Raw genomic sequence first — 288,358 nt, forward strand, 5'->3', positions numbered from 1 at the left:
CAACGTACTTTATAAATTATGTATGCCAACCTTTCCTTAATCCTTATGCTGTTTTAGGACTAAACACTATTCATTAATCTCAAACAGTTTTTCAGCGTGATAGCACAAGTACCATATGATAGAATCAAGATGTGTGCAATGAGAGATTGAGATTATTGAGTTGTCTGCCTAGAATTGAACATAATTGCCCATACTCGACTACGGTCGACAAAACTTTGGTCGCTTTCAATAAAATATCGTTCAAAAATCTTCCGTACCAACTGCATCGAACAGCTATTAGCTGCTCTTTCTTAAACATTTCCATGGTGCCAGAATCCTTCCGAAGAGTAGGTGTTGCTTTCCATAATCATCATCATCATAATCAATATCTAGACTTAACATAGAGGCGAGCCAGCCTAGGGCTGCAAGTCTCTCTAATAAAAACAAAAAAATAGACTTAACATTAAATAATTCTGGTTCCAATTTATATTGTCCTTGTACTTTTGCAAGGCTGAATAGTTCGTCAAATGAAAGTGATTCCCTGGTCTTTCCTTTTGGAATTCACGTACAAAAGCAGGTTTTCATGAGGGCCGATCAACGACGGATCAGATGTTTAGCCTGCGGATGATTCTTGATGAATTCCGGGAGTACAACTTGCAGACTTACCATCTGTTCATTGATTTCAAAGCAGCGTACGATTCAGTGAAACGAAATGAGCTGTGGCAGATAATGTCCGAACATGGTTTTCCGGCGAAACTTATTAGACTGATACGTGCAACGCTGGATGGCTCGAAATCAAGTATTCGGATTGCGGGCGAAGTGTCAACTTCGTTTGTGACCTTAGACGGATTGAAGCAGGGTAAATTTATTGTTCGAAGGCGCTATTAGGATATCTGGCGTGCAGAGGAACGGCACTATCATCACACGGTCGCATATGCACCTGGGCTTTGCGGACGATATCGACCTTATTGGAATCGATCGCTGAGCAGTAGTGGAGGGCTTTCGTCCCACAGAAGAGAGAGACGGCGAGGATAGGCTTAACCATTAACTCTATCAAGACAAAGTACATGGTGGCAGGTAGAGATAGAGGAAGACTTAGTGATGTTGGTGCTGAGTTAGTGCTTGATGGGGATGTGTTTGAAGTTGTTGAAGAATTTGTTTACCTTGGAACGCTTGTGACATGTGACAATAACGTTTCCCGTGAAGTGAAAAGACGTATTGCTGCTGCGAACAGAGCCTTTTACGGATTACGTAACCAGCTTAAGTTCCGCAACATGCAGACGGAAACGAAATTTGCTCTATAAAAAATTCTGATTCTCACAGTGGTTATTTATGGACTTAAAGCATGGAGGTTAAAAGAGGCGGACCGGAATGCTTTCGGGGTTTTCGAGCAAAAATACTATACTCGGAGGGAACCCAGAAAATAATGTGTGGCGCAGACGCATTATTTATGCGCTGTATCAAGTATACAAAGAAGAGAATATTGTGAATCGTATAAACTGCCGTTATACACATAACTGTCCCATGTACATAGGAAATCCCAGCAAACATGGGACAACTATTCGTATAACGGCAGTAAAATACGGCAGACTTCAGTGAGCTGGTCACTAAGTGCGAATGTCGGAAGAAAGAATAGCGAAAACAATATTCAACAGAGAACAAGATAGGGCCGGCGACTTCGTGGAACTGGGGACCCTGAACGTTCAATTATGGAGCTCTACAATACACCAGGCATATGTGTACCGACGCTGTAGCCAACCATGTATCCAGGTAGGTACTCATTAAGGCCAAAATAACCCATTAGATTTATGCGCTCACTGTGTAATCAAGTGTGTTGCTTTTTTGCCTCCAATGTAAGTTAGCAAATTCGGGCGAGGTTAGTAAATCTCACCCCAAAAGCACCATAAAGGCTAGTCTGTCCGCCTCTAAAGGAAAAGCTCGAAGCTTACATGCGACCCCCTGCTCTAGTGGTACCAAACCAAAGGTATCTAAACAGGGCAAAGGGGTGCAAAAAGCGACAGTTTGACCACAGAGGCGAAACTGGCGGGCCAGGTTGCTACAGGAAGAGAAAACCCAAACTGTAATATCAAACGACATCCTGATGATCCGCAACATCCAAAGCCGGACAGTCGTCGTCCGGAAAAAAGCAGGAACCCCGGAAATGGCGACTAAAGTTCTGCAAGTGAACCTCCACCATGCTGAGAGCGCCACGGGTGTGCTCTGTCGGAGGTTCACCAAAGAGAATTTAACCGTGGCCCTCATTCAAGAGCCATGGGTCAATAAATCCAGAATACAAGGTATTCCACAACACTCATGTAAGTTGGTATATGATGACAGCCAGCTTTCTCCTAGAGCGGCTATTTTATTACATAACAACTGTAAATACTTTCCAATTTCAGAATTCATAAAAGGGACATCGTAGCGGTTAGGATAGAGGTTCCTTTCGCCAGAGGGAGTAGAGATCTTGGTGGTCTCGGCATACTTCCCAGGTGACGTGGACGAAATCCCTCCTCCAGAAATAGCTGCGCTCGTAGCCTACAGCCACCGACACAACATCCCCTTCGTCATAGGGTGCGACGCAAATGCACATCACACCGTATGGGGAAGTACAAATATAAACACCAGAGGTGAGTACCTGTTACAGTTTCTCTCTTCCAAGAACATTGACATTTGTAATGTTGGTGACAAGCCCACGTTTGAAAACTCCATTCGTCAGGAAGTTTTGGACTTGACTCTATGTAGTCGGTCTATCTCTGATAAAATAAAAAAACTGGCATGTTTCTGAAGAAATATCAATGTCAGACCATAAACACATCATCTTCGAATGGAAAGGGGGTCTAACGATGGAAAAAACGTTTAAAGATCCTAAGAAAACTGATTGGGAATCCTACTCAGCTATCCTACGATCCGAAGAGTACATCATAGAAAGTCACATCAAGTCCATAACACAATTGGAAGATGCGTCCAAATCCATTAAAAACAAAATCCTTAACGCCTACCAAGAGAGCTGTCCAACTAAATCAACTAGTTCGAGTAGAGACGTTCCATGGTGGAATAAAACTCTTGAGAAGCTTAGGAAAACTGCGCGTAGGGAGTTCAACCGTGCTAAGCGAACCGGCGATTGGAGCCTATACAGAAAGGCCCTGACAAACTACAACAAAGAAATAAGGTCAGCCAAACGGAAATCGTGGATTCTAATGTGTGAAAGCATAGAGAATACACCCGTAGTGGCCAGACTCCAAAAAACTCTTTCAAAAGACCACTCCAATGGTGTGGGTAGCCTCCGAAAGACGGATGGTTCGCTCACTGTAGAGCCTAGCGAATTGTTAAAGATCCACTTCCCTGATTCAATCCCTGAGTCGAGCATCGGCGACCAAGGCACTGGAATTGTTGTCTCAGATCCACAAGGGATCCAATCATGAGTTTCTGGATCTAAAAAAGTCGCAATAAAGGTTGCAAAGGAAGCTTTCACTCGGGCCAGGGTTGAGAGGGCTGTGAGATCTTTCGAGCCATTTAAGTCTCCTGGCATGGATGGAATATTCCCAGCGTTGATCCAAAAAGAGGAGTAAACACTGGTTCCACCCTTGGTTGAGATTTTTAAGGCGAGTCTGATTTTGGGGCACATACCTAACGATTGGCGTCAAATCCGGGCTGTCTTCATTCCGAAGGCAGGCAAGAGAGATAAAACCAACCCCAAAGCATTCAGGCCGATAAGTTTATCCTCTGTAATGCTCAAAATTATGGAAAAGGTACTATGCGAGTACATAAATTACAAATTTATGAAAGCAATGCCTTTGTCAAAAACCAATTCGCTTATCAAAGTGGAAAATCTACGATCTCGGCACTACATACGGTAGTTCAAAAAATCGAAAAGACACTTAATGCAAAAGAAATTGCTCTTGTAGCATTTCTTGATATTGAGGGCGCATTCGATAACGCTTCTTATTCGTCTATAGGGTCAGCAATGTTGAGGAGAAAATTCGACCCATGCATTGTTACCTGGGTACATGCTATGCTAGCTAATCGGAAAATCTCCTCTGAGCTTAGCGGTTCATACATCACTGTTAAAGCAACAAGGGGGTGTCCGCAAGGCGGAGTGCTTTCTCCTTTGTTGTGGTCACTGGTGGTGGATGAGCTTCTAGACAGCTTAGAGAGAAGAGGCTTCGAAGTGGTTGGATATGCTGATGACGTTGTCATTATTGTACGAGGCAAATTCGAAAGTGTTATAGTGGAAAGAATGCAATCTGCCCTAAATCACACTTTTTCCTGGTGTCAAAAGTATCAACTAGGCATAAATCCTTCAAAAACTTCCATTATCCCTTTCACCAAACGGAGAAAGGTACAACTGAAACCCCTTTTCTTGAATCAAACACAATTAGTTTATTCAAGTGAAGTAAAATATCTAGGTGTCATACTCGACGCAAAGCTTAATTGGAACTCTCATCTTCAATCAGTTGTGCAGAAAGGTCTCAATACACTTTGGGTTTGTTCAAAAACCCTTGGTAAAAGATGGGGCCTAAAACCAAGTATGATCATGTGGATATATAAAACCATTGTCCGTCCCAGGACAACTTACGCTTCCCTTGTCTGGTGGCCTAAAACTAATGAGGCTGCTGCAAGGGCTAAGCTCAACAAAATCCAACGCACCGCTTGCATAGCCATCACTGGTGCAGTTCGTAGTACACCCACTTTGGCCCTAGACGCAATGCTTCACCTGCCCCGGTTAGATCAATTCATAAAGCTGGAAGCGGAAAAAAGTGCTCTAAGGTTAAAGAGAACAAAAACACTGCTGTCGGGAGACCTTACGGGTCACCTCAGCATATTAAATGAATTTGCCATAAATCCCGCAATAGGAATTTGTAGTGACTGGATGGAAACGGTAGTCAATTATGACTTACCTTACGATGTGTTCATTCCTTCCCACCAGGAGTGGGAAGGAGATGGACCCAGCGTTCCAACAGGCTCTATAAATTTCTTCACAGATGGTTCGAAAATGAATAATCTGACAGGATCCGGAATCTATGGCCCTACAACAAAAATTTCTGTCCACACAGTGGCCCACAGTATTTCAGGCGGAAATATATGCAATATTAGAATGCGTGTTATTATGCCTGAGGAGAAAGTATAGATTTGCAAAAATATGTATTTTCTCTGACAGCCAAGCGGCACTTAAGTCGCTTAATAACTACACTTGTAACTCAAAGCTAGTGTGGGAATGCATTCTGGATTTGAAAAACTTATCCATACGCAATCGAGTCTACCTATATTGGATCCCAGGACATACGGGTCTAGAGGGAAACGAGATTGCTGATGAGCTAGCCAGGAATGGATCTAATGAAAGGTTCATTGGCCCTGAGCCCTTCTGCGGGATGCTCTGTAAAAATGGAACTGAACAAATATATGGTCAGTCAAATCACATCAAACTGGAATGCACTTCCCCATACGAGCCAATCCAAAAGGCTCGTAACGATTAACCCCAAGAAAACCCAACAACTATTAGGTCTCAACAAAAGGGATCTCAACATCTACACCGGTCTAATAACTGGACACTGCCCCTGCAGATACCATCTACAAAAGATCGGAGCCAATCCAAACCTCAAATTGCCGCTTCTGTGACGAGGAGAGAGAAACATCAGAACACATCCTCTGCTATTGCAGTGCACTCACCCAACGTAGGTTCAAGTTCTCAGCAAGCCCTTTTAGGGCCTGCTGACATATGTATCTTATCCCCCAAGGACGTGGTTGGCTTCATAAAGCTAGTCTCGCCAGAATGGGGGAGTCACATACTGTAACTCAGGATCTCTATTCATCAATAATAGATGGTCTTGAGTTCAGTCGATACCAAGGTATCTCAGTGACAAACATGTTACTGAGATAACTTGCGTATTTCACAGCAAAAGGGTATATCACAATAGTCCTAAAATCTGGACGCAGTGATCTTCACCCGACAAACGAGGAAAAAAAAAGTTAGCAAATTAATAAAAACCAAAATATGATTGAGACAAACAATTATCTGTGTAATTTACAAATTGACCGTCTTCAACCTAATACAAATAAATAAAAAATATCAAATAAATAAATATGTTAACTAAGCTTTAGGAAGCCTCCAGAACGATAGGTTGCAATATGTCATCTGTACTTCTTTGTCTATAATCTTGGAAATGTCAGTGATGAACATAGTGAAAGGTTCCACCTAGATCTGTAAATATTTGGGGAACAACACGAAGGACAACTCTATTCTCACAGATATGCGTGGTTTTGAAAGTGGATTCATCGGAGAAACACAATCGGACACCACAAAAAAATACATTTTAGGAGAAGTAAAAAGTTGTATAAAGGAGAGAATTTTATAACAGAAAGAAAAAAAACAAATGGAATGTATGTAGATGTGTAACAAGATGTAGGCGAGTTGGTACTTACAAACATATAGGGATTTCTTTATAGGTCTAACGATGTGCAAAGTCAGTATATAATTCATATAATAATCGTATTCATATTATTCAATAAGATAATGATTATTTTACGTTTCGCTTTATGTAATGCATACATAAAATTTCTAGATTGGTAGTTGTGTTTCGTTCAATCATCAGAAAAAAATATACATGCAGGATATCAATCTTTAATGAAAAACTATATTGAGAGAAAAAACTAAACTCAACTCCCACGGCTGCTCTCGAAGTTCTCTTCGACGTGGCCCCACTACACATACATCTCAAACAAGAAGCATTTTCTTGTACTTACCGACTATGGGTACTTGGTTTTATGGAAGAGAATCCTGTAAACCGCAGTTCTACACACACTTCGTTGTTACCGTTTATGGTTAATTGGGACAAAATTTTCCTTGCTCCATGTGATCTCACACAAGTTAGTAGTTTTCCTTATAGGACATTTTCAACACAATTTTCCTCGCGGGATAAGCGGACATCTGGTTATTTGGACAGAAGCATGTCGGACAGTATAGTTTGCAACACTGACGGCTCCCTCCTCGAAGGTAGAGCAGGTGCAGGCGTATATTCGCGTGAGCTGAGATTGGAACAGTCACACTCACTGGGTACACACTGCACTGTCTTTCAAGCGAAAATATTTGCCATCATGTGTGGAGTGCAATCTGCACTGCAGCAACGCATTATGGGCAAAGTAATATACTTCTGTTCAGATAGCCAAGCAGCTATTAAAGCTCTCGCCTCGGCGAACTCAAGGTCGAAGTTAGTAATCACATGTCGAACTCAAATTGAGGAACTGAATTCAGTAAATACTTTACACCTTATATGGGTACCTGGCCATTCTTCCATAGCTGGAAACGAATTGGCTGATGAGTTAGCTCGTAATGGAGCATCGCATGACTTTATTGGTCCTGAGCCAGCTATTCCAATATCCAAGTGTTGGGTGAAGCTTTTGATCAACTCTTGGGCCGTCACTCAGCACAAATGGCATTGGAGTAGTCTGGATTCATGTCATCAAACAAAATTGTACATCCGGGAGCCATCTCCGGTAGTAGCAAGCTATTTAGCTAATCTGTCTAAACAGAATTGCAGTGTCTTAGTCAAGGCCTTGACAGGTCACTGCCGACTGAACTATCACATGGCAAATATTCAACGCGTTGAATCATCTGTTTGTGATAGTTGTGAATCCGATTTTGGAACTTCTTATCATCTAATATGTAACTGCCCAGTCTATGCACAATTGCGCTTCCAAATATTTGGTAAACACTTACTTAGTGAAATTGACTTCAGAAACCTGAACCTTCAGAGTATTTTGTTGTTCATAACCCGTTGTGGTAAGGAGCTTTAAGCTCTTGTACGCTTATGCGTTGTATGCCCTCTTCAAGGGCCCTTTTACAAACATTACCTTTGTTCTCCCATCCACATTCCTTTCCTTTTTGTTCACTTCCTTTTCCGTCAGGTGTGTGATGAAAAAGGTTGTGAAGGCGATGGCAGAAATCTCTCAAATTGAGGTGAACGTGCCCCTGGAGCCGACGTTCTGATACCTGATACCTGAAGCTTTAGGAAGCCTCCAGAACGATAGGTTGCAATATGTCATCTGTACTTCTTTGTCTATAATCTTGGAAATGTCAGTGATGAACATAGTGAAAGGTTCCACTTAGATCTGTAAATATTTGGGGAGCAACACGAAGGACAACACTATTCTCACAGATATGTGTGGTTTTGAAAGTGGATTCATCGGAGAAACACAATCGGACACCACAAAAGAATACATTTTAGGAGAAGTTAAAAGTTGTATAAAGGAGAGAATTTTATAACAGAAAGGAAAAAAAAAACAAATGGAATGTATGTAGATGTGTAACAAGATGTAGGCGAGTTGGTACTTACAAACATATAGGGATTTCTTTATAGCTCTAACGATGTGTAAAGTCAGTATATAATTCATATAATAATCGTATTCATATTATTCAATAAGATAATGATTATTTTACGTTTCGCTTTATGTAATGCATACATACAATTTCTAGATTGGTAGTTGTGTTTCGTTCAATCATCAGAAAAAAATATACATGCAGGATATCAATCTTTAATGAAAAACTATATTGAGAGAATAAACTAAAATAAATAAGCTTTTGTGTTTACTGCAGAATTGTACTATTCCCTTTCATGACTGCATATTTTTTTATGTAAATTTCCACAAAGTCTTCGATATACATGAACATAGAAAAAAATAAATGTTTAAAGATTAAAAATATTCCAAGCATTTTGCTTTTCTACTGAACACAGTAATTGGCCCTTCGATGGAATACAGCATTGATTATCTATGTTTTGTTATAATCGATCAGAAATATGTTGATATCCTGCAGCTTAAATTTGACCCCTTCAACAGTAAACAAAGTGCAGAGCAGAGCAAAAAGCATAATAAGATATAAGATCCATGTGTGTAAAATGCCATCGATTTTCTTGAGTCAAACAAGTTTTGGAGAATTGTGTAAAGCTGCAAGGAACAAAGTAGGGGGAATGGCGGCTTTGGCAGGTTTTGATCTATTATTGTCAGGGTTTTTTTTCTGACTGATTATACTCAAATTTGGCCTAAACATTCTTTGCATATCAAAGAATATTGTGGAAAAATTTCATAAAATTTTGTCAACAAAAACCCCCTGACAATAATAGAACAAAAGCTGCCAAAGCCGTCTTTTCCCCTAAGTAGATAAACTAAAAAATAACTCTTTTCCGAAAGCAATGATAGACGAAAAATGCTTTGTTATGAAGATTTAGAATTCTCTACTAATAAATTTTCACATATATTATCGTTTATGAACAATGAAGCGTATTTAGGTCGTTCTACGAATTATAATTGATTATTACAATACGCCTTTACAACAGGCAATATTTGTCCATTGATACGCAATTTCTTGTTCATGATTGCATAGCTCTGGTTCTCGATGTATTTGTCTTAAAAAACTGTTACCTACTACATATATTTCAATATGTATGGTTCTCTGATATAAATGCAAAATGGAATAGAAAACCAATCATATCATGAAATGTTTAGTATTCCAAACGATGTTTATGCTTGTTTCTAATCTCGGTAGAGCATGCTGTAAGGTTCTGTCTGGTACAACATTTAATTGTGAATCATTTAGTTTCAATTTTACTTGTTCTATGATGCAATGAATTCCTGTCTAAATTGAAGATAACATATTTGAAGATTCAGTAATACTCTAAGTGCACCCTTTCTTTCGTTAATTATAGTTCCAAACTCTTTAAAAGGATGTTACACATAAACAGGGCTACTAGTAATTAGTATTACAACCGAAAGGGGGTATATTATAACTAATTCGCATAAAAAATGTATAACGATGGGTAAGTCGAAAAATTGTTTGTTACTAATATGTTGAATAATGTATTTTACATTGTCAACACCATTACTTGAATCATGGACAATCTGTCGTAAAAATTCTTGAACAGAAGGAGAAACTTAAAATAAGTTTAGTTTAATAGTAACTCAACCTACCTTGTATATTTTCTTGCTGCAAAAGAAGTCTAACACCTTTTCTTCGGGCATTACACAAAATTTTGTCATCCTTTATATTTATTTTTCTACGTATACTACACAAAATACGGAAATGAGAAATAATTTTCATTTTTTTCACTGCGATGTTAGCAGAAACACATAACCATGTCAACGAAAGTAACTGATAACAATTAACCTAAATTGTATTGTAAAATGCATATTCAAAATATAAGTAAAATATAATTTTACTTCACATAAAATATTTTTACTTTGAAATATATGATTTAAAAAAAAAAAATATATATATATATATATATATATATAGATATATAGAAAGATCAAGATTCGAAAACATAAGAATTTTCGTTATAAGAATGACATTAGGTAATACAACAACTGTTTTCTAACTGAGCCTTTCCTAACCGAGCTACTTTTTAACTTGGATAAATTTTCCAGTTGGTACTTGGCTTGCTTTTCGTTCTATGGGCATTTCCTCATTTATTATTTGAAAGCTTGTCTATGCCCGGCATTGCATGAGTATGTGTCCTGTGTGGCAAGAACAAAGTATACACTATCTCCAGAGTCTTGAGAATGTTTCTAATCCGAAAATGTCCTAGGCCGGACCGAAAATTAAATTCGCCATCTCCGATATGGCACGGCTAACTGAAGATCTTCTCTTGCCTAGTTTAAAATCCCACAATGCATCGGGAATCCTCTCATCGATTGACATTCAGGACAGTTATTAAGCGGCATTCGTTAACTGGTGAAATGTCTTACCTCAGTTAGCGAATGGTTGCTGTATTTGTGGATAACATTGAAATAGTAAAACCTGGTATGATATAAACAAGAAGGGCATTATCATTTTATATGTTTGTTATCCACTCCTAATCTCCACAACATAAGAGAAATATCTTTATTGAAAAAATATATAAATGCAGTCACACGCGGTTCAACGTAATTACTTATAAATGCAATTATAAACTCAAATTGTACCCATCTGTTACCGATAATCAGAAAATTCAAAAATAGTATCTTCACGTACGTTATGGTAAATATCTATGTATTTTGATGTACACATGCCATGTGTAAGTACATGCTTGAAAAACATCCATAAATTACGCAACACTTAGAGGGGCGAAGGAGAGTTGCGATAAATGTGACAATCTATCCAAATTCTTTAGATGCCTCATACAAAAAGTGTGACGTAGAGGAGAGGGTAGTTAAAAAATGCTATGTTTGCGTTACGTAATTAATGGTTGTTCACTTGTTTGCATGAAAAATCATGACCTACATGAATGATATGTGTGAATACCCGAATTCAGCTTAAAAGTGACTGTTTGAAAATAAAAAATAAAAAACCTGCCATAAGACACACCCAACCAGCGGATGTCAGATTTTCTGCCGATTCTGTATCAGAAACTGCCAAGATCTGTATCAGAACAGTGCATATGCGAAATAGCAAGATAATCATACACATACCTATTTTATAAGGCCTTACAATTTTGCAAGCTTTTTTTACGATACCTTATATTATATTAAGAGACTTAAAATTTTCGTATGAGAACCTAAGAATTTTGCATAAGTCCTTCATAGTTCTTATACAGATTTTGGCAGGTTCTTCAGCAGAATTGTTAAGAAATCCGGCATTCGCTGGTTAATCTGTCAAAAGAAATTTTGTTTTGCGAGCCGGATTATTCGATAATTTTAAATTTTACTGTCAATTTTAGGTTTAATTTGAGATTTATTCAGGAAATGAGAATGAGACAGATCCATGGAATGTATGCTTCGAAATCATGAAATTCAATCCGTTACCCTCTTGCAAAAAAAACCATGGGTAGAGTCATGAACATAATGCTCAGATATTTACTAGTGTACAAAAGAGTTTCAACACGTATAACATGTGGGGCTTCGAAATGGTGGGTTGACAACATGTGACTGGATTAGATTCATTGACTGACATATATTCTATTGAATTGTTTTATAGCTATTGTACCTAACATGTTTGCTGCTCCTGTATATTGATTTCATCGAATCTTCCTTGACTGGATGTCAAAAATGTCTAACTATGGCATCGGCTTGTAAACAAAATATTAGGAAATATGTATTACGGGATATGTGTAGGTGTCTATGAATTTTACATATTACTATCAGGTCATTGGATATAAATGTCAATGATAATAAGTACTTTTCGCTTACTGATATGAATGCCATGTGTATGACTAAGTAGCATGTGACGTCATCATATGTTCTTGATTGTTAATTGTTCTTTAATGAAAAACTAGATAACTAAACTTAATTTGACATTAAACTGCAACGGGTAGCCATGTTATCCCAAGAATAATCACGTTTCTCAATTTCAACATAAAAATATGAACTCAGTATGCCCATGTTAATTCTATTACCTTTGATGGATTGTAGTTGACCAGCAAGCAATTCTAGTTAGGATGTGTACTTTCATCGCGCGTTTCACCAATACAACACATTTCCTATTTTTAAGCATTGTCTAAGTGGTAAAGATTAAACATTACGTTCGGGCATTAGATCCCTTTATTTCACATAAATGTTTTTCGGAAGCATTCTGATGCGTTTGAAATGTGTTTGCATAGCGTTAGAAGTGCATATGGAATATGGAAGTATGGAGAAACCTATAGGTTTGCATAGTTGCTCCAGAAGGTTTCAAATCATCGTAAGCCATTTGACTCATTATGTTAAATTTCACCTAAAAAAGATGCCGAATGAATTCGTCTGAAACGATATTCAATACGATACGTACTCAAAAAAATATAAAAAATACCAAGGGGCTTAGTTTAAGACAATTTGAAACTGTTGATCGAATGAGTTAAATCGAATAAACGAATTATTATTATTTACTAGTCGACCCGGCAGACGTTGTCCTGCATAGTAGGCGAAAATGCGCGTTCTGAACTACCCATGTAAAATGCCCATACAAATCTTAATTTTAGTTTTTCACGATTTACACAACTTTACATATGATTTTCACATAAGAAATATCATATAGGGGCAGTAGGGGCAATATGAACATACGGGGCAATATGAGCCACCCTCATTTTGAGCTTATTGACAAGTTTTATCATGTAAAAGTTATATGATCTTTAAGAGGATGCTCCACATATGCATCAACGTGAAAACCGCATTAAAATTCAATTCACACATGAAAATACACTTGAAAATGTAAATTTTCGCTGCATAGGCAAAATTATTATAAGATTTGAAGTTTATAAATAAGGTTTTGACACAAAACTGATTAAAATACAGGTCAAAAATACACCACAATCAAAAGATATATTAAAATTGAATATTGTGCACACATGTTTATATTGATACAAATCTGAATTTATCATAAAACTTTTTTTTCCCAAAACCATTCTCTATGGGGCAATATGGGCATACCTGCATAGAACAAGATATCTGGCCTTAAAATGCGAACAAGTTCCAATTTCAGTAGTCAAATACAAGAATATTATCATATTATGTAAGATTCATTACGGAAAAATTACAACAGCGCATTACTGCGATTGAAACATAAAAAATGATCATTGACCAATTGAAATGTGGCTGTTTAAACGGTGAAGAGTGACAAATCGGTTCAGTCCGCTGTTGTGCGGTTTTTTAATTTTATTTGGTATGGAATACTCACAACTGTTGTAGGAATATCATATTCTTCCATATTACGATACTTTTTTCGCCAAAATAAAGGTTTTGGATGGGTGGCCCATACTGCCCCAAATGGTGGCTCATATTGCCCCGTATAGTCGGGAACACACATTGAAATCAATACATTTTCAAAAGTGCATTCCAACAATTTCCAAACGCATTTTTCGTCATTCATCGACGTAATATGAAAGGTAACATTCTCCAGTATAAGTCAACTACATTTAAACGATGTTCTTTTGAGTTTTTCGGCGCTTTTCGGAACGATTTCCTTAGGTGGCCCATATTGCCCCGATCACCCCTAAACCCGTCGGAAACTATGACGAACGTAACTGTTGAAAGAATGAAGAAAATCCATCCAGCCGTTAGCGAGTTATGCGGATACGAACACAGACCATTTGATTTTTATTATATAGATTCAGACTAAGGCAATCGAATAAACGAAACTCAAATTATTTTTTTTTATATAGGTAGATGAATATTGAATAATCTAAACTTTTGAAAGAGGCTATTTTATGTAATACAGCTATTAAAAAGTTGTGAATTATTTACATGCATGTCACGTAAATGGTTTTAACGTCGTAAAAAATAACTTTTCCAAGTAAGTCTTGAATCTAACGTACAATAGAACAAAGGTTCTCTATAAAATGTTTTTGAGGTAATACTCACTAACTTATTTCAACTAACGTCTTCAATCTCTTTAAGAACAATTGGCAGAACAGACAGAGTACAATAATACATTATCTTTCGTAGTTATATTTTCTGCGCACATACATTCCATCAAAGGTATGAATATAAATGGGGCAAAGGGCGATACACTAATACTTAATGACTTTTCTTTTTCGACCTGTCCATCCTCTCCCGTAGTTTTTCAATGGAGCGTAGAAAATGACCGACTTCCCCCCCCCGTTTGATTAGGGTACGCCCTTCAAGTTGGTAATTAATTGCAAATACATTTAACTCCAAAACAGCATGCCCAAATTTAAGTACACATTTAAGAAACCTATTTCAAAAGGCAATTTTGAAAAAAAAAAAAATTTGAGGCCAATCAAATAATGCATGAGAAAATGCAAAACAAAAAATAAAACCTTGAGAAACGTGTGAATTTGTAGAAAAATAAAAGAATAAATGAAAACGCATCTAACTCGCATGAAATAATAGTAAAATTTGTATTTGGGCTTAAAACGTGATTTTCTTAACTATTAGATTATTGTTTTCATATAAGATTAGTTGCATGAAACAATATGTTTCTATTGGTTTATGTAAATTACCTAATTGAATTCGCTATGATACTTGACAACTACTGTAAATATTACAAACCGCGTAGGAATATCTTTCCTGAGCCACAAAAAATAGCCCAGCTGCTGTGTTCAACTTATTTATCAGTCAAATCAAGAATTCCGTCGTCGTTTTGTTGCTCAATTTCCTGTTCTGTGATAACGTTTACCAGCTCCTCAACGGCTTTATTTAAATCACCTAAAACACAAACGATTAAAAAAAATGCTAAGTGGATTTCTTATCTCATGAAAAGAAATTATGATCACAACAAATAAACACAAATACGATGTTTCATTACCATATATTGTTAATACTCATTAGCCACAGTGATATGTTGCTTGTAATCGTTTAGATCCGTCCTGATTGTTATGATAGTAGCAAGAATAGATAGCGAAATGAAATGTGTTAGTTATGTACCATGCCATTCCAATTGTATTAAAACCTGATTACAACATAAAGAGAAAAAGAAACTTAAAATTAAGGCTTGTTCGCGACAAAATCTGGACACATAACTTTAAGAATAAAAAAAAACTGCTGTTGGTTTATTTCGGTACGTTTTTCACTTCAAATGGCTTCATTCCTTATCGATGCTTCGATGTATGCACGAAACTTGGTGACATTTGAATTTTCTAAGAAATAATACGTGCCGAATGATTTGACATCCTCAGTAGAATCTGCTTCGAGCTCGTATCCTTCTGATGGCTCATAAAATCCGTTTTTGATCCACTCTCTGATGTTTTAGATATTGTCAAACAAGCATCGACATATTTTAAAACGCTTTGAGCAGTGTTCACATGAAAACAAAATGTTTTTGGTCAGTTTCTGGATCGAGAGACCCGAATTTCCATGGCGACTGCACACAATTCTTTCCGAACCTACAATTTCTTCGACGCCATTTTTCACTACGAACTTGTAACACTTATAAGAAATATATTTTCAGAAAGTACACACATACATTCATCAATCTACGAAATATTTCACTTGTTGATGTTCTATTTCAAAAGTTATACGTGTTTAAAGGTGTCCAGATTTTGTCGCGTACAAGCCTTAACAACGTATTCTGAATATAAACTTTGGAAGGTAAATCTCAACTATAATATTAGTTATGCATCGCACCTGATCATTATCCTTAACATTTGCATATACACCCGATTCTGTTTTTACACGGATTTTTTTTTTTACACGGCCGTGTAAAAAAAATCCAATACAAAATTTTTGCAAAGTTGCTCCATTTTGCATGATTTGTCAACTTTTTTTACACGGATTTTCGAATTTTGAACTGAAAACTTTTTTAAGACGGAACGCATCCCCCGTGTAAGAAAAGAATCGGGTGTAGTGATTTTATTCCTTTATACATGGCTTTTTGAAATTTGGTACAAGGTGCATTCACTGTATTGTAATTTGTTGCTGTCATGATAGCAATGTTAAACATGTTTTGATTTTAAAGTATTGAGAGTTTACCTTAGGTTCGACTTTTAGCACATTCTACTCTAAATACACAGAATAATAATATAATATTAATATATTATAATAGAGCAATACAATATGAATATAGTACTATTGCACAAAACTCATCTAGAAAGATCTTCGAAAATAAAATATGATTTAATTAGTTGATTAGATCTCAAAGCTTCTTCTAGTATGATGGGTGTGTTAAAGTTTGGATGGATTGACGTGACGTGTTGTTCCAGAATACGTTGTTTAAAAAATGCTTTCCGTAATGTGTGATGCTAAATTCAAATCAATCAAATATGTAACCAACATTTATAAAGAAAACAATTGAAAACATTATCAAACTGTGAAAAGATGGACATAGTTACCAGCCATGTGTAACAAACTCGTATGGGGAGGCGGCGGAGGCCTCGTGTCAACAGACCCGAAGTTGTTGACTGAGGACATACACTTGTTGACATTGTTTAATGGCATATGGTTAGTATGCTCACTGACGCTGTTAATGCCACCACCAGTACTAGCACCAGAATGCCCAAGATATGCAGGTGATATTGTTGTTTTACCAGAGGCACCGTTTTCCAAGCCTTAATGAATTTGAACGAGTATATAGAAACAGATAAGTGTGTAATACATAGTCTACGCAGTTGAAAGAGTTAAAAAATCGTACAGTACGTGAACATTCAAGTTAAGAAACAGGCTTCACATGATTTTAACCTCGATATTTGTTATGTTTTGATGTAGATTTTAATCGTGAGTACCAGGATCTCGACCACTACTGAAAAATCAACGGAGCGAGCGACGACCCAAAACGACTAGAAAACCGTGACTTGCCTTAATTCCACCAATTGCTGTTTGATATAGATGTTTGTTTGTTTGTTTGTTTATTATTGACATTTTACACCAGAAAGGTGCATTCGTGCAAATATAGATGTACTGTCTGTCATATACACCACATTATTTGGTGAAACGCACTAATATATAGCATAAAATATATTATAATAATTATACAAATAATTATCGTGAATATTTTTTGACATAAATGAGGAGTTATAAAATAAATGCGATAATGTACTGCCGTTATACGCATAACTGTCCCATGTAAAAAGGAATCCCAGCAAACATGGGACAAATATGCGTATGGCGGCAGTGTATGCCTCGACCAGTCAAAACTATTAATCGCTTTAGCAAAATGTCTGATAGCTTGATTTTTCAATGATATTTAATTGAAACACTCAGCCATTTTTTACAGCTATAAAATATGAGCTGGGTATTGAAATGGCATTGAAAGTTGTTGTTTGTGCACCTTTATTTATCAAAACAATCGTTACGATATTAGGCCATTTTCTACGCCAGTAGTGCCTAATACCGTGACTAGGCTACACCGTGAAGTTGATGCTCAGAAAAATAAAACGTAATTATCACATTGGATACAGCTAGGGAAGCATCATCTAGATGATTTACATATTGCGATATGTATTATTCCAATACTTTGCCTGTTGGAAGACTTGAATATGACATACATCTAACGAACGTCTTCGTTATGTCGTTCAGCACAAAAGAATACGAAATCATATCGTGATATTCACCATAGATTATGAACGTAAATATGTTAGGAAATTCCTGTACAGTTTCTTATAGAAAAGTAGTGTATTCTTCATCTGAATACAAATTCTCCCATTGTTTTTAAAATTATTTAGACACTGTTAATAATAGTACCTGGACAATAAGAAAATTATTTTGAGCTTTTTAGTGAAATGTCTTCACTTGTCATAAGACGAGTTTATACAATCCCATTGAATTCCACTACTTAATTGTATCTTGACAGATACGTATTCCGACCTCAACAGTAAGGCCGCCTTCAGTGTCTCGTACTTGACTCGACTTGGTATCTGGACACTAAATAAATGTGAAGTAAATTAACTAATAAACCAAAGAAACCAATTTAATATTGAAAAGTTTCTGTCTTCCCAAAGAAATGATTCTTTTCCCAGTAGGTACTTGTGTAAAATTGTAATTTTATATACCTTTTCTTTTAGTATGACCTAATAATTTAATTGAAATTTGTATATCATTCAATTATTTACATATTTAATTAAAAATATGCTATTGGGTGGATTAAATTTTATGTAGCGAATTTATTGTGGACTCGTTCTTAATCCCACGGTAATAGGGCATGTCACGTTATTACAAATCTTATCATGTGGGCGGTATGTTTTTAGTTATTTTTTTGAAAAAAAATCACAAAAAATCGAAGAAAAAACAGGATGTATTTTAAAAGCGATATAAATTGAAAAAGATTGAGAAATTGATCCCACGTAAAAAGCGACCACAGTGTAAAAGGTTCATAACGGACAAAGCATAAATATACCGTCAAATACGATTGAATCTCAACTATAACCGTTAGCAAAGGATACCCTGGAAAAAAAATCTCCTAACGAACGATTGAAAATCATACATGTTGACTTTCACATATGGTACTGCATCTGTACCCTACCAAGCTACCAAGAGTTTGATTGAAGAAAGAATGAAATTTCCTGTAGCAGCCGAGACCAATAAAAAGGACTACTATCTGGATGGCATTTTGTCGGGTGCTAACATATTTGACAATGCACACTAGGATCAACTGACGACGATGCAGGGAAGAGCAGGATTCACAATCTACAAGTGGTGAAATCCGAATTTCGACGACCTTCTTCTGGCTGGAGATATATATCCAGTAACAACAAGTAACCTTGACAACCAGCCCTGGACAAGGCGAATTATTCTCTCCAAAGTGGCAAAACGACAAAGTCAGCCAACAATAGATCGAGCTAAGACAATCTTTACACTTGCGGAAACAGTTTCCCAGTACTCGCGGACGCCTATACCAAAGCGTATGAATCATGTCTCTATATCAGCTTCAAAAAGAATTCAGTACAGCTTCAAAAAGAATTCATGATACGGAAATGCTAATATCATCTTCCAAACTTAAACGTTCATTTTTATGATAGAATGAGAGTATAAAGTACAGATTTGATAGCTCCTCTATTTATATACTTTAAGGAATGTTTTACCTATTCCAGCCCCCTCCCTCCTTCTATCTACATGTAAATTCTTTTTCGAACAGAATCATATTTTTCATGTTATTAGATCGTAAGAGAATAATAAACCCCCACTCCCCTCACAAGGGCTTACGTTATTATTGTGCGGCCACAATAAGCATAGGATATTTCATCCCGTTGACCAAATTACCTCCTCTCTATTTTTGTGAAGAAGGAGACTAAAGTTAAATCCTCTCGTGAAAAAGATTATCCATTTTCTCATTGCATCCTGTTTTTCACTTTCGGAAATTGTGGCTTGTTGAAGTGTTAGAAAAAATTGACCGGTGTAATATACATTTCTCGAGGTCAGATCATAGCGCAAGGAAGAAGAAAGATCAAAGCTACAACAATCGAATAAATTCAGCAATCCCACAAGCAGCTATTATAATTAGCAGACAGCTGGATACTCGTTAGTATATGAAAACGATGAAAGAAAAATCAGATTCTTCATTCACCATGTTTGTTATATTGATTGTCGGTCCTCCTTCTTTTGTGTACATTCTCAGTGACTTTAAAAAATGACCCAATTTTATACTGTGCTTATTGTATCAGGTAATTTATACGAATGGGTTTTACTTACTTGAGTTTTGATCGTAGTGGCCATTCTGTTGTAATTTAGCTGGCGATTCCGTGTTCAATTGCGAAGCGGTAACAGAACGCGTTTGCAAAGTAGATGCTTTGGACGTGTTGGGCTGCAATTATATTACGATTAGTAATCGGTATGTCCACCCTTCACAAAAAATAATTTACCTCATCTAAAAGCTGTCGCAACCGTTGCAGCTGCGCCTCCAGCTGCCGATTGTGATCCTCTAAAATTTGCATTCTTGCTTCTAACCTTCCTTTGTGCTGCCTCAGTAGTTTTGCTTCAGCCATCATGTCCTGCGAAAGATTCCTCATTAAACGATACCAAATAAATGTTAAGTATAGTTTCTTACATTTCCCCCATTTCCCGCATTATGCGACATTTGGGAATCGTCCGGCGTTGTTATTGGAGTTTGCTTTGCTTTCAGCCTTTCATATTCGGCTTGGAGAGAAGCGTTTTCTTCCTCTAAATCCTTAATCATTGCTTCAAGCTCTTCTCTTTGTTCAGCGTCCATAGCTGCCATAACTTGTACCGGTGATTTCGGTCCACCATTATTAGGCAGCGATTGGCAATACTGTGCAATGAGTTGATGTTCATCATCGCTATCGGGCGTCGAATTGCTGCGGGTTCCATACTCCACTTGGGCCAATCGCGATGCATACATTTCCAGTCGAGAGTGCATATCGTTTTGCAATGTATGTGTTCCGTGTTGAGGACTAGGGGCAGGGCTTTCTAAAGCATCTCCTTCCAACACACTCTGAACTGGTAAATATCCAACTCGAGGATGCTTTTTGAAATATTTCCTACTTTTAAATTTATTGCGCAGCGCTCTCGTAAAGTCTCGGACGTCTTCGGTTGATGTTGTCTAAAATACAAATTTTTATGTTTATATTTGCTTTAGCAACGGGAAAATATCAATGGTCAATAGTTTCCATTATTTAAAAATTACGACTCACCGTCGTACAATATTCATGCATTGGATGTGATAGCTTATGGTTTTTGGCATTACGTCCCAGGAAGAAACATCGTTGACACATATCGAAGTTAAAGCACTTCAAACATCTATATCGAAAACCAACGATTGGATATTCTTTGCAAATATTACACTTGGCTTGATGTTTTGCTGCTTCTGCTGCAACCAATCGATGGAGAACCGGAAGCCACACCAAGCTTTGGGGCTCATGTTGCAACCAATTGAGAAAATGTTGCGCTTCAATTGCCGTCTCGGTTAGTTCACCGTTTTGATTTACACCGGCCCGTTCGAAGCACGATCTAACAGAAGGTTCAATATTAGATCCACCAAATGCTGCCACTTCCCCCAATTGACGTGGAACTTGTATGCAATCATGCAGCAACAGTCCCAGCTTACGTTGATCAACCCTTTTCTCGAGATCCGCAATCAACCGGAACAAGTAACGATATTTTTCCTCCAAATGCCCTTTGCACAGTAGAATTAGGCCAACCTGCAACAAAATACGCAATACGTTAATCGAACGAGCCGCATATATAAATCCATACTCAGCTTACCTTAAAACTAAGAACACGTATCTGCCCTGTCCGCTGTGAGTCGTACACGTTGAGAATCCAATTGATGGCTAAATCGAGCATCAGTGGCATATCGATCGGTTCGATTGTTACATACAGCGAGTGTAAGACTGTTGTCATATCCGGTATGTCTATTAACTTGTCGTTTTGCGCTCGTAGACCGTGACGATCGAATGATTCTATGGCAACGTTCATCGCTAGACGGTCGAAAGCTGAACAAACAAAAGTTATACCATAAACCTATTCGTAATTAACAAAAACAACAATAGTACTTTACCTAGTCTTTTTTGAACGGTACGAAGCTTTAGGGCCGTTCGGTACGCTGAGAAGCGAACTTCGTTCAAATCCGCCAGAGATTTCATCAACTCAATCATTTCTGGATGATCCCAATGTGTATTTTCCCGCTCATGACTAAAGAGAATGAAAGCAGAATTTTATGGTATACTGTACATGCAGGACTAACGCAATATATTAACGCATACTTGATATAGTAAGGCACATTGGCTGGAGTTGTTGCTCGTTCCCATGGTGGTTTGACACTCAATTCTAAATTTGGAATAGGGCCTATGGTGCCTGTGCTTACACCTTGCATAGATTTGTTACCGTCACCATCAGAGGCGTTAGGCTGATTGGCTCCATTGGCAATTAGACTTTTTTGCCGCTCATCCATGGCTATGTGCAGCAATTTCATTCTGATAAAAAATATATATATTTTGAATAAATTAATATAAGGCACTTATCAAAGTAGGTAATTGTTTTGAAAATATCTGGAACACAATTTATTTAAAATGTGATCAACTTGTATCTACGTGCTTAAAGAAACTAAGTTGAATATAAAAAAAATGGAATATGGATTTCGAATTGGATAGCAGATATATAAAAATAGCTTTTTTTCAAAAATTTAACCTAGTGGTTTATATTTCACAAAAGTCACAACAGTTATTAATTGAAAGCTTTACGTTGCCTGCCGTTGTATGTATATGTACATTGCGTCACAAGTAGAAATAATAGATATACTATGCTTAGGGAGTCGAAAATGTTTCCCATTCGAAATCATCGTAGAACAAACCAAGTGGTCGTACACTTATTACGTAAGCATTTTTTCTGGGTTTTTCGACCCCTTCCCAACCTGTAAGATTTCTTTCATACAAATGATTTTTTTTATTTATATGGTGCGTAAGAAAACGATAGACTTCCCTCCACACATAAGTGCTTAAGTAATATATGTACGGCCCCCATTCGTAAGGTTACTGCAGACCCTAGCTCTTGCTATTTTTGCTGCTCCCATGCATTTGAATGAATTCCAGATAATTTCAACAATCTTTTAGTTTGATTTTTTCCAATTGCGTCACTCAGAAATGGTTTCAATTATTTAGTCACAGTTGGACTCATTTGCCAATAACTTATTCCAGAAGCTGAATTTAAAATTTATTGTTTGGTGAGTTATTACCGCGATGTTTATTTTTCACTGCTACACAGCGTGAGATCACTAAATGTTAGTTTTACTAGCGCCTTTGCTGTGCATCTTTAAACAACAAACTGTTCAACTAGTTTGTAGAAAAAAAAAATACAGAGCTACAGTGTACGAGACATTATAAAATTTAACTTTTCATTGAGTTGTTAAGAAATGAGTTAAACTCTCTGACTAAATGATAAAAGAAACATTTTTGGTGTCACTCTTAGTCCGACTTTTCTCCCTAATGCCGATCATTATTTGACTCTAAATTTAGCAAAGAATTAGAAGAAACTGCATTGCAGAAAACTCACCGTGTGTTCAAGTCTTCCAATTTTGCAAGACATTGATTAGGCACCAGCACGTGATTTGCTGTGAAGTAGCTTTGCTGTTCATTACAATCGTCCAACAATGCTCCAGCAGTGGTCATTTTGTCCTTCAACCGTTGAAGGTGCTGCATCTGTTCTGCAGCATCGTGGGCTGAAGTTGGTGCAGTCCACGATTGAGTTAACGTTTCAGCTGATGCAACGCGAGAGCTGAGATCTTCCAACACTTTCTGGAACTGACGCATTTTCTGTGAATGATAGAAGAAAGAATAGACTAGAATAAAAGCTATTTTTGACGAGAAAATAAAAACTAAATTGTATCATGTTAAGGCATATTTTTGAAACATCTGTTGAACCAACCTCTTCACTTCGTACCACACCAACAACTTGCAATAACATCTGTTCTGCCTCATTATTAGGTTGACTTATGCTAGCATCAATATCATCTACCAATGTCACATCCCCTTTAATATATTCAATGTCGGTATCGGATTCGGAGCACAAGTGATCAAGCTCATCGTATATATTGTTATTACTTGTACAATTGGAGGACGACAAGCAACTCGGTTGAAGATACCGATGGAAACTGTGTCCATCCTCTGAACTTGAATCTTCCTCGCATATCGATTCTTTATGCCTATTCACAGTGCCTAACGATTTTTCTGCTGGTGATATCAGCTGCATGACTCTTCGGTTTTATCGCTAACGCGTTAACACTTCTCCTATTCAGAACGCAAGAAGGTCAATATTTAGACTTATCACTGTAACGTATGGCTCACAATATGGATCAACTGTTGTCACAGCGCAATTTACTGCTTTGCAAGCAGGTGCGTTTCACGAATGAACAAAATTTTGCTACCGCAGCAAAATATGATCATATAAATAATAATGGCATGGTGTGGGCTAAACAGGGATGTAAGTAAGCATACCAAGTCATCAACAAACTATGCGAAGTACTGCAGAATTGTATTAAACACTAGAGCCCGTAGTCCACTCTTTGTCATAATGACAAACATTTGTCATCATGGCAAAGAGCTATCATGTAGAATGCAGAGTTATGTACAGTAATACTATATATGTATGTTCGTACTAGGGCCTTGTAACATGTTATTAGGCTATCTTGATGAGCTTTCTTTTGTCGATAATTTGAATAGCATGTTATTCATGCCGTAGTGCGAACATAGTAGGTATAACAGCGTTATTAAAATAAAACAGAAATTCCATTTCACTAAATTCGATTAAAACTGCAGGGGAATTTATTGGAAGCAGGGAGCCTTTTTTTGATTGCTGTTATCGAAACAGACCAAACCACTACCACATAAATGAAATAAGAACCAAAATGCACTTATCATCTTATGGGGCTTATCACTTGTAACTAGTGGTCATTAAAATGGCTTTCCAAGGTTGAGGAAGAGAGATTCGAGACTTTGTGGAAGTACGCAATCCTGGAAAATAGTGAGCGTTTTATTGAACCAGTATTCAGAATCAGAATCAGTATTACGAAGGAGTTAGGCTGGAACAAATGTGAATTCTTTCTTTTGTCATGTTCGTCTTTAGGTAACGAAGTTAGTAATAAATTAAAAATAAATAGATAAATCGATAAAATAGTGATACTCGTAAGTTTTCATTAAGCATTTTTTGGGAAAGCTTAATATTTTATTTATTTTCCAATCAAATTTCGAATTTCCCCCTCAAATAATAAAGTAAAGACACAAAAAATCGAGGGCGGTAACAGAAAAAGAAAATACTATTTGTTCTGGCCTTTTTAAGCCGTTTATATCGGAATTGTTCGATTTTGCCACTCATGTACAATATGCCATCACGGAGGAATTGCATCATCTTACGAAGTTGAATTCATCAGAAAGGTGGACTTCTCGTTAGTTATGCACGAAATAATTTTTGTCAATTCTTGACTTACCAAAACTGCCAAAGCCTAACAATTTATTAATCGATCTCATATGCAAGACTAAAAGGACTATATCCACTATTGCCTTTTTTTTCAGTAATAATATTTCAGGATAAATTTAATTCAGAACAACCTAATTGGTGGAAAAATTGGACGGGTACTGAAATGAATTCCCTTAAACATGTGTACTTTACGATCCAATCATATTTAGAAACAGGTGGATGAAATTCATAAGTTTCCCAAAAACTTATTAGAGTATCCAGGATCCATAATATATGAAATTTTAAAACAACTCGAAACATTTCGGGCTCAAGAATTCTATATGAAATCCTTCTAGAAGCTCCCCTGGGAATTCTTCCGGAAAGTTATCCACAAATCCCTCTGAAAATCGTTCGAAAATCCTTCTCATGTAACTGTAATTCCTCCTTATCTAGAAACCCTTCACTATTTTTTTTTTGAAATTCATGAGGAAATTCCTTGAAGATTTCTTTTCTTCTCTATAAGTTTTACTTCTAGATAGTTCTTCGGCTTTTTTTTCCAGAAAAATCTCCGGCATTTATTTCAGGAATGCATACGAGAGTTCCTTCAAGTATACGTACGGAATTTCCACCCAAAATTCGACCAGAAGTTCCTTAGGACATTTATGACGAAAATCCTTCGATTTCGCTCCATAATTTTACTTGTAAATCTATAAGAAATTTCTTCGGAAATTCTTCTAGGAACTCTTCCTTTATTTTCTCCGGGATAACTTCCAGGAATTTTTCCAGGAATACCTCCATAAATTCATTAGCAAAATCCTCTAGGATTTCATTCTTAATTCTTTCCGCAATTACTTCAGAATATTATTCAAGAATTCCACTAGAAATTTCTTTAGGAATTTCTCCAGGAATTCGACTAAGTATTTCCCCGGAAATTCTTCCAGGTATTTATCCGGGAATTCTGTCAGGTACTGCTCCAGGAAATCCTTCCGGAGTTTTTCCGTAAAATTGTCCTAGAATTCTTTCCGGACTTCACTCGGTATTTACTCCCGAATTTCATTCGGAAATTAATTTGAGAGTTCCTCCAGGCCATCTTCCAAGAGTTCTTCCAGGAATTTCTTCAGAACAAACCCCCCGGGAATTCATCCGGTGATTTTTTTAGCAATTCATCTCGGAATACTTTCAGGATTTCATCTGGGAATTTCTGCATTAATTCCTCCTGGTATTTTTCCAGGAATGCCTTCAGATATTTCTTCGGAAATCCTTCAGGAACTTCCCCAAGAATTATATCAGGACTTCCTTGTGGGAATTCCTCCGGAAGTGCTTATGAGAGTTCCTCCAGGAATTTCACGGGAAATGGTATTTCGGAAGTTCCTCTAGGAATTCAACTCCGAGTTCCACCAGTAGTTCCTCTGGGAATTCATTCAGGCTCTCAGGAATTCGTTTAGGCTTTCTTTAAGAATTTATCTACAAATTCCTCCAGAAGTTCTTCGGAGAATTTCTCTGGGAATTCCTTCAGGAGGCCCTTTAAGAATTCTTCCAGGAAGAACTTCTTACGGAAGTTCATTCGGGATTTCATCCAGGAGTTCTTTCGAGAGTTCCTCCAGGATTTCCTCCGAAAACTCTCCCTGTAGTTCTTCAAGAAATACCTCCAGAAGTTTTACCGGCAGTTCCTCTGAGAATTCCTCTGATAATTTCTCCGGGAATTCCTCCGGAAATTCCTCCGGAAATTGCTCTGGGAGTTCCTGCCGGTGAAACTCCCGTAGGAATTCTCGTAGAAACTGCAAGTGAATCTCCCGGAGAAATTTCAGGAGGAACTCCTAGAAGAATTCCTAAAGGACCTCCCGGAGGAACTCCCAGAGAAACTAACGGAAGAACTTCGGGAAGAATGTCCAGCTTAATTTCTGAAGAACCCCCGGAGGAACTGCCAGTGAAGTTACCAGAAGAATTCTCGGAAAAAATCTTGGAGAATTCATCTTATGAACAAATCTCGTCTAGATGAAACCGTCGTGGGGGCATGTAGCTGGACCATCATCATCATCAGAGGACCTCTCGGGGAATTCCCTGAGGAGCTCCCAGAGAAATTTTCGGAGGAGCTTCTGGAGGAATTTCTATATAAATTTCTGAAGAAGCCTAAATCAATTCCAAAAAGAAAGACTGAATTAATTCCCGGAGGAAATTTTGGAGAAATTCCCGGAGGAAATTTTGGAGAAATTCCCGGAAGAATTTTCAGAGGAACCACCGTAGGAACTGCCGATAGAACTACCGGAATAATTCTCGAAGGAACTGCCGGAGGAATTTTCGGGGAAACTCCTGAAGGAACTCCCAGTGGAAATCTTGAAGTTTCCACCGGAATTCTTTCAGGATTTCTTTGGGAATTTATCTAGGAATTTCTCCGAAAATTCCATTGTTGTTTTCATTTTTTGTATATTTTTTGAATAAATTTTCGGTGGAATCCCTGGGGAAGTTCTTTGAAAATTTTCACTAGAAATTTTTCGAAACTTTTACGGAAAATTTATGGACTTTACACAAGAAATATGAAGATTTTTCGCGAAATTCTCAGGAATGTTCACTGGCAATTCTGCGGAATTTCCAGGGAATATTCTTAAGAATTCCACGGTACAATTTTTCAGAATTTTTAATGAGAAACAGCACGAAAGAATTATCTCAAGAATTACCTGCAGAACTTATTAAGGAGTTGGTGGAGGTATTCTCGGAGTAAATAATGGTGGAATTTTCGGATCAATTTTCAAAAATTTAAATCAAATTTTTTCTGCCAATTTTATAATAAATTTTGTTTCAGAGAGGATTTGTTTAGAAATTCAGATGTATGGTTCCAGTTTTCTAAAAGGATGCAGGATCAGGATTTTTTATAATAATTGTTATAGCCGATTTTATATTCTTTCTGAATACTAAATTCGTTAATAATTTTCTCACTTTACTTAAAAATATCTGATGGGCAATAAATCATACATTTTTAAATCCATTACTGTTTTAATAATTATTGTTGTTCAATAAAGGCACAACACGAACGTTGCATTGTAGACGTGAATGCGTCACGTTCATTTGCGTTGCTTTTTAGTACAAAACGTTGATTTCAACGCCCATCGCGACCCGACGCGCAACGCGCTATTGTGATCCAGCCTTTACTGTTGGTTTTAAATTTGGTTTCAAAGTTTTTGGAACTTAGAACTTATAAAACTACTGTAAAATTACGATTCAGAAGATCTAAAAAAGTTGCCCCCCCCTACTCGAAATCCTGGCTACGCCCATGGTTCAGAATATCCGAAAAGGCTCCAGTTTTACTTTCTGATAATAAGTACCAATTTGTTAATCCAATATCTTCAATACGGCTCCGTTATGATCAACGATCTTGAACCTTTCAAACAAAAAACTATATTAGTATAGTTTGGATTACCGTGGACTTTCCGGACATATATAGTAAGAAATACTTCAATCTCCTCAACTAAATGATCTGTCATTTTTTCTCTTTATCTTGAATATTCGGGCATATGTAGATCATGCGGTGGAGTTTGACCATATTTTGATAAAACTTTACATATAGTAAAACACATGACAGGTCAAGTGTGATTATACACTGATAACCTAGATATCCGAAACCATGGGAAAATTTCGCTTCTGAGAGCATGCAAATGAATCTAAATTATTTGAATCCTATATCGCATTGTTTGATAATTTTGAACCCTCTATCAAGTATAGTTATCCTAAACGTTAAGCCCGTGAACAATTTTCAGGAACACGAGATGATCACGGAACTCCAAAACATTCTCGAATTCAGCCCACTTTATCTACAAGATCAACCAGAGGTTCTGCAATGTCCTCATCGTCGGTATATACCCAATCCGGTGCAAAAACCATATGCGCATTATGTACACCCAATTTTCTTGAAAACGAGATGTTAGAAATACCCCAAAACGTTCTCGAGTTCATCCCACACTAATAAAAATCCACACACGTCTATTGGAAAAAATGTAAGGAAATTTACAAATAATTTTTATGTGTGCATTAATGAGATTCCACATATATGCTATTCGAATTCAAACAGCCATTATTTGGAAAATGCTATAGCCAAAATTTATGTTTGCCACACATGAATAATATGATTGGATTTTTTGTCAGTGAACGCTATCAACAGATTAAGGATCAATCAATGTCCATCGTTCAGGAATTGGTCGATCGGGTAGATCGCTCGTTTTGAACTCAAGGACGTTTTGGAGAATCAACGATGCACGGACAGCTTAGCTTAGCGGACACTTTGTTTCGAGAGATATTTTCTGATACATTCGAGGATATGTACTCCAGAACAGTTTGGCCTAGGACATCCAAAAAAATAATTTCAATATCCTTTCAGGCCTTTTAATACTCGTTTTGACAGGATCCAGTGAAAAACCTCAAATTTGTACGCCAAATATACATAGCATCAAACATAATTGCCCTGCATTCCGAAACGGCCGGCGCTGCTATTGCTAAAAAGGGAAAGTTTAAGGTTACGTAATTAATGGATCTTCCCTTATCAGCTCAGTTCCAGCGGTCCCAGATTTCAATGCGTTTGATCCGGACGATAACACCCTTGATAAGCAAAAAAGAAACCAGAATTACAATATGATCAATTTGTCAAATCATACGATAGTTAAAATATTATAAGAAAAATGTTCTTGGATCCCAAAGTATTGCTTACTCCTCATACACTCATATAAAAACATTAACATTTTTAATTCCTAAATCGTTATTTTCGAAAGAGTATAAGCATAACCAAAACCGCGATTCTCGCGACAACATTTTGTGATTTTCGCGACTGGAAGAGAAAATCTGTTGTAACAGCCCTGCAAATGTATCGTCCATTGAATAAAAACCCTGATTAATCCACCTAGCGGTGATGGTACCTTTCTCGTGCATTATAAAAATAGTATTTTGGCCATTAGTATTGAGCCCATAGTCCGATCTGGCCAATTTTCAATAGGAAACAATGAGAGAGTGTTCTGCGTCGAATGCAACTTGTTGCGAGTAAATCGATTAAGGATAAGTGCCTGAAAATGAGTGACATCTTTTACTATTTTTTTTTATAAAAAACAAGTCGTGTTTTGGCCATAACTTCCGAGCCCATAGTCCGATCTGACCAATTTTCAATAGGAAACAATGGTAGAGTATCCTGCGTCGATTGCAACTGCGAGAAAATCGGTTAAGGATAAGTACCTGAAAAATGAGTGACATTGATTTTACTAATTTTTTTTTATAAAAAATAGTGGTATTTTGGTCATAATTTCCGAGCCCATAGACAAATTGAGACAATTTCCAATAGGAAACAATGGTAGAGTATCCTGCGTCGAATGCAATTTGTTGCGAGTAAATCGGTTAAGGATAAGTGCCTGAAAAATGAGTGACATTTTTTTTGGGTAGGTGCGCACAGACACACACACATACACACACACACACACACACATACACACAGACATCACCTCAATTCGTCGAGCTGAGTCGATCGGTATATAACACTATGGGTCTCCGGGCCTTCTATAAAAAGTTTGTTTTTGGAGCGATCATATAGCCTTTACCGTATACTTAGTATACGAGAAAGGCAAAAATCAAGTCATTTTAGGCCTTCTGGCAAAAAAAACAACCCAATTGAATCACTAAGAATCGAGATATCGACCTCCCAACATGGCCATTTTGTGTGAAAACCGAGCATGTCTTTATATTTATTTCTACCAGTGTAAAAAGGGATCAGAGAATAGGTGAAAATAACAATTACATAAAATTTAAGTCAAGTATAACAAAAATCGTTGGATTCAGAGTTTTGCAACCATATATGTAATGAGAATAAATGTTAATATTCGGGTAGCATTAGTGATTTTTTAACGTCCTATATGCACGAAAAAAAAAACAATTAAGAAACTTGGCAGCTCGTATTCTCGAAACTACATTCCTGCTACTTATACCTATTTGCCTCTAAATCTTTATTATGGAAAAAATCTAAAAATCGAAAAAAAATTCAAATGCAATTTCGCAATCGAATACTTTTATTGTGTATATATAGAAATAGCGCCTAAGAATTGAAAAAAGGTCTACTTTTCAACTTGAGAATTCAAACTCATCAACAATTTCCTCGGACGGGTATATCTCAGAGAATGACATACGCATGGTTTTTAAAAAACTCGGTTTAGGGAAGGTAAATAAAACTTGGAAATGTTCTTTTGCTTTGTCAAAGGTTATCATTATCGTCACAAAGATCTGTTTACTCCGAAGCACAAACTAAAAGCCGTCACACTTCCGCTTCAGTTGCAGCGTAGCTTACTTTTCAAACAATGTACAAGAATACTGATTTAAATTGAAATCTGAGCAATTAAATATGACACATGATAAATTATTTGAAACTCATAATTCCGCGTTTGAGTTAAGCGCAGCGTGATTCTCAAAAGCCTTGAATAAATTTCTTTCTCTGGGTGACATAAATGCAATCAATTCGAACGATCTCAATCTCAACGCGAGCATTTCTTCAGATTAGCAGAATGTGTTCTTGCACCAGAATAAGTAATTTAGCAGGCTGGCACAGACAGATATTTTGCCGGTTGATCAAAATCGAAAAGACACCCGCTCACAAGTACCCGTTCGCGCCGACCCGAAGAGTGACGTATTACCGCGACGATATTCAAATATGTACTAAACATGTTGCGGCCTAGGCTGGCGGCAGACGGCAAGTTGTATTCCATAACATCCATCGGTGTTATTTTTTACTGAGCAATGCAAAACATTGGTGTTTCTCTCCGGGTAGTCGTGCGCAGTCAGATTTATTTTGTTTGAATTCATACTCATTTATTCTCACTCTCCTGTTTGCTCACGCCTGGCACTAAAACCCTGATTGTGGACCAAGTTTGGATTTAGTGTCAATATTCACTGCACGGTTTCTCTGCTGGGCGCAGTATGAATGCGTATACAGAGACAACAGAAATAATTGTAACGGTCATGTTCATTCGCATTCCAATGCTCAAGTAAATGAAATCCCAAATCCATAATATAGTTTCAATTTATAAAACAAAACAGAACTCAACATTTTGGAATGTAACAATATTTTGCGTCTAATTAAGAAAATTTTTAGTTTCTAGAACAATCACATAGGAAAGAACGTATAGCTATTAGATCAGTTAGTTGAATTTGTATTACAGAGGTATTCTAGAAACATTAGTGTATTCGTCGGGCCAACATATTTGCGTATATTGCGATGAGCAGATGGCAAGATTGAGATGTCGAGGGCCCGAAAACCCTGTTAAGATGCACAAATTATCTTGATAAATAATAATTCACATTATTATGTATCAGCGCGGCTTAAAATCAAATGACTTTGGCGTTTGATGTTTATGTTAGATTTTATTTATAACACTACAATTTTAACTTTTTGCTCTTAGAAAACTTGAATGGGTATATATAACAAATATATAACAAAAGCTGTATGAGAATTGTTCTAACAATATACCGAAACAAGTCCTTAGAAAAATTATGAATGAAAGATTCCCATCCAATAACACAGATAGTTTAATATGAACATTAGAATCTACCTGTCATAAGACGAGTTTATACAATCCCATTGAATTCCACCACTTAATTGTATCTTGACAGATACGTATTTCGACCTCAACGGTAAGGCCGTCTTCAGTGTCTCGTACTTGACTCGACTTGAAGAAAATGATCGCAGCTTACACTATTTATACTATGCGTAGGTATAATAATTTATCTATTTTTAAGGGGTGGAATTCAATGGGATTGTATAAACTCGTCTTATGACAGGTGAAAACATTCCACTAAAAAGCTCAAAATAATTTTCTTATCATTAGAATCTATGCATCTATATATTAAGTTATGTGGTCTACTTTGTTTGACAAAATAAATTACGTTAAAACTGCTACCGTTTCATTTAAATATTAATTCATTAATGTAAAGCCTGTCCACGTTAAATTTCGGACACTGAGATAATGCCCAAATGATTTGTAGCCATTTTATCAATTCGGACAAAATGAAAATATGCTGGAAGAATCACATAAAGCGAAGAGATTCAGCTGTCATGTAAATTGATCTTCTCAGTGGTTAATGAAAATTTTCAAAAATCGCGTTGGATGATGGGTGTCCGAAATTTAACGTGGACAGGCTTTATAACACTGCTAGCCTATATTTGAGGTACTAGATTATGGGTTGTTTCGCTATTCTATAAAGATTTTTGAAGTGAGATCAATCAAAGAGATTTGTTTTTATAATTATTAAAATAATGTGTGTTTTTGGCTATGTAACACAGTTAATTCAATCAAAAATCAATAAGGTACACTGGGGGAAGTGGAAAAAGGGGGTAAGTGTAAAAATCGACTCGAAAAATTGGAATTGTAATTACTTTACAGTTTTTACCACATCATAACATTATGCAAGAATATACTTTGATGCTCACACTAATACTATGTTGAAATTTGTATATTACATACACTAACACGGTTAACGCTTGAACTGTAATTTTAGGTTTCGCGAAAAGTTGATTTTTGCATTCATAAAATCAATTCTTATTTGCACTAATTGTTCTTTTTCAAGTTATTTTTTATCACTGGTGACCATTATAATACAATTAAACTAATCCCATTCAATTGGTAGTGGTTTGTACCAAGAAAGCAAATAATTTAAAGATTTTACACTTACCCCAGGTATCAAACACTGCGGGGGAAATGGATAATGTTCTAAACACGCATTTTTTTTTTCTTCCCTCCATGGTTTATTTCGATAGCTGTGAAGCTTAATATGTTCCTTCTTTGTTATCATTGTGATTCCAGTGGTGATTGGACTCATATAAATAATTGGTTAAGGAAAAGTGCTTAAGAATAGCTAATATTTTTTTTATATGCTTTGCGCACACACATACATACAAATACGCACATACAGACATCATCTCAATTCGTTAAACCAAGTTGATTAGTTCAAAACCCTGTAAGTCCCATTTTCCTTTAAAAAGTTCATCTTTGGGGCGAACATATAGACTTTACGTACAATTTGTGTTCAAGAAGGCAAAACAAGCTCTCCCCTAGCTATTATGAGAATTCCTTGAGGATCTATTCCGTTAAGGTAATGAAATTATTCCGCAAAAGATACTCAGAGCGATTATCGTATTAATTTTAGTTATATGTAACTACTCATCACTATTGAAGGTCAAGGTAATATAGGTTTTCCACTTACCCCATCCCACTAGGGTAAGTGGAAAAACAACTCCTTATTTAAAAATCTATTCCTATAAATTTCAAGCAACCAAAATGGTATGAATTACCGCACAGTTGGTGCCAAATTGACTGTTTTTGATAGCCCATTTTGATTGAACGCATTTAAATCATTTATTCTGGTTTTACACTAATTCAAACATGCACTATCGATTTTTCCTTTTCCACTTCCTCCAGTGTACCTTAATTGAAATTTGGTAATTAATTACAGGCGAAAAGTTTGACTTATTTCGACATTTTTCAGTAAACCATCAACAATTCTAAGAAATACACCCGTTGCACATGCCTATTACATAACGCCTAAGAAGATCCTATTGAGGTTGATACTATCGTATCCCGTGGAAGAAATGCGATCTACACCAACTCAAATCTATTTATTGCAATATATCTGTCAGAACATATAGATTTGATTCGTCTACTAAAACTTGATTGATAAATTTTCACAGCTGTTCTTGTTTGCTATGATAGGTCGTATAAAATTATATTTTTTCATAGTCCACGTAGTATAGTCCATGCAATGATCGTTCGAATTATTTGTAGGATTCGCGAATTCTCTTCACTCGCTCTGTCGCCATATACATTTCACCTGCCGTCATGTTTCCACCATTCAATTATTCATTGTGCATTGATTATGTATCGCATCAGCCCTACAACCATATAACGTAAAAACTCCATTCTTAATAATACTTTTAATATTTTTTTTGTATTTCTCGTACAAAAGGAAGGCAATAATTTCACTCGAAAAACTATATACATAAAAATGAATTTCGGTCTGTCTGAACCTTATAGACTCCGAAACTACTGAACCGATCGGCGTGGAAATTTGTATGGAGAGGTTTTTTTGGCCGGGGAAGGTTCTTAAAATGGTTCGAGACCCCTCCCTTCTTTGGAAAGGGGGGCTCCCATACAAATGAATCAAAAAAATCTGCATAACTCGAGAACTAATCAGAGAATAAATCTATTTTAGGCGAAACGAAGTTTGTCGGGTCTGCTAGTAAATAATAAAAGGGTCGTAAAATATGATTCAAATACCAATCAACTTAGCTCGAAAAACTTAAAAAATATCTGTCTGTGTGTATGTGTATAGTATGTTCACTTGTTAATCTTAAACATGTTTTATGGAGACTTAATCGATTCAAGTGCCCCAAGTTCCATTCAACAGGAATTATTTTTGTTTTTCCCACTAGTGCAACAGCGCGCGTGCTTGCTATCTTTTCTACTTTTGGATTCGATGAGACGAAAACTAAAATCACTTTAGAGTCGAGTCATTTTTCGTAGTTTATGATAAAACAACTATAACTGAACACTTTTTCCTCTCTCTTGGAAGATAAACAAAGATCGTGCCTAGTTGATAAAATTCGTTTTTCACTACATATTTTTATTGCGTCTCACCTATTGCTTGAAAAAAAATTCAGTGGGCATCATGATAACGCAAAGTGATTCAAATCTAAAACGTCAAAATAATGGAGTACGGATGAGTCTACTACTAACCACATCATCTCATTGACTACTTGTAGGGGCTGAGTTTTTTGTTTGGGCGTAGAACCACTGCGTCCATTGAGTTGATCTTTTGTGGTATACTCCTGATTACTATTAAGGACATAGTTGGAAGAGTAACACGATGGCCGTCAATATGGCACCGGACACTCTACGGGTCAACCCCACACCTCCCGCACTCCTCTCCCACCAACATTCGAATTCATCGAACAGCTTCGAACAAAAGTTTAATATTCAAATTACTAACCTGTTCACAGCATATTTATTCACTTCCCGTGATAATGAACATGTTTATCCAAAGAGTCCTATTTATTTCGGCTCGAATAATATTCTAAATCAGCAGTTTCGTGCCAATTTATTAGCCGTTCGCGATTTGGTGGGTTTATCACTGCACTTCACTTTTTCTCAAAGGGCACTGAAAAAATCAAGTTTTTAATCACTTCTCCGCACATGAGCAGCCCGAAATGTTGATGGAATGCAAATTAAACATCACTTTTCGAAATCAGTCACTTGTTCAAACCGAAAACTTAATATAAACTGCTATTTTTGCCCGAAAAAAACGATTAAAAACTGACCGCGGAGCGAACGTCAACAACGGCACCGGCAGCAGCAAACTAATAACTAGGGTGGTTCAAAAAATAATTTTGCTCCGCCACGCTCAGTCGAATATGATTTATAATTTGGGTGTCATCCGATGATTATGGTTTGAATAGAAGCTTACCGTGCACAGGTCGTTTCAGGTTTGTATGATAGTTGATATGGCGAGCTTGAATTTAACATTATTCTGATTCTGGCACTCCGTCATTGGGCGATGGCGAGGGGGGAGACCATATGGATGAAATATTCAAGAGCTTTAACTCCATAGACAATGCATTTTGAATGGTCGTTCCAATAGTTGGGAGTCGATTTTAATCGAGGATGCGAATCTCAGAAGGCATCAGTGAAACGTGCAATTCAACAAAATATGTACCCAGAATTTGTCTATGATATCTATCGCACCAGGGCAGATACTTCTAGTCTAGTCTAGTCTACGCTATCGCACCAGGGGCAGATGCTTCAAACAAAAAATGTGACATGGGGGTGAGTGGGGTATAAAATGCTATTTTTGCGTTACGAAATCAATGGATCTTTCCTGCGACGCGGTTTTCGTTCAGTGAAGTCTCTGGAATGTTGCTTTCAACTATGCGGGTTCTCTTTTCGCCAGCGTTTGGAGGGGAGGCACTTTAGCCAGCGTAATAAAAGGAAAAGGTTCAGTTTCCCATACTATTTTTCATATAAACTTGAACCGGCTCAACCAGTTTTTGTTCAAATCGGTTTTTGGAGGACACTCGGAGCATGGGACGGAATCGAGTGAGCGTGGTGGTGCTGGGTCGTTTTTGAACCACCCTACTAATATTCTTTGTATTTTATAAATACGACACCAATACTACTACAGTATATGACAGTTTTTATTGTACCAATACTTTCAAAGTTTTGTTTTGGTACTCAACCCACCTTCACCTTAACTATGTGTTCGCATCTTGTAGGTTGTTCACCATTTGTCAAGTAAACAACCTAAGACGCGTATTTTCCCAGTCCGGTATAATTGAGTTAATAAAACCTACTACCTTTCAATGATTTGCAGTCCAAATATCTGAGTTTTTTTTTTGTTGGGGCGTCCTGCGTCCATTGAGTTGAACTTTTGTGGTATACTCCTGATTACTATTAACTATGTGTTCGCATCTTGTAGGTTGTTTACCATTTGTCAAGTAAACAACCTAAGACACGTATTTTCCCAGAGAAATCTATACCTAGCCTTGTACAATGGAATTATTTCGGACTTCGTAACCAGCTTAAGTCCCGTAGTCTGCAAACGAAAACAAAACTCGCGCTGTATACTACTCTGAAGGGTGGCTTTATACGGCCATGAAACGCTGACGTTAAAGGAGGCTGATCGGAGTGTTCGAGCGTAAGGTGCTGCGGACAATACTGACCTGAGGGCGCTCAATGTTCAGGACGACTGGAAGCGATTGGCTCAGGATCGAGTCCAGTGGAGAAGGATACTCCATTCGGCGTAGGTTCATCGAAGAGCTGTAGCCCATCAAGTATCAAGTAAGTATGATGTACCGCAGAAAGGTTCTGGGCCAATTCGCTTTGACGAAGCTGCGCTGTTGCCATCTAGCGGAGACGGACGTGTGCGTGAAATCACTGTATTTCAACATGGTGAAATATAGGAAGTATATTTTAAAATGCTTTTAAAATGTTATTAACAGTGATATATTGAAAACTTTTTAATTAGTAGGATTGGAAATTTGAAAAACTACATGTTAGACTATTTATCTACACATGTTTTTTTAATCAAAATATTTCTATTCTCGTGTTGCTTATTTAAAAGAAAATTAAATTTCTAACCCGAAAAATCCAACTTTTTTCAGCTAAACTGTGTTTTAACGTTTTAATAAGCATTTTAAAATTGACGTCCTATATCCCTTGCCGGGTGAAATAGAAACGCATCATCCGGCCCCCATTTTGTTTTCTCGCTTTCGTCAGGGCCAATTAACTGTGTGTTTGAACCTCGTTTCGCAAGCTTGTCTGCCTTTTCATTACCTCAAATGACACAGTGTCCTGGAACCCAGTACACATTTACGGAGTAATGTGTGAAAAAATGCAGTCCCAGACAAGTTTTGACGTTGGGCTGGGTTACTTGTTCCAAAAGTGAGATTGAGTGAGAATTACAAACCATTGTAAATCCATATTTATGATGCTGTTTCCCTCACCTACTAATACAACTCTTTTGTATCGTGAAAATAATTGGGGTCTCCGTTAAATATTGCAAGCAAAAGCGTAGGATTGTCAACCCTAGATTTTCGGCCCCTGTCTAGGATGTTTTCTGATGGGCAGCATTCTCGACGCCCTGATCATATTGTATTTTTTGTGTACTTGTCATACAATATACATATTCAATCAAGATCCCAATTAACAATTAGGGACATGCTTAGTTGAAAAGCGAGCCAAGTGTAGAAAATTAGAAGTGATTGTATTCATGTTAGAAAAGTAATATTTAGGTACGTCCGTACATGCACAATGTTTTAGAAATATTAATGAACACCGTTGAGCAATACAATGATGCAAAACTCAGTGGTACATCACGTGGGTATCTTTGTTTACGAGTCCCTGTAAAATTTCGCTGCATACTATGTGCTGATCCACGCGAATGTATATTCATCATGGTTGCCATAATTCGAGACTTAAATTTATACACAATTAAGAACCATATGCGGTATGAGTCATGGCGATGATGGAGACGCAGTCGAGCCGGTTATATATCGTGTTTTATGTAAATATATCATCAATTTATGACGCCGATGGGGTTAGATCAATTATTGGTGCTTCCGAAACCAATATTGTCCATTTTCCACAGTAAGTTCAGAAACTATGCCAAATTATACCGAACTAAACTGACTCAAACAATTAACGAAAAGATTGAAATCAGTTAATATATTGTTTGAACGAAAAAATGTGTGCTCTCAATTTGACCGCAGTTAGTTTGGTGTTGAGGAAAACACATTTCTTGGAGCAACATGAAAGTACGTATAGGGGGACAAGGGGCAATATACAATATACACCCTAAAGTGTTCATCAATATTTACAGATGTAAAGTGTATCAGGGGGGCGACTCATCTTCAAAATAAAAATGTCCTGATTTTTCCAGGTCTTCCAGGATTTCAATAAATTTCAAATAACATTTAAGAGCAGCTTCAAGGTCTTAAGTTATACATGGTGCCGATTACTTTATTTATATTAAATAAAATGCATAAATAATTTTGAAAGTATAAACTAGGAACTCGATTATTGCCATTATAAACTCAAATAATGGAAACTTCACGATTTTAAATCGGTCGCAGAAAACCGACACGTGACAGCAAAAGAGACAACTAATGGCACACATGGCTGTTCTGCTCCTGCTCCTGGTTTGATTGATCGCTTCAATTTTCAGCTATTTTCAGTTAACTGAATAATTATTTAAAATGTTGTTTCTGAAATAGAGCTTCCATCCCGGGAAATGGAATTTCCCTGGATTCCCGATTCCCGGGATATGAACTTTAGTTTTCCGAATTTCCCGGGAAATGTTTTTACGGTTTTTTTTTATTTGATACAAATATTAGTTTTATTAACTTAATGTAAGGTACTGATTTGGGGCCCTCCTTAGCCGTGCGGTAAGATGCGCGGCTACAAAGCAAGAGCATGCTGAGGGTGGCTGGGTTCGATTCCCGGTGCCGGTCTAGACAAAATCTTCAACAAATATATGTTTATAAGAGGCCACTGAAAGCCCTTATTATCATTCTCAGCAATTATATGCTGTGAAAGTCGGTCAAGTCTATATTTCGTGTTTTTATTTATCGTATTCATGTTTTCGGAAAATATCTGCGATTCAACGCGTCAGCTCATAATCGTTTTTCCATGATGAGATATGCTTTTCATAAAATGTTTAGTTAAATCGGACAAGATTTCGAGGTGGCTAAAATAGATTGGTTGTTGACTTCTCAGACTTCTTAAAGAATCTATCAAAAGATAGGAATACTTAAATTTTATTGTACAACATGGAGATAAAGTATACGGCATACTTGAATAATTTTGCATTTCATTGTAATAAAAACAAATAAAAGACCAAGTTATATGAAAAATAAATTGGCAAGTTTCTTGCTTTTGTAATGTATTTCAACATTGAAAACGCAGCAGCAAAATCTACTTCAAAACAACTAAAACATAAGGCTAAATAATCTAAGCCCCAACATTTAGTTTTGATAATAATTTTGAGTACATTTCTGTTGTTTAAAGCGCTAAAACTTGTTTCCCGGTATCCCGGGAAATTTTGATTTTATTTACCGTTTCCCGGGAAAATTGGGAACCCTATTCTGAAACTATGAAGATTTGATAGCATTAAATGCATTATTTTTTTCTTAAACCACTTTAGGCAGTTTCAATCATTACAAAATTTTAATTGTATTTTACCGAAAATTGTTAAATAGCTTACTTGGAAAGCCTCTAAGAATAACATCTTCCAATATTTAAAATTTCCTGGGAATTTCCTTTAAAAACTCATCAAGGTGTTATCTTAGAAATTCATCCAGAATTCCACGGAAAATACTCACCAGACATTTTTTTTGTAAAAATTTCAAAAAATTCTTTAGGGAATATGTTAGCAATTCTTTCAGGAATTTATTCACATACTCTTTAAGGCATTCCATCAGAAACTATTTCAAAACTCCATGATTTCAATTAATTTCTTTGAAAATTTCCTTAGATAGAAAATACTTTTCTTTAGGAATCCCTTCTGAAATTCCTTTAGAAATTCTTTCAGACATTCCCTCGGATTTTTTTTCTGGAATTCTTCCGGAAAGTTCTACTTTAATATCTTTGGAAATTATATTCTTTTGGATTTTTTTCAGTATTTTATTTTAAATTTCCTCTAGAAATTACTTCGATTTTTTTTTTCAGTAAATCCATTGGAAATTCTCCCAAGAATTCCTTCAAATATTTCCTTCGGAAGGGGCCCTCCTTAGCCGTGTGGTAAGACGCGCGGCTACAAAGCAATACCATGCTGAGGGTGGCTGGGTTCGATTCCAGGTGCCGGCAATTTTCGGATTGGAAATTATTTCGACTTCCCTGGGTATAAAAGTATCATCGTGTTAGCCTCATGATATACGAATGCAAAAATGGTAACCTGGCTTAGAAACCTCGCAATTAATGTGCTTAATGAATACTAAGCTGCCCCAGTTTTATTCCGCCCAAGCCCACTAGAAACAAATTCTATCCTTCTACTGCGCTTGAAAGAGAAGGTATATTAAACGTTTACGGGATGCTTCTTTTACAGTTGTAAGGCGAGTTGTTTTGTCGTTGTCTTTTTTTTAGGTTTTCAGCCCTGGGCGACTTTACGACAGCTTGTCTATAGCTCATTTAAAATTAAGAAGAACCCATATGAATACAACACGTTCAGCTTTTCGCTTGCTGATTTTCCTGATTGCTCCTCGATTTCCCTGATATTCCCCTGATTGTCAATAATTCCCTGATAATTTCAGGTTTTTCCAGGTAGTCGCCACCCTGTGTAGGGTAAAGTGCCCAATAGTGGACCCTCCAGACATTTTTTTCATTATTACAGCACAATGGAAACATTTTGCTATGAAATTCCATCGGGAGAACGTACCTTACAATTCTATGATTTGATTACATGCATTGAAAATGCTATGGAAAGTAAAACTAGTTGATTTTTTACAATTCTATAAAAAATAAACACAAGAGTGTCCATTATAGGAATATTTTGGGGGGTCCATAATAGGGAAGAAGAACGTACCGAAACGAAACATGAAAATCAAATGAAGTGTCGGCTATAGGGAAGCAATTTCCTATTATGGACCCCCAGGGGGTCTACTATAGGGCATATTTAGTCCGACTTTACAATGTTAATTTCAATTAATAACGTGTATTTGAGTGTTTTATGTATGTATCGTGAAGAGGAGATGCAGAGCTTGATATTAGATAACACACAAAATTAATATTTTGAAAATTTCCACTCCTTATGCCAGGAAGAGCAAAATTTCGCTACTAGGGGGTCCACTATTGGGCTTTTTACCCTATATACGTCAGATTTTTAACAACTACATGATTCTGTTACTCATTAACCACCAGTTATGTATTAGGTTGCAATGATGAAATTTTAATCAATTAGAACCATTTTAAAATAATCAAGTATTAACTACTCTAGCGAAGGTAACGGGGTAGATTGGACACCCCCATGAGGCAGCTGAATCATTCGGAAAACTTTTTTTTGCCATATTTATGCTTTAAAAAAAAAACATTAAGTACTACTCTATAAATTAGTTGATTATGGAAGGATTTTAGAGTTCGCTGCATTGAAAAAATATTGCATAAAAAAAATATTGACAAAAAAATTGTCAAGTGTATTTCGATGTATTTAGATATAAGGTAAATCTGTCATTTAGGAATGTATTATTCTGTTGGTAGAAAAGATGAGCAGGTTTTGTGCTCTCTTGAGTAAGAGTTTAGTGAATTCAACTCAAGAGAGCTTATCCCTGCTCCTAAATAAATAAATAAATAAAGTGACTCACACTCAATTTCTACTAGCTATGATTTACCTTTAATTTTCTTTACTTTAAAATTTAATTTCATCCTACTCCAAAATATTAAAAAAAAAAACTTTTCTCACGTTCCTTCCAGAATCCATCTATGGGCTGAAGAATATTATCTAGAATTTCTTCGAGGAAAAACTTTCATCCAAATTCTCCGAAGAGTTCTACCAAAAGTTTTAAATAAAACTTTAAATAAAGTACAAGGGTTTCAAAATAAAACATTTCTACGGGATTCACTCCAAAACATGTACCAAAAGTTCTCAGAGTTTTATAATTTTTTTAACCAACTCTTTTATAATAATTACAACTAACCTTTTTTATTTACTCCACAGTAATAGTCTGCTCTTAAATCTGTCTTATTTACAAGTGAAACTGATTGATCTTGGAGACACGGATTTTAAACTTCTGTTGTTGTTTGTTATTATATCTTCTATATAAAAATGAATTTCTGTCTGTCTGAACCTTATAGACTCGGAAACTACTGAACCGATCGACGTGACTGAGGCCCAAGGATTCGTGGACTCGGGCAAGGTCGAATCGAGGGCGTGCCAGCGAAGACGGTGGTGCCAAAGTCTACTCAGACTGAGGCTCAAGTATTCGTGGGCACGTCGGGGGTGACTGCTCCAACGGAGCGGGGGAGACAGTCTCCAGGGGATAAGCTCCCTGGGGGCCGCTCCAAAACGCGGAGGGTTACTACCCCGAACAAGGGTAGTGGGGCTGGGAAGCTGAACCCCGGGCAGGTTCCTTCAGAACCAAGGGAGAAAGGACCTGGAAAGGTCCTTCCACCCAAAAAAGACGGTAGTAAGGGGTTACGCCAGGCTGAGAGCTCTCAGCCGCACCAGACCAGGGAAACAGAGGGGGATGACGCCTCCTGGACCTTGGTCAAGAACAAGAGGAAACCGAAAACGTCAAGGGACGAAAAGAAGGCCATGGCAAATGAGGGTAGCAAGAAGTCTAGGGTAGGCGCCAATCGCTCTAGGGGCGATGCCCTAGTCATCAAGACGGACGAGGCTAGGTACTCGGACGTCTTGAAGGCGATGAGAAGTGACGTCAAGCTCGGTGAACCCGGCGCCGAAGTACGTCGAATAAGACGTACCCGGGACGGGCGAGATGATCCTCGAGCTGAAGCGGGGCGTCTCGCAAAAGGGCGCCGCGTACAAGAAGTTTGCGGAGGAAATCCTAAGCGAGGCGGTCAAGGTGAGGGCACTCACGACGGAGGTGAATCTAAGGGTTAAAGACCGAAGTCCGAAGTCGAAGAGCTCGTCACGGCACTGCGGCGACAGTGTGAAGTGGAGACGCCCACCGCAGCCGTTCGGCTAAAGAAAGCTCCGGCAGAGACGCAGGTAGCATTGGTTCGGCTATCTGCAACGGACGCCTCCAAGGTAGTCAAGTTAGGGAGCGTCAAGGTGGGATGGTCGGTGTGCCCTGTGGGCATATACGAGCAACCCGAAGTTTGCTTCAAGTGCCTGGAACCGGGGCACAAGCAATGGGACTGCAAAGGCCCTGACAGAAGCAAGCTCTGCCGACGCTGCGGATTGGAGGGACATAAGGCACAATGCTGCACGAACCCTCCCAGTTGTTTGATTTGTTCCAGCAAAGCTGCAAATAGCAAGCACCCCATGGAGGGTTGGAAGTGCCCGGCGTTTAAGCGTGCTGCAAAATCACAGTGCACGTGGGTCAAGAGACTCCATGGGGAAATCACTTTCCATCTGGCCCAGGTCCTTACAGGCCATGGTTGCTTCAGACAGTATCTACACCGGTTCGGACACTCGGCCTCGCCCGAGTATCCGGTGTGCGCAGGTTTAGAGGAAACGGCGGAACACGTGTTGTTCGTGTGCTCACGTTTTCGCACAATGCGTGACCACATGTTTGCCACATGTGGTCTGGACACTATCCCGGACAACATAGTCCGGAGGATGTGTAAAGATGAAGTTGGCTGGGACGCCGTTTTATCGGCTATTCTCCAAATCGTCTCGGAGCTACACAGAAGGTGGCTCGTGGACTCGAGGAATGGCTAGTTCAGGCGCAAATAAGAGGTGGTCCAAGGGTTCGGAGTCGGCTTCATGGGTCATACCGGTGCCCTGTGGTCGAACTCGATCCTTTTATCGAACAAGTGGCCGCGCGAAGAACAACATGGTATCGTCGCTTTCGCGGCGTCGGTCAACCGGGCGGGTTCCGAGCCCGATGACGGAAAGAGGTCCTCGTCAAGGCTGGGGTAGGGGTAGACACCGCGTCGGCAAGTCCCTCTGTGTGTTGGCGAATAGGTCTTATCGCAGAGAGGTCAATTTGGGGTTCACGCGGCATAATCATTCTTGATACCAGTCATGCAGAGGGAAGCAGGCGTGAAGCCGACCCTTCCCACTTTCCGAGAAAATAGGGCGTGGTAAGGCCGCCCGGAAAGCCGGCAATGCGCTGGCACGATACCATGGTGTTCGTCTAAAAAAAAGCAAGTCACGATGTTCAGTGCTGCAAGGGACTATGGGCTTGGCGGCAATGGAAACGGTTTAGCGGGTCGGGGATGTAGTCCTGCCTCCCTCGTTTGGTGTTGGAGGTGGCCCCTAACTCCGCACTTCCTGGACAACCCAGCATGCCTGTTGAGCAGATTCCCCCTCCATTGCTCAGGAAGAAAAAAACACACACACACACACACATTCAAACATCACCAGCTGAGTCGAACGGTATACAACACTATGGGTCTCCGGTCATTTTACTTCTTCTCAAAGCGCAACTAAATACAAGTTTTCTAACATCATTCCGCATAGGATCAACCCGAAATGTTGATAGGATTCTTATTAAACTTCACTTTATTTATTTAGTCACTAGTCTGAAGTAAAAACTTTATATTATGCGCAATTCTTGCCCGAAAAAAATACTGGAAAATTGATCTTAATGTAAACACCGGCACCGACAGCAGCAAACTAAAGAAATAAGGTGGTTAAAGAAAGGCTTCGTTACACTCAGTGGATTCTGTTTCTCATCTGGGTGTGCTCCGATTGTTTGGGCAGGTTTGAATAGGGACTGATTGGCCGTTTTAGGTATGTATAAGAACTGGTATGAGGAGGTAAAATTTTCCTTTGTACTGACGGTGGCGCTTCCCCACTGGCATCACCAAGGAGTAAACATTTATGACTGGGTGTAATTATCATGAGCTTTAACTCTACGGGTATCGCATTGGTCGTTCAATATTATTTATTCCAGGTTGCGAAACTTAGATGATGGGCAGCAAACTATACGCAAATAGCTTCACTGTATGCTGAATTTGTCTGTTCTACCTTTTACACCAGCATTGTTGCGTGAAAACTACGAAATAGATTGGTATCTATTACTGATTGTTAGAACGATTAACTAAGTGTTGATTTTAGCTATGTGGGATCTTGTTTCGCATGAGCTTTGTGGGAAGGCGCTATAGTACCTAATCAATGCAAGGATTTTATCGATCATTTAGTAATTCGCGTTCGATCATTTAGTAGTTTGTCAATAACTCATTCTAAAAGCTGTATTTCAAAATGTGTTGTATGGTGGACTTCTAGTGCGAAGGTTTTTCTACAACTCTGCCTAATGGTTCGCTGTTTGAATTCCACCAGTAACGGAGTTATAGATATAGTATCAATAACTTAGACTAAATGTTAACAAAATTCCAATAATTTAGTTTAAGTTACTGCAACTAGCGCTATAACTCCATTATTAGTTGAATTTCAAAAAACGATCCATCCACCTTCGCACTAGAAGTCCACCATACAACACATTTTAAAATTCCGCTTCTGGAATGAGTTATTGACAAACTACTAAATCATCGAACGCAAATTACTAAATGATCGATAACATCCTTGAATCAATGAAATGAAAAGTTTAGTGTTCCCATCCTTATTTTAATACAAACCTAAAACGGTCTGTGTTCAGTCAGTTTTTTGACGCCTCAGGTTTCCGGAGGGATGGGTCGTGTGGGCGTGGTGACGCATGGTCGATTTTATTAACTACCCTACTATTAATCTATGTTTTTTTTTAACTATCGTTTATTTGGAAGGCTCACTTGCCGTAAGGCGTTATGGAGCCGGAATCATGTTTTTGAATACAATTTTTTATGTTTCTTATACTCTAATGTTAATTTTGGGGAACCGAAAGACTCGCGGTTTGGTCAAGGTTAGGCAATACAATTAAACAATAGGAAAGGAAGGGAATATAGGATGCTTAATTAATTACAAAGCTGATGTCCACACAGTTGAAATCCTTGGCAATGTTTCACATCTGTAACGAGACAAACTTTTTTTGGGAGACAGCAACAAGAGGAAGACATACGAATGGGGTTTAACGGTAGACAACAAGAGGTAGACATTCTAAAGGGATAACGACAGTAAAAGGGGAGAATGGACAACGATTACAGTCTAACATCAGCAACTTTCAAAAATTGGTGGACAAGGGACATGTATTCGAGATCAAGACCCGCCAACACTTCCCTAATAGGCTTCGGCTGCTTTCCTCGGACCCGAAGATGTTCAGATAGCGCAGATCTGGGGCCACGATGCTCCTCGCACGCCCACACGACATGGTCAACGTCCTGATAATCTGCACCGCAAACACAGAGATTGCTTTCGGAGAGCCCCACTCGAAAAAGATGTGCATTTAAAGTGTAGTGATTGGACATTAGACGACACATGGTTCGAATGAAGTCTCGCCCCAAATTCAATTTTTTGAACCATGGACGCTTCGACACCTGCGGGCGAATTGAATACAGCCATCTACCCAACTCCCCATTTGTCCATTTCTGCTGCCAGCTGATCAAGGTTTCCTGGCGAACTAATAAGAAAAAATCATCGAAGGTGATTAATCAATGTTGTAATAAATAAAACATAGTAAATGAATGTTTCTATTGCACCAATACTTCCAAATTTTTATTTTAGGTACTCAACCATTTTTCACTTTACTTCTAGTTTCTTAAATATTACGTCAGTAGTGCTAAACCTATGTTGTTTTGTTTTTATCACTACCGCAATAATCGGACGCAGTTGCCTATCGTTGCGATATTTTTTGAAGTATATTACCTGTGTTCGGACGGTCGGATATTGAACGAAACCTTCATGTGCAAAGGTTGATTACCAAAAACGGAAAGTATTCCAAGGGGTCACCAGCAGTAGTAGTGCGAAGTGTGGTTCTCTCTAATTTTGCCCTTTAAAATTACGCTTGTTACATTGTGGTATAGTCAGCTTATTAACGTCGTATATCTTGATTCTCACTGAATACATATATTTTGGTTTGAATACGGCAAATTTGGCTTAAGTCTGTATATACCATATGTATAAGTGTTTCAATTTTCACCGTTATGCGGAGCAAGTGGAAACGATGCACATAAAAAATAACTTTCGAATACAAACTATTTTTTTTAAAGTTTACTCACATTGCTCATTTTTCATGTTTAGGGAAATGTCTTCGGTTGTGGGCCACCCAGAATAATTTTTGACGCTTGTTTGATACGACAAATCTGAGCAATATCAAACTTGTAGTTGGCAGCATACATTATCAGAGCCAATAACGAAGCAAGCACAAGTCTATTGTTTCTTACCATGAGCAAACAAAAAAATCGTGAAAATGTTTGACCAAAGCACAATTTTACTGTAATTCACGAGAAAGGCACTATTTCCGCTAGGTGATTTAATCTGTTATTTTTTTTTTCAATAAACTCGTTTTTTATCAATATTTTAAGTTTTTATTCAATATGCAGGGTCATAATTCCTAACATGCTTTGTTTAGAGATTGCAAAAATATTGGCCATATTTCTCAACTTTTTGAAACAGAACAGGAAAACCATGACCTGTTCTTGTTCACTTTTTTTGCGATTGAGCTAAATCTTTCCTACGCGAAACCCAAAAGTAATCGCCGAATTCGGAAAACAAATCACGAAAGCAGGGTAACCGTACCCTTAGTGGAGGTAGCGCCAATAGTGGAGGTAGTGGGGTTTCAATGAAATTTATCATATTTATACACTTTACGATTGTTTCAATTGATGCGTCGTGCTTTAAATATCCTGTTAAATGCAACTTATCCTAAAATTTCGCTTGGAAAACTATTGAAAACAATGATTTTCCTTAAAAAAAATTGACTCCCTTGCACCTATAGTGGTACAACTGTACCAATAGTGGCGAGTCTCATAAGAAACCAATGGATAGCACCACTATGGGAACCAACTTTAATTTTTACCTCCACTAAAGGAACAGTGTACCCATAGTGGTGCAAGCAATATTTGGTAATTGTTGATGTTAAATGACATCTATCTCATTTTTGTTAGCAAATTTATTAGTTTATCTATTAGGTAAGATATTAAAGCTGTAAATTTCCCATAATTATCTATTTTTAAAAAATATTTTCTTTTGTGAATCTACTAATACCTCCACTATTGGTACCGTTACCCTATCATATTTTTTTAATTTCATGTCACGTACATCTGGAGCACTATAAATTACAACAAAAGAGCTCTGTACGATTAGTCTCACTATTCTAGAGCAAACCGTAGCACTGCTAGTTTCCTTCCATAATTGAAATGGGTGAAATGCAAAGTAGTGAACAAAAAGGTTAATGACCATTACGTTCACCAACCCTGTTTGTTTTTTTGTCAATAATCATGTTTTGAACGTACATTTTCGATTGGTTCAAAATGGCAATTAAAGTATTATGAATTCAGTAGAAAACCGAAATGGGCTATTATCGAAGTTGGATTTTTCTCAACATCCGTACGCTAAATCTAACTTCGGAAGTAGTGTGCTGTTCTCATTTGGTGATGCGCTATACAGCGCACCACTTCCGAAATTAGGTTTAACGTATGGATTGTGAGAAAAATCCAACTTCGCTGGCGGCTAATTCGGTTTTCTACTGAATTGATAATATAACGATAAAGTGGGTCTACAGAGTGTACTCTGTCCCACATTAATAGGTACACCTTATTTATTTAGGATATTTTTTCTATGTTGCATTGGTCGTCACCAATTCTTTTGTGTTGATTCAAGGGTTGAATTAACAATGTTTAGCAAAGTTTGACCAGCTTGCTCCATTTGCTCATTTCAGTACTGAGATTTTCATTTTTATTGATAGAGGTCACGTGATATTTATATTCTATTCTCTCCCGCTTTCATAGAAAAAAATAACAATGAAAGGCATTCCGTCCAATTTTCACGGATAAAAGTGCATCAAACTATTGTAAACAATCTGTTTCTTCTTAAATAATGTTACTTCTATTTCGAAAATCAGGAGCAATATAATCTTATTATCGACTAATCATCGGTATTTGCACATAACTATCAAAACTATTTAGAAATTTAGATTTCAGAATAAGGCAACATCCCCATCTTGACTACTTGTAATGTGACAGATAACTGGGAGCCCGCTACATTTTCATTTGGTCTCTTGAAAATGAAAATGTAACTGTTTTCGTTTTTACATGACGATCACGAATACTACTAGTACTGGTTCATTTATTTAAAAATAAACATGTGTAAAAAGGGGTGTCCCACACTTGACATTGAGCAATTCGCACAAATCCGTAGGAGGTACAAGTCTGGACTATTGTATGAGAGTAGAACCACTTTCATCCATTATCACATATTGATTTGGGACTAATCATTATCTCTTAGATGGAAGCAATGCACACTCCAATAGACGAAATCTGCCCTGGCCACGTCCTTGCGAATGATGCGGAAGGGGAAGGATGGATACCTACTAAAGAAAGATGCAGAGAACTCTACGGCTCTCATAGGTGTCACGGGAGGTTTTGGAATTGTTAGTGTGGGAGGTTATAGCAGTAGGAATCGTTTTGGTAGAATGTGAAACACAGAAAGAATCTAATTAGAAATACAAAGTGGGAAAAGGACGAGCCTGGAATTGAGCCCACGACCTCCTGCTTATAAGAATAAGCGGTAGCCACTAAACCACCGAGCTCGTCTATGTCCCACATCTAGATCACACTAGATCAAAAATTAGTTTTTAACGAAAAAAATTGTTTTTTTAAGTAGGGGAGCTGTTCCGATCTCCATCTTACTGAACATATATTCATCTCATCGCGATACAAAAAAATACAGCACCAATTTCGTCGCTTCTTTTTGTCAACATGCGTGCTCACTGCAGAAAAGAATCACAAGAATAAGAAACAAAGCAAATTGCTTTCCATTGCACTATGGCACAGGATACGGTTTTACGCGGAAAGATGAATTTTACACCAAAACTATATTTCTTAGAAAAAATGTTGTTCTACAAAATTGTTCGAAATAGTAAGACCACCATTATGGTGCTATAAAAACCTAGATTAATCCACCTACAGTGAGATTTCGACCCTTCCTTAGTTATAAGGAAATTTTCCAGACTATAGTATTTAAAACGAGATAAAACTACTCAGCTTCCCACGGCGATTTGCCGTGAAAGTGACAAAATAATTGCCTACCCAAAGGCGGATGCCATGGGTTGAGTGACAACTCAACGAATGATAACGTACTGTACTTCATGCTGCCTATCTATAAGGCGCTCGTCGGTTTGAATAGCTATTGTGACATGGTTAATAACTATCGTAACGCTGGTTGCATATATTGTACTCGTAATTTCCAGAGACCTCGATATTAATTAATCCAGAACTAACTAAATCAGTCATTGATCTAAGCGAAACTCAATAGCGTTCAATAATAATATATATTTCGCCTTATGACTGCCTCATTTGGTAAAACTAAACTTGTTTAATACCTTAAAAATGAGTGAGATTAATATGGTAGTAAATTTCAGAATTTGCACACATACGCACACATTCATGCATATAAGTGGTCAATTAGTGTCTCAAAACATGCTCACATTTGCTATCCAGCTTCCACTGAAGAAATTTTTGAAATCCCTTTCAATTTTTACGTTTTTGCTTTTCTGAGAAGATTTTTTTGTACATGCTTTTATATGTTACTCCATTTAAATCATTTACTACTTTGAAACAAATTAGAAAAATAGGCATATTTCCATATCATACCATTTGCTATAATTATATTTTCAATATTAAAGTGAATTTGTTTCAAATACCATAAATTTTATTTAATAATTCACGTGATTTTTTGATAGATTAATACGTAACACACCAATCGGACGACTGCGATGGGCCGGGCACGTAGCCAGAATGTCGGACAGTAACCCGGTGAAAATGGTTCTCGACAACGATCCGACGGGCACTAGAAGGCGAGGTGCGCAGCGGGCAAGGTGGATCGATCAGGTGGAAGATGACTTGCGGACCCTCCGTAGACTGCGTGGTTGGCGACGTGTAGCCATGGACCGACCCGAATGGAGAAGACTCTTATATACCGCACAGGCCACTTCGGCCTTAGTCTGAATAAATAAATAAATACCTGCGTAACGCATACAAAGTGAAATTATAGACACTTCCGAAGGAAGGGTCAAAAAAGGGTGGACCATCACATAAAAAAAATAGTTTTTTTTTATTTCTCGGAATACTGACATGTTATGTTCTACAAAGTTGTAGCGCAGCTTATTCCAATAAATACTGCTGAAAAAGCTTTTTCTGTAGCTCTCAAGTTGGCTTATTTAGAGCAATTTTACCTAATTGGATTAGGGTGTACCTCAAAAAAATAGTATTTTTTATATGAAAACTCATATGTGAATATGTACATTTTGTGGAAGATAATAATTTGAAAAATGTATTGGAGGTAACCACTTTCCCTTCGATGAGACTCGAACCACGACCCTACAGTACGCTAGACTTGGGCTTTAATCAACTAACCTACGAAGGACCCCCGTCGGCCTTCGCAACCTAGCGGCTACTGAATGAGCTCGAGATTCCCAAATTGGACGCATAGTCAAATTACTCGCAATCCATTTGCCAAGCCAACTGAACCTGAGTTGCGTGCTTTTGCCTACGCAATACGATCGGGTCTGAGCTTGACGACCGACTGGCAAATAGCGCACACAACCTCACTTGATCAGTACAGTTGCTGTGAAGAATGTGTGTAGCCGCCGGACATTCTAAATACTCACGCTCCTCTAATGTGAACGTGTGCTATACACATTTGGAAGTGTTGGCTTGACAAATGGATTACGAGTGATGTGACTATGCGTCCAATTTGGGAATCTCGAGCTCATTCAGTATCCGCTAAGTTGCGAAGGCCGACCGAGGTCCTTCGTAGCTTAGTTGGTCAAAGCATCAGTCTAGCGTACTGTAAGGTCGTGGGTTCGAGTCCCATTGAAGGGAAAGTGGTTATCTCCAATACATTTTTCAAATCATTATCTTCCATATATGTAATGTACATATTCACATACGAGTTTTCCATTGTAAATTAATGTCCAAGTCGGGTGGCCTAATCCCCGGAATACAATTAACTTTGATTGAACTGAGTATTTTCATCTACTTTTTTTGTTTTCTTCTTCTTCTTCATTGGCATTACATCCCCCACTGGGACATTACCGCCTCGCAGCTTAGTGTTCAATTAGCACTTCCACAGTTATTAACTGCGAGGTTTCTAAGCCAAGTTACCATTTCTGCATTCGTATATCATGAGCCTAACACGATGATACTTGTATGCCCAAGGAAGTCGAGACAATTTCCAATCCGAAAATTGTCTAGACCGGCACCGGCAATCGAACCCAGCCACCCTCAGCATGGCCTTGCTTTGTAGCCGCGCGTCTTACCGCACGGCTAAGGAGGGCCCTTTTTTGTTTTAGATTTCTCGAAAAAATCGTCTGCTTAACTTTTAGAGCTAAAAAATGCAACTTTTGATCTTTTACCGATCAAAAGTTATTATCGTTTTGCTGTCAAAATTACATTTTTTCAAAACTTGATATCTCCGGTTAGGGCAGACCAAAAAATATGTTTACACGGCATTTGAAAGAGCAATTCATATTCTTTATTATGTAAAAAACCCAGATTAATCCACCTAGCGGTGATGGCGCCTTTCTCGCGCAAAAAGGTAATAAATGTAGCCTTTACGCTTACACCTCGATGATGTACAAGAAAGGCAAAACAGTTACACCGTCTAATGTTATGATAGAAAATTTACACTAGTAGACGACAGATGGCGCTGCCAAAAGTTTCTCGAATTTCCTATGTTCGAATTTAGACTTTCGGACAATTTCATAGTACTATGAAACTGAACGAAGAGCATAGTTACGCCTAAATGCGTGCAACACGAGCATCTTTATAGTACGATGAAACTCTTAATGGGAAGCTACGAATAAAATATTCATAGATGCAAGGCATTTTTCATAACACATTATTGTTCTATGTGACTATGTCTCATCACTATTTTAATATTATCTATTTTTTGCAATTTGCAATTATTATGAAATTCAATAGTGATCAACAGCCTTTTGGTCTCTGTCGGGTGCAACTTGTTGCAAGAAAATCGGTTAAGAGTTTCTATGTGAAAATTTGGCTAATGTTTTTTATGGCATTTTGTGCACACACACACGCACACACATACACACACACACGCACACACGGACAGACAGACATTTGTTCAGCTCATCGAGCTGAGTCGAATGGTATATAACACTGTGGGTCTCCTGGACTTCTATCAAAAGTTCGATTTTGGAGTGAAATGATAGCCTTTCGGTACAACTTAGTTGTACGAGAAAGGCAAAAATTGGAGATACGTTACTTTTTTTTATTTCATGTTTTAACAATTTTACTTAAGTCATGTTTTTTCAAGTAAATTGATATAACTCGACAACGGAAGAAGATACAGACGAAGTTGTAACAGCAAAACACGTGTTCATGATAGAATTAGAGGCGAAAGTATAGAATTGATAGTTCCCCGTTAGGATACAGCAGGCATGAAGAATGTTTTTTTTTATAGAAGTCGATTTGAAAGCGAGCGGAGGGCAATATTTGTGATGGCACATATCACACGACCTTCCTTCTGCCAAGCTCCCGTATGAAGGGGGAGGGAAGAATATCAGTGTGGAAGCTGATATATCTTCACTGGCAAAAGTGGAAAGTGTTATTCAGAAAGTGTTATTCGTGAAAAATAAAAAAGGAAATAAGCACACCAAAAATATTGTTTTTTGAGGGACACCCTAATCCTGGTAAGTAAAATTGTTCTAAACAAGTGAGCTTAAGAGCTACATAAAAAGTTTATATGGCAAAGTTGATTGGAAAAAGCTGCGCTTCAATTTTGTAGAACATTTTATGTCAATATTCCGCGAAATAAAAGAAAATAGAATTTAACATTTTTATAAAATGGCCCACCCTATTTTTCGATAACTCTATAATAAGGGCCCAAGTATCCAGAACAAATTAGTAGATTTTTTTTTCTCTAAAGTGTACTTTAGGCCGAACATGCATCTTTTCTCGTTAATCTTGCAATACGGTGATAATGATAAAACTTATAAAAAGTGTTATAGGTGTAGATTTTTAATTTTTCATTTTTCACGAATGTCACTTTCTGAAAAATTTTGGGGCTTTTCAAAATGCGTGTTTTTCTATAAGAATATCGATTTTAGTAAAATTGGTAACATTTGAAGAAAAAAAAACAACATAGGGGGAAAGACGGCTTTGGCAGGTTTTGTTCTATTATTGGCAGGAGGGTTTTTGTCGACCAAATTTTATGAAATTTGGCCACAATATTCTTTGAAATGCAAAGAATGTTTAGGCCAAATTTGAGCCTAGTCGGTCATAAAAAAAACCCTGCCAATAATAGAACAAACCCTGCCAAAGCCGTCATTCCCCATATTTCCAATTATTTGACATAATAAAGAATATGAATTGCTCTTTCAAATGCCGTGTAAACATAATTCTTTGGTTCAATCAAAGTTAATTGCTTATTTCCGGGGATTAAACCACCCGGGGGGGTTAAGGGGGGCCCTCCTTAGCCGTGCGGTAAGACGCGCGGCAAAAATGGTAACCTGGCTTAGAAACCTTGCAGTTAATAACTGTGGAAGTGCTTAATGAACACTAAGCTGCGAGGCGGCTCTGTCCCAGTGTGTTTACAATGTTGTGAAAACACATATGTGAATATGTACATTATGTGGCAGATATTGATATGGAAAATGTATTGGAGGTAACCACTTTCCCTTCGATGGGACTCGAACCCTGTAGGGTCATGGGTTCGAGTCCCATCGAAGGGAAAGTGGTTACCTCCAATACATTTTCCAAATCAATATCTTCCACATAATGTACATATTCACATATGAGTTTTCACAACACTGTAAAAAAATATTTTTTTGGTCTGCTCCAACCGGGAATATCAATTTTTGAAAAAAATGTTATTTTGACAGAAAAACGATTATAACTTTTAATCGGTAAAAGATATTGAGCATATTTACCCATCAAAAGTTTCAATTTTTTCAGCTCTAAAAGCAGGGCTGTTACAAACTAGTCGAATTCCAATCCGCAAAATCCGCGACTAGTAAATTGAAATCCGCGACTGTACACATAAATCCGCGACAGACAAAAATATGGATTCTTACTTCAAAACACGTTTTATAATTTTAAATTTTTTCAATATTTTTGCCTTTAATCTATTGGCATATTCCTCGATAGAAAACAAAATGAAAGAACATTTTCTTATGTGTGCATAGTTAACGCTTCAACCATATCATGAGCCACAGAAAATATATGTGCAGCGTTGAACTATGCCCGAAAGAAATTCAATTTTTAATGTTGCCGGGAAACCCCCATTTGAATTGTTCTTTATTGTTCTTTATTGTTTGATTCATCAACAGACAACTTAGGTCCTAATGATGCTTATCCTAATTAATACTAATAAAAGTAATTATAATAAAATCATCGTTAATTATGAAACATGGCAGAATAAGCCCTTGTAAAATTACGACGAACCGTCTGTCTGGATAGATTAAAATCAAAACATGTGGCAACCTCGTTGAATGCCCGCTGTAGACCCACCATCGCTCCACGTTGTCCGTAATTCGTTCTTCGAAAAGGTATCCTCAGCATTCCGTTATTTCGCAGTGCCCTAGGTCGAACGTTCAAGTTTACTGATTCCAGAATTTCAGGGCAGTCGATTCTGCCTTGGAGCGTATCAGCAACGACTATGGCCCGTGCAATGTGCCTCCGCAATTGTAGGCTTTCAAGATTAATCAATTGACAACGGCTGCTATAACTTGGTAACCGGAATGGGTTTCGCCATGGAAGCAACCGAAGAGCAAAACGAATGAAGCGGCGTTGAACAGATTCAATTCTTACTGATCCGTTCTGGTAATTAGGATGCCATACAGCGGAACAATATTCCAGCGTAGATCGAACCAGCGAACAGTACAGTGATTTCAAGCAATAAACATCGGTGAAACCCTTGGCGACGCGAAAGATGAATCCTAATGTTCTAGAAGCCTTCTCGATCACGTAAGAGACATGATGCTTGAATGTTAGCTGCGTATCTAGAATAACACCAAGATCCTTTATACAGTTCACACGTTGCATCACGATTCCATTGAGCTCATAGTTGTAAATTATTGGCTGATGTACACGAGTGAAAGAGATCACGGAACATTTGCTAGGATTGACAACCATCCGGTTCAATGTGCACCAAGCCGCAAATGAATTAATATCTTGTTGTAGGTCCATTGCGTCAGGGATAGACCGAATTAGTGCATAGAGCTTCATATCATCCGCATACGACAGTCGCGGTCCTCGAAGCACATTGTTTACATCGTTGAAATACAAGAGGAATATCAAAGGGCCAAGATGGCTTCCCTGAGGAATGCCTGAGGTTGCCAAAAATTCAGTGGACTGAGAATTGCCTACCGTAACAGACAGTCTCCGTCCGGTGAGATATGAATGGAACCAGCGCAAAGATAACCAACAATGCCAAATCTTTCCAATTTTGCAACCGTGATAGCGTGGTTAATTTTATCGAAAGCTGCAGATAGGTCCGTATATACAACGTCCGTTTGTGCTTTCTGCACAAAGCTGTCGGTAATGCTCGAAGTTAGGCACAAAAGATTAGTGGTCGTAGATCTGCCTGAGATGAACCCATGTTGATCGGCACTCAGATGTTGCTTACAGTGAGATATGAGTGGTTCTGTTATAACTAGCTCGAATAATTTGGATGCAGCGCACAAGGATGAGATGCCGCGATAATTGTTGACATCTTTTCGATCACCCTTCTTGTACACGGGAAACATTGTAGCGGTTTTCCACACGGACGGAAAAAGTCCACTGGATAGCGATTTGTTGAAAATCAATTGAAAGGGAGCGAGCAGAAGTTCGATGTGCCTTTTCAAGAACGCAGACGGAATGCCATCCGGACCTGGACTCATGGATGATTTTAACTGCGAGTTAGCTCTACGGATCATTTATACATCTACGAAAAACGTGGCCCAAGTGATCCCGACTGCAGGAACGTTGTTAGCAGCCTCAGCGATTGTGACATCAGAGATGACTTCGTTACAATAGGTGCTCACAAACTTGTCGGCAAATAGCTGACAGATGGATTGGGGTGTAGAGGCCACTTCCTCGTCCAGAGTCATTGTTGTAGGGAGCCCAGCTTGTTTCCTTTGTTCATTTATGTACTTCCAGAACGTTTTAGGCCTGGTCCTCAAGTTTTGCTGTATATTTTGCTGATATTGAGAAAAACAGAGTCGGCTAACAATCTTGTACGCAGAGTTTAATTTTTGTAGTGCTCACGCAACGATATGGAACCGTGTTTGGAATAGCGCTTGAGAGCAGCTCTTTTAGCAGTTTTCATTCTACGAAGCTGACGGGTCTGCCAAGGACAACTATAAGGAGCGACGATTTTCTTAGGAACATGTCTTTCAATCACGTGTCCAATAATATGCGATAAAGTCAATGCCGCATTCTCTGCATCACAACCGCCAAGAATGTCAACCCAGTCCAATGTAGCAAAGAATTCAGCAATGCTATGATGATCGGCGTTATGGAAATTGTAGATTATGGGCTCGATCGATGCAACAACATTGGCTCGCGTGTTGTTCAGCTTGAGTATCAACGAAGGATGATGGTTAACTACTTTAACTAACGGTGATGGAGCATGCAAAATTAGCGGAGCAGCGTCCTGAGCGCTAACAAAACACAGATCCAAGCTGCGATTATTTTCGTTGGTAACGTGATTGATTTGACGTAACGTGGCTGTGCTGTAGTAATCGAGGAGTTTGGAGGCGTGACTGTGTAATGAAGATCGTTCCATATCTATGTGAAGGAACCCGTTGCAGGAGGAACTCCACGAAATTCCTGGCAGATTGAAATCACCGATAATGATGATTTCGTCCGAAGCATTAGTCATTTCTATCACTGACAAGACTGATTGTGTGTGAGCTTCGATCAGTGTATCATCGCGAACACGATCAGGAGGTATGTATAGTGCACACAGGAACACCGAACGATGGAAAAACTGGAGGAGCATCCATACTTGCTCGACACATCCCCATAAGTCGTTTTCATTAAAATTTGCTTTTCGTTTTTTTTTCTTCGCTACGATTAGAACGTCTCCTCCAGTTGATTTGTGACTGATCATAAGATTACGGTCGCAGCGAAAATCTTCGGGCCCAAACACCTGACTAAATGGGGTACGGGAATCGAGTCAGGTTTCGGTCAACACAATCACATCGTAGCAATCATCGGACGTGGCAAGAAGATATTGTTCGACATCACAGTTCATCCCACCGGCGTTCTGATAATATATCAGCACTTCGTCAACGCAAACGAGGTTGGAATCCACAAACGGGGCTCTAGAAGTTTGAACGGCATCAGGCGGTGAAGGTTCAGGGATGTAAGAGTACTTGCCTGCAATAGCAGGTTGGGAGCTCCCCGATCCACATCTAAGTTCAGGGCCAGGACGACTTCGAAGAACGTTGGCTGCAACAGGCGCGACTGAACTAGAGCAACCGGGAAATTCTCCCAAAATGCTTTTCATGGGGCGTCCTGGAGATCCAATGGAAGCTTGTTGACTTGCGTTGTGGACCAGCAGAGAGGAATGCGAATCTCGATGGAAATCACCACCGGGTGAGGTGCTGGAGTTTTGAGCAGCATGAGGCAACGAAGGTGGAGGTCCTAGGTCCTGGGTGGAGGAAAAATCGTCACGCAGAGAAGAACTACAATCAGAAGAATACTTGCCTGTGCAAGCATGGTGGAAGCCCCCTTTTCTACCACCAATCTCAGGACCCAGACGGCTATGATGATCGGAGGCAGCAGAGAGCGGGACTGGATTGGGGCGATCAGGGGCTTCCAACAAGCTTTCTATTGTGCGTCTGGGTGATGCGGAGTCTTCAGGAGAGGTGATTTGGCATCGTACGGAAGGACGTTGGGCGGTTTCGCAGTGGTTTTCAATCAACATGCCGGATCCTGTCCGGAAGTGGGAGTCAGAAACTGGGAGGCGTTCGGGTCTGGAGATATGACGACAGACGGCGTGTTCATAGGTTTAGGCATCCATAGGTTTTTTGAGAGGTCCTCAAACTCTCGGAAAAGTATTCCTGTCGGCCAGGTGTCTGGGCGGAGGGCGACTTCCTTTAGTCTTACGGCCAATCCGATCTTGAACGAAACGAAGCTCATTCTGCTGGTATCGGCACCTTTCTTCACTAGCGGAATAACCTTAACGGGATCTTCGCACTGGACACATTCTTTCACCAGTTTTTCGATGGACTCGCATTGCACACTAGGATGTATTCTTGAGAGATACAACCAGAACTGCTCGACGGATTCAGGGACAGTAAGAACCTCAGCAGAAACAGAGCAAACACTTGCTCTAGTACCGCTAACGAGAGATTTGCTGATGAGCAAGCTATCATCGCGACGTCGTTTTAAAGGTGGTTGGCGTAAGAGAGTTCTCGGACTGGACCGACTCGGAGTAGTAAGAGCGATGCCTTTCAACAACTGAGCGATCTGATTTCCCTGCTTTACGATTTCCGCTTTGAGTTCAGCATGGGCGATCTCATGTCTCTCGGTAATTGCCTCGATCGTGTTACCGAGCGAAGAAACAGTAGACTTGAACCGTGCACATTTCATGAGTTTCGCGCAAGCGTCGCACATCCAGAACAAATTGGAATACGAGTTGATAACATTTATGAAGGTCTTCGTTAATTTAATGCTAGAGCACCTCAAATGGATCATTCTATCGCAGAATGCCATGCAAGAGATGTATTCTTCATCGTTTTTAACGGGCTTGGCGCAATGATCACAGGCGGATTCCATAATTAGTTTGGTGTTATTCTGCTTTATGAATCAACGGTGGAAATGCTCTAAGCACGGACAGTTCGAAAGTACGGTCGCCGAAAAAAGTGTAGCAAGGGAATAGTGAAGCGAAAGATGTAAACACAACACCGTGATCGACTAATCGTTTTCACAATAGTTTATTATACACTTATTTAATATACACTTAACATCCACGCACGATTTCACAGTAATTAGTTATAATCGAAACAGGAAAAATAATAAAATCGAATCGGTTCAACACGAAAAACACAGTTTAAAGTTGCGATACGGAACGTACACAGACCATCGACTATGGTACACGGCGAAAATTTTTATTGTTACACCTAATGTTTCAATACAACTGAATAAAAACACTTCGTTCTGCGTTGATTTCAATGCAACCGATTAACAACTCAATTTCATCATAAAAATTGGCAATGTTACTATTGAGACATTTTGAAACCGTATTACGTATTGATGTTGTATCATTTCATTTCTTTATGAGTTGGTTGTGCAGATGGCAGTCTGTTGTCATAGTTAAATACCAGGGCTATATCTAAATTATACCTTTTAGTACGCTATGAAACGCTCAAGGCTCAAGTTCAGTCAGACAGTTTGTTGCAACTAAGGACTAAGTTTGTTGCAACTAAGGACTAAGGAATCACGAACGAACTCTCAATGGATATAACAGCGAGAAATTTTGAAATGCAGGTAATGGAACAAAAACTAGCCTTCCAAAAAGTTATTGGAATGCATAATAAAACAAAGGACGAGTCATTGAGCATGGTACAAAACTGGACGCAACTGATGGTCTGACAATTAAACAAAACCTCTCTATTGTTCAACCGACGATATTTGAATTTCTAAATGCCCCAACCATTGCAAGGTGATATTTTTATTTCTTTGCAACCTCAACCATTGAAAGGTGATCTATCTGATCCTTTCTCACAGAAAGAAAGGTCGAACAATCCACAGTGATTTTCTGTTTGGCAGGATGGTCAAAATGTGGCATTCCCAAACTAGACCTCAATCCTTCAGTAGCAAGTTAATATAATACCGGAGAACAGCGCGCAAAGAAAAGATTACTGCAAACACTAGAGGATGCAGATGAACTATATTTCCACCACCCTTAGAAACGGAGCCATATACAAAGTGGCAGGAACCCCAGAATTCCAGTCCTTAGGAAGAAGCCGCAACCATCGGGACCCTATCATCGCAATTTTTGTCTATTTAATTAGTGTTTTTGTCTTGTTTCCCTGCTAAATTTTATTATAACAATCATTTTAATGGGATAATTTTAACTCAAAATAACTGATGAAGCCCCTGGTTGACTCGCAAGGCGTCCCTTCTGATCCGGCCTTCCTCTTAATTTAAATTGCTTAATCTTTCTAATTCCTTTCCTCATTGGTGTTGAACCTAATATTATAAATTGAAAAACACAAAGACAGCTTCAATCATCTATCAGTTCCGTCCCGGCAGTTGCAGGTGTGAATATTACTGCGTTTGATCCGACTTTATCGTCGACTCTCTATGCAGCTCAAGTAATCATAATTTTAATTACGCAATTAGCGGCACAAAAGTTCTAAGAATAAAATAAATAGTACTCGGCATTTCGGTAATCCAGAAATGCAATATGATCGATCTAACAATTTGACAGACTTTCTGTGTCCACATTCAAATACCGTGTGTTTGGATCTTGACGTTGAATGAATCAATCCTAAAATAAAATTGAAGGAGATCGCGATTTTCGCGAGAGTGTAGTTATAAATCCGCGATTTTCGCGTCGATGTTTGACTGAACCGCGATTTTCGCGACTGGAGGGATGAATCCGCGACAAATCCGCGAAATTCGCGAAAAACGCGAAAATCGCGAAATCCGCGACTGTTGTAACAGCCCTGTAAAAGTCACCCGGAGACGACTTTTTCGAGAAATCTAAACAGAAAAAAGTAGTTTAAAAATACTGTTTTTTGAGGTACACCCTAATCCAATTAGGTAAAATTCTCGAGCAACATATGATTAGGGCCGAAAAGCCAACAATGCTGACTAATTCAATTCATTGATTGTAAAAACTCATTTCATCGCCAAAAACATGTCAATGCTATACGTCAATGGTATTGTAACAGCAAATTTAGATTAGTTGAAAAACCATTCAAAATCTACAATATTTTTTACTCGCATTACCGGTAACACATCTGGTTTTTAAGCCGTACAATAAACAATACAAAGTGAACGGCCTAAAAACCAAAGCAATACTCTTCATAGTATTTAAGGGCGCCAAACAAAGGACTTAAAAATCACCCTATTTTTTGGTAGTACTCTAATGATGGCCTTACTTTTTCGAACAATTTTGTAGAACAGTTTTTTTTTCTTAAAAATATAGATTTAACGTAAAATGCATCTTTCCGCGTAAATCTGTATGCTGGAGCATAGTGCATTGCTTTGTTGTTGATGGGATGAATATCGGAGCCATGAGATGAATACCAGGAGCAGTTCCCCTACATCAAGTTTTCATCTATACAAAATCGTTAATTATTCATCAGAGCATTACTCAGTTCCGTTTTGTACACCATTTTCATTCGTTTTACGTACCATCGATTACTAAGATTTTCGGAATTCCAAGCACTGGTAGTACCTCGTGCTGTTCTGTTCACTTTCGTAAACTCCACAACAGTTACATGTTCCTCAAATAGGTATATCGTAAATTATCATGCCGTAAACATTACAAATAGAGTTTAGGGTTGAAAACCCAGATTAATCCACTGAGTCGATTGGTATATAACACTATGTTTATTATTGAAACGTTAAGTTTGCAGCACTAAAATATCGTATGAAAGGGCTTGAGATATATTGTACACAGACAAAATAAATAACCTAAAAAAAGTTTAATCAACTCAACTTTAAGTACGAAGTTTTTAACTCAATAGTTTGTAGTTTTCTCACTCTATCTCTCTCATGAATGATATTATAAACAAAGAGAGCTGCATTGACCAAACGTGTGCTGTTCCGTGGAAGAAAATATAATTCATGAACATATGGAAATATGTTATATAACTGAAATATGAAAGATAAGAAGTAAATATTTAAACAAGCAAAACTATGAAAATATAACACATGAAAGCATAAGAATAAGAAAGTATAAAATATGAAATAACTTTACACTCTCACACTATTATATTTACATGCCATAAAAATAAAAATATGAGAAAACGACAGTATGGAAATATCAAAATATAGCTGTATATGAAAAAATAAATATATTAAAATATAAATATATGAAAATAAAAATATATGAAAATAAAAATATATGAAAATAAAAATATATGAAAATAAAGATATATGAAAATATAAATAAATGATAACTTAAATACCGTGACCTGCCCTAATTCCGCGCATCGCCTAATACCGTGGTTTTCATAAAACCCAAATTTATCCACCAGTGGTGATTATGCCTTTCTCGATTCAATGTGTTGAATTCGAAATAGTATGGTAAATGCAACGTAAATTGCCTACATTTTGGCGGTTAAAAGCTTTGATGCGATTATATCACGCTACTTAAGGATTACTCAACTATGAGAATAATGGATTGCGTCACGGATAAATTGATTAATGACTTAAAGTGTGCATGTAAACAGCGTATTTGTTAAAAGAAAAATAGAAATATTATTCAAACCGAATGAGTTATTAGCAAACAAAAACAATAGTGTCCAACTAGGAAAGTTTCTCCGTCGAATGAAACTAGTTGCACTCGAATCGGTCAAGTCCTTCTATGTGAAACGTGTTTAACAAAAAAAAATCCCGGGGCTACACACATCCACACACACACACACACAGACGGACATTTACTCAGTTTTTCGAGCTGAGTCGATTGGTATATAACACTATGGGTCTCCGAGCCTTCTATCAAAATTTGGCTTTGAGAGTGAAATTATAGCCTTCTGGTACAACTTTGTTGTACGAGAAAGGCAAAAATCAGAACCTGGCTATCATGGATATCGTATTATTTGGTGAAATGTTCAAACATGTTATGTTTGAACCTTTCACCAAATAATGTGATGTCCATGATAGCCAGGTTCTGATTTTTTATGAAAACCACGGTATTAGGCGATGCGCGGAATTAGGGCAGGTCACGGTATATGAAAATATATGAAACAAGATAAAATGAAAATATAAAAATATGAACATAAAAAAACATGAATACATGATAAAATGAGAACGTGATAATATGAATACAGTCGACTTTCTATATCTCGATGTTCCTTATATCTCGATATCTCTCCCTATGTCAATGGTTTTCTCGTTCTCTTCGATCTCCATATATTTGGGCTAATAACCACAGAGCATTGTATGATGATTAAATGAACTTTTATATATCTTTCGGCTGATACGATTCGATAAATAAATCTAAAAATACACAATTTAGCTCTTAATTAATCAATTGAAAGCTAAGTAAAAGTTCATTTAATCATCGTACAACGTTCTGTGAAATTGTTCTGTAACATACCAACTGCCCTTTTTGCAGTTCTGAGCTCAATCGAGCAATCATAGCACATTTCCAGATCGAATGAGTGACGGAGGTGTATTTTCCTATACATTTTGACTGAAATCCCCATACAAACTTCAAATCAATTGTGCCAGCTTATGCAACAAGCGATTAAGCTGAAATTTTGAGAGATTGATTTTCTCACCCAAAGACACAATCCTGGGAGGTGCCCCGTGGAATACGATAATATTTTTTATCCCCATACTAAGCTGGGCCAGTCTACTCTCCACGTATAATGCGAATGGCCTCTTAGGAGAAGGCGATATGAAAGTGACATACAGGGGTTAGACAAAAAGGTTGAAATAGGCAAAATTTTGTCGAAGTTCAAATCAGTATAACTTTGTGTAGAATGATCCGATTTCGATGAAATCGGGACCTTTAGACGCGGAAACTCTTCACCGGAACCTGTTACAAATTGGCCAGAGAGTCTTACAGTCATCAAAACGTATCTTTAATAAAGATCCTATATTTATCGTCTTGGGAAAACATGAATTTTGACACCCATATATGCATGGTTCCAGATGGTGCCAAAACCGGCACCTCCTGGGAGGCCATTGGAACCTGTTATAAGGGTGGCAGTGGACACTATCATTCTGGAAATGTTCCTGATATCATAGTCTCGCAAAGCCATGAAGTTAGATACTCATATTTGCATTATTCCGATCTGTTATCATCTCATCATGTTCCCGGAACCGTTTTCACGGAAATGGCCATATCTCTGCGTAGTTTTGATGGATTCTCGATCTACAGCCACCATTGGTCGGCATATTTGTTCTAGTTTTTGGGGAGAGCATAAAACATGATTAAAGTGAACGTCACATAAAATGACAAGCAGTGGAAAAAATACATCTTGAACATACCTTCGGAAAACCCGGAACATCTCCGGTGGCCAAGGACCAACCTCGGTTTTTGCAGGAGGACAGTATACTAGAAGAGCGTCCGCTTCTGATGGTTCTAATTTTATCAAAATCGGATCATTGTACGCAAAGTTATGATGATTTGAATTTCGACATAATTTTACCTATCTCAACCTTTTTGTCTAACCCCTGTACTTAAAATATACAAGGCCCGTGAAAAGTGACAAAAAGGAACCCTTTAACAAACCCATTTTTTTCCTAACAATACTCATAATTATTGTGACATGTTTGTGGCAATAATATCTATTAAAAGTAAGAAACAAGTACAAAGATCAATCAGAAGCTTCTTGCTTTGTCGGAAGATCAACGAAATGTAAAACACCCATCCCCACACTACCTGAGTTTACCTCCTCAACTGTCTGTTTGCAGATTTCCATTTAGGGGCAGTAGGGGCAATATGAACTACCCTCATTTTGAGCTTATTGACAAGCTTTATCAAATATATGATCTTTAAGAGAATGCTCCACGTATGCCTCAACGTGAAAAACCGCATTACCGCACAAATTATTATAAGATTTGAAGTTTATAAATAAGGTTTTGACACAAAACTGATTAAAATACAGGTCAAAAATACATTACAATCAAAATAGCTATTATAATTGAATAACTATTATAATTGAATATTGTTATGTTTGTACTGATACAAATCTGAATTTAATTTATCATAAACCTGCACAGAGCAAGATATTAGGCCTTAATATGCGAACAAGTTTAAATTTCAGTTGCCAAATACAATAATATTATCATCTACGTTAGATTCATTACAGAAAAATTACAACGCCGCATTACTGCGATCGGAACAGAAAAAATGACCATTGATCAATTGAAATGTGGCTGTTCAAACGGTGAAGAGTAGCAAATCGGTTCGATCCGCTGTTGAGCGGTTTATTAATTTTATTTAGTATGCAACTGTTGTAGGAATATCATATTCTTCCACATTACGGCACTTTTCTCTCAAAAAAAAAAAACAGTTTAGATGAGTGGCCCCTTCTTCTTCTTCTTCTTATTGGCATTACATCCCCACACTGGGACAGGGCCGTCTCGCAGCTTAGTGTTCATTTAGCACTTCCACAGTTATTAACTGCGAGTATTCTAAGCCAAGTTACCATTTTTACATTCGTATATCATGAGACATCGAGACAACTTCCAATCCGAAAATTACCTAGACCGGCACCGGGAATCGAAACCCAGCCATCCTCAGCATGGTCTTGCTTTATAGCCGCGCGTCTTACCGCACGGCTAAGGAGTCAATATTGAAATCAATACATTTTCAAAAGTGCATTCTAACAATTTCCAAACGCATTTTTCATCATTCATCGACGTAATATGAAAGGTAACAATCCCTAGTATAAGCCAACTACATTTGAATGATGATTTTTTGAGCTTTTCAGCGCGTTTTCGAACGATTGGTGGCCCATATTGCCCCGATCACCCCTACCCTTGCTAAAAACAGCCCCTATCCATATGGGACAAATATGCGATTGTGGGCAGTACAGATACCTCTAATCATGAAATTTAAAACCTTTTAGGTATACAAAAAAAAACTCACCGTCATGAATTCCTCCAACCGGTGTTTCCAATTGTCAGAGCGATCGATCAAATGGTTCCACTGTTCCGACAATTTATTCACTTCTCGTCGTATACTGCGTGTCAATTCTCTGCTCTGCTCTTCAGCAGATAAATAACGGGACTCACTATCGATTGCTGTAAAGATATGAGATGAAAAAAAAATAAAAGAGTGGATACAAATCTATCTATATATATTTAAAACTCAATGTTTGTATGTTTGTATGTATGTTCCAGCATAACTTCTGAACCCATAGACCGATTTCAACCAAATTTGGAACACACATACTTTCTTATAAGGAGACGACGATAGGTTAGGGATGCTCTTTGGAAAAGGGGGAGGGTGTGGGGGGAGGAGTATTGTTTAGTTATCGATCAACTCAGTGTAGCTTCTGAACCCCTTGGCCGATTTCAACCAAATTTGGAACACACATTCTTTATCTTAAAGAGACGACAATGGAGGAAGGCTAAGCATGCTCTTTGGAAAAGGGGAGGATGTGCGGGGAGGGTATTGCTTAGTTATTAATCAACTCAGTGTAGCCTCTGAACTCTTGCATGGTCAGATAGCTACCCACTAAGCAACGAAATACGTGGTAAATGCGGTCAACTCTTGAAATAAAAAAATAATATTTTTCACCATTGTTCAAGTTATTGCCACTCTGCACCTCAATTCTATAATAGATTAATGGGGTACTTTATCTGGTTTTGTATTCCTATATAAAAGTGTAAGTCGAACACGAAAGCTGATGCGCATTCTCATTTACGCCAGGAAAATCAAATAAGGAAACGAACGTTCGAAAGTTTCGTTCGTTCGTAGACAAGAATAGGGGTGAATGTAACTATCTTTAGTTTTTGAACCTGTATCGGGAATAGGTCCGGGAATATCATAATACTATGTGTTGGGATTACCTTTTTTTAATTGTCATGACATCAAAGCATTGCCGCCGTGAATTAGGGTAGGATGGGGCAAGATGAACACCCTAACAAAGATACTTGAAACCTTCTCATCGAGCATGCTCTTGTATATTGCAATACGACAGTTCTTTTTTGTTGCATCTTATCTAGCATCTAGACTAGGACGCGACTTTTGAAAGAAAAAAAGGTAATCCCGATAAATATGACTTAACTAAAACTCTCTTTTTGACTGGTTCTACGTGGGCAAGATGAGCACCCCCTCGAGGCAAGAGGAGTACCCTTCTCAAAATCAATTTTTCCAACTGAAATGTATTAGATCGCTAATATAAACAAAAAATAAAAGCTGTTAATGCGTATTGCTCATATTAAGCAAAACATTTTTTTGTGGCCGATAACTTATTGTTCTTTATTTATACTATCAAAATCACATTGAATAACAGAAATCAGTACAAAATTTCAGTAAATTTGATAATGTAGGTTCAACAGATTCAGCGCACAGTAAATTTTAATTGTAGGTTGTGCAAAAAAAGATTTTGCATTATATGTATTTTTTATTATTTCAAAATGGGGTGCTCATCTTGCCCCATTTGAGATAAATTGTTCAAATCTTATTAAGCATGGTCAAACACTGTAAATATTTTAAATGTCCCTAAAATATTATTTGAAGACATATAATATGTATGCTTAGTCGAGATTTTCATTAAAAAATGTTTATGTGTTTAAAGACTTTATTTTCTAATACTGATTTCTTATATGAAAACCGAAGTCTTCACTAATGTTTGCTAATATATCTGTATTTCAGATTCATTTAATTTTTTTTTTCAGTTTCTGATGGGAATATACCACAAAAATATACCCTAACAGTTTGCAGTGTGATTATTAGGAGAGAAAAAAGCCTAATATCTATAAAATTAAGGGGGCTCATCTTGCCCCGTCCTCCCCTATAATAAAAACATGTTTTTCGACAACAAAAAGCAATACAGTGTTGACCCGATTTTGTCTACGCCCGATTTTGTTTACACCCGATTTTATCACGTTTCCGACCCGATTTTGTCACCCCAAGAAATAATATCGCAACAATAATGATTTTCATGATATAACTTTCACCGCCTGTAGTTTATTATGAATGTCTTTTGAGTACCTGTGAAGGATTTTTTAAGCATTTTTGACAAGAAAGCATAAAATGATTCATATTAGTAAAATGAATAAAAAATTTGAAAATATTTGTTTTCCGATTTTGTCACATACCCTGTTTTATCACCCCAAAATTCACCAGGGGGTGGTAAAATCGGGATATTACTGTATTTGGCGTATGTTTATGGTTTCATGTAAGCCGTCACATAATCAAATTTTCGTCAACAACTGAGGGTCGTGGATTCGAGTCCTATTGAAGGGAAAGTGGTTACCTCCAATACATTTTTCAAATCAATATCTTCCACATAATGTACATAATTCACATATGAGTTTTCAGAACATTGTAAGAAAACTTTTTTTTATCAAAGATGATTTCTTCCTATTAGACACTTGCCGTATAATGGGTTTCTGTGATTCATATAGGACTAAATCTTGTCTGAGTTGCTACCACCAAATCTGAGTAATGTGCGCTACTAGGGAAAGGTTTAAACCCGAATTTGACTAAATGTCTTTCACACCCCTTTACTTCTAACCCTCTGCCTACCTTCTGAATCACTGGTGTCCGATAATGGTGGTTCGTTTGCTACATATTGCCGACCGCTGAGAAGATTATTTTCTACAACAGGCCGTTTATCTTCCAGCTGACGTCTAAAAGCTCTATGATCATCCTGTTAGAGAGAAACACAAAGTAATATATAAAAATAAACGGAAACAAAGCCAGAAATAAGTTTACCATTTGTTTTTGCAAGCTTGCTGCATCGCCTTTCATAGGACCTAGATTCAAAGAGGTCAATTCGGTGTCTTTGCGAATGACCCATTCTGTTAGTTCTCTCAGCGATAACAACAATGCGTTCCAATGCTCGGAGTTTGACTCGAGGCGATTTCTATAATAGCAAAAATAAATAAATTCATAAAACAGCTAATCGACATTCACATTATGCTTCTATAATACCTGATGGCAATACTCTTGGATTTTAGATGATTCCACCTTTGATTCATCTCATCCAAACGACGTTGCAACATAACAGCATCTTCCTGAGAAGTCAAAGATCCCAGTAACTTTCTACCAGTATTGTCCAAACGGTCATAAACTACACGGTGTGATTCAATCTCGGACTGAAGATCCTATAAATAAACAATTCGAAACAAGATGATTAATTCCAAGTTATTATGATATAATGAGCTAAACTTAAAAGAAACATAGACCCCGCAAATAATGCAAGTTTATTTACTTTAGCCATCATGACATCAAATTAGGATTGGAAACTGTAGTAGTTCATGGGATGCAATTCGAGGATCGAAACACGTTTCCGCAGTCTCAATTCAAGACATAATTGACGTACTTTTTTATATGGTTTATTTCTAGGCCATAGGATATATAAAAATTTATCTATACACATAAAAATGAATTTCTGTCTGTCTGAACCATATAGACTCCGAAGCTACTGAATTGATCGGCGTGAACATTTGTGCAGAGGTTTTTGGACCCGGATTCTTAAGATGGTTCGAGACCCCTCCCTCCTTTAGGAAGGAGGACTCCCATACAAATGACGCAGAAATTTCTGCATAACTCGAGAACTGAGCAGAGAATAAATTAATTTTAGTAGAAACGAACTTCATCGGGTCTGCTAGTATAAAATAAAACAAAGAGATGTCGAAAATTTCCAGGTTGACATTTTCTCTAATTTATGAGGCACAGCCCCACAGTTTTTGTAAAATATCTTCCCTACTAGAGATTTTTAGGAATCGATTTGATTGATTGATTGCCTTTATTAAAGAGGTTTTCAGTATTTTTTAGGAATCGAAAAATGCTAAAGAATCCTTAACATATTCCATTACATATTTAAAACGGATTAGGTATAACTTGTTTTACAGAATCTCAGAATTTAAAATATTTTCGAAACATAGAAAACCATTCCAGAATTCCTGACATTTTGTGGTTTCGCCAATATCATTTAACATGGAAGAGTTTCACGGTTACAAAATTTGATTATGAAGAAGATGAATTATGAAGAATTGAAGAATTATGATTGTCCCATCGACAAGATTCATTCTGATGTGCCTGTAGTGAACAACGATTGGGCATAAGTCCCGACATCGTGCGAATAAAGCCCCGACTTAATTCCTCGCCTATGAACCACGGTTACGCAGAAACTTTGGTAATTGGCCGTTACAAATATTGAATTTAAATTATGTTAAATAAATATTAAAATGAAAAAAATCAAAAAACTCCTCGGATTTGTTAAAGAATGTTTTGAAAATCCTCAAAATTATCCAATTTTTTTGTTGCCCCCTCAAAATGTTATTTTTGAGCAAAAAAATTTGAAGGAGGGGGGGCATAATTGTTTTCAAATATTTGTATCGGCCTGTATCGGGAAAAATATGTAGTCACTGTCTAAGTTCGTTGTGTGTCCGATTTCTTTGCCAACGTTGAAAAGTCCTCTGAGGGACTAATGGGAAAAATCATTGTTCGAGATTTATCTACCATCGTCGGGGGTGAGAATGGGTCCTGTTCCAAGTACTTAGACTGTTTGTAGAATAGATTGAATGTATCCGAGGGCAAGAAGACTAAAATAAAAGAGACCTTTTTGAACGATTTTGATATCCGACCTCCAGGCTGCCGGTAAGAGCAATGACCCATTCTCACCCCCCAGACCCATTGTCACTCCCGATGGCAGTATTAAAAAACTCACCTTCACATTGCCATAGATTAAGCAATGGGATGGGACCCATAGGTACAAAGGTAATATTGAATGATCTTTTGAATGACTGGTTTCATCGTCTGGAATTCCTCGATAAAACTAAGACCATCTGAGAAGATGAAATAATGGTCTACAGATTGACGGGAAGTTATCTTCGAAGCGAAGTTGATTGCTGCCAGCCCAGCAACATAAACCGAACACGGTTCTTGGAGTTTTTTTTGCTTGAGTATGTTGTTTTATGGAAATATTGTAATCAGCTGAGGATCTGTCGTTGGTGAAGTGAATTCGAGGTGGCTTACAACATGGAAAACCAAAATCCTAATATATGTAGTTGGTTTGAAACTTCATTAACCACTCTAAAAGCACTAGAACGATTGTACGACATTTCGCGGTAAAACATTCCGCGGTAAACCATTTCGCGGTGTTCCAGCTCGCGGTCTGCCACTTCGCGTTCAGATCATATCGCGGTATAACATTTCGCGGTTTATATTATTTGGCGGTATACCATTCCGCGGTTAGTACTATTTCGCGGTGAACTTTTTCGCGGTCAATACCAATTCGCAGGTTTAATTTTACTAATTTTTTTTTTTTTTTTTACCAGTTCATTTATTTGGTAGGCTCAGTCGTGTGTGACACTTTGCGGAGCCGCAATTCTCAAGTATGATATTTTTACATGGTATATCATCTTATCTTAACAGTTAATTGGGAGGGGACATAGACCATAATACTCGTGGTGACTCAAGGTTAACTATACTTAATATAGGACGGACGGTGTAGGGATTTGGGTTTAGGTTATTTCAGCTGCTCATCCGGGCGTTTGACGTTGAACGTTGAAAACGGTTTTGCGTGGCGTCGTGCTCGATTTTGGTTCGTCAGGGAGCATCTTCCGGGTGGCCAGAGCTTCGGGGTACATGGTACAGAGAAACAAAATCGGACAAGAAAAAAAAACTGAGAAAGAGAAGAATATAGGCATTAAACTTTGATGTCAGCCAAGCAAAGGAAGGCATAGATGGCCTGCATATATATCACATCGCGATCTCCCAAAACACCTCTTATATCCCGGAAGGGTTGTTTACCTCGGGCCACAAGGGTATCCAATAGTTGCTCTCTGGAGGCGTCATTAATTTTACTAATATTACAAGTAGCTCAATAATGTGTTCTTTAGCTTTGAAAAGCCTCTAAACTCACCTAATTTTAATGTAAAACGAATAATCATTGAGCTTACACCAGAAGTCTGGTGTAAGCTCAATGATTATTCGCTTTACAAACAAGTCTTGTTTAAATTTTAATCCCAACAAAAAAATATGTAGATGCAAAACATATTGGCAAATGCGACTATGTAAAGAAGGCGAAACAACACACTTTGCCTTATACCGGGCAAATGCAAACATTTGAAGAAAGCAAAACAACACACTTTGCCTTATACTGGACAAATGCAAATATTTAAAGAATACGAAACATCACAATTTGCCTTATACCGAACATAATGCGAACATTTAAAGAAGGCAGTAAATGATATTTCGCCTAATACCGGCTAACATTTAATGAAGATACATTTTGCCTTATGAATCATTTTTAGTCATTCCATCTTCTGAGTTCTACCAAAATAAATAGACAAACAGCGAGCTTTATCATTAGTGTATCTTGATGACAAAGTTCACACATCTAATCATCATATTGACAAGTATGTATGTTTTTTTTGGAAATAGCTTAAAATAGTTCGTAAAAGAAAAAAGAAAAATGAAAGGGAAACGCTTTAAAGAAACGGTCATATAAAGAAGAGGAAATTAAGAGTTGGTAGAAAAAAATGGAGAACTCTTAAAAATAAAAAAAGGTAAAAAGATAAGCTAAGCTTGAATACCTCGAAACGAAGCACCGCGAAATTGTAAACCGCGAAATTTTATATACCGCGAAATGGAATACCGCCAAATTGTATAAACCGCGAAACAGATTACCACCAAATGTTACAGACCGCGAAATGGTACACCGCGAAATGGTTTACCGCGGAATGTTTTACCGCGAAATGTCGGACAACCCACTAGAACATCATACTATCATACTATATATAATAGCCCTGTTTGTCTGTCCGGTGACTAGCCAACCAGACGCAACACGCGGGGAAATTCTCACAAAAAATAAAATATTTGACACTTCAATTCTTTTTTACTATCATATGCAGAAAACAAAACCAGTGACAAACTTAGACAACCAGACACAGCATTTGATGAAAAAAATCATAGACAACAGACGTTGATAATTTAGATTTTTTTAATGCATGAATTAATGAACCGTTTATATTGAAAAAAAAAAAAAACGTTTGCCACGGGCGCTACAGCGTCCACAAATAAACTAGTGTTTAATATATTTTAATATATACCATAATTTTTTAAAACTTTCTACAACTTTCCAAGTAAATTCTGGCACTTTAAGTTTTTGCTGATGGAGGTTCGACTGTATTTTATTTTCATCATATTTTAATTATTTACTGCGACCAGCATGAATAATGGCCAAATTTCTTAAAAACACATTTCAATGCGAAACTTCAATACATTTACTGTTAATCTGTCGACATTATAATAGAAAAAAAATGCTGTACTATACACAATGGCATAGTTAACCATTAAACATTAAAACTGTCGCTAACATCTGTAATATAAAACTGTGTTAACTGGAAGTTTAATCATGTTGATCTGCATAGAAACCGGACTCAATTGTGGGAAATAATGTGATTACTGAGTTTTTAAAATTTTGTTCACCGTTGATTTGACAGATCTTATGTACATTTCTGCTGGCGACGATTTTAGCGTCAATTTGGTTTGCAAAAATTTCAAATCGCACGGCCGACAAGGCTGAAAATTGATAATATCAATCAAAGGTAACATGTTTCAAAAAATAAATGTTCAACGTGAATATATACCAGAAGTAAAAAAAAAAGAAACAATAAAATCGGAGTAAAAGTAACTTTCAAATGATTTCTACATTAACCTTGAAACGATATACTGAACGGTACAAGAAGAACAAACATGATTTATATTGGTCATTGCATTACTCCGGGAAAGAATAGCTAGAATTTGAAATTTGCTTTAAAATCAAAAGGTGCAGATTCTTTGAGGCGATTCGCCAGAGACATCCAAAAATCCTACCCAACAAATCTTGAAGAACTCTCTGATAAAAGGATGCAGGGAGAACATCAACGACTGTAAGATCTGCGGGTTTTCGGGCAAGTATTGGATTGGACAGTATTGGAGCAAAAAAAAAATATGCATGAGTTGCGTGATTCAAACCTATCTAACACGAGCAGTGCATTATCAAATGAGCTACCCACAGTGGTTTCTCATGGAGTCCTAACTACTATGACTATGCTCTAGGCACAGTTCGGCGTTTTGGTGATCCAGAATTGCAATATGATCAGCCTGTTTAACGGAATGTCGTGAAGACTGCAGAAACATCCATACGATTAATGAAACGTTATTTGGATATAACGTGTTTGGATACTAAAGTATTATTGACGAGCGAAGTTAAACTGGGGCACGACTCACTAAATTGAATATTTTCTAAAAATTTGCTCTGAAAAAAAAAGGATTTTCGCGGAAATTATTTATTTCTGGAAAAATTCCGAAAGAATTTCTCAAGAAATTTTCTGGATAAATCCTCGAAATATCAATAAGAATTTATTCGGGAATTCCACTGAGAATTCTATCAGGAACTCTAGAAAATTTATTCAGGAGTTATTTCAAAAATTGGGAAGAATTTCATCAGAGATTGCTTCGAAAAATTTTTCCAAAGGACATCCCATTTTTTTTTAATGTATTGCTAAAGAAAGACATTTTCGAAGGAACTTCCAAAGAAATTTTCGAAGAAGTCTCTAAATGAATTTGGGATTTCCGAAGGAAAATTTCGTGAAGGAATTCGATGAGGAAGCCCTGAAGGAATTTAGGGGGAATGTCCAAAAGAATTCTAGGAGAAGTTTAAGAAAGTCGAAAATTTCTTCAGGAGTTTCATCCCAATATTGTACAATATTGTATCGCACATAAAAAAATCTACTCCACCGATAATTTTTTTATCGCAACAACATATGAGCGCTATATAATCGCCCAAGAAAAACATACCTCCAGAAAAACTGATATTTTTGAAAATTCGGCCGCCACGTGGTGGATCAATGCTTTGATAATACGTGCTACAGTCGACTATCCATATCTCGATTTTCTATATCTCGATATCTCTCCCTATGTCGATGGTTTCCTCAGTCCCTTCAATCTACATACATTTGGGCTTTCTACATCTCGATAACCTCCCTATCTCGATATCTCTCTATCTCGATGGGTTCTGATCATATTTTATTCAGGATTCTCTTTCCTTATGTCGATATGGTCAAATTTTTAGGCTACTAGACCATCTTTGGACAATAACAAACACATCAACAACAGGAAACGACATTTGTTTTGTTGTCGTTTTTCATAGCAGCGAGCTTTTTTGGATCTAGTACCCATTTCAATTTTCCTTCCATTCCTCGATCTATCCCTATCTCGATGGTCCCTTCAATATCGAGATGTGGAGAGGCGACTGTATTTGGACTGCGAATAAATTTTTCACATCTATGAGAGCCTTGGATAATGATCACGAAACTACTCACTAACCTACGATGGGATATAAGGATAAATAATTGCAGAAAAATTCAATGAAATTTTCGTCAATAGCTATTCATTAATTAATCAATCTATTGATTTAGAGTATAAACCTGACGAAATAAGGCAGCCGTTCAGTGCTATAATGGATTTGAATGCTTTCACCTTTTACCTAATCACGTTGAAAAATTTTAGGGATGTTTGCTTTTGTTGAAAAAAAAACGGCCTCCGTAGACAATGTAAATGCTAAAGTTATACAAGACTGCTTTGATGTAGTCGGACACAACTTGTTGGACCTTATAAATGAATCATTACAAATGAATCATTGCAAACTCTGGGCACGTGCCGCAAATTTGAAAGGATTTCTTAGTGATTCTTATTCAAAAAGTTGCTGGGACGTTTAAAGCTGAAAAGTTTCGTCCCATGTTGGACACATTGAAATACCAGCTGCTAGAGTTAATTTGACATTATTTGACATTCAAGATACCATTCAAATTCTTTATGTGAAATCCAGGTTACTATGGTTGAATTAAGTTGATCACAATTGATGTATGGGATAATAGGTCCTCTGGCGTTCTAATATTTTTGCTTCTACTGATTGAATATTTTGGTGTGATTGTTGATGACAAGCGAAAATTTGACGACAATGTTATTACGATAATTTCCAAGAAGTAGAAAAACTATTCTGTTTTCCAACTCACTGAACATATATTCATCTCATCGGTGTGAAATGAAGTGAAAAGTAAATTTTTGTTACGAATCAAAAATTTAAGATTTATTTCAATCTCCTCGCGATACCAAGAATTACTGGTTTGTGTTTGTTAAGAGTTACAAATTTAATTCGAGTTAGACTGGAATTGCTCTTCTTGATATGAAAAAAAAAACTTTTGACAGTATTTGGCATGAAGGTTTGATTGTAAAATTAATTTATAATAATTTCCTTCGGTTACATTATTAAACTGATCCAAACTATTTATCAGATTGCTCACTCCAGGTAAACTATCGAAAACCGAAATCTCATCTGCAAGAACTCAGCATATTGGAGCCTATATTGTATACCATTTTTATATCTGACTTGCCTGATGATGGTATCAAAAATCTTTGTTTGCAGATGACACGGATCTTTCCACCAAAGAGCGAATCCTTCGTGTCATTTGCAGTAGATTCCAGAAAAGTTTGGATACGTTTTCCACTTGCACAAATAGAAAAATTCCCCAAATGTTTCATTTCACTCAGCTTATCATTTTCCCACATAAGCTTTTTTTGAACTTTCTAGCAGACATATTGTCATTATGAAAGGGGTTCCAATTGTGTTTTTCTAGCGTAGCTAAATATTTTGGACATTAGATAGATCAAAAATCAACTTTCAAAAATCACATTGAAGGTATTCAAGCCAAATGTAACAAATATATTAAGTGTCTTTATAACTTACTAGCTGACCCTACGCCAAAAATATTGTTCAATTTTCTGATACATTTGTTTGCGTCCACAATTTTTCTAGAAAACAAACTAGTTCTTCAGAATGATCTCTCATTTTTACAACTTTGTTTTATATCCTCGTCCAAAAATATGTTTTCTGGCAAAACATAAAAACTACTACGTTTTTTTAGAAACTACATATGTGCATCCACTTTGAAGAAAGACTATTGATCTGTTGACAGTTTTTTGTTGTTTTCTCGAAATTGTGGAAAATGGATATATGCAGTTTCTCAAACAAATGATTCATATGTTGTCGGCCAAAATTTTGAAACTCCTTACAAATTGTACGAAAAACCATTTCATCGAAAAGATTGAGTTTTGATTTTTCAATTTCACCATATCGTTTTTCCTCGTTAATAGAAGGAGAAAATGAATATAAATTAGGGGGAATGACGGCTTTGGCAAGTTTTGTTCTATTATTGTCAGGGGGGTTTTTTATGACTGATTATGCTCAAATTTGGCCTAAATATTCTTTGCATATCAAAGAATGTTGTTGCCAAATTTCATAGAATTTGGTAGACAAAAACCCCCCTGCCAATAATAGAACAAAACCTGCCAAAGCCGTCTTTTCCCCTACTAAAAATTAGGCTGTTTATTCTTGAGTGATGCGGGGTCGTACAAATGCCAACTTTGTTTTATAAACAAGAAATAAATAGAAAATCAAAGCTTTGTTTCAGGAACAAATTTTTGATTAATATTTTTGGCAATATGAATAAGATTTACAAACAAATTGTGCCAAAATGGATAAGTTACTGCAATACCAATAAGAAGACCCTTCAAAGGATTCAAAATAAAATTTTGAAAATTATTCTGAAATTGCCTCCCTGGTATAATAGTACCATTGAACTTCATAGAATTTTTAATATTGAGACATCGCAACAAAAGTCCTATAAAATAATTTACAATTTTAGATTAGATCCTTGTATCCTTAGCATTAATAAGAATTTAGTTTAATGCAAAAATATTCTAATTCCTACATGGTTTAATTCCAGAGGAATAATCCTAACTGCTAGAGGCAATTGAAATGTATTAATTAGAAACCAAAAATATAGCATAGCGAATAAGGATGATAGTGTTAATAGTAAAACAAACTGTTTTGCGTTCCCACTGGAACTTGGTCTGCCTTTCAACTTCCGGCGTGATGGATACTTTATGAAAGAACTTTCTACATGAACCGCGAAAATCGTAACATATTATAAATCGGTCAAAAAACGACCGAAAGATAAAAAAATATTATTTTAATATGCGATGGTTCATGTAGTTAACACACATGCATTGGTTGGAAGATTGTTAACAAATAATAATCTACAAGGCGATAATGTTCTAGTAATACATTATAATTGATAAAAAAATAAAATAGAATATTTAAAAAAAATTAGATAAAGACAAGGGATGGAGATAAACAGTAAAAAAAACGTTAGATTTTCTAGTTATATCTACAGTTGGATCTACCGATAGTATTGAACTTTTTATCGTTGAATATCAATTGTGTAGTGCAAGTTAATGTGGGCTTGCAACAATTACCTGACTGAACTTATCCTGGGTGTCTAAAATATCAATGAAGAGCGCCATTCGATCATCCATTATCTGAAAACCATTCCTGGGCTCCATAAGTAAAGTTTGGACCGCTTCCCGGATGGAACCAGGTGTAGTACTACAGGAACTATCATCCGATGAACTGTTATTTGCGCCGCTTCCATTGAAACAATTGCCGTATGCCATATTAAACAATCTAATTTGTTCTGAAGTTTGTTTCAATGCATCTGAGCATTTTTTCAAGTATTCCACCGAGTCGGCACTCTTTGCGTTCATTGCTAGGAGGTGAAACTTGTCTAGAATTTGATCGACTGTTTTAGACGTTTTTGCTATATTTATGGCCAACTTCTCCTGATTTTCCACATTAAACGATTTTGATTTGTTTGCACTAAGCTCAGTCATTTCTATTGGATTATTTATAGATTCATTCTCTTCCGCTGCAGCGATTCCGTGGGATGGGGTTACGTCATCCCGTGAGTTTAATGGTCCATTATCGTTGTTCAAGTGTGTAGAATCAACTCGACATGTTTCATGTTGGTTAGATCTGATGGCGTCTAGAAACTGCCGGAGCTGACCTGATGGCGTGTTTGCATCAACAGATGGCTTTTCGGCCTCTTTCAAATTAATCGCTCTTGAGGGTGTATCGTTCAATTCCATGTTTTCAATTATTGTTTTGTCTTCATCTTCATCATCTTCATCGTCGAATGAACCATCATTAACTTCCGGTTGTCTCATCGAACTTCGTATACTCTCCAAAAACAATTTCAGTTGATGTGAAGGAGTTTGAACTTCTTCGTTGGAACTATCCCCAGGCGAAGGAGTTTGCAATGGCTGCAAAACCGGATGAGGCTTCGACGACTGATGTAAACTAGGATTATTATTATTTCGTTGTTTTTGTTTCTTCAATTCTTGTAGTAATTTGGCCTGCTCGGAATATCGTTTTACACTTTCCGTTATTGTACGTAGTTGCTCGGAGTATATTCGCAACTGTTTTTCTAAAAATGCTTGATCAGGAACGGTGCCATATGCGAAAGAAACCGGACGTGCTTGCTTTCTATCGATTGATCCAATATTTCTCGCAGTCAGTTCATTCATATTGCTATAAATAATACCTTGGTCTAGCGGTTGACCATGGAATGTTACAGACTGACGCATTCCAGATCCATTTGTATCACGCATGTTCGGTAAACCCGGTTGAGACAAACGCTTTGTGCCTATATTTCCTTGTTGTGACAATGCAGTGTTACGATCTAAGCTTCGTGGTCGTAAAATAGGAGGCGCATTATTAGTGTTGTTGACATTTTGTCTTGGAATGCTCTGCGATCGCCTTTGAGGAACTGCAGGAGGTAGTGAACCGTTCGGGGCATAACTAATACTACCCTCTTTAAGTATTCTGGAGTATGCAATTGGAGATGGGATTGAACGATTATCATTAGTTTTTCGAATAGATGAGTATGCTACATTAAAGTGTGGTTCTCTGTGTTTAACATCATCAGAATTCATCTGATGGTTTGATTTTTCCTCGTTGCTTTTCATTCGCTGTAATTGTGGTTCTACAGCAATGCTGTGTGGTCTTTTGGGTCGTGGCAAAGAACTACCATTATCATTTACACTCATTGAAGTGTCATAATTTGTTTGTTGTTTTTGTGTGTATTGAGTGGAAAACGTTGTTACAAACGGATTATTCAAATGTAGCGATATATTTTTCTCGTCTATTCTAATTTCGTTGCCACCGTTGAGCGCTATTTTTCGATTCATTATGAAATTTTCCAGGTGATAGTCAATGGTGACCTTATCGATAACTGCTGTTTTTGGTACCGGTGAAGCTTTTGGGGATACTTTGTATCCGTTTGGCGTTGAATAGTTTTTCTCCAAAATTGATATTTGTTTATGTTTCGGCAGAGGCATGATGTTCTTATCAACAAATTTTGTGTTATTGTTACCATTTTGTACTGGCGTCGATGTTATTTTATCTTGATTCATATTCAAATCAAATGGTTGCAATCAATTCCTTTTATCACTAGCATCAGATAATCACTACTTATGTTGGTATATGTATTTGTTTGATATAATCCTGATTTTTGCACATTATTCTGTTTCCTTAATGTTAATGTTTAGAAAGAATTATTTGAGAGACAAAGCAAGATTTACGTTTCTAGTATTTCGTTCGTTATTTCTTCGTCTGATCCAAAATGTATGGTTATTGTTAAGATACAACATCACTCTTAATGTTCGAAAATAGTTATATATACTATTTACTAAAATCAGTGTGGCTATTCATCTACCTTCAAGATACCATTAACTGAAATAGCTTTGGTTTTCGTTTCATATAAGATATAATGACAGGCTTATTTTAACGATATTTGAGAAAAAGTGAAATTTAGACGAGCTCGGTGGGTCGGTGGTCTAGTGGCTACCGCTTCTGCCTTATAAGCAGGAGGTCGTGGATTCAATTCCAGGCTCGTCCTTTTCCTACTTTGTATTTCTAATTACCGTCAAACGGGGTGACTTGCAAGTTTTTGTTTTTTTTTTACAATAAAAATATACCCAAACATCTACTTATGTCATCACGCATCTCTAGTTTACATTGTATTTGTTGTGCCTAGTTGGTATGTAGGTGCAAATATAACTCACTGTTGTTTTATTGTATTATTTTGTGAAACTGTTTCGTCAATTGAAAGTCGAACGTCGTAAATCGTAAGTTCGCATAGCAAATTGAAAATTATTTCACCAAAATCGATCCCCTCTCGGGTAACAGTATCTAATTAGTTATGTAATTCCGCAAAAACTATAAAATAATAAAATTGTTTGTTTTGAAATATCAACTTTTTTTGAAATTTTACCCCCTGCGGGGTGACTTGCAACAGCTGATACTCGATAGTTTTATTTTTCAAAAACTGCTGATTCAGTTATTAAATATTTTTTCTTTAAACTAGCATTGATTTTATGTTACAGAATTCCTTTAGCAGGCCGCGAAACTACACCCGGTTCTTTTTTACACGGGTGGGTTTTAGTTGATTACGACCTTCAGCGTTGATGAAACTATGAGTTAACCCCATGAAAAAAATCACAAAAAATCAAAGAAAATTCAGGTGGTATTTAAGAAGCTGTGAAAAATCGGGTTAAGTGGTTTGCTGCTTGCTGCGGAAAAGCCTTTTCAAAATAATGATCCTAAAATAATCGTGGTAATTTGGATGGCGGGGAAAGAAAGGAATCCGTTTTAAAAACAACTATCCATAGAATGACTGATGGAGCACCCCATTCTTAAACCGACATAAAGCACTTTCAAACCGATGACTTAAAAATATTTATCGATCCGTTGAAATCGTAAAAAAGCGGAATGAGGGGGGGGATGGTCCCTCAAGTAAGGCTCCTGCATTGACAGTAGTGAAGAATGGCCCAGGATGAAAAATTATTATAATCAATTTGTTTTAAAACATGTTATGATTCAATTTGATGAAGTGTTGCAAGTCACTCCGCAGTAGGGGTGGCTTGTAACACCCATCATTTTGATATTATGTTCATATTTGTATTATTGTTGTATATCTGATTATATGTCTAATCACTAATATTAGGACACATTAAAAGTATCATGTACTAAAAGAAAGAATAAATCCTTTAAATTCAGAGTTATTGAGAGAGAAACTTGAAAAGTGTTGCAAGTCACCCCGTTTGACGGTAAGTTCTCTCTATGCTTCACGTTCTACCAAGAAAGATTCATACTGCTACAACCTTCCCACACTAACTTCCAAAACCTCCCGTGACACCTATGAGATGTCGTATAGTTTTCTGTATCTTTCTTAAGTAGGTCTCCGACTAACCATCCTTCCCCTTCCTCAGCACTCGCAAGGACGTGGCCAGGATTTGATCTTGACTATTGGAGATTGCATTGCTTCCATCTAAGAGATAATGATTAGTCCCAAATCAATATCTGTGGTGATTGATGAAAGTGATTCAATAGTACAGGCTTGTACCACCTACGAATTTGTGCGAATTGCTCAATGCTAATGCTCATTTGAGAGAAAAAGAAATTTTTCGCATTACTGTACTGCCGTGTGCGGCATAATTGTCCCATTCGATTTTTCACTGATTTTGAGTTATTTGTTGGAATCATCAGAACTTATGCTAATCTTTATAAGAAATTAATAAAAAAAGGGAAGTTTGTTCTACAAAACTCTAAAAAAAATATCAAGTCATTTTGTCCCATCTTATAAATTGTAGCATAACAGTCCCATCTGTAATTCTGTTTGTAATAATGTAAAATATGATATTTTTTCCACCTTGCAAAACTCTATATGATTTTTCGAATAATATACAAAGAAATCATATTCTTTTAGATGTAATAGGGGAACTGCTCCTGAAATTTATCTCATGGCTCCGATATTCATCCCGTCAAAAACAAAGCAATGGAAGGCCATTTGATTTGTTTCTTATTTTTGTGATTTTTTTTTCAGCTGTGAGCACGCATGTTGACGCAAATTGGTGCTGTATTTCTTTGTCTCGCGATGAGATGAATATATGTTCAGTGAGATGAAGATCGGAAAAATTACCCTTTATAAATGTAAATAAATGAATAATTTGAAAAAAGATAACAAAATATATGTTAAATTCTTTTAGCTCTTGTGTTATGGAAATTCATTCTAAAATTTTAGACTCGTTTGAATGATGATGAGAAGAACTTTTCCCACGTGAGTTTAGTGAAGTAATTTTAATCAACTAGCTATTCATAAATTAGAATTCCAATCTGTGGCTAGTACATGCATAATAAGGGGTGGTGTTAGCTGAGTTGAACACCGTTCTTGATTAGCCACAGTTCAATGCCGATTGAAAAGTTCGCAAAAAATATCTCATCATCTTTGTTGCAATTAAAATTGAATGCAACATTGTCTTTATCCTCTGTAGATAGGGACAAAGACATCATCCCTGTTCTTCCTTGTTGCTTATTTTTCTACGTTTTTCAGCGACAATTACATTACTTGCTTTTGATTAGTCTCGTTGCAACAGCATCAAATTACAGACTCAAAACCGCTGAATTTCTTCATCTCAGTAAGAATAACTTTTGCCAAGTATTTAAAATGGATGGGGTGTATGTTCTGACGAAAAGTCATACTTCTTTATCTCTTTTCCCTCGAAACACTTAATGTAAGCAGGTGTTCTTCATTTGAGAACTGCATGCTCCGTATCTCCAATCAGTTCTTGATTCGTGACGGATTGGTACATAAGTGCAGCTCTTTGTTTACGCACGAAGCAATGGGTTTTCTTTTATGATTCATTTACATATCTTGTTTCATTTTTTCCATGCGAGAGCATTTGAACTGACTAAGTGGCTTAATCGTTTTTGTCTTTTTCTTAACAACGCAAGCAACGCAACTTTGCTTTCATTTCACTTCTAAAGCGAACTTTCTAGCCATATGGAAAGCCATAGTGTTATATAATAATCGACGAATTGTGCAAAAGTATGTCTGTTAAGCTTCAACCGATTTTTTTGCAACAAGTTGCATTCGACAACAAACAAGGCCTAGCTGGCCACTATTGAATATGAAAATAGTCAGCCACTGCGCTGAAAAGTTATGAGAATAGTGATTCGAAATTAAAAGGTTGTCTTGGCTAAACGCGAGAAATGCAATATTCATACTAAGTGAATCAATTTGATTTTTAGGAAACGAATTAGATATTTTTTAGTAAAAGGACAACGTGCTTTCCCGAGACGAGCCAGCCTAGGGCTGAAAGTCTCGCAAGTAAAGATATACTTATATTAAAAACAACATGCTAAGTTGCGCATATGAAAGTTCTGAAAAAATCCAAATTCATTCACCCAGTATTGATACTGCTTAATACTACACCGAGAAAATTCTTTATATTGAATATATTTGTCGCACACATTTTTGCAATTTGGCGACCCAAATATATGCAATTTGTATCCACACATAAATTCAATAACTGCATATTAGAGACCACACATACATTTTATTTGATTATAGATTATATTTGTACTTCGCGTGGAGAGTGGTTATGGTGTGCACTAATTAGAATCATGAATTAAATTAATGGATTTTTGCCAATAAAAATGTGTGGAATTTTTGCAGTGTAGCATTCAGCCGAGACGCAAAAGCAAGAAACAATTATTTTGCTAGCAATTATTAGCCGTGGAAATGTTTAATGAACACTAATCCGCGAGACCGTAATGTACCAGTGGGGAATGTTATGCCAAAAAAGGAAAAAGATACAAAAAAGCTATGAAAAATGCTCATACTTTAACTTACTTAATAACGAACAGCATTTACCAATTGATTCAGTCCGTCGAATTCAGATGTTGTCTGTATGTCTGAATGGTCGATATCACACAGTTTATACGTACTGTAGCTTGATTGTTTTTGGATGTAAAAATGTAAATGTAAGAGAAATATTTATCAGAAAACGAAGTTGGAATTTATAAGGCCGTCGATCAAGGAGCAGTACGCCACATTAGACCATGCAGTGCTACAACTTGCATTTGAAGCTGACAAAAGAGAACCCAGAAACGTTTGACTTGCTCCTGGAGAATGATATAGCATATACTTGATTAACAGGAAGAGAAGAATGCAGAAAAGGGAAAACTAGCGTCAAATATCAGTGACAATTGGAACATCAAGCAACAGGATCAGCATACAGCTAGAAGAATCATAGCAGCCGTTATTTAAGAAGGACAGCAAAAACGACTTCCTAGAAATCAAGGAATTATCAACAATTCCTAGACAGGGGAAAAGATATGTTTTATCAATGGGATCGCATACATAAAACGAAGCTGATTGATTTTTCGGGGAGTACCAGAGGATGCCAAAACCGTTCCCAGATAAGTCGCCTTTTTCATTTTAAATGCCTTTAACGGGTTGCCACTAAAAATGGAAAAATATCCACAAGGCCACATGGAGATCACCTAACCAAGAAACGGAAAACCAAATCGACCACGTTCTAATCGACGGTAAATTCTTCTCCGACATCACGAACGTCCGCACATACCGCAGTGCGAATATTGAATCTGACCACTACCTCGTTGCAGTATGCCTGCGCTCAAAACTCTCGACGGTGTACAACACGCGTCGAAGTCGGACACCGCGGCTTAACATTGGGCGGCTACAAGACGGTAGACTAGCCCAAGAATACGCGCAGCAGCTGGAAGTGGCACTTCCAACGGAAGAGCAGCTAGGCGCAGCGTCTCTTGAAGATGGCTGGAGAGATATTCGATCCGCCATTTGTAGCACCGCAACCGCTGCACTTGGCACGGTGCCCCCGGATCAGAGAAACGACTGGTATGACGGCGAATGTGAGCAGTTAGTGGACGAGAAGAATGCAGCATGGGCGAGATTGCTGCAACACCGCACGAGGGCGAACGAGGCACGATATAAACAGGCGCGGAACAGACAAAACTTGATTTTCTGGAGGTAAAGCGCCAGCTTTGAAGATCGAGACCGTGAATAGACGGAGCAACTGTACCGCGCTAATAACACACTAAAGTTCTATGAGAAGTAAAACCGATATAAACTGATATGTGTAAGGACATAAACGGGAACCTTCTTACGAACAAGCGTGAGGTGATCCAAAGGTGGCGGCAGCACAACGAAGAACACCTGAATGGCGATGTGGCAGACGAAGATGGCGGTATGGTGATGGACCTGGGAGAACGCGCGCAGGACATAATTGTACCGGCTCCGGATCTCCAGGAAATCCAGGCTGAAGAACAACAAAGCACCAGAGGTTGACCAACTACCAGGAGAGCTATTTAAACACGGTGGTGAGGCACTGACTAGAGCGCTGCACTGGGTCATTACCAAGATTTGGGTGGAGGAAGTTTTGCCGCAGGAGTGGATGGAAGGTGTCGTGTGTCCCATCTACAAAAAGGGCGATAAGCTGGATTGTAGCAACTACCGCGCAATCACATTGCTGAACGCCGCCTACAAGGTACTCTCCCAAATTTTATGCCGTCGACTGGCACCAACTGCAAGGGAGTTCATGGGGCAGTACCAGGCGGGTTTTATGGGCGAACGCTCCCCCATGGACCAGGTGTTCGCCATTCGCCAAGTACTGCAGAAATGCCGCGAATACAACGTGCCCACACATCATCTATTCATCGACTTCAAAGCCGCATATGATACAATCGATCGGGACCAGCTATGGCAGCTAATGCACGAACACGAATTTCCGGATAAACTGACACGGTTGATCAAAGCGACGATGGATCGGGTGATGTGCGTAGCTCAAGTTTCAGGGGCATTCTCGAGTCCCTTCTAAAAACGCAGAGGTTCACGGCAAGGTGATGGTCTTTCGTGTCTGCTATTCAACATCGCTTTGTAAGGGGTAATACGAAGAGCAGAGATTAACACGAGTGGTACAATTTTCAATAAGTCCGTCCAGCTATTTGACTTCGCCGACGACATAGATATTATGGCACGTAACTTTGAGAAGATGGAGGAAGCCGACTGAAGAGGGAAGCTAAGCGGATCGGACTAGTCATCAACACGTCGAAGACGAAGTACATGATAGGAAGAGGTTCAAGAGAAGACAATGTGAGCCACCCACCGCGAGTTTGCATCGGTGGTGACGAAATCGAGGTGGTAGAAGAATTTGTGTACTTGGGCTCACTGGTGACTGCCGAAAATGACACCAGCAGAGAAATTCGGAGACGCATAGTGGCTGGAAATCGTACGTACTTTGGACTCCGCAAGACGATCGAATAGAGTTCGCCGCCGTACCAAACTGACAATCTACAAAACGCTCATTAGACCGGTTGTCTTCTACGGACACGAGACGATACCCGTGGAGGACCAACGCGCACTTGGAGTTTTCGAAAGGAAAGTGCTGCGTACCATCTATGGTGGGGTGCAGATGGCGGACGGTACGTGGAGGAGGCGAATGAACCACGAGTTGCATCAGCTGTTGGGAGAACCATCCATCGTTCACACCGCGAAAATCGGACGACTGCGGTGGGCCGGGCACGTAGCCAGAATGTCGGACAGTAACCCGGTGAAAATGGTTCTCGACAACGATCCGACGGGCACACGAAGGCAAGGTGGATCGATCAGGTGGCTTGCGGACCCTCCGTAGATCCTCCGTGGTTGGCGACGTGCAGCCATGGACCGAGCCGAATGGAGAAGACTTATATACCGCACAGGCCACTTCGGCCTTAGTCTGAATAAATAAATAATAACTAAAAAATGGGAATTTCAATACTTCAGTACTTTTCTATGAGAACATTAAAGCATTCAGAGGAATATTTTATTATGTGAATGAATCCTTAAAATATTCAGAAATTGTCAGTTGTTTTCAACATGCTGTCAAAACAGGAAGTAGTGCAGCGCGCATTGTACAATTCTTTCAATCGAACAAAGATCGTGGGAAAAGTACACGGTGGACAATTTTAAGCGTGAAAATGTTTCGAAAACTGTTAAAGGATTGTTGGTCTACTGAGCGCGAGCTCCATTGTATACAAAGTTGATTGGAAGACCAAAGACACGAAGCAACCCATCAATAGGATCACAAGCATCATCCGGAAATGGCAGCCGCCCAGCGGTCATGTGATAACCGCAAGACTAAACGACGCCGCACGGTGAACCACGGACCATATGCTATTATTCATTAATCTAAGTTTAAAGACTAAGCCCAACTCTTCATATAACGTATATCAGATTGAACTGTATTTTTTTTTGTAGTTTTCTTCCCGAGCCATTCCCGCTATGTATTGGCCACCCGTTATTCCAACTGTGATCTTTCGAGGTAGCGGCATTGTTATAAATCATGAAAATATTGACTAATAACAGTATTATTCTCTTTATGAATCGCCATCTATTACACAACGGATGGCACAAGTACCTACATCATTTTGCGTCACAACACTTGAAACCAATAGTCAAGGTGTCTGGATATAGCATCACTATTTCTTTTCTTTTTGGCATTACATCCCCAACCGGGACATTACCGTCTCGCAGATTGTTGTAATTAAGCACTTCCACAGTTATTAACTGCAAGGTTTGTAAGCCAAATTACCATTTTTGCATTCGTATATCATGAGGCAAACAATATATATCTTAAGCTATTAATTTGTTCTTGTTAATAGCAAAACCCGATGTTTGTATGATATTTCGGTGCAAATTATTGTTATTTTTGCTTGTTATTTTTACTCTTATTTCAAACAAGTTCATATCATGTTTGGTTGTCAATATTACGGCTTCTACTCGGGGCGTGGCTATAAAGCAAGACCATGCTGAGGGTGGCTGGGTTCGATGCCCGGTCTAGGCATTTTTCGGATTGGAAATTGTCTCGATTTCTCTGGGCATAAAAGTATCATCGTGTTAGCCTCATAATATACGAATGCAAAGATGGTACCTTGGCTTAAAAACCTCGCAGTTAATGGCTGTGGAAGTTCTAAAATGAACACTAAAATGAAGCTGCGAGGCGGCAATGTCCCAGTGGGGATGTAATGCTAATAAGAAGAAGAACATTTTCATGAAAGCATTATTGTTCTGAGAAAAGTATTGAAATCATTCCAGTTTTTTTGTGGCCACCCGTTACACAAAATGACATGCCTGCCTAGAAGGTCGGTGGGGAAGGTACCGAATCGGAACTGTAAAAAAAATAAGAAGCAAAATCCACACCAGCATACCGAATCTCGTTGAACGACGAGCCATATACGAGTTCTAGGTGCATCCCTATATCATGACGGATATCGCTAAGGAGTCGTACACTACTTACGTTAACACTTATTGGGGGGGTCTGCCATTTTCTACTTCTTCTTATTGGAATTACATCCCCACACTGGGACAGAGCCGCCTCGCAGCTTAGTGTTCATTAAGCACTTCCACAGTTATTAAATGCGAGGTTTCTAAGCCAGGTTACCATTTTTGCATTCGTATATCATGAGGCTAGCACGATGATACTTTTATGCCCAGGGAAGTCGCGCGTCTTACCGCACGGCTAAGGAGGGCTTCTTTCTTACGCTCCATATAAATAAAAAACAAATATTTGAATGGGAACAATCTTACAGGGGGGAGGGGGGTTGAAAACCCAGAAAAATTGCTTAGTGTGCAGCCCCTAACTTGCAAAATTACCAGAACAAGTGCCGCCAGATGCATTGCCAGAAGCGTGTACACGCGACCGATGATATGACTTATATAGAGACAACAACAACAGACAAATCTAACACCCGCGATTATTTCAGCGGTATGTTTAAATTACTATACGTTATCGAAGAGACTACCAATGGCGCGCAAATAGAAATAGAACGGTTTATTTGCATTTAGATTTTATTGGATGTGCTCCATTTGATAATACAAAACATTATGCAGGGTAATTAATATTATCCGATGAGAAAAATACAAAAATATATATACAAACAGCAAAATTTAGCAAGAAATAATCAAAGAATGAAGGTTAACATAAGAAGGATCATACGCACTGGCGGAACCAGAGGTGGGCACCACTCGACGTAAGCACGCTGCAGTTCTCAAATGAAGCGTTCTTGCACCAAGTGAGGCTTTATCAAATAACAATGACCGCCGCCGCTAGTGGTCATGCTTCACTGCTACATGAATAAAAAGAGCATAAACAAAACATGAAATTTTACTGTTTATAATGAATGCATAGCTACAGATGACAAAATAATTGACATAGTTTTGGCCACGCTTTCACACTGCGTACTCCTTTGTACCAAAGCCTGTAAGCTTACAAACAAATATTGTAAGATCAGCTTGCAATACATACAATATTTGTATAAGCATTTAGCATTTTCACATATGTCCAGCTCTTATACAACTTATAAAATTTCTTCTGAAAATTTTGTCCAAACCGCAACTACGCCCCCCCCCCCCTTGCTATGCCACTGTGCTCGCTGTATCAATAGGCAACTCCATTATTGCTAAAAATATTATGCGTGATTTTAAGAGCAAGGTGTGGGAATTCAGTTATGGAGAGGATATCAAATAAGCAATGGAATAAAAACCCAGATTGATCCACCCAGCGGTGACGATGCCTTTCTCGATTCAATCGTTTGATTACGCCTTAGTGTGATACACATAGCATACATAATTGCCTACAATACAGCTCTTGCAAACGCTGTATAGCGAATCGACCAACGAATCGTAAATGGTTCAACACACCATTTTCTTCATAACTCTTAAATGCAATGATCGATCGTAATTATATAACTAGGATTTGCCCTCCGTCGAATGCAACCTGTTGCGAGAAAATCGGTTAAGAATTACTATACGAAAAAGTGGCAAATGTTTTTCAGTTTTCATGTGCACACACACATACATACACACGGACAGACAGACATTTGATAAGCTCGATGAGCTGAGTCGATTGGTATATAACATCAAGGGTCTCCAAGACTTCTCTTAAAAGATCGATTAGGAGTGAAATGATAGCATTTCGGTACAACTTTGTTGTACGAGAAATGCTAACATGATGCACCAATTGCGTCAGATCTTTTTGTAAATATACGTGCCTAATGTTAAAAAAACACACAAAAATTAGAAACTCATTTGTTTTTAGCTTCTTCATTTTTTATAAAATGAACATAGCCTAGCACAGAATCAAAACGTTCAATAAAATAGATTAATGACAGTTTGTTATGTCTACTAGTCCTGAAATGTTCGGATAATTCGAATCTGCCAAAATATCAAAACTAAGTAGTTTAATATATTTCTGACATAGGGGTAAACACTGTCCCATTATGTCTATCCCCGATTTTTTCCTAATGCACTGCTTTCGGTTTTACCGCGGTTTGTTTTTAGTTATTTCTGGCCCATGGGTTTCTTTAAACATTGAAAAATCCACAAAACTCAGGAGGTATTTAAAAAGCTGTGGAAGCTATGATAACGAGTTTATTCAATAGCCGACAGGAAAAAAAACAAGCGGTTTCATAAATCCCGCAATTTGTGCCCTGGTAGTTAACTATTTGATTTCCTCCGGCTAGGTATATGTAGAAAAATCTTAATGAGGGAGCACATAAATCAATGGATAGAATTTTAAATAGGTTGAATTAATAATTTTATTATTCACAGTCTGTCCCACATTAAAAGGTACACCCCATATTTTTGTCTGTTGCACCGATTTTCAACATCTTTCAATTAACAATGTTTGATTTCTGTTTCTGTATCAGCTTCATTTCAAGTAGTAAGATTTGCACGTCATATAGAGATACTTAAAATATTATTAAGTTTAGCTTTAATTTATGGTTAGCTATCATGTTATCAAAAATATCTCAGGAAATCAAAAACAAAAAAAACTTAGGCAAAAAACAGCAACAGCAATAGCATTTGCGTACTTGTTAATAAAGCGTTTGCACACGCATTTCAAGCAGCAACACATTTCATGAAAGCATTAAATTGTACTGTTGTCATAATACCTACAATGTGGCTGCATATGTGTAATTATGATAAATTCATTTCAATGGTTTGTTTGTTTCTCTCAAGTCAGAACGTAAATGGCGAACGAAATACTGCGATTTGTGTTTTTTATCAAAACCACACTCATAAATGTGTTTTCTGTACGAAATAAGGCCATACTCAGCAAATAATTCTTCTTCGGAAATATCTGATATTTTAATTAGATTTGCTTAACACGACTGCTGCTGAGTAAACACACGATCTTCATGAAGATAATATGGATGATTTTCCATAGTTTCATGGTGCATAAAATTACGTTTCTTTAACACTTTCACACGTTTAAACTAACTTTCCCAAACGAACAAAACACGGCGGTACCGATTTCACGCTATTCGACACGAACAAACCTAACGAAACTGATTACACTTGGATCCCTATTCTGCCATAATTTTTGCAAAGGAGGATAAGCAATAAAATTTTCACTCTTGAACACAGTAATATCCCCAGCGGCGGGAAGCAAGTGTGTTCAAAACCGTAGCGGTGCTCAGACTGACATATCAGCTCGAGAACATTATGTCGGATGCTGTTTTCCCATTTTCCTCTCGATTTTCTTCTGAGCTGAAGCGTGCACCAAGGGAGAAAAATCTCCTGAGTATGAGATATTAGCCTATTTGCAGGGAGAATCCCAAGCGCCTTGATGGCTAGAAGAGAACACAGTTTGTGATTGGTCTTTAATTATCAGTGGTTGTTTAGTTGAAGCCGCTACACATTATTTCACATTCAAACAAATCGTAATTATTTTGAGGAAATCAATTGAACAGTGCGCTTAGTTTGACAAAAGATATAATTTTGGTCGAGTCACATAAACAAATTATAAAATGCAGGAAAACAGTTTCGCAATATTCGAAAAATAAATATTTAATAGAATAATCGCACTAACAAAAATGAAAACTTTGTATTTATGTGCGGCAAACTTTTTTGTTATCTAAAGTGCTCCCCAAATAATGCCCAAAAAACTAGATATAAATAAAATGATAGATTATTCAACACGTTATGTAAACATTGCGATCCAAATTACAATAACTTCCATTCTAGTGGACACTACTGTAGTAAAATTGGGAGAAAATTTTGGATTATAAGAGAAAATTATGCCACAGATGCAGAGCTACAATACTGAGAGAACGCCTTGTATTAATATTTTCATTATTGATGTTATGTGCAGCCGGATCCCGGTTCATTTATACGTAGACAAATTAATAGACGAAATATTATCATTATAACCGGAAGAATATTCGTTTTTGAAATTTGATAAATTTATTCTATTTTCCCAAATAAAAACGTCTTATGGCAAGAGAAGACATACATTCCACCAAATAGCACAAAATAATTTTCTATATAAAAAATCGTGTTTTCGTTTTTAATGTTGGTAACATAATAAACAATTATCAATCATTGAGCAAGCAGACTCTCTTCCGATCACTGGAAAACATCGTTTTCATGCAAAATCATTAATGTAATTACTAACTATATAATCATTTAAAATGATGCTTCTGGGGGTTTCAACACCTTCTCCCACAGATTTTTTTCTACACAAATTATTTCTCTTCAAGGAACAACTAGTGTACCGCCCCCTATTTTATGAAGGCGATTATAGAAGCGAAGGAATGAGGTCATTAACAAAAACAGGAGAGTCCTATACTTTGATTGAAGAGGAGGAATACTATTTAAAAAAATGAACAGTTTACTGCAACTTCTTAACGCATGGGTTGATTCTACCCAAATTTTGAAAACACATGCTTTATTCATAGGAGATGATAACTAGGGCAAGGCAATAACATTTCCAAAATTTAAAAACGACATTTGTCACAAGTTTCATTATCCCAGAATATCGCTTATCTGGAATAAGGGACAATCGAAGTAGGAATTCTCTCGCAATCCGTACGTTCAACCTAATTAGACTAGCGCACTACTAGCAAAGTTAGGTTTGACGTACGGATTGCGAGAAAAATAAAAGTTCAATAGTCCGGGTTTTAACTGGATTATTCCGGGTTTTCACTTGATTAGCGATATGATCATTTAAAGCTGGCGCAATCAGACTTAACTGAATAAATTCTCATGGACAATGGCGTTTTGAATTTAAATGATTGCGCGTTTCGGAATCAAAGGCGCAAAACCCGAAAGCTTTCTTGTTTGATATTTTGCACTACATACGCGCAATATAGTGATACAGTAATTGAGCGATATAATTATTTAGGAATATTTTCCAACTGTTACGTCTACGTCAGGCTATGAAATAGTGAGACGACATCTGGGAAGGAGCGTCCAACATAGCTATGGTCATAACTCACAAGTTCCAATACTCACGCTTCCGCGGATCTGCCGATGACAATCGACCGCCAGCTAAGGGTTGCATACTTTGCTGGTATTGTAGCATGGGCACTGTTGTCCTTAAGACAAAAAGGTGCAAAAAGATTAAGATAGGTAAAATGTTGTCGAAATTAAAATCCGCGTAACTTTGCGTAGAATAATTCGATTTTGATAAAATCAGGATCATCAGAAGCGGACACTCTTCTAGTATTCTGTCCTCTTCAAAAACCGTAGATCGGTCTTAGGACACCGGATATGTCTTGGGTTTTCCGAGGAAATGTTCAAAATACATTTTTTACTGCTTGTCATTTTATGTGACGTTTACTTTCATCATGTTTTATGCTTTCTCCAGAAACTCGAACTAATATGCCAACCAACGCTGTCTTCATGGCTTTGCGAAACTATCATTACAGAAGCATTTCCAGAACGATAGTGTCTATAGCAGGTTCCACGGGCCTTCGATGAGAGGCCGGTTTTGGAACTATCTGGAGCCATGCATATATGGGTGTCAAATTTCATGTTTTCCCAGGACCATGAATACAGATTCTATATGAAAGATACGTTTTGAGACTGTAAACTCAGTGACATTTGTTCAGGGTGTATGGACAATCCCGTACCGTTTTCGTATACCTGACGCATTTTCAATCTGGATCCAGCATTGGACAGCATTTAAGTTCCTTCGTTTTCATTCTTTTTCTCTTTTTCTTCCTTCTTCTTTTTTTCCTTTATCTTTCTTCCATCTAATTTCTTCGTTCTCACTTCTCACTTTTTACTTCTCACTTTTCACTTCTCACATTTCACTATCCACTTCTTACTTCTCATTCGGCCTGATGATCCAGCATCGTTCTGCACGTGGTTCTGTCCGACCCCATCGATATGTAGCATACCGCGAGAGACTTTTTTCGCAAGCTGTCGTGATAGAGAACTGATTCGGGAGGCTATTACCCCAAGATAAATTTTCTTTTAGAAAGCTCCAAATGCGGGGAGCACTGTCTCTGATGATGCATTTCAACTTGTTTTACACAGCTGTGCAGTAACCAACACCAAAGGTGCGAAAACAAAGCGAGAATCACCAGTTTTCTGTGGGGGCTGCCTATCCGATTCTGTTTTTCGCACTTGTATACGAGTTTGATAAATTTGTTATCATGGCTTGTTATGATTCGGAACAGTATTTTGCCTCTCTTTTATCGTTGTTCGTTATCTATTGAGAGCCAATTCTGCAAACCCTGAGTGTGAGATGAGGATGTATACTATCACCGCTGTATACTACTGTTCCTCAATCGTAATCGACGTGAATCCAGGTGATAGGGGGGCTATGGATGCTGTTCGGAAAAGGGGGAGGGTGTGGGGGGAGGGGTATTGCTTAGTCATCGATCAACTCAGTGTACCTTCTGAACCCCTTGGCCGATCTCAACCAAATTTGGGACACACATTCTTTATCTTAAGGAGACGACGATAGGGGGTTATGGATGCTGTTCGAAAAAGGGGGAGGATGTGGGGGAGAGGTATTGCTTAGTCATTCATCAACTCAGTGTACCTTTTGAACCCCTTGACCGATTTCAACCAAATTTGGGACACACATTCTTTATCTTAAGGAGACAACGATAGGGAGTTGTGGATGCTGTTCGGAAAGGGGGGAGGGTGTGGGGGGAGGGATATTGCTAAATCATCCATCAACTCAGTGTACCTTCTGAACCCCTTGACCGATTTCAACCAAATTTGGGACACACATTCTTTATCTTAAGGAGACGACGATAGGGGGTTATGGATGCTGTTCGAAAAAAGGGGAGGGTGTAATTTTAAATCCTTCTTATTTAGTTCATCCGAGGTTCTTTGACATTGTATAATGCTCCGAAAACAATTCCTCAAAAATAGCAAATCCTCGACAATAACATTTCTCTGAAAATAACATATCCCTGAATGATGCAGGCCATTAACATAACACTATTTGGCCTAAGGTCATTCAACATGAAGTGAATTTGGGATAATACTGAACAGCATCAGAAAAATCCCTTCTTTAAAAATATGCGTTTGCCTGGAATAAGACATCGGATGATGTTTTCCCTTCTTTAGAAATAGACGTTTGCCTGGAATAAGACTATTCAAACCCCCTTCTTCAAAATGAGTCAATATTTCCAAAAGCCTTCTTTTAATCAAATGATGAAGTATCAACAAGTAAACACAATTACCCTGTTAATCAATTGGTTTTATTATTTTCTGATTGTGAAAAAAAAAAACTGCGAACCAAACTGGCAACTCCGAGCAAGGCCGGGTACATAAAGCTAGTTTTTCATAATTTTTCTTAATGTTGTTTTTTAGTTGTTTTGTAGTGAGGAATTTGACACTGCACGGTCGATAATATAATTGAAAAGACGTATTTTTTCGAAGAAAGCATACATAAGCCGGGTATAGCCACTTTCCTTTTATCTTTCTTTATTGGGAGCAGGGAAAAGCCCGTACGAGTAGTGCAACAATAAGCACTTTCTCGAATGGGCGTAAAACCTCCTCATCTTTTGTATCAACAGAATTTACATATACTCCAAATGATACAATATTGACTTATATCTAGAATTACTATCTACTTACAGATAACACAGGTACAATTCGGTAAAACGATTACTGTTACAATACAAGAAATAAATGCCTAACGAGTAGTGGTTGATGTAGTAGCGAATAGGTGCGTGAATCTCTTTTTCAACGTCGAGCGTGAAAGATGGAAATCGAATTCAAAAGAACAAGGATTGAATATCCTACACATGGCAATAAGGGGTTCGTTATGCCCGTAATTTGTGCGGGCACCATGAATAAAAAAGAAAGGTCTAGACCGGAGCTGTCTTTGGGGAATATTTACATCCAAACTAGATAAAAGACCAGGGCAATCAATTTGAGAAACAAGAAGATCGGAAACATAAAGTGCCCTGGAGACCTCGCGACGCACACTTATCCGGACCAAGGCAATGGTGGATCTGATCCTTTCTTAAAAGTAATCGCTTTCCCGGATTAAGGTAATGGTGGATGTGACTCCTTTAAAAGCGGATAAACGCCATTTTTTTTTCTTTAAAAATAGGCGATCGCCCCGAATTAAGGCAATGATGGGTGTTATCCCTTCTTTAAAAATAGACATTTGCCAGGATTGAAGCAATGGTGTGTATGATCCCTTCTTTAAAAGAAGACACTTGCCCGGATTAAGGCAACGGCGAATGTGATATGTGGTGTTAGTCGACGGCATAAAATTTGGGAGAGTACCTTGTAGGCGGCGTTCAGCAATGTGATTGCGCGGTAGTTGCTACAATCCAGCTTATCGCCCTTTTTGTAGATGGGACACACGACACCTTCCATCCACTCCTGCGGCAAAACCTCATCCTCCCAAACCTTGGTAATCACCCAGTGCAGCGCTCTAGCCAGTGCTTCTCCACCGTGTTTAAACAGCTCTCCTGGTAGTTGGTCAACTCCAGGGGCTTTGTTGTTTTTCAGCCGGCCGATCTCCTCCTGGATTTCCTGGAGATTCGGAGCCGGAAGTCGCATGTCCTGCGCGCGTGCTCCTAGGTTCATTACCATACCGCCACCGTTGTCTGCCATATCGCCATTTAGGTGCTCTTCGTAGTGCTGCCGCCACCTTTGGATCACCTCACGCTCGTTCGTAAGAAGGTTCCCGTTTATGTCCTTACACATATCGGGCTGTGGCACGTGGCCCTTACGTGAACGGTTCAACTTCTCATAGAACTTTCGTTCGTTATTAGCGCGGTACAGTTCCTCCGTCTCTTCACGGTCTCGATCTTCCTGCTGACGCTTTTTCCTCCGGAAAATTGAGTTTTGTCTGTTCCGCGCCCGTTTGTATCGTGCCTCGTTCGCCCTCGTGCGGTGTTGCAGCAATCTCGCCCATGCTGCATTCTTCTCCTCAACTAACTGCTCACATTCGCCGTCATACCAGTCGTTTCTCTGATCCGGAGCCACCGTGCCTAGTGCAGCGGTTGCGGTGCTTCCAATGGCGGATCGAATATCTCTCCAGCCATCTTCAAGAGATGCTGCGCCTAGCTGCTCTTCCGTTGGGAGTGCCACTTCCAGCTGCTGCGCGTAGTCTTGGGCTAGTCTACCGTCTTGTAGCCGCCCAATGTTAAGCCGCGGCGGACGACTCCGACGCGTGTTGATCACCGTCGAGAGTTTTGAGCGCAGACATACTACGACGAGGTAGTGGTCGGATTCAATATTCGCACTGCGGTAAGTACGTACATTCGTGATGTCGGAGAAGAATTTACCGTCGAACGTGGTCGATTTGGTTTTCCGTTACTTGATTAGGTGATTTCCATGCGGCCTTGTGGATATTCTTGCGGGGGAAGAAAGTGCTTCGGACTACCATTCCGCGGGAGGCTGCAAAGTTTATGCATCGTTGGCCTTCTTAAAAATAAGGCGCTTTTCCGGATTAATGCAATGGTGTATGTACCGTGGACCCCCGATAATTTGAACGGTACCTCATTCAAATTAACGGGGTTCATTTTTAATTTGAACTTCTGGTTACTCTATAAGATTCCACGTGGTAAATGACGTTTGAACCATTTTTAATTTGAACGATGTTCAAACCAACGGGGTTCAAATTAAAAAGTGTTCAGATTAAAAACGGTCATATTACCGGGGGTTCACGGTAATTCCTTCTTTAAAAGTAAGCGCTTGCCCGGATTAAAGCAATAATGAATGTGATCCCTTCTTTAAATAGACGTTTCCAGACCAGTTAGTCATAACAATATTTTATCACAAGTATATCAATCAGTGGCGCAGCCACGGGGGTGGTTTTGGAGATAACCCCCCCCCCCCCCCAAAGACAAAATTTTCAGAATAATTTTTTTTTCGAAAAAAAATTGTTCGGAGAACCCCCCCCCCCCAGATTAATTTTCTGGCTACGCCACTGATATCAATATACATTATACATACAAATAACAATAATTATAATAATTTTGTTATAAATTCTCTGTCAAAGATGGAGGATTTCATGATCGTCATAACATGATCATAACATAATGTGTCCAAACGAAGGTACCACCCTTAGTATAACTTGAACCTATGTTCAAAGTTGAAGCAGCTGGACAAAGTTAATTGCTTACATTATGGATAATCATAATCTTTTTAATAACATAATTTGTTATAGTATAAGCTATTTTCACCGCTGTTTATGTAACATATCGAGTTATATTTTTGTTCAATTAATAACATATTTAGTAATATTTTTGTTAAAACTAGAAAAGATTTTGTTACAATTTTTGTTATTTTAACTACTATTGGTACATCTTTTATAACAACCGCTGTTATAAAAGACTGCTGTGACAGAATAACAAGTTCTGATATAAATCTGTTACTATCTACTGGTCGGGTTGCCAGAATTAAACCAATGGCGGGTATGATCCCTTCTTTGAAAGAAGGCGCTTGCCTGGATTGAGGCAATGGTGAGTGTGATCCCTTCTTTAAAAGCAGGCGCTTGTCAGGATTGAGGCGCAGTGGTGGCTGTGATCTCTTCTTTAAAAGTAGGCTTTTGCCGGGCTTATTGTAATGGTGAATATGATCCATTTTTTTAAAGAAGGCGTTTGCTCCGATTAAGGCAAGGGTAGATGTTATTCCTTCTTGAATATGGAAATGCCCGTATTTGAATATGGCAATTGTGGATATGATTCCTTCTTAAGAAGTAGACATTTTGCCTAGACTTGAAGATACTACTTCTTAAATGAAAGTAAATAGCTGTCTAGCATGACTTTAAGTGATATTATCCAACCGTAGATATGATTCAATTTTTGAAATGAAGTCTGCGTCCGGAATGTGGCGTAGAAATATGATATCCATTCATAAACAGTTTGTTTTGTACCAGACAAATATGAATGTATTTTTTTTTTTGATAAAATTGACGATCGTCTAATATCTTAAATAATACCTTTTATGAAAAAAATTTATGCCAAAAATTCCTTCATCAGTAAATAATGCCAAATCCAAAATTGACTTCTTTATAAGGGGCCCTCCTTAGCCGTGCGGTAAAACACGCGGCTACAAAGCAAGACCATGCTGAGGGTGGCTGGGTTCGATTCCCGGTGCCGGTCTAGAGAATTTTTGGGATTGGAAATTCTTTCGACTTCCCTGGGCATAAAAGTATCATCGTGTTAGCCTCATGATATACGAATGCAAAAATGGTAATTTGGCTTAGAAACCTCGCAGTTAATAACTGTGGAAGTGCTTAATGAACACTAAGCTGCGAGGCGGCTCTGTCCCAGTGTGGGGATGCAATGCCAATAAGAAGAAGAAGATATTTTTTTTTTATTCTTAAGCCACCAATAATAATCGTAATTTCCAGTTTTACTATTTCTGGGAAATGGTACATTCTGGCAAATTACATTCCGGCAAATGGTCTATTCTGGGGAATGGCTTTCTGGCATATGGTCCATTCTGGCAAATGGGTTTCTGGCAAAAATCATTCTGGCAAATGGTTTTCTGGCAAATGTCATACAATCGAATAACAAGTTCTGATACCTTCATCCTCCAATGTCGAGTGTTGTGAGTCGATGAGTCGAAGTTCTATTACTCGATATCGACTCAGGGAAGCAAATTATTCCATATTAAAAAATATTTCTTTGTTTTTCTATGATGGTTCCTTCAAACGGGCTTACCAAGGATTTAACATTCCACATCTCGATATTTCCATGGGTCGCGATCGTAACAGAGGCATTCTCAGAGACTCATGGTGGCTCAGCCTCACGAAGAAGTTGACTGAAATCAAACTTGGCAACAGGTTAAGGCGAAACCCGAGAAGGAGAAATTGGCTCAATAATACTTAATTCTGTTATTGATACCATACTCTGTTATGAACTAGCCCTACATAAGAGGTAAAATACCAAAGGAATAATACCAAAAATTAATATGCACCATACTTCAGCCATAACATACTCTGTTATTAAATTATATTTCAATACCAAATGCATAACCAATTATTATTTGTTTGGTAATAAAATATCTAAGCATGTTATGCCTCTAGTATTCTGCATATAAGTTTTTGGTATTATTTTTTGGTATTTTACCTCTTATGCAAGGCTTCTTCTTCTTCTTATTGGCATTACATCCCCACACTGGGACAGAGCCGCCTCGCAGCTTAGTGTTCAGCAAGCATTCAACAAGCTTCCACAGTTATTAACTGCGAGGTTTCTAAGCCAAGTTACCATTTTTGCATTCGTATATCATGAGGCTAACACGATAATACTTTTATGCCCAGGGAAGTCGAGACAATTTCCAATCCGAAAATTGTCTAGACCGGCACCGGGAATCGAACCCAGCCACCCTCAGCATGGTCTTGCTTTGTAGCCGCGCGTCTTACCGCACGGCTAAGAAGGGCCCCCTTATGCAAGGCTAGTTCATACCAATTTCTGTTATCGAGGTCGTCGCTCCTGCTCGGGAAGCTGGACATCGCCCCGAATGGCGATCTTTCAAGTCAGCCCTTTGCAGCACATGGAGTTTACATGACCCATAAGCAGGGATTGAATCCAAAAGAGAATAAAAAAACATTCCCGATATGTAATATACCGTGAGGAACTTTTTTTCACAAGCTGTCATGATAAAGAGCTGATTCGAGGGGCTATACCTCATGATAAATTCCGTTTAAAAAGCCTACGAAACGGTTGTATGATGAAGCCAGCGAGTGTCGGACGAGTAAAATGCTATCATGTGTCGAATGCTGATTGCTGGTACCCGATACAAAAGATGAATTAAAAAGGCAGAAAAGAAACGCATTCACCACAGAAAGAAAAGGAAGGTGAACATGGATCGAAACGATATGCGAAAGTTTTACGCGACTGTCAATGGCGCTCAGCACAAGACGGGTATATGCAAGAAGCAGGATGAACATAGTCGACGACGGTCAAGCTGTGAATCCATCATCACCGAATGAAGTTAAAAAGGGTCTAGACGAGCAGGGAATAGTAAAGCTGCTGAGAAGGACGACATTCCGATCGAGCTTCTCAAGCTTGGAAGGAGGCAGCTGCATCAATCGATCCAACATGTTTTGCAATAATTGAAATTATGCTGATAGACCGAAGACAGTGGTGAGCAAGCACACCTCCGCAGTCCATTCAATGGTAGGACTGAAATGTATACTCACGACATAGGACGAAAAGGTAGAGCATAATGCACAATGAAATATACTAGGCAAAATAAATAAAGATTTTTTTTTTTGATAGACAACAGTAGTTGCGGAAAGGGACGATTAAGACGGAAGTCGATACAAGTAGGAAAACAAACTAAAATTGTAAGTAGAAATCATATCTAAAACGCTGAAATCTGTAAGACAAGTACTAAAACTGAAATCAAATTAAATCCACACTTTGATCATCCTTTGAAAAGGTTGATTACCAAGAACGGTTTCGTTTAATATCGGACCACCCGAACAAAATCAAAATTTTTACATCGGATGGCTTCCTCTCCGTCAAAAAATGAGCAATGCTTGTTCTGCTCAATGTCGGAGGATGTGGATTGGGTCCAATGTGGGAAATGTAGGCAGTGCGCTCATTTCTCCTGCGCTGGCGTAGACCAGGAGCTGGAGAAAGCTTATTGGCACTGTCAAGTGTGTATTTCCGCAAGTGTTCAGCAGCTGCAGCTCTGGACACGAGGAGCAAAACGGGAGGTGGTAAGAAGACCGGCCAAAAGACCGATGGAGGGCCCAAGCAGGAAGTTGTTTCCGATGCAGATCCGACTGAGAAGCAGTTGGAAGAGGAACAACTCGCCAAGGAAAAGGCCTTTGCAAAGCGGATGAAGATGCAGAAGAAGCTACTCGCCAGGCAGGAAGCGTGGAACGAGGAAGAGCTGAGTCAAGAACGGGAGATGCGTGAGCTGGAGCTACAGACCGTGTGATGCGAGATATAAGAGCAGCAGTTGCCGCAGGAGCAGGACATGTGTGACACTCAACTGGCTGCGGAGAAAGAATTTTCGGAGAAGCGGGATGCGATCCGGCAGCAATTCGACAGCAGTGTCAAGAGGGTTAACGCTTTGAAGGGCCAAGGCGGTGTTGTTGGCGAGACGGAGGAAGAGCAGCCCAAGCGGAAAGTGGAGAAGTAGGTGCACCAAGAAGACGATCGAGCAGCACAGACATTCGGGGAGCGTATCCGAAAGGAACAGACCCGCCGGGCCCGGGAGCAGGTATTCGCAAAGTTAATGTCAAGCCTAAGTCTACGGATGATGTTCACGAGCCTTGCAACTGAAATCGTATCGGACGTGTCCTAGGACACAGAGTTCAAACTGTTATCCGTGAGCGATCGAGTGCGATTGGGGAAAGAAAATCGTCGGCAAGAGTTTGTTCATGTGCATAAGTATGAATAGGAACAAAGCGAAGATTCCAGCAATGAGTCATTCGGCCCGAATTGTTGGATCTGTGGAAGGACGGATCATTTGATCGGCAGTTTTAGAGAATTTAAGGCAATGAACATAGTACGTAGGCTTAGGGAAATCAGGAGACACAAAATGTGTGAGGTCTGTCTAACAAAGCATGGTGACAATCATTGCTTTTCAACTACTCGGTGTATGGTAACTGGATCCCGAGGATAGCTGTCGATACAGCTGCAGAAAGTTAAGTCCAGCTATTCGGTGATTTTTCGTACAACACCGGATCTATGTAGGGAAGCGTAAATTCTATACCGCCGCATTTCTGAATGAAGCACCACTCATGGTAATGTGGACAGGAAACGTTTGACGGTACGTTTAATGAAGCAATTTTGTTGTTTCGTCTCTGATACTGGTTATGGAATCAATTCAATTTTGATTCTGACTTAGCGTCCCGCGTCTCTCAAATACAATAATCCTGAATATTTAAGTTTTCTTAGCTTCTTTCTAGAAAGTAAAATAACAGGCAATAGATCTTATTCCAATTTTCTCGAATAATTGAAGTTCAGTCAAACTTTCAAACTTGTTCTAACCGATATAGTTCAAGATCATCAAGAATGCTATAAATTAAGAAAAAATCATATATTCTACTTCTAATTCAAAGAATGGGAGATTTTTTTATTTTCATACATATTGAATATTTTGTTTGAGAAGCCGCAGTTGCCCATTTTCGAAATGTTGAGCAAGAAATCAGGGAAACTGTTTTCAAACAAAATGTCATAAATTCTTTTGACTATCCATCGCTCAGCAAAAATATATAAATATATAAGCAAATAAAGTTTACGATGGATTTTAATTCAAACTTACTGAACCATTACAGTGCATTGCAAAAAGCACTTTGGTTATACACAACATAGGTCAGTATACGATACTCAATGTCTTGCGAGTTCCGGTCAAATTCACATGATCAAATCTAGATCATATATAAAACATTTTTTTCATGATCAAATCTAGATCATATATAAAACATTTTTTTCACAGAAAAAATATTTTAAGCTCTTTTTAGTGGAATGCATTCAACCGTCTAAGACGAGTTTAGTACTCTCCATTTAATTCCACTAATTAATTCGTTATCTTTGCAGATACGTATTTCGTATAAAGTCGAGTCAAGTACGAGGCACTGAAGACGACTACACAATTGTGGTCGAAATACGTATCTGCAAAGAAAACGAAATAATTATTTGAAATAAATGGAGAGTACTAAACTCGTCTTAGACGGTTGATTTTTTCACAGTTTGCTTTAAGATAAATATTTTCACATTAAAGGTATACTCGTCTTCAGTGTCTCAGTGTTGACTCGACACATTCTTTCTTTATCTTTCTTTCTTTATTGGGAGCAGGGAAAAGCCCGTTCGAGTAGTGCAACAATAAACACTTTCTCGAATGGGCGTAAAACCTCCTCATCTTTTGTATCAACAGAATTTACATATACTCCAAATGATACAATATTGACTTATATCTAGAATTACTATCTACTTACAGATAACACAGGTACAATTCGGTAAAACGATTACTGTTACAATACAAGAAATAAATGCCTAACGAGTAGTGGTTGATGTAGTAGCGAATAGGTGCGTGAATCTCTTTTTCAACGTCGAGCGAGAAAGATGGAAATCGAATTCAGTAGAACAACGATTGAATATCCTACACATGGCAATAAGGGGTTCGTTATGCCCGTAATTTGTGCGGGCACCATGTCGAAAAAGAAAGGTCTGGACCGGAGCTGTCTTTGGGAATATTTACGCCCAAACTTGATAAAAGACGTGGGCAATCAATTTGGGAAATAAGAAGATCGGTAACATAAAGTGCCCTGGAGACCTCGCGACGCACACTTAAAAGCTCTAATCCTATAAGTTTACAGCGATCGTCATAACTTGGAAGATTGAAAGGATCATTCCACGGTAGGTGGCGCAGAGCAAAACGCACGAATTTGCGTTGAATAGATTCAATGCGTTGTATACTGTTGAGATAGTATGGTGCCCAAACAATGCACGAGTACTCTAAGACTGATCTCACCAGAGAACAATACAGGGATTTCAGACATTGAATGTCTTTGAAGTTTTTTGCTATCCTGAAGATAAAACCCAGTGTTTTTGAGGCTTTTGAGGTGATGTAAGCAATGTGCCCCTTAAAAGTAAGCTTGGAATCGAGCAGAACACCAAGATCTTTGATTACCGATTCCTTTTTAAGGCTATCAGCACCAATTTTGTAAACAGAATCAAGCAAAGTTCGTCGACGGGAGAACGAAATAACCGAGCATTTGGCAGCGTTGAGGTCTATTCGGTTGATTTTACACCATTCAGTGAACCGCTCTAGCTGAGATTGTAGAAAAAGAGCATCATCAGGGCCATTAACAATCGAATACAGCTTGAAGTCGTCGGCAAAAGAAAGTTTGAAGCATTCCAAGTGTAGATGAACATCGTTAAGGTACACCAAGAAAATCAGCGGCCCCAAGTGGCTACCTTGTGGCACTCCTGAAGTAACGAGGAAATATGTTGAAATGATGTCACCGATCTTAATGGCCATTTCCCGACCACACAAGTAGGACTGTAACCAGTGAAGAAAAGATCCAGAGAAACCCAATCGGCCAAATTTTGCGACAGTAATCTGATGATTGATTTTATCAAATGCCGCTGAAAAATCAGTGTAGATGGAATCAACTTGTTGGCCTTTCTGGAGAGCTTTAGCGATGAAAGATTTGGGTTACAATAATCCAGAACACCACTAAATTGGCTTTTAAACAGATGACAGCATTGCACAGGTAGAAAACGGTTTGCCGCCCCTTGCAGACTGCGTGGCTGGCGACATGCAGCCATGGACCGAGTTGAATGGAGGAGACATCTAAGTACTGCACAGGCCACTCTTGCTTTTTGTCATCATACATATATATATAGACAAAAAAAAGTTTGCTTTTGTCATCATAGACAGTATTATTAAGGATAATTAGTGTACTTTGTGTTATGCGGAATATCTTTGGCTGTGTCGATCATAAATATTTATTTTGTAAAATTAGAATTAGTAAATATTATGTTATTGTTGTAGTATTATGCTGATCTACACGGATTTGTATAGTCTTAATACCACCATAATTGGGGCTAGAAATAGCTAGAAATAAAAATGTTGCGAAAGGCATTTTTCAAACTAAAGTGAAATACAACCAAATGAATCATCCACCGGATATAGTTATGTCTTCGCTATTGGATGATGTAGTTTTGAAACAAAAATACTTCCCCCATCCAGCTGGAGACTGCTTTTTCTCCTCGGTGGGTGGTTTTATTACGGGGGGTGGTACGAGCTCGTGGCTGTCTTCGACAATGACTGGATGACGGTAATTTGAGCCTTAAGATCTACACGCGCAACCAAAGATCTTTCGAAGTGTTTTAAAGGAGTTAAGTTACTTTGTGATACATATAAAATAATAAATTCGTGGAAAAAGGCCTTGAGAACTATACGTGTAAACAAAGATCAATTGTACTATTTTCAATATTGTACATGCCCTTTGTGATACATAAAATAGATTATTCAATGTTCATGTTCTTTGTTTTGAATAGAATGGAATGTGTTAATATCATAGGTCCTGGGTAATACAAGAATTCGCTGAAGTAAGGCCAAAAAGTCTACATGCAAGATCTTTATCTTTCGGATTGTGTTGAATATGGTGCATGTTCTTTGTGATATACAGTTTAGAATGTGTTCGCAGCATAGGTTCATGGTAATGAAAAAAATCCATGTAGCCTTAAAGTTTACACGTGTAACTAAATATCAAAAGTATTGTTTTAGATATCTCTACGAGAACCACTTTTGAGTCTACCGCCGTGTTCATTAGCCAAATCAGAGTCGTCTAGATGTTCCACAACAATAAACTGTCAAAGCAGCTCAAGGTATGGTACACGGTCAATCGCACCCACTAAGATCTTTCCGATTACGCTGAGAAGTAACAGTGCATCACATCAGCGACTACCCGAATGAGGTCAGACAAAGCTCTGACCATATTTGAAAATCCCTTGCATCTGTGGGCGCCAAACTGATTTTTGTGATTCAGACAGACAGACAAAACAGACAGCATAGGGTCACTTTCGCCAACTGCCGATCGACCTTGAGGCCTCTTTAGATTGCCTGCTTCGGATGGCTGTTTTTTGAAGAACGCTGGCTGAGACTTGAAGAAGCTGTTCGAAGTGATCGAACCAACATATCAACTTTCCAAGTCAATGAGTTATTGATGCGATAATTTTTGGTTGTTGCAGCCATATTTTCTTCATCGGGCAGGGCGTCCACCCACGCCAGCATGTTCTGTCTGCAGCAACGCCCGAATACATACAGAAATACATACCGTAGACGGGACTCGTACTTTACTCATCTGATTCTTCCCGTTCCTCAGCTTTTGATTCTTAATCTCGGGTTACATCTGTAATCCATTCTATTCACTGAGTACGCAGCTTATCCAAGTTGATCTCGCAGGTTTCGATAAAAGTATCAATCGCCGCCCACTTCTATTCTACGCTGCCACCTTTCAGAACATCCACTACCTGAGTTCCATATTCTTCAACGAACGATCTCTTCACAGCTGGATCTTCTAGTCGGTCTATTGTGAAACGACACCTGAGTCAATACTCCCGCCGCTGAAATCTGGAAATGCGTGGTTGGATTTTGCCAATAAAAAGATGATAGTCAAACGCGATGTCATCATTGCGTTTATTACAGACTCAAGAAGGCACCGTCTCCATTTTCAGGTGATCCATTTCCAGAGGAGCTAAATACTAGTTCTGACAACTAAAAGCGGCTCTAGCGAAGTAAGTCAAACGCTGCTGGCAGCAGACGGGAGAAGCAGGCGCGGGTGGACTCCCCGGTCAACAATGGTAGGTAAGCCGCAACAACCGGCGATAATCGCCTCCTCTACGATATTTCACGACGCCTGATTGGAGCAAAGACAAATCCGTGAGTGCCAGAGAAAGGCGCCACATGTCAGTCACTCACCGATTCAACTGATCAGCTGAAACGTAGGTTCGATCACTCAGAACAACTTCTTCGAGCTTTGACGACTTATCCTAATTCAGATATATGGAAAGGTTGACAATTCTCCGACGGCAGCAGTTAAGATTCAGTCCGGATGATCATGTGAGAAACATACATGGAGCAGGTCAATGAATTTCAAGAGTCTCTCCATTTGGTACTGATTGACCACGGCAAGCCTTCGTCAAGATCGTCTGAGCCTTGAAAAACAGAGCGTCCCTTGAAGTAAAGGAGGTCTAGACAAGATCCAGAGTCCAGCACAATATAATCGCTAATGTCAGGCAAGGCTGGGTGTATTATATCTCTGTTGCTGTTGCCCATAGTAATCGACGAAATCAGTGGAGTAAACTAAATGACCTCATCAACATCAACAACACCGAATCATTGGATGTGAACAACTCCAATTCCACGGTAGCCGGGCAAACAGTTGAGAAGGTCGAAAACCAAAGCCAGTCAACGTTGGCGGCGGTTAATAAGGCAATGCACCAAACCCCAAATACTTGGTGATACTTGGTGCGTATTAGCAGAGATCACATAGATTTGCAAGTATTCATCAACCGATGTCAACGTTTTACAGCTCGGACCTGGTGGCCTCACAACTAGATTCTGAATGTTCCTTAGTCCCATCGACGATGCCATCGAAATCCGATATCACTTTGATTAACTTTGATCAACTTTGATTAGCTATTTTTTTACAAAGCTTTGTTTTGAAACTGTTAATGCATTTTGCACTGCACTGAATAATTGCATTTTGGACTTTTTTTTCGTTTCCTTGTTATTTTTTTTATTCCCCCCCCCTCGTACATTTCAAGAGCTGTCGGGCATAAAAGAAATTTAATAATTGTAACGACCTTATTTTACAACGTATAACCGTTCTTTGGCGGCAAATTTACATATCATCACTCCTTGGTCATTTTAGAGATAACTAATAAATCGACCCTAATTAAACTCGATTCTGTTCTGTTTGCGCTGCGCACGAGATGAATCAGGAAAGCGCATGCAAATGCTGGTCGCACCGACGGCACGAGACTATCATGCCGGCGAAGAAAAAAAGTAAAAAAATGACACGTTATGATTTCTGTTTATGTTTATGTTTTATCTTTTATGTATAATGTGTATGTTTTATGTTCTGTTTCATGTTTTATGTTTCATGTTTTATGTTTCACGTTATAAGTTTCATGTTTTATGTTGTATGTTTAAGTTGTATGTTTATGTTGTATGTTTATGTTGTATGTTTATGTTGTATGTTTATGTTGTATGTTTATGTTGTATGTTTATGTTGTATGTTTATGTTGTATGTTTATGTTTTATGTTTTATGTTTGTTTATGTTTTTAAACATATGTTTTATGTTTATGTTTTATGTTTATGTCTTATGTTTATGTTTTATGTTTATGTTATATGTTTATGTTTTATGTTTATGTTTTATGTTTTATGTTTATGTTTTATGTTTATGTTTTATGTTTATGTTTTATGTTTATGTTTTATGTTTATGTTTTATGTTTATGTTTATGTTTTATGTTTATGTTTTATGTTTATGTTTTATGTTTATGTTTTATGTTTATGTTTTATGTTTATGTTTTATGTTTATGTTTTATGTTTATGTTTTATGTTTATGTTTTATGTTTATGTTTTATGTTTATGTTTTATGTTTATGTTTTATGTTTATGTTTTATGTTAATATATTATGTTCATGTTTTATGTTCTTATTTTAATGATGTGATATTGTATTTGTCTTTATTTTTGACTTGTTCTCGGGGGTGTTTAGGCCCCCCTCCCGCACGTTGTCCTGTTACGCCAATTGTTGCATCATTATCGATTTGATAAGAGTAGCATACACGCAGAGAAAATCTACCTTTTTGAACTAAAAAATAAAATTATTGAAATATTTTTTAAACTCAAATATTTTATCTTTAAAATCAAAACTGAAATATATTTAATTCAAAAATTTTAGTTGTTGTTTCTACTACAATCCAGTATAAATAATACAGTATATTATAAACTAGTTTGTAAAAGTAAATATACGAAAAATTACAAATATAATTATTGTAGTTTTATTTTCCACACGACGCCTAATCAAAAATAAAATAATTGATAATCACAAGAAATTTAATATAGCATTCAAAATAAATTTTTGATTACAATATTTTAGTTTTTTGAATTTAAGAAAATATTGTTGAAAGCAAAAAATTTTCTTTTGGTTCAAAATATTTTTGTACAAACAAAAATATATTGTAAATTCAACAATTTTTATTTTGAGTGCTGTTTTGGAACATTGTAGAAACAACAATATTTTCGTCTAATCAAATCTGTTTTTGTTGAATTCAACAAATAAAATTATTAGCCGGGGAACAATAATTATTTTTGTTGTTTTTATACATAATATCATTGACTTTAAAAAACATTTCTCTGCGTGTACATTTCATTTATTTAGTCATACAGAGTAGCATACATATACGGGACTAATTGTAAGTAAAGTTACCTCGGAATGGTAATAAAGCACCAGGCGGGAGACTAAAATTGCAGGCGTGTTGTTAACACATCCTGCTTACCAAACTTAACCTGATTGTGAAACACCTAACATCCATTTCCAACACCAAAATGAAATAACTCCCACACTACCAGCCAGTGAAGATTAGAATGTACGTTTAAACAGATAATATAAACTTATTACTCACCTTATAAGCATGAGGATTCCTATCAATATCAGATTCTGTATTTTCGCAAAGAGATTCTGCTTCACTCAGCCAACCCAAAAACTGTAACAAAATAGTGAATGACTGAAATAAAAACAACGACTGATAAATCAAGGCATATCATACCTGATCCAATGTTCTATCGAAGGACTGCAAAGAATGTACCGCCGCATGTAGCATTTTACCTCTTGATATTACTCCATTATTAAGATTGTTGTATCTGCAACATGTATGTATGTAATAAGTTTTAACATACAAAACAATGACTGTTCATTTTATAGAGAGGATATTTCAGCAAAACGATAAAAACAGCAGATTCCTCAGTTTAGGCGGACCATGTTTTATTGTGTAAAAACAGTTCTTATTCAACGAAATTATATTAATAAAGCTTTGGCGCGTAATGATAAGATTTCGGAAAAAATGCATTCCGTAACAGAATTCCTTAGGCAAACTGAAAATCAAAACAGTAAAACAACAAAACCCATTGCAAAATTATTACAAAATTATTAAGTATGGAGGGAAGCACAATCTAGATGGTTCGCCGCAATTTAGAACCAATAGTAAGCAACTCACAAAAGAAAAAGAAATGTGTGTATCAGTAGAAAGGGTAAATGAAGGGAGTTCATTAAAATATTCGTCAAATTTGCAATTAAAACTGTTTTGATAATAATAGGATTACGATACGAGGATCGAACGATTTTTAATTTGATGAATAGTAAAAAAAGAGAAACTCCTTTTTATAAAATGAACTGTGGAAAAAAAGTAGGATGAATGAATCAAAACAAACCTTAAATTTACAGATTCCGTCATTCGCTTAATGCGTGATGTGTCGTCTGATGGATATACAGCTATTAATTTTTGTGTCAACTGATTAAACAGCTCAATGTGATGTTTGTATTGATGAAGCTCGGCATGGAAAGACTTTTGTTCTTTCTGTTGGATTTCCAACACATCTGCCGTAGTAGCGACAACTCCCATTCTTTCTGATCTGGATTCCATCCTGGCAAGCCAATTTTCAATCTCGATCCGTTTAGCTTCATATCTGAGGAAAAATTGAATAGTTAATCATTTGAACGGCTCTATGATGGAAGTTCATTTATAAGCACGATTGTGCTAGAATTGTAATTGTAATTTGTAATTGTAAGAAAAATCGAATATTTGGAAGTATTGGGTAATCAGTTCAAAATAACCTACCTTTGTGAATCGCCCAGCATAGCAGTAAGTTGTGATTTACGTTGTAGAACTGATTGTGATGTATCATCCCATTGTTCACGCATTCGAGATACTATAAAAAAAGAAAAAAATGCTAATATTTGATGTATTGAATCATTAGAAACTAGTTGACTCCTGCATAATAGGTAAAAGGAATTATCCCAAGCAACCAAAAGTTCCTTTAAGAGTACGTTTTTCGCTCAGCTTAGGGAAGCTGATTAAGCGAAAAACGTACCCTGAAAGGAAGTTTTGGTTACTTGGGATACCCACTTCTGTCTTAAAACGGTTTTCTATTTTACTTTGCTCCGAGCAAATGTGTGCTTTCATTACCCTCTTTTGCCTTAGTCCATCACTTTAAAGAAGGAATCACATCCTCATTCACCTTGAATCGGGTAAATGTACATCGACTGGCTATATTAGAGGTCCCTTAAAGGGGAGGATACGTTACATACAACGTGTCTACGAAAAACAGCTCACAAAAAAAAAAATAAGAAGATAGGGGAACGGTTCGGCAATTCATCTCATAGCTCCTATTTCCGTCCCATCAAAAACAAAGCAAGGAAAAATAATTTGGTTTGTTTATTATTTTTGTGATTTTTTTCAGGAGTGAGCACGCATGTTGACAAAAAGAAGCGACGAATTTGGTGCCGTATTTCTTTGTTTAGTGATGAGATGGATATATGTACAGTGAGATGGAGATCGGAACAGTTCCCCTATTTATGTTACAGAACAATTAACAAGCACTCGAAATTGGCCGTTCCTATAAGATCCATGAAATCCCATTGTCAATTTGTAATGGACTAGCTACTCTCTTTTTTTCACGAATTTCTGAACTTTTTAGAAATTGACTAAAATACAAAAAGTAAAGCCTGTTCCATCATCAAAGACCAGTGTTGGAAAAAACACAACATGTCAAAGCTCACGGACAAATTCGCGTCAAGCATGAGTTACAACACACCGAACTCATCTCACCAAAAAAATCATTCGAGAGTTGAATCATCCGTCCATTTGAATCATTACAGGATTTTTGGGTTTTCCATTGTTGAATAAAGTGAATAATCATTATTCACATAGAACAATGGATATTGGTTATTGGTGTATAAAAAAATCACGATTTTCAACCCGATTGAAGCGATTTGGATAGGAAGAGTAGAATCGTCAACTTCCTATTGTTAACATCTCGTGGATAAAGGGCGGGCTCTTCTCCCCATCTATTGGGTCAATCTGGGAAACGATGGCTAGATTATAATATTGTATGTACGAACTTTCTTCTGGAAGGAGATTCTCTATAATCCTCCCGTGGATTCGCATAAGTGTCTCTGCTTATGGAACCACCCCACCCATTTTTGGCCCTTCATACAGGAGTCTGATGAAATACAAACAGTAGTATAATCATGATCAAATCGTTTGTCAGATATGGCCAGTGCTATCGGCAGGTGCCTTGCTACAATAGATGGTAGTATCATCATCATCATCATCATAAAAAAATCACGATTTTCAACGCCAACGTTGTTGGGAGCAATTTTGTTCGGAAAGTGAGTGAAACGATGCGATTCTGCATGAAAAACTCAAGCGCGATGTTTTTCTTCCAAATCGAAAACGAGTTTGCTCGCTCATGAGTGCTCCATCGATTTGGAATTCAACAATTATTTTACCAACACTGCCAAAGAGTACGCTACACCTTTATCATAAATGACGAAAAGGTCTAGCACCAACTCATCTGTTGCAAATTCCCATAAATTGATTCAAAGTATAACCAGGGCTGACAATCGTCATCGTCATAGCACGAAATGCCACAGTAGCGACGAGTTGCAGTGTCTTCATTGCTACTCTACACATCGTCAATGACGCGCACGACGTTAGCTTTCGTCGTGTAACCAAATCGTCATGACGACATCGAAGAACGAAGTCTTCATACCGTTATTCTTCAAGCGGCAGCTGCCATGCGAAGATTTCTACTAATCCTTTGTAATAATGAATTTGAAGCAACGTTTGAAAGCGTTATGGATGTTATCGATACATTTATGTTACCAAAGTTCCTACTATTTGTTTATTTGAGACGCTATTATGTTTTTAACCAGTCCGTCTATAATGACGTGCAATCAATTGTGTGAAGAAGTGACGACGAAAATCGTCATAACTTTTGGCTGCGCGACTATCGTCGTGGTACGCATGCGGCGCGAAGAAAACGAATAGGTGTTGCGTCGTGCGTCGTTATGACGAAGACTAATTTTTTTTCGCTTTCTTCATGCGACGAGAATGACTATTGTCAGCCCTGGTATAACTTTACCATTGCTTTTGAATATTAGTAAACTGTAGGTTCTATACCATTCCCAACCAGTGAATCAGTCATTTTCAAGTACAAAAACATAAGTCCCTGTCCAAGCTAATACCGTTTTACAAACCTTGATTATTCTGTTGAGAGTACTGAGTTTCATCGTGAGACGAACGACGCCGCAATCTTAAATCTTCTCTTGAAAGACCACCTTGTCTATTCAAAGAGCTCTCGTTGTTACGAGCTATCACTGGTAACAGCTGCTGCCGAATGTACTCCATTTCCTGCGACCTCTGCCGACTGTATTGCACTTCTAGTGGTAGATGTCTATCCAAGGATCGGAAATGGTGCTCGATTGGGCGCTGATTTACGCCATCCATCATGTTGGGTTTCATTGGGTTATCAACAGCAGAGCGTATATTCGGATTCGATTCCATTGAACGCATGTTTTCGACAAAATTGTCCAGACGCATTTGATCCATGCTAATAACGCGCTCCAGTCCGTTGTTCCGCATATTCTGGTTGTATTTCTGATCAATATTTAAACGTAAATTCTCGGATCTACGTGTGTTCTGCGATCCGTCCAATGATGTTACAGAGCCCATTCCTCTTATGTTGGATTTCAGTTCCGTCATGTTAAACTGGCGTTGTTGGTTTTGGGCTGCCGCTGCCGCCGCTGCTTCGAATGATCGAAGGTTCATTTGCTCTTGCATAGCCCTCTCCATGTTCCGAAGTCCGCTTTCGATTCCTCGCAGAGCATCCTCAGAGCCGTATTCTTCCATAGGAGATAGAGGTTTGGTCGATTTAGATTGTCCAGTTTTCGAGGTTTGCTTCTGCTTGTCGCTCACAGCGGGAGCAGCTTTGTTGATGGGCTTTTCCGCCACGGGCTTTGACTGATTAAATGTGGAAGAGTTGATGCTTTGCGATTGGGGTCTCGAAAACAATGGCGAGTTTGGCTGTTTTTCCTTAAATTTAGGAGTCATAAGTGGAGAATTTTGTAAGTTGGAAGGTTTCTGGGGTACTGGCGGTGCCTTTTGCGGTGCTTGATAACGCTGAGGAAGGGGTACTGGGTCTTCATTTGGTTTTATGTCTTCATCTGATTTTTTAAAACTAGAACGTTTAGGCGGAATTTCAGGAGCTTTTGGTGTCTCGTAAGATCTGGATGGTATTTCAGGTACCCTTTTCTGATCGGATGAAGACTGTGCTGTTTTTTTCTGCATTTCCTTTGCACGCAATGCTGCTTGTACCGCTAACTCCTGGGTGTTCCTCAAGAATTCAGCAGGTAGTTCCGGCCCGTTTTTTTGTGACATTGTGCGATTGTTTTCCCTTTTTATTTTAGATTCGTAACTTATAATAAATTTCGTGAAGTCATATTAACAAGATGATTATTGTTGTAAATGATATGTTGACTTGTTTTCCGTTTTAAGCACTATAGTTTAGAACTAGTTATTGATATTTTTCTCATAATCTTTCACATAAAATTTAATTGTTACTATCACGTAAGAGCGAATCGAAGAAACACAGATTTTATCACGACTTCTTAATTAAAAAAATAAAATTAGTATGTGACTATTAGTACTTTAAAGAAAAACAATGGTAAAGTAGCAGTATGATTAATTGTATGGGCTATCAAGAAACCACGTTTTCATATAGGGGAGGGGGTATTGACGATAAATAACATCAGGGTAGAGAGGGTCTCGGCAAGCGAACCACAAGGTTTTTGTTTCTTTTTTTTACACGAAAATCTCGTGACTAATCTATTTACTGTCACCGCAAGCATAACTGTTCCATATTGATGTGAGGTACAGTTATAGTAGTGCGTTTAATACACTAGATATCAATTCAACTTTGCTTAAGGGTTAATTTCCAATCAGCCTGTAGACAATTATGTTATCTTCTCTGGTAATCTTAGTTCTATTTCAATGATTTTCCGAACAAAACTCTGTGTTTTTTTTAACTTTATTAATGTGTTTTTTTAATCTACAGATTAAGTTCAACACCACAAAACTCGGTGTTTCCAAAAGTTTCGAAAAATATACATCAAAATAGACTGCTATGTGACAAAAAAATCAGAACCCATAAAAACATCGGACAATTATGCGTAGAACGGCAGTGTAGTAACTGTAACATTTTAAAATCCCAGTTTATGTTTACCCACTTTAATGTTCACCTTGAACCATTTATCTCATACAGGATAAGACCTCACTCTCATCCGCATAGGTCCTGAGCAATGTTCGGTCGGATTCCAGTCCAGCGCTTCCCGGGTAGAGGTGAATAACAAACAAATAACATAATCATAACAAATTTCGCTATGATATCAGATTTAGTTATTCCTATGTTATTTATAAATAACTTAAAATAGCATCCCAACAACAAATTTTGTTATAATAGTGAAAATAGTTATTTATATGTCATTTTAAAAAGGAGCAGAACAACAAATATAGAACATATTTTGCAATCATAGCAAAGTTTGTTATTCATTTATCATTTGCATTTTCAACATATAAATAATAACTGATTTTGATATTTTTTTTTCAAATATTTTGCTATTGCTTTGTTATTATAATAGCAAAATGAGTTATTTATGAGTTATTTGCTAGAGCAATGTCTGTTATTATTTTTGCTATTTTAGCAACTATATCAAACAAACAAATATCATATTTTGCTATTCAGTTATTCATATAATAATAGTAAAATATGATATTATTTTGCTGTTTTCTTCTACCCGGGTTGTTAACATATTTTGCATCCGATCTTTTGTATGGTCAATTTTATTTCTGTTGATATCGGTTTTTGATGGCACCATCGATAGAGCGCGGCATTCGAGGCTAGCTTACTACACCCGAAACTAACTTACGTATCATGGCGCCCGACAAATTCTCGTGGTTCCGACGATTGAAAGTTTTTTCGTAGTTAATGAATACCAAATAGAGAGGATCTTTGGAATTCGTTGGCCTGCTCCAGGATGATTCGGAGCGTCCACATCTTGCGGCGCAATATCTTGTCTATTGCCGCCGCGGAATCATGTCTAACTTCTTCTGTATCCGATTTAGGATAACTTTGAGAACAATGCACAATAACCTGACGCTCCGCCAGGTGTCACACATAGTCAAATCCCCTTTTATTGGGACCGTAAATAAGACGCCTTGCATCTAGTCCTTGCATCCAGAAAAGTACCGTGCCCCAGATATAGAAGAATAGTGGATGAAGCATTTCTGTGGATACCATGACGACATCTTTGAGCATCTCTCCGGATGGCGGATTCAATCCCTTGCAATGATTTAGTGGTGCTTCAATCTCACCCAGGTTGTTCTAGCTGTTGCAGATAATGGGATTCTTGATGGCCTCCACTGCTGCTCTACGCTTCTAGCGGAACTCTTCGCAGCATGATCTTCTATTCAGTATTCGGTGTATGGTGAAATGCCGTCCTAGCTTCTCCTCCCGCCGCTGAATCAGAACAATGCGAATTCAGACGCGATATCAGTTATGGGTTCATTCCGGATATCAATAAGACTTTGTCTCCAATTCTGGTTGACGCAGTTGTGGTGAAATTTATTTTCAGTATGTTCATCACGAAAAACTCGAAATAGCGATCACCAAATCTGTATGTCACAGCTTTTCGCTCATTTCTCCGAGACCATGACGTTCCATGACACGCTCAAAAGCTGTGTTGCCGGAGCCGATCTTAGCATTAAAGTCGCCCATGTAGATCCTGAACTTAACCTTGGGAACCACAGCGGCATTCAGGAATTAGACAGTTTACTTCAAAATAAATGTGCTAGCACCCTTTTGGTCGTACGATTCCTTTGAAGAACATGATTAGAGTCTCCGTAGAATCAAATTCAATTTTCATTGTTGTCTATTCGTTTGTACGTATAGGAACACTATGTATCCATTTCTAGCATGAAACTGCATATAATCCTGCATTCGATGTTGATAGTTCAATAGAAAATTATACCTTGCTATCTGTAGTGTGACAAAAACCCGATAGCATTGTAAAGCTCGACACGATATTTGAGGTAGGTCGGCCATAACCTAAGAAGGAATAAAAATGAAGCGCTGGATTGAATCCCTAGGAGACATTGCAGTGGGATCCCACTATAGAAGTAAGAATAATAATCTGATCTGGCAACATATCAGAACGATGACCAAAACTGGGGCACACAAAAATGCAGAAAGTCGACAGTAACTTAGCCTGGGAACAGTTCGAAACTATGGCTATTGATACTTTGAGATATACGTGTTTTACGTCGGTTCTCATTGAAATCATAATTTATTACCATTGCAAGTTTTACTTCACTGTTTTCTGGTAGATTTGTATCATATATTACTATGATACTGTGGTACAAAATATTCTCGTGATTTAGGTATAGTCAAATATTCTTCTGTTTTAAACTATGTGGCATTTTTTCTAATTTTACATCACATTGAGACATTGTCAAATACATTGCAAAAAATTTCTCACAGCCCAAGGGAAATTGAAACCAAAATTTACAAACATATTAGTGCCAGACAACACCCGACATCATAAGATTGATTGAATTGAATGAACATTACAATGGTATACATACTAAATGAAAAAAAAACAAAACAAAGTTAGGCACGAATAATGTTATACAAAAATAGTTTTAGCGAATAACTAAACTATTTCTACATGATTTCAGTCGGATAAACATCTATGATTTTCGATCAGGGCTTCTGCTGATTTCGATGAGTTATGCTCTCTTCGGCATTTGATGTCTGCCAGTTAGTTCCTTCACAAATGATTTTCTGCACTGATAGTAGTATAACAGCATACTGTATCGGCTTTTCAAGGCTGCTGCCACATCCAGGTAAATTAATTTTCTTCACACAAAACTACATATTAAGAACCACCAATCACTTGTTCACTGATATTTTGTTGTTCCCACTAGAAGTTGCCGAAATATAGTTATTGAAGCAATTAAAAACTAGATTTGCAACTTATTCAACGCAATCAAGACTGACCAAAACTGTTCATTTGTAAAAGCGACATTTGCTTCTGAAAAGCCACAAGAAGAGAAGCCTTTGGCTGGGAAGAGGAGGAAAATCCTGTAGAGTATACACAAATGCAACGTTAGAAAATTAAACAATTTACTAGGAAAAAAAAATCTATGAAAATTATGGACGTAAAAACATATTCTGTCGATCTATCTTTCTATTTGTTTAATGTATAGAATTTTATAGATTTTTTATTGTACGGAAAAATCAATTTGATGTGTGTCTTAATTGTCATGTTTTCTGAAATATATAAAATAAAAACAGATATTTATGAACAATACTTTTTATTGTTGAAACAATATTTTAAAACAAATTGATCATACGAATTAAACATAAGCTGCAAAGACTCCCAAGTCCAAGGTGTTTTTCAACAATTCTTCTACATTTCCACCCACCGCAAGGATCAGCAAAACCAAACAGCAGACACACACCTCCGAATAGCCCACTTTCGTGAGGGAAATGATAACCACACTCAAACACACGAAACAACGTCTACGAAGGAAAACGAGAAAAGTTGTGGAAAACTGCAGGATGACTACGGAGGGGAACCGAGCACGAGCATAATAAGCGACTATCATAAAAGGAAAGGAGAAATAGCAAGAATGGGTGGTTCTTCTATTCAACGCAGTCTGGGTGTCGCTGCTCTGGTTGTACTGCAACATATCGCATATTGAGCTAAACTGTTGAACGAAGCGCACTACTGTGCCGGTATGCTGGATAGGGTTGATGATATAAGAAATATCTATAATTGATTGCAATATATACACTATACATAGTAGACAATTATCGGATATTGTTCCCAAAGACAAGTTTCGTTATTTTCGTTAAAAGTTAATCATTTTGAAAAAAGGCTATGTATATAAAAGTTATTCATTTTTGCACGTTTAAAGCGTGTAGGATTTTTTTTTTCAAAGTCCTTTGACGTGTATTTTTTCCCAGATTATACACTGCAGCATATATTTAACAAAAATGCGTGTGGAAAATCTATATATATATATATATATATATATACAGGATTTTGTTTTTACACGATTTTTTTTCGCTCGTATTTTTGATCTTGTGACTTCAATTTGCCACCAAACTCTTCGCAACATGTTTCAAAAAATCCAGAATAAATCAAAGAAAAATCACATGATAATTAATATATGTTAAACATTTAGGATGAGTGGAAAATTGAGAAAATGTAAATCGCGTAAAAACAAAATCCAGTGTATATCAAAATGAAAAAAAAAACTGAATACTAAATGGTTTGAGTCCATATCCGCATATTTTGCTATTTTGCATCGATTTTTTTGGTTATTTGTTATAATCTCCAACATGATTGTCATTGAAAAATCATAAGTAAAACAGTGAAAAGTCATGAAAAAAAATACAAAATCATGACTGTTTGCATAATGAACGTTCTGAATGAAAAAAGTGGTAATCACTTTACTACAAATTATATAGTACTAGCTGACCCGGGGAACTTTGTTTCGCCAAAAATGAATCAATTTTCTGATACATATTTTTTCGTGTAGACAATTTATCTTACCCAAAAATTAAAGCACTAAAGGACATAATACAATCCTGTTCCGTACGAGTGCTAGCGTACGGTCGGACGTCGGATTGCAGCCATTTTCAATACACTGACGAACGGTGTCAGGCCATTTGGCCAAATAGTTAAAAAATTAAACCTCAAATTACGCGTAGTGAAGAATTCTTCCTTTTTCCTTCTTCTTCTTTCTTATTTTTTCTTTCTTCTTCCTTTTTTCTTCCTTCTTTCTTTCTTCTTACATCTTCCATCTTTCTTTTTCTATTCATCTTCCTTATTTCTTCTTTTTTCATCTTCCTTCTTCCTTCTTTCTTCTTCTATCTTCTTTTTTCATCTTCCTTTTTCCTTCTTTTTTATCTTTAATTACTTCTTTCTTTTTTCTTCTTCCTTTATCTTTCTTTATTCTTTTTTTCTTTTCTTCTTCCTTTTTTCTTCTTCCTTCTTATTTCTTCCTTCTTCCTCCTTACTTTTTCCTACCTCGTTTTTTCTTCTTCCTTCTCCTTTTTTCCTTCTTTTTCTTCCTTCTTCTATTTTCTCACTTCCTTTTTCCTTCTTCTTTCTTCTTTCTTCTCACTTCCTTTTTCCTTCTTTATCTTTATCTTCATTGTTGTTGCATCAACAGGCTACATTAGATGATGTAGAGTATTTAAAAACAAAGGGAGCATTAAAAGATGGTGTCAAGGAATAATACAAAATAGGTATAAAACATTTAAACAAGCATAGTCATTGTCTTCGTCTGTTTATGTCTGCGAAGAACGATGAAAATCTTCGGCGTAACATGCTCCGTGTGGCGTGGAAATCGAAGAGTGATGTGACTCTGTTGAAGACACGCTGTAGGCCACATATAGCTCCATGCATTTGTACGACGAAAGGGCAGCCTCAACATATGGCTGTTACAGAGCATGCGTGGCTGGACGTTCAGGTCTATTTGTTCCAACATAGCTCCACAGTCGATTCGTCCCTGCAGGGTATCGGCGATCATAATGGCTTTGTCGACATCTCTCCTTGAACGAAGTAGCTGCAAGTTGTTCAACTGACATCGGCTTTCATAACTCGGTAGGCGAAACGGATCCGCCAAGGTAGTCTACGAAGCGCGAATCGAAGGAAACGGCGTTGAACAGATTCGATTATCTCCACACCGTTGTTGTAAGACGGACTCCAGACAACAGAACAATACTCTAGATTCGAGCGCACCAGGGAGCAATAGAGAGCTTTTAAACAGTATATGTCGGTGAAATTCTTCGCAACTCTGAAGATGAATACCATAGTTCTGGATGCTTTGTCGATGATGAATGAGATGTGTTGCTTGAATACTAGTTGCGGGTCTAGGATCACGCCGAGGTCCTTAACATGGCTCACTCGCTCTATTTCTGTACCAAGAAGGCTGTAGTTGCAAACGATGGGCTGTTTTTTTCGTGAAAACGTTATGACAGAACACTTGGCCGGGTTTACCACCATTCGGTTTAGAGAGCACCAATCCACGAAGCGATCTAGTTGACGTTGTAAGAGCTGACAATCGGCGATACTATGTATTTCCAAAAAGATTTTAAGGTCATCTGCGTAAGACAACCGAGGACATTTGATAACGAGGTGTACATCGTTGAAAAAGATCAGGAAGATCAGTGGTCCTAGATGACTCCCTTGTGGTATACCGGATGGTGCATGAAAACTTTTAGAGGTGCATTCCCCAATAGCTACGGTCAGATAGCGGTCAGAAAGATATGAATGAAACCAGTTCAGCAGACTGGCGATGACTCCGAATCGGTCCAGTTTTGCAATGGCTAATGAGTGATTAATCTTATCGAAAGCTGCAGAGAGGTCAGTATAAATAACATCCGTTTGAGCCAGTTCTGTTAGACTGTTTGTGAAGTAGGACATGAGGCAAGGTAATTTGGTGGAAGTTGAGCGACCGACAGTAAATCCGTGCTGATCATCACTAAGAAGTGGCTTACAATGTGAAAGCAGTGGTTCCATAATGACGAGTTCGAGACGGCTTCCTTCTTCCTTCTTCCTGCTTCCATCTACCTTTCTTCTTCCTTCTTCTCACTTCCTTCTTCCTTTTTCCTTCTTCTTTCTTCTTTCATCCTTCTTTCTGTTTTTTCTTCCTTTTTTCTCCTTCCTTCTATCTTCTACCTCCTTCCTTCTTCATCCATCCTTATTTCTTCTTACTTCTTCATATTTTTCCTTGATTCTTTGTTTTTCCTTCTTCCTTCTTCTTTGTTTATTCTCCTTTCAGGGATGATCTTCTTACCAATAGCTTCACACTACCCATTTCTCATTTGTCTCTTCTCATTTCTTGCTACTCACTACAAACTCTTCTTACTTCCCACTACTCTCTACTGGTTGTCACTTCACACACTAATTAGGGAACGTAGGAGAGAATGTTCCCAAACCGACCCCCTAAATGGCAGAGGTCATAAAATTGGGGAAAATGATGTTTTGGTCAAGATTCGTAGTCTATATTGTAGTGGGGACATTATTCTATCTATCCGAGGCTTCATTGTGGGTGCAGCTGTGGAAAGTTAAGAGATACAGAGCGTAAAGTGAAAGATACATTTTTAACATTTTCAAAAAGTGTGGTCCGAAACCGAACACCGAAGTAATAATTTCACAATCAAATTCACTATTTTCAATGGAAACAGGATTTCTATCAGCAATATATATATATATCTATAGATATCTATAGCAACCAATCATAATTTTGACTGCTCCAAATGCTTAAGAAACTTTAAATTTGTTACTACCGCCATCGAGGGTGACAATGGGTCAAATGGGGGTGCGAATGGGTCACTGTTTCAAATACTTAGAATGCTTGTAGAATAGATTGAATGTATCTGAGGGCAAGAAGACTAAAATATAAAAGACCTTTTTGAACCATTTTGCTATTCGACCTCCAGGCTGCCAGTGAGAGCGATGACCCGTTCTCACCCCCCAGACCCATTGTCACCCCCGATGGCGGTATGTCTGAAACTCGATTATGCATATGCACAACTGGGGCAAGAGTGCGCGTGGGGTAAGAGTACGTTTTCGATTTTTTGAAGTAATTAAAAAAGATAAACTACCAGCACTGCATCAGTTTGCCAGGTATTCTGGCCAACTATTATCATGTGTAATTGTAAACGATTTGAATAAACAACAAAGGAGATATGGAGTTAGATAACTTTTTGGTCATTTTGCTAAAAATAATTGGGTTTCCGCAACTAGTATTTTATTACCATTTCATTTTCCATTTTCCATTACCACGTTCAATCAGGTGAACATTAAACCATTTCAATAACCTATTGTATAGAGCACTTTATGGTACAGAACACCAATCCGGTTGGTTTTCCAAGAAGTCAAAACCATTACTTGAATAATTTTTGGGACTGTGGGGTAAAAGTACGCAGGAACGGGTGGGGCAAGAGTACGCATATGAATCTTTAAGTTATGATGTCAAACCCGTATCTCCGGCCGAAATAAGACTTCTTCCAAAGCGTAAAGATCCACAACTAAGGAAAAAGGGACAGAATTCGAAATTATCACAAGTTTTCAGGATAAGTTGAAGTAATTCGGTGTTAGAAAGGACTTAGCGAACAAAGCACTGAATCGAAATAATGAAATTGTATTAGGACTTGTTGTACACCTAAACATAGTACGAAAACACAATTTCATCTAAATGATAATTTCATTTAATCAAAAGAAACATTAATAAACTACACAACGTTTGGCTGGGAGGGGTTGCAAGATGTGTGGAGATCCATATAATTTTTAGAGGATTCATACAAACAGTGTAAGATAGGGAGAGGGGTTATGAAATAGCCAAATTTTACGTTACGTGATTGGTGTACTTTCTTTAAGGAAAATGCTTTTGTATACGCCACACAAAACCTGATATATATTTTTACCTCTGTAGTTTTTTCTATATATAAAAAACAATGGTTTTTCTTATCAAAATGCACATTTTTAGGACCCCCTCCCCCTTTAAGAGTTACGTAATCTTTAAACATTACCTAATATATGCTCATTAAACATCAATTAAATGTTATTAACTCTTATTTGTGTTAATATATACTTAAAGCAAATGATTGGATAAATGCGTACTCTTACCCGAGCAAAGTCGGTTAACAAAATGAGAGCAAATTGATATTAAGCTCTGCTGTTGAGATTATATTGAAAACAAAATTTGATGTCAATTGCTAGTTAATACAAACTGATATCGCAAAATGTTTTCAATATGCATTCCTCAGTTATCATAATGATAGCAGCTTTACATCAACTTATGCTGTCGATTATCTAATGTGTGTTTTACGAAAATGAAAAGCAATCTGCAAACAAAATATGCTGTTGTTGTTATGAATGCTCATAAAAATAATCTAATTGAATACTCATCTTGTTATCAAATTTTAAAATCTAATGAAATCAAATTTAGTAATCAAGTTGATTTCATTGATAGCAAAATTTGTTTTCAGTATGATTTCGCAGTGTAAAAATATGCTTTCATTTCTGCTGTGTTAACCGTTAATCCATACAAAACGAGATCAACTGGAGTAATCAAATAATTTACATCAAGACAGCAAATTTTGATTTCATTTTGATTTCAAACTTTGCTCGGGTACCCCACCCGATGCGCACTTTTACCCCACCGGTGGGGTAAGAGTGCGTTTTTCACTTGTCCTGCAATAAGGGTTCTACTAAAACGAATCTCAATAATTTCAATATGTTTTCCACTGGGCAACATAAAGGAAGAGTATATGAATCATCGACACTGATTTGATATGCAGAAGCTTGCTTCATAAGGGCCACATGATCGATTGAAAACTAAGTGCGTACTCTTGCCCCACTCTACTCTAATAGATTTAGTTCGGAAAAGGTATTGGAGGGTAACCGCTCCCTTCGGTGGGGTTTGATCCCACAAAACCAGTACGCTAGACATGTGCTTTCCCTACTAAGCTACGAAGGACCTCCGTCGTCCTCCGCAGCTTAGCGGGTACTGATAAAACCAAATTCCCAATACCGGGCACCAGCCGAACTCTCGCAATACATTTTCAGAACTTACTCTCTCATATGTATTTTTGTACAAATCACAAAAATAAGGAACAAAATCAAATACTTTTCCATTGCTTTGTTTTTGATTGGATGAATATCGGAGCCATGAGATGAATTTCCAGTTTCACTATATGAAATAAATGTAATGTGAAACAATATGATATTGTGTTAAAAAATAATAAGTAGGCTTAGTGGCCGTGCGGTTAGCGACGCCAATCGTCTAAACGCATGTACTGTGGAGTGGTGGATTCGATTCCCGCCCTGGTAAGGAGAAAACTTTTCGTAATCCGAAAAATTCTCTACTGGTTCACTGGGTGTACTGTTCGTTGTCTCATCTTTTTCTTCTTCTTATTGGCATTACATCCCCACACTGGGATAGAGCCGCCTCGCAGCTTAGTGTTCATTAAGCACTTCCACAGTTATTAACTGCGAGGTTTCTAAGCCAAGGTACCATTTTTGCATTCGTATATCATGAGGCTAACACGATGATACTTTTATGCCCAGGGAAGTCGAGACAATTTCCAATCCGAAAATTGTCTAGATCGGCACCGGGAATCAAACCCAGCCACCCTCAGCATGATCTTGCTTTGTAGCCGCGCGTCTTACCGCACGGCTAAGGAGGGGCCCTTTGTCCGTTGTCTCATGTTAGGTGTTAAGTGTTCAGTCTGTACGACCTCTGGTCGAAGACGGAGATCCTGTCTTTTTTGAAGTCAGGTCCGAAGATGTGGATAGAAGTTCAGATAAATAATCGGCCCTGTTCCATGAGCATGTGCACTAGCGTAACACCTGAATGAACGTATCGCTGAGCTGCGCCTCAACTTCTGGTGAGCTCGCCCGAAATTCAAGCACATTCAAGACCCAAGTCATGACAGATACCGTTTTCGTGTCCAGAACATGCACCCCAAGCAAGTGCAGCCAAAGTAAAGTTTTTGCATTGGCAAATTCAACAATCCTATACTTTCACTAATCACTAAATAAATCACTAATTCAATTTCTTAATTTTACCAACGATTAATTTATGTTTACCAACGATTTTTTTTGTGTTTTTTATTATAATTACAGCTCAGCACTTCACTTTTTTTAATGTTCGTTAGTTCTTGAGGGGTTGAAAAGTAAATTATGCAATTTAAATGTCTTGTGCGGCACCAAACGCACTTAAATAGTTAGTTTCACAGAAAGATAGATCGATACATAGATGCAAATCGGTGTGTACTCTACTCCCTCAAAAGAGGGGATCTGCCGCTTTGTCTTCGTGTCCTACTTGTTATTAGGCCATTTGGCCCAATGCCGTTTGACTTAACACTTCCTTTTTCCATCTCCCTTATTCATTCTTCCTTATTTCTACTTTTTTTTCTTTTTTTATTCATTTTCCTTTTTAATCTTCTTAGCATAGCATAAGTGATTGTACAAATCGTGGGTTGCTATACAATGCTCAATGGAGCAATCTTCTGCATAATGTCACAAATTGGTACCTGGAATTAATTCCTTTTCCAATACAGAAGTTGTATACCTGGTCACGTCCTTACTATCACAGAAAGATGGAAAGGAATCTTAGTTCAACATATACTAGTGAAGATGCAGGGAGCCCATACTAGGTACCTTTATAGATGTCTCAGGAAGGAAATTCTTAATAGTGGGTAAATAATAGGGAGCTCTATTCGACAACATAGAGCGTTTATTTTTCTTACGTTTTTCTTCAGCATTTTTTCCCCTGTTCGGGCCACTGGGACCAGTTTCTAGATTTATTGTAGCTTCTTCTGAAATTTAGTCAAAATACGGTCCAGAGGCTCAAAAGTTAAAGTTCCGCCTCCCCTACTGTGGTCGATATGTTTCGGAAGGACGAATAAACGGAAGGGAGGAAGGGATCACATGCATCATTGACTCATCCAGGCAAACGCCTACTTTTTAAAAAGGAATCTCAATTCGTGTTGCTTGATGCCAGACAAAACCTTTTTTTTACCTTTCTCGTATATTAAGTATACGTAAAGGCTATATGCTTTTTCGAATAAAAGAATCAAATCTATTGCCTTATTCTGAGTCAACTCCTACATCCAAGGGACGAATCACACCCACCATTTCCAAGTAACGATTTCCATGCTTCTTGGATTTATCTAATCTTATTGCGGACTTATGACAGCATAGGTAATTGCACCGTTTTATTATATTATATTATATTATTTTATTGCACCACTCTAATTGCTATCAATAAACATCTCATAAATCTGTTGAAAAAAGCTTCAAACGTAAAATGCCTATTGACCATATGAATAAATCTATGTTTGTGATGAAGATTGTAATAAATCCAAATTTCAACACTTGAATAAAGCTCCAATGTTTGGTCATAATGTGGTCAAACGAATTGCCCCCATAAGAATGTTTACAGTGCGAAGAGTTTATGACGGTGTTTTTCTTATCAAATTTCAAGATGGCCATATTGAAAATGAAGAAGCATTTCGAGGTCAGTGAAATATGTCACTGAAATTCATGATTAAACGATATTTTCCCTGCGTATCATACTTTTTTCTGATGAATAATTTTATTTACTAATAAATTGGGCAAAAGTACTAATCGATTTAGTGGACATCCTAGATGTTGTGGTAATAAATCATATTTTATTCATAAACAATCCATTTTCCTATTATTTTTCTGCAGAGTTTTGTTTCTCTTTTTTTAAAGCAGCATTTCGACGGCTGCCGCAGCCAAATTCACTTTTTTGCGGATGGTTTATAGTGGGAATGGAATCACATTTACCGTGACCTTTTTTTCTGGCAAACGCTCACTTTTGAAAAGGGATCAAATTCACCATTGCGTCATTCCATATAAGCACCTACTTTTAAAAAAGGGACCACATTCATCATTGACTTAATCAGGGCAAGTGCGTTCCTTTAAAGTAGGGATTGCTTCCACCATTGCATTATTCCAGGCAAACGCCTACATCTACTACGGGCAAGCGAATACTCTTGAGGAAGAGATCTCATCCACAATTGCCTTATTCCGGGCAAATACCTGCCTTTAAAGAAGAGACCACATCCATCATTGTCTTAATCACGGCAAGCGCCTGCATTTAATCACTTCCACTATTGCTTTATTCCATGCAAACGCCTACCTTTAAAGATCCACCACATCCACATCCACCATTGCATTAACCGGGGCAAACACATCCCGAATCGGGACTGCAGTACTGTAAAAGATCGTGATTAGAGGTGGCAAACCTGCTAGTGAACGGATCAAAATAACTAGTTTTTCTACGCTCCTTTTTAACGAACAGTAGTTCTTTCGAATGAGAAAAAGCAAAATGCCCGAGCAATTCCATGTCGTCGAATGTAGCAAAGCGTGTGCTCTGCGTGTTATGCAACGTTTAGACAAGGCAAATGCATTGGCGTAACTAATCCCGAAGTCCCTTCATCTATTTTCTCTAATTTGAGCTTCTTTTCAAAAATGCTCGAACATTTTTCCACCTCATTAAGTTATCTTAGTGGTAATGTGATAAATCCGGTACAACCACCCAAACCAAATTGCGGATCAATCACAGTAATGCATATTATCTATTTTCAAGTACGTGCTTTCTATTGTAGCCCACAGTATTGAAGTGTATTTGTTTACCTGCCGATAATTGCTACAACAACTCAGATTGATAGCGTATGGCTATTGCATCTAAGTTTAGTAGCGATCGACTTTGTCCCAAACACTCAAAGTACAATATATTGTGATGGATCGCCATCAGGTTCCCACCGAAGCTATGAATATATTTGCATATTTTTATAAATATTATATCTGAAGAAAGTGGAAAAGGAAAAGTCGATAGTGTTTAAATTATTGTAAAATCAGTTTGTATGATCTAAGTGTAATTAATCATTATGGGGCATTAAAAATAGGTGGCCATTAAGGTAGCCTCACACCTCGGGAATTTGATCCGCGGATTTTTTCCCCATGCTTTTTTGCATATGCGATGTTTTCGGGATTTGGACACGGAAAATCAAAATCCCGGCCCCCTTTAAAATACACGGAGACCAAATTCCGGCGGAAAATTTAACCGAGGTGTAAGGCAGCCTTTAAGGGCTATAAGGGTTGGCGAAGTGAAAAAGCTGATAAACATTTAAAATCGTTTCTTACTTTGATTTGTATATTATGAACCAAATATAAAGTCTTATATACCATTTCAAAGCTTAAAACCTTAGCTTTTCGATAGTTTGGCTTGTTTAGCACGCGAAGATTAATATCAAAAAGTTTAGTTCAATCAAAGTTAATTGCCTATTTCAGGGGATTAAACCACCCGACTTGGACGTTAATTTACAATGTTATGAAAACTCCTATGTGAATATGTACGTTATGTGGAAGATATTGATTTGGAAAGCTCAGACGAATAGGCAATTAACTTTGATTGAACTGAACCTGAGTTGCGTGCTCTTGCCTACGCAATGCGGTCGGGTCTGAGCTTGACGACCGACTGGCAAATAGCTTACACAACCTCACTTGATCAGTACTGTTGCTGATGAAGAATGTGTATAGCCGCCAGACATTCTAAATACTCACGCTCCTCTAATGTGGACGTGTACCATACACATGTGGAAGTGTTGGTTTGAGAAATGGATTGCGAGTGATTTGACTATGCGTCCAATTTGGGAATCTCGAGCTCGTTCAGTAGCCGCTAGGTTGCGAAGGCCGACGGAGGTCCTTCGTAGCTTAGTTGGTTAAAGCACCAGTCTAGCGTACTGTAGGGTCATGGGTTCGAGTCCCATCGAAGGGAAAGTGGTTACCTCCAATACATTTTCCAAATCAATATCCTCCACATAACGTACATATTCACATATGAGTTTTCATAACATTGTAAATCAAAAAGTTGTAGAAGAATAACTTTCATTATGAAAAATCATTGATATAAAATGGTCCCGCAAAGCCAATGTCCCCAAAATGTCCCCTCATCTGTGAATGGGGGATTGAAATATAACCCTAGTACAACCTTTTAGTGAGTGATTTGCTTGCGCATATTTGCGCTTTTACGAGAATGCTGCAATCAAAGTTTTCTTGAAAATTGTGTTTTTTATTTTCTATACCTCGTAATGATTAGATAATGAACAACACTATTACTAGAAATATGGTTATTTGCTATTTTATGCATGCTGTATTAGAGATAAACAAAAAAAATGCCGAAAAAAATTGAAAACAATTTTTTTTCGCTCCTGACATTTTTAAAGGGTTAACGATGGCCCTTAAAGGGTTAAAAAAAAAGGTCTAAAATATTCCTTCACATAATATATGTTGCATAGAAACAGTTTTCATTGAACAAATATTTTTGGCCGCCCATTTGTATGAGAATTCCCCATAGTGCACCTGTGTGTTATTTCATACCATTTTGATCGCTTGAAATTTAAGGAAATAGATTTGAAAATTAGGAGTTGTTTTCCACTTACCCCAGTGGAATGGTTGTTATCTTGACCTTCAATTGTGATGAGTACTGACTTATAATTAAAATCAAAACGGTAATTGCTCTGAGTATCTTTTCTTGAAAAATTTCGTTGGATTAACAGAATAGGTCCCAAGGAATTCTTGTAAGGGAAGATCCATTAATTACGTAACGCAAAAATTGGCCATTTTCAACCCCCCGCCTCTCCCCTATGTCACACTTTTTGTATGAATCAGTTAAACTTTTTGTATGGATTGTCACACTTCGGGCACCCCCCCCCTCTCCCTCTAAGCGTTACGCAATTTATGGATGCTCCATAATAGCAAGGGGAGGGCTGATTTTGCCTTCTCGATCACTAAGATCACTCGTCCCAGAGCCGAACTTTCTAGAGGAAGAATTAGACTTACAATGTTATAAACTTATCGACTCAGTTTAACGAATTGAGATGATGTCTGTGTGTGCGTGTTTGTATGTATGTGTGTGCGCAAAACACGTACACAATTTTCACCTGTTTGCACGCTCTTGTCCCTAACCGATTTGTTCGCAACAAATTGCATACAACAGCGAAATTTATTATGAATATAAAGGAATGTGTATAATGGAATATATTCACCCATCAGTGCTATTTTTTATCTTTCTTATACGTTTTCTAGTATATCTAAAACACGATAGGTGGATTAATCAGGAATTTTCTTATTTATATTAGTCTAATTACCACTGAAAACACCATGATAACAAAGAAGAAACATAGTAAGATCCACAGCTGTTCAAATAAATCCTGAACAGAAATAAACATTTGAGTGATCAGAACATTACCCACTTCCCCGCAGTTTTTTTATACCAGGGGTAAGTGTAAAATCTTTCACTTATTTGCTATCATGGAACAAACCACTACAAATTGAATGTGATTAGTTTACCTTAGTTTGACCTAAACTCACTGGAAAAAGGGACAATTTGTGTGAATTAGAATTGATTATATTAATGCAAATATTACCTTTTCTTGGAACCTCAAATGACAGCTCCAGCGTTAACTGTGTTAGTGTGTGTATAACACAAATTTGAACATGGTGTTAGTGAGAACATAAAAGTATAATTTTGCACAGTGTTTTGGTGTGCTAAAAACTGTAAAATATGTACAATTCCAATTTTTCGAGTCGATTTTTACACTTACCCCCCTTTCCCACTTCCCCCAGTGTACCTTATCTAAAATGAAAAAAATGCAGCGTTCCTTCAGGTATTTCGACAGGAATTCTCCAAAGATTTTGATGAGAACCCTTTAGTATTTTCGACAAGAATATTTTAAAAGAAAAAACAGAATTTCCTCAATTCTAGTGCTGAAAATACGCCTAAGGAGCAAGCCAGAGTAAACGCGACGTGCGATGCGACATTTGACAGCCTGTGGATAATGATTGTTATTCTTTCACGTAACTCGCGTCGCATCGCTCGTCGCGTTTAGCTCTGGCTTGCCCCTAAGGCCGGTCGCAATGCTGTTGGGTTTTGTATGGCGTGTTTGGAAATCAAACTGAAACTGAAACTAGCAGTTCGGAAGGCAGAGTTGTAGTTATATTTTATGAGCACTTTTTGAAATGAGCACAACTGCTCGACTGGCTTGTTGTAATTATGACCGGATTTGAAACTGGAATGGAACTGAGATTCAAATTTATTTAAAAATATTTTTCTGTCACAGATAAACAGACAAACTTATTGTTGTTCATATGCGAGGTAAAAACTACTGCAAAAAATGATAGTTGGTTTTGTTTTTGCGTTTTGACAAAATTGAAATAAGTTTTATTTTGTATAATTGTATAACATTTTTGTCCATAATTTCTTATGACCCATAGTGCAAAAAAATACATATCAATACCAAATTTTTGAAACAACTTATCTGCTTTTGTAAACAAAGATTCAAACGTCGATATGTCGAATCTAAGAGCACTCCCACGTAAACCAACACCATCAAGATGGTGTTGGTTTGCGTGGAAATGCTCTCAGATTCGACAAATCGACGTTTGAATTGTTTACCTGCTTTTGTAAACAATTCAAACGTCGAGTCGTTTGGAAAATTTGGTATTGAATTATATTATCTGCTACAACATATCAAAACATAAAAAATATTGAAAAATTCGTTTTTGAGAAAATTGATTTTAAGTTTTATTTTCAATGATTGAACTTTTATTTTCACAGTGTATATTTTTTGTACATAGCCCCAATGATTACCTAAAACATTGTCGAAGACACCAAAACGATCGGACAAGCCGTTTTCAAGTTATATTTTTTTAAAGTGTTAAGGTGTTTTTGGTTAGGCCCTTGTCAAAAGTTAGGCTGAGCGTGCTTTATTCTGCGCGGCTCCTAATTCTGCGTACTTTGACACTAAAACATTTTTTCTAATTTTATTTACTGTTATTCTTACATTTACATTACATTGTCATCAAAAAGTTGGAAATTTATTGTTGTCATGGGCAGATAATAAGGCAATAAATTAGCGTTAATAACGGTAATATTAAGAAAAACAAAATCGGTAAAATCGAAAAATGTCAAAAAATGGCCTCCATTTTAGCAGTGCTAAAACGATCGTAAACTTTTTTTTTCGAATTTGACCAAAAAAATATTTGAACTTTTACACTTAGCAGACTATTTGTTGCTTTCATATGATGAAAAATTGGCTTTCAGAGTATAATCTCTGGCTTATAGAAAACAATTTATGTTGCGCAGAACATGGCACAAAATTTACTTTCTGTTCCTAATTGTGCGCGCGGAATCCATAGGTACAATAAGCCTGGCTTGTCAACCCAAATTGTACGTAGCAACTGTTTTGGCAAGGAAACATATTTTCCATTTAATTCCACTAAGTTTTGTTATACTTTACATATTTCGACCTCAACTGTGAGGCCGTCTTCACTGTCTCGTACTTGACTCGACTTAACTCGACTTAAAACGTGCAAAAGTAATGAAATATTTGTATAAATGCTCAAAACCAAATTACATGAGACATAAAATTACCTATAAACTGAGTTTTTAAAATTGTGCGCACAATTAGGAACATATGTTCTTAATCAATTTAATCAAAATTTTCACGATTCATAGATTTCCGCGGATTATAGTTACACATCTACTGCATAAATATATTCATGAATCATTATGGTTTCTCAATAACAATGATTTTGTTTCAAAATATTCTTAAATGCGCAAAATATGGTACCTCCACGGTATATGCAAAATTTCAGAGTAAAAAGAAAAAAACAAAATTGAAATCTCGAAAAAAAAATCATGATTTCACAGAAATTGCTCAACTGTGAAAGTGCTTTATAAACATTAAGTTGCGGGACGGTAATGTCCCAGTAGGGGGATGTAATGCCAACAAACAATAAGAAGATGGTATGGATGGATGGCTTTGCATGTATTCGCTAAGCTAAGGCACTTTTGTAAAAAGGCTATAGCAAAGTATCTGATTGAAATGTAGTTGAATTCGAAAATTTAGAGTCCAACAAAGCATGGCTTTAAAACGTAACAATATTACAACTAACACTCACCTTTACTATGAAGATATTGTTTATTAAGTTCTGTTTTCAAACTATCAGCAGTGGTAACTAACTCATCTAGATGAGGCTTCTTGGTTTCTAATTCGACTAGCATGTTCTAGAAAGATACAAATAAAATGAAGTTAGTTATTTCACCACTATTTGTTTATATAGGGGAAAATACGGCTTTGGCAGGTTTTGTTCTATTATTGGCAGGGGTGGCCACAATGTTCTTTGATATGCAAAGAATGTTTAGGCCAAATTTGAGCATAATCAGACATAAAAAACCCCCTGCCAATAATAGAACAAAAACTGCCAAAGCCGTCATTCCTCCTATATACTTTATCAGAGTGATTTTTCTTATACTAAAGAGTTCACCGCTGAACTACTGGTTCGACATGTAAACGAAATACATAAATGTAAAATTGATTTTAAGCCTGTTCAATGAGTCAATTCGAACTTACTTGAGGTTGATCCGACTTACTCAAGTTTTCTGTCAACGTAAAATTACTTCAAGTTGCTTTTCTCATTGAACTTCCATGGTTAAATCAATAAAGGCTCATTGCATCGAATTAGGTTTAAATGGTTTTCATTGTCCAAGGCTGTTATCGTCAAAACTGTTTCGTGAACTATAATATACCTTTTGTTTATCCATTGCACCCAAAATCATGTCGCTGTCACCAACTACAATGCAATGCTTCTTGAGCATCTCACGTTCCATTTCCAGCCAATCAGTAATTTGTGCAACTGATCTGTCAAAATTGTTGGTCAAAGCTGTGGCCACGACCTTAGCACGCGACTTTGCTGCAAATGAACCTGGCACGTACCCCTTCATTTCTGTAAAGTACACCGTTTATATATATTGTTTAAAAAGTTGTTGATTAGTAATATTACCTTGATTATCACTTGTATTAGCTGGGCTTTCAAAACTATGGGAGTAACTTTCGCCACATTCGTCAATGCGACTACGATTTAATGCTGCTAGTGCATTAACAACTTCATCGCAATGCATCGACAATTCCTTTGTGACCTATAAAATAATATAACACATCATCTCTGTATAATAAAGCATAGAAGAAAAAAATGTATACTCACTTTTTCCAAAACATCCATGTTTTCTATATTTTGTAGATTTGATTGCGATTCTGCAATCAACCCGAGCTCTTCTTGTTTTTTCTACAGAGATAAAATAGAATAAAAATTAAATCGAAACATCAGCAATGCGAAAAACACCTTCTGGAGAACCGCTATGTTCTACAGTGCAATTTTGTATGGATATTTTCGGTCGAGATATTTATAGAACGCAAACATTACAATAAACTAGTATCTTCTTTGCAATCAATACTGAAGCTTGTTTTGTGCAATGGCCCTTAAAATGTTATTTATAAAATGAATGCCAACTGCGTCGGGATTATAAGTTCCACACCTGCCATGGATAACGCGACTGTGATATGCGCTTGCGCCAGACAATGCGCAAGCAGATCAAGATGATAATAACATGTCATTGGAACTTTACTATGCGCATGTCCAATGTTACTGCTCGAAAAACACTTTTCTTTGTCATGGTTATGCAAACACAAGAACAGCTTTCCCAAGAAGCTTACAATGGACGGATTATTTGTTAATTTTTGTTTATTTTCACATTTTTTTTTGTTATTGGCAAATCTGATTAATTCGATCATTATTAATTACCTTAACGATAACTCGTCTAGCTCAAACCGCTCAAACCTTTGTAGGGGAATGTGACGGGATCATCATAATCATCATGTTTGATTTTGTTTTGTTTGAAATTTAATCTTTTTGGTTTTTATACTTTAATCCCAGATTACTCCACCTACAATGAGATTTTGACCCTTCCTTAATCATATGGAAATATTTTCAGACTTAAGTATTGAAAACGAGATAAAATTACTATTCCCACGGCAATTGAACGTGTAAAGTTACAAACTAATTGCCTACCAAAAGGCGGATTTCATGGATTGAGTGACAATAAAACGAATGATAACACACTGTAAGTCAAGGTGCCTATCTATCAGGCGCTCGTCGGATTGAATACATATATTGTAACATGGCTAGCAATGGCTAGCACATGGCTAGTAACTATTGAACGCTGGTAGTATACTCGTAATTTCCAAACATCTCGATATTAATTAATCTAGAACTAACTGAATCAGACATTTATCTGAATGAAATATATTTTGCGACAACACTTTTCCGGTTTTTCTACGGAAATCCAAAATGAAGAATCACAACGGTCCCTTGCCGAAAGCAGTGGACTCTATGTTGTTGTATCAGGGTGTTTTTGGATTCGTGATCGTGTGTCATGATAGTATGGATCTAATTTATTTGCAAAAAAGCGAACAATAATTGTAAAAGGGCCCTCCTTAGCCGTACGGTAATACTTGTGACACATATGTGATACCAATATCACTGTACAGCATAAAATTATATGTCTGTCACCCAGAATCACGCTGGTATCACGATAGCACGATGATTTCCGTACCCTGCCCTTCGACCGTTGTATTGTACGAAACAGAACATAATTTGTTGTTTTGAAATGTCAAATACGCCGTTTGACATATGAAATAAAAACAAACATTTGCAAGCTGACTGAGTAAAATTCGTTTTTCTGTTTGAAATTTTTCACAACAAAATACAGTGTTGACCCGATTTTGTCACTCCCCGATTTTGTCTACCCCCGATTTTATCACGTTTTCGACCCGATTTTATCACGTCCCGATTTTGTCACGTTTTCGACCCGATTTTGTCACCCCAAAAAAATTTGTCTTTTTTTTTATTTTCGTAAATAATACCAAAAACAACATTAATTTTCATGAAATTACTTTCACCACCTGTAGTTTATTACGAACGACTTCTAAGTACCTGGGAAATATTCTGTAAGTAATTTCGACAAGAAATAATGGGTACCGTTCACGCATTTGGTCTTTCCAAGGCATAAAATGATTCATATTTGTGGAATGAATAAAAAAATGAAAATATTTTTTTTCCAATTTTGTCACATACCCTGTTTTATCACCCCAAAATTCATCAGGGGGGGGGGGTGATGAAATCGGGATATTACTGTAATTATTCGTAAGCCCAAGGTTTGCTACAATTACGCTATGAAGATGTCTTCCTATTGAATTTGTCAGTTCTTGGGTTGTTTCCGGGAAATCTGCCGTTACTTTTGCATGATATTCAATGGTTTGAGTTCTGTATCGTGTGATTTCGAACATTTTGTGCAAGGATCTCATGGGTTTTAATTGGAATGAGGTCTGGGGATTGGGAAGGATGCGGGATCTTTGAGCTGCCATTAGTTAGCATCTACTTTTTAAGATGTAAAGAATGTTTTGTACCGTTGTTTTGGACAAATTTAAAATTGGATCTATAACCAAATAAAACGGTGTTGGCTTTATCCTTCAGAATGTCCAAATGAAATAAAACGATCATTGCCGTTTGCACTGAAATCACCCCAAACCATAGAATAGAGTGAATAACGTCAGCAGAAATATTTGCCCTGCGGAATGTTTGCAAGAACACGCATATTTCTGCTAAAATACCTATACGAAGAATTGGAAAACTATGACTTTTTCATATCGATGAATGAACTGCTGACGCGAATTCACAATTTATTCAAAAATATGGGTAAATATTGTGTAATGCCCATAAAAACAATAGTAACATGCGAGACGAGCCAGCCTTGGGCTGAAAGTCTCGATAATAAACATAAAAAAACTTTAGTAACAGTTTATGATTTCTATACATTTTGATGAAAAATATAGTTTTGGAAAGCGGTAGAATCAGTTTCAAAACAAGCTGGCAAATAGATACAACGGTAGAAAGAAAAGATGTGTGTCATCTCGTCACTGTACGCGTACAGCGTGATACGAAAATCATTGTGCGGAAATCAGATGTCTGTCGATAGTATAAGACGCGCGGCTTGCTTTGTAGCCATGCTGAGGGTGGCTGGGTTCGATTCCCGGTGCCGGTCTAGACAATTTTCGGTTTGGAAGTTGTCTCGACTTTCCTGGGCATAAAAGTATCACCGTGTTAGCATCATGGGGTGTCCTACGAAAGGCTGAAACACATAAGGCTTAATGCTCATAAGGCTGAACTCAAAAGGCTGAAATCCTGAAAGGCTGAAAGTCTCGAAAGGCTGACAGTATCAGAAGGCTGAAACGTATCGAAAGGCTGAAATTGATGGGATGAAATGAATCCCAACCACACGATATAAGAAAAAAGAATAAAGAATAAAGAACAAAGAATAAAGAATAAAGAACAAAGAATAAAGAATAAAGAATAAAGAATAAAGAATAAAGAATAAAGAATAAAGAATAAAGAATAAAGAATAAAGAATAAAGAATAAAGAATAAAGAATAAAGAATAAAGAATAAAGAATAAAGAATAAAGAATAAAGAATAAAGAATAAAGAATAAAGAATAAAGAATAAAGAATAAAAGAATAAAGAATAAAGAATAAAGAATAAAAGAATAAAGAATAAAGAATAAAGAATAAAGAATAAAAGAATAAAGAATAAAGAATAAAGAATAAAGAATAAAGAATAAAGAATAAAAGAATAAAGAATAAAGAATAAAGAATAAAGAATAAAGAATAAAGAATAAAGAATAAAGAATAAAGAATAAAGAATAAAAGAATAAAGAATAAAGAATAAAGAATAAAGAATAAAGAATAAAGAATAAAAGAATAAAGAATAAAGAATAAAGAATAAAGAATAAAGAATAAAGAATAAAAGAATAAAGAATAAAGAATAAAGAATAAAAGAATAAAGAATAAAGAATAAAGAATAAAGAATAAAGAATAAAGAATAAAGAATAAAGAATAAAAGAATAAAGAATAAAGAATAAAGAATAAAGAATAAAGAATAAAGAATAAAAGAATAAAGAATAAAGAATAAAGAATAAAGAATAAAGAATAAAGAATAAAGAATAAAGAATAAAGAATAAAGAATAAAGAATAAAGAATAAAGAATAAAGAATAAAGAATAAAGAATAAAGAATAAAGAATAAAGAATAAAGAATAAAGAATAAAGAATAAAGAATAAAGAATAAAAAATAAAGAATAAAGAAGAATAAAGAATAAAGAATAAGGAATAAAAGTTTCAAAGAGACGAAGGCAGGAGGAAAGAAGGAATAATGATGATGCAAGAAGAAACAAGGAAGAAGGAAGGATAAAGATGGAAGAATGAAGAAGCAAGAAAAAAGGAGGAACAAGAATAAAGAAAAAAAGAAAGAAGAAGGAAAATGGAGGAAGAAGAAAACAGGGGTAGGAAGAAAGAATAAAAAAGGAAAAAGAAGAAGGAAGAAGAGAGAAGAATAAAGAAAAAAAAATTGAAAGCAATCTAGCAAGAATCAAAAACTAAATACAAGATCCAAGAACAATTAAGTCTTGTTCCATTCTATGTTACCGCCATCAGGAGTGACAATGGGTCTGGGAATGAGAATGGGTCATCGCTCCCACCGGCAGTCTGGAGGTCGTAGAGAAAAATCGTTCAAAAAGGTCTCTTATATTTTATCTTGCCCTCAGATACATTCAATGCATTCTGACCCATTCTCACCCCCATTTGACCCATTGTCACCCCCGACGACAGCACATCAAAATTTCATGAGCTGTATAGACTACGAAATACGAATTCCGTATAAAAATTGAAAGACAACAAGAAGTCACAAGAAGGTTGCGGATCATTTTAGTTTGTGTCCTTTTTAACGTCAAATGTGAATTCTTCCACTAATATTGGTTTCTTACGATTTGTCAGCCTTTTGTTATTTCAGCCTTATGTGAGATTTTTACTTTTCAGCCTTTCGTGTTCAGCCTTACGAGTTTTCAGCCTTATGTGATTCAGCCTTTCGTGGAAGACCCGCCTCATGATATACGAATGCAAAAATGGTATCTTGGCTTACAAACCTCGCAATTAATAGCTGTGGAAGTGCTTAATGAACACTAAGCTGCGAGGCGGCTTTGTCCCAGTGTGCGGATGTAATGCCAACAAGAAGAAGAATGCCAAGAAGAAGAATTATAAAAGGAAGAACAATAAAACAAGAGTAGCATATTTATTTACATTATAAAACAGGAAAGAAACTAAAAGCGGTCTAAATTTAGTATAGTATAGTCAATGGAAAAAAAAATTCCATATATATTAAATTTCATGTAAATTAGCACAAAACATAAAGACACAAAGACAGAATCCCATATGCTCACCTGTACTATCACAAGTCTTTTATTCAAGTTATCTTTAGAGCTATCATCCAACGGAGTAGTTAATAGCACTTGAGCACTTCGAATCACATTGGAGATACTGTTGCTACTGATATCGTGGACGGTATCGTTTTGAACAGTTTCCGATTGATCTGATATCCTGAAACCAAAAAAATATTTATTATAAAACGAAAATTTAATTCAATAGCAAAAATACCCTTTGTACGGAGATGATTCATTCAGCATTGCAAGAATTTTCAAAGACTCGTGCTCACTCAGCATGTTTGCTGCTTCTCGGCTTCCACTTTTGTTTAAACAAACTAACGCCGCTATGGTTTCATCAAAATGGACCGATAAGTCTCTCATGCCCTGTAAAATGCATTTAATTTTGAACAGTTATCTTTTGCTAAAGACTGACGTAAATATGTAGAAAAAGGTCAAATAAAAAAAATGAAACCACTAGTTGCTACTTTTTGAAACCCTGTGAGACATTTTGGTGTAAGAAATATGTCATTTTTTTGTGAATCTCGATTTTTTTTTTAGAAAAATTAGAGTTATAGTTATGTCCTACCTACAGCTGAGCATTATGAGTAACCTTTACCTTTTACGTTGAACATTGAAACATTCGAACGCATTTTTCAACCCAAAATATTCTGCGTCAAATTAGGCTCACAATGCATTGTGATGTTCCTAATTGAATCATTTGTTTGAGAAACTGCATAAGTCCATTTTACACTATTTCGAGAAAACAACAAAAAACTGTTTTTGAGCAAACTTGCACCGAATCTTTCGATTTCTTCGATACAGATCAATAGTTTTTGGTAAAACTCAACACCCTGGGGCACTTTCAGTGCAAAAAATGTAAGCAGTACTCCACAATTGCTCTTCAAAGTACGTGGACATATGTAGTTTCTCAAACAAACGAAAAATTCTTCATACATTTCCGAACAAAAAAATTTTTTTTATGAAAATCTCATTTTGGCCAAAAATGTCACATATGCAGTTTCTCAAACAAACGGTTCAATTAATCTTGTCATACGAATAGACAAGGCAGTGCTAATAAACCTCAATAATAGTCTTAGGAAAAGCAATATGTATTCATTAAGTTTTAACTAACTCTCAACTACTTTAAATATTAGTCAACATTGGATCATTCCACTAAGTGTCCAGCCCATGATAGTATGCCTTATGCTGCCTTCGATTTTGATGCGTTTTTTTGACGCGTTTCTTACAGGTATTTGGTAATTATGCTGTTTTTATATGCTAGTTTTAGAATTCTTGTGAGAAAACGATATTTTAATATAAATTAGTATCATATAATTCAATTTGCTTTCTTTGTACGAAATTCTAACAAACCAAAACAATGAACACATTTTCAATTTCTTACTCTGTCGCTACTAGTCGTGCATCCCAGAATATGAAATCAAACAAAAATATGGCTGCCTTTCTCATATAAGCTTCAGTTTATGTTAACAGTTTATTGAAAAAATGTATATAGATGGGCAGCTCATATTTTTCTAGATATATCTGCCGGTCACGCAACACTTGCAGATTGGTAGCTTCAATGTGGTTCTAAAAGCGTTCATATACAAGTTGCGTTTTCTGTATTCTTCTCAGTTTAGGCAGAAGCTATACGAACTTCTCAGTTTATAGATTCAAAATTGCAGATTACCAAAGAAAGTTATGTTTTATTAGAAATACAACGGACCATGGTAGGCTGGTTATGTAATGAAATTTAAAAGTTAATTTTCCCGTAAATATATATTTTGACATGATTCTTACACCTAAATAAGAAGCATTTTAAATGATGTGCAGGGTTCATGAAACTAACAAAACACTTACATGTCACAGAGCATACAGATCATACTACATAAAAACAGAATAAAAAACTAAGAAATACACTATATTTCAAAGTTTCATTATTTCTCCACATTCTATAATAGTAGTAAGCTCGTTATGCAGAATATTAGGCGAATCCATATTGGAATTATTTTTTAAATAATGATTCTTTTTAAAATTTTCTTAACTGCGTCAAATATGGTGCCTCCACGGTTTATTTTGTTCTTTTTAATATATTGAGCCGTATTGTCTTAGGCATTTTTTTTCAGTGCAATCTTCTTGACAACTTTCCAGAACACTCCATTATTGGTAGTAAATGGGAGACTTAATTAAGGTGATTATACAATCATTAATTTTAAATTCACCACACGATTTCAGTTGACAGCCACTTCTCGCGCGCGACAGACGTCTTTCCGCACAATTCATATATCTGGTCTATTGCATTGATTTATTCGTGTCGTTCTTGTTCCGAAAAATTGCATTCGACACAAGATGTCACACAGAAGGAACACTCTCGTCGTGGATTTCAGTGTCCTACCATAGCGACCGCCGTTGGACCAGGTCAAGGAATTTCTCGAGGAAGAAATAAAGATTGACATGGCGAATGTTAAAACTATCCAGTAACACAATCTCAAAAACTGCGTGTATGTTGAGATGCACGACTCCCGCGTAGCCCCACGACTACAAAAACAACATCATCTCAAACACTCGTTTGAACATCTCGGTGTACACTACTATATAGTACCCATTGAAGCGTTATGACATGTACCAGTTTATATACCAATATACCAGTTTACGTTGATGGTCCCGCTACCACCATCAGGAGACACGATCTCCCGCCGCGAATGGCCAATAAAATCATATCTGATCATATTGAGCAATATGGCAAAGTCATCTCTATCCACAACGAAGTATGGAAAAATTTCTTCCCAGGAGTGTCGAATGGTGTGAGAGTAGTACGTATTAGGCTGGAGAAAGCAATACCACCACACATCGTAGTGGACAATCATACGACACTTGTGGCCTACCGCAAAGAAGCTAATGCTCCAACCACCGTGACTTCTCATACGCCAACAAAATTGAACGATGTCGACACAGACCAACAGCGCTAAAAACATTACTCCAGTGGCGTTCCCAACTGGAGCCAGCGAGGCCTATAATAACGACAACGATGACGGTAACAATGGCCAACAAAGTATAGATAACTTGATAAGAGAAATCGAAAACGAAATCGCAGAGAAGATGCGGCTGTCAACGAGTACGAGTGAAACAAGCAGCAGCGTAGGGCATGAGGCAAAACGTTCGTGTAATGAGGCCAAATGCCAATCACATAAAGAAGTGCATAAAGGAGAAGAAAATTGTTGCGAAAATTACTTTGATTCTGTTTGGAAAGCCTACAATACCAGATCAAGAAAAAAATAAATTTGTATTTTAAGCTCTACAGGGCGTTGGGCGTTGTTGTTCTCTCAATTCGTTATCTTGAAAAATCACTACAAAAAACACGTGGTTTCCAAGATGGCCGATTTGTGGCTTTGTTGTATAACCACCTTAAAGCTTGTTTGTGAGGGTTGGTTCTAGAATTCTCTACGAGGAACGTACTTTAGGTAGATTACGATACGCTTGAATTCAATTACAAGTAACAATTAAAAATAATTATGGCCCTCTGTCATTGTCATTTCCCGCATTTTACTACCTAGATTATGATTATTATTATGAATGAAAAACTATTTTAGACTCACCTTTTCGAGATTGGTCATCGTATTCGATACCTTTTCTGAAGGCGTCGTCTGCGATGCAACGCCAATAGCCAACTTGACTTCCTCTTGACGCTCCTTGATGTCCAGTATGCGTTTGGTTAGCTCTATTTCATTATCCTTGCTTAGAGGTTTTGCCAGCAAATCCCCAATTCGCTTTAGCACTTTGGACGATATTTCTTCGAGATCTATATCTTTCGGATGCGAGTATTCATGGTTCGAACAATCGCTTTCATTTAAATTTACTGGATGTTGTATTGTTTTATTAGAATAGTTTCTATAAAAAATATGATAGATAGCGTTTTAAAATATGATTAAGTGCAGTTAGAGTTTACCTTGAATTTTGAACTTCCTTGAATTTATCCCGCAGTTGCGCCTGTGTATCCATCAAACGTTGAGTCAGTACATTGGACTTGCCATGTGTTTCAAAATCAGTGTATCTCCTTGGGAGATAAGCGTGGCAGCATCTGGAGCAATGGTCAATTTTAGATTCTCCACCACACTGGGCCCATCTTCGCAGTTGTCGATTTTCTCACGCGTTTGCTCTAACTTTTAATCATATATTTAGCCGTTTTGTCGAATTCATTCACTCGTTGCTCGAGAGAGGTGAGCTTTTTGTACGAATCGTATCGATATGTCCCGATCGGGCTCAATGGTGACTGGTCACCTGGAGAGACGACCTTGAAACTCTTTTCTCCCAACTTACTTGCATTTGGCGTCTCGATGCGACTCTGAAATTGTTTTCAAATGTTATATAGACATGTCAATAGATAAAATGGTTCAATAATAATAACACAGGCGCTAATTCATACAATAAAAAACAGACGCTTATTGGACGTAGATACTAATATAGGCTTGAAAATAAAGTTTGGTAGTAGTTGGCTAAGTTTCACTTACAAAAAATTGAAAAACTTTAACTTGTCAAATGTAAATGCACAATAAAAATGCACATGAAATAATAATATAAAAAAATACTGTCGACATAAGAACATTTAAAAATTAAATATGACGATGGTGCTTGATCTTCAGTTACAATCCAGTACTAATATTACCAAGTAGTTCGAAGTGCGAGATTCGTCTCGATTACTCATCTTGGCGAAAGTTATGACTGTTATACATTGTATACCATCACAGAATTGCCAACGTGTAGAGAATAAATAGAAACTTGAAAAACGAAAATGTACAATCTAATGATTTTTTTTACAAACAATGAGATGAAATTCAAATCAAAATAATTCTAAACCATACCGTATCACTGTCCGAATCGGTTGCCATTTCGATAGAATACCGTGGAATGTCCTCATCCTCTGAGAATACAAGTGGTTCATCATAAATTTCTTTATCGGAACTGTAAAAACTGTCCCGTTCATCGCAGAAAAAGTTGTAAACCGATGGATCCAAAGTGTGCCACCCTTTGCTAGTGAATAAATCTTTGAGATTGATTCGATCATCGTTTCGCACTTCACTAGAGTAATTTGAGCCAAAAATTGTGTTTCCGGGTAATTGTTGCCTATCTATTGAAGGCTGTCGTCGTTCGCCTAATGGTTGCTGTTTAGGCGTACTAGTATCCATCATTATTGATGGTTTGGCATCTATCTGCTTTCGTTCTGTTTTAGGCGATGGACAACTAGTGTCCGTATCAGATGACGCATCTACGATGTGTACCGTTTCAACAAATTCAGGTTCAAATGAGTTGCAGGTTTCTAAGATGTTTATGGTATCAACTATTTGACCATGCTGAGGTGTATCCCATAGAGCCGTGTCGATATTCTTAACTGACATTTTAGTGCTAACGTTTTTCTCTTTGATTTCGACAACCGAACATTCATTATATTGATAGTTGATGGGTTTCGGATTTGAAGCACCCTGTGGTAATGGTTTATCACTAGATATACGTGAAAATAAGGCACTCGTTTCAGCCAGCCTAAAAGTGGCGGGCAAAAGATCAGGCAGAACATTACTTTGCTGTTCTATATTCTGCATTGATGTTTCCTTCATATCACTCTCTTGATGAGATGAATTGGGCGTTCTACCACGCCGCTGACGAACTGTGTCGCTAAGAACGACAAACTCTGCATGATATTCTCTCTTCTGATTCGATTCCATTTCTTTCAAAGCATCCTGCAATATCGTACATAAAACTTTGGAATATCCAGCTAGTTTTCAAATAAAGACTGCGCTTTCCAAGAATGTATTTACAGAGGAAATAGTACACTCCCCCATGTTTACTCACTTACGCAAGACTTGACACTCTGAATCGATTTACACTTTCGGAGTGTGATTCATAAAAATCGCTCATCGCATTTTTTTAGACTTATGCAGTTGACGAAACAAATGATCATTTTAGATGTTCACTGCAAATTCAAAGCGAGAGATGAATCAACAAGAAATCTAATCTAATTTAAGCGTTAACAAAGATAGGGAGAAAGGAACAAAATCGCCAAACAGGACTAAATGGGCAATGATACTGAATAACATATACCTATTAGTGTTACTAAATTTACAATATGTCAGAATATAAACAATGTTATTACATGGCTATATTGTCCCTCTCTTCTCTACACAATAGTATCATAAATTCAAATACTAGCTAAACTAAAAGCGATACGGAATTGCCGTCGATCGTTTGTAACGTAGGAAGAGTGTACTTTATGGTTCATGCAGAACGATTACCCACCAGGTTGAATGATTGTATCTGATATTAAGCCGATTATCATTCTCCATAGCACATGTTCATGTGAGTTGCAAAATGAAGCGTATATTATAGCGTTCCCTACAAATACATAGAACTATGAAGCATTTACAAAATCTAACCCAAAAATTGCAATCTAAATGTCAACATATTTAATAGATTAACTCGTCATAAGATGTGTTTGTACTAACCCATTTAAATCCACCACTTGATTGTCTTCGGTGTTTCATACTTGAAGAAAATGATCGCAGCTTATACAATATATACTAGGGGTAGGTACTATCTAAGTACATTAACTTATTATACTGCATGCTTACTTCTACTCGCTTGTTACACTTAATCCTTAGGTAAACACATAAAGAGCCAGGAGTTAGCATTTCCTTGGTTTTTATTCAAAAATCGCGTCTTTACCTGTTGGTAGATTTCCATTCTCTCGGCAACATCAAGTTTCAATACCCAGGAGTTCGCCCAGAAGCTGTCGGAATCAGGATACATCGAAGGAGGTGAAATAATGGTATCATTCGACGTATCGGCATTGTTCCAGTAAAAAATGTTCTGAATCTTCTGGAGGATTGGCTGCTAATGCAAGGAACGGAAACAGCAAGAAGCAATCATCAACAAGAAGAAAAGAAACCTACGGAAATAAACCGCCAAAGACTATCAATCCCCTATGATCAACACATGAGTACATACGGCATCGATTTAGTTTTCTCCAGGTTTTCAGAGGATCAATAGAAGACCATGTGAGCCACCCACCGCGAGTTTACATTGGTGGTGACGAAACCGAGATGGTAGAAGAATTTATGTACTTGGGCTGGTGACTGCCGAAAATGATACCAGCAGAGAAATTCGGAGACGCATAGTAGCTGGAAATACTTACGTACTTTGGATTCCGCAAGATGTTCCGATCGAATAGAGTTCGCCGCCGTACCAAACTGACTATCTACAAAACGGTCATTAGACCGGTAGTCTTGTACGGACACGAAACCTGGACGATGCTCGTGGAGGACCGACGCGCACCTCAAATTTTCGAAAGGAAAGTGTTGCGTACCATCTATGGTGAGATGGCGGACGGTACGTGGACGAGGCAAATAAACCACGATTTGCATGAGCTGCTGGAAGAACCATCCATCGTTCACACCGTAGCCACAATGTCGAACAGAAGACTCTTATGTACTGCATTAATTGTTCACAGTGTGATAAGGTATATAAACTATTTGCTTGAGAATCTGCATATGTGACATATTTGGCCAAAATGAGATTTTTATATATTCTGAACAAGGGCCTCATACGTCTGTCACTGGCGAACAAAGCTTGTGTACACTGCATCGAAGCTTAGAATCAGTGTTAGGGCGCAATCGTTAATGCGAACATTTTTATATTCGGTTAGTTACTGCAAATTAATTTTTTTTTTCGAGTCCTCATATATATAATCAAGTAGGTATCTCTAGCATACCACATAGTTATATTGCTGCATGATTGAGTGTTAATTTTGATAAAATATCGAAAACAAAAGTGTGCATAAAAATTGCCTCGCCATAACAAAAAGGTTTTAGAGAATTAACACTGGTTGTTTACATTTTAGAACCAAATCCAGATGTCGGACATGTCGGGGTAGGGATTCAGTGCTCCACCTTCTCCCCCTGATTCTGAATCCTCGTCCAACAATACGTATTCTGGCAAAAAATGCAAAACAAAAAAATTTGTTCGGGAATGTATGATTTTTTTTTTCGTTTGTTTGGGAAACTACAGATGTACACGCACTTTGAAGAACAATTATGAAGTAGGAATGCTTGCAATTTTCAGACTGGAATTGCCCCAGGGTGTTGAGTTTTGCCAATAACTATTGATCTGTATCGAAGCAATCGAAAGATTCGGTGCCAAATTGTTCTAAAAACAGTTTTTTGTTGTTTCCTCGCAATTGTGTAAAATGGACATATGCAGTTTTTCAAACAAATTATTCATATGTAGCTCAAACAAAAGATCTTTAGATATAAGTTTCAAAGAACATACTGCAGAAGTAAATAAGGCTAAGAGGGAAACTGATAAGGGATTAAATTATGCATATAGATCTAATGCAGCTGAACAGTGAACATGTATGTCAGGAAAATCATTCAATTACGATATCAAACATTAAAATTTCAAGAAATGTTTCTTCCCCGTTGTTGATGTTGCCGAGAGCTTGAAAATCTACCGACAGCTGCAAACGCGGTTGTTGAATAAGAATCAAGGAAATGGTAGCTCCTTACTCTTCAAATTTATACCTGAGCATTAAGCCACAAAATTAAACGTAACAAGCGAGTAGAAATAAACACTGTAGTAGAATAAGTTCATGTACCTAGATAGATATAGGTTAATACATCTGACAAAGGTACAATCAAGTGGTCGAATTAAATGGGATAGTACGAACTCGTCTTATGACAAGTGAAGACATTCTACTAAAAGCTCAAACATAATTCTCCTACCATATTAGATTAGTTTTTTTATTCATAATTTTGACAAAAAAAAATTAATTTTCGAAAAGAATCAGATTTGTTTTTTATAATGCCAATTAGTATAATGGTTTTGAAGCTGTTTGGTGGATGAATCGAATTTGAGTTTTCAGAACAATTTAAGCACGGTGCTTCCATCATATGGATGTTACACTTGCTATTTAAATTTTAAGTGATTCCTTCCCTGTTCATTTAATTTCTGTGTAATTTTACTATTAGATAACTAAAACAAGCGAATGAAAAAAAGCGAATATTATGAAGAGAGGAAAGTTCATGCTGGTTTAGCTAACCAAGGATTACTCAACAGAAGACAGAAGGCAGAAGACAACATATATAAGCTAGAATGAAAAAGGCAAAAGCATATATGTAAGTTCCGAATAACATGTAGTAGAAGTTCTAACCTAGGTCTAAACTGTACTGCCGTCAAACGCATATTTGTCCCATGCATATAGGGAATCCCTATATACATGGTACAGTTATGCGTATATCGGCAGTGCAAAGACTGATTAAAATCGCTGTATTAAATCGCCAAATCTCCTGACTGTTATTCTTCTTCGCTAGCATTACATCTTCCGTCTCGCAGTTGAGTTTTCATTAAAAGCACTTTCACAGTTATTAATTGCGAGGTTTCTAGCCAAGCTACCATTTTTGCATTTGTATATAATGAAGCTAACACGATGAAATGTTTATATATATTAGGGTGGTTCAAAAAATCTATATTGCTCCACAGCGCTCATCTGATGCTTTATCATGTTGTGAGTGTCCCTGAAAATTTGAGCTCATTTGGATTAAAACTGATTTAGCACAAGCCGTTTCAACTTTGCATGCAAGTGAGGAAATTTATTTTTTCATTATACTGATAATAACGCTTCCTCATTAAGCGCAGGTTAAAAGAAAACCTACATAGCTGAAAGGAATACTCAAGAGCTTTCACTCAGCGAAAACCGCATCTTAATTAATCGTTCCAATCAAATTAGTAATCGAATTTAATTTATACCATGGTTTTCTAGAGCTAATTGCGTAACTCATCATCAACAGGCAACATTGCTGCTCGTGGAGCGAAAGATAGCACACACAAATTCAGGCTACTATGTTGCACTGCACATTTCAGTGATCCCCTCAAAGAAGTTTAACGATCATTACTAAAGATTCGCATCCTGTCTTAAAATCGATTACCAATTATTGGGGCAATTAATCAACATGCGGTTTTCGTTGGGTGAAAACTGTTGAGTATTCCTTCTAGCTATGTAGGTTTTCTTTAACCTGCGTTTAATGAGGAAGCGTCATTAACCGTATAATGAAAAAAAAAATTTCCTCATACTAATTTGTATGCAAACTTGAAACGACTTGTGCTAAAGGGGGAAGTTGGCTACACTGCCATATGCCGGTCGCGTTAATTTTGTGCTCCGCCAAATAAATGTGTTTTTGTTAATTTTTAAAGTTATAATTCGGTGAAAAAGTGATGATTCGGAAGATAAATGTCCCAATATTCAAATAAAAGTGGATGTCTGCAATACATTCGAGTGCCGGCCCAAGTGATAGTGGATTACGAAGATTGTTCGCTGCTCAGTTTTTTTTTTCAATTTTCTTGGATTGTCTCGTCGTGAAAGGTGCGCCAGTGTTAGCGGAAATATTTTTATAAAATTAAAGTGCAGTGGACCGACATGTATTGTGCTGCCTATGCTCCAAAGACCTTGAGAAACGGGGTCTGCTCAAACATATCCGATTGTCAGAAATATCTCCGTAGCAATACTGGAGATCCACAACTCCTTCTTCTTCTTCTTATTGGCATTACATCCCCACACTGGGACAAAGCCGCCTCGCAGCTTAGTGTTCATTAAGCACTTCCACAGTTATTAACTGCGAGGTTTCTAAGCCAGGTTACCATTTTTGCATTCGTATATCATGAGGCTAGCACGATAATACTTTTATGCCCAGGGAAGTCGAGACAATTTCCAATCCGAAAATTGCCTAGACCGGCACCGGGAATCGAACCCAGCCACCCAGCATGGTCTTGCTTTGTAGCCGCGCGTCTTACCGCACGGCTAAGGAGGGCCCACAACCACAACTCCTAAACTCAGCAACGAAGCTCAAGAAAGCAGACAACTCCGGTGAGATTTTTCCATGTATTCATTTTATATTGCAATTGAAAGATTTTATTCATCGATCGCATTAACATTCATTTTCATCTTCTAACAAAAAATATAAATACCACCCAACAAGATACATAAGTTCTAAACATAAACATAAACCAAACTGGTAACTATGTTACTGAGCTAATGCTCCGTGTTCCAAGTGTTCCTGTTTCCAAGCTTTTGTAGCTTTTGAGTTTTTCCAACAGATGGCGCAAAACAATGAAAGTTTATGATGAAAGTTTGAGCAGGAGATGGCCAACGGTTTAACACTTACTACACTGCGGATAGTGGGAGCATCTTCATGATAATAATATTATATTTTCAATCTTTCTTTTTTGTTTATGTTTTATTTCAGCATTAGTCATATATTTCCCATTAAATTTCACACATTTTCTGTATGTTCTCTTATAATCTACCTATCTTGCTATCTCTCTAATGAAAGAGATTTTTTTAAGCTTCATTAGAGTGATTTTTTAAATTTGATATTAAGTTCATCACTGCATGCACGAGAAAGGCACAAACAACGCTAGTATATCAATCAGGGTTTTCATATATACAAATTCTTTCACTATCATGTTTTTTATATGTTCGTATATTCACTGCGTCACATTTCCACATTCTTAAAATCTCATATTTTTACATAATTTCATAATTTCATAAATTCGTATTTTATATTTTTATGCCTTCATATTTTCAGGTTGTTTTCATAGTTCATAGTTCTATAGTGTCATATTATCATGTTTTTATTTTTCATATTTTTATGGTCGCATATTTTATACTTTCATATTTATATAGTTCAATATTTTTGTATTATAACATTTTCATATTCCCTTATTCATACTTTTCTATTTTTTATATGCTATAAACATTAAACATCAAATTTTAATGTTTCTATATTTTCATATTTTTTTTTTAAATTTTCATGTTTTCATATTTTAGTATATTTATTTTTGAATACATCCATATTTCCACTTTTCCGTATTACTGTATCGTTACATTATTTCATATTTTCGTATTTAGATAGGGGGAATGACGGCTTTGGCGGGTTTTGTTCTATTGTTGGCAGGGGTTTTTTTATGACTGACTAGGCTCAAATTTGGCCTAAGCATTCTTTGCCTATCAAAGAATATTGTGGCCAAATTTCATAAAGTTTGGGCGACAAAAACCCCCCTGCCAGTAGTGGAGTGGGACCTGCCAGGGCCGTCTTTCTCATCCCTACTATTTTATAATTTTATTCATTTATATTTAATATTTTTATATTTATATATAATATCATATTATCATGTTTCCCATTTTCTTAACTCCATATTTTTATAACTTTATATTTATGTATTGTCATATTTTCGTATTATTGAATCTTCGTATTTTTTTCATATATTTAAATTTACACATTTTCATGTTTTTATAGTAACATAATTTTATATTTTATTATTAGGTTTTATTCAAATATGAAAAAAATTAAATTTCTTCAAATTTCAAATTTAACGTTTTTTCTTTACTTATTCTTAATATTTCCATACATGTTCTTAAATTACCACGGAGCTCCATATATTTTAAATAATCTCACATAAAAATTTATAAACAATCAGCTTGTCAGAAACGATTTGTTAAGAAAATTATTTTGAGATTTTTAGTGAAATGTCTTTACCTAACCAAATGACAATTATTGATCTTCACTTTCAGAAACATTGGGTGCTGACGAAGATTCTGAAGCAGCATCACACTACAAAGTCTAATATTATTACAATTTATTATTTCAGAAATATACTGCAGATTGCAAAATCAATGCAATTGTTTTGCCAAAATCTTTTTATTCATATTACATTCAATAACAAAACATCACCTTTTACAATATCAATACCAATAAAAATATAATATTTACGCTTTTTCGCCAAGAAAAGCACCCCTAATAACCCATCCAAACTCCAACTCCAGATACCTATGAAGGTCGCGCGAGTTCTCCGCATCTTCTTAAGTAGGTATCTAATCAACACTTCCCACCCAAATCCCCACTGATCGTAAGGACCTGGCCAGGTGTTGAACAAAGGGATCGTTAAATGAAAAACATGCCAAGCCCCAGGCTGTTTTTCTGGCGCATCTAACGTCCCTATCGACAGCCAACCCAGGATAGTGTGCGGTCAGATATGCTATGCTAAACTTGAAACGACTTGTGCTAAATCAGTTTTAATCCAAATGAGCTTAAATTTTCAGAGGACACTCAGAAGATGATAAAGCATCAGATGAGCGCTGTGAAGTAAAATCGATTTTTTGAACCACCCTAATATATATGTTTATATATACATTTCCTAGACCGGATTGGAAATCAAACCCAGCCACCCTAAGGATGGTCGCTGTGAAAAATGTACCCAACAGAAAAAAAACATGGTCCTGTTTTGTAGCCGTACATCATACTACTAGGCTAGGTATCCGAGCAAAGTGGGATAACAAAATAATAGCAAATAGATATTAAGATTAAGATTACATTGAAAACAAAATATGATGTCAACTATTATTTAATACAAATTTTTCTTCTTCTTCTTCAACGGGTCTAGATTCCAGCTGAAACTTGGCCTGCTATTGAACTTAGTATTCTATTAGCATTTCCTCAGGTATTAATTGAAAGCTTTTCTATGCCCGCCATTGCATGGGTGTGTATCTTGTGTGGCAAGTATAATGGAATGGATGGACACTCCATGCCAAGGGAGTCGAGAATGTTTCCCACCCTAAAACATCCTAGGCAGGACCGAGAATCGAACTCGTCAGCTCTGGATTTGCAATCCTACGCTTTTGCTCGCAAGGCTACTGGGGACCCCTCATACCTATGATTTTAAAATGAGTTATCAATTTGCTTTAATTTATGAAAATTAGAAGCAACCTCTGAAAACCAAAATATGCTCTCATTTCTACTTTGTTAAGCAAGATCAACTGGAGTAATTAAAACAATTAACAAATTGTTGGATAGCATCAAATGTCTGACTGGTTGATTTCTATCGTCCGCTAAACTAACGTAGCCGTCTCGTTCGCTGCATTGACCCACAATTTTTTAAGTCTTTATTTGACCATCACTGACTGTTATACCTTTTGTTTATCCATTGCACCCAAAATCATGCCGCATCCACACTACAATCAATGCTTCTTGAGCATCTCGTTCCATTTCCAAAATCAGTAATTTGTCAACTGATCTGTCAAAATTGTTGGTCAAAGCTGCTGACCTTAGACGCGACTTTGCTGCAAATGAACCTGGCACTACCCTTCATTTCTGTAAATTACACCGTTTATATATTGTTTACAAAGTTGTTGATTAGTAATATTACCTTGATTATCACTTGTATGGTGCTTTCAAAACTATGGGAGTAACTTTCGCCACATTCGTCATAGAGCTACGATTTATACTAGTGCATTAACAACTTCATCAATGCATCAACAATTCCTTTGGACCTATAAAATAATATACATCATCTCTGTATAATAAAGCATAGAAGAAAAAATTTATACTCACTTTTCCAAAACATCCATGTTTTCTATATTTTGTAGATTTGATTGCAGTTCTCAATCAACCCGAGCTCTTCTTGTTTTTCTACAAAGATAAAATAGAATAAAAATTTAATCGAAACATCAGCAATGCAAAACACCTTCTGGAGAACCTATGTTCTACGTGCAATTTGTATGGATATTTTCGTCGAGATATTTATAGAACGCAAACATTACATAAACTAGTATCTTCTTTGAATCAATACTGAAGCTTGTTTTGTGCAATGGCCTTAAATGTTATTTATAAATGAATGCCAACTGCGTCGGATTAGCACACACCTGCCATGGATAACGACTGTGAGCGCTTGCGCCGACAATGCCAAAGCGAATCAAGATGATAATAACATGTCATTGGAACTTTTCTATCGCATCCAATGTTACTGCTCGAAAATACTTTTCTTTGTTGGTTATGCAAACACAAGAACAGCTTTCCCAAGAAGCTTACAATGGACGGATTTTGTTAATTTTGTTTAATTTCACTTTTTTTGGATATTGCATCTGATTAAATCGATCCTAATTATTTACCTTAACGATAACTCGTCTAGCTCAAAACTTTGTAGGGAATGTGGCGGGTTCATCATAATCGTCATTTTGATTTTTTTTGATAGATTTTGTTTTGTTTGAATTTTTTTTGGTTTTACTTTAATCCCAGATTCCACCTACAATGATTTGACCTTCCTTAATCATGGAAATATTTTGATTAATTAATCTAGAACTAACTAGATCAGACATTTATCTGAATGAAACTCAGGAGTGTTCAATTATAACATGTATTTCGTCTTATGGTGCATAATTTTAGTAACATAATACCATAAAATACGGCAGTAAATTTCAGAATTTACATACATGTAAATAAGTTTCTAATGTGTCTCAAACATGCTCACATTTGCTATCCGACTTCCACCGCAGAAAATTTAGAAATCCCTTTTGCTTTTTACGTTTTTGCTTTAATTCTGAGAAGATTTTTTGAAACAATCTTCTATATCAATTGTTTCTATAAAACAAATCAGATTTTCATATTATATTATTTGTTATAATTATAGGTTCAATATTAAAATGAATTTGTTTCAAATGCGATACATTCTACTTCATAATTCATAAAATGTATTAATAGATTAATACGTAACACGTCTGTGTAACGCATACAAAGTGAAATTATAGACACTTCCGAAGGAAGGGTCAAAAAGATTAAAATAACTGGATTGGTTTAACTGGAATGCATAAATTTAATTATTTAACATGTGAATAATCCTATTATTTCGAAAGGCGGCATAACTGATATGAAATTCAAAAAAAGTATACGTAGTTCTGCCACCATTTTAAATATGACACTATTCTCAATATTGAACAACCGGCAACGTTCATTAAGTCTACATCGATTCAAACGAACTGGAGTGTTCGCCTGAAATCTTTACACAGTTTCGCACACCACCACCGTTGCTTTTATCAGTCTTGTAAGCTTCCCGGGAAAGCACACACATATATTCTAATAATGAACGAGTATTCAGAATGTAATAAATATTTGTTACACTTGAAGTCAGCGTCAAAGCACAAATGCTCTCAATTCCACAATCATTAAATATTTAGCGACAACACTTTTCCGGTTTTTACGGAAATCCAAAATGAAGAATCCAGTCTTGCCGAAAGCAGTGGTCCTATGTTGTTGTATCAGGGTGTTTTATTCGTGATCGTGTGTCATTATATATGGCTCTAATTTATTTGCAAAAAGCGAACAATAATTGTCCTCCTTAGCCGTGCGGTAAGACGCGCGCTTGCTTTTAGCCATGCTGAGGGTGGCTGGGTTCGATTCAGTGCCAGTCTAGATTTCGTTTGGAAGTTTGACTTCCCGGCATAATAAAAGTATCACCGTGTTAGCATCAGGGTGTCATACGAAAGGCTGAAACACATATGGCTGATATATAAAGGCTAAACTATCGAAAGGCTGAAATGATGGGATGAAATGAATCCCAACCATACTATATGTTGTACCAAGTATGTTGAGTGGTTGGATAGTGAATAATTGATAAAGAATAGAGAATAATGAATAAAGAAGAATAAAAAAATAATAATAAAGAATAAATAATGAAGAATAAAGAATAAATAATTAAGAATAAAGTATAAAGAATACTTAATAAAAATTTCACAGAGACGAAGGAAGGAGGAAAGAAGAAAGAGACGGAAGAAGAGAGAGAAGACGGAAGAAGGGAAGGAAAAAGATGAAAGATTGAAGAAAGAACATAGAAGGAAGAAGGAAAAAGTAAGATTAAGATGAAAGAAATATGAATGATGCAAGAAGAAACAAGGAAGAAGGAAGGATAAAGATGGAAGAATGATGAAGCAAGAAAGAAGGAGGAACACGAATGAAGAAAAAAGAAAGAAGAAGGAAAAAGGAAGGAAATTGGAGGAAGAAGAAAACAGGAGTAGGAAGAAAGAATAAAAAAGGAAAAAGAAGAAGGAAGAAGAGAGAAGAATAAAGAAAAAAATTGAAGAGCATCTAGCTGATGTGTTCACCTAATAGGCTAAACCCTTTCGATACCATAATTCAGACATGTCATATATATTATGTGGTATACTTTCTATATGCTGTATTATACAATAGCGTACTGATGATTAATAAAACCAGATTCGATCTCTTACGTCTTCAACCATCTAAAAGTGCACGTATTTTTTATTAGTTCTTCGCAAGTCTCTTATAATTTATCAGTGGCGACGAGGGAAATAATTATTTTCTTGGAGCTACTTGGAAGACTAATTTCCATGAAATTAACAGTATTGAGTGATGAAAATTTCTGGGAAAATTTTGACCGTGTGTAATAATAGAACTGAACTTGTGTCCCATGAACATTTGACCACTGTTAAATATAGAATACAATGATTAATTGTTTAAGGAGTGTTGGAATCAGTTCGTTTCATCTACTGGTCGAACAGATTACGATTTCAATATCCATAAAAAATTGGCAAGATTAATCCCAGCACGTGTTTCGTGAATATGTGTAATACGCCATCTTTGAAGGTCTTTGTGAGGCTGTGTAACAATCATCTAACCAAAAGGCCAGCAATAAAACGTGTATAATTCCTAACTAATTACATTAGGTGCACTTTGAAAAACTGTGTTGGATAGTGAGGATCAATCCCATGAATCCGTAAAAGCGTGTGGTAAATACCAAATAGTGAACATATCCGCGAAATACTTGATTGTGAGTCACAACAGTGGAAGTGTGAAGGTCAGCCAGCTATAAATCAGCATCAGCAATTGAGTCCAAATAGACCGAGGAATTTTGGTGTGACGGAAGCCAATTATAGAGAATCAGCACCAGTCATTAGGAGATAAAGGTTGGACGAAAACCGTAGCCATTGGAAGTACCAGCTCACCATTGTAAATTAAAGGTCACGTAAGTCGGTCTATTCATTTTCTTATTATCTTCTTTTAGTTCCTATTGTTCTTGTAATATTATACATATTTTCATTGATTGGAACCGTCGACCATTTTGTTAGAGGATCCAGCTTTCTCAATATATGGAGCGTATGGATATACTCTATCAGTTGAATAATTCCAGATAACATGAAGAAAGCCTTTTATCACAATGAGTGGTCCAGTGATTTTTAGGAAGTTAAATTGATTTATCCGGCAGGACGTGATGACTATAGTACGCCGATAGGATAGAAAACTTAAGAACCGTTTGATAAAATAGAACAATATGATGCACAGGCAGGCTACACATGAGGAAGCAGGGAATTGAACCAAGCGAAAAACTATGTCTAGGTATTAAACTTATTACGCTCAATGTGGATTCGGTGCTCACAAAGATGAAGCCATAAAAGACGATATTTGGGTTAAGGGATCAGGAATTGAAGCAGAAGTTGCTCATGAAGGACGATATAGCTTTGGATGAGGTAGAACAAATGATTATTAGAACTGAGTTAGCAAAATTGTGTACAAACCCTGAACGGTCACGAAGAGAGTGGTAGGAGCATAAATTCAGTAAAATATCGTTTGGGCCAGAACCAAAGTAAATACGGTGAGTCTTCTGATTGGTGCGGTAGACAGCAAATACGTAGGTATGAAAACGGGTATCGTAGTCGGAGTTTAGTTAGCATAAGTCGCTCTCAGGGGAAGAACAACATTCAAGGGTAATTATAATAATTACAACCGGTACGATAATCGTAATCATCGCCCGTCGTACCAACACCGTCGCAAACCTGAGAACGATGATATTCATGCAATGATTTGCAATTTTGCAAGAAAAGAGGTCATGTAAAAAGGAACTGCTTAAAATTGAGAAACCGACGACTGTTAATTTTGTAGAGGAAAAGGATTTAGAAAAGGAAAAGCTATGATTTCAAACGACTAAGCATTCGCGATACGGACGATTCTGACAATGATTATGCTTGTATGTTGATCAAATCGGGGTTCAAATGCTCCTTAATAGAGGTTTCGATAGATGGTAGAAAAATTAACATGGAAGTTGACTCTGGAGCAGCGGTTTCTGTCATTAGCTAACTACATAAAGATTTTTCAAAATGTAAAAGTAATGAAATGCTAGTAGCCTTATCGTAGTTAACGGTCAACGATTGAACATTTTGGAAAAATTCAAGTTAGAGTGAAAATTAACAATATTGAAAAGCAGGTATCGTTGATCATTTTGGATTGTTCAACAACTTTGTGCCGCTTTTGGGTAGAAATTGGTTGGAGGTATTTTTCCCTCACTGGAGAAATACATTTGCTAATGCCATGAGCCTCAATTCACTGCAATCTTCGGAAATCAATCAAAAACATGGGTCACGAAGCAGATCTAGTATTGAAAGATAATCAACCAATTTTCAAAAAAGCATACGAGGTGCCATTTAAGCTTAGGGACAAAGTGTTGGAGCATTTAAACTCTCTGAAAACCAAAATGTGATCACACTATCCAGGTTAGCAGTGGGTCTCACCGGTGGTCATTGTTTTGAAAAAGGACGACGATATTCGTATGGTTATCGATCGTGAGAACACCTTAAACGCACATCGCTCACAGCTGAAAATAATGGAAAGGCGACCGACAGGTTCAAGGATGAGGATACCATTGCAGCGTATCAAGAGACAGAGAGAATCGAGTGACTCTGAGGACGAATTTCTAGGGTTTCCAGACATTCCTGTGGTGCCGAGAAACCGGATGGCAAACAGACGATTCATGCAGTTGAAACGTAGTCCGATCGCCACGAGTAAATCGCGATCAGAATTGAATATGAGATGATTGTGCTCAAGTCGAAGAAAGCATGGTTTTGTTAAAGTTTAGAGCAAATGAGATTTGCGTTCTGAAGTTATGAAATTATTGAATTATGTTTTTAGTATTATATATATGAAGAAAAAATGTTAGCATTATATTGTAAATTTGAATACTATCGAAAAGGCATGATGATTATAGATAAATATAATAATCTAATTTAAGGAAAGAACTGATGTGTTCACCTAATAGGCTAAACCCCTTTTCGATACCATAATTCGAACATGTCATATATATGTAGTATACTTTCTATATGCTGTATTATAGCAATAGCGTACTGATGATTAATAAAACCAGATTCGATCTCTTACGTCTTCAACCATCTAAAAGTGCACACGTATTTTTATTAGCTTTCGCAAGTCTCTTATAATTTATCACTAGCAAGAATCAACACTAAATACAAGAACCAAGAACAATTAAGTCTTGTTCCTTCTAAGTTACCGCCATCAGGAGTGACAATGGGTCTGGGGTGAGAATAGGTCATCGCTCTCAGCGGCAGTCTGGAGGTCGTAGAGAAAATCGTTCAAAAGGTCTCTTATATTTTAGACTTCTGCCTCAGATACATTCTCACCCCATTTGACCCATTGTCACCCCGACGACACATCAAAATTTAATGAGCTGTATAGACTACGAAATAAGAATTCCGTATAACAATTGAAAGACAACAAGAAGTCACAGGAAGGTTGCGGATCATTTTAGTTTGTGCCCCTTTTAACGTCAAATGTGAATTCTTCCACTAATATTGGTTTTTCACGATTTTTCAGCCTTTTTTTTTTCAGCCTTATGTGAGATTTTTACTTTTCAGCCTTTCGTTTCGCCTTACGAGTTTTCAGCCTTATGTGATTTAGCCTTTCGTGGAAGACCCGCCTGATATATGAATGCAAAATGGTATCTTGGCTTACAAACATCGCAGTCATAACTTGGAGTGTTATGAACACTAAGCTGCGAGGCCTTTGTCCCAGTGTGCGATGTAATGCCAAGAAGAAGAAGAAGAATTATAAAAGAAAGAACAATAAAACAAGAGTAGCATATTTATTACATTATAAAACAGGAAAGAAACTAAAAGCGGTCTAAATTTAGTATAGTATAGTCAATGGAAAAAATAATTCCATATATATAAATTTCATGTAAATTAACACAAAACATAGAACACAAAGACAGAATCCATATGCTCACCTGTACTATCACAAGTCTTCTATTCAAGTTATCTTTAGAGCTATCATCCATCGGAGATAGTTAGCACTTGAGCACTTAAGTCACATTGGAGATACTGCTCTACTGATATCGTGGACGTATCTTTGAACAGTTTCCGATTGATCTGATATCCTGAAACCAAAAAATATTTATTATAAAACGAAAATTTAATTCAATGGCAAAAATACCCTTTGTACGGAGATGATTCATTCAGCATTGCAAGAATTTTCAAAGACTCTGCTCACTCAGCATGTTTGCTGCTTCTCGGCTTCCACTTTTGTTTAAACAAACTAACGCCCTATGGTTTCATCAAAATGGACCGATAAGTCTCTCATGCCCTGTAAAATGCATTTAATTTTGAACAGTTATCTTTGCTAAAGACTAACGTAAATATGTAGGAAAGGTCAAATAAAATAAAAATGAAACCACTGGTTGCAACTTTTTCAACCCGAGACATTTTGGGAAAGAAATATGTCATTTTTTGTGAATCTCGATTTTTTGAAAAATTGGAGTTATAGTTATGTACCTACAAAGTTATTCATTGTTTATCAGTGTTCAATGTTTAAAACTAAATTCAACTATATTTTGTTCTTTTTAATATATTGAGCCTATTGTCTTAGACATTTTTTTTCAGTCAATCTTCTTGACAACTTTCCAGAACACTCCATAGTGGTAGTAAATGGGAGACTTAATTAAGGTGATTATACAATCAATAATTTTAAGTTCACGATTTCAGTTGACAGCCACTTCTCGCGCGCGACAGACGTCTTTCCGCACAATTCATATATCTGGTCTATTGCATTGATTTATTCGTGTCGTTCTTGTTCCGAAAAATTGCATTCGGCACGAGATGTCACTCTCGTCGTGGATTTCAGTGTCCTGCCAAAGGCGACCGCCGTTGGACCAGGTCAAGGAGTTTCTCGAGGAAGATATAAAGATTGACATGGCGGATGTTAAAACTATCCAGTTACACAACCTCAAAACTGGTATGTTGAGATGCACGACTCCGCGTAGCCCGACTACAAAACAACATCATCTCAAACACTCGTTTGAACATCTCGTGTACTACTATATAGTACCCATTGAAGCGTTATGACATGTACCAGTTTATATACCAATATACCAGTTTACGTTGATGGTCCCTACCACCATCAGGAGACACGATCTCCGCCGCGAATGGCCAATAAAATCATATCTGATCATATTGAGCAATATGGCAAAGTCATCTCTATCCACAACGAAGTATGGAAAAATTTCTTCCCAGGAGTGTCGAATGGTGTGAGTAGTACGTATTAGGCTGGAGAAAGCAATAACACCACATCGTAGTGGACAATCATACGACACTTGTGGCCTACCGCAAAGAAGCTAATGCTCCAACCACCGTGACTTCTCATACGCCAACAAAATTGAACGATCTCGACACAGACCAACAGCGCTAAAAACTACTCCGTGGCGGTCCCAACTGGAGCCAGCGAGGCCTATAATAACGACAACGATGACGGTAACAATGGCCAAAAAGTAGATAAGGTCCCTGACGAATCAAGTTTAAAAGTGCTCGCGTTTCGGGGCACCACTCGATTCAGAGTGGCTGTCATTTTATTGATTTAGCTTTGCTGCGTCGCAGCATGCGTGAAATAATAAAATGACAGGTTGTCGTCTTCCGTATCAGTGGTGTGCCCCGAAAACGCGAGCACTTTTAAACTTGGATTCCGTCAGAATGACCATAACTTAAGAGAAATTTAAAACGAAATATTATTATAGATGTAAATTTTGGACATGAATGCACTTTGAGTGCAATATGTCAAAATAAACAAACAAACAAACAAAACACCACGATTTGATACTCCTATTATCAAAAGTTCAATTCTAGCGTAATAATGTTCGTACAATGCAGAAATTAAATTTGCTTATCGATTGTTTAGAGTAAGCAAACGATCTGCAGATGTTTCATCCCCATGGGCGTTGTTGTTCTCTCAATTCGTTCTCTTGAAAATCACTACAAAAACATGTGATTTCCAAGATGGCCGATTTTGGCTTTGTTTATAACCACCTTAAAGCTTGTTTGTGAGGGTTGGTTCTAGGATTCTCTAAGCAACGTACTTTAGGTGATTACGATACGCTTGAATTCATTACAGTAACCGTTCGCTAACTGGGCTAAGAGCACAGCCCAGTTAGCGAATGCTGCTCTAACTGGGCTGACCTGTCAAACGCTTATGGACCGAGGGTGATGTCGATGCAATGTTTTGCTTTTAAAAACAATAAAATATGCAACACGAGTAATTTGCCAATTGAGCGAATCTAACAAAATGCAAACAACTCAACCACAATTATTTACATTACATCTAAAGACCTCACTCCTTGTTTGTTGTTTGCTTTTAAATTATTCATTTGTACAAGATATTCTTGATTTTTCAAACAACTAGCTAAAGCCTAGTACGCTGCTCTTACGGAATGGGTTTACGAAAATTTGATCAAATTACAAGTAAATTTGACAGCTGATTCAGTATGAGAAATGTTACTTTTCCGTACGGAATAATGGTACGGAATATATTTCGTAAGGAAAAGTAATAGCTAGAAAAGATTTAGCTTACCCACATTTTACGAAATTTTCTCTACTGTCAGCTCCTTACTACTCACGGAATTTCAAGTGGAATCATTCCACTGACCATTCATATCCTATCTATTAGCACAGTACTTCATTAGCCTACTAGCTTTAAGTCATGCATTATTGTTTGGCAGCAATTTTAAAATGTAAGCAGCAATTGGGCAATTGATCCTATTATTAAAACATTTTTTTATTCAAGATTAGTTTTAAATAGTTCCCGAACCGAAATTCATTAAATTTTGAATTGAAATCGTCATTTATAACCACAGAGAAATAACCATCAAACTGCTGACCTTTAAATGGTTCACAATGGTGGAATGGTTCACATTCTGAATTTTAGTTGGCCATGTTCATAAATTTCAACTTCGAGATTATTATTCAACTGATCCGGGTTTATTATGAGGGTACTTCTTACAGATTAACAGATTTTAACGGTAGATATTGAAATGGGTGCGATTGATTTCGATTTCGATTGATTACTCGCTTTCGGGCAAGAAGTTAATTTTAAAAGGTCTTCCACATTCCTGAACATTATTTTGACCTAATTATTGTTTTAATTTCTGAATAGAAATAATAATTACGCCTGATTATCATTTACTCGAGGATCAATTATATTCACTCGTCTCCCTTTGCATGCCCTTGCTACTTTGACAATGAGATGTCAAACTACTTTTGACGTCTATTTTTGACGGTTGTCTGCTTTTAACTGGGCTGTAGCCCAGTTAAGGCGCCAGTTAAAAAGCAGCCCAGTTAAAGAGCGCCCAGTTAGCGAATGTTACTGTACAAGTAACAATTAAAAATAATTATGGCCCTCTGTCATCGTCATTTCAATTTTGCCAATGTCCATTGACCGCATTTTACTACCTAGATTATGATTATTATTATGAATGAAAACTTTTAGACTCACCTTTTCGAGATTGGTCATCGTATTCGATACCTTTTCTGAAGGCGTTCTGCGATGCAACAAATACCAACTTGACTTCCTCCGCGCTCCTTGATGTCCAGTATGCGTTTGGTTACTCTTTTCATTATCCTTGCTTAGGGTTTTGCCAGCAAATCAATTCGCTTTAGCACTTTGGACGATATTTCTTCGAGATCTTTCTTTCGGATGCGAGTATTCATGGTTGAACAATCGCTTTCATTTAAATTTACTGGATGTTGTATTGTTTTATTAGAATAGTTTCATAAAAATATGATAGATAGCGTTTTAAAATATGATTAAGTGCAGTTAGAGTTTTTGAATTTTGAACTTCCTTGAATTTATCCCAGTTGCCTGTGTATCCATCAAACGTTGAGTCATTACATTGGACTTGCCATGTGTTTCAAAATCAGTGTATCTCCTTGGGAGATAAGCGTGGCACATCTGGAGCAATGGTCAATTTTAGATTCTCCACACACGCCCATCTTCGCAGTTGTCGATTTTCTCACGCGTTTGCTCTAACTTTTAATCATATATTTAGCCGTTTTGTCAATTCATTCACTCGTTGCTCGAGAGAGGTGAGCTTTTGTACGAATCGTATCGATATGTCCGATCGGGCTCAATGGTGACTGGTCACCTGGAGACGACCTTGAAACTCTTTTCTCCCAACTTACTTGCATTTGGCGTCTCGATGCGACTCTGAAATTGTTTTCAAATGTTATATAGACATGTCAATAGATAAAATGGTTCAATAATAATAACACAGGCGCTAATTCATACAATAAAAAAACAGACGCTAATTGGACGTAGAGACTAATATAGGCTTGAAAATAAAGTTTGTAGTAGTTGGCTAAGTTTCACTTACAAATGAAAAACTTTAACTTGTCAAATGTAAATGCACAATAAAATGCACATGAAATAATAATATAAAATAATACTGTCGACAAAGAAATTTAAAAATTAAATATGACGATGGTGCTTGATCTTCAGTTAATATTACCAAGTAGTTCGAAGTGCGAGATTCGTCTCGATTACTCATCTTGGCGAATGTTATGACTGTTATACATTGATACAATCACAGAATTGTCAACGTGTAGAATAAATAGTAACTTGAAAACGAAAATATACAATCTAATGATTTTTTTACAAACAATGAGATGAAATTCAAATCAAAATAATTCTAAACCATACCGTATCACTGTCCGAATCGTTGCCATTTCGATAGAATACCGTGGAATGTCCTCATCCTCTGAGAATACAAGTGGTTCATCATAAATTTCTTTATCAGAACTGAAAAAACTGTCCCGTTCATCGCAGAAAAGTTGTAAACCGATGGATCCAAAGTGTGCCACCTTTGCTAGTGAATAAATCTTTGAGATTGATTCGATCATCGTTTCGGACTTCACTAGAGTGATTTGCCAAAATTGTGTTTCCGGGTAATTGTTGCCTATCTATTGAAGGCTGTCGTCGTTCGCCTAATGATTGCTGTTTAGGCGTACTAGTATCCATCATTATTGATGGTTTGGCATCTATCTGCTTTCGTTCTGTTTTGGGCGATGGACAACTATTGTCCGTATCAGATGACGCCTACGATGTGTCCGTTTCAACAAATTCAGGTTCAAATGAGTTGCGGGTTTCTAAGATGTTTATGGTATCAACTATTTGACCTGCTGAGGTGTATCCCATAGAGCCGTGTCGATATTCTTCTGACTTTTTAGTGCTAACGTTTTCTCTTTGATTTCGACAACCAGCATTCATTATATTGATAGTTGATGGGTTTCGGTTTGAAGTACCCTGTGGTAATGGTTTATCACTAGATATACTGAAAATAAGACCTCGTTTCAGCCAGCCTAAAAGTGGCGGGCAGAAGATCAGGCAGAACATTACTTTGCTGTTCTATATTCTGCATTGATGTTTCCTTCATATCACTCTCTTGATGAGATGATTGGGCGTTCTACCACGCCGCTGACGAACTGTCACTAAGAACGACAAACTCTGCATGATATTCTCTCTCTGATTCGATTCCATTTCTTTCAAAGCATCCTGCAAATCGTACATAAAACTTTGGAATAACCAGCGTTTTCAAATAAAGACTGCGCTTTCCAAGAATGTATTTACAGAGGAAATAGTACACTCCCCATGTTTACTCACTTACGCAAGACTTGACACTCTGATCGATTTACACTTTCAGGTGTGATTCATAAATCCTCATCGCATTTTTTAGACTTATGCAGTTGAGAAACAAATGATCATTTTAGATGTTCACTGCAAATTCAAAGCGAGATGAATCAACAAAATCTAATCTAATTTAAGCGTTAACAAAGATAGGGAGAAAGGAACAAAATCGCCAAACAGAACTAAATGGGCAATGATACTGAATAACATATACCTATTATTGTTACTAAATTTACAATATGGCAGAATATAAACAATGTTATTACATGGCTATATTGTCCCTCTTCTCTACACAATAGTATCATAAATTCAAATACTAGTAACCTAAAAGCGATACGAATGTTCGTCGTTTGTAACGGGAAGAGTACTTTATGGTTCATGCAGAACGATTACCCACCAGGTTGAATGATTGTATCTGATATTAAGCCGATTATCATTCTACATAGCACATGTTCATGTGAGTTGCAAAATGAAGCGTATATTATAGCGTTCCCTACAAATACATAGAACTATGAAGCATTTACAAAATCTAACCAAAATTGCAATCTAAATGTCAACATATTTAATAGATTAACTCGTCATAAGATGTGTTTGTACTAACCCATTTAAATCCACCACTTGATTGTCTTCGTGTTTCATTCAGAAGAAAATGATCAAGCTTATACAATATATATACAGGTAGGTACTATCTAAGTACATTAACTTATTATACTGCATGCTTACTTCTACTCGCTTGTTACACTTAATCCTTAGGTAAACACTTAAGAGCCAGGAGTTACTTTTTCCATAATTCAAAATCGCGTCTTTACCTGTTGGTGATTTCCATTCTCTCAACACACATCGGTTTCAACACCAGGTTCGCCCAGAAGCTGTCGGAATCAGGATACATCGAAGGAGGTGAAATAATGGTATCATTCGACTATCGGCATTGTTCCAGTAAAAATGTTTTGAATCTTCTGGAGGATTGGCTGCTAATGCAAGAACAGGCAAGAAGCAATCATCAACAAGAAGAAAAGAACCTACGAAATAAACCAAAGACTATCAATCCCTAGATCAACACTGAGTACATCGGCATCGATTTAGTTTTCTCCAGGTTTTCAGAGGATCAATAGAAGACCATGTGAGCCACCCACCGCGAGTTTACATTGGTGGTGACGAAATCGAGATGGTAGAAGAATTTATGTACTTGGGCTGGTGACTGCCGAAAATGTACGAAATTCGGAGACGCATAGTAGCTGGAAATACTTACGCTTTGATTCCGCAAGATGTTCCGATCGTAGAGTTCGCCGCCGTACCAAACTGACTATCTACAAAACGGTCATTAGACCGGTAGTCTTATACGGACACGAAACCTGGACGATGCTCGTGGAGGACCGACGCGCACCTCAAATTTTCGAAAGGAAAGTGTTGCGTACCATCTATGGTGAGATGCGGACGGTACGTGGACGAGGCAAAAAACCACGATTTGCATGAGCTGCTGGAAGAACCATCCATCTCACACCGTAACAATGTCGAACAGAAGACTCTGTACTGCATTAATTGTTCGTGTGATGGTATATAAACTATTTGCTAGAATCTGCATATGACATATTTGGTAGATTTTATATATTCTGAACAAGGGCCTCTACGTCTGTCACTGGCAACAAGCTCGTGTACACTGCATCGAAGCTTAGAACCAGTGATAGGGCGCAATCGTTAATGCGAACATTTTTATATTCGGTTAGTTACTGCAAATAAATTCTTTTCGAGTCCCATATATAAAATCAAGTAGGTATCTCAGCATACCACATAGTTATATTGCTGCATGATTGAGTGTTAATCAGTGTTGCCACTTAAAATCTTTTCACTTTATTTGTGAACAAAATCTTGAAAAAATCTTTATGTACTTAAGGCTGAAGCGCATAACATCGTTCGTCATTTCGCCTCAAATTTGACATTTTCCCGTGGATAAACTGTCAAATTCGACGGATGTGAACTTGTCTTTTGCTCCAGGCTTAAAGTTGAATAGATGCTTAATAGCTGAAATATTCATTTTTAAAATATACAAATGTTTTTATCTGTTGGTTTTTAGAAGCAGGTAGATATTTGTAATGAGAGTATATTTTGAACAGTTTCGAGGTATTTTTGTACATCCATTTATTGCAAATAAATTGATCAAAAGTTATAAACTTTCAGGTTTGTAGTGTGAATATTTTGACTTTTTGCATTTTGAATTAGGCAACGTTAAAGCCATCTTCAACTCCTTTCTTTTAACATAACATTTTTAACGCAAAATAGCATTAATCTCTAATACGTATATATATATTCAGTCGGTTACTAACCAAAGTTTTGATAAAGTTATTCGGCCAAAACAGCCTTTTGACAGCTGCTGCCGAATGAGGGATGAGATAGAAATGTTGATGAACTTTCTTTATAATGGAAATACCAGCTTTCCTTCTCGCCGTTTACCGCCCAGCGATGTCTCGCAACTTTTCGTCGTATCGGCTTGCTCTTCGATCTGATTTGTTTTGCAAAGATTTGCACCCTGAGCTCCCAAAAGTTTGTAATCTTCTTCAGGATCAGACTAGGACTAATGTTCTCCAAATTCTTTGGATCGATGAGTCAAGCTGTCTTAGAACGGATCATTCAAGATTTGATTGTTTGCTTCACCAGCTCCATAGAATTACATGCGAGAGAATAGAAAGTTACCTTCAGCGGTTAATCAAGAGGTCCTGCCAGATTATCTGCCGCTAGCCCTACGTAGGTCATCATTTTCTCGTGAAGATGTTGTTCAAAGTTTTGTAAGCCATTTTCTATGATATTTTGAAATTCATCTTTCTAGATGTTGGAAAGGATAATCGATATAAGCGATTTAATTTCACTGTACATGTTCGTATACTCAAGGCTTTTCGATTGAAAAATACGATTGACTTTATTAACAAGCAGGGTCATCCGAGTAGAAGAAAATAGCTGAATAATATCAAATGTTGATAAGATCGTAAATGAGATATGAACATATTGATGAAGACTAGCCAAGAATACGCGCAGCATGGAAGTGGCACTTCCAACGGAAGAGCGAGGAGCCAGCTCTCGAAATGGCTGGAGAGATATTCGATCCGCCAGTGTAGCCCGCAACCGCTGCACTAGGCACGGTGCCCCGGATCAGAGAAACGACTGGTATGACGGCGAATGTGAGCAGTTAGTGGAAGAGAAATGCAGCATGGGCGTGCTGCACACCGCACGAGGGCGAATGAGGCACGATATAAACAGGCGCGGAACGCAAACTCGATTTTCCGGAGGAAAAGCGCCACAGGAAGATCGAGACCGTGAAGAAACGAACAGCAGCACGCGCTAATCACGAAAGTTCTGAGAAGTTAAACCGTTCACGAAGGGCCACAGCCTGATATTAAGGACATAAGAGGAACCTTCTTACGAACAGCGTGAGGTGATCCAAAGGTGGCGGCAGCACTCGAAGAGCACCTGAATGGCGATGTGGCAGACGAAGATGGCGGTATGGTGATGGACCTGGGAGCGCGCGCGAGGACATTCCTGGCTCCGGATCTCAGGAAATCAGGAGGAGATTGGCCGGCTGAAGAACAACAGCCCCTGGGTTGACCAACTACCAGGAGAGCTATTTAAACACGGTGGTGAGGCACTGGCTAGAGCGCTGCACTGGGTCATTACCAAGATTTGGGTGGAGAAGTTTTGCCGCAGGAGTGGATGGAAGGTGTCGTGTGTCCCATCTCAAAAAGGGCGATAAGCTGAACTTTAGCAACTACCGCCCATTTTGCTGAACGCCGCCTACAAGGTACTCTCCCAAATTTTATGCCGTCGACTAGCACCAACTGCAGGGAGTTCGTGGGGCAGTACCAGGCGGTTTTATGGGCGAACGCTCCCCACGGACCAGGTGTTCACCATTCGCCAAGTACTGCAGAAATGCCGCAGCAACCGTGCCACACATCATCTATTCATCGACTTCAAAGCCGCATATGATACAATCGATCGGGACCAGCTATGGCAACTAATGCACGAATGGTTTCCGGATAACTGACACGATTGATCGGGTATTATGCGTAGTTCAGTTTCAGGGCATTCTCGAGTCCTTCAAGACCCGCAGAGGGTTACGGCAAGGTGATGTCTTTCGTGTTTGCTATTCACATCGCTTTGGAAGGGGTAATACGAAGGCAGGGATTAACACAGTGGTACAATTTTCAATAAGTCCGTCCAGCTATTTGGTTTCGCCGACGACATAGATATTATGGCGTAACTTTGAGAAGATGGAGAAGCCTACATCAGACTGAAGAGGAAGAACGGATCGACTAGTCATCACACGTCAAAGACGAAGTACATGATAGGCAGAGGTTCAAGAAGACAATGTGAGCCACCCACCGCGAGTTTGCATCGGTGGGGACGAAATCGAGGTGGTAGAAGATTGTGCATTGGTCACTGGTGACTGCCGAAATGACACCACAGAGAAATTCGGAGACGCATAGTGGCTGGAAATCGTACGTACTTTGGACTCCGCAAGACCTCCGATCGAATGAGTTCGCCGCCGTACCAAACTGACAATCTACAAAACTAATAGCCGGTAGTCCTCTACGGACACGAGACCTGGACGATGCTCGTGGAGGACCAACGCGCGAGTTTTCGAAGGAAAGTGCTGCGTACCATCTATGGTGGGTGCAGATGGCGGACGGTCGTGGAGGAGCGAATGAACCTGTGCATCAGCTGTTGGGAGAACCATCCATCGTTCACACCGCGAAAATCGGACGACTGCGATGGGCCGGGCACGTAGCCAGAATGTCGGACAGTAACCCGGTGAAAATGGTTCTCGACAACGATCCGACGGAGCACAAGAAGGCGAGGTGCGCAGCGGGCAAGGTGGATCGATCAGGTGGAAGAGATGACAGGACCCTCCGTGCTAGTGGTTGGCGACGTGTAGCCATGGACCGAGCCGAATGGAGAAGACTCTTATACCGCACAGGCCACTTGCCTTAGTCTGAATAAATAATAATTGCTGTCAGAGCAGCTCGAGTAGCTCGAAGTTGTTCCCGTCCTGCTCGTTCTTTTTGTCAACAAACGGGCATGAGCGTGACAGGAACACTTCGAGCTACTCAGCTCTTCGTGCATTCTATATAAGAGATAAAAGATCAATTTGCTATTTATAATAGAGATCAGTATCATGTGCCATTAGTTTGTTCTTATCCATGCATATCTTGATATTTAAATTATATTTCGGTGCAAATTTTTGATTTTGCCTGTTCTTTTATCTCTTATGTCAATCAAGTCTATATCATGTTTTTATTCTGTTATGACTTCTACTAGGGATGGGATCGTAGAGGTGACGACGGTGGCGCTGGGCAGTTCAATAATTGTCACAGTTCGAATAGAACGTAAATACATGATAAGCTTTGAAAAACGATCAACATTCCGTTTGACTACTGAGTCGAAGCGATAGCCATCTGGTAGCTGACGGATTTTCTAGTGAAAACTGCCTTATCGGTCATGATATCGGATTAAATATCGCCAAAAATGAAAAAAAAACAGAACACTAAATTTCAAAATGCACAAAATCTTGAAAAATCTTATTTTTCAAATAAATCTTTAATCTTTATATAAAGATATCTTTATCAAAAATACTAAAAAAATCTTTATAAATAAGATAAATCTTTATATGTGAACACTGGTTTAATTTTGATAAAATATCGAAAACAAAAGTGTCATAAAAATTCCTCGCCATAACAAAAGGTTTAGAGATAGAAAATTATTTTGAGCTTTTAGTGGAATTTCTCACTGTCATAGACTTACATATTAGTATTGTATCTGACAGATCTATTTCGACTCAACGTAAGGCTTCAGTGTCTGTGCTTGACTCGAGTCAAGTACAGAGAACGCAACTGACTTTCGAATCAAAGAATAACACTGGTTGTTTAAATTTGCAAATCAAGATGTCGGACATGTCGGGTAGGATTCAGTGCTCCACCTTCTCCCCTGATTCAGAATCCTCTCCAACAATACGTATTCTGGCAAAAATGCAAAGCAAAAAAATTGTTCGGGAATGTATGATTTTTTTCTTTGTTTGAGAAACTACAGATGTACGCACTTTGAAGAGCAATTATGAGTAGGACTGTTCAATTTTCAGACTAGGTGCCCCAGGGTGTTGAGTTTTGCCAATAACTATTGATCTGTATCAAGCAATCGAAAGATTCGGTGCCAAATTTTTCTAAAAACAGTTTTTGTTGTTTCCTCACAATTGTTAAAATGGATATATGCAGTTTTCAAACAAATTATTCATATGTACTCAAACAAAAGATCTTTAGATATAAGTTTCAAAGAACACCTGCAGAAGTAAATAAGACTAAGAGGAAACTGATAAGAGTTAAATTATGCATATAGATCTAAGGCAGCTGAACAGTGAACATTATGTCAGGAAAATCATTCAATTACGATATCAAACATTAAAATTTCAAGAAATGTTTCTTCCCTTTTGATGTTGAGAGCTTGAAAATCTACCGACAGCTGCAAACCGGTTGTTGAATAAGAATCAAGGAAGGTAGCTCCTTACTCTTCAAATTTATACCTGAGATTAGGCCACAAAATTAAACGTAACAAGCAGTAGAAATAAGCACTGTAGTAGAATAAGTTCATGTACCTGAATAGATATAGGTTAATACATCTGACAAAGGTACAATCAATGTCGAATTAAATGGGATAGTACGCTCTCTTATGACAAGTGAAGACATTCTACTAAAAGCTCAAACATAATTCTCCTACCATATTAGATTAGTTTTTTTTTATTCAGAGGGCTCATAATTTTGACAAAAAAAATATTTAATTTTCGAAAAGAATCAGATTTGTTTTTATAATGCCAATTAGTATAATGGTTTAAAGCTGTTTGGTGGATGAATCGAATTTGAGTTTTCAGAACAATTTAAGCACGTGCTTCCATCATATGGATGTTACACTTGCTATTTAAATTTTAAGTGATTCCTTCCTGTTCATTTAATTCTGTGTAATTTTACTATTAGATAAAAAACAAGCGAATGAAAAAAGCGAATAAATGAAGAGAAAAGTGCATGCTGGTTAGCTAAAACCAAGTTACTCAACAGAAGACAGAAGGCAGAAGACAACATATATAAGCTAAGAAGAAAGGCAAAAGCATATATTGTAAGTTCGAATAACATGTAGTAGAAGTTCTAACTAGGTCTAAACCAAGAATGTTATTGATCATTTAGTAATTTGCGTTCGATTAGTAGTTTGTCAATAACTTTATCCAGACAAATTTTATAGGTGTAGGTGAACTTCTGGACGACGTTTTCTACAACTTTGCCTAACAGGTCGATGTTTGAATTCCATCATTAACAAAGTTAACTAGTTGCAGTGACTCATACTAAATGATAACAGAATTTCAATCTTTTAGTATAAGTTACTGCTAGCGCTATAGCTCCGTTATCAGTGAAATTTAAAAGCGATAGACAGAGTTGTGGAAAACATTCGCACTAGATGTTCACCATACAACATTTAAAATTAGGCAATTATTATTGGCAAACTTAAACGATAAAACGCAGATTACTAAATGATCGATAACATCCTTGGTCTAAACTATACTGCTGCTCAAACGCATATTTGTCCCATGCATATAGGAATCCTATATACATGGTACGTTATGCGTATATCGGCAGTGTGAAGACTGATTAAAATCGATGATTAAATCGCCAAATCTCCTGACTGTTATTTTCTTCTTCGCTAGCATTACATCTTCCGTCTCGCAGTTTAGTTTTCATTAAAAGCATTTTCACAGTTATCAATTGCGAGGTTTCTAGCTGATTACCATTTTGCATTTGTATATAAAGCTAACACGATGAAATGTTTATATATTAGTTGGTTAAAAATTATTTTGCTCCACAGCGCTCATCTGATGCTTTATCATGTTGTAGTGTCCTCTGAAATTTGAGCTCATTTGGAAAACGATTTAGCACAAACCGTTTCAACTTTGCATGCAAGTGAGGAAATTTATTTTTTCATTATAGTAATAACGCTTCCTCATTAAGCGCAGGTTAAAAGAAAACCTACATAGCTGAAAGGAATCTCAAGAGCTTTCACTCAGCGAAAACCGCATCTTAATTAATCGTTCCAATCAAATTAGTAATCGAATTTAATTTATACCATGGTTTTCTGGAGCTGGTATTCATCAACGACAACATTGCTGCTCGTTGAAAGATAGCACAAATTCAGGCTACTATGTTACTGCACATTTCAGTGATCCCCTCAAAGAAGTTTAACGATCATTACTAAAGATTCGCATCCTGTCTTAAAATCGATTACCAATTATTGGGCGATTAATCAACATCGTTTTCTTGGGTGAAAACTGTTGAGTATTCCTTAGCTATATGGTTTTCTTTAACCTGCGTTTAATGAGGAAGCGTCATTAACCTGTATAATGAAAAAATAAATTTCATACATATACTAGTGCATGGCCCTCCATCCTTTTCTAGAAATTTCTAGTTATTTGTTTATGTTTGTCAACGAGGAATCGAGAAAAACAAATTTTAGCTTGTTGCACTTTTTAATTGTTGGTCTAGAGTTAACCAAAAAATAATAAATTGAAGATACGTTGAGTGAATAAACATTTTTGCCTTTGCCAATTTATACTCATTGGCTGCAACTCTCTTTAATTAAGATAATAATAACAATAACCTTTGTTTTTCATTGCTTGTTTCCTATCCTTAATTTTTTCCTCATTCTATTTTCAGTTCTTGAGATTTTTTACCTTGAGCAGTGAATTATTATTGATTTTTTTTCTATTGCTAAGAATCCTGATCTTATAATGGCATCATATTTTATTATTTATGCCAATCTTTCCTTCATTTTTATGCTGGTTTACGACCAAATAGTGTTCATTAATCTAAAGCACTTCTTCTATACAGCGTTATCATGTGATCAAATGAAGATGTTAACAACGAATGACCAGAGCGTGTGCCTGAAATATAACTCGACTAAGGTCCACAAGTCTCCAGACAAAACTCGAGTCGCTTTCATGAGAATATCGACCAAGCATCTTCTACAGAAATCCACAAGCTGCAAATGCTAATTAGCTTCTTCTAGGACTTTCGGAAATATTCTTGATTTCAGAAACTTTCCGTTACGTAGATGGCATGTTTCTTTCCTCTCTAGCTATAGACTCGACGTTAAAGAAATCTGGTTCAATATCATTGTCATAATACTTCTGACGAGGCCGGATAGTTCCCCAAACAGTTTCAAACGTAGAAAATCCTATACATTTAAAATAGTGAACGATCTTTTTCATGTTATACACTAGAATATTTATACATGAATCCATCAAATGAACACCTGGTGACTTTTTTTAAAATTTTTTTGTATAATTTCAAGAAGTTCCCGACTTTTTCCCGCATTTCCCGCATGAACTTTCAATTCCCACATATTTCCTGCATTTCCCGATTTCCCGACTCACTGGCCACCCTGATAATATCTGTCTTATAGAAAGCAATTTATGTTGCGCAGAATATGGCACAAAATTTACTTTCTGTTCCTAATTGTACGCGCGGAATCCATAGATACAATAAGCCTGGCTTGTCAACCCAAATTGTACGTAGCAACTGTTTTGGTAAAGAAACATACTTTCCATATAATTCCACTAAGTTTTGTTATCTTTACAGATACATATTTCGACCTCAATTGTGAGGCCGTCTTCACTGCCTCGTACTTGACTCGACTTAACTCGACTTAAAACGTGCAAAAGTAATGAAATATTTGTATAAATGTTAAAAACCAAATTACATGAGACATAAAATTACCTATAAACTGAGTTTTTAAAATTGTGCGCACAATTAGGAACATATGTTCTTAATCAATTTAATCAAAATTTTCACGATTCATAGATTTCCGCGGATTATAGTTACACATCTACTGCATAAATATATTCATGAATCATTATGGTTTCTCAATAGCAATGATTTTGTTTCAAAAATATTCTTAAATGCGCAAAATATGGTACCTCCGGTATATGCAAAATTTCAGAGTAAAAGAAAAAAACAAAATTGAAATCTCGAAAAAAAATCATGATTTCACAGAAATTGCTCAACTGTGAAAGTGCTTTATAAACATTAAGCTGCGGGACGGTAATGTCCCAGTAGGGGGATGTAATGCCAACAAACAATAAGAAGATGGTATGGATGGATGGCTTTGCATGTATTCGCTAAGCTAAAGGCACTTTTGTAAAAAGGCTATAGCAAAAGTATCTGTTTGAAATGTAGTTGAATTCGAAAATTTAGAGTCCAACAAAGCATGGCTTTAAAACGTAACAATATTACAACTAACACTCACCTTTACTATGAAGATATTGTTTATTAAGTTCTGTTTTCAAACGCTATCAGCAGTGGTAACTAACTCATCTAGATGAAACTTCTTGGTTTCTAATTCGACTAGCATGTTCTAGAAAGATACAAATAAAATGAAGTTAGTTATTTCACCACTATTTGTTTATATAGGGAAAATACGGCTTTGGCAGGTTTTGTTCTATTATTGGCGAGGTGGCCACAATGTTCTTTGATATGCAAAAGAATATTTAGGCCAAATTGAGCATAGTCAGGCATAAAAAAAACCCCTGCCAATAATAGAACAAAACCTGCCAAAGCCGTCATTCCTCCTATATACTTTATCAGAGTGATTTTTCTTATACTAAAGAGTTCACCGCTGAACTACTGGTTCGACATGTAAACGTAATACATAAATGTAAAATTGATTTTAAGCCTGTTCAATGAGTCAATTGGAACTTACTTGAGGTTGATCCGACTTACTCAAGTTTTCTGTCAACGTAAAATTACTTCAAAGTTGCTTTTCTTATTGAACTTCCATGGTTAAATCAATAAAGGCTCATTGCATCGAATTAGGTTTAAATGGTTTTCATTGTCCAAGGCTGTTATCGTCAAAACTGTTTCGTGAACTATAATATACCTTTTGTTTATCCATTGCACCCAAAATCATGCCGCTGTCACCAACTACAATGCAATGCTTCTTGAGCATCTCGTTCCATTTCCAGCCAATCAGTAATTTGTGCAACTGATCTGTCAAAATTGTTGGTCAAAGCTGTGGCCACGACCTTAGCACGCGACTTTGCTGCAAATGAACCTGGCACGTACCCCTTCATTTCTGTAAAGTACACCGTTTATATATATATATTGTTTACAAAGTTGTTGATTAGTAATATTACCTTGATTATCACTTGTATTAGCTGGGCTTTCAAAACTATGGGAGTAACTTTCGCCACATTCGTCAATGCGACTACGATTTAATGCTGCTAGTGCATTAACAACTTCATCGCAATGCATCGACAATTCCTTTGTGACCTATAAAATAATATACATCATCTCTGTATAATAAAGCATAGAAGAAAAAAATTTATACTCACTTTTTCCAAAACATCCATGTTTTCTATATTTTGTAGATTTGATTGCGATTCTGCAATCAACCCGAGCTCTTCTTGTTTTTTCTACAAAGATAAAATAGAATAAAAATTTAATCGAAACATCAGCAATGCGGAAAACACCTTCTGGAGAACCGCTATGTTCTACAGTGCAATTTTGTATGGATATTTTCGGTCAGAGATATTTATAGAACGCAAACATTACAATAAACTAGTATCTTCTTTGCAATCAATACTGAAGCTTGTTTTGTGCAATGGCCCTTAAAATGTTATTTATAAAATGAATGCCAACTGCGTCGGGATTATAAGTTCCACACCTGCCATGGATAACGCGACTGTGATATGCGCTTGCGCCAGACAATGCGCAAGCAGATCAAGATGATAATAACATGTCATTGGAACTTTTCTATGCGCATGTCCAATGTTACTGCTCGAAAAATACTTTTCTTTGTCATGGTTATGCAAACACAAGAACAGCTTTCCCAAGAAGCTTACAATGGACGGATTATTTGTTAATTTTTGTTTAATTTCACTTTTTTTTTGGATATTGGCAAATCTGATTAAATCGATCCTAATTAATTACCTTAACGATAACTCGTCTAGCTCAAAACTTTGTAGGGGAATGTGGCGGGTTCATCATAATCGTCATGTTTGATTTTGTTTTGATAGATTTTGTTTTGTTTGAATTTTAATCTTTTTGGTTTTTACTTTAATCCCAGATTACTCCACCTACAATGAGATTTTGACCCTTCCTTAATCATATGGAAATATTTTCAGATTAATTAATCTAGAACTAACTGAATCAGACATTTATCTGAATGAAACTCAGGAGTGTTCAATTATAACATGTATTTCGTCTTATGGATGCATAATTTTGTAAAATAACCATAATACCATAAAAATGAGCGAGTAAATTTCAAAATTTGCACACATACATGTGAATAAGTGGTCTATTAGTGTCTCAAAACATGCTCACATTTGCTATCCGACTTCCACCGCAGAAATTTTTGAAAGCCCTTTTGCTTTTTACGTTTTTGCTTTATTTCTAAGAAGATTTTTGAAACACGCTTCTATATCAATTGTTTCTATAAAACAAATTAGAAAAATAAGTATATTTTCATATTATATTATTTGTTATAATTATAAGTTCAATATTAAAATGAATTTGTTTCAAATACGATACATTTTATTTTATAATTCATAAAATGTATTAATACGTAACACGTCTGTGTAACGCATACAAAGTGAAATTATATACACTTCCGAAGGAAGGGTCAAAAAGATTAAAATAACTGGATTGGTTTAACTGGAATGCATAAATTTAATTATTTAACATGTGAATAATCACCCTATTATTTCGAAAGGCGGCATAACTGATATGAAATTCAAAAAAAAGTATACGTAGTTCTGCCACCATTTTAAATGTTGACACTATGCTGCGCAATATTGAACAACCGGCATGAAATTACTTTGTCCATCACTTTGTCGTAGCGCCCAATGGGATTCAAACGAACTGGAGTGTTCGCCTGAAATCTTTATACAGTTTCGCACACTATCCACCGTTGCTTTTATCAGTCTTGTATGCTTCCCGGGAAAGCACACACATATATTCTAATAATGAACGAGTATTCAGAATGTAATAAATATTTGTTACACTTGACAGTCAGCGTGCAAAGCACAAATGCTCTCGAATTTCACAAATATTAAATATATTTTTCGACAACACTTTTCCGGTTTTTCTACGGAAATCCAAAATGAAGAATCACAACGGTCCCTTGCCGAAAGCAGTGGACTCTATGTTGTTGTATCAGGGTGTTTTTGGATTCGTGATCGTGTGTCATTATAGTATGGCTCTAATTTATTTGCAAAAAAGCGAACAATAATTGTCCTCCTTAGCCGTGCGGTAAGACGCGCGGCTTGCTTTGTAGCCATGCTGAGGGTGGCTGGGTTCGATTCCCGGTGCCAGTCTAGACAATTTTCGGTTTGGAAATTGTCTCGACTTCCCTGGGCATAATAAAAGTATCACCGTGTTAGCATCCAGGGGTGTCATACGAAAGGCTGAAACACATAAGGCTGAATGCTCATAAGGCTGAAACGTATCGAAAGGCTGAAATTGATGGGATGAAATGAATCCCAACCATACTATATGTTGTACCTAGTATGTTGAGTGGTTGGATAGTGAATAATTGTTTAAGAATAGAGAATAATGAATAAAGAAGAATAAAAAAAATAATAATAAAGAATAAATAATGAAGAATAAAGAATAAAGAATAAAGAATTAAGAATAAAGTATAAAGAATAAAGAATAAAAATTTCACAGAGACGAAGGAAGGAGGAAAGAAGAAGGAAGAAGACGGAAGAAGAGAGAAAGAAGACGGAAGAAGGGAGAAGGAAAAAAGATGAAAGATTGAAGAAAGAACATAGAAGAAGGAAGAAGGAAAAAGTAAGATAAAGATGAAAGAAGAAATAATGATGATGCAAGAAGAAACAAGGAAGAAGGAAGGATAAAGATGGGAGAATGATGAAGCAAGAAAGAAGGAGGGGCAAGAATGAAGAAAAAAGAAAGAAGAAGGAAGGAAATTGGAGGAAGAAGAAAACAGGAGTAGGAAGAAAGAATAAAAAAGGAAAAAGAAGAAGGAAGAAGAGAGAAGAATAAAGAAAAAAAAATTGAAAGCATCTAGCTGATGTGTTCACCTAATAGGCTAAACCCCTTTTCGATACCATAATTCGAACATGTCATATATATGTATGTGTAGTATACTTTCTATATGCTGTATTATAGCAATAGCGTACTGATGATTAATAAAACCAGATTCGATCTCTTACGTCTTCAACCATCTAAAAGTGCACACGTATTTTTTATTAGTTCTTCGCAAGTCTCTTATAATTTATCAGTGGCGACGAGGGAAATAATTATTTTCGGTGGAGCTACTTGGCCGACTGTAATTTCCATGAAATTAACAGTATTGAGTAGTGAAAATTTCATAGCGGAGAAAATTTTGACCGTGTGTGAATAATAGAACTGAAGCTTGTGTCCCATGAACATTTGACCACTGTTAAATATAGAATACAATGATTAATTGTTTCAAGGAGTGTTGGAATCAGTTCGTTTCATCATTACTGGTCGAACAGATTACAGATTTCAATATCCATATAAAAATTGGCAAAGATTCATCCCAGCACGTGTTTCGTGAATATAGTGTAATACGCCATCTTTGAAGGTCTATTGTGAGGCTGTAGTAACAATCATCTAACCAAAAGGCCAGCAATAAAACGTGTATAATTCCTAACTAATTACATTAGGTGCACTTTGAAAAACTGTGTTGGATAGTGAGGATCAATCCCATGAATCCGTAAAAGGCTTGTGTGGTAAATACCAAATAGTGAACATATCCCGCGAAATACTTGATTGTGAGTCAGCAACAGTGGAAGTGTGAAGGTCAGCACCAGCTATAAATCAGCATCAGCAATTGAGTACCAAATGAACCGAGGAATTTTGGTGTGACGGAAGCCAATTATAGAGAAGGTCAGCACCAGTCATTAGGGGAGATAAAGGTTGGACGAAAACCGTAGCCATTGGAAGTACCAGCTCACCATTGTAAATTAAAGGTCACGTAAGTCGGTCTATTCAATTTCTTATTATCTATTCTTTTAGTTCCTATTGTTCTTGTAATATTATACTATTATGTCTTCATTGATTGGAACCGTCGACCATTTTGTTAGAGGATCCAGCTTTGCTCAATATATGGAGCGTATGGATATACTCTATCAGTTGAATAATGTCGCAGATAACATGAAGAAAAGCCTTTTTATCACAATGAGTGGTCCAGTGATTTTTGAGGAAGTTAAATTGATTTATCCGGGGCAGGACGTGATGACTATAGATTACGCCGATATGATAGAAAAACTTAAGAACCGGTTTGATAAAATAGAACCCAATATGATGCACAGGCATAGGCTACACATGAGGAAGCAGGGAATTGACGAACCAGCAGAAAACTATGTGCTAGGTATTAAACTTATTGCAGCTCAATGTGGATTCGGTGCTCACAAAGATGAAGCCATAAAAGACGATATTTGGGTTAAGGGATCAGGAATTGAAGCAGAAGTTGCTCATGAAGGACGATATAGCTTTGGATGAGGTAGAACAAATAGTTATTAGAACTGAGTTAGCAAAATTACGTGTACAAACCCGGAACGGTCACGAAGAGAGTGGTAGAAGCATAGATTCAGTGAAATATCGTTTGGGCCAGAACCAAAGTAAATACGGTGAGTCTTTTGATTGGTACGGTAGACAGCAAATACGTAGGTATGAAAACGGGTATCGTAGTAGGAGTTTAGATAGCAATCGAAGTCGCTCGGAGTCGGAGAGAACAACATTCAGGTAGAGGTCATTATAATAATTACAACCGGTACGATAATCGTAATCATCGCCCGTCGTACCAACACCGTCGCAAACCTGAGAACGATGATATTCATGCAAATGTGATTTGCAATTTTTGCAAGAAAAGAGGTCATGTAAAAAGGAACTGCTTAAAATTGAGAAACCGACGCACTGTTAATTTTGTAGAGGAAAAGGATTTAGAAAAGGAAGAAAGCTATGATTTCAAACGACTAAGCATTCGCGATACGGACGATTCTGACAATGATTATGCTTGTATGCTGACCAAATCAGGGTTCACAAATGCTCCTTGCTTAATAGAGGTTTCGATAGATGGTAGAAAAATTAACATGGAAGTTGACTCTGGAGCAGCGGTTTCTGTCATTAGCTTAGCTACACATAAAGATTGTTTCGCAAATGTAAAAGTAATGAAATGCACTAGTAGCCTTATCGTAGTTAACGGTCAACGATTGAACATTTTGGAAAAATTCAAGTTAGAGTGAAAATTAACAATATTGAAAAGCAGGTATCGTTGATCATTTTGGATTGTTCAAGCAACTTTGTGCCGCTTTTGGGTAGAAATTGGTTGGAGGTATTTTTCCCTCACTGGAGAAATACATTTGCTAATGCCATGAGCCTCAATTCACTGCAATCTTCGGAAATCAATGCAAAAAACATGGGTCACGAAGCAGATCTAGTATTGAAAGATAATCAACCAATTTTCAAAAAAGCATACGAGGTGCCATTTAAGCTTAGGGACAAAGTGTTGGAGCATTTAAACTCTCTTGAAAACCAAAATGTGATCACCCCTATCCAGGTTAGCGAGTGGGTCTCACCGGTGGTCATTGTTTTGAAAAAGGACGACGATATTCGTATGGTTATCGACTGTAAGGAACACCTTAAACGCACATCGCTCACAGCTGAAAATAATGGAAAGGCGACCGACAGGTTCAAGGATGAGGATACCATTGCAGCGTATCAAGAGACAGAGAGAATCGAGTGACTCTGAGGACGAATTTCTAGGGTTTCCAGACATTCCTGTGGTGCCGGAGAAACCGGATGGCAAACGAAGACGATTCATGCAGTTGAAACGTAGTCCGATCGCCACGCGAAGTAAATCGCGATCAGAATTGAATATGAGATGATTGTGCTCCAAGTCGAACGAAAGCATGGTTTTGTTAAAGTTTAGAGCAAATGAGATTTGCGTTCTGAAGTTAGTGAAATTATTGAATTATGTTTTTAGTATTATATTATAAGAAAAAAATGTTAGCATTATATTGTAAATTTGAATACTATCGAAAAAGGCATGATGACTAAATTAGATAAATATAATAATCTGAATTTAAGGGGAAAGAACTGATGTGTTCACCTAATAGGCTAAACCCCTTTTCGATACCATAATTCGAACATGTCATATATATGTATGTGTAGTATACTTTCTATATGCTGTATTATAGCAATAGCGTACTGATGATTAATAAAACCAGATTCGATCTCTTACGTCTTCAACCATCTAAAAGTGCACACGTATTTTTTATTAGCTCTTCGCAAGTCTCTTATAATTTATCACTAGCAAGAATCAACAACTAAATACAAGAACCAAGAACAATTAAGTCTTGTTCCCTTCTAAGTTACCGCCATCAGGAGTGACAATGGGTCTGGGGGTGAGAATAGGTCATCGCTCTCACCGGCAGTCTGGAGGTCGTAGAGAAAAATCGTTCAAAAAGGTCTCTTATATTTTAGACTTCTTGCCCTCAGATACATTCTCACCCCCATTTGACCCATTGTCACCCCCGACGACAGCACATCAAAATTTTATGAGCTGTATAGACTACGAAATAAGAATTCCGTATAACAATTGAAAGACAACCAGAAGTCACAAGAAGATCATTTTAGTTTGTGCCCCTTTTAACGTCAAATGTGAATTCTTCCACTAATATTGGTTTCTCACGATTTTTCAGCCTTTTGTTATTTCAGCCTTATGTGAAATTTTTACTTTTCAGCCTTTCGTGTTCAGCCTTATGTGATTCAGCCTTTCGTGGAAGACCCGCCTCATGATATATGAATGCAAAAATGGTATCTTGGCTTACAAACCTCGCATTTAATAACTGTGGAAGTGCTTAATGAACACTAAGCTGCGAGGCGGCTTTGTCCCAGTGTGCGGATGTAATGCCAAGAAGAAGAAGAAGAAGAATTATAAAAGGAAGAACAATAAAACAAGAGTAGCATATTTATTTACATTATAAAACAGGAAAGAAACTAAAAGCGGTCTAAATTTAGTATAGTATAGTCAATGGAAAAAAATAATTCCATATATATTAAATTTCATGTAAATTAACACAAAACATAAAGACACAAAGACAGAATCCCATATGCTCACCTGTACTATCACAAGTCTTCTATTCAAGTTATCTTTAGAGCTATCATCCATCGGAGTAGTTAATAGCACTTGAGCACTTCGAATCACATTGGAGATACTGCTGCTACTGATATCGTGGACGGTATCGTTTTGAACAGTTTCCGATTGATCTGATATCCTGAAACCAAAAAATATTTATTATAAAACGAAAATTTAATTCAATGGCAAAAATACCCTTTGTACGGAGATGATTCATTCAGCATTGCAAGAATTTTCAAAGACTCGTGCTCACTCAGCATGTTTGCTGCTTCTCGGCTTCCACTTTTGTTTAAACAAACTAACGCCGCTATGGTTTCATCAAAATGGACCGATAAGTCTCTCATGCCCTGTAAAATGCATTTAATTTTGAACAGTTATCTTTTGCTAAAGACTAACGTAAATATGTAGGAAAAGGTCAAATAAAATACAAATGAAACCACTGGTTGCAACTTTTTTAAACCCTGTGAGACATTTTGGTGTAAGAAATATGTCATTTTTTTTTGTGAATCTCGATTTTTTTTGAAAAATTGGAGTTATAGTTATGTACCGTACAAAGTTATTCATTGTTTATCAGTTTTCAATGTTTAAAACTAAATTCAACTATATTTTGTTCTTTTTAATATATTGAGCCGTATTGTCTTAGACATTTTTTTTTCAGTGCAATCTTCTTGACAACTTTCCAGAACACTCCATTAGTGGTAGTAAATGGGAGACTTAATTAAGGTGATTATACAATCAATAATTTTAAGTTCACCACACGATTTCAGTTGACAGCCACTTCTCGCGCGCGACAGACGTCTTTCCGCACAATTCATATATCTGGTCTATTGCATTGATTTATTCGTGTCGTTCTTGTTCCGAAAAAATTGCATTCGGCACGAGATGTCACACAGAAGGAACACTCTCGTCGTGGATTTCAGTGTCCTGCCAAAGCGACCGCCGTTGGACCAGGTCAAGGAGTTTCTCGAGGAAGATATAAAGATTGACATGGCGGATGTTAAAACTATCCAGTTACACAACCTCAAAAACTGCGTGTATGTTGAGATGCACGACTCCCGCGTAGCCCCACGACTACAAAAACAACATCATCTCAAACACTCGTTTGAACATCTCGGTGTACACTACTATATAGTACCCATTGAAGCGTTATGACATGTACCAGTTTATATACCAATATACCAGTTTACGTTGATGGTCCCGCTACCACCATCAGGAGACACGATCTCCCGCCGCGAATGGCCAATAAAATCATATCTGATCATATTGAGCAATATGGCAAAGTCATCTCTATCCACAACGAAGTATGGAAAAATTTCTTCCCAGGAGTGTCGAATGGTGTGAGAGTAGTACGTATTAGGCTGGAGAAAGCAATAACACCACACATCGTAGTGGACAATCATACGACACTTGTGGCCTACCGCAAAGAAGCTAATGCTCCAACCACCGTGACTTCTCATACGCCAACAAAATTGAACGATCTCGACACAGACCAACAGCGCTAAAAACATTACTCCAGTGGCGGTCCCAACTGGAGCCAGCGAGGCCTATAATAACGACAACGATGACGGTAACAATGGCCAACAAAGTGTAGATAAGGTCACTCCTGACCGAATCCAAGTTTAAAAGTGCTCGCGTTTTCGGGGGCACACCACTCGATTCAGAGTGGCTGTCATTTTTATTGATTTAGCTTTGCTGCGTCGCAGCATGCGTGAAATAATAAAAATGACAGTTGTGCGTTGCTTCCGTATCGAGTGGTGTGCCCCCGAAAACGCGAGCACTTTTAAACTTGGATTCCGTCAGGAATGACCATAACTTAAGAGAAATTTAAAACGAAATATTATTATAGATGTAAATTTTGGACATGAATGCACTTTAGAGTGCAATATGTCAAAAATAAACAAACAAACAAACAAAACACCACACGATTTGATACTCCTATTATCAAAAGTTCAATTCTAGCGTAATAATGTTCGTACAATGCAGAAATTAAATTTGCTTATCGATTGTTTAGCTTAAAGTAAGCAAACGATCTGCAGATGTTTCATCCCCATGGGCGTTGTTGTTCTCTCAATTCGTTCTCTTGAAAAATCACTACAAAAAACATGTGATTTCCAAGATGGCCGATTTGTGGCTTTGTTGTATAACCACCTTAAAGCTTGTTTGTGAGGGTTGGTTCTAGGATTCTCTACGAGCAACGTACTTTAGGTAGATTACGATACGCTTGAATTCAATTACAGTAACCGTTCGCTAACTGGGCTAAGAGCACAGCCCAGTTAGCGAATGCTGCTCGCTAACTGGGCTGACCTGTCAAACGCTTATGGACACCGAGGGTGATGTCGATGCAATGTTTTGAATTGCTTTTTAAAAACAATAAAAATATGCAACACGAGTAATTTGCCAATTGGGCGAATCTAACAAAATGCAAACAACTCAACCACAATTATTTACATTACATACTAAAAGACCTCACTCCTTGTTTGTTGTGTTGCTTTTAAATTATTCATTTGTACAAGATATTCTTGATTTTATTCAAACAACTAGCTAAAGCCTAGTACGCTGCTCTTACGGAATGGGTTTACGGAAAATTTGATCAAATTACCAAGGTAAATTTGACAGCTGATTCAGTATGGGAGAAATGTTACTTTTCCGTACGGAATAATGGTACGGAATATATTTCGGTAAGGAAAAGTGATAGCTCCCAGAAAAGATTTAGCTTACCCAGCATTTTTACGAAATTTTCTCTACTTGTCAGCTCCGTACTACTCACGGAATTTCAGTAGCGGAATCATTCCGTGACCATTTCGTATCCTATCTATTAGCACAGTACTTTTCAGTAGCCTACTAGCTTTAAGTCATGCATTATTGTTTGGCAGCAATTTTAAAAATGTAAGCAGCAATTGGGCAATTGATCCTATTATTAAAACATTTTTTTTTATTCTAGATTAGTTTTAAATAGTTCCCGCGTACCGAAATTCATTAAATTTTGAATTGAAAATGTCATTTATAACCACAGAGAAATAACCATCAAACTGCTGAACTTTAAATGGTTCACAATGGTGGAATGGTTCACATTCTGAATTTTAGTTGTGGCCATGTTCATAAATTTCAACTACCGAGATTATTGATTCAACTGATCCGGGTTTATTATGAGGGTACTTCTTACAGATTAACAGATTTTAACGGTAGATATTGAAATGGGTGCGATTGATTTCGATTTCGATTGATTACTCGCTTTCGGGCAAGAAGTTAATTTTTAAAAGGTCTTCCACATTCCTGAACATTATTTTGCGACCCTAATTATTGTTTTAATTTCTGAATAGAAATAATAATTGGTTTACGCCCGATTATCATGTTACTCGAGGATCAATTATATTCACTCGTCTCCCTTTTGCATGCCCTTGCTAGCTTTGACAATGAGATGTCAAACTACTTTTGACGTCTATTTTTGACGGTTGTCTGCTTTTTAACTGGGCTGTAGCCCAGTTAGCGAACGCCCAGTTAAAAAGCAGCCCAGTTAAAGAGCGCCCAGTTAGCGAATGGTTACTGTACAAGTAACAATTAAAAATAATTATGGCCCTCTGTCATCGTCATTTCCAATTTTTGCCAATGTCCATTGACCCGCATTTTACTACCTAGATTATGATTATTATTATGAATGAAAAACTATTTTAGACTCACCTTTTCGAGATTGGTCATCGTATTCGATACCTTTTCTGAAGGCGTCGTCTGCGATGCAACGCCAATAGCCAACTTGACTTCCTCTTGACGCTCCTTGATGTCCAGTATGCGTTTGGTTAGCTCTATTTCATTATCCTTGCTTAGAGGTTTTGCCAGCAAATCCCCAATTCGCTTTAGCACTTTGGACGATATTTCTTCGAGATCTATATCTTTCGGATGCGAGTATTCATGGTTCGAACAATCGCTTTCATTTAAATTTACTGGATGTTGTATTGTTTTATTAGAATAGTTTCTATAAAAAATATGATAGATAGCGTTTTAAAATATGATTAAGTGCAGTTAGAGTTTACCTTGAATTTTGAACTTCCTTGAATTTATCCCGCAGTTGCGCCTGTGTATCCATCAAACGTTGAGTCAGTACATTGGACTTGCCATGTGTTTCCAAAATCAGTGTATCTCCTTGGGAGATAAGCGTGGCAGCATCTGGAGCAATGGTCAATTTTAGATTCTCCACCACACTGGGCCCATCTTCGCAGTTGTCGATTTTCTCACGCGTTTGCTCTAACTTTTTAATCATATATTTAGCCGTTTTGTCGAATTCATTCACTCGTTGCTCGAGAGAGGTGAGCTTTTTGTACGAATCGTATCGATATGTCCCGATCGGGCTCAATGGTGACTGGTCACCTGGAGAGACGACCTTGAAACTCTTTTCTCCCAACTTACTTGCATTTGGCGTCTCGATGCGACTCTGAAATTGTTTTCAAATGTTATATAGACATGTCAATAGATAAAATGGTTCAATAATAATAACACAGGCGCTAATTCATACAATAAAAAACAGACGCTTATTGGACGTAGAGACTAATATAGGCTTGAAAATAAAGTTTGGTAGTAGTTGGCTAAGTTTCACTTACAAAAAATTGAAAAACTTTAACTTGTCAAATGTAAATGCACAATAAAAATGCACATGAAATAATAATATAAAAAAATACTGTCGACATAAGAACATTAAAAATTAAATATGACGATGGTGCTTGATCTTCAGTTACAATCCAGTACTAATATTACCAAGTAGTTCGAAGTGCGAGATTCGTCTCGATTACTCATCTTGGCGAATGTTATGACTGTTATACATTGTATACAATCACAGAATTGTCAACGTGTAGAGAATAAATAGTAACTTGAAAAACGAAAATATACAATCTAATGATTTTTTTTTACAAACAATGAGATGAAATTCAAATCAAAATAATTCTAAACCATACCGTATCACTGTCCGAATCGGTTGCCATTTCGATAGAATACCGTGGAATGTCCTCATCCTCTGAGAATACAAGTGGTTCATCATAAATTTCTTTATCAGAACTGTAAAACTGTCCCGTTCATCGCAGAAAAGTTGTAAACCGATGGATCCAAAGTGTGCCACCCTTTGCTAGTGAATAAATCTTTGAGATTGATTCGATCATCGTTTCGGACTTCACTAGAGTGATTTGAGCCAAAAATTGTGTTTCCGGGTAATTGTTGCCTATCTATTGAAGGCTGTCGTCGTTCGCCTAATGATTGCTGTTTAGGCGTACTAGTATCCATCATTATTGATGGTTTGGCATCTATCTGCTTTCGTTCTGTTTTAGGCGATGGACAACTAGTGTCCGTATCAGATGACGCATCTACGATGTGTACCGTTTCAACAAATTCAGGTTCAAATGAGTTGCAGGTTTCTAAGATGTTTATGGTATCAACTATTTGACCATGCTGAGGTGTATCCCATAGAGCCGTGTCGATATTCTTAACTGACATTTTAGTGCTAACGTTTTTCTCTTTGATTTCGACAACCGAACATTCATTATATTGATAGTTGATGGGTTTCGGATTTGAAGTACCCTGTGGTAATGGTTTATCACTAGATATACGTGAAAATAAGACACTCGTTTCAGCCAGCCTAAAAGTGGCGGGCAGAAGATCAGGCAGAACATTACTTTGCTGTTCTATATTCTGCATTGATGTTTCCTTCATATCACTCTCTTGATGAGATGAATTGGGCGTTCTACCACGCCGCTGACGAACTGTGTCACTAAGAACGACAAACTCTGCATGATATTCTCTCTTCTGATTCGATTCCATTTCTTTCAAAGCATCCTGCAAAATCGTACATAAAACTTTGGAATAACCAGCTAGTTTTCAAATAAAGACTGCGCTTTCCAAGAATGTATTTACAGAGGAAATAGTACACTCCCCCATGTTTACTCACTTACGCAAGACTTGACACTCTGAATCGATTTACACTTTCGAGTGTGATTCATAAAATCGCTCATCGCATTTTTTTAGACTTATGCAGTTGACGAAACAAATGATCATTTTAGATGTTCACTGCAAATTCAAAGCGAGAGATGAATCAACAAGAAATCTAATCTAATTTAAGCGTTAACAAAGATAGGGAGAAAGGAACAAAATCGCCAAACAGGACTAAATGGGCAATGATACTGAATAACATATACCTATTAGTGTTACTAAATTTACAATATGGCAGAATATAAACAATGTTATTACATGGCTATATTGTCCCTCTCTTCTCTACACAATAGTATCATAAATTCAAATACTAGCTAACCTAAAAGCGATACGGAATTGCCGTCGATCGTTTGTAACGTAGGAAGAGTGTACTTTATGGTTCATGCAGAACGATTACCCACCAGGTTGAATGATTGTATCTGATATTAAGCCGATTATCATTCTACATAGCACATGTTCATGTGAGTTGCAAAATGAAGCGTATATTATAGCGTTCCCTACAAATACATAGAACTATGAAGCATTTACAAAATCTAACCCAAAAATTGCAATCTAAATGTCAACATATTTAATAGATTAACTCGTCATCATAAGATGTGTTTGTACTAACCCATTTAAATCCACCACTTGATTGTCTTCGGTGTTTCGTACTTGAAGAAAATGATCGCAGCTTATACAATATATACTAGGGGTAGGTACTATCTAAGTACATTAACTTATTATACTGCATGCTTACTTCTACTCGCTTGTTACACTTAATCCTTAGGTAAACACTTAAAGAGCCAGGAGTTAGCATTTCCTTGGTTTTTATTCAAAAATCGCGTCTTTACCTGTTGGTAGATTTCCATTCTCTCGGCAACATCAAGTTTCAACACCCAGGAGTTCGCCCAGAAGCTGTCGGAATCAGGATACATCGAAGGAGGTGAAATAATGGTATCATTCGACGTATCGGCATTGTTCCAGTAAAAAATGTTCTGAATCTTCTGGAGGATTGGCTGCTAATGCAAGAAACGGAAACAGCAAGAAGCAATCATCAACAAGAAGAAAAGGAACCTACGGAAATAAACCGCCAAAGACTATCAATCCCCTATGATCAACACATGAGTACATTCGGCATCGATTTAGTTTTCTCCAGGTTTTCAGAGGATCAATAGAAGACCATGTGAGCCACCCACCGCGAGTTTACATTGGTGGTGACGAAATCGAGATGGTAGAAGAATTTATGTACTTGGGCTGGTGACTGCCGAAAATGATACCAGCAGAGAAATTCGGAGACGCATAGTAGCTGGAAATACTTACGTACTTTGGATTCCGCAAGATGTTCCGATCGAATAGAGTTCGCCGCCGTACCAAACTGACTATCTACAAAACGGTCATTAGACCGGTAGTCTTGTACGGACACGAAACCTGGACGATGCTCGTGGAGGACCGACGCGCACCTCAAATTTTCGAAAGGAAAGTGTTGCGTACCATCTATGGTGAGATGGCGGACGGTACGTGGACGAGGCAAATAAACCACGATTTGCATGAGCTGCTGGAAGAACCATCCATCGTTCACACCGTAGCCACAATGTCGAACAGAAGACTCTTATGTACTGCATTAATTGTTCACAGTGTGATAAGGTATATAAACTATTTGCTTGAGAATCTGCATATGTGACATATTTGGCCAAAATGAGATTTTTATATATTCTGAACAAGGGCCTCATACGTCTGTCACTGGCGAACAAAGCTCGTGTACACTGCATCGAAGCTTAGAACCAGTGTTAGGGCGCAATCGTTAATGCGAACATTTTTATATTCGGTTAGTTACTGCAAATAAATTCTTTTTCGAGTCCTCATATATAAAATCAAGTAGGTATCTCCAGCATACCACATAGTTATATTGCTGCATGATTGAGTGTTAATCAGTGTTGCCACTTAAAATCTTTTTCACCTTTATTTGTGAGCAAAAAATCTTGAAAAAAATCTTTATGTACTTAAGGCTGAAGCGCATAACATCGTTCGTCATTTCGCCCGTCAAATTTGACATTTTCCCGTGGATAAACTGTCAAATTCGACGAGTTGATTGGCGAACTTGTCTTTGTGCTCCAGGCTTAAAGTTGAATAGATGCTTAATAGCTGAAATATTCACTTTTTTAAAAATATACAAATGTTTTTAAATCTGTTGGGTTTTTTAGAAGCAGGTAGATATTTGTAATGAGAGTATATTTTGAAACGAGTTTCGAGGTATTTTTGTACCATCCCATTTATTGCAAATAAAGGTGATCAAAAGTTATAAACCTTTCAGGTTTGTAGTGTGAATATTTTGACTTTTTGCATTTTGAATTGAATGGCAACGTTAAAGCCATCTTGGCAACTCCTTTCTTTTTAACATAACATTTTTTAACGCAAAATAGCATTAATCGTGCTGGTATACCGTATATATATTCAGTCGGTTACTAACCAAAGTTTTGATAAAGTTATTCGGCCAAAACAGCCTTTTGACAGCTGCTGCCGAATGAGGGATGAGATAGAAATGTTGATGAACTTTCTTTATAATGGAAATACCAGCTTTCCTTCTCGCCGTTTACCGCCCAGCGATGTCTCGCAACTTTTCGTCGTATCGGCTTGCTCTTCGATCTGATTAGTTTTGCAAAGATTTGCAAATTTTTTTTTTTCTTCAGGATCGAACTGAGACTGGTAATGTTCTCCAAATTCTTTGGATCGATGAGTCAAGCTGTCTTAAGAACGGGATCATTCAAGAGTTTGATTGTTTGCTTCACCAGCTCCACATAGAAATTACATGCGAGAGAATAGAAAGTTACCTTCAGCGGTTAATCAAGAGGTCCTGCCAGATTATCTGCCGCTAGCCCTACGTAGGTCATCATTTTCTCGTGAAGATGTTGTTCAAAGTTTTGTAAGCCATTTGTCTATGATATTTTTAAGAAATTCATCTTTCTAGATGTTGGAAAGGATAATCAGATAAAGCGATTTAATTTCACTGTACATGTTCGTATACTCAAGGCTTTTCGATTGAAAAATACGATTGACTTTATTAACAAGCAGTAGGTCATCCCGAGTAGAAGAAAATAGCTGAATAATATCAAATGTTGATAAGATCGTAAAATGAGATATGAACATGATTGATATAAGAGACTAGCCCAAGAATACGCGCAGCAGCTGGAAGTGGCACTTCCAACGGAAGAGCAGGTAGGCGCAGCGTCTCTTGAAGATGGCTGGAGAGATATTCGATCCGCCATTGGAAGCACCGCAACCGCTGCACTAGGCACGGTGTCCCGGATCAGAGAAATAGAAACGACTGGTATGACGGCGAATGTGAGCAGTTAGTGGAAGAGAAGAATGCAGCATGGGCGAGATTGCTGCAACACCGCACGAGGGCGAATGAGGCACGATATAAACAGGCGCGGAACAGACAAAACTCGATTTTCCGGAGGAAAAAGCGCCAGCAGGAAGATCGAGACCGTGAAGAAACGGAGCAACTGTACCGCGCTAATAACACACGAAAGTTCTATGAGAAGTTAAACCGTTCACGTAAGGGCCACAGCCTGATATGTGTAAGGACATAAACGGGAACCTTCTTACGAACGAGCGTGAGGTGATCCAAAGGTGGCGGCAGCACTACGAAGAGCACCTGAATGGCGATGTGGCAGACGAAGATGGCGGTATGGTGATGGACCTGGGAGAACGCGCGCAGGACATAATTCTACCGGCTCCGGATCTCCAGGAAATCCAGGAGGAGATTGGCCGGCTGAAGAACAACAAAGCCCCTGGGGTTGAGCTATTAAAACACGGTCGTGAGGCACTGGCTAGAACGCTGCACTGGGTCATTACCAACATTTGGGTGGAGGAAGTTTTGCCGCAGGAGTGGATGGAAGGTGTCGTGTGTCCCATCTACAAAAAAACGATAAGCTGGATTGTAGCAACTACCGCGCAATCACATTGCTGAACGCCGCCTACAAGGTACTCTCCCAAATTTTATGCCGTCGACTAGCACCAACTGCGAGGGAGTTCGTGGGGCAGTACCAGGCGGGTTTTATGGGCGAACGCTCCACCACGGACCAGGTGTTCGCCATTCGCCAAGTACTGCAGAAATGCCGCGAATACAACGTGCCCACACATCATCTATTCATCGACTTCAAAGCCGCATATGATACAATCGATCGGGACCAGCTATGGCAACTAATGCACGAATACGGTTTTCCGGATAAACTGACACGATTGATCAAAGCGACGATGGATCGGGTAATGTGCGTAGTTCGAGTTTCAGGGGCATTCTCGAGTCCCTTCGAAACCCGCAGAGGGTTACGGCAAGGTGATGGTCTTTCGTGTTTGCTATTCAACATCGCTTTGGAAGGGGTAATACGAAGAGCAGGGATTAACACGAGTGGTACAATTTTCAATAAGTCCGTCCAGCTATTTGGTTTCGCCGACGACATAGATATTATGGCACGTAACTTTGAGAAGATGGAGGAAGCCTACATCAGACTGAAGAGGGAAGCTAAGCGGATCGGACTAGTCATCAACACGTCGAAGACGAAGTACATGATAGGCAGAGGTTCAAGAGAAGACAATGTGAGCCACCCACCGCGAGTTTGCATCGGTGGGGACGAAATCGAGGTGGTAGAAGAATTTGTGTACTTGGGCTCACTGGTGACTGCCGAAAATGACACCAGCAGAGAAATTCGGAGACGCATAGTGGCTGGAAATCGTACGTACTTTGGACTCCGCAAGACGCTCCGATCGAATAGAGTTCGCCGCCGTACCAAACTGACAATCTACAAAACGCTAATTAGACCGGTAGTCCTCTACGGACACGAGACCTGGACGATGCTCGTGGAGGACCAACGCGCACTTGGAGTTTTCGAAAGGAAAGTGCTGCGTACCATCTATGGTGGGGTGCAGATGGCGGACGGTACGTGGAGGAGGCGAATGAACCACGAATTGCATCAGCTGTTGGGAGAACCATCCATCGTTCACACCGCGAAAATCGGACGACTGCGATGGGCCGGGCACGTAGCCAGAATGTCGGACAGTAACCCGGTGAAAATGGTTCTCGACAACGATCCGACGGGCACAAGAAGGCGAGGTGCGCAGCGGGCAAGGTGGATCGATCAGGTGGAAGATGACTTGCGGACCCTCCGTAGACTGTGTGGTTGGCGACGTGTAGCCATGGACCGAGCCGAATGGAGAAGACTCTTATATACCGCACAGGCCACTTCGGCCTTAGTCTGAATAAATAATAATAATGCTGTCCAATGAGCAGCTCGAAGTAGCTCGAAGTTGTTCCCGTCCTGCTCGTTCTTTTTTGTCAACAAACGGGCATGAGCGTGACAGGAACAACTTCGAGCTACTTCGAGCTGCTCATTGGACAGCACTAATAATGATATAAGAGATAAAAGATCAATTTATGCTATTTATAATAAGAGATCAGTATCATGTGCCATTAGTTTGTTCTTATCCATAGCATATCTTGATATTTAAATTATATTTCGGTGCAAATTTTTGATATTGTTGCCTGTTCTTTTATCTCTTATGTCAATCAAGTCTATATCATGTTTTTTTATTCTGTTCATGACTTCTACTAGGGATGGGATCGTAGAGGTGACGACGGTGGCGCTGGGCAGTTCAATAATTGTCACAGTTCGAATAGAACGTAAAGTACATGATAAGCTTTGAAAAAACGATCAACATTCCGTTTGACTACTGAGTCAAGCGATAGCCATCTGGTAGCTGACGGATTTTACTGAGTGAAAACTGCCTTATCGGTCATGATATCGGATTAAAGTATCGGCCAAAAATGAGAAAAAAAACAGAACACTAAATTTCAAAATGCACAAAAATCTTGAAAAATCTTATTTTTTCAAAAAAATCTTTAATCTTTATATAAAGATATCTTTATCAAAAAATATTAAAAAATCTTTATAAATAAGATAAATCTTTATATGTGGCAACACTGGTGTTAATTTTGATAAAATATCGAAAACAAAAGTGTGCATAAAAATTGCCTCGCCATAACAAAAAGGTTTTAGAGAATTAACACTGGTTGTTTAAATTTTAGAACCAAATCAAGATGTCGGACATGTCGGGGTAGGGATTCAGTGCTCCACCTTCTCCCCCTGATTCAGAATCCTCGTCCAACAATACGTATTCTGGCAAAAAATGCAAAGCAAAAAAAATTGTTCGGGAATGTATGATTTTTTTTTTTCGTTTGTTTGGGAAACTACAGATGTACACGCACTTTGAAGAGCAATTATGAAGTAGGACTGATTGCAATTTTCAGACTGGAATTGCCCCAGGGTGTTGAGTTTTGCCAATAACTATTGATCTGTATCGAAGCAATCGAAAGATTCGGTGCCAAATTGTTCTAAAAACAGTTTTTTGTTGTTTCCTCGCAATTGTGTAAAATGGATATATGCAGTTTTTCAAACAAATTATTCATATGTAGCTCAAACAAAAGATCTTTAGATATAAGTTTCAAAGAACATACTGCAGAAGTAAATAAGACTAAGAGGGAAACTGATAAGGGATTAAATTATGCATATAGATCTAAGGCAGCTGAACAGTGAACATGTATGTCAGGAAAATCATTCAATTACGATATCAAACATTAAAATTTCAAGAAATGTTTCTTCCCCGTTTTTGATGTTGCCGAGAGCTTGAAAATCTACCGACAGCTGCAAACGCGGTTGTTGAATAAGAATCAAGGAAATGGTAGCTCCTTACTCTTCAAATTTATACCTGAGCATTAGGCCACAAAATTAAACGTAACAAGCGAGTAGAAATAAGCACTGTAGTAGAATAAGTTCATGTACCTAGATAGATATAGGTTAATACATCTGACAAAGGTACGAACGGTTTGTACGACCACTTGATTGGTCGAATTAAATGGGATAGTACGAACTCGTCTTATGACAAGTGAAGACATTCTACTAAAAGCTCAAACATAATTCTCCTACCATATTAGATTAGTTTTTTTTTATTCAGAGGGGCTCATAATTTTGACAAAAAAAAAATTTAATTTTCGAAAAGAATCAGATTTGTTTTTTATAATGCCAATTAGTATAATGGTTTTAAAGCTGTTTGGTGGATGAATCGAATTTGAGTTTTCAGAACAATTTAAGCACGGTGCTTCCATCATATGGATGTTACACTTGCTATTTAAATTTTAAGTGATTCCTTCCCTGTTCATTTAATTCCTGTGTAATTTTACTATTAGATAACTAAAACAAGCGAATGAAAAAAAGCGAATAAAATGAAGAGAGAAAAGTGCATGCTGGTTAGCTAAAACCAAGGATTACTCAACAGAAGACAGAAGGCAGAAGACAACATATATAAGCTAGAATGAAAAAGGCAAAAGCATATATGTAAGTTCCGAATAACATGTAGTAGAAGTTCTAACCTAGGTCTAAACCAAGAATGTTATTGATCATTTAGTAATCTGCGTTCGATCATTTAGTAGTTTGTCAATAACTTTATCCAGAGGCTAAATTTTAATAGGTGTTGTATGGTGAACTTCTAGTGCGACGGTTTTTCTACAACTTTGCCTAACAGGTCGATGTTTGAATTCCATCATTAACAAAGTTAAGGCGCTAGTTGCAGTGACTCATACTAAATGATAACAGAATTTCAATCTTTTAGTATAAGTTACTGCTACTAGCGCTATAGCTCCGTTATCAGTGAAATTTAAAGAACGAGCTGTTAGACAGAGTTGTAGGAAAACATTCGCACTAGATGTTCACCATACAACACATTTTAAAATTAGGCCTCTGGAATGTATTATTGGCAAACTACTAAACGATAAAACGCAGATTACTAAATGATCGATAACATCCTTGGTCTAAACTGTACTGCCGTCAAACGCATATTTGTCCCATGCATATAGGGAATCCCTATATACATGGTACAGTTATGCGTATATCGGCAGTGTAGAGACTGATTAAAATCGATGTATTAAATCGCCAAATCTCCTGACTGTTATTCTTCTTCGCTAGCATTACATCTTCCGTCTCGCAGTTTAGTTTTCATTAAAAGCATTTTCACAGTTATTAATTGCGAGGTTTCTAGCTAAGTTACCATTTTTGCATTTGTATATAATGAAGCTAACACGATGAAATGTTTATATATATTAGGGTGGTTCAAAAAATCTATTTTGCTCCACAGCGCTCATCTGATGCTTTATCATGTTGTGAGTGTCCTCTGAAAATTTGAGCTCATTTGGATTAAAACTGATTTAGCACAAGCCGTTTCAACTTTGCATGCAAGTGAGGAAATTTATTTTTTCATTATACTGATAATAACGCTTCCTCATTAAGCGCAGGTTAAAAGAAAACCTACATAGCTGAAAGGAATACTCAAGAGCTTTCACTCAGCGAAAACCGCATCTTAATTAATCGTTCCAATCAAATTAGTAATCGAATTTAATTTATACCATGGTTTTCTGGAGCTAATTGCGTAACTCATCAACAGGCAACATTGCTGCTCGTGTCGCGAAAGATAGCACACACAAATTCAGGCTACTATGTTGCACTGCACATTTCAGTGATCCCCTCAAAGAAGTTTAACGATCATTACTAAAGATTCGCATCCTGTCTTAAAATCGATTACCAATTATTGGGGCAATTAATCAACATGCGGTTTTCGTTGGGTGAAAACTGTTGAGTATTCCTTCTAGCTATGTAGGTTTTCTTTAACCTGCGTTTAATGAGGAAGCGTCATTAATTGTATAATGAAAAAAATAAATTTCGCCATACTAATTTGTATGCAAACTTGAAACGACTTGTGCTAAATCAGTTTTAATCCAAATGAGCTAAAATTTTCAGAGGACACTCAGAAGATGATAAAGCATCAGATGAGCGCTGTGAAGCAAAATCGATTTTTTGAACCACCCTAATATATATGTTTATATATACATTTCCTAGACCGGATTGGAAATCAAACCCAGCCACCCTAAGGATGGTCGCAGTGAAAAATGTACCCAACAGAAAAAAAACATGGTCTTGTTTTGTAGCCGTACATCATACTACTAGGCTAGGTATCTGAGCAAAGTGGGATAACAAAATAATAGCAAATAGATATTAAGATTAAGATTACATTGAAAACAAAATATGATGTCAACTATTATTTAATACAAATTTTTCTTCTTCTTCTTCAACGGGTCTACATTCCAGCTGAAACTTGGCCTGCTATTGAACTTAGTATTCTATTAGCATTTCCTCAGGTATTAATTGAAAGTTTTTCTATGCCCGCCATTGCATGAGTGTGTATCTTGTGTGGCAAGTATAATGGAATGGACACTCCATGCCAAGGGAGTCGAGAATGTTTCCCACCCTAAAACATCCTAGGCCGGACCGAGAATCGAACTCGTCATCTCCGGATTTGCAATCCTACGCTTTTGCTCGCAAGGCTACTGGGGACCCCTCATACCTATGATTTTAAAATGAGTTATCAATTTGCTTTAATTTATGAAAATTAGAAGCAACCTCTGAAAACCAAAATATGCTCTCATTTCTACTTTGTTAAGCAAGATCAACTGGAGTAATTAAAACAATTGACAAATTGTTGGATAGCATCAAATGTCTGACTGGTTGATTTCTATCGTCCGCTAAACTAACGTAGCCGTCTCGTTCGCTGCATTGACCCACAATTTTTTAAGTCTTTATTTGACCATCACTGACTGTGCTCTTAGCGCCATTTAAGTGTTGCACATCTCGGCTCGTGTCACGAAGCCTTTGCGAAATGCTTCGAGCTGCACATCTCGGCTCGCGGAGTTTTCTTGATCGGCCACGACCCGATCAGGCACCTTTGCATATTGCCCATCACCATGAAAGCTGTACTCAGCTCGTGCGTGTTGCCGCAGCTCTGGTCGATTACCTCTAAAGGTTCGCACCATTGATCCCTTCCAACGCACCTCCTGCAACGCTACGATGCCAAAACCGTGGTGATTCAGCACATCGGCGAGTTTACGGGTGCTCCCGATGAAGTTGAGAGATTTGCAGTTCCACGGCCCGAGGTTCCAATCGCTATTTTCTTTTCGCAGCTGTGGTGTTCGCCGATTGTTCCGGTCGGTATTCTCTTGTTGATTACTTGTTGCTCGTTTTTTTCAGGCTGGCTTGCAGAGCATGACATCAACCACCATGTTTCACAGTTTTGCTTAGAGCCCCTAGTTGGCACTCGGACGATGATCAGGCGCCCATAATATGCGGGACATACGTTGTTGTGAGCAACAGGCGCTCGGTGGATTGGAAATGGGCTATTGCGCTTTAAGCGTCACACAGTCCCTTTGAAGGGCCTGCTTGGAAATACATGCAGCTTTTTATAATAGTTTAACAACGTTTTCTGTCAAGCCATCAGTCATCACATCCTAGGCAAGCCCTACAACTCACAGTGGCCTGGGCAGAGTTAGTTATGCCCCTAGACAATCGTTGTTATTTTATCCGTTTATTGAATAGGTATTCTTCTGCCTAATTTGAATGCGCCGTGAGAACCTAATAAGTGCAATTTAAACGTGTTATTCTTGCTTGACGATTTGTTATTTAGTTAGCTTTGTCTAGCCTCCGAGCATCGAATCCTTCAGGGTAAAGGCAGCTTGAATGATGGCCGGATCCTTCGTTTGAAGGATCGCCGAGACACGAACGGTAGATCGGCTCGAACGGGCAGAGCTTGGAAAATTCGTTCATAAACGAATTTTCAGTTTTTAGCCCGAAGTGAGGTTTTAATTTCTGTGCACCGATGACGTACTGCACAAACAATGTAAGAAGCAAATACAAAGTATTCGTTTTATACAGGGTGTCTGCAAATTAACTGTACAACAAGACAGGTTTTTAAATATTTTTTGGAATAAATTAAAGAACCAGCATGCATTGCATGTTATTATAATAGGACTACATAAACCAAGCTGAATTTGTTCACATTAAAATGACCCCTGTATCTTGAGTTGTACGCCTTCGATCGTGTTGGAAAAAAATCACGATGGCCGCACGTTTCTATACAGATACTTTTCACACATTTTTGACGATTGTGACATGATTTCAAACGTCTCGATAATATGTTCGGTGTTTTGATGGCTTTTGATTTCAAGATAGACCATACCGAATGATAAATTCAATCCAAATCGGGTGAGTAGGAAGCCATTCCTTTTTGTTCGGAAAACTGGAAAAAAGCATTCACAAGGATTTTTTTTACATGGAATGACGCTCAGTGTTCTTAGAATATACATCTGTTACAGCCTGCTGAGTTGCTATGCCCATATAGCTACCGATTCAGTACATTATTGTCTGTTTTTGATTTGTAGAAGCAAACTATCAAAATCTGTACAGATAATTTGCAGACACCCTGTACATTGAAAGTGGGGTGTTTTGAACGTAGTATCTTCACAAGCCGGGGTAGTGTCGAGGAGGCATCGTTCAGTGGGACAGCGTGAGATGAGCATGCTTTCTTCGTTCATCGGGCAAGGGCAGAAGAGGCAAGAGAGGTGCAAGAAAAGTTAGCTGTAGGAAAGAAGTTTCCGATCGAGCTACCATCGATGGTGTGTCGTTCGTCTCTTTCCGTCTTCCGCAAAATTATAGCTGTGATAGTGCAACACCGAATGGCAGCACAAACACTCTTTTAAAACACGTGGTTGTTGATTGCCAATTTTATTTTCTCCTTAACGTTTTCAAATCATCGTTTTTTAAGCAATAAAATTGACCCCAAAGCACTAAACGGTTAAATTAATGGGATGATAATTTTGTTTCCTGAGATATGAAGCCATCTAAAAGCGAACGTATAAATACATACAGCATGTATTATATACTCAGCAAATCAACCGTTGCCATAGATTAATATGAACTTCAGTTATTGGATGAATATGAAAGTAATAACTGAATGACTCATTAGAAATCTTCGAAAACTCTTGGCGGGCAATATTTTTTATAAAATAGTGCTATCCAATGAGAGCTTGAAGTAGCTCGAAGTTTGTCCCTGTCCTGCTCATGCCCATTTGTTGACAAAAAAGAACGAGCAGGACGGGAACAACTTCGAGCTGCTCATTGGACAGCACTAATCTGTCTGAATTTGGGAAAGTCTGGCATTGTGGGTGGTTCTCTTTTTGGTGCCAAAAAGTCTGACAGTGCCATATATTTAGGGCATAATGGCGATCCGTGATTGGTCCATCTCCTACTGAAAAAAAATGAGCAAAAAGATTCACTCATTGTGAACGTGACGCATTAATTTGAAAGAATTGAATTTCCTTTGCATTCGATTTATAATAGGTACATTATAATAACATGAATGTTTATGCCATAAACCTATCACACCAAACGGCACGTTGCCAAATGATCAATCACCTGAGATAATATATCTTTTATATTACAGAGAAGAACCAGTAAAGGGCTGAAATTCTCTTGAATGAAGAAAAAAAAATCTCTTCTATGAGCACTTTCATGAGTAAGCGAGACTTTATTACAACCTAGACAATCCCTATTATAATTATCGGAAAAAATGGGGCGAATTTCCCACTCCTCCTGGCCAATTGGATAAACATGACCTGCAGCTCATTTTTTTCTCCCTATTCCATCGCTTTTGTAGAGGGTAGAACCAATTGGCATAATGCCGTTTGGCATAAGGTAACTTAGCATAACGAGTTAAATGTCTAAGGGCCATTTGGCATAAAGACCATTTGGCATAAAGACCATTTGGCATAACGACCATTTGGGATAATGTGTTAGGTATTTTAAGGCCATTTAGCATAACGAACATTTGACGTAATGACCATTTGGCCTGATCGTTAGAATAAACGTGAAGCATATGAATGTGGTTACATCTTTAGAAGTATGTATTTCCCAGGAATAAGGTGACTCCTTCTTTAAAAGTATTTGATTTAAAGTATGCATTTGCCCGGAACAGGCAGAAGATTAGATGATGCCTTATTTAAAAGTACGGAATAAGGCAAAAGAGTAGATTACCCCTCCTTTAAAAATACACATTTCCTCGGAATAAGGCAGAAGAGTAGATGACCTCTTCTTCAAAAGTACGCATTTGTCCAAAATAAGACAAAATAATAGATTTGCATTTGCCCGAAATAAAGTGAAGAATAGATGAAGGTGAAGAATATATTATTCCTTCTTTTAAAGTACGCATTTGCCCGGAATAAGGCAGAAGAGTAGAAGATGCCTTCTTAAAAAGTACGCATTTTTCCAGAGTAAGGCAGGAGACGAAATGGCCACCTCTTTAAAAGTATGCATTTACCCGAAATAAGTCGAAGCGTATATGATTCCTCTACTACAAGTTCCTTTTCCTGGATTAAGACTATTAGCAAATGATTTCATCTTTAAACGCACACGTTTTCCACTTGAAAGATTAAAAAATCGTTCATGTTCAATCGCACGCATTTGCTTGGAAGAATTCTAATGAGTAGTGCATTTACAACATGGCAAAGCAGTAATTTTCTGTTTTTCTCTAGAATAATTCTCGTTCTACTTTTCGAAAGGACGTAAGTAACATTTTTTTTCATGAAATAATTTGAGTACTGCAATCAAAAGTGTCTGTTGATTACAATATTCAAGACAAAATTTTCAAAACGACTTATCTGCTTTTGTAAACAAAGATTCAAACGACGATTAGACGAATCTGATGGCTCTCCCACGCAAACCAACACCACCAATAGGTAGGTGAAGGTTTCCGCTACCTGTAGATGGTGTTGGTTTGCGTGCGAGAGCTATCAGATTAGTCAAATCGTCGTTTGAATCTTTGTTTACAAAAGCAGATAAGTCGTTTTGAAAAATTTGTCTTGAATTTATTAATGAAAAAAGCGTTACTTAGGTTCTTTTGAAAAGTTAAGCAAGATTTATTCTTTTAAGTCTAACTCTTCATTTAAGAATTTGCCCGAAATTAAGTGAAAGAGTAAATTAATTCTTAAAAACACGCATGTGCCCAGTATAAGACGAAAAACAAATGACTAAATTACGTGTTAGCCTGGGGATTTTGTAATTCTCGCTTAACTTTTCGAAAGGACCTAAGTAACGTTTTTTCATGAATTAATTTGAATATTGCAATCAATAGTCCAATATGGAAGCTTTTAGCATTCCCAAGTAACCATTGACTCCATCTAAAATGGAGGAATAGGTGGGTTATCTAAATGCAAACTATAGTCGTTCCATACTCTTCCGACCATCACTCATAAGTATTAACAAGAGTAGAAACACCCCGAAAAGGTGTCTACCCGTCGTTATGGGAAAACTGATTTAGGGGTCGTACACTTATTACGTAACCACTTATGGGGTGATGGGGGTCTGTCATTTTCTTACGCTCCAAATAAACAAAAACTAATATGTATGGAAAAAATCTTACATGGGAGGAGAGGGGTTCGAAAAACCTGGAAAAAATACGTAATAAGTGTATGGTCCATTATAAAATAATGTATCAGTGTGCATTTAATAATGTTCGACCAATTTATGACCGTTCCACACTTTAATTTAAATATTTGTTCCTGCTGTGTAGATCCAAGGAGGATTGCGTAAGATTTTGCCTGCATCGTTCAAATTTTAAATCTATTAGGCGGGAACAAATTTGATTATCTTCTTCTGTCCCACCCCCTCAAAATTTTGTGACCAAATTTTAATATTTGAGAAAGGATTTGATTTCAAATTTTTACGGAAAAATTAAATAAAATTTCTAACTTTCATAGAAAAGTCTTTAAGAAAACTGATGAGTTTTAAGATTTTATCAATTTTTCCTTTTTTTTGCACCCCCTTTATTTTCAAAGGACAAATGGGACAAAAGAAAAATCAACTTTTGTTCCGGCCTTACTTATGTTCAAATATTATTCTGCTGAATTAGCAGTTTTACCCTGTCCTGACGGGGTCCGTATCGATATCGAATGTACTGGAGGAACAGCGATAACAAGGTAAGGTTGGCATGCGATTACCGACAGTAAACCAAAGCAATAGGACGTACATACAAGTATGATAGTTTCAAGCGTATATACAGACACATAAACACATTCTTATTTATATTTACCAATGCATCCCAGATTATTGTGAAAGAAATGAAGAAACTGTCAATTGATTATTATTACTAAATTTCTGAAAGTGCTTACCTGTAATATCTGGGACACTTTCTCAAGCAGTACTTCAACTTCTGCGTCACTATGAGTTTCTACAGTTTTTAGATCCTGTTCCATAGATCTGCAGATAATATATTTTTCATTACCTCCAACTGATTTATATTATCATAATTTACCTCAATACATCGATTCCCACTGAGTCAACATTTTGCAAAGTGTTCTTCATATGAGTTAATTTCTTCTTCACATCCGAATTTCTAATTTCTCTGAAACGTTTTTCAGCATCGGTGATCTGGGCTCGCAGATCCTCCAGGTATAACGGATCGCATACCTTTTTGTATTCGTCATAAAGATCATTGCAGACATTCAGTTTTTCCTGCATCGCTTGTTCTTCGTCCTCCGATGACTGTTTTACAGCGCTATTAGCGTTGATCCAGTTTTCTACGTGTGACAAGTTTTCCTCCACGTTTCGCATGATTTTCAACAAATTTTCCAAAACTATCTTTGACTGTGTCACCGTTTCACCAAGAGAGTTGTACAAATGTTTCAATGTGTCAATACGCTGGCTAAGCTTTGTAGGGTTTTTTGTGGTTTTGTCGTCGCACACCTTCCTACCCGTCCGAATAACCTGCTCAATTTCACCCTTCACTTCCGACAGGACTCGATACATCTTCAAGCAGTGTTGGAATTGATCTTGCAAATGGGCCGGGCCAGCGGACGAGGTATCTAAAATTACGGCACTCTTTTCAACACTTCGAAGCTCTGCCAAGGCGTGCGATAATTTCGTTTCGAACATTGCTTGAGGTGATGTCAGCCGATTCAACTTTTGAAGACAAGCCTTGAACTGTTCCTGCAGCAGCTTTACTTGATCCTGATATCGGTTGGCAGCTTCCAGTTTGCCCTCCTTCTTATAATGATCTACTTTTTTGGTCATTTCGACCAACACTTTTTCGTGGTGGTTGAACTCTTCTTGTAGCTTTTGGAAATCATGCGGGACGTCCTCAATAGTTGTATCGTTTTCAATGAAATCGTTTAAAATTCCGTCCACCCGAAAAATCCATTGTTGCAAGCACGAAACTTGACTTTCGGACGACTGTGCTTCTTTGACAGCTTGTTCTAATTTCACAGTTTGTTGATGTGCCTAGAATATAATAAAAAAAAGTGTTTAAAATAGAAACTAATGCTAAACTAAAAACACACACACACACACTCGAAGGACCGTATGAGTTTAATAAAAACACGAAAACGAAACGTGTGTGACGGAACGAAAGTGTGGATAGATCATTACCTGAACCTTCAAGCTTTCCCATCTATCGCTCACGCTACGAAGGTCTTCTTCAATTGATGTCACCATGAATTCCAAATTGCATAGTTCTTTACCAATGGATATAATTTTATCATATCTTGCTTGGGGGTGATTGCGAATGTAATTTTCAATGTCCTAAAATGAAAGTAGAATAACGAAATAGCAACCTAAACGAGATAATCAATGTGGATATACTAACATCGAGCTCTTCCGAAATTTCCTCTGCATCTGCAGCATTTTCCGGACTCTTTCTTAACAGTTTGTCCAGCTTGTCCAAGTAGCCAGTTTCGGCCACGATCAGCGTCTTAAACTCCCCCATCTGGCTAGAGATGTGCTCGAGCAGGGCAGTGCGCGTATACACCAGAGAGGTGACCTCGCTCCAACGGGCGTTTAGCTTGGTGAACTTTTTTGCCAGGTAGGATACCTTATTGTCGGTTTTGTTAAGAATAAGTTCATCGATTTGCAGCAGCACTTCGTTCCCGGACTCGTTCAACTCCCGAAACTTTAGCGTCTGCTGCTCACAAGTTTCTTTAAGTATATGAAACTTGGACTTGATTTGGTACAGCTCGTTCAAGCTTTTGATGTCCGAGTTTAAACTTTTGGGTGTGTTCAATTCCAAATCATTCAGCCATAGTTCAGTTTCATGCACCTTGGAGAGAATGTTTTCCGTAGTACTTTTAACTTGATTCAATTTAGTCAGATTTTCGCGGTACTGTTTCGAGATGGCTACATGTCTTCCGCACACCACATCAATCAAAGCCGCAAGTGCATTTTTAGATTGATCTTTACAGTTTTTAACAATTATTTCAGCAAAATTCTTTATGCTAATTATGTCAATATCAGCCTTTTTAAGATCCGTCGCGTATTGGTCATATTCTTTGATTTTAATTTCCAGTGATTTGATCTCTCCCAAGATAAACATTTCGTTCTTGAGGCTCTGCTCGATTTTATCCAGTGTATTGACAACATCTGCATATTCAGAGTTGAAGTGATTCAAGTTCTCAATAGCAATATTCTGCTTGATGATACAATCATTTAAGGATTGTGGAACATTTGACCACGATGCTGCCAACTGAGAATACTTGCTATCGGTCATGAGTTTAGCATTCACTTCTCCGTATCCATCATCTACTTGATGATTGTAAACGGTTTTGATGGAATGCATGTTATCCAAGTTCTGATGCATGTCATCGAGATTATAATAAACGATTGGTAGTTGCTGAATCTGATCAACCAGCTGCTGCATAGATTGTATTTGATCACTGAACCCGTGGAAGCCTCCTTTGTCAATTATTATACGCTTGATAGAGTTCTTCATGTCGTTCCAACTTTCCACAAACAGTTCCATGTCCTGCTTCCAAGCGTCCCAATCTTCCCCAACGTATGTATATGTGATTTGACGATTTTCTTCTATTTCATCTGTGAAGGAGTCCATGTCGGACAGCCGCTTTTCGAGATCTTCAGTTTTTACAATGGCCGAATTCTGTTGGTACCAATCACGAGTATCTGCTAAAACCAATTTAAAACCTGTCAAGCTTCTACTAAATTTATCCTTTACAACCAAACGCTGCAATTCGACACTAAGTTCATCTAACTTTGTTTTGAGTGAATCAATCGTATCACCCATTTCAGTTAGTTGATTGGTTTCGATAGTTAGATCAACGTTTGAAAGATTTTGACATTTTTGTAATATTTTCTTTGCATTACAATGGTCTTCCTTTCGCTTTTCAAGCAGCGCTTCAACTTGTTCTAATAATGATAACCTTTTTTTCAAGTCAGTTTTCTCAAATTCGAGCAAGTGATCAAAACATTCATCCAAAGAGCTTTTTATATCATACATCAGCTCATTTAGTTGCACTACTGCTTCGGGTTGTTCAATTTTGCGCTTTTTCTCCGATTGCGGCAAATAATCTGAACTGTCCAGATTGTCCACCATAATATCTACAGCGGGAAGAGTCTCCTCACACATTTTCATTTGAAAATCTTCCCATGAACTAGGTTTGATAAGCGAATTTGAGTGCTCATTGCTAGATGTTACCTTGGGTACTTGAAATCCCATGTTCTCGACTCGTGCCTCTTGCGCTTCCAGTATTTGATTTAACGCATCGCACATGTCATTCAAGTGCTCCACCTCTGGCAAAATATTCAACGTAGAGTATCCTTCGTCGTTCAACGACTGGGCTGATGCTTCTAGCTCTTGCAAACATACGCCAAGGGCTTGCACATCCTGTTTGCAATATTGCAAGCATTTTATCCTGTCCATCATAGCGCCCATTTCAACCGTTTCGTCCATTTCCATTTTCTTCAGATTGTATTCCCGTGACTCTATCCAACGGCGTATGATCCTGTATTGCTCTGAAAGTTTAGTCCACCGTAGACTCAAACTTTGTAACTTCTCCCATCGATTTGATATCCACTTTATAAGATGCAACCACCGTTCCTCTAATGCTGACAACTTATCCTCCAAATCACTGAAACAATCTGAATCAATAATAATAACCAGGTTACTCAAGCTATCTACTAAATTCTCCTGTGCCTCCATATCGTTCTTCAAAACCTTGTGTTGCTCGAGCTGAGCTTTTAGTTGTACTGGAGTGGGGCCCACGTCCGACATATGGGAGATCCTATCCTCGATCATAGTCAAAAAGTTCTTTAGTTTGTCGATTTTTTCCATTTGCAAAAAGGCCAGCTTTTTCTGAATTTTTGATTGTCTCTCCAGGGCATTCACCCGCAGCATTTCCCATCGCTCGTTCAACAAAAACAATTGCTGTTTGATTTCATTTTGCCCTTCTAGATCTAAGCCGTGGGATCCAGGATTGGCTTGCGACTCACTGATTAATCTTGATCCTTCATCGAGTGCACCGCAGACAAATGTCTGATATTCAGATAGCTTTTCCATAAATTGTTCATGGTCATGGAACTGCTTCTTGGTCTCAGCTAAACTTTGAGCTTCGTCCATTTCTTTTGAAAACAATTCTTCAGCTTCCAACAGCATCGTTAGCACTTCCTCCACAGCCGTTTGGTAGCCACTAAACTCTACTGAGAAATTCGTAGCCGTTGAAACTGGACGGGAAGATTTTGGCTCCCAGTAGAAAGAATCGGTTTTATCAGGTATCGGAACTAAGTCACCAGTTTTAAGGTTCGAACCTATAGCTTCCGCATGCTCTAATCTCTGTACAATAGGTTTCGTTTGAGACAACATTTTGATTTTATTCTCCCGATTGAAATTACGTAAATCATCAATAGACTGAGCTAGTGATATCTCTTCCAGATGTGCCAAATTACCAGCATGGGGCAAAGACATTTCTTCATCATTCTCCGTAATTGTTTCTTCACTTCTTGCCAAGCCGTTGTTGTTTTTGCTGTCCTCGTCTGTATCGTCATCTTCAATTTCTTTCTCGCAAAGTAGTTGAATCTCTTCCATACTTTCAACATGCTGTGCTAAATGCTGAACACTACCCTGGAGTTCCAACTTCTTCGAATCGATAGCATTGTACAGACACATTACGTACATCAGAATGGACTTCTTATCCGGCTTATTGGTGTTGACGTCTTCTGGGTCGAGCAGCTGTTCTATGCCCAGGTATCGGTATGCCAAATCAAACGCCATACGAAGCCGGGCAATCGGATGCTTCTTGAGGGCTGCCTGCAAATCAAACGATGCAATGGCTTCAGCAAGAATGGCCAGAAATGCCGTTCCATCTGACCAACTGGATGAAAAATCTGTAACCTGTAGAAAAAAATATTATATAAATTTATTTGAAATAGATAGAAGTGAAATAATCTTAAAAAATGCGCCTGTTAATAATCCTATGAATTTTTATTTCTATTTTTTATCTTCTTGAAGCCCGAACGCGAGAAACTTCATACTACCCCATCAGTACATCGACGGAACCAAGAAACAGGATAATACTTCGAAAAGTCGAAGCACCATCAGTGCGAAATACTTTGGTGGACTGGAACTGATGGAAAACATCCGGCGTCCATTGGAAAACTCTTCATTGCGTGCTCTTCATAAATAACCGCCAAAGGAACCATGTTTATACGGTGTGAAGACAAGACGTGATAGCATCATACTCCCCCTCTTGGACAGCGAGGAAGCTATTAAGGTGATTATACAACAAAGCCACAAATCAGCCATTTTGGGAACCGCGTGCTTTTTGTCGAAATTTTCCAAGAGCACGAGATAAGAGAACCATAACACGCATATGGGGTGAAACAATGGCAGATCATTTATTCACTTATGCTGAGCAATCGACTTTAATTTCAGAACTGCCGAGCATGATTACGCTAGATTTAGGTTTTTGGAAATAGGAATAAAACCCGACTTAAGGTCACTCCTGACGGAATCCAAGTTTAAAAGTGCTCACGTTTTCGGGGGCACACCACTCGATACGGAAGCAACGCACAACTGTCATTTTTATTATTTCACGCATGCTGCGACGCAGCAAAGCTAAATCAGCAAAAATTACAGTTGTGCGACGCCTCTGAATCGAGTAGTGTGCCCCCGAAAACGCGAGCACTATTAAACTTGGATTTCGTCAGGAGTGTCCTTAATCCACCTACAGTGAATGGAACCCTTCTTACACCTTTGAAAGGTTATGGGTGCACTGCATATTACAATTTCTATGCATAAACATGAACTTTAATTGGATAACAAATAAACGAAATTTTATGCTCGAAAAAAAGTTCGAATCTTTAGTAGGTATTTTTTTTCGGATTTCAGAGATATCAGCAGGATCCAATATCCGATTGAAAAAAAAATCATTTCATGTCAATATTTTAGCTTCCGCTTATAGTTAAGAGAGCTCAATCAGATAGCAAACTATTGAGATCTTGAAAGGGCTCTATTTTGTAACATACACATTTTATATCTAGTTCTTATTCTGAGTTGATAGGTATGCGATTATGGTAATAGTAAAAGGGGGAAAAAAAGGTTTTATGAAATTAATATTTATTATTATTACAAATAAAATAATTCAAGCAGCACCAAGACACAAGTGAGAAAGTCGTATATCCATAAAAAGCGAAATAAGCATAAAGCAAACATTGGTCGCTAAGGAAACGCTAGTGATATTTTTTTATTGTTTTCAATATGAAAAAGCAAACATTGGTCGCTAAGGAAACACTAGTTATAATTTTTTATCGATTTCAATATAAAATATTATTTTCATCGATTTCAAAATAAAAAAAGGGATATTTCTTGAAATTTAACAATTTTTGAAAAATACAAAAAGACTGCAGATTTGATTTGCCGCCTTAAATGGCAATATTACAGCTTCTGTTTAAGCCCAAAACAGTTCAAATCGGGTCATAGACGGCGGAGATATTGGTGTGACAATTCTTCATTAGTAGTCTGAAAATATGTCTCATATTCGTATTTCACAGATATCTTTGAAACCGAATTTCCGATTGCAGAAAAAAATTAATGGGTCCAATGACAAAAACATAGCTTTCGTTTAAAGATAAAATCGCACAAATCGGTCCAAGGACGACTGAGATCTTGATGGGACATATTTTACCAATGTGTGAAGTTGATACGTCTAATGCTTTATGTTCGTATTTCAGAGATATCTCCGGAACCCAATGTTAATTGCAAAAACAAAATACAATGGGTTCAATGGCAAAGTCATAGCTTTCGTTTAAAGATAAAATCATGCAAATTGGTTTACAGACGGCTGAGATATTCATGTAACATTATTTTGTTAGTTGTCTGAAAATACACTTCATGTTCGTATTTCTCACATATCTCTGGAACCAAATGTCCGATTGCAAAAAAAATTAAACTTGTACAATGACAAAGTCATAGCTTTCGTTTAGTGTCAAAATCGTGCAAATCGGTCCACGGACGGCTGAGATCTTGATGTGACATTTTTGTAACGTAACGCACACACGCACACACACACACATACATACATACATGTGCTCAGTTCGTCGAGCTGAGTTGATTGGTATATACGACTTGGGTCTCCGAGCCTCCAGATTTGATTTGCAATCAAGCCCTATTATTTGCAACCATTGAAGCCCGAACGAGTTCAAATCGAACCATAGATGGCTGAGATATCGATGTGGCAATTTTTTATGTTTTCTAAAAATATACCTCATGTTCGTATTTCACAGATATCTCTGGAACCCAATATCTGATTCCAAAAAAAAATTAATGGGTTCTATCACGAAGCCATAGCTTTCGTATAAAATGAAAGCGTGCAAATCGGACCACACACGGCTGAGATCATTATGTGACATTATTTTGTTAGTTTTCTGAAAATGCACTTAAGATTCGTATTTCACGAATATCTCTGAAACTAAATTTCCGATTGCAAAAAAAAAATCAATGCGTTCGATGGAAAAGACATAGCTTTCGTTTAAAGATAAAATCATGCAAATCGATTCACAGACGGCTGAGATCTAGACGTGACATTATTTTACACTTAATGTTCGTATTTCTTAAATATCTCGGAAACTAAATGTCCGATTGCAAAAAAAATTCAATGCGATCAAGGGCAAAGGTATATCTTTCGTTTAAAGATAAAATCATGCAAATCGGTTCACAGACTGCTGAGATCTAGATGTGACATTTTTTGTAACGCACACACGCACATACGCGCACACGCACACACACAAAAATTTAAAAAAATAAAGGCAACAACGAAAAGTAATACAAAATCAAAATATCATCTAGGGCGCAGAGAAAATAGTTTTAATAAATAGACAATGAGAAAAACATGAGAAAAAAGTGAAATCTTACCTTTATTCCATGCTTTTCCACGAACTGCCGTACCCAGTTTAGTAGAGATTTCTCGATTCCACTGACGGCCTGGGAATTGACCAGCTTCTGACCGTCGAAGCTCAGCGCGATCAGCCATATAAGTCCCAGCGTGAGTTTTGCATTTCCCGAATTTATATCATCACTGGATATGTTGACTAGCTTAACCCCGCACTCCTGAAGCACGGTTAGTGCTTTGTTGAGATTGTTGATCTGGTGCACTCGCATGCAGCCTTTTTCGCGTTTCTGTTGGAAAGGAAATGTACAACGTGTTAGGTATCAGTGTTCAGTCACATTAATTAACCCGAGAAATTAGCATTTATTCATTTGTTTTTGGTAGACTCCAGTGTTGGAGAGATTGGCAGAACTGTGTTTTTTTATTTTTAGTTTTACCATTTTGTAAAATGATGAACATAAAGTTATGATAGTTTGGGGCTGAAGTTTTTTTTTTCATATTGTTTTACATGACATAATTTTCTATGCAGCATTTCCGAAAACTTAATTTACATAGATACTAATTAGGATAGTTCAAAAAATCGATTTCATATATCTTGGAACACTCGTTACAAGTTACCCGCGGGATACAAGTTTTTTTTTTTATTTTATTTAGGTTTTTTTAATCTTAAAGATTCAGACCATCAATTTCTCGGGGTGCTGGAGAGGAAAATACTTGGAGTGGTGGTGGAAAATGGTGAAAGGCGAAGACGCATGAATCACGAGTTGTACCAAGGGTCTGTCTTATTTGGAGAATTAAACTGAAATTAAACTTAAAAGTGACATTTCAATAACTAACGAATAACCCTGCTCGCAGAGCAAGATTACTTTTGACAGGTATCAAATCATTTTGCATTGATGTCTTATTGGAATTGCTGGGTAGCACCAGCCATTGTTATGACCGGGTGATTTTCTAATTATCGAACTGTCACTTTTAAGTTAAATTCTCCAAATGAGACAGATCCCAAATATACAAAAATGCAGACATCGGCATGCTGTTAAAATACGACAAATTACAGTGGATTGGATATGCAGTGCGTATGCCGGAAAAGAGATCAGTTAAAGTGGTGTTTAGCAGAGAATCTGGAAGAGGACGTCGTTTCCGAGGTAGACCCCGCTGTCTGTGCAATCGAAGAAGATGCACGTGCGACCGACCGATGTATGTTTTTTTTTTAATCGAAAGTATCTTTAATCGAAAATCTGCAACCAAACACCTGGGGAGACGAACCCAGGTAGTGTGGGGATGGGATCACCACTCCCGACCCACTAAAACCAACTCCTTCCTCTCCAGTCATTCCCCCGGCCCGCAATTAAGCAATACTTCGGGGGATGACTATTGGGCGTTGCACCCCCTCCATGACGTACACAAGTGCACGTATGCGCCTCAAATCTCCGACACTCCCCATGCAACACATTTGCACAAGACACACTGGCACCACATATCCTACAACACTCACCTGCCTATGCCGCTTGAATAGAGGGTACCCATGCCGCCATCTCACAACATAGACAGTCCTCATTCAGTATGGTGTTCACCCCGTCCTGCAACAGGATGGCACCATTTGTCAACCAAGCCGGAGGCGACCCTAGGTTGGTGGCTCCTATGCCGCTCCTACCTCAGCTACGAGGCAGACCCTTTCATGTCTCCTATTTCTGAGGTGCCGCAGAAGCATCAACCCCCCGACACTCCTGCCAGTCATAGCGAGACTTTCGTGTCCCCTACTTCTGAGGTGCCGCAAAGGTATCTGCCCCCCGACACTCCTGCCAGGCCTAGCGAGACTTCACTCAATCCGTCATTGGCAGCCGGATCACAGTACTGCCTAAGCACCCACTCTGACCATACGTACCATGCGAGTCTGACTTGTGTGCTCGCTCATTCATTCAGTCCCAATCGCTTGCACCACTTGTGCACCACTCTCTTGACATTCAGTCTCTCACCCAGTGGGGGTTGTAATACCCCCATCTCCCATTTATATCCACTCTGTGCACCTCCTGTGCATCGTTTGGGCGTGGAACACCCGGCACGTCACGCGTGCCTAACACTCACCCACCCGGGCTTTGGTGCTGCCAATAGGTCTCGGACAGGTGCTTTGCAGGCAGCACCCACCTATTGATATTTCGAAGCCCAGATAGTCCTTAGCCCAGATAGTCCTTAGTAGTCTCCCCATCCTGCAACGAGGTGGCACCACTTACCTTACATGTCTCCAATTTCTGAGGTACCGCAGAAGCATCAACCCCCCGACACTCCTGCCAGTCGTAGCGAGAGTTTCGTGTCCCCTACTTCTGAGGTGCCGCAGAGGTATCTGCCCCCCGACACTCGTGCCAGGCCTCACCAGACTTCAGTCATTCTAACACTACCGACCACGCGTACCATGCGAGTCTTACTGTGTGCTCAGCCATACACTCGGTCCCTCACTCTGTGGGGGATTACGAATAATACCCCCAACTCCCATTCGCTTGCACCACATGTGCACCACTTGGGGGTGTGTGGGTACCACCCACTGCCACCCGCTTGCCGCCGAAGCAGCCCTCAATCTGTGGAACCTCCACAGGCTCCGTTAACGACCTGGCTAATTGTTTCACTCCCCAGGTCATTCATCCCCTCGGCACGGGTCGCCTGACACCCTGGGATTCGGGGTTAGGGACGCCATATTGTCAGCTTCAGTGTTGTACTGAGCCTGACGATATGGTCGGATTTACACCGTTACGCACTACTTCCAAATATCCATATCCCAACGTAACGGGGAAGACCGATGTATGGTGGGAGAATGGCAATTAGCAGCCCAAGAACGAACGACCTGGAATACAACATTGAATTCGGTTTTGCTCCGGACAACACAGAGTGTACGACTTCCTTGAAGCAAAGGAAAGGAGTGAAATATAGAAAGCTATTATTTATTTATTCAGACTAAGGCCGAAGTGGTTCATTCGCCTCCTCCACGTACCGTCCGCCATCTGCACCCCACCATAGATGGTACGCAGCACTTTCCATTCGAAAACTCCAAGTGCGCGTTGGTCCTCCATGAGCATCGTCCAGGTCTCGTGTCCGTAGATGACTACCGGTCTAATGAGCGTTTTGTAGATTGTCAGTTTGGCATAGAAAGCTAGTTGAATGAAATAAAGATGGAGGAAAATTGCGTAGCAACAGAAATAAACGAAAAGAAAACTTTCCGAGCACAAAATTTTCCATCCCCCTGCCAAGATGAGTCAAACGAACCTTCTGGAGTTCCAGCTGTTTCAATGAATAATACTCCAAAAATCAGTTGAAGCACTGTATCCTTGCCGAATGCGGAGATGCTCCGTGGAAGAGAAAACTACAGTTCTTGGGCCTTTGCGATGAAAATGATGTTCTATGCCGGAGCGCTGTTGATGTAACTGAAGAAGGAGCTGCAAATAAAGTTTCGTTGCGTGAGCTGGCTCCGATATGCCTAAGCATTGATCCAATCAATTATAGCTTGGTCTAAGAAGCAAGAGCAGCTCATGAAGCCTGGACGAACCTTAAGAATGCTTTCCAGGACAGCGGAATGACCCGATGAATGAGCTTACTGGTATTCGTTTGGTCGAATGCAGATCCGTGCAAGAATATGTATAACGCAATAATAAAGGTGGACGATACGTGGTTGGCTGATTGGACTACTGATGGGACTTCCAGAACACTATGAACCCATGGTAATGGATCTGAAAGCATGCGGCATGAAGATTACAATTGATGCAGTGAAGTCATCCAAGAACGCAGCTTTTAATGTGACCACCAGCATTCGAGCAACGTTGATCAGTGGATTTTCGATTCGGATGCGACAACTCATATTTGTCGGAATCGGAAGGCTATGCAGAGCGACTAGGAAGTTTCGCAGAGTGTCAATGTTGCAAATAATGCAGAGGTTCCAATAGAAGCAATTGGAAATGTCAAGTTGTAAACAAATGTGGAAGGTTTACCATGCTCTCTCACTTTGTCGGATGCTCACTGCAGAGTTTCCGAGCTTTCAGTAAATCTGTTAAATTTGCAAGAAAGGTTATCGAGTTATTTTTACAAGTAATCGTACGTAATCTCCAAACGAAAGAAATATTTCAGCGCCAATCCTGGGGAGCCGGTAAACAAATTCTACGCTACTTGAAAGGTTCAAAAACGATGAAGCTAGTATATTCTAAGCAATTCGATGGACAATTTGAAGCTTTCACGGATGCTGATCGGGGAAACAATTTGGACTCGACACGATCAGTCACTGGTTACGTGTTTCTTCAAAATGGTGGAGCAATAATATGGAGTTCACGAAGACAGGAAACAGTAGCTCATTCAACCACGAAAGCTGAGAATATTGCCCTTTCCGCTGCGACACAAATGGCGATTTGGTGGCGAGGGTTTATCAACAAACTAACAGGAGTTTCGATGGTTATTCCAATGAACTGCGATAACAAAAGTGCTACAGCTTTGACAGAGAAGGAAATGGGATATTCAGCAAGAAGCAAACACATTGATATACGTCATCATTTTGTACGTGAACATTTGAAACAAAAATCCATTACATTGTTGCATGGCACGTCTACTTCCCAAACTGCGGATGTCTTAACAAAACCCGTCGCAGGTACAAAATTTGATGAATCTAGGAAATGTCTGGGCCTTCAAAAGTTTAAGTTTAAGGGGGGATGTTTGCATACAGTAGGCCTTGAAATATGTTATTGAATAAATCTCGCGCTTAGTTTCATAGGGGCGTAACTGTATTGATCGATTTCTTTTCGTCGATGTTTTCTTTTTATTAAAGTAGCGAATTTCGCTAGTTTGTCGATGATTTATTGGTTTGGTGCGATAAAGGATGAATGTATTTTGCACCAGAATCGATAATCATGGTTGCAGCTTTTGAAACAATTGAGTTATTAATAAAATATAAAATCGATTAAGAGAAATCGATTAAGAGAAATCGATCAATACAGTTACGCCCCTATGAAACTAAGCGCGAGAAATTATCATTAGTTACAACCTATCACCGAGTAGCCGTACATTTACTCTGCTAAGACTACCCCTGCTTTCCCTAACTGTAAAAATGCGCAGTGAACATTAAGCTGTGAGGCTGTAATATCCCATATGAATGTAATGCCAGCAAAAATTATCCGTACATCAACAAGAAAGCGTATAACACGTTTCATAACACCATATCAAATCACCCACCCAGTTGCACAAAATTGTCAATAATTGACAGGCATCCCGAGCATAGTCTGACCTCATAATGATAACGAATGGAAAACATATTTTTATATCGACATAGAATTGAAAACATTGCTTGTTTTCAAACTTTTGTCTCCGTGAATGGTTACTTATTTCTATTTCAGATCAGTTTTCAATTTTCTCTTATCGAAAGCAGAAATATTTTTCAATTTTATGTCACAGTAGACAGATATGCTGTAGAATGACCAAAAGCATTTGATCGATTTGGTTGATATCCTTTTGTCATTTTAACGATTAAAATAACAGCGATTTCTCAACATCAAACAAGTCATCGATTTGATCTCAAGCTTTGCTCGGGATGTTCAAGACTAATGCCCGCATGATAGTTTGTTTCGATTGCCCAATTCAATAATCCTCCTGCCATAAACCAAACTGCCATCAAATTGAATTCACTTTCGATGAAGCTGAATCCAGACATACAACTTTGCTCATTACCCAACACACAGTAAGTTCAATCTTCCCGCGGTACTCACGTATGTGCGATTGGTTAGCACCTCCAACAAGGAAAGCAATTTGTGCCCATCTCGCAGATCTTCGAACAAATCATTGATTGGAGCCGCGTTCGATTTGGCAAGATAGCCGTTGATCCATTTCGTGAATGTCTTTTTCTGTATGTCCTGCCGTTCATCTGGAAATTAATAGAAGCAAAATTTGTTTTATTATGAGACGATGTTAATAAGATTATATTGGAATGTTTGGGAGGGAAACCGTACCAAGTGCAACCACTCTCAATTTTACGACCCTCTCCTCCATAGTTCACAGTTAGTTTACTGGAATATCATTGAACGTTTTGTTATACGGTAGTAGATAACATTATTTCTGAACATGTTGACAATATTATTCACACTTTATCACACTCACATGTGAGCTTAGAGAAGATAACGCGACAGATTCGCACAAGCAAAAGGTGAAAAAGAGCTAATTACAGAACCGATCGGTACCGGCGGCGCTGACCAGCCATGCGTCGTCGGCAGAAACTAGATAAACCCTTTCGAGCTATCAAGGCTAGGCGACAAACTGGAAAGCATCTGCCGCCACCGCCGAATGTAATTGAGTTGATTGAATCACCCAGCAGGGTCATCAGAATGCGATCACAAGACCACGAACGCATATCTTAAATAGTACTGCACAGGGGTTCTCAACCTTTTTGCCTTTCTCGTACACTACTAAGTATATGTAAAGGCTATAGGACCACTCCTAAACTGAACTTATAATAGAAGACCTGGGAGCCGCGGATAGAGTCAAAACGATTGTCAAAAAATCTCCAAAGCAAGCTGTCAAAAAGTATCCATCGCATCGAGAGAGTTTATGTGCCTTCTGAGCGCAGCCGAGAGAGTACACGTGTAAATATCCTCATACTAATTGTAGTTTATTTCTAACAAAACTCAATTATTTGGTGTTATTCCAAACCTACCGAGGAATGTTTATAAGTGAACAGCATGATTTAATTTTACGATCGGCACAATAATTTATTTAGTACAGTAAATCGACGAAATCTTTGAAATTAATTTTTAAAAAGATAAACATAATGATAATTCAATGTGAAAAAATCGTAGCGTGTACATTGAACACTGAGAGGAAATTTGCGAGTTTCAAGCAAAATATCTTGAAAATTAGAATCGATCGAGTCCGCAGCTCCCAGTAGAAGACTCAGAAACCCATAGTGTTATATACCAATCGGCTCTGTTCGACGAATTAAGCTAATGTCTGTAGGTATGTGTGTTTGTATTTATGTGTTTGTATAAAAGAAAGTGACACACTTTTTGATACTAAGCATTATGCGATTTGCAGGTTGCAAACGACGCGAAATGCGGTCTAAAAACATTTTTTTGAAAGAGATTCAATGCAATGCATTCAAATGAGCGCAAATATCTATCCCCTTTAGTGCTATTTCCCCCTCTGTAATGTGTTCTTCTCATTTTTATAATGCACGAGAACGCTAGGTGGATAAATCTGTTTTTTTCTTTTTTATTTCAGAATGTCATATGTTCACGCACTTAAAATCGTATGTAAGAATTGTCAATGTCTGATTAAATTTTGGTGACTCCAATAAGTTTTCTCCATTTCGGTAGTCAAATAGGGGAACTGCTCCTTGAATTCATACCATGTATCCAAATCATTTCATTTATTTAGTTTACATCTAAACAGATAACACTGAATCAACAATTTGACGCCACAATACACGGTTCGAGGCCGCATCTCTCCATCCTCGATTGCGCCCCACGCTCGCCAAGTCGTTTTGCACCGTATCGTGACCGCGCGGTCACCTCTGAACGCTCCATCAAACTCTTTGGGGTAACAATCGACGATAAGCTCACCTTTGGTAGCTACGTCAATTACGCCTGCAAGCGTGCCTCCACAGCTATAGTGGCATTGTCCCGGATGATGTCCAATAGCTCTGCGGTTTATGCCAGCAAGCGCAAGCTTCTGGCTAGCGTCGCTCTGTCCATACTGAGGTATGGGGGGCCAGCTTGGGGCACGGCCCTGCGTATTAACTGCTACAGAACGCAGTTAGAAAGTACGTATAGGCTCATGTGCTTCGAAATGTGCGGCACGAGAGGCATCCGTAGGACTGTCAGGTTGGCCTCAATGGTCAAATGGCAGCGTGCGTGGGACAGTTCCACTAAGGGTGGATGGACACATAGGTTGATCTTCTTCTTCTTCTTCTTATTGGCATTACATTCCCACACTGGAACAGAGCCGCCTCGCAGCTTAGTGTTCATTAAGCACTTCCACAGTTATTAACTGCGAGGTTTCTAAGCCAAGTTACCATTTTTGCATTCGTATATCATGAGGCTAACACGATGATACGTTTATGCCCATGGAAGTCGAGACAATTTCCAATCCGAAAATTGCCTAGACCGGCATCGGGAATCGAACCCAGCCACGCTCAGCATGGTCTTGCTTTGTAGCCGCGCGTCTTACCGCACGGCTAAGGAGGGCCCCATAAGGTATATACATAGGTTGATACCGGAGATACATACGTGGGTCAAAAGACGCCATGGGGAAATCACTTTCCACCTGACCCAGGTCCTTACAGGCCATGGTTGCTTCAGACAGTACCTACACCGGTTCGGACACTCGGCCTCGCCTAGTGTGTGTGCGGTGTGCGCAGGTTTAGAGGAAACGGAGGAACACGTGTTGTTCGTGTGCCCGCGTTTTTGCACAATGCGTGACCACATGCTTGCCACATGTGGTCTGGACACTACCCCGGACAACCTAGTCCAGAGGATGTGTAAAAATGAAGTTGGCTGGAACGCCGTTTTATCGGCTATCGTTCAAATCGTCTCGGAGCTACACAGAAGGTGGCGCGTGGACTCGAGGAATGGCTAGTTCAGGCGCAAATAAGAGGTAGTCCAAGGGTTCGGAGTCGGCTTCATGGGTCATACCGGTGCCCTATGGTCGAACTCGATCCTTTTATCGAACAAGTGGCCGCGCGAAGAACAACATGGTATCGTCGCTTTCGCGGCGTCGGTCAACCGGGCGGGTTCCGAGCCCGAGGACGGCAAGGGGTCCTCGTCAAGACTGGGGCAGGCGTAGGGACCACGTCGGCAACTCCCTCTGTGTGGTGGCGAATAGGCCCTATCTCAGAGAGGTCAATTTGGGGTGCACGCGGCATCATCATCCTTGATACCAGTCGTGCAGAGGGAAGCAGGCGCGAAGTCGACCCTTCCCACCTTCCGAGGACATAGGGCGTGGTAAGGCCACCTGGAAAGCCGGCAATGTGCTGGCACGATATCATGGTGTTCTTCTAAAAAAGCGAGTCACGATGTTGGATGCTGCAAGGACACGCAGCTAACCTCGAGGGTGCGTTGTGCACTGGCCTTTGAAGCATTACTTTCTGGTTGTACCGAAAGGACGATGGGCTTGGCGGCAATGGAAACGGTTTAGCGCGTCGGGGATGCAGTCCTGCCTCCCTCGTTTGCTGTTGGAGGTGGCCCCTAACCCCGCACTCTTCTCTAACCTCACATTCTCCCTTGTAAAAAACACCGTCCACGCGTCAGTGAGAGAAAATGTACCCGATCATCGGCTCACAGTAGGACCAATCTTCAAAAAGACGGACTAAAACCACTTTTTCAAAGTGATCCAAATTAATAATTTAAATCAGGGGCTGTAAAATACTTAACGATGTTTTAATCATAGTTTTAAGTTTAAAATGACGAATAGATCTTATCTTACAGTAAATACAAGTTGAGCGTGTTGTCGACTTTTAATTCTGTTAAATCTTGTAACATTTATCTTACTCCTTCAATACGTTGGCCCCAACGTAAGCTTCGGCCAAACCTATTATATTTGGCACCATAACAAAGTGAAGGAAGGATAAAATAGACTCCATTACGCCATTAAATCTGATCGAGCGTCTGTTCTCAATGTTGGGAGCGGCTCATAATTTGGATAACTAGACTAATTTGGATGTAACTAGACTGAGCACGCGCAGTTTCAAGTTTGTATGAAAATTACTATGAAAACAGTCACTTTTGTGGAAAACCGTTCCGCAACGTTGCTCATTAAGCTCTAAAAATATATGACTACGTTGCCAACATAGAAAATTTTGCAATGAAACTGATCGTCTTTGTTGCGAAACGATTCTATGCTTGCAAGATAAGTTATTAGAGAAATACTGAATCGTGGTAAATTCAATTTAACACGTAAAAGAATAACATCAATATCAATAATGAGCCTTTTTGTTTCGTTTATAACTTTGCTTACAATAGTCAGATCGCTTCGCAACAACAACTGGCCTCTCGCTTAGGAAGTATTCTATGAAAGCATCGTGTCGATTACATTTGAATAGTTAATGGATCGCAACATGGACAAGTTTTTCACTTATGTGGCAATTCCTATAGTAATTTCCATACAAACTTCAAACTGCGCGTGCTCAGTCTAGTTACATCCAAATTAGCTAAAAATCTACTCTACTGTGCACATCATGGTGCATCGTGTCAGCATCGAGAACGCAGCCCCTTCAACGCGATGTAGGTAGCGCAACCCTGACCAGGTAGCCTACCGAAGATTCTACAGTTACCAAGAAAGACAAAAATAGAGCAAACGGATTGATTCAACGGCAACAGACTCGGCAACGAATAAAGGACAACGATTGGAAAGTCGGACCTTGGAACGTGAGAACATTGAATGAACCCGCACGTGTTGGGCTCCTGGCTCTGGCCTGGCTCCTGGCCTGGTGAGCAGCAATCCATGAAATACGGTGGCCCAGAATTGGAGAACGTGAATACCGTGCGGTGAATCCCGTAGCGAACAGAACACTTCATTCAAGTACCGTCGTCAGGGGTGACAATGTGTCAAATGGGGGTGAGAATAGGTCACTGTTTCAACTACTTAGAATGTTTGTAGAATAGATTGAATGTATCTGAGGGCAAGAAGACTAAGATATAAGAGACCTTTTTGAACGATTTTGCTCTACGACCTCCAGACTGCCGGTGTGAGAGCCATGACCCATTCTCACCCCCCATGGCGGTACCACATATACTATAGCGGCGGTGACAGAGCACAACGAGTTGGCTTCATTAAGAAAGGTTAAAAGCAGGCTTATATATATGTTGCATTTCTTCCTGATATATATACAGGGGAAATTACGGCTTTGGCAGGTTTTGTTCTATTATTGTCAGGGGTTTTTTTTATGACTGATTATGCTCAAATTTGGCCTAAACATTCTTTGCATATCAAAGTATATTGTGGCCAAATTTCATATAATTTGGTAGACAAAAACCCCCCTGACAATAATAGAGCAAAACCTGCCAAAGCCGTCTTTCCCCCTATATATATATATATATATATATATATATATATATATATATATATATATATATATATATATATATATATATATATATATATATATATATAAGCTAATGACACTTTACAATAAGTTTAATCAACATTATTTAATGTTATTTAAAATAGTTAAGAATACAAATGTAAATAGGTCTACAATTATGATTGACGACAATAAATAAATAAATAAATAAATAAATATATATATATATATATACAGTCGGGATTCGCTGGTTGGGATCTTAATACTTAGGTCACTTTTTAGTTGGGCCTCCGCTGGTTGGGCAATGGCCCAACTAAAAAGCAACCGTACGTCAAAATTCAATGTAAACACGGAAAACGGGATTGGGCGTCACTGGACATCGTTTGTGATGTTCAAGTCGAAATACACGTGTTCAAATGGCTGTCAGTTGACCCAACTAAAAAACCGAATCCGTCTCGCGACTGTATATATATATATATATATATATATATATATATATATTTAAGTGATTTTGCATGTTTCAAACATAAGATAATCACTATACAAATCGCAAAAAAATGTTGATCAACACATCATTTTTACGCATGCTGTAGCGGAGCAAAATCACATCGACCACATACACGGCATTACGTATATTCGCCGGTAGAGCGAGAGAATTAAACGACGGTCCAATACACGCCGACTGGAAGATGTCATGCTGAAAAGGTCCTTCGATAGAGAACTGGAGGCGCGTGCTGCAGATATTCCAGATAGCTCCAGCGTGGAAGCCCAATGGACCGCCACCAAGAACGTTCCTGAGAACATCATCGGCCTCATCGAGCCGCAGTACGAGGCCTTCTTGTGTAGAGTGCTGCACAATAGAGTTTTGTCCGACCCTGTCTAGATCGTAGCTGACGCGAGGCAAGGATGTATGAACCAATGAACCAAACTACGGGCTGCTACGATAGCCTACAACCATGGAGCAGCTAAACGACTTCGAATCGCCTGATGACGTTGCACTCCTCGCTCAACAGTGCTCTGATATGCAGAGTAAGATAAACGACCTTGCCGAGCGCTCCTCTTCGGCAGGTTTAGTCATCAACGTCAACAAAACCAAATCATTGGATTTTGAGTAATCACGGCGACCCCTTCCAGTGTCACTGTAACCGGGCAATCAGTCAAGAATGTTGAAAGATTCCAATATATTGATAACCAAATGGCGTAAGACGGCGATACCAAGATCGACATAGGCGCACGGATCAAGAAAGCAAGGGCTGTCTTTGCGAGTTATTTTCAACTCTAACGTGAAATCTGTGCTGTTCTATGCTATCAAAATGTGCGTATCAGTGGAGAACACTCAAAGGCTGCAGGTGTTCATCAACAAATAACTGCGGTACATTGTTTGCGTCTCGCAACTGGATCCCAAACAACGAGCTCCATCGTCGTTGCCCCAGAGGCCGATAGCAATAGAAATTCGGGATCGGAGGTCGGCCACACCTTACGTAAGGGCGAAAACGGAATGAGTAAACAAGCTTTAGACTGGAACCCAACGGGACATCGCAGCAGAGACATACCCAGAGGCTCATGGCGGCGCGGCCTCAGTGAAGAAATAAAAGAAGTCGACCGAAATCTAACCTGGCAACAGGTTAAAGCGATAGCTGGACAACGCTCGGAATGGAGATCTTTCAAGTCGACTCTTTGCACCACTGGAGGTGTACAGGACCCATAAGTAAGTGAAAAAGTAAGAACTGCGCACGCACTATTGAAATGTATTAATAATTACTAAAAATGTACCATTGCAATTAAGGACGATAGTGCTAAGAAAACACGGAACACCTAGTCTAAGATATGAATGCAAGTATTAGATAATAAGCAAATAAAATTAGTAAAAAAAAATGGAAACGACTTTTATGTACCGCAATGGCCACTCCGCCCTTAGTTTGAATAAATAAAATAATGGCGAAATGAGCGTTCTGCGGAGTCTTGTCTTTCGAATTGGAATTGCAGGGCTGTTACAGACTGATCAAATTCCAATCCACGAAATCCGCGACTGCAAAACCAAAACCGCGACAAACAAAAATAATGGCATAAAACACGTAAAACACACTTCAATGCGAAATTTCAATACTGTTGCTCTTAATAGAGAATAGAAAAAAAATATGTCTTATAATGTTTGAATGATATCAAACTCCAGCCTTTATCACTTGTTAAACAGTGTTTTGATGTCAAAGTTCACAGATTTGAATTTCACTGAAAATAAAGTACATGACGATACATTATTTTATCATATGATGAAACTATTCGGCTATTCGTTCAAGCAGAACTGACTTTCAAATTCAGCCAAAATACATGATGAATATTTCACAGTCAATTGAAAGTTTAGAGGCCTGCAATTGCATGAATTTCTATACACTCAAACTTACATCGATAGGTTGCTCAGGTGGCGTTGGGTCACACGTAACGCTCAAACTGACAAATGATAATCTTGAAGAGCAATAACTTCAAATGTGTTAACTATTTAGAAACCCAGAGGACCAGAATACTTAAGAACTCGATTTTACTAAACTTATTCTCCAGACAGGTCCTAAAATCCTACCCAACAAAGCTTGAAGAACTCTCTGATAAATAGATGCTGAGGCAGATAGACATGACTACAAGATCTACAGAATGCATAGTTCATTTTGGAGCAGGGGAGAATATAAGAGTTGTGCGATTCTGCTCCCCATGAACATAAAAGTACCCAGTCGGAGGGATTGTATCGTCTATTGACCATCCATCTATCCCGAGCAGTGGATCATCGGATTTACAACCAACAGTGATATGCCATGGAATCTCAATATCTGAAATGTGCTCAGGTACGAGTAGTGTTGTAAAATGCCATTGGCATCCATTTGTCTTATTTCGCGAAATCTTTTTTCCGAAGCGATATCATATTATAAGTTGGAACTAACCCAGGGCGCTATAGCGTCTAACAGAACATTGCTGTTAAAATGTAGTTTAAGCTGTTAAGTCACGGGTGGCCACTCTCAAGCCTCAGATGTTATATTTAGAGCAATGTACATTTTGGACCACTCGAGTGTTATGGGCTCATTAAAAATTATTACTTTACTATTTTGGATCGTAAAATGGCAAAAACGTTTTTGATGGTTTTTGATCTAATATCATGATGAAGAGTAACTTGAGCAGAACTAGATGCAGCAGAAAGTCGAAAAGATGAAGGCCTCTCTATCGCTCCACCGAGTGGACAGAGTTAATAAAAACAGCAAGATTACGTGCGACAACCAGCATGCTTTAGCTCAGTTTCGATGCTCAGTTCCCAGATGCGAATTTCAATGAAATATGCAATATAGACAATAAAAGCCTTGAAGAAAAAAAGACAAAGTGTCGTTCCCCAAATTGTAATAATAATCCGCGATTTTCGCAACAGCATTCATGGGAACCACTGTCAATAAAATTGGAAACAAAAACTAACTTCTAAACACAATTCGGCTTCCCGGATATCCAGAATTACAATATGATCGATTTGTCAGATCAACAAATGGTTTATCAAATATCGTGCAAATAAAAGTGATTTTGTATTGTGGTTTTGAAATTTGTATTTTGGCCATAACTTCTGATCCCATAGACTGATCCGGCCAATTATCAAGAAGAAACAATGGGGCAGGATTCTCCGTTGAATTGTTGTAAGTTTGCGTAAAAATCGATGAAGTCCAAGTGCCAAAAAAATGAGCTAGACTTTTTTGCACGTTTTTTTAACAATAAATAGTATTTTGGCCATAATATGGAAAATATAGTCCAATTTTCAATAGGAAACAATGGGACAAGTATTACCGTCAAATGAAACTTGTTGCGAGTAAATCGGTTAAGGGTAAGTACGATAAAAATGAGCTAGAGTTTTTGCGCACACACACATACACACACAAACATCGCCTCAGTTCGTCGAACAGAGTCGATTGGTATATAACACTATGGGTCTCCAGGCCTTCTATAAAAAGTTTGTTTTTGGAGCGAACATATTGCCTTTACGTATACTTTGTATACGAGAAAGGCAAAAGACAATAATAAAGTTTAAAAACCGTGATTAATCCACCTACCGGTGATGGTACCTTCCTCGTGCAGAAAAAAATACAAAAAAAAATATGAGTGAGTTTTTAGCGTTAAGCATAAGAAATAATATTTTAGCCATAACTTCTGATTCCAGTCCAATCTGGCCAATTTTCAATAGCAAACAATGGAACAGGATTCCTCGTCGAATGGTTGCTGATTCCCCCGTCGAACTGGTTGCCAGTAATTCGGCTTATGTTGAGTTCCAAAAAGTGTGTCTACAAAATTTTGTGCACATACACACATACAGACATCACCTCAATTCGTCGTGCTGAGTCGATATATATATAACACTTTAGGTCTCCGAGACTTCATTCAAAAGTTTGGTTTTGGTGTTCATATAGATATATAGCCTTCACGTATACTTAGTATACTATAAAGGCAAACAAAGTTGAAAAAGTGCATGAATCTAGCGTTATGTAACTAAAATATGCTAAACAACACTTTTTTTTTAAGAAACAGTGATAAATATCTCTACAAAACGATGTATTATCGCTGAATTATTATGAGTGATGAGCCAACTGTACATCTTAGGCTAATATAACCGCCCGTTAACCTAATTAAAATATTTTTCTAAATCTTTATGGCTGGTTGGCTTATCCCTAATTAAAATAATCATGTTGCTGCTAAAAAAGGCGCCGTATTGTCCATTGACCCGTAGATAAAATGACGCAACATGATAAAATGACGCAACAGATAAAATAACAGCAGAGAATATAAATGAGTGGTAGAACAGTTAAGCTTATGAAATTCAAGTGTTATAAAAAAAATAAAACACCTGCTGGGAAAATTAATGTATCAGATTCATGAATGTCAAAATGAATATCTCGAACAATTTAAATCATTGCTAATTTAACTTCAGTCAGTAAGAGAGTAACAAAGGAATAGTTTTATTTTTCCAAGAACTTCAAAGATCAACAAGCTCTCCTAATTTACTACACATGTTGAGCATAGATAAAACTCAACCCCGAGTTGAGAATCCCTGCTTGACTCAATTAAGATGACCCGAGAACAATGAAAGAATATCCCGCAAACGTATAAAAACAAATATTCCGTTCCGCTCTATAGCTCGACTGGAAAACATGGTGCAATACGGCACACAATCGGATCTACCAAATGTCCAAAGTAGCAAACTATAACTCGCTGACTACGACGACGACGTCATTCTCGAGGAGCGAATGATTCAACAACTGTACAAACAAGATCGCATGGCTCCATGCAACAAAAACAAAAATGCCAATGAGAATTTGATAGTGATGATGCCTACGCTTTAAGAAAAAAACCAACCCGTCAAATACTTAACGAGAAGTTTTACTGGATGATCGATCTGAGAGTGGTGATGAAATGGAACAACCCTGATCTGAAAAATATTTCATATAATTCACAAAATTATGATTTTGTAGGATTGTCAATGAGTATCATACACGTACAAACGCAAACACAGCAACGAAAAAAATGGTTGTGAGTGCACAGCAACTCCAATTATGTTCATCCAGAGAATTGTATTGATCAACGCTACCACGTAGTAAATGACATAACCCCAGCATGAAAGAATAATAAAATCAATTCTACGCTATCGTTCTGAGTAAACAGAATACTAATGTTATTTGTTGCTTTTTGTCTTCGCATTGAAACAATGTGTCGAGAAGCAACGATTTATCCATACTAGAAAATGTGTTTTATTATACCTCTTAGAAAAACTACCATTGTCAACGCCCTAGTGACTACATATTCAAAAGCCAACAGTTTTCTTTATATATGGCAAAACGCCCTATAGTGGATTTGTTTCCAATAGACAGCCCTCTTGTCTAGATATGTATTTTCCCATTAAATCGCACCGAAGGAAGCTAGCACTCGGTCATTGTGCTGTATTGGGTGAACTTTATAAAAAAATAACAAAAAAAAAAGATTGTCTTAAAAGACTAAAATCGAGAAAACGACGGGCACTGCGGGTATTTTCTAAGCATATAAATTTCAACAACAAACGACGTTATACTGTAGCCAACAACAGATACAAACGGCTTTACTGTGCGTACCAAACAGATATCCAGAATAAGCTGAAGTCTAATCCGAAGAACTTCTGGCGGCATGTGAACGAACAGCGAAAAGAGAAGAGACTTCCATCAACTCAAGACAAAATTTTCAAAACGACTTATCTGCTTTTGTAAACAAAGATTCAAACGACGATTTTACGAATCTGTTAGCTCTCTCACGCAAACCAACACCATCAACAGGAAGTGGAAACCTTCACCTACCTATTGATGGTGTTGGTTTGCGTGGGAGAGGTATCAGATTCGCCAAATCGTCGATTAAATCTTTGTTCACAAAAGCAGATAAGTCGTTTTGAAAATTTTGTCTTAAACTATGACCAATAGTGTTTCGAATGCTTCTACGGTTGAAGCTATCGCAGAATTATTCCGCTCGCACTTTTGTAGTGTCTTCACTGATGAACGCCTATCCAGTGATGACATTCTTCAAGCCGCTTCCAACATTTTTCAGTATCCAGCATTCGGAAGGTTAACAACGGTTACAATTCAGGAGGTTGAATCGACTGGCAGGAACTTAAAAATCTCAACGAATCCTGGCCCCGATGGAATTCCTTCAATCATACTTCGCAACTGTATATCCTCCGTCTCATTACCACTTGAAACAATATTTAACCTATCACTTCGCAATGGTATTTTCCTTGACATCTGGAAGGAATCCTATGTTTTTCCAATTTTCAAGAAAGGGAACAGAAGAGTAGTTTCAAACTATCGTTGAATCGCATTTTTAAGCGCGGCATCGAAATTATTTGAGAAGTTAATTCTGGATTACATGACATTCAATTGTAGCAGCTACATTTCTGAGTATCAACACGGTTTTACTTCCAACAGATCAACGATTGCGAACCTGATATATTATACTTTCTCGATTGTTCGCGAGATGGAAAACGGTTATCAAACAGATGCCATCTATACTGATTTCTCTGCAGCTTTTGATAAAATCAATCACCAGATTGTAGTAGCAAAGCTGGCACCGCTTTGTTTTTTAGGGAGATTTTCTCAAGTGGATTGAATCATATTTGACCAAACGCTGTATGTCTGTAAAAATTGGTAATCACTGCTCGTCTACATTTAAAGTCACATCAGGGGTTTCACAAGGAAGTCATCTTGGGCCGTTTATATTCCTACTACACTCAATGACGTAAATTGTCTTCTAACCTGTTGCAAGCTGTCATGATTTTAAATTGTATTTCATCATAAAATGTGCTGCCGATGCAATGTACCTACAAGACCAATTAAACATTTTTGTTGGCTGGTGCGAAACGAACAGAATGGTGCTTAATCCTTCAAAATGTTCGGTAATAACTTTTACACGCAAGCATCAACCTGTTCTTTACGACTATCATCTGAAAGGTTCAATATTGAAGCGAGAGTCCGTTATTAAACACTTGGATATTCTATTGGATTCGAAATTAACGTTCAAGGACCACATTTCATACGTAACATCGAAAGCATCGGCTCAACTAGGCTTCATCTTGGCTAAAGGGTTTAGAGACGTATACTGCCGCTAACCGCAAGTCGTCCGGCATTTGTATGGGGGCTCGCCACTGGCCACCTAACTCGCAGAGGCTGTGGGGAGGGGTCGTGAAGCCCTTGGACATAGTCCCTGCTGCCCCGACACAGAACGGTCTGGGCGATAGTAAGTGGCGATTCTTGTATCTCCAAATGGCGCGTGTACAAACAAATTATTTCCAAGTTTGCTAAAAAATATGAGAGGACCATTAAAATGGCAAATACAATCGTTTAAGCATAAGGGAGCGAAAAAGTCTAAAATTGAATTACTTTTTTGTGCAATCATTTTGCATTATGCAAGAACATCGCAATATGGAACAAGATAGTCAAGACGAGTGAGTAGTTTTATTTGCGCGAGGATTGACCTATTTATTGTCAATCCAAGCATCGAATTCCTCGAACTACGCTTCTGGGGCACCTACAAGAAAATTACAGCTTAATGGTGCTAACAGATTCTCGACTGGGCGTTTAAATCTTTGTTTACAAAAACAGGTAAATCGTTTTGAAAAATTCGTTCTAGTGAACCGGTCTGCATTTAGATCCTTGCGGAAAAGACTTCTGTTATGCCTGATAATTATTCCCCCAGAATTCCGTCGGCAGCCGAAAAACGAAACAATTATATGTATATACAGATATGATAAGTGAAAGACATGCTCTTTCTCTTTAGGAATCAATACCTGCCTAGTTTTCATTCTTGACATATTCATTATTGAAAAAGGCTGCTGGATGTCCATTTTGTAAACTTTATTTCCAACGTTTCTCTCTCTTTTTTTACCTTTCTCATATACTAAGAATAAGTAAAGGCTATATGTCCGCCCGAAAAACAAACTTTTTATAGAAGGCCCGGAGACTCATATATAACATTATGAGTCCAATCAAATCAGCTCGACGTATTGAGGTGATGTCTATGTGTTTATGTGTGTGTGTGCGCAAACAGTCTAGATTATAGATAGTGGAATATATAGATGAGCAAAGATAAATCCACTGTCTCCAAACGAACTGTCAAACGTGTCTCCAAACGAGCATGACGTCACGATTTCAATGGAAACGTTAAGGGCTGTGACGTCAAATGCGCGTGTGCACGGGCAAAAAAAATCGACTCGGCCATGCTTTCGCTAATCTATAGATTCTACTATCTATAGTCTAGATTACTGTGTTGACACTTACATTTATTCAATTTCTTTACATGCTGCATTTGACAGGGAATCCTGTCTTATTGTTTCCTATTATATATTTGGATTAATCAGGGTTTTTTTTTCAAACGCAACTTGTACACACAGACTTAGCCTAGCGGTAAGATGCGTGGCTATAAAGCAAGACCATGTTGAGTGTGGCTGGGTTCGATGCCCAGTGCCGGTCTAAGAAATTTTCGAATTGGCAATTGGCTCGACTTCCCTGCACCCAACCAGCGGATGGCAGACATTAATACAGTTCTGTATAAGAACCTTACACAAACTGTATAAAAAGCTTGCAGAATGGCATATGCCCAGATTTTATACAATAATTGTCATATTTGTTTTTTTGGTGTGGGTATAAAAGATATTATCGTGTTAGCCTCAATGTTCCATTGGGGATGTAAATCCAATAAGATGAAGAAGAAGAAGAACTACATACTCTAATTCTTTTGGTGCCTTGGAACATGGACGTTGAAGGAAGCTGATCGGAGAGCTTTCAGAGTGTTTGAGCGTTAGGTGCTGCGCCCGATAATCGGCGGTAAACAGGAGAACGGTATCTGGCGGCGTCGCATGAATCACGAGTTATACCAAAACCACGTGTATAAAGAGCTGGATATTGTTAAGCTTATACAACACGGTAGACTACGGTGGGCTGGACACGTTGTTCGTATACCGGAAGGGAAGATCCAAGCAAAGAAGATATTTAGTAGAGAACCCGGAAGAGGCCGCGTATACGATGGCTTTTTGCTGTTGAAGAGGATCTGAGGGCGCTCAACGTTCAGGGCGAATGGAAACGATTGTCCCAGGATCGACTCCAGTGAAGAAGGATCTTCTATTCGGCGTAGGTTCATTAAAGAGCTGTAGCCCATCAAGTATCAAGAACAGTAACAAATTTCATCATATTGTATCAAAAATAGATATGTTTATATTTCAAATTGATAATATGTTTTAGGTATGACTAATAAGCATTTGAGCAACTGTTAGCCAGTATTGCGATTTTTCATTTTCAATGAGAGATGTTACGCGATGTTCACATATCTGCCCCTTTCAATATCTATTGAAACGCGAAGGATGAATGGCATGTCATAAAAATCTCAAAAAATATTTGTTCTGTGACAGGGCATGAAAGTGTGCAATATCTGATTTATGTTTGTGTTTATTACCACTTTCAACTCGGTAATATAAAGGAAGGAATTTGCATTTATCTAGTAAAATAATTCAGAAATTTCAATTTTAAAATAAAGCACAACATCCTTTCATGACTGCCATTTATGCGAAATTGATCAGTCATGAAATTGGTCGCCTGAGATAGAAAAATGCGCATTGCTCTCTGTATTATGACGATCACGACCTTTTACAGTACTGGTTTCCGCAAAACGCTAGGAAGTTCATCTAAGATTGAAGATTAATCTGATCCACAAACAGTTTTATTAATACTACAAAGTTTCATAGTTTTTGATTTGATAGAATCAGCGGGGTCTGCAATCAGCTTTGCAAGTATATGTATTTGGATTCTTGGTTCCCTTTGCTTGCCAATATATAAATTCATGAGCAGTGACATAGAAATTTTCAAACTGTTGAAGGGCTAAAAAGAACATCATATTTAAAGGTTGTCCACTAAGAAGTTTAAAGCAATTTTCGGGCAAGCGTTCCATGACGAAAGTCCCGCTTTGTATGAGCACCGCGAAGCAAAAGCGCTTTTGATATTTGATATTAAATGGGACGGCCTGTTTAGGGGAGACTGGGTAGACTTGATCCCCTTTTCTGATTTCCGATGTATCACAGCAAAAAATAAATAAACATACGCGATTTTCACACAGACTTTCTAAGAAATATAGTATTTAACTTTACTGATGTATAACAGTCCTAAAATTATTGTTGTTATTGATAAACAATCGATTTTTTAGAGTGCTGTCAAAAATCTACTTTTAAAATATTCGGGGGAAATTGATCCCTCTCCAAGAACTGGCTATGACAAAATTAGAAGGTGCCCTCAGATTTTTAAAATATTTTTTCTTCAAATACGCGCAATTTTCGAATTGCTGTGCGTATACATGAACGATTTTTGTTATTGATTTCGACAGCACATGCAATTTTAAAATTTGGGGAGACTTGATCCCGTTTTTTTGGCACGGCAAATGCTGGGTAAAGCGTACCATTGGTACTTCGCGTACCTGAAGGAATAAAATAGACCCCATCTCGCGGTCCTTAGCCTCTTACCCAGCAACTCCTATCCCTACCTCCCCGCGGTGCTGGCCGGGATACGAGCAACCTTAGGGAAGATCGGGTAACCAACCCCGGTGGGAACTATGGTCGTATGCTGACAGGGAAGGGGGGGTTTGCTCCTCTCCGGAGGTGCAAATCTTATTGAGCGTCTGTTCTCCATGTCAGGATCAGCTCACAACAGCGTCTGTTCTCCATGTTAGGGGCGGCTGATCATCGTCCGAGTGCCAGCGAGGGACTCTAAGTGAAACTGTGCATCATGGTCCACCGGAAATAAGGAGGAATGGTCCTCCAGAAAATTAAGGGGGTTTGGTGTCAGGCCCTGCAAGCCAGCCTTTAAAAAATCATAAGCAATGAACAATCAACAAGAGAGTACGGACCGGAACCATCGGCGAAGACCACTGCGACGAAAAGGGACTAGCGATTGGAAACTCGGTTCGTGGAACTGCAAATCTCTTAACTTCATCGGGGTCACACGCATACTCGTCGATGTGCTCAAGGACTGTGGATTCGGCTTCGTAGCGCTGCAGGAGGTTTGTTGGAAGGGATCAATGGTGCGAACGTTTAGAGGTAATCATACCATCTATCAGAACTGCGGCAACACACACGAGCTGGGAACAGCTTTCATAGTGATGGGCGATATGCAAAGGCGCGTGATCGGGTGGTGGCCGATCAATGAAAGAATGTGCAGGTTGAGGATCAAAGGCCGGTTCTTCAGCTTCAGCATAATCAACGTCCATAGCCCACACTCCGGAAGCACTGATGATGATAAGCACGCATTCTATGCGCAGCTGGAACGTGAATACAACAGCTGCCCAAGCCACGACGTCAAAATCATCATAGGAGATTTGAACGCTCAGGTTGGCCAAGAGGGGGAGTTTAGACCGACTATTGGAAAGTTCAGCGCTCACCGGCTGACGAACGAAAACGGCATACGACTAATTGATTTCGCGGCCTCCAAGAATATGGCCATTCGCGGCACCTACTTCCAACACAGCCTCCCGTATCGGTACACCGGAGATCACCACTGCAGACAGAATCACAAATCGACCACGTTCTGATTGATGGACGGCACTTCTCCGACATCATCGACGTCAGGACATATCGTGGCGCTAACATCGACTCTGACCACTATCTGGTGATGGTTAAACTGCGCCCAAAACTATCCGTCATCAACAATGTTCGGTACCGACGACCGCCGCGGTACGACCTAGAGCGACTGAAGCAACCTGATGTCGCCACTGCATACGCGCAGCATCTCGAGGCAGCGTTGCCGGAAGAGGGTGAGCTCGATGGGGCCCCTCTTGAGGACTGCTGGAATACAGTCAAAGCAGCCATTAACGACGCAGCGGAGAACAACGTCGGGTATATGGGTCGAAGTCGACGGAACGATTGGTTCGACGAAGAGTGCAGACAGATTCTGGAGGAGAAGGACGCAGCTGGGACCCGGACCCGGCAGAACGTGGAACGTTATAGACGGAAGCGGAGACAGCAGACCCGCCTTTTTCAGGAGAAGAAACGCCGCCTGGAAGAAGCGGAGTGCGAGGAGATGAAACAGCTGTGCCGTTCTCAAGATACACGTAAGTTCTATCAGAAGCTCAACGCATCCCGCAAAGGCTTCGTGCCGCGAGCCGAAATGTGCAGGGATAAGGATGGGAGCATATTGACGGACGAACGTGTGGTGATCGAAAGGTGGAAGCAGCACTACGAGGAACATCTGAATGGCGCTGAGAGTACAGGCAGTGAAAGTCGAGGCAGCGGAGGAGATGACTACGTCAGTTCATCGGACGATGGAAGCCAACCAGCCCCCACCTTGAGGGAAGTTAAGGATGTCATTCAACAGCTAAAGACCAATAAAGCAGCTGGTCAGGATGTTATCGGAGCTGAGCTCATCAAGATGGTCCCAGAAAAGCTGGCCACTTGCCTGCACAAACTGATAGTCAGAATCTGGGAAACCGAACAGCTACCGGAGGAGTGGAAGGAAGGGGTTATATGCCCCATCTCCAAGAAAGGCGACAAACTGGAGTGTGAGAACTTTCTAGCGATCACCATCCTCAATGCGCTAGAAGGTGTCATGCGGAGAGCCGGGTGTAACAGCCGGGGTACGATTTGCAACAGATCCAGTCAATTTATTTGCTTCGCGGATGACATAGACATTGTCGGCCGAACATTTGCAAAGGTGGCAGAACTGTACACCCGCCTGAAACGTGAAGCAACAAAAGTTGGACTGGTGGTGAATGCGTCAAAGACAAAGTACATGCTTGTGGGCGGAACCGAGCGCGACAGGGCCCGCCTGGGAAGCAGTGTTACGATTGACGGGGATACCTTCGAGGTGGTCGAGGAATTCATCTACCTCGGATCCTTGCTAACGGCTGACAACAACGTTAGTCGTGAAATACGAAGGCGAATCATCTGCGGAAGTCGGGCCTACTACGGGCTCCAGAAGAAACTGCGGTCGAAAAAGATTCACCACCGCACCAAATGTGTCATGTACAAGACGCTTATAAGACCAGTTGTCCTCTACGGACATGAAACATGGACAATGCTCGAGGAGGACTTGCAAGCACTCGGAGTATTCGAGAGACGGGTGCTTAGGAACATCTTTGAAAATATGGAATCGGCATCAGTTCAAGACAAAATTTTCAAAACGACTTATCTGCTTTTGTAAACAAAGATTCAAACGACGATTTGACGAATCTGATAGCTGTCCCACGCAAACCAACACCACCAATAGGTAGGTGAAAGTTTCCACTACCTGTTGATGGTGTTGGTTTGCGTGGGACAGCTATCAGATTCGTCAAATCGTCGTTTGAATCTTTGTTTACAAAAGCAGATAAGTCGTTTTGAAAATTTTGTCTTGAACTGATGCCGATTCCATATTTTCTATTTCGTAAATAAGGCTTCCATATATGTAATGGTAAGATTTCTGCACTCAACGAACTGGACTAGCGAAATTCATAACTGGCGCCTTATGAAGCTTCTACTGAATATTCCACTAACAATGCTTTTTCTACGCAGTTACCTTCCCAAGTCTTCAAGCGTCGATGGGCGTGTGGACTACATACCGGCCTCTCGATCCCGACGTCCATGATTCGAACCCAGTCTGCCGCACTTTACTTTTTTATAAATGTATATCATCATTCATAATGCAACGTACACACCAGTCAAGCAGTTGGACGAACATTGACTCCGCCCCCAAGAAAACGCTTCGGTTGCTGCTTTGTTTGAACGTGTGTGAAGTTGTTCGAACAACCATTTGACAGTTGGCGGCTCGGTTGGAAAAAATTAAAACGGTTTGATTTTGGTTTGAGTTGTCGGGGGTGGAGTCAAGGTTCGCCGAACATGTTTGAGCATTTGTAGTGAAGTTGCACAAATCCCCATATATTTTTTGATGGTTGGTGCTCGAGTTGGTGCTTCGATCGTTCTTGTGTGATATTGTTGGTCGAATAAATTGATTGTTCGTGTCGCTGTTAGTAAAACTTGATGAATGTTTGAATAAACGAGAGGTGGAGTCAATGTTGGTCAAACTGCTTGACCTTGTGTACGTTCCATAAGGCAACATATTGAAATTCATACCGATTCCTTGTGGCAAATTTTCATAAGGCGTTTGATTGGAAATCACACGTCGAGTTTCCTCAGTGTGCTTTATCAAGCGTATCATTTGATAGATTTAACCAGATATTGGTAAACACTTCCTCTAGGGATCTAAAATCGGACATTTGCCCTACCTATACTTTGGCTGCTAAGCCCAAGCCCAAAAGATGTTGGTCACGCGAACAGAATCGACATTAGTCAACTCAAGACAAAATTTTCAAAACGATATATCTGCTTTTGTAAACAAAGATTCAAACGACTATTTGACGAATCTGATAGCTCTCCCACGCAAACTAACACCATCAATAGGTAGGTAAAGATTTCCGCTACCTGTTGATGGTGTTGGTTTGCGTGGGGGAGCTATCAGATTCGTCAAATCGTCGTTTGAATCTTTGTTTACAAAAGCAGATAAGTCATTTTGAAAATTTTGTCTTGAATTTATACTTTTGCATCTACTGTCAAAACCACTTATGTAAAAACTAGACTTTATGTAGAAAATCCAGATTAATCCAAATTAATCCATTAATTCTGATTAATTAGCGTTGGTGGTGCCTTTCTCGCGCATTATAAAACTGACAAAAACACATAACAGAGGACAGATAAGCACTTTGGGTGGATAGATTTAACTTTTTCCATCAATTTACATCTATTTGCAGTCATTGCAATGCATTTATTGCATCAGCAGTTTCTGAAGAAAACATTGTTTCAATTTTTTTTTTATTTTCAAGGGGTCCTTGGCAGAAAACTATGTTTTTTAATAACTCTGGAACGCAATGGCCAATCGGAATAATGTTTAAAAGGAAATAACGAGACCACATTCCGCGTCGATTGCAACTCGTTGCGAGCGAAAAGAATAATGCTAAGTATATTCAATACTCACTTATCAAAATCCTTTGAACATTTTTTAAATAAGCTAAAACTTTTGTTTCACTATACATGACTAGTTATTCACATGTGGTTTCTTGAAATTTTTGTTAGATAGTCAGCTTGAGATTACATTTCAATACTTCAGATTGCGTTGCGTCTCACGCGAGATGGAAGGTATTATTCGTTATCATTTTACGTACCACGCAGCATTGAGCGCGTCGAAAATAAAAGTGCAAGTGAAAAATAAAACATGAACCCAGGAAGACAACAACAAAAAGGGAAATGTGAATGTGTCCACTCTCGAAATAAAAGTATTGATGCCCTCGCTGTGTGATTCGTAGCACAAGTTTTAAAATCACACTTGGGGGGTTTCGTGCCGTGCATAATAGGAAAAAATAAAGCAAATTTGCCCAAAATAGTAAAATCGCACTATACGCGGTAGTATTTGTCCCAAAATTATACATTAATAAAAAAATATTCAAAATGCCAAAAAAGTAAATGAATCAGTAAATAATCAGTGTTTATTGATACTTATGTCAAAGACAGGTCATCGAATAAATCAGCAGAATTTGAAAGAGTTTTATTTTTATGATTTGTTTAAAAAAAAACAAATGATTTTAATTGAGGAACGTACCGAAAAATCTTCTCCGAAAAGCAAAAACGTAAAATTTTAGAGGGATTTCAAAAATTTCTTCAGTGGAAGCTAGATGACACATTCTTCGGACAGGTCCACCGGAGCACCAATTTTTCAAACTCAATTTTTGACATTATCTATGTGTTTCTCATATTTTCCAATACCTAAATCATCAAATAAAATATTTGGTATGATAATAGTTTAGCTGGGGCTGGGGCCCTCCTTAGCCGTGCGGTAAGACGCGCGGCTACAAAGCAAGACCATGCTGAGGGTGGCTGGGTTCGATTCCCGGTGCCGGTCTAGGCAATTTTCGGATTGGAAATTGTCTCGACTTCCCTGGGCATAAAAGTATCATCGTGCTAGCCTCATGATAAACGAATGCAGAAATGGTAACTTGGCTTAGAAACCTCGCAGTTAATAACTGTGGAAGTGCTTAATGAACACTAAGCTGCGAGGCGGCTCTGTCCCAGTGTGGGGATGTAATGCCAATAAGAAGAAGAAGAAGAATAGTTTAGCTTAAGGTCATTCCTTACGGAATCCAAGTTTCAAAGTGCTCGCGTTTTCGGGGGCACACCACTCGATGAGGAAGCAATGCACAACTGTCATTTATATTATTTCACGCATGCTGCGACGCAGCAAAGCTAAATCATCAAAAATTACGGTTGTGCGCCGCCTCCGTATCAAGTGGTGTGCCCCCGAAAACGCGTTTCCGTCAGGAGTGTCCTTAAAATAAGTTGTTGACTAACAATTAGTATAATTGACAGTAATGAAGAGTGACGGCTGTTTAGACATATTTTTCCAACTAATTAATGATTTGAGTGTATTACTTCTACGTGAAGTTAAACGATTTAGGGCCGATTTCTTCACCTCCGTTTAGTGCTTAAACCCGGTTCAATCGTATGGGTAAGCACCGCTTAAGAGTTAAGCGGAGGTGAAGAAATTGGCCCTTACAATGATATGGAAATGCTGATATCATCTTCGAGACTTAGACGTACATGTTCATGATAGAATTAGAGGCGAAAGAATAGAATTGATAGTTCCGTTAGGATACGGCAGGCATGAAGAATGGTTTTATAGAAGTCGAATTGAAAGCGAGCGGAGGGCAATATTTGGAGGATATATGGGAGTTTGGCAGAAGGAAGGTCGTGCGATGTGCCATCACAAATATTGCTTTCAAATCGACTACTATAAAAACATTCTTCATGCCTGCCGTATCAAAAGATATTTTAGTTATTAGATAATGTACCACATATGTTTCGGACAGCAGAACAAAGGGAACCGAAGCGACAATCTTTATCTGGTAACTAAAATATCTTTTGCCGTATCCTAACGGAACTATCAATTCTATACTTTCGCAACTAATTCTATCATGAACATGTATGTCTTACACACTTAGTTTTTATTTCTGCAGCTCGGCAAAAATCCGCACAGCCGTGCGCCAGCGAAATAAAAAACTGATATTTCAGCAAAAATGGCGTTTGTTAGCTGATTTTCGGCAAAATATTAGCTGATTTTCAGTAATTTTGACAGGAATCTCGGCAAAAAACATGTTTGGCTGGGGCACGGCTGTGCGAATCGCGGTAAAAGTTCAATATTTAGCTGAGATCCCGGTAAAAAAAAAGTGTGTAGTTTGGAAGATGATATTAGCATTTCCATATCATATTTTCCCAAATGGACTGTAATTTGGGTTCTGGTGCACCAATTTGCACATATTCAAAGATGAAGAAGTATAGAATCAGTACCGTATGTAAAATCTGATTTAAAATTGTAAGAAATATGAATTTTGACAAGGTGGAATCTTTCACAAGAAAGCGTTGTAACGTCACGAAAAATGGACTGTTTTAAATTCTCTGAGATGTACATAAAAGTCTCGAACTTAAAATTACGTATGCTCTTTGTACTCGAAAAAAGCTTTGTATTGGTGGTAATGGACCTAAAATTGGTGGTAAATAGCCTGAGTTTCACCTAGGTGAAGTTTGCGTTGTAACGTCACGAAAAATATTCATCATAAAGCCTATGGAGCTTGAAAGATATCCGGACAAATTGACTCAATTTGTGTTTAGCTACACACCCAAAAAAAATCTGCACGTTGTTTTCACCTGAAAAAGTACGTAGATTTTTTCCACCTGAAATTCACGTAACTTTTACCTGATTTTTCGATAGAATTTTCATTTTACATAAAAATCAGGAAAGTTCTACCTGAGTTTTGGATAGAATTTCACCGGACACGTAAGTTTCACCTGAATTTTCTGAAGCATTTGCAGTTATGTGTGCACGTAAAATGTACCTGAAAATTCAGGTGGAAACAACGTTTAGATTATTTGGAGTGCAGATTAAACATATCAACATAAATACAGAAAGCAAATTTTTAATCAATGTGACATAGGGTGAAGTAGTATTTCGGCGATATCACCCATTTCCGTCAGTATATGCAGGACAAGTGAAAAATCTGTTTGCCCACAGTACAACCACCGTCGGACCGACGTGTCACTGGCGCTCTTTGATTGTCCCCCACTTTGTAACGGTCATTTGCTTTTGCGTGCGATCACTCCAGTCAAATGAGTGAATATACAACTCCGATGTAATGTTGATACGGTGAAGAGTGGAAAATCGGTACGGTCCGCTGTTGTGCGGCAGTCTTGCAAAATGTCGTGACCATCACCAGATGATCAGATATGAAAACAAAAACCACCACGCTTTAAAACGATGTTCTTTACTGACAATCACTGCAAGCGCATCGTGACATGTAGAAGCTGACACGTGAGTACCTTCGGTAAGCGTGACACCCAGATTGACAACCACAAGCTGAGAGCCATAAAGAGCATCAGGTCGGTCAGCTGTCAAAAGTGCAGGTGAGCACCGTTATTGATTGATTTTGTTGTCGTTTGATTGGACTGACGTTTTTTTTTTAATTGATAAATTGGATAAATCAATAGTTAAATTAAGGGTTCATTCACAAATTACATAACGCTAAAATGGACCTGGGGGCTGAAAGCCCCCACCCACCCTCTCGTAACGTATTTTGTATGGGAGGGTTCTGAAATTTGTATGGGCCGTATTTGTGAATGGATCTAACTAAGTTTTTACCAATTTGATCCAGACTATCTTTTGAAAAAGGCCAAATTTTTTTTATTGATTTTTTCAAATGGATACAATCAAAAAACGACGCATCCTACCCAAAAATGTTATATGGGTGACTATCGCAAAATCAGTCAAAGTTTCTAATAAAGATATCGGAAACAATTCAAATTGAGCCCTACACTGAAAAAAAATCAGTTTCAACAGTTTCAAAAATTAAAACTCGATTTGCGAAAAAACGCTTTTTTGATTTGTATGAAATGTCTCAAGATAGGTGATTATGTTCCCTACCAACCGTCCATACATCGCAAGCTGGGCACTTTGAAGGAAAAAAAGTTTTTCTAACAAAAACTTTTTCTTGTCGAAATTATTTTCAGTGTATTTTTATCCGTTGCGATTAGTTACGACCTAAATATTGTACTCTGCTTGACTGTACAGGAATATTTAAATATATGTATGTATATGTTAAATCCACTGGCATTCCTTGACACTAAGAAAAAAAATCACAGGTGATCACAGGCAGAAGAAGTGAAGACATGGTGAGTGACCAAGCGCTAGTTGCTAAAATGTCACTTTCATGGTGATCGTTACACCAAGCATGTGAGATCCACATTGAGCATCACAATTGAGTACTTGACACATGACCTGGATTTTGTTATTGTCACGCTTTGCGTGACTTGCACGGTGACACTTTGCAGCACTGTTGTGCGGTTTATTAATTTTATTTGGTACGGAATACTCTAAACTGTTGAACGAATATCATATTCTTCCATATTACCACACTTTTCTCTCCCACAAAAAAAAACGTTTTGGATGGGTGGCCCATATTGCTCCAAATGGTGGCTCATATTGCTCCGTATAGTCGGGATCACATATTGAAATCAATACATTTTCAAAAGTGCATTCCAACAATTTCCAAACGCATTTTTCACCATTCATCGACGTAATATGAAAAGTAACACTCCCTAGTATAAGTCAACTACATTTGAATGATGATTTGTTGAGCTTTTCAGTGCTTTTCGGAACAATTTCCTCAGGTGGCTCATATTCAAGGCTATCAAGCGAAAAAAGCAAATTAAATACCAACGCACCAAAAATATGAATTGCAGTTCTCAAGACAAATCTAATCGACACGTCGAAAAACACCATGATCGTAATTTTTATAATAACAGCAACCCATACCCAAGAAATGCAACCCAGCGCAATGTGTTAAATAACCAGAGAACCATGTATGACAAGAAGAACCATACTTCGAATCTTCCTTTGGACAGAAAGTTACTAGCTGCAGCAAAGCTACAATTTTCGGGACCACCACAACCTCCCTTTGGACTAATAATTAACTTCCAGAGGGGTGAAGTAATGAACCCTTACCCTACTGAAGAACGGCCAACATTCTCAAATCGGACAAATGCATCTGCAAACCGCTGTTCATGTCAGTGTTTTTGCCGGAACTGACGCATTCCATAGAAGAAGAAAATAGGATTACTTTTACATGTAATTGTTCTACTAAGTATGACTATGGCGAAAATAACACTACTAATGAGATAATCAATAAAAAAGTAATAAATAGCTGCAATAAGGAGATATCGGTATACTGTCAGAATTTTAACAGGATAAGAAGCGCTGTTAAAATAACCGAAATTCAGAATAAAGTTTTGAGTTCTTCTTACACAGTGAGTTTCAGTCGCAGTCGCAGTCGTTTAAGTCGCTTAGCGACTGAAACAAGTTGGGATGATAGTGTGAAAAACGAAGAAGTTTTTAGTAATAGTTATAACGTTTATAGAGATGACCGAGACTACCAACGGTCTGGAAAAAAAATCAGGAGGTGGTGTCTTAATCGCGTTATCTACAATATACAATTCGAAAATTATCAAGACAAGTAAATTCAAACATTCAAAGAATTTGAACAAGTGTGGGCGGAAGTGCAAATTTCAGATGAAACTCATGTTTTTGCTTCAGTTTACATTGCTCCAAATAATGCTAGCATGAACATATATGAGATTTTTTTTTGGTATCGTCGAAGAAATTTTATCTAACGTACCTCCTGAAGTAAAGGTGAATCTGTATGCTGACTTTAACCAACGAAATATAGATTTTATACCGGACACTGATAATAAGAGCATTTTACTTCCAGTAATTGGAGATAATGAGCTATTGCACTTCATATTCAATAAAATTGCTAACTTAGGACTTAATCAAATCAATTATGTGAAAAATCTCCAAAATTGTTATTTAGATCTATTGTTGACAAACTGTTACGAAGATTTTTGCGTTAGTGAATCATTAACTCCGCTGTGGAGAAATGAAGCATTTCACACAGCAATAGAATTTTCTTTGTTAGTATACGTTAATGATATACCCATCGAGTGTGAGTTTGAAGAAACCCTCGACTATCAATCAGCCAACTATGAGAACATAAAACAAAAATTGAAGAATATCAACTGGCAAGCAGTTTTAAGGAATGAATCGAATGTAGATAAAGCAACAGCAATGTTTTATAGCACAGTGTACAAAATAATAATGGTGGAAGTATCAGTTGAAAGAGGCAGCCCTTACTTTGCACCGTTCAATGTGGAAAAACGATCCATAAAAGAATGAAAAACGATCCATAAATAACATCTGAATGTTCCATAAAACGCTACCATAAATCCATAAAATAGTTCGAGGGATTCCTTAAAGAATATTTTTATGATCCATAAAACTTTAAAAACATGAAAACTATATATTGATCCATAAAATTTCAAATTTGCGCAATTTATATCCTGATGATGGTCCATAATTTCAGCCATTTGATCCATAATTTTGGTCATATGATCCATAATTTTGATAATGTGATCCATAATGCTTGGAAAGAAGGCCAATGAAACTATATTAATTGATCCACACATTTTATAAAATCTATGGATCATTTATCAAAATTTATGGATCATATCACCAAAACTATGGATCATTTGAACAAAGTTATGGATCAAATGGCCAGAATTATGGATCATATGACTAAAATTATGGATCATCATCACGATAAAAAAATGCGCAAATTTGAAGTTTTATGGATCAAAATATAGTTTTTTATGGATCATTTTCCAAAGATTTATGGATCATTTGTCATATTTTCATGGGAAAATAGCAAGAATTGTATTGTTTTTCTTGACCATGTTAATGGAACATATTTCCCAATTAATTGCTAAATTTTAGCTTAGTTATGGATCGAAAAATTATTCTTTAAGGAATCTCATTAACTATTTTATGGATTTATGGTAGCATTTTAAGGAACATTCAGATGTTATTTATGGATCGTTTTCCAGTTTTTTATTGATCCGTCTTTATCGTTTATATGCAAAAGTATGTTTTGCCGTTAAAAGACGAAGAAGTCATGCTGTATCGAAAAATCCAACTTGGTTTACAAGAGAAATTAAAAATCTAAAAAATCGTAAGCAGAAAGCACATAAAAACTACAAGAAACACAATTATAACCAACATTTAGAGGAATATCTTGATATTTGTGATCAGTTGAACTCTGCTATAAACACTGCATACCATGATTATAATTCAAAAACAGAGCGCGAAATAAAAACCAGTCCAAAACATTTTTTCAGCTATGTGAACACTAAATTAAAATCTGTTAATTTCCCATCAAAACTTTATATTTAGATGGTAGAATAGGCAACAATTCTGAAGAAAAATGTAATCTGTTTGCTGATTTTTTTCAAGAAGTATACACCACACACTCAGAAACAGACAGAGATCGTGACTTTTTTGATTTTTACCCAGAGTTCTCAAATGACGTTGGCGTCAATCACATAAACGTGCATGACATTAGTGATGCCTTGAAACATCTGGATGCATCTAAGGGCTCTGGGCCTGATGGGATACCTCCAGTGTTTATTAAAACTCTAGCAATTGAACTCACATCCCCATTGTTCTGGATTTTCAACAAGTCGCTGGAATCTGGATGTTTCCCTAAAACATTTTTCAGAGAGAAATTCATTTCTAGTTCCAATATTTAAATCGGGTGCAAAATCAAACGTCCGTAACTACCGCGGTATTGCCCTTATATCGTGCATACCTAAATTGTTCGAAACAATTATTAATGAAAAAATGTTCGTCCAAATTAAAAATCGAATCACTTTTATGCAGCACGGCTTTTACAAAGGTCGTTCAACAGCCACAAATCTAACAGAATTTGTTAATTATTCTTTAGAAGCTATGGATGGGGGTCATTATGTAGAAGCTTTGTACACAGATTTCAGCAAAGCATTTGATCGCGTTGATATACCCATGCTTCTGTTCAAATTGCAGAAGATGGGAATTCAACCTAAACTTCTTCAATGGCTTGACTCGTATTTAACCGGTCGTGTTTAAATAGTAAGATTCAAAACAAAACATCAGACTCTATAAAAGCTTCTTCTGGAGTTCCGCAAGGATCTCATTTAGGACCATTACTTTTCATATTATTTGTGAATGATCTCCCCTTCGTTCTTAATAAATTGAAAGTCTTAATTTACGCAGATGACATGAAACTGTTTTTAAAAATTAAAACTGCCGAGGACATCGTAACATTCAAAGCCGAAATACTGATATTCCACACATGGTGTAACAAAAGCCTTCTACAATTAAATATCAAAAAGTGCAATTTAATAACCTTTAGTAGAAAACGAAACGTACCTAGCGTAAATATCAGTTTTGACAATCAAAGTGTAGGAAGGTGTGATAGAGTAAGAGAGTAGGGGAGTAGGGGAGTAATATTGGATTCAAAACTCACTTTCACTGATCATTATAACACTATTGTAAGCAATGCCAATAACATGTTAAGTTTCATAAAACGATTTTGTTACAATTTCCAGGACCCATACACCATAAAGACATTATATACTGCTTACGTAAGGCCAATTTTAGAATATTGTAGCATAGTTTGGTCCCCTTTCTCAACTACACATGCAGATAGAATAGAGTCAGTTCAAAAACAATTTTATTATATGTACTTCGCAAGTTAGGATGGGTCGTATTTCCATTGCCACCATATGTAGCTCGTTGCAAGCTTATTGATATTCAAACACTGAAAGTGCGTCGTGACTTTGCCATGGTATCTTTTATAAACAATATTGTCTCCCAAAGAATTGACTCCCCACAGCTATTATCAGAACTGAACTTTTATATACCGTCACGACAAACTATGCCAAATATGGACCTTTGAATCAGATGATGCTCACTTTTAATAAATATTGTAATAATATTGATTTAACTATGTCAAAAATGCAACTAAAACACTTCTTTACACGTATCTCAAGTTAATGGCACTCTATTAGAACATAAGAACATTATATAATATTTCAAAGAACTATTATTAGTTAAGGCTGCCAATGTAACTAGGTCTACAAAATTGATTGACGACAATAAATAAATTAAATTATTCTTGGCCCGATATAAGCGTTTGCCTCGAGATTAAAAAAAAATATGCCAAATGGTCACTATCAGAGCTTAAAATATTCATCTTCATGAAGCAACTTCGGTCCTAATTTTGACAAACATCGCATGAATATTCAAAACATAGAATTACATAGTCAGACGACTACTCCACCAACTCATTCATTCGACTTTCATTGAGTGTGGTTACTATGTGCAGAAAAAACATAATTGGCATTGTTTATGTTGATATTTAGCGTTCCTTTACAGTACTGTCTGATATCATAAATTTCAGTAGTCAAATGGTCATGTTCTATTCAAGTCTTTAAAGTCTGGTCCAAGATTCAGTTATCAATGGTATGGTAATGCTTCATTGCGTCTATTTCCTAGCTAAATGAATTAATTTTACGATTATGAAGCATTGATTTATATGAATAACATCATTAAAAATATGTACTACTCGTTGGATCTTTTGGTCACATAAAATACAATTATGTTGATGTGTATATGGTATAGGTATACACGATACACCTCGTTAAATTTGAATTGCTGACTATATTTCAAACTAGCAAAATAAACCCAGCTTTGCCCGGGTGTTGCAAATGTCACAATGAACTATTTGCAGCACAGCACTCTAGATCAATTACCGTGCGTTTAATTTGATTACCTGAACAGCTGACCCAAAATTGTATTCTAATGATTTTTTACATTTCCCCATTAAATTCACCAACCTTTTGTATATACAAACCTTGCGGATCCCAAAACGAATCGATTAGGGGAAAAATCTTGCAAATCGATCAAGCCGTTCGCGAGTTTAATCGTCAGGAAGGGAATCTCAACTCATTTTTATTATATAGATAGATAAACACCTTTCATGAAAACTTATTTTGAAACTAAAATATCGTATTACAATTTGATGAATATCAATAATCGTCCAAAGTTTTGAAAATTATCTAGTGAAAGCAGTCGAAACTGAATCGAAAAGCCAAAATTGGCCACAGTTTAGAACCGTTAACCAAACAATCTTAAAAAAATTGAGCCTGCTATTTTAACATCTACATATTTTGAACCATGTTCCAAGAAAACGCCTACCGTCGTGCGGGGCTTCTTTTGAAAAATAAGGGGCTACTTTGGACATTTTAAAACAAGAATTATAACGAAAATAACTATAAAATTGACATTATCACCAATCGGGTGTCTTGTTGATAGTTGGATGGCAACTTTCTGTTTCAAATTTGCTATTTTTTCCGTTTATTTTTTTCAAAAAATCAAAAATCCAAAGTAGCCCCCGGAATCAAAAGAAGCCCCGCACGACGGTAATACTATCTTTGTGGACTTATGACGGCCTTGCATAGCATCATCATCGTCTCGGAACTAGAATCAGTCAGTAAAGATTTCAAACCATTTCGTGAGCTTCCATTTGATGATGGGCTTAAAAAGACATTGATTGATCCTCCTCACGACCTTACACGTAAAAAAATAACCTTATATGTTATAGTTTCGGAATGTATGTGACTAATGCGATGTATAAGTTTTTTCTTATACATATCATTAGGCGCCTGCTTTGGCAAAAAAGTATTAGAAATCTTAATAATATATAACATTAAATTTTTTTACGTGTAGGTGGTCTAACTATTAGTCATGTAGAGAAAAGGATAGTGGATGAAAGCATCATATGGTCTATTCTCATGTACATAGGTGGCTAAGGTCTCAGTCAAACGTGACTCTATATCTTGTGTCATAAGGTAGTCAACTAATTTTATTTGTCTTTCAGAATACACTTAGTCACGTCTCCTATGTCCTTCAATGTATTATTATTTTTTCCTAACCCAAAAAAAATGAAGGTTTGTTTATACGTTGATCCATGCAGTAAAAGTAAGAGTAAAATAACAAAGATTACTGAGAAGAAATAACGAATACAATCACCGTATATAATGCAAAATTAGTAAATCTACAGTATCTACTTTCACTACTTACTGTATACTGAACTATGAACTACAATTGGTGCAATGGATGATCGTTTGCTTCCCAGTCTTTTGTGTTAGTATTTTGTTAGTTAAGACTGGTACTAGACCCTGCCGGAACCTCCGCAGCATATACCCAAGAAGATGTTGTTAGATCATGCGACACCTTCTCTAAGTATTTGCATGGAGGTATGATATATCAACTGTTTAATATTTTCTATATATTGGCAAAAAAATACTCGACGCGTTTCTGTTAAATTGAAATGTTACCGGGATTAAAATACGTACTTCAGTACTGCTTATAGTGTAACCTTACTCGGATGCAATTAAATTCATCTCGTTTTTGTCTAACGGTAATGTGGTGAGTACTAATAATACTAGCAATGTGTACTATAAAAGAACAAATTATTTCACAATTTTCACAATATGCAGACACTTGACTTATCAACGTTGACCCCATCATCCGTGGACAGGGGAATTCAGTTCTGTGTGATATATTACTTTACTCATTTAAAACGGGGTCCTGGAAGTGCGGGGTTAAGGACCACCTCCAACAGAAAACGAGGGAGGCAGGACTACATCCCCGACCCGCTAAACCGTTTTCATTGCCGCCAAGCCCATAGTCCCTTCGGTACAACCAGAAAGTAATGCTTCAAAGGGGGGGCAGTGCACAACGCACCCTCGAGGTTAGCTGCGTGTCCTTGCAGCACCGAACCAGCGCATTGCCGGCTTTCCAGGTGGCCTTACCACGCCCTATGCCCTCGGAAGGTGGGAAGGGTCGACTTCGCGCCTGCTTCCCTCTGCACGACTGGTATCAAGAATGATGATGCCGCGTGCACCCCAAATTGACCTCTCTGCGACAGGGCCTATTCGCCAACACACAGAGGGACTTGCCGACGCGGTGCCTACGCCTGCCCCAGCCTTGACGAGGACCCCTTTCCGTCCTCGGGCTCGGAACCCGCCCGGTTGACCAACGCCGCGAAAGCGACGATACCATGTTGTTCTTCGCGCGGCCACTTGTTCGATAAAAGGATCGAGTTCGACCACAGAGCATGACCACCGGTATGACCCATGAAGCCGACTCCGATCTCTTGGACCACCTCTTATTTGCGCCTGAACTAGCCATCCTTGAGTCCACGCGCCACCTTCTGTGTAGCTTCGAGACGATTTGGGCGATAGCTGATAAAACGGCGTTCCAGCCAACTTCATCTTTACACATCCTCCGAACTAGGTTGTCCGGGGTAGTGTCTAGACCACATGTGGCAAGCATGTGGTCACGCATTGCGCGAAAACGTGGGCACACGAACAACACGTGTTCCGCCGTTTCCTCTAAACCTGCGCACACCAAACACTCAGGCGAGGCCGAGCAAGCCAGCTGCGTTACCTGCACTGTGATTTTGCAGCACGCTTAAACGCCGGGCACATCGAACCTTGTGTTTGCTGTTCACAGCTTTGCTGGAACAAATCAAACAATTGGGAGGGTTCGTGCAGCATTGTGCCTTATGTCCCTCCAATCCGCAGCGTCGGCAGAGATCTGTCAGGGCCTTTGCAGTCCCATTGCTTGTGCCCCGGTTCCAGGCATTTGAAGCAAACTTCGGGTTACTCGTATATGCCCACAGGGCATACCGACCATCCCACCTTGACACTCCCTAACATAACTACCTTGGAGGCGTCCGCTGCAGATAGCCGAACCAATGCTACCTGCGTCCCTGCCGGACCTTTCCGTAGCCGAACGGCTGCGGTGGGCGTCTCCACTTCACACTGTCGCCGCAGTGCCGTGACGAGCTCTTCGACTTCGGTGATCTCGTCCAGGTCTTTAACCCTTAGATTCACCTCCGTCGTGAGTGCCCTAACCTTGACCGTCTCGCCTAGGACTGCCTCCGCCAACTTCTTGTAGGCGGCACCCTTTTGCGAGACGCCCCGCTTCAGCTCTAGGATCATCTCGCCCATCCGGGCACGTCTTATTCGACGTACGTCGGCGCCGAGTTCACCGAGCTTGACGTCACTCCTCATCGCCTTCAAGACGTCCGAGTACTTAGCCTCGTCCGTTTTGATGACTAGGGCATCGCCCCTGGAACGATTGGCGCCTACCCTAGACTTCTTGCTACCCTCATTCGCCTGGGCCTTCTTTTCGGCCCTTGACGTCTTCGGTTTCCTATTGTTCTTGACCAGGGTCCAGGAGGCGTCATCCCCCTCTATTTCCCTGGTCTGGAGAGGCTGAAAGCTCTCAGCCTGCCATAACCCATTACCACTATCTTTCCTGGGTGGACGGACCTTTCCAGGTCCTTCTTCCCCCGGTTTTTGAGGTACCTGGCCCGGGTTCAACTACCCACTACGCTTGTTCGGGGTAGTAACCCTCCGCGTTTTGGAGCGGCCCCAGGGAGCTCATCCCCTGGAGACTGTCTTCCCCGTTTTTGTGTCTGCTTCGTTGGAGCAGTCACCCCGACGTGCCCGCGAATACTTGAACCTCAGTCTGGGTAGACTTTGGCACCACCGTCTTCGCTGGCACGCCCTCGGTCGATTCGACCTTGCCCGAGTCCGCGAATCCTTGGGCCTCAGTCTGGGTAGTCTGGTAGCATCGACTTTCGAAGTTTCAGCAAGCTCCTCTTGAGTTCCTTACTGATATTATGCTTCGATGACGCAAAGTCTATGATGGCGTCCAGCTGTTCCGTCGCCACCTCGAAGGCCGAAAGCCCATCGCGTTTGCGGTTCATCGTCTTCACTATAACCTCTACCGGCGTTTCTTTAGCCGAGATGAAGGTTAAGTGACCCACGCTGGCGCTGCGCACTGAGCTGCCGACTATTGCCTCTGGCCTCCTAGGCGGAGACCTGAACAACCCACCTCTTGCGAAGGGGTTGTCGCCTACACTATTACCACTAATTGAAGAATTGACTTGGTTTTCCATTTTGGTTCCACGAGTTGCTCGGGAAAAGAGGTCCACCACGCCAGAGCCCACCATGACGCGGTAATGGACAATTACTGTGGAGGGTGCCCAGGTACCCCACAGGCTCCGTTAAAGGCCTAGCTCATTATTTCACCCCCCTGGCCATGCGTCCCACGGTGCCCCCAGATGTGAATATTATCGCACTTTCATGAACCTCCGTGTTTTTTTCACGAAAAGAAAGCTTAGAGCACCAGGAAAAGGATACGGGGTGTTTTAAAATCTTTCATCGGTGAAATTTTGAATACGGCCCATTTTAAAATTGTATGGTTTTTCTCATATACATACATGTTGGCTGCAAAATATAAATATATAGTGATTTCCTTTTCAATAGTATGTAATTAAATCAAGTATTGTTGAAATGCCAGTAGCAATACGAAATCTGCCAAATAAATTAATGTTCTTCGACATTCGGGTAATGTGTCCAGCCCACGTAGGTCTGTCATACATTAAGATTGGTCGAACTATAAATCTGATTGAGTTTTTGCTCTTGATTAGACAGTTTGCTCTCCAGATTAGACAATCCAATGTTTTCATGGTAAAAAACCCAAGACATGTTATGATATTGAGTAAGTGATATGTTCCCAATAGTCATGAAGATCGATCACGAAAAGCGCCGCAACTTAGTTTGCGTTCTGTATTTGGAAAGGAATTCCTAATAAAAGATGTGTGCAAATGTCAATTCACTATTGCATTATAACGATAAATTCAACGAATTTTAATGGGTATTGTAAGAAAAGTGTCACATGTAAACATAATAAATTAAAACAAGCATAAAATATTCGCTTTCCTAATGCATCAGTAATTGTCACTGGTTACAAAAACCTACATGGACAGATAAATCAACCCAAAACTTCAGTTCAAAATACTTACTGATGAGAATATCGCAACAAAATTTACTCAAAATTTGGGTAGTTTTCCTTTTCTTTCCCATAATTGTTCATGAACCGAGAGCAAGATGCAAGCACCTCACCGGGGTAGTTCGGTCCAACAACCCAAATTTTGAGTATATTCAATATTTTCAATTTTGTGTGTATCAAAGTTCACTTTGTTTAAATTAAGCTTAGGGGGCCGTACACTAATTACTTAAGCAGCTTTTCTGAGTTTTTCAACCCCCCTCCCCCATGTAAGATTCCCACGGTAAGCTTAGCAAGTTATTCCATCAAAATAACTTGATTTTTAGAACATGGCTAGTTTCACTCACTTAAATGAGTAGATTCACTTACTCTCCCAAAATGGATAAATTTTCCAGCAGAGGGAAAGAGATAGCAAACAGAAGTACCTATTAATGAGTAAACGAGTTTCTCCGTGTATTGAAATTAGCTATATTTCAAAAATAAAGTAATTTGGGTGGAATGCAGCTGAATAATAAACGCTAAAAATAATGATGATGTCTTTCCCCTATTGTTCGCTTTTGGACAAATTTTAGAATGATTGAAATGCGATATTTTCAGTGTTAAACAATAGAACTTGCTAAGCTTACCGTGTACTGATTGCATAGGTATTGAGTCTTTTGCTAGATTTTTGAAACCAGTGATTTGTTTTTATTATAATCATACAATTTTACATATCTGTGCTCAGGCTTTGACAGGCTTGTTTTAATTGATTATGTTTACATGTGATACTTTTCTTACAATACCTATTATCCAACAAAATTCGTTGAATTTATCGTGATAATGCTGAAACGTTCCGTTCTGTTTAGTTTAAGCTAACGGCTTAAGCGCCACCTTTAGAGAAAGGACCGTTATCTCTGTAGAAATATCCCGGCATGAGGCTGCCTCCTCAGGGCAGGCCAACAGTATTTATTGTCGAACTAATATTCCACTTCGACCCAAACGTTTAACTGAACCCAATATTTTGTTAAAGCACACCGCGTTGAAAATTAATACGCTTCAAAACCAAATGGCAGTAAAACAATCCGAATAAAAGATTCAAGCAACTTCGATTTAAATTTAAAAACATCAACGACCGAAATCGGATAGAACTTTTCCAAACTCGAAGTAATTTATTTATTCCATAATTTATTAAGTCGGTCTCTAAGCGATAGTCGTTGAATTTAAAAAGTTTTACAAAATTCTATTTCGATTCACAGTTTCGATTCTAATTTATTAGCCTAGGCAACCCTAGCGGCTATGTGACGTCACGTCTAATTAGCGAAGCTTTTAATTAGTACAGAGTAACCTACATTGATTCACTCGCCCTACATATACATCAAACCTGCATCCGTCTAGGCGATGCTCCAGGCGGTTGGGTATAGGCGTCGTTCTAGCGTCGACAATTCTTTGACGAGCTTTTTCTTGCGTACGACAATCCAAATCCGAATTACCCGCGTTCAAAATCTGCAACTCGTGTGTGAGCTTTTTCTTCGGGGTATATGCGTCCCCGGGCTTCGGTGGAGTGAGAGCTTTATGTAACGTCGCTCTAGGCTCACAGCTTGACGGAACGAGTCACGTGGTGAATAAGTATGACCGCCAACGGAGTTGAACGGATTCCAATTGGACCAACGAGTGTGGAAAATGCCACCCACAATTAGAACTTGTCCGTCGGAGAATAGACTGGTCCAAATCGCCACCGCATGGCTCGTATGATGACGACTCAGCGCCAATTCACGCTTGGATTATCGGAAAAACTGGACCAACCCGGATAAACCGCCCACGTTGTTGGGCCTGACTATGCCTAAACAACGTATTATAAACTTTACTTCACTTTTGTCCACCGAAAACACACTAAAGCTTACCTGACTAATATGTCCTTCCAATTTCCGATCAATTTATTTCAATTTATATTCTAACGAACTTTTCAAATTCAGCTATTAAAAGATATTCATCATTATTTATGCTAAAGTTAATGAAAATCGCGGAAACTTACTTCGAATTTAGTTAAATCAAATCACGAAACTTTTTTTCAAAATGGCGTTGAAGAATAAACTTTCACTTGGAAAATATAGTGTTTTCACTAGCACGAACTCCACCAGAAAGAAAGCACGAACGCGAATCGAAATGGCTCGAACCTAAAATTTAGACGCAATTACTACCCAATGGTGTACAATGGGCTCTATACCTCTTTTACCATTGGAAATGGCTCGAACCTAAAATTTAGACGCAATTACTACCCAATGGTGTACAATGGGCTCTATACCTCTTTTACCATTGGTCAGTTCTGGAGAGTGAGAGATTTTCTAAATTTTCTTTTGATTTCCATTTTCAAATAGTTCGGCTAATCGAAGGTCAGTGGAAATTTACTACTGCGCAATTGACAAATTTCACTGCAGTCGCCTTTAATAAGGTGACTGATCAGGTTTTCTAAAGTTTGCGTAGAACATTCATACCGAAATATTTCGTCATAGAGTAGCTGACATTCAGAGGGCAGCACAATTCTAATATAAATAAGCTTTGATCGGTTATTGATAAATCCGAAATCAATTACACTGCAAAATGTGTTGTTGAATTTTAGTTATTTTAGTTTAGTATTGACGGAACCGATTGAAATCTTACAATGCAATAGTGAATTGGCATTTGCACACATCTTTTATTAGGAATTCCTTTCCAAATACAGAACGCAAACTAAGTTGCGGCGCTTTTCGTGATCGATCTTCATGACTATTGGGAACATATCACTTACTCAATATCATAACATGTCTTGGGTTTTTTACCATGAAAACATTGGATTGTCTAATCTGGAGAGCAAACTGTGCAATCAAGAGCAAAAACTCAATCAGATTTATAGTTCGACCAATCTTAATGTATGACAGACCTACGTGGGCTGGACACATTACCCGAATGTCGAAGAACATTAATTTATTTGGCAGATTTCGTATTGCTACTAGCATTTCAACAATACTTGATTTAATTACTATTGAAAAGGAAATCACTATATATTTATAATTTGCAGCTAACATATGTATATGTGTATGAGAAAAACCATACAATTTTAAAATGGGCCGTATTCAAAATTTCACCGATGAAAGATTTTAAAACACCCCGTATCCTTTTCCTGGTGCTCTAAGCTTTCTTTTCGTGAGAAAATCACGGAGGTTCATGGAAGTTTGATAATATTCGCATCTGGGGGCACCGTGCATCCCCTCGGCACGGGTCGCTTAACGCCTTGAGATATGGGGTTAGAGACGATGGTCCCCTTGGTCGCACCTACTCACTCTAGCTGATGTCAGAAGGACAACAGTGCCCAGGCTGCACTACCAGCTAAGTACGTAACCCTTAGCTGGCGGTCAATTGTCATCGGAAGACCCGTGGAAGCGTGAGATTGGAACTTGTGAGGACCAGAGCTGTGTAGGTCGTTCCTTCCCAGATTTCAACTGACCATTTCGCAGCCCCAAGTGTATTAGTGGATGGTGGAAAATGTAAACAGCAAATGGTGACGTACATATTTGCACGGCTTCTAATGGGAGCTGGTTCGAATATAGTAGTGAAAGCTTTTTCGCTATACACGAAAGGTACGTACACAAAATATGGATTTCCATACCTTAGTATCTATTTTCATTGGGAGGCAACAAACATTTGACAGCTTAGCACCCGCCTGGACAGTCCAGAGCCGACTATGAAGGTGTCTGGAGGTGAGCTAACAAGTGAAGAAAGGTGGACTTTACCAAAAAATTTCGATTATTTTACACTCTGCACTATGCCAATGGTCGTAAGGGCATTATGCCATTTGGGGTAGCCCCATGCATGATTTACAGCGAAGTATTGCGGGGTACTAAACTGTTTTGTTGGTTAAATGTTGTTAAAAATGTGCATTTACAAAATTGCTAAAAATAAAATTCTGAACGGACTATTATTACGTTATCCTGCCCATTGCAAAGAACTTTTTAAAAGCTTTCCAACGATGTATAAAAATGATACTTGTGGGAAGAAAACATAGCAAAGCTGCCCGATTTAGAAAAAAAACGCGAAAATTTTGTTTCTAGGATGGGCCGTTTTACACACCCCTCCATCGTAATCGGATATTAAAAATATAGCTTATAAGCTGTGTGTTCATCACATTCCATACGCAAAAAAAATGACATTTTTGTAGTTTTGGCCACTGCTTTGTATGGGGCCGTCCTATTGTGCCGCTTAGCGCCTCAACACCAAAAAGGTCGCCCTGCATCAGACAATGTAATCGACGGATATTTTTAAATGAAAGTGAACTATCCTGACAGTACATATTTATTGCATTATCGAATATATAAGGAACATTCGATGTTTTCTTTATTCATCGCTCTGTTTCTTATGAAATAGCTATTATGAAAGTTCATCTTACAACTTATTTAAACCTCGTTTGGCAAAAAATACCATAAATAGACAGGCTATTTTATGAAGCAATATGTACTAATTAGCCTTGCGAGCAAAGGCGTAGGATTGCCAATCCGGAGATGGCGGGTTCGATTCTTGGTCCCATCTATGATGTTTTCGGATTGAAAACATTCTCGACACCCTGGGCTTAGTGAATCCATTCTACTTTGCCACACAAAATTACATACTCATGCATTGGCGGGAAAGAAAGCTTTCAAATTATATCTGTGGAAATGCAAATAGAACACTAAGTTGAAAAGCAGGCCAAGCTCCAGTTTGAATGTAGAGCCATAGAAGAAGAAGAAATACTAATAAATATCCAAAATATTATAATTTAAATTATATTAATTCCTAACAAATTATTGTCTACCATCATTTTTTCACCTATCGCTACATGTAAAAGCTAAAAGGCCAAATAAATAACATACTAAGCATTACTCCGTGACGTGATTAACCAGAAAAATCGCAATTGCACAGGGAATCAATAGATGGAAGCATGGGATTTGCTCTCCAACCTCAAATGCGCACAGTCGTATAGTCCTAGCATAAACAAATTGAACCTAAACTCATCACATTCATCGTCGTTCAAACACTAAAAACATCTGTTGATTTCAGTTAGTTGGGCAAATCACGAAACAGATGTAAGTGAACATAGTGAGCAAACGTCAAACTCGAGCAAATACGATGCGCGCGCCACGAGTGATCGATTGGCCAACTAATCTAATTATTATTTGAATAGACCATTAAATCAGTGAACAATGGAAATTTGACGAGTGAAATGTCTGTTTGTCTGTGGTCCTAGTATTTAGGTCAAAAACGGCGCTGCCCTCGTCCTCACGGTCACGGTCGGAGGTGGGAAGGAATTGATTATGAAGCCGAGAACACCTCTGCACTCGCCACGAGTTCATGCGGAATTCATATTGGGTTAGGTTCTATGGAAAAGGTTCGTCTAGGTTAACAGATTGTCAATGTGATAGTACTGAAAGAATAATTATATTCTAATTGCATTCCGAAACGAATTCTATCAGTTACTTGCTAGAATTAGTCAAGGATAGAAGATGGAAACGATATAAAAATCCATTTTCTAGTTCTAGCGATTGCTAGAACATGAGACATTTGGAGATAGAAAATAAGAGGAATGAAACAACAGGCCGGAGATTGAACGCACAACCTCCTGCGTATGAGACAGAAGTGGTAACCGTATGACCACTAAGCACGTTATAGTAAAATCTTGTTTCATTGATACGATACATTGATTTTTATTGCCCTATGATAGCTTTTTTCTCTTTTCCCGGTTGTAGTCTAACTTTGAATTTTTATCGATCGATTGTTAAATACGTTTCATATAGAAGGACTTGACCGATTCGAGTGCAACTAGTTTTATTCGACGGAGAAACTTTCTTAGTGACACTAGTGTTTTTGTTTGCTAATGACTCATGCGGTTTGAATAATATTTCTATGTTTCTTTTAACAAATACGCTGTTTACATGCACACCTTAAATTAAAAATCATTAATCAATTTATCCGTGACGCAATCCATTACTCTCATAGTTAAGTAATTCTTAAGCAGCGTGATATAATCGCCTCAAAGCTTTTAACCGCCAAAATGTAGGCAATTTACGTTGCATTTACCATACTAATTCGAATTCAACACATTGAATCGAGAAAGGCATAATCATTACTGAGGGATAAATTTGGGTTTTTAAATTTTTCAAAATATATACTTATATATATATTTAGTTTGTCATACGGCCTATATATGGGCCTTCCTCAGCCGTGCAGTAACATGGGTGACTACAAAGCAAGACCATGCTGAAGGAGGCTGGGTGTGATTCCCAGTCCGGTCGGCTAGAAATTTTCGGCTTTCTCGTCTTCCCTGGCCATAAAAGTAACATTGTGTTTTGCTTCATAATAAAAGAATGAAAAATTGATACCGTGGCACAACCAATAACTGTGCATGTACTGAATGAGCATTAAGCTGCGAGGCGACAATGTCCCAGTGGGGGATGTATTGCCAATAAGAAGCCTTCTTTTGGTGCCTAATATCTTCAACATGCTGCGCAAGTACAAACAGTGCTTTAACGCGGTATAACATCGGTGGATTACCTAATTGACACTCCCTTTAATGTAGATGTATGAGCCAGCATTATCTTATCAGTTCATTGGCAATACTTACCGATAAAAACAGGCTCCATGGTTTTTAGTTATTCGTGACTAAACGCATATTTTAGAAAACTTTACTTCGATTTTTAAGTTTTGTCGTTTCTAAATTGCCTCAACTTTATATATAAGCATATTATATGTAGTAACTGTTATAAAATTGAATGTATTATTATTATTATTGCCAGCATGCAATATTTACATCCAATATTCGTAGAATAAAGCGGTTTGTTTACAAACAGCCGTCTATTTTCTATTTAGGTACTCCACACACACTTCTGCTACTGACCACACAACCACATTGATGCACTTTTTCCCAAGAAAAAAAAAACTAATCCAACAAGTGGTCACGATCTTGTTTTCACAAAATTCCGACGAAAAACCTTTTCTTCCTGAAAACTTTTACGTCCACCTGTTTCACAGCCACTAGCGGAACAAATTTTGCATAAAATATCGCACTTTGAAATCACTTTTGTTCGTAAAATTCGTTTTTTTTTCGGAACGCGATTTGTTGCAAATCTGTCACCGATCGAAAAGAGTAAAATAGTTTAAGCACTTTTCACGCGCAACTCCACAGAAGCTGTCGCTGCGCAATGCGTAAGAAATGTAACGCCAGGTTTGAGAGAAAGGTGGCGCAACTCAGTTATATACACTGAAAACAATGATCGGGTATATTGTCGGCGTAGCACCAAGTTAAATAGAATTCGGAAGTCGGGACTTCTGAACCGAACTTTCTTCCGAAGTTTTATTTGTCAAACTAATTGATGCGTTGTTTAGCGCATCTGTAGGCGAATCCAGCGCACTACTTCCGAAATTGGGAAAGTTGCCTGTATCTGGAGGAAAATCCAACTTCGGTATAAAAAGCGGTATAAATTTATTCCGGATACACAATATTTTACAAGATATTTTAGTTACAATGTTAAAAAGATATTTTAGTTACTAGATAAAGATTGTCGCTTCGGTTCCCTTTGTTCTGCTGTCCGGAACATGTTGGGTACTAAGGGTCTGTCTCATTTTGATAATTAAACTAAAAATAAACTTAAAAGCGACATTTCAATAATTATCGAATAACCCTGCTCACAGAGCAAGATTACTTTTGACAGATATCGAATCATTTTGCATCGATGTCTTATTGGAATTGCTGGGTAGCACCAGCCATTCTTATGACCGGGTTATTTGCTAATTTTCGAACTGTCACTTTTAATTTTAATTCTCCAAATGAGACAGACCCTAAGCTGTCAAATCGTATGGATTTTCCTTCTCTGACATTTAGCTCCCCTATCCTCGCCAGCAAAAGATGTTCCGGACAGCGACAATCTTTATCTAATAACTAAAATATCTTTTCAATGTTACAATGGGTCGTATGAATAAAAAGTAGTAAGTTCAACTTTACTACATTTTCAGTAGTAAACGTCACTTGTGGAACATGTTCGTATGAATAAAAGAGACTTTACTACACCAAAAATATCTATATAAGATATATGTGTAGCCGTTATAAATTTTTGCAATAGCTCCACCCTAATATAATGGATATAGAACCACTTCTTCTTCCTCTTATTGGTATTACATCCCCACACTAGGACAGAGCCACCTCGCAGCTTAGTGTTCATCAAGCACTTCCACAGTTATTAACTGCGAGGTTTCTAATAGTACGTTCAGATTATGAGCTATATCACTTGATATAGCGAATCTTGACATGAGATGCCATATGCATTATTTCCAGTGGAAACTAGATGTACAAACACTGATGTCAAGATGCTCTATATCAAGTGATATAGCTCATAATCTGAACGTACTATAAGCCAGGCTACACTAATAAAAATCCACACATTTTTATTGGCAAAAATGTAGGCTCCGTCAGACGTTGCAAGCAAATCACTCGTGCGAGCGAATGATTTCTGAGAGCACTCGCAATTGCAGTCACACGTAGCAGTTTTTTACTTTAAGCAAATGACAAATTTACTCTCATGCAAATATAAACAAAAACGAAAAACTTGGTTTTCGGCCACAAAATCTAATTTCATTCCTATTTTTGCAGTGCAACACTGCCACCTGAAAACGTTTTCACTTTTGCGAGCGAAAAATTTGCTAGTGCTGCACTAGCAAGCGCAATTTCGTTTCTGCGAGTTGAAAATTTTTAGCGCTTAGCAGTCACACATTGCAAGCGAGCGTTTGCTTACGAGCTGTCATTTGTTTGCATGCAATCACTTTCAGTGTAGTCAGACAGGCAAATTTTTGACAGTTGTCACTTTCTGCGAGCAAAATGCTCGTTGCGAGTGATTTGCTTGCAACGTCTGAGGGCACCTTAAAGAAATTTACAAATGAATTTTATGTGTGCGTTAATAGCCACCCGCTATAGGAGAATCCACATAAAGGTTATTAGTTAATAACGGTTATGTGTGTTTCCACATATATGCTATGCGAATTCCCGTAGCCATTATGTGGGAAATGCTATAGTCAAAATTTATGTGTGCGACACATAATGAATATGATTGGATTTTTGTCAGTGTACCATTTTTGCATTCGTATATCTTGAGGCTAGCACGATGATACTTTTAAGCCCAGGGAAGTCGAGACAATTTCCAATCCGAAAATTGCCTAGACCGGCACCGGGAATCGTACCCAGCCACCCTCAGCATGGTCTTGCTTTGTAGCTGTGCATTTTACCGCACGGCTAAGGAGGGCCGTGGGATATAGAACCACACATAAATTAAATAATTGCTAGTACGAGACCACACATAAAGTTTATTTGGATATATATTTTATTAGTAGTTCGTATTGGAGAATTCCCGTTTCGCGGAAGCCAAGGGAAGATCCATAAAGTACGTCACGCAAAAATCGGCGATTTTCGACCCCCCCTCCCCCCTTCGTCACACTTTTTGTAATAAACCTCTAAAATTTTTGTATGGATCGTCACGCTGCTCTGAACCCCCCCTCCCCCCTAGAGGCGTGACGTACTTTGTGGCCGGCCCCCAACAATTCAGTGAACAAGGGAAACAGGCGGTAAGAAAACAAAACACACGCGAGATACTTTTCGAGTTCAATTTTATTACGACTTGTTCGTTCGAGTACAAAAAACATTATGAAAGCGGAAATGCTTCAACGCGCGCTTCTGTTTTGACAGTTGCACAAGATTCATATAAAAGGAATAGCAAGGTAACATATATACAGGGTGATCATTGTTCTACACTTCAATACTCCTCCTCAATGAACACAAACTTAACGACATAGTCCCACACGTTCTAGTTGTTGTAGGAACTTAATTGATCCAAGTGGCTTAGTTAGTACATCCGCCACCATGAGATCCGTTGGACAATAAACAAGTTGCACTTCTTTTTGGTCACTCAGATTCCTGATGAAATGTTGCCTTGTGTCGATGTGTTTCGATCTCTTGGTGGTACGTTCAGCTCGTACGAAACTAAGGCAACTTTGGTTATCTTCAAAAACTTTTGTTGCGCCTTTCTGTGATTCCCCAAGGTCAGTCATTAGCTGTCGAATCCATATTAGTTCCTGGCACGTGTCACTTAGAGCGACATACTCTGCTTCCATGGACGACAGTGTAACGCACGACTGCCGACGGCTTACCCAAGTGATCGGTCCCATTCCATAGAAGAAAATGAATCCGGTCGTAGACTTACGGCTTTCATGGTCACCTGCCCAATCAGCATCCGAGTATCCTCGCAAAGACCATCCTTCTCCAGGACCAAACTTCAGCTTCAACTCCTTAGTACCCTTAAGGTACCGTAACACTCGCTTGGCCGCTTTCCAATCATTGATTGTTGGTTGGCTAACTCTTCGCCCAAGGAACAATACACTAGCAGCTATATCCGGTCTTGCATTAACGGAGATGTACAAAAGTGCACCGACCAAACTTCGATAACGAGTAATATCACTTAATGGTTGACTACCCTCATAGCGCACATACCCAGGGTCCATGGGTGTCTTGCATGGATTGCACTCTGCAAGTCCGAACTTCTCTACCAACTCTTCAATATAGCTTGTCAACCTCAAACTGTAACATCCATCCTCGCGACGAACTTCTTGTCCGAGAAAATATTTCACCATACCGAGATCCGTGATATCAAAACTCTTTCGCAACGTCATGAGCACATCCGAAATTTTGGCAGCATCTTTACATCCGACCAACAAATCATCCACATAGACAACGAGGATGATCGTATCTCCACCGTCCTGCCGAATATACAAGCAAGCATCGGATTGGCACTGCCGAAAACCCATTTTCACTAACACTGAATGGAGCGCTTGATTCCAACAACGCGCGGATTGTTTTAGTCCGTATATACTCTTTCGTAATTTACACACATACTCTTTCTTTTCATTAACTTCGTATCCCGGCGGCTGCCGCATGTACACTTCTTCTTCAATTGATCCGTTGAGGTACGCCGTTTTGACATCAAAATGATGTAACAGCATCTCGGTCTTGCCCGCCACTGCTAACACGGCTCGAAAAGTTGTCTGCCTTGTCACTGGTGCAAATATATCGCCACTTGTAAAAGAAATTTTTGCACTCTCCGCCATTTTGTTTATCACGTGATAAAACACTAACGGCTTCGTATCCACGTCTTCGGAAGTATTCCGGAAAAACTGTTTCTTCACACGACCGCACTTTTCACTAGCCACACGCTGGGCCAATAACCTATTGGAGAATTCCCGTTTCGCGGAAGCCAACAATTCAGTGAACAAGGGAAACAGGCGGTAAGAAAACAAAACACACGCGAGATACTTTTCGAGTTCAATTTTATTACGACTTGTTCGTTCGAGTACAAAAAACATTATGAAAGCGGAAATGCTTCAACGCGCGCTTCTGTTTTGACAGTTGCACAAGATTCATATAAAAGGAATAGCAAGGTAACATATATACAAGGTGATCATTGTTCTACACTTCAATAGTTCGCGTGTAGAATGGTTATGTGTGCACTGATATACATCATAAGTTAAATCTATTTGCCAATAAATATGTGTGGATTTTTAGTAGTTTTCCTCGCAGTTAATAACTGTGGAAGTGCTTAATGAACACTAAGGGTCTGTCTCAATTGGATAATTAAACTGAAATTAAACTCAAAAGTGAGATTTCAATAATTACCAAATAACCCTGCTCGCAGAGAAAGATTAATTTTGACAGATATCGAATCATTTTCCATCGATGTCCTATTGGAATTGCTGGGTAGCACCAGCCATTCTTATAACGGGGTGATTTTTTAATTTTCGAACTGTCACTTTTAAGTTTAATTCTCCAAATGAGACAGACCCTAAGCTGCGAGGCGGCTCTGTCCCAGTGTGGGGATGTAATGCCAATAAGAAGAAGAAGAATTGGTTCCATCTGGATTTGGTTCTAAACTGTAAACAACAGTGTTAATTCTCTACCACCTTTTTGTTATGGCGAGGCAATTTTTATGCACACATTTTTTTTCGATATTTTATCAAAATTAAACACTCAATCATGCAGCAATATAACGATGTGTTATGCTTGAGATACCTGATTGATTATAGGGACTCGAAAAAGAATTTATTTGCAGTAACTAACCGAATATAAAAATGTTCACATTAACGATTGCGCCCTAACACCGGTTCTAAGCTTCGATGCAGAGTACACGAGCTTCGTCCGCCAGTGACAGGCGTATGAGGCCCTTGATTATATTAGGGTGGAGGTATTGCAAAAATTTATAACGGCGACACATATATCTTATATAGATAATTTTTGGCAGTGTAGTGGAGAGGTCACAGGTAACCATTAGCACTTTATTTCGCCTTTTCGGCTATATAGGGCTATTATAGAGCCAGTATGAAGTTTGTTAGCCCTGTGGTAGCCTTATAGTCGCACGTATGGCTTATTTTAATGCTTATGGTTACCTGGGGTGGTATCATACATGATCGTTTTGGCGCTACGTAATTAATGGATCTTCCCCAATCACAACACAAACCATGCGCTCCATAATGGCAGAGAAATCGCTTGCGTTAGTGTGAGAAAGAAATATTACATATGGGTTGGGTGGTGGCGCCTAAAATTTTGACAGCTTCTTGATGAGAGGTACTATGCGATGCCAGCGCCTCCATGAGATTGCCACTTGTGTTGCGTTTCAAAACGCCCGGTAAATTCCTTACACACGATTGAGAATGGACTTATATGTCTGTTCTCTGTGATGAAACTTATAGCACTAAAAAATTGTCAGTTGGGTAGCTTTTTCAAATGAATTTTTGCCAAGGTTTTTATATTTACGTGTATGGAGGAGTAAAAAGCTTGGTATTGTCGCAAAAGATTTATTAAGGAATGAATTTCTCTGATATTTCTACAAATAAATAAATCTAAAAGACATGTCGCTAAGAGAAAATAAGACTTATAATATATGAAGTGTTTTCAGGCCGTAAATTATATTCCCATAGATTTTATCTATGTTTCATTGCACATGATTGCACAATAAAACATAATTGTTATAAAGCTTTTACAAAAAAGATATTAGCTTCATGTCAATTTGAAATGTAAACATATATGCAGCAAGGGTTTAATGTTTAAATAATATCAATTTAGTCAACGAAAGTAGATGAGTAATACAGGGTAGATATTTTTGAAATATATTTAAAATAGTTATCGTTTACGTTCGAAGTTAAGCTCTGGATAGTATACAAAGATAGATTGTGCATGTTGCTATAGACAGTCTGTGCCGTTATAATAGTTGCGAAATGGAGTGAGTTATGCACGAAGATGATTGCCCTAACTTTGGATAATTGTATGAGAACGGAATAAACGAAATTAAATATATGTATCAGGGATATGAATTTCTAGTCTAATTCGTGGCACATTGGAACAATTAAAAGTGTTTCAATAATACAATGTTAATGAAAATATTGCTTGCAAAGTTTTCTTTCTTATATCCAACTCAATATAAAGTTTATCAATAAAACAGTACGATACATATTGCCTATGATTTTTAAACAGTTCATTTGCTTTGCAAATTTGATATGTATTTGATATGCTTCTCTGCGGACTGTTTTCAGTATTAGTAAATTATTACTCGAATTCAAGATTCCATTGCTCAAAAATAATACTTCTCTGAAGCATATGAAACAATTTTTTTTTTCAAAATTCTAGAAAACATGATTTCACAATAGTTCTGTCTGTTTCGTGTACGTGTGATATAAAGGTAAAGTGAAACTAAACAATGTCCATTACCATTAGATATGTTTGACATCTAGTTGTTCGTGCAAAACATCTAGAATGTATTCGAACGTGAATAGAACTTTTCATGGTACATTACGCAGCAACATTGATTTTGTTCTTTGTTGCTTTCATAAGATGAACGATCGATATGTCTGCTTGTGATTTTTTTTCTATTAGTGGTCTCTCATAAGATATTGGGTTGTTCTCCTGCTATGCTGCATTTCTGCACAACATTTTTTTATTCATTTGATTGATTCCAAATTTCACTCGTCCTTCAGGTTATTTTCCTAAAATATTTTTGTCTGTCATAAAAGGGTAGGAATGTTTTGTAAATACGAGTTAATATATGTGGCATGGGTTGATTGCACAACTGTTTTGTTTTTGTTTATTTATGTTCTAGAATAAGGTACACAACTCCTTCAGATTTGTTTGAGTTTGGGATTGCATGTTAAATGGAGTTCCTTTTGTAGACCTGGAAATTAAATTTCGTTGCAAAGCTTAGCTCATATTAAAAGTCTAAAGTCTATTGCAGTAGAGCTGATATGTTTCGTTTAATAGCCTATACCAAAGAAAATAATATCAATATATTTTCCCTGTAGCTCAAAGCTATTATAAAGATGAGCTTACTGAAACTCCACGTCACTCTTTCCATAAGATGTATCAATCCATTATTTATCATTAATTTCTTGCGATTTTCGTTCAATTTAAGCACTATAATATGGACGTTTCTGCTGATGAAGTTCAACTAAATGTGTGCACAGTATTTGACAACTTTTATCTAGTTTAGAGAATTGTATAAATATAGATATGCGAACATGTATATTTATGAACAATATTTGCTTTTTTAAGATATAAAGAAACCCTGTTAAATCAAATATTAAAATAAAAATTAAACAATATAAAAATAAACATGAATTTACAAAGGCAGATACGTGGTTAGGAAACTATTTGTGTCAGTCAGTATTTCAGAACCACATAACTGGCTTTAGATGTAAAACCATTTGCAAATCTCCATATTAGTAGTTATACCCTTCGTATGAAGATCCCAAATAGGAGTAGAACTGGGGCTGCAGAGGAACTGAATAATAATATGGCGAATATGATTCTGGTGCCACTCAATCGAGAAAGCCTGTATTGACTAATTTTTCGAGGAAAAACTTGACGTCGCCGAGTTCGGAATCCTTGATGCCTATCGATTTAAGCATTCCTAAATCACCGTTTTCCACCGCCATGAACACGGATCTCAAGTGCTCCAAGTCAGACCTAAAAAGGGATATAATTAGAATATTAAATGCTTTGAATTTTAGCACGATTCTCGATATGAAAAGTTTATATTATCAAGTATTTTAATTTTATCGACTTGAATTTAACTTTTCATAAATACTGGACCGTTAATATTATTAAATATTTACATTTTATCGACTTGATACATTCTTCATAAATCTTCTTCTTCTTCATTGACATTACATCCCCACTGGAACATTGCCGCCTCGCAGCTTAGTGTGGCTTAATAGCTGAGCAGAATGGATACGTTTGCGTGCGTTTTGACAGTTTTACTAAGGGAAAACTGTCAAAACGTAAGCAAACGTATCCATTCTGCTCAGCCCTTTAGTGTTCATTATACTATAATGACACACTGGTGGTATAAGTACTATGGTACAAGAATCTTGGAGCAGCTCCGCAAAGTACCACACACGACTGAGCCTACCAAATCAATGAACTAGTTTAAAAAAAAACAAGAATCTTGAAATGAGTACCGTACCGATTGCCAGTGTTGGTAAAAACTCAAAATCTCAAAACTCATGGATGATTCAAATCAAGCGTGAGTTCAAACGCACCCAACTCAGCACCTAAAAGCTCATGGATGAGTTGAATCATCCATTTGAATCATCATAGGTTTTCTTTTGTTCTCCTTCGTTAAAAACAATCGGCGATTATTGTCTTTATCAAAGATAGTCTTGGAATAATTTTCTTGTCCTCTTGTAGAGTAGAGTGGGGCAAGAGTACGCACTTAGTTTTCAATCGATCATGTGGCCCTTATGAAGCAAGCTTCTGCATATCAAATCAGTGTCGATGATTCATATACTCTTCCTTTCTTCCTTCCTTCAGGTGTACGACAAATATTGAAATTATTGAGATTCGTTTTAGTAGAACCCTTATTGCAAGACAAGTGAAAAACGCACTCTTACCCCACCGGTGGGGTAAAAGTGCGCATCGGGTGGGGTAAGAGTACGCATTTATCCAATCATGTGCTTTAAGTATATATTAACACAAATAAGAGTTAATAACATTCAATTGATGTTTAATGAGCATATATTAGGGAATGTTTAAAGATTACGTAACTCTTAAAGAGCGAGGGGGTCCTAAAATGTGCACTTTCATACGAAAAACCATTGTTTTTTATATATACAAAAAACTACAGAGGTGAAAATATATATCAGGTTACGCGTGGCGTACACAAAGGCATTTTCCTTAAAGAAAGTCCATCAATCACGTAACGTAAAATTTGGATATTTCATCACCCCTCCCACCCATCACACTATTTATATGAATCCTCTAAAAATTATATGGATCCTCACACATCTCGCAACCCCTCCCAGCTAAACGTTGCGTAATTTATGAATGTTTCTTTTGATTAAATGAAATTATCATTTAGATGAAATTGTGTTTTCGTGCTATGTTTAGGTGTACAACAAGTCCTAATACAATTTCATTATTTCGCTTCAGTGCTTTGTTCGCTAAGTCCTTTCTAACACCAAATTACTTCAACTTATCCTAAAAACTTGTGATAATTTCAAATTCTGTCCCTTTTTTTAGTTGTGGATCTTTACGCTTTGGAAGAAGTCTTATTTCGGCCGGAGATACGGGTTTGACATCATAACTTGAAGATTCATATGCGTACTCTTGCCCCACCGGTTCCTGCGTACTTTTACCCCACAGTCCCAAAAATTATTCAAGTAATGGTTTTGACTTCTTGGAAAACCAACCGGATTGGTGTTCTGTACCATAAAGTACTCTATACAATAGGTTATCGAAATGGTATAATGTTCACCTGATTGAACGTATATTTGGTAATGAAATACTAGTTGCGGAAATCCAACTATTTTTAGCAAAATGACCAAAAAGTTATCTAACTCCATATCTCCCTTGTTATTTATTCAAATCGTTTACAATTACACATGATAATAGTTGGCCAGAATACCTGTCAAACTGATGCAGTGCTGCTAGTTTATCTTTTTTTTATTACTTTAAAAAATCGAAAACGTACTCTTACCCCACGCGCACTCTTGCCCCACTCTACTCTACCCAAAATCACTTTTTTTTCCAGAAGTGTAAACCCAATTGCGGGGAAAACTGTACCGGTAAAATTCCCATCTCCTCACATGCAGATCCCGTGCGGGGGAAACAATTCGGCATAAATTCATTCCGCACGGGAAATGCGGAATCTGATGGGAATACTTGCGGAAATGATTTATTATATGAAAAGAAGCCAGTGAGTAGGGATGTCGTAAAATTTCGATTAATCAATTACTCTCGATTCTGATCGATTATTGAATCGATTCATCATTGAATAGTAATCGATTATCACAACGATGAATTGATTAATCGAAGTAATCGATATCTAAGCGTTGTCGAAAAATCCCGATTAATCGATTAGTAACTAATCGGTTACTCTCAATTCTTGTCAATTATTGAACCGATTAATCGTTGGGAAGTAATCGATTCAAAATTAATCGATTATCACAACGATTAATCGATTAATCGAAGTAATCGATTAATTTGCGACATCTCTACCAGTGAGGAGTAAGTAGTGAGAAGTGAAAAAAAAGAAATGACTAGTTAAAAATGAGAAGTGAGTAATGGGAAGTTGAGAAGTCAATGTTACAGCGGCTTAAAGGTAGCTTCACACCTCGGGAATTTGGTCCGCGGAATTTTTCCCATGTGTTTTTACGTATGCGATGTTTTCTGGAGTTGGGCACGGAAAATCAAAATCCAGGCCCCTTTTAAAATGCACGGGGACCAAAATCCGGCGGAAAATTTTCCCGAGGTGTAAGATAGCCTTAAGGCCCCCACGCAATAAGCGGACCGGCGACGGAAACGCCAGATTTGACAGTTAGCCCATATATTTTCTATCAGGCCGAGCAAGCCAGCTGCGTTACCTGCACTGTGATTTTGCAGCACGCTTAAACGCCGGGCACATCGAACCCCCCATGGGGTGCTTGCTGTTCACAGCTTTGCTGGAACAAATCAAACTATTGGGAAGGTTCGTGCAGCATTGTGCCTTATGTCCCTCCAATCCGCAGCGTCGGCAGAGATTGCTTCTGTCAGGGCCTTTGCAGTCCCATTGCTTGTGCCCCGGTTCCAGGCACTTGAAGCAAAGTTCGGGTTGCTCGTATATGACCATCCCACCTTGACGCTCCCTAACTTGACTACCTTGGAGGCGTCCGCTGCAGATTTCCGAACCAATGCTACCTGCGTCCCTGCCGGACCTTTCCGTAGCCGACCAGCTGCGGTGGGCGTCTCCACTTCACACTGTCGGCGCAGTGCCGTGACGAGCTCTTCGACTTCGGTGATCTCGTCCAGGTCTTTAACCCTTAGATTCACCTCCATCGCATCTTGACCGTCTCGCCAAGGACTTCCTCCACCAACTTCTTGTAGGCGGCGCCCTTTTGCGAGACGTCCCGCTTCAGCTCGAGGATCATCTCGCCCATCCGGGTACGTCTTATTCAACGTACGTCGGCGCCGATTTCACCGAGCTTGACGTCACTCCTCATCGCCTTCAAGACGTCCGAGTACTTAGCCTCGTCCGTTTTGATGACTAGGGAATCGCCCCTGGAGCGATTGGCGCCTACCATAGACTTTTTGCTACCCTCATTCGCCGGGGCCTTCTTTTCGGCCCTTGACGTCTTCGGTTTCCTCTTGTTCTTGACCAGGGTCCAGGAGGCGTTATCCCCCTTACCACCGTCTTTCGTGGGTGGACGGACCTTTCCAGGTCCTTCCTCCCCCGGTTTTGGAGGTACCTGGCCGGGGTTCAGCTTCCCAGCCCCACTACCCTTGTACGGGGTAGTAACCCTTCGCGTTTTGGAGCGGCTCCCAGGGAGCTCATCCCCTGGAGGCTGTCTCCTCCGTTTTTGTGTCTGCTCCGTTGGAGCAGTCACCCTCGACGTGCCCGCAAATACTTGAGCCTCAGTCTGGGTAGACTTTGATACCACCGTCTTCGCTGGCACGCACTCGGTCGATTCAACTTTGCCCGAGTCCGCGAATCCTTGGGCCTCAGTCTGGGTAGACCTCGACTCCACGGATTTCACGGGTTTACACTTGGCCGTCCCGACCGCCCTCTCCAGCTTGACGTCCAGCATCGACTTTCAAAGTTTCTGCAAGCTCCTCTTGAGGTCCTTACTGATATTATGCTTCGATGACGCAAAGTCGATGATGGCGTCCAGCTGATCCGTCGCCACCTCGAAGGCCGAAAGCCCATCGCGTTTGCGGTTCATCGCCTTCACAAGCCATGGGCCGTCTATAACCTCTACCGGCGTAGCCTGGGAGATGGTTAAGTGACCCACGCTGGCACTGCGCACCGAGCTGCCGACTATTGCTTCTAGCCTCCCAGGCGGAGACCTGAACAACCCACCTCTTGCGAAGGGGTTGTCGCCTACACTACTACCACTAATTGAAGAATTGACTTGGTTTTCCATTTTGGTCCCACGAGTTGCTCGGGAAAAGAGGTCCACCTCGCCAGAGTCCAGCATGACGCGGTAAGGGACAATTACTGTGGAGGGTGCCCAGGTACCCCACAGGCTCCGTTAAAGGTCTAGCTCATTATTTCACCCCCCTGGCCATGCATCCCCTCGGCACGGGTCGCTTAACGCCTTGGGATTAGGGGTTAGAGACGATGGTCCCCTTGGTCGCACCCACTCACTCTAGCTGATGTCAGAAGGACAACAGTGCCCAGGCTGCGCTACCAGCTAAGTACGCAACCCTTAGCTGGCGGTCAATTGTCATCGGAAGACCCGTGGAAGCGTGAGATTGGAACTTGTGAGGACCAGAGCTGTGTAGGTCGTTCCTTCCTAGATGTCAACTCACCATTTCGCAGCCCTAAATCAGTCTCCCATGGCATGTCAGAAGTGAGACCCTAAGTAAGTTCCACATGGTGTGTCAAAGCGTGTGTTAGGTAGAGTGGCAGGGTGTGCACCCAAATAAGTCTAAAATTGGTGTGCTAGAGCGTGAATCCATGCAAACGAATTTTCTTCAAAATGACTAAGTTTGTGCTTCGGAATATTCTGAACAGAAGCTGCTATTTACTTTGATGTGTCTTCTTGCTTCAAACGTGAAGGAACACATATGATGTTGCTTGAGTTGATTACGCACACAATCAAGTTAATGTTACTGGGAGTCGTTCGGGGGTGCAAGTGTACATGAAGATTACACTGTATATGCAAGAATTTGATAGCTGTGTGTCTTGCTATTAACCGGCTTCATGAGCATCCAACTAAAGCCTCAAACACAATGTCAGCGGAACGGCAACGGAAACTGCAAATTTGACAGAAAATATATGGGCTAACTGTCAAATTTGCCGTTTCCGTTGCCTTTCCGCTGACATTGTGTTTGGGGCTTAAGACTCATATTGTGTCAGAGCGTGCCAGAGCGTGTCAGAGGGTGTGTTAGAGAAAGCACCCAAGTAAGCCTCATAAGGGATGAGTGCTTGTCTGAATGATCGAGTACAATAAGTACCTATATAGTAGCCTATCCCCCAGGAGTAATGCTCGGAGGCAGTTCCTGGGAGAAACAACTGGCACAGCCCAGGGAGTTTGGTCGGTATTATCTTAACTGGTCAAGTCTGACACTCCAGTACACTTCCGTGTGGTAGCTTGTCAACTATTAAGCAACCCAACAAACATTCACTAGTTGAACTAACATCAGTGTGATGATTTAATTCAGCGCTGTGTTGAATTATGTCTGTACTATTTCTTATCACAACTTCTGTCCAAGCTTTGTTCACACAATTTTGGCGAAGTTATACAACTATAACACCTCATTTTGAAAAACAACTTTATTAACTGATTCGTTAAACCTTCAATAAGCATTTTACTAAGCCTCAATTCAGCTACATGTGAATTCGAAAATAATAACGCATAGAAGGTAACATCAGTAAGATCTCCAATGAACGTATTTTGAAGCAATTGCTATTTTCATATAATCATTTTAAAATTTACCTAAATCGGGTCTCGAACTGCTGTCATTTGATCATCCGCCGGTAACGTTGTCATCCGCGCCATCCTTGATTTGTTAGATATGGCTCACTCAATGCATAACATAAATAATCTTATTGCTGAATATGAATCATAATTGGACTCTTATTCAATAAGTCGATCTGTTAAACTACAGTTTGTTAATAACTGTACAAGATTTTTATTTCAACCATTGTTCAGCCAGTCATAATCATCGCACACTAGGAAAAATACGTATAAAAAATGTCGATAAACGATAAAATAAAATCCGTCCACAATGCTATTTATGAACTTATGAAAATAAAATCAATGTATATTCGGCCTTCCTCAGAATCTCTTGATAATCGGTTGCGATATGATTGTCAAATGCTAATCCATGGGATAATATTGGGATTCCACACATCAAAGATTCAATAATTTCCCGATGTTATTCAACGGCGTTATGTCCGCCTTTTAGTAAATTTCGTTAGTTAGTAAAAAATTAGTTCAGCATGAATGCATGATTTTTTTTATTGCTCCAGCAGTTTTGTTCGTTATAATCTCCGACACTTTAATAAATCACGAAAATAAAAAGCATGTCTTGAAAATAAATCTTTATTTTTCTATCCAGTATTTTGCGCTCGATAATGGCGGCCGAGTGAGTGCCTTTTTGACATTCAAGAGGTAGAAAATATTTACATATTTCAATCGCAGTAGGCCTTGATTCATTGAAAATCATTGGCACTCATCCGGTATCAACAAACAAACAAATGTCAGGTATTTATTTTACGTTATTCCACCATTTGGTAATTTTGCCTTTCTCGTATTTTTTGGTAAATTTCATTATTTTCTAGGAATGAAGCAACAAGTCAATCAACAAGACAAGCCGCGGCGCCGGCCCCCAATCAAGCAATACTTACACTTGCGCTCAATGCTTTACGTGAACATCGACATCTCTTATACTCTCACCTTTCCCACTGACTGTGCACAATAACGTTCTGGCAGCATCTGTGCCCTAATATTCCACAAGCAGAGCGGCGAAAGTATCCTGACTGACTTAAGGCTTAAGGACCTCACTGTAAGGTTGAAAAAGGCCAAATTTGACCTTATGTAGGTAATTAGTGATAGAAACCCCTCTAATGAATCCCGTGACAAATATCAGCACAATGGCTTTATGCAGTTATTAATGGTTCGTAGCATGTCAATTGTAACAGGTCTAAGGATCAGTAAGTGTCAGTCAGCAGTAAGGATACTTCCGCCGCTCTGCTTGAGGAGTATTGTGGCAGTATCTGTCGGAATGTTATTGCGCACAGTCAGTGGGAAAGGGGAGAGTACAAGATGTGTCGATGTGCAGTGTGCACGCAGATCATTGAGCGTAATGCTTAAAAGTCCCCTTTTAAAGTATTGCTTGATTGGGGGCCGGAGGCGATTGGATAGGGGAAACGGAGTTTATTTTAATGCATCCAGCGTTGTGAACCCAGCCTGATACTACCTGGCTATCGCCTCACGCAGGTGTCCGGTTTCAAATTTCTTTTCCCTTAGAAAAACATATTATAATCACCATTGATTTGTCAATTTCTTGTGGTTTCATTCCTAGAAAAGAGAATATTATAAAAAAGGATGAAAAAAGTACCAAATCCTTGTACAACATAGAAGAAATACTTAACATTTGTTTATTTGTTGATACCGGGTGAGTGCCAATGTTTTTCAATGAATCAAGGCCTACTGTAATTGAAATATGTAAATATTTTCTACCTCTTGAATGTCAAAAGAACACTCACTCGGCCGCCATTATCGAGCGCAAAATACTGGATAAATCAAATTTCCCAAATCTAGAATCCAGATTTTCTCTCAAACTGAAAAAGCATGTTTTTTTTCCACTGTGCGATAGATCAGATAAATGTGAAATCCAATGGTTAAGAAGGACAAAGGTTAAGAAGGATGTCTAATGCCTGCTTATTAACTTACTATTCAAACTCAATTCGACCACCCTTTCAGCGCATCACATCATAGTCGAACAGAGAGCTTTAAAAATCATTAGTTCAGTACATTGTTAAACTTCCCCAATGTGCTGAAATGTGATAAAACGAAAACGTAAGTTCAACTTCAAATAAAGGTAGTAAACAAATAAATAGGCCATGTCGAATATTAGTTAGATTAAATGCTGAAATGAAATCTGTCTAGCAAATTATTCAGCATCCATTTTATTCAGCTATGAAGATCACTAATAAACAATAATTCAACCTAGATGCTTATTTGTAGCTTGTCGTTGTTTGTTGGGAAGTGCGTAAATGCATTCTCCCTTGTAAAAAAACACACACCCACACACACATACTGACAGATGATTCTGTTCCAATTTTGACACTTGACGGCACTGTTATCATAGTCAATGTATATTTATCTATACTTTGAACCCATGAATATATTATATCATTCATTCCGATCCGAGAAGGAAACACGGATGAATATGTCATCGGGGCAGCAGGGACTATGTCCAGAGCTTTACGACCCCACGGCATTTGCGAGTTAGGGGCCTGTCTAGGACGTGGTGGAGTTTGGTAGTGGGCTCTGTTACACCTATACAAAAAGCTACATGTGTCCGCAAGCAGGCCCTATCAAAGCAACCGTGTGCCGCTCAAAGTGCACAGGAGCCCAGTGAGCGCTAATTGGCATGGGGAGTGTCCCTACTTCGGTAGGGTAGTGCGTACATCAATTTTGCAGCAACATCCTTGAAACCTTTTTGTTTTGACTAGCAAACATATCTATATTTTATGGTGCATAAGACAAAAATAAACCCGTTTATAAAACTACACGTGATGAAGTTTGAGGCAATGTATCACCGTGTTTTCTGACATATTTATCGAAAATCAATCACTGACATAGTCGTCTGTGTCTATGACACAAGTACAATTTCAAAATAAAAAAACAAATGAAATTAAAGTAAGCAAGTTGGGTGGAAAAATCTCATAATGACTATAGTACAACATAATAAAACAATTAAATGAGTATACCCCCTCCATTCCCCTCATCTTTGCATCAAATGAAATCGAGCATACATGTGCGTCTTTCTAACGCCGCTATCCCGATACGTCGAAAAGACACGAGGTGATTTTGAAAAGACTAAATATAAGAAAACTTATACGGTGCAATACTGAGGTACTACGATAAGGTCAAAGAAAATGGGTTTGTGGACTACACGGTAATTGACTTTTCTCGTCAAAAATTGAAAGCTTACCTCATTAAATGCAATGCAGCTCCGAAATCTTCTATGGTCTGTGACTCACTGAGAGCTATTGCCACTTTTTCCACACCTCCCAGAGGTGCCAGTGCATCCCGTGCTTTACTACCGAACAGTTTTTCTAGGTAGTTCGGTCCATGCGAAGCTAATAAGCTTTGTAAAAATGATGCAGTTTCCTCAACTGGTGGCCGTTTTGCTGGAAAGTGAAAACATGAGTAACATACTCTGGATAACAAAGAGCTCTTGATGAATGTTTACCTGCCGTACAAAGCCTCATGTCCTCATCGTAACCGTCCGAGCAGTCAGGTGCTCCGTCGCACAGATATTGAATAGAAATACAATTTCCATCCCCTGGGCACTTGAACGGTTCATATGGATGACAGGCTTCTGGAAAAGGAAAATAATCAAATAGTAATTTCAATACAGGGTCTCTAGTTAGCCTTCAGAGCAAAGACGTAGAATTGCCAATCCGGAGATGTCGTGTTCAATTCTTGATCCAGTCTAGGATGTTTTCGGGTGGGAAACATTCTCAACTCCCTGGGTATCGTACCACACAAGATACATATTCACGCTCAGTTGTTATTCTGCTTTCGTCAATCGTGGACGTCTAGCAGCAGATTGTTTTCGGACTACGGCAACCGTTGTGGATACCGATCAGTTTAGTTTTTTTTTTGCTTTGTCTGCTTGTCGCGGTAGATAATAGGGTGCGAAATGATAGTGAATACGGTTCAATTTCGTTTCCCTGTTTCTGCTCCCCGGCCGAGCTGGGTTGAGATCGCTGGGTTTGTGCGGCAATTAGATGTGGATGTATCATCTATGGAAACTGTTTACAAAACAGCAATGGACAGATCACTGTTTGTTGAATTTGTTACAATGGATGCAATGCAGGGTGCATTGAAGAAGAATGTGGAACCAAAAAAGTTTCATTATTCTAGTGGAAAGACAGTTGAAGTAAATATGGTGATCGCAGGCAGTAATGTCCACTACATCCGTGTATTTGACTTACCACCTGAATTACCGGACAGTGAGTTATTGTCGTGTCTGGTGGAATACGGAAAAGCAGAGCGCGTGATCCAGGAAAGATTTCCGCCCAACTTAGGATTGGATCATATGTTTACTGGTTTGCGAGGGGTATATCTGGATGTTCAGAAGGAAGTTCCACCGTCGCTTGAAGTACTAAATTGGACCGGCAGAATATTTTACCAAGAGCTTCGAAATAAATGCTTCATATGTCGAGAGGAAGGCCATCGGAAGGACTTGTGCCCACAATGGAAGAATAGAAGTCGGGAAAACCAGGATCATGGCAAGCAAGTAGGGAAAAGCAGAGATGGACAAAACCGAACATACTCCGGAGTGGTGATCGGATTTGAACGGACAGCACCGGAGCAATCGTCAGTAGAAATAATAAAAAATTAGGTAATCGAAGAGGATGTAGTTGAGTTAGACACTGAGTCGACAACTGTGTCCATCCCGGATTATATGTTCGAACGCGAGAAGATGGCGGAAACAATGAGTTTCAAAAATAAAACTGATCGGATCTGGTTTGTGAAGAAAGGAGTAATGGGCTACACAGACTGTGTAAACGCATTGCGAAAGGAGGAGGAGAAAAAAATAATCACGATTGGCGAATCAGCGACTAGATCTAACTACGGCAGGTTCCATAGACCGGTCGCCACCGAAGAAAACCTCTCGCAGGAATGCTTCTCACAGCACATCAGAAAAAACTTCAGAATAAAATTTAATTGTTTATGAGCTTTTGGCTCCGTAGAGTTTTATTGTAAACATCTGAGCCTGTAAAATAAACGAAATGAGTAAAAAAAAAGATACATATTCATGTAATGGTGGGCATAAACAGCTTTCAAATATTACCTGACGAAATGCCAGGTACCAATTGTCAGAAGCAAACAATACTTGTGTCGAGCTAGACAATCAATGTTACGTTATGTTACAAAAAGTGTTTCTACGAAATATAGCCATCAGCTAAATTTTGTTGAGGTGGTACCATGACACCATGGATTCCCAGGGTCTTCTATCTAAAGTTCGTTTTGGAAATTATATAGCCTCTAAGTATCCAGTTTTCCGCGAGCGGCAATGGTCGCCAGCTTGCCTGCGGTTAGTCTCTGATTCGACGTTTGTGGAGATCAACTGCACCCACCGTTCGGAGCATTGTGATGTGATGGCGGTGCTGATGAAGTGAATTCAAGCCTGGTGAAGATGCTGATGAAGTGAATTCAGGCCTTAGATTGATCAATATACTCGGAACAGTGGGTGCAGTTGACCTCCATAAACGTCAAACCAGAGACGAACCCGCAGGCAAGCTGGCGGCCATTATGTTACGTTTTGACAGGACAAGAATTCAACAACTTTCTTTTCGTTCAAGTGAATTGATCGAAAATTTTTAGACGTTCAATTCGCATTCAATTCGAGCGACTTGTTCAATTCGCTTGCCCTGTCTAAACTTAAAATTACCACTCGCAGAAAACTGGATTCAGATTGTACTTTATGCCAATTTCCATACATTCAATTTTATAATAATAAATGGCTATGGAAAATTATGGACGAGAACACCTTCCCTGGGAAGCTTACCAGACTGACCAAAGCAACGGTGGATGGTGTGCAAAACTGCGTGAAGATTCAGGGCGAACACTCCAGTTCGTTCGAATCGCGCCGGGGACTAAGACAAGGTGATGGACTTTCGTGCCTGTTGTTCAACATTGCGCTAGTTCGAATGCTTTTTTCCGACTCATTTTATTCCCCACAATGGTGTCATGCGGAGAGCCGGGTGTAACAGCTGGGGTACGATTTTAAACAGACCCAGCCAATTTATTTGTTTCGCGGATGACATGGACATTGTCGGCCGAACATTTGCAAAGGTGGCAGAACTGTACAAACGCCTGAAACGTGAAGCAACAAAAATTGGACTGGTGGTGAATGCGACAAAGAACATGCTTATGGGCAGAACCGAACGCGACAGGGCCCGCCTGGGAGCAGTGTTACGATAGACGGGGATTCTTTCGAGGTGGTCGAGGAATTCGTCTACCTCGGATCCTTGCTAACGGCTGATAACAATGTTAGTCGTGAAATACGAAGGCGGATCATCTGTGGAAGTCGGGCCTTCTACGGGCTCCAGAAGAAACTACGGTCAAAAAAGATTCGCCACCGCACCAAATGTGTCATGTACAAGACGCTTATAAGACCGGTTGTCCTCTACGGCCATGAAACATGGACAATGCTCGAGGAGGACTTGCAAGCACTTCGAGTATTCGAGAGACGGGTGCTTAGGACCATCTTTGGTGCTGTGCAAGAAGACGGTGTGTCGCAGCGAAGAATGAACCACGAGCTCGCCCAACTATAGGGCGAACCCAGTATCCAGAAGGTAGCTAAAGCCGGAAGGGTACGATGGGCAGGGTATGTTGCAAGAATGCCGAACAGCAACCATGCAAAAATGGTGTTCGCTTCCGATCCGGCAGGTACGAGATGGCGTGGAGCGCAGCGAGCGAGATGGGCAGATCAGGTGCAAAACGACTTGACGAGCGTGGGGCGTATTCGAGGATGGAGAGATGCGGCCTCGAACCATGTTTTGTAGCGTCAAATTGTTGATGCAGTGTTATCTGTTTAGATGTAGACTAAATGAAAATGAAAATGGCATTATCTGAATAGGCTATTCAATAATTGATCATTTACCGATTTAATACATCTTCGCGCATAAACTTTTTCGCCGTTAGAACACCGACACGGGAGTACTTATCGCTGTTCTTATTATATCGCCCCGTCTCGAATGTATATCAGAATAGCGCCCCGTCATTCCGGGTTTCTATTTTATGAATAGTATAGATAGTGGAATATATAGATGAGCGAAGCTAAATCCTCTGTCTCCAAACGAACTGTCAAACGTGTTTCCAAACGAGCATGACGTCGCGATTTCAAAGGAAATATTAAGGGGTGTGATGTCATATGCTCCTGGTACACGGTCTGAAAACGAACCCAACCATGCTATTGCTCATCCATAAATAGATTCTGCTATCTATAATGTATAGCGACTTCATAAACACGTGGAGTTCTCACCGGACGTTGCTAAAAGTAGTCTTCTTCATCTACAATGGCTCCACATTCCAAATAGAATTTGGTCAGCTTTTCAACATAATACTATATATAGAGCATTATAAGCATTTCCTCAGTTGAAAGCTTTTCTATGCCCGCTATTGCATTTGCATTTTTTTGTGTGGCAAGCACAATGGATTCATTATGACCAGGGAGTCGAGAATGTTTCCCACTGGAAAACATGCTGGAACTGATCGAGAAAAGAACTCACCATTTACGAATTGGCAATCATGCGCCTTTGCTTGCAAGGCTTATTGAAGACCCGACGTAGTAAAATTTTATTTATTATTATATAGTTTTAAACTTTTCTAAATCCCAGTTATTCCTTCTGGGTTCCTTTCCTTCCAGATTCCCACCAGCTTTCCTACAGGAATATCTTCACACAAGAATGCTTCCATAAATTCAATATGAAGGATCACCCGGATAAATTTGTATAAGAATATATAGTCTTGGAAAAACTTAAAAAATAATTCGTATACGACCACGGAAGAAATCATAAGGCAATATGCAAGGACGTATGATGTTGGGTAAATCACAAATGAATACTTTTTTAAAACCTTTTCGACAATGATGACTCAAATTGTGACTATTATAATTTTTTATTCGAGTTTTAGTTTTTTGAAAATTGATTTTTTAAATTTTCATTCGGTCTAATATGTTGACAATCAAGAGTTTTCACAAGAATCAACAGATCAATTAAAAGGTGAAGGACGTCAGTGCGCCTGAATGAAAAAAGCGAATCTCCCATTGGTGGTGGGACACGCAACATTAATTTTGTTGTCGAGATGAGAGCGATATGCATTCAACAGATTTTCAACTTTGTTTGCGTTTCTCTCTTACTCTCGTTATCCACCCACACTTCTGATTTAAGGTGAAACGACTGGGAGTTAAATTTCTTACCATTTCCACATTGTGCTATTCAAAGATTAATGTTCGAAAAAATACACACATTCACGGAAGATGAAAACAGATTTCATCAGGACATACACATTCCATCTATCTAGTTTTCCTCTATATTATTCCAACAACTAAGGACTATATGTATAACTCATAATCATTAAAATTATTTCAGTACACATTTATGTAAAACAGAAATTTGACAATGCTCGAAGAGGCACATAACAAGCGCG

The 288,358-nt window shown here is 38.2% G+C and overlaps 6 protein-coding genes across 12 annotated transcripts in view; all 6 read right to left on the reverse strand.

Moving 5' to 3' along the window:
* Nucleotides 1–8,359: 8,359 nt before the first annotated feature.
* On the reverse strand, nucleotides 8,360–164,595 carry LOC134226812 (dystrophin). Of its 5 annotated transcripts, none has more exons than XM_062707820.1 (23): nucleotides 164,546–164,595; nucleotides 138,545–138,625; nucleotides 138,344–138,479; nucleotides 138,090–138,286; nucleotides 137,462–137,567; nucleotides 114,660–114,750; nucleotides 114,253–114,507; nucleotides 113,592–113,685; nucleotides 113,448–113,528; nucleotides 71,248–71,420; nucleotides 71,029–71,179; nucleotides 70,840–70,963; nucleotides 68,230–68,384; nucleotides 23,317–23,576; nucleotides 22,032–22,241; nucleotides 21,827–21,960; nucleotides 21,532–21,761; nucleotides 20,961–21,467; nucleotides 20,357–20,869; nucleotides 20,172–20,300; nucleotides 20,002–20,113; nucleotides 16,710–16,925; nucleotides 8,360–15,087 (listed from the first exon to the last, which is right to left on the reverse strand). In XM_062707820.1, the coding sequence occupies exons 2-23, from the start codon at nucleotides 138,560–138,562 to the stop codon at nucleotides 14,987–14,989; spliced, it is 3,993 nt and encodes a 1,330-aa protein (XP_062563804.1). In that variant the 5' UTR covers nucleotides 138,563–138,625; nucleotides 164,546–164,595; the 3' UTR covers nucleotides 8,360–14,986. The 5 variants fall into 5 exon arrangements, 4 of the variants coding, with proteins under 4 accessions (XP_062563804.1, XP_062563803.1, XP_062563801.1 ...); XM_062707819.1 differs by lacking the exon at nucleotides 164,546–164,595 and adding an exon at nucleotides 138,683–138,827; XR_009983564.1 differs by lacking the exons at nucleotides 113,448–113,528; nucleotides 113,592–113,685; nucleotides 114,253–114,507; ... (4 more) ...; nucleotides 138,545–138,625; nucleotides 164,546–164,595 and adding exons at nucleotides 15,188–15,248; nucleotides 80,626–82,737; nucleotides 94,179–94,517.
* LOC134223928 (uncharacterized) lies at nucleotides 57,818–59,411 on the reverse strand. The gene is made up of 2 exons (XM_062703153.1): nucleotides 58,719–59,411; nucleotides 57,818–58,326 (listed from the first exon to the last, which is right to left on the reverse strand). The coding sequence occupies exons 1-2, from the start codon at nucleotides 59,317–59,319 to the stop codon at nucleotides 57,818–57,820; spliced, it is 1,110 nt and encodes a 369-aa protein (XP_062559137.1). The 5' UTR covers nucleotides 59,320–59,411.
* LOC134226813 (dystrophin, isoforms A/C/F/G/H-like) lies at nucleotides 147,650–150,008 on the reverse strand. 2 transcript variants are annotated; one of them, XM_062707821.1, is made up of 3 exons: nucleotides 149,933–150,008; nucleotides 148,504–149,376; nucleotides 147,650–147,986 (listed from the first exon to the last, which is right to left on the reverse strand). In XM_062707821.1, the coding sequence occupies exons 2-3, from the start codon at nucleotides 149,359–149,361 to the stop codon at nucleotides 147,801–147,803; spliced, it is 1,044 nt and encodes a 347-aa protein (XP_062563805.1). In that variant the 5' UTR covers nucleotides 149,362–149,376; nucleotides 149,933–150,008; the 3' UTR covers nucleotides 147,650–147,800. The 2 variants fall into 2 exon arrangements, with proteins under 2 accessions (XP_062563805.1, XP_062563806.1); XM_062707822.1 differs by lacking the exon at nucleotides 149,933–150,008 and adding an exon at nucleotides 149,489–149,615.
* A 16,642-nt stretch (nucleotides 164,596–181,237) lies between the features above and the next one.
* On the reverse strand, nucleotides 181,238–266,035 carry LOC134226811 (dystrophin, isoforms A/C/F/G/H-like). 2 transcript variants are annotated; one of them, XM_062707815.1, is made up of 15 exons: nucleotides 265,794–266,035; nucleotides 265,521–265,653; nucleotides 223,234–223,388; nucleotides 217,528–217,791; nucleotides 210,979–214,509; nucleotides 210,762–210,914; nucleotides 209,650–210,614; nucleotides 209,507–209,594; nucleotides 192,492–192,889; nucleotides 192,142–192,433; nucleotides 188,659–188,810; nucleotides 188,446–188,602; nucleotides 181,670–181,750; nucleotides 181,472–181,607; nucleotides 181,238–181,410 (listed from the first exon to the last, which is right to left on the reverse strand). In XM_062707815.1, exons 2-15 carry the CDS (start codon nucleotides 265,537–265,539, stop codon nucleotides 181,253–181,255), a joined length of 6,549 nt encoding a protein of 2,182 aa, XP_062563799.1. In that variant the 5' UTR covers nucleotides 265,540–265,653; nucleotides 265,794–266,035; the 3' UTR covers nucleotides 181,238–181,252. The 2 variants fall into 2 exon arrangements, with proteins under 2 accessions (XP_062563799.1, XP_062563798.1); XM_062707814.1 differs by lacking the exons at nucleotides 265,521–265,653; nucleotides 265,794–266,035 and adding an exon at nucleotides 223,474–223,528.
* A 2,813-nt stretch (nucleotides 266,036–268,848) lies between these two features.
* LOC134222246 (uncharacterized) lies at nucleotides 268,849–269,743 on the reverse strand. The gene is made up of 2 exons (XM_062701389.1): nucleotides 269,043–269,743; nucleotides 268,849–268,966 (listed from the first exon to the last, which is right to left on the reverse strand). The coding sequence occupies exons 1-2, from the start codon at nucleotides 269,741–269,743 to the stop codon at nucleotides 268,849–268,851; spliced, it is 819 nt and encodes a 272-aa protein (XP_062557373.1).
* A 2,095-nt stretch (nucleotides 269,744–271,838) lies between these two features.
* The window catches only part of LOC134223966 (IDLSRF-like peptide), a 17,061-nt gene continuing 541 nt past the window's right edge, over nucleotides 271,839–288,358 (reverse strand). The window contains exons 2-4 of the mRNA XM_062703184.1: nucleotides 283,386–283,514; nucleotides 283,125–283,323; nucleotides 271,839–273,944 (exon numbers count right to left, since the gene is read on the reverse strand). Of these exons, the coding sequence (XP_062559168.1) occupies nucleotides 273,797–273,944; nucleotides 283,125–283,323; nucleotides 283,386–283,514 (476 nt within the window). The 3' untranslated portion in view covers nucleotides 271,839–273,796. The remainder of the gene's footprint in view (nucleotides 273,945–283,124; nucleotides 283,324–283,385; nucleotides 283,515–288,358) is intronic.

The sequence above is a fragment of the Armigeres subalbatus genome, chromosome 3 (assembly GCF_024139115.2).
Source record: "Armigeres subalbatus isolate Guangzhou_Male chromosome 3, GZ_Asu_2, whole genome shotgun sequence".
Classification (NCBI taxonomy): domain Eukaryota; kingdom Metazoa; phylum Arthropoda; class Insecta; order Diptera; family Culicidae; genus Armigeres; species Armigeres subalbatus.

What these genes read in the sequence shown, in the direction of transcription:
- LOC134226813 (XM_062707821.1), bottom strand. Translation starts at nt 149,361, where the DNA reads ATGGAATCGAATCAGAAGAGAGAATATCATGCAGAGTTTGTCGTTCTT. An exon ending in CCGATTCGGACAGTGATACG is followed by an intron (nt 147,987 to 148,503) that starts GTATGGTTTAGA and finishes AAACAATTTCAG; the next exon opens with AGTCGCATCGAGACGCCAAA.
- LOC134226812 (XM_062707817.1), bottom strand. Translation starts at nt 82,620, where the DNA reads ATGAATCAAGATAAAATAACATCGACGCCAGTACAAAATGGTAACAAT. An exon ending in TGCGACAGCTTTTAGATGAG is followed by an intron (nt 20,114 to 20,171) that starts GTAAATTATTTT and finishes ATATAATTGCAG; the next exon opens with CCCAACACGTCCAAAGCATC. An exon ending in CCACTACGATCAAAACTCAA is followed by an intron (nt 16,926 to 20,001) that starts GTAAGTAAAACC and finishes AAATTCATTAAG; the next exon opens with GCTTGGAAAACGGTGCCTCT.
- LOC134223928 (XM_062703153.1), bottom strand. Translation starts at nt 59,319, where the DNA reads ATGACTAATGCTTCGGACGAAATCATCATTATCGGTGATTTCAATCTG. An exon ending in CAAGCGCTATTCCAAACACG is followed by an intron (nt 58,327 to 58,718) that starts GTTCCATATCGT and finishes CCATGAGTCCAG; the next exon opens with GTCCGGATGGCATTCCGTCT.
- LOC134222246 (XM_062701389.1), bottom strand. Translation starts at nt 269,743, where the DNA reads ATGGGTTTTCGGCAGTGCCAATCCGATGCTTGCTTGTATATTCGGCAG. An exon ending in CTGTCGTCCATGGAAGCAGA is followed by an intron (nt 268,967 to 269,042) that starts GTATGTCGCTCT and finishes GGGGAATCACAG; the next exon opens with AAAGGCGCAACAAAAGTTTT.
- LOC134226811 (XM_062707814.1), bottom strand. Translation starts at nt 223,513, where the DNA reads ATGGAGGAGAGGGTCGTAAAATTGAGAGTGGTTGCACTTG. An exon ending in TGGAAAAGCATGGAATAAAG is followed by an intron (nt 214,510 to 217,527) that starts GTAAGATTTCAC and finishes TTTTTTCTACAG; the next exon opens with GTTACAGATTTTTCATCCAG. An exon ending in AAGGAAGTTCAAAATTCAAG is followed by an intron (nt 192,434 to 192,491) that starts GTAAACTCTAAC and finishes TATTTTTTATAG; the next exon opens with AAACTATTCTAATAAAACAA.